General features: G+C 43.0%; 2 protein-coding genes across 2 annotated transcripts; one reads left to right on the forward strand and one right to left on the reverse strand.

Annotated features, from left to right (window-relative positions):
• Positions 1-76,506: 76,506 nt before the first annotated feature.
• On the reverse strand, positions 76,507-243,458 carry LOC124617135 (muscle-specific protein 20-like). The gene is made up of 4 exons (XM_047145241.1): positions 243,318-243,458; positions 124,316-124,527; positions 80,494-80,614; positions 76,507-77,174 (listed from the first exon to the last, which is right to left on the reverse strand). Exons 1-4 carry the CDS (start codon positions 243,339-243,341, stop codon positions 76,983-76,985), a joined length of 549 nt encoding a protein of 182 aa, XP_047001197.1. The 5' UTR covers positions 243,342-243,458; the 3' UTR covers positions 76,507-76,982.
• LOC124617151 (muscle-specific protein 20) lies at positions 152,205-187,273 on the forward strand. Its single transcript, XM_047145242.1, has 4 exons — positions 152,205-152,355; positions 173,943-174,142; positions 178,016-178,136; positions 186,109-187,273. The coding sequence occupies exons 1-4, from the start codon at positions 152,350-152,352 to the stop codon at positions 186,289-186,291; spliced, it is 510 nt and encodes a 169-aa protein (XP_047001198.1). The 5' UTR covers positions 152,205-152,349; the 3' UTR covers positions 186,292-187,273.
• Positions 243,459-243,793: the final 335 nt, after the last annotated feature.

Consider the following 243,793-nt stretch of genomic DNA (forward strand, 5'->3'; position numbering starts at 1 on the left):
AGAGTACCTCAACACCACGCACACAGTTCATACAGACACGTGTCATGTGAGGTCGCGCGTTGTCCTGCTGACAAATGGGACCACGATAATGCCCCATTAGAGGTAACAAATGAGGACGCAGGCTGTCCGTAAATACCTTTATGCCGTCACAAGTCCCTTAATCACCACCAGCCGTGACCTGCAGCTTACCAGATGGCTCCCCACACCTTGACGCAATGAGTAACACCGCCGCACCTCCCCAAAACATTGGAGGAATGTGATCTCTGACCATGCCCCTACCACGTTCCCTGATGACGGCCACCTGCCGCAGTGCAGAACATTGAATCATTTCTGAACACAATGCAACGCCATTCATTAGCAGCCCATGCTTTCCGCTAACAGCACCACCACAAACGCAGCTGTTTTTGTCGTGGTGTTAACGTCAGCCTACGCAGTGGTCAGTAATTCCCTAGTCCGGCTGGTGCTAATGTCGTACCTATAGTGTGGGATGACGTAGAATGCTGCAGGGGGTTCAGTACCTGTTCTCGGATGGCAGCCGTAGATGTGAAAGGGTTACAATGTGTTTGGAAAACAATAAGGGGATCCTGCCTTGTTGTGGTGATACGTGGTGGACGGAAACCTTGACGACGGGTATGCCTGCTATCATGTTAGCCGGCAATCTGACATCTGGTCACTGTCGCATCCCAATGCCTCACAAATCTGCATATTACACAAGTCTGCTAGCAGTCCAAGTGGAGACCGACAATGAGATCCTTCGAAACTCTTGTCAGCTGCTGATAACTTCATCTCACAATTGTATGTGGTAGTATGTGGCATGTTCGTATCCTTGACGTCTGACATGTTGGTCAGAGGCAGTCCGAAAAGCTTCTAAGACTGGTGCAGGGTAGGTCCTCCTGAGAAATAACTGTCAAACAAAACTCGATACGTTGCGCTGTTTCCAAATTAATTAGCATTGATGTTAGCCAGTTATCATCACCTGCGACCAGCTTTGCGAAAGAATCGGCGACATGATTTTTCACGACAATGCGCGGGCACATACAGCGCAAGCTGTAGCTGCTCTGTTCGGTCGGTGGGACTGGGAAGTACTATACCATTCATCATACTCCCCAGACTTAAGTCCTTGTGACTTCGATTTGATTCCAAAGATGAAGGAACCACTTCGTGGCACTCGCTTCAGAACTGTTCCAGAGATTCGACAGGCAGTAGACAGCTCCATTCACAACATAAGCAGAACAGGCTTTGTGAATAGTATATTACGCCTTTCACATCACTGGCAACGGGTTCTACACAACGCTGGCGACTACTTTGAAGGAGAGTACCAGGGGCAAAGATGTAACTCTTTCGTATCAGTTGTGAACAAATAGCTGCCACTATTTAAGTTCCAGCCCTCGTATATGTGAACAGTTCTCAAAGTGCAGACAAAGTACAATTTCTGAAATACAAAGTACTACAACTGTGTAATAACGTAGACATGTGTCAGTGATGTAGTAAAAATGTTCATTTCTCTGTGTTAAACGACCAGATAGCTGTGGAATTCTGTGTTAGAGAAATATGGTACTGATGTGTAAACCTGTATAAGCAAATACCATATTTGCTAGGGCTCCCTGCGCTTGCCACACGCTTGGTACACAAAGTAGGCATACCCCCTAGAGGGATAATGTAATTATATCTCAGATTTTACAGATTAAAACTGCGGAATGAAATGTGTCACCAAAAACCTTCTCTGTATCATTGTAGTTCAAAAATATTTCTGGTAATGTTTCAGTTAGAAAAAGTAATCACTCAAATGCGTGTCATGTAGCGCTAAATTGTACTTCTTCTGTAAGAAAATTTCTGTCATCGCTTAACCGTAAAACTGTGCCAAGTTTCGTTAAACAAAGTTCTCCAGAAATCAATGTACTTTCCTTGTCATACACAAAAGTAAACTGTTATGAGTATAAATGTAGTTATTACGTTCATTGCTGTCACCTTGAAAGTATTGTACTGTATTGCTGTGTTACGGAAATAACTGTTTCGTTGCAGCCATGCTACAAAAGTCATTACCAAAACGTGTTTACTTTCCAGAAGAACGTAGAGAAACTGTGCAGACATAAAACAGATAACAGCATAAAAGCAATAATGAAAATTGTGTCACTCATAAGTAGTGTCGTAATATAATCATGTAGCTGTCAAACAAACCAAATGCTGTGTCATCTGCGATCTCTCAGAAAGTACTTTAATTAAAAATTGTTACATAATATTGTTACATTCCATCTTGGGTTTTCCATTTTTAAATCAAAAATGCCTTTTCAAGTAAACCAAAATCTTGCAGTAAAACCTCATTAGTAGTATATGTTCCAAGAATCTGAGCATTATAGTCGTGACGTAATCGTGCAACTGACAAGCGAAAATGTACTCACAACAAGACTGTCTCGTCTGTTCCCTATAAAAGTGTACTCGTAAAATTACTGTCTTCATCTGTTCTATAGGTTCTTGTCTGGATAGTTAACTTCAAAACATGAGAAATTTGGTGTAATCTTTTACTTTTCATAGTGCGCAGAATTTCAACTTCAGCTCAATTATCATGCAGCATACGTCGGATCCTGTAAGGTCCATTGTAAATCGGACAGAATTTGTGACTCAAATGTTTCTTCTTATGTGACAATGAACGGGCTTTAACGATAACTTTTTGACCAATGTGCAGTTTCTTTGAATTGTCTTATCGTGTAGTTTTCTCCTTTTGTCTGCAGCAGAATTTATATTTTTAATAGTCAAATTAATTGTATCTTTATGTCGAAGTTTACGTGAACTCGGAAGAGGTACCTCTGATTCTCTTCGGTTGTTCGTCATTCTTCAGTACAAGAATAGGTGGTAAAGCAGTGGAGTCATGAGGCATTTCATTCAGTATATTTTGAAATAAGTGTAAGTATCTGTCCCAATACTGGTGCATCCTGTGACAAGAAAGTCTGCAAAGTTTATTAATTTCTTTCATAATGCATTCAGACGGGTTGCAATATGGAGAGTATAGTGAAATAAAAACAGGTGTGATTTTACAATTCCGAAGCATGCTTGACCAAATAGCAGATCTGAATTGTGGTCCATTATCTAAAATAACATTGTCAACGTGTCCAACTTCACGTAAGAAATTTTTAACAAAGAAGTTGGATATGGAACGTCCAGTGGCTTTACGTAATGGTGTGAAGGAAACAAATTATGAAGTAAGTTCAACATCGACTAAAACGTACGAAAATCCATTCAATGGAATAACAAGGGGTTCTAGAAGATCAACTGCAGCTAATTCTTTTAATATAGAAGAAATAATAGGAAAGAATGGAGCACGATGTGAGACGGTAGACGATTTAGCTTTTTTGACAAAGTTTACAAGTAGACAGAACTCTCCCAATTCTCTTTTCCACGCAGTTAAAATAACAAGTCGTCCGAAGTATATGATAACACTTTGGTGGACCAAACTGTGCGTAGCTGAAATGAATGTACCAGATGAGCTTATTAACGAAACAGTCAGGACCAGTTCAGCATTTGAAGAGTATGTTATTTCTAACCAGATAATAATGACGAATCTACGTGTGTCTTTTCATGCCATTTACTTCTAATATCTTTCCAAAACGGATCCTTGTCCTGCTCATGAGCAATGCCCTTTAAAGATGCATTGACGAAGTTTTCAAAAGCTACTTTTTGAATGTAAAGAATACTGAAATTTTTCTCAAGGTTAGCTTCTGTGTTGCTTTCCTCAAGGCCGGCTGGTGCACGTGAAAGTGCGTCCGCGACCATATTTCCCGTGCCAGGAATGTAGACCATTGTGAAGCGCAATTCTTGCAGAAATAATGCCTAACGTTTCACCCTGTCATGATTTAATTTTGACGGCATGATAAATTACAATGCTCGATGATCACTATGAACTTTTGCATGCTTGCCAGAAGGAAACAAAATTTGTCAAATGCCCAAACGATAGCTAAAGATTCCAATTCGGTGACGGAATAATTCCTCTCAGATTTTGTTAGCATGCGGTCAGCAAAAGCGATGGTTTTCTGAACAGTAATGTCATTTTCTATAACTTCTTGGAATAAATGGGCACCAAGACCAACTTTAGAAAAGCCTGCGCCGAGACAGAAATCCTACGACAGCTCTGGGTGAGCTAAATTTGGCACGTTAAGTAGCGCTTCTTTCAAAGAATCAAATACCAACTGTGCCTGTTCGTCCTAGTTCAAAATAGTGTTTTTGCCTGTGAGTGAACAAATTTTTGGAGTTACTAGAAGTTGCATATTCAGAAAACGACGATAGAAATTCATGAGACCCAGAAAACTGCGAACTTGTCTATTTGTGGATGGAACAGGAATAGATCCGATTGCTTCCAACTTTCCAGGATCTGACAGAGTGCCCTCAGAAGAAATAATGTGACTCAAAAACTTTACCTTTGTCCTACCGAATTCAGATTTTTCCAAGTTAACTGCAATTCCAGAGACATCAAAAATACGTAACAAACTGTTGAGGATACGATTATGTTGTTCCCAAGAGTCTTCTACTATTAGAATATCGTCCACGTATGAGGTGATGTGACGTTTTGAAAACTCATGTAATATGGAATTTTAGCCAACGAATGAATTCTGCCGAAAAAATGTTCAAACTAAAAGGTAGTTTTCAAAATTGTTAACAAACGCCGAAACAAAGAAAAGCCGAATATTTTCTCCATTCTGAATGATGTTCACTTCGCCAAAAGCTGCATCTGAGATCAATAGAAGACAACGCTTTGACGCCATTGAAATTTTGAAGAAGTTCTTCCTGTTTCGGGAATAATTATGCTGTTTATTGGTCTGGAATTTAAGACAAGCCTGATCAATCCCTTTTTCTTCTCAACAACATATAATGGATTATTTAAAAATATGGCATTTCAGTCTTTGATCGGTATTTTTTTATTTTCAATGACCGGTTTCGGGCTAGCTGCCCATCTACAGATCTGTTAGACAAAGTTAAAAAAAAAAAATTAACAAGAGAGATACAGTTAGTGATAGAAATATCTAAGTTTACAAAAAAAAATTTTGGAACGTATTAAATGCCAACATACCATATATTGCAGTTACAGAGTCACCTGTCAGTACAGAACAATCGGTTCGCTGTCATAACTAAAGTAAATTTTAATCTGTTAAAACCTTATATCGCAGTTTTCGAGAAACCTGATTGGTAACAGTAATAAGTACCCTCTACCTATAAGAATTGAGTATATGTTATTTCACCGAACATATCAATTGCGAATATACTTTTTAATATAACAATTTTAAAGTAATAACATATGAATAATCTTCTTTGAGTGGAACATGAACTGAAATAATTTACACTAATTTAAACGTTCTTTATAAAGAAACATAAAATATAATTAAAATGTAGATATTCTTTCGAAAATGTGCGTTTCCTCTTCTTTGTTTTGATTGGTGGTGGAGAGGATTTCCCTACGTCAGAACGTATACAACGCCACGCCAAGTCGTCTTCCGCCGCGCCCAATTCACCTCGCCGCCAGTACGCTGAGGGCCGTTCCCCTGTAGCTGGTTCTTACTGGAAGAGTAAGCCTAAAACAGGTCTTTAAAATCTCATAATAACTCCTGTGCATAAAATCACTTTGCTCATTAAGTAGTAGGCCTGGGGTTTTTCTTTGATGAGCGTATATTTCAATCTCTTCGAGCACGTTGACATATGGAGACTTTTTGGAGCTTTATGTAGCACCTCCATTTCTTCATTTATATTACTCACTTCAGGTTTACTATATTTTACATGTGCTCCAAATGCTCTCCGATTTCTATGACTGCAATGTTCCCTGTACCGAATTTCAAAATTCCGCCCTGTCCTATATAATAACTGTCACATTCAGCGCATTTGATCTTATATAGTCCGGAATTGTATTTCATTTGTTTTGTCGTTGCTGGTTTGTGTCTTAGTCTATGTGCCATTTGACCTTCATTCTGGTATGCCACATCGATGTTTTTTGGAAAGCATTTGGCAATTCTTTCCGACAAACGCCCTTTGTATGCCAGGGTGACAAACTTCTTCTTCACTTTAATTTTCCTAGACTCGTTACTGATCCCCGCGTATTTGTGTTTGATCTTGTTAAACGTACGTGTAACATCTTGTGTCCTGTATCCATTAGCTGCTGCTACTTGCTTAATAATACCTAGTTCTTTCTGCAACTCATCTTCCTTTAGTGGCAATCTCAGGGCTCTGTTGCACATTGCATGAAAGTACGCTCTTTTATGCTGTACCGGGTGGTGCGACTCGCTTCTATGATGTTGTCGGAGCAAGTGTCTATTCTATAGACGCCGAAAACGTGCCTACCTACCTCCTTTCTGACGGTCAAATCTAAATAGTTAATCGCCCCATTGTTCTCCATTTCTAGTGTGAATTGAATTTTTGGATGCTGCTCGTTTAAAACTTTAGTCATTTCAACTACTATTTCTTTCTTTTTCCTTTGAATAATAAAATAGTGTCGTCAACATACCACCTGTAATAAATTAACTACTCCTTAATTTCTGGAAAAGAGCCGAAAACTTTGTTCTCAAAGTCATTCATAAAAATTTCAGCTAAAATGCCTGATAGACTGTTTCTCACAGCTAAACCTTCATCTTGAAAAAAACTTTATCGTTAAAGATGAAAGTATTAAAACTCAATGTGAACTCTAGCATACGCACGAGTTCGACGATTTCACCCATGCTCATTGACCTATTTTTTTATCAGGTTTTTTCCTTTTAATTTGCAAAGTTTATGCTATTGGTATGTTGGTGTAGAGGTTCACGACGTCTAATGAGGCTAGGACGGCGTCCTCTGAAATTGCAATGTCCTTCACTTCGTTCGCGAAACACACACTATATTTTACATTGTAAACTTACTGGTATTTATACGCAGATTTTAACTTACGGTACAAAGCCTTATTCAAGAGCTCATTAAGCTTCCTTTCCATTACAAATTACACGCATTGGTTTCTTCCCCTTGTGCAACTTTATTTGTGTTCTTGCTTCTGGTGTTCTAACAAAGAAGTTTCAGACAGATTTAAAGGCAAGGGTAGAAGCAATACAATTTTTATTCACTCCAAATGAAAAAGACAGATTAGTAAAGTTGAACCCAAGAACACCAGAAGCAAGAGCACAAATAACACGCACAAGGAGAACAAATCAATGCGTGTTATTTGTAATGGGAAGGAAGCCGTTAATGAGCTCTTGAATAAGGCATTGTACCGCAAGTTAAAAACTGCGTATAAATACCAGCAAGTTTACAGCGTAAAAAATAGTGTGTGTTTCGCGAACGAAGTGAAGGACATTGCAATTCCAGAGGATGCAGTCCTAGCCTCATTGGATGTCGTGAACCTCTACACCAACATACCAATAGCATAAACTTTGCAAATTAAAAGGAAAAACCTGATAAAAAATAGGTCAATGAGCATGGGTGAAATCGTCGAACTCGTGCATATGCTAGAGTTCACATTGAGTTTTAATACTTTCATCTTTAACGATAAAGTTTTTTTCAAGATGAAGGTTTAGCTATGAGAAACAGTCTATCAGGCATTTTAGCTGAAATTTTTATGAATGACTTTGAGAACAAAGTTTTCGGCTCTTTTCCAGAAGTTAAGGAGTAGTTAATTTATTACAGGTGGTAAGTGTCTATAGAACAGACACTTGCTCCGACAACATCATAGACGCGACGTCGCACCACCCGGCACAGCATAAAAGATCGTACTTTCATGCAATGTGCAACAGAGCCCTGAGATTGCCACTAAAGGAAGATGAGTTGCAGAAAGAACTAGGTATTATTAAGCAAGTAGCAGCAGCTAATGAATACAGGACACAAGATGTTACACGTATGTTTAACAAGATCAAACACAAATACGCGGGGATCAGTAACGAGTCTAGGAAAATTAAAGTGAAGAAGAAGTTTGTCACCCTGACATACAAAGGGCGTGTGTCGGAAAGAATTGCCAAATGCTTTCCAAAAAACATCGATGTGGCATACCAGAATGAAGGTCAAATGGCAAATAGACTAAGACACAAACCAGCAACGACAAAACAAATGAAATACAATTCCGGACTATATAAGATCAAATGCGCTGAATGTGACAGTTATTATATAGGACAGGGCGGAATTTTGAAATTCGATACAGGGAACATTGCAGTCATAGAAATCAGAGAGCATTTGGAGCACATGTAAAATATAGTAAACATGAAGTGAGTAATATAAATGAACAAATGGAGGTGCTACATAAAGCTCCAAAAAGTCTCCATATGTCAACGTGCTCGAAGGGATTGAAATATACGCTCATCAAAGAAAAACCCCAGGCCTACTACTTAATGAACAAAGTGATTTTATGCACAGGAGTTACTATGAGATTTTAAAGACCTGTTTTAGGCTTACTCTTCCAGTAAGAACCAGCTACAGGGGAACGGCCCTCAGCGTACTGGCGGCGAGGTGAATTGGGCGCGGCGGAAGAGGACTTGGCGTGGCGTTGTATACGTTCTGACGTAGGGAAATCCTCTCCACCACCAATCAAAACAAAGAAGAGGAAACGCACATTTTCGAAAGAATATCTACATTTTAATTATATTTTATGTTTCTTTATAAAGAAATTTTAAATTAGTGTAAATTATTTCAGCTCATGGTCCACTCAAAGAAGATTATTCATGTGTTATTACTTTAAAAATTGTTATATTAAAAAGTATATTCGCCATTAATATGTTCGGTGAAATAACATATACTCAATTCTTATAGGTAGAGGGTACTTATTACTGTTACCAATCAGGCTTCTCGAAAACTGCGATATAAGGTTTTAACAGATTAAAATTTACTTTAGTTATGACAGCGAACCGATTGTTCTGTACTGACAGATGACTCTGTAACTGCAGTATATGGTATGTTAGCATTTAATACGTTCCAAAATTTCTTTTTGTAAACTAAGATATTTCTATCACTAACTATATCTCTCTTGTTAATTTTTTTTTTAACTTTGTCTAACAGATCTGTAGATGGGCAGCTAGCCCGAAGCGGTCATTGAAAATAAAAAATACCGATCAAAGACTGAAATGCCATATTATTATTTAATGAACGATCGCGGAAATCCCATTAAGACAATCATGTCTAGTTTTGATAATGGATTATTGTATGAGCTTATCGCTGGTTCGATAATGCCCTCTTCAAGCATGGATTGTATTTCTGTTCTTACACGGTCCCTGTAATGTGCCGGAATTATGTATAGTCTGACACAAAATTTTGTATGCTCGCGAACACGAAATCTGTACTGAAATCCTTTAATTGTTCCTGTTTTGTGAGTAAAAACTGTGGAATGTGATTGATTGTCAGATGTCATAAAGGTCCTGCCTATCAGTGTCATTACAGTTCTCAATTGTTTAAATTTTTCCTGAATGAAACGTTAGTATCTAATACGTCGTCAGTATCATACCTGTCAGTCCTTAGAAAGTGATCAAATTCCATCGAACGTTCCAAACTGTAATTTGCCAAAAGGTAAAGCCGATTGATTTCCTCGTCATGGTTTGAAAGCCAATCTTCAAATTTCAAACCTATTGACTTACCTTTTTTCGCTAAACTTATTTCAGCATCGTGAAAGTTTAAAATTGCTTTATACTCACTCAAAAAATCTACACCTAATATAATATCCATTCACAATAATGTAACAATAAGAAGAATCACACTAAATCTGTGGCATTGACAAAGGAATTCTAAGTTAGCATATTGGCACACATCTACACTTCTTGCAAAAATTGCACTTTGTGATTTAATTTTACGTAAAGGAAGTGTTGGGGAAACGTTAGATTTGTTGCATTTACTGAAAGCTGTGTCACTAATTACTGAACAGGTCCGCTGGAGTCAAGTACTACAGTAAATTTTATGTCATATTGTTGTGATGAGAATTACAGGATATGCGGTATTGTTCTGTTTCATGTCATGTTCCTGGTGTGTCCCTAATGTCTTCCATTTTCACATAATTGATAGTCATGGCAGCTAAGTCGTCAGCCTCGTAAGTACGTTTTGCAGCTGCCTGCGGTGCGAGTCATTGTCTATTAGCTCTTAGTTGTCGCGCGTCGTTACTGGGATTTGGAGGTCTAATTTCTACAATTTCTACTTATCGAGAACGCCCTGCCGTATTTGAATCACACTAGTTCTGACTAAATTCAGCTCTGTTGTCATGACTATAGCGCCTGTCGTCTCGCTGGTAATTTCTGTAGTTTCTTTCTTGGCGATTAGGTGATGGAGAATGTCTCCCAGAATCGTAGTTATGGGATGGACTGTTGCGTCTGAAGTCATTTTGTTTCCCTTGATAATAATTATTCTGGTTCTCACATTGTCTATTTCTATGGTTCTCTCTGTCATGGTCATTACCACGGAAATGTGATCTGTCTCTGTAATCATTGTTATTCTGCCAATGGCTGGCTGGCTCAAATGGCTCTGAGCACTATGAAACTTAACATCTGAGGTCATCAGTCCTCTAGAACTTAGAACTACTTAAACCTAACCAACCTAAGGACATCACACACATCCGTGCTTATTCTGCCAATGGTTTTCATACAGGTGGCCTCTGTTTTGGTAAAAAAAAAAATGGTTCAAATGGCTCTGAGCACTATGGGACTGCCGGACGCGGTGGTCTAGCGGCTCTAGGCGCGCAGTCCGGAACCGCGAGACTGCTACGGTCGCAGGTTCGAATCCTGCCTCGGGCATGGATGTGTGTGATGTCCTTAGGTTAGTTAGGTTTAAGTAGGTCTAAGTTCTAGGGGACTGATGACCACAGATGTTAAGTCCCATAGTGCTCAGAGCAATTTGAACCATTTTTGAACTATGGGACTTAACTGCTGTGGTCACCAATCCCCTAGAACTTAGAACTACTTGAAACTAACTTACCTAAGGACATTACACACATTCATGCCCGAGGCAGGATTCGAACCTGCGACCGTAGCGGTCACGCGGTTCCAGACTGTAGCGCCTAGGACCGAACGGCCACTCCGGCCGGCTGTTTTGGTCAGAATTTGCGTTATAATGGTAGACTTGTCGTGTACAGTTATTGTTTCTGTCGTCACGAAATTGAGATGGATGTGGCCTGCAATTGCTGTTTTCGTGTTTTCCCATCATGCGATTGTCCGTGTCGATTTCCAGTTCTTGCAAACGTCCCTGAAAAGCTTTGATATCATCTTTACAACATCCTGCCAAAATAATATGTCTTAAGTGTTCAGGCAATTTAATTAATGAAGCGAATGCGATTAAGTTCTGAGGGGCTGTACTGGTTTGCAAATACTGATTCTTGTGCAACATATATTCAAAATATTTTACAGGATTGGAAAATTCAGACTGTCCGAAATGCTTCATCATTATAATACTGCGTTTTACTCGGTCTTGTGTAACATCAGGCCAATATACAGAAAGGAAGGCATGATAAAAATCTCTTTCACTGTGACAGTCGCCGCGCGGTCTAAGGCCTCTTGTCACGGTCCGCGCGGCTTCCCCCGCGGAGGTTCGAGTCCTCCTTCGAACATGGGTGTGTGTGTGTGTCGTCCTTAGCATAAGTTAGTTTACGTTAGATTAAGTAGTGTGCAAGCTTAAGGACCGAGGACCTCAGTAGTTTGGCTCCATAACACCTTACGACAAATTTTCAGTTTGTGACAGTCGCGAATAACCGATCGCATTCTTACATCAGGTTCATTTTCTAAATAGCCACACACAAATTCTAATCTATGCTCTAACGACCAATTAGGAGGAAAACAATGAGAAAATTGATGAAGCCAAGCTTGCGTAGGTTTGTCTTTACTAGAATTCTTGAATGTTTTAAATTTACGCGTTGCGATGAGGAGCTTATAGTCAATGTCATCGTGTCGACGAGCCGCAAATCGGTCATTGTTACGTCGTGTCGGCGGTTCCATTTCAAGGCTCGGTGCACCCTACCGACTCATTTCAAAATCTCTGAAATACCATTACCGCGTGACTTTTCCGTACTTCTGAATCCCTCTTCCAGTGTCGGAGCGCGTGTATCCTCTGAAATATGTAATTCTTGTATCATCTGTGACAACTGATCTTATACTTCCCGTATTTCTCTTTTGTGTTGCGTATTGCGTTTGCATTCTAGTGTTACGCTTTTCACGTGCCATGATTATCACACTATTTTACACAATAACACACACAAAGCAATTTGAAAAGCAAAAATTAGAAGACAAAATAGCACCGAAAATAATAAATATCTAATTAGTTGCACAAGCGACTGAGAGATACTTAGTGCAAACCCACATGCGTGCCACAACTACTTGTCTCATGGCAATACAGTACAAAAATAAGAAACTACAACTATGATTACACGCTAGCAGTAAACAATAACTAATTTCTAATCATGCACTAATTATTCAAACTACAAGGAAATCAGAAGATGACAGTGAAGTATCCTTGGTTAAGGGTCGTCAGGTGAAACTATCTCTTTGATTATGTTTCATTAAACACTGAATTACAGAATTTTCCCTGAGAAAGGCAACTAAGACTTACCCTATTCATTTATTACCCATGATATACAAGCCCAACGCAATCTGACTGCTGTACACTGACAACAAGACTTCCAATATTTAAAACAAAAGAATGGCCCTGAATTGCAAGAAATCCTAACAATAATACAAATCCAAAAAATATGAAATTAAAGAAATATGAAACTGCCTCCAACACTTGTTAACTTCCTAAACTCTTTTCAGTCACGAATCCCAACAGTGCAAACCCCACTCTTTTTCATAAGCCATTTACCTCACAGAAAATCTTCCTAACACGAACTATAGCAAGTAGCAACTACAGCCAGCTAAATAAAAAGTTTCTAACTACTATAGACTCTAACTACGAGAAAGCATACGGTTAGTGAAAGAAAGATTTTGTTGGAGAGCAAACAATGTATTTAGAAAATTGTACACTATTCATGTGACATCCAGTTGCAAAAATTATGTAGTTGTTAATAAGTCCACCGCCCAAACATTGTCAACCAAACATCCATCATCATACATTTCCTTGCGTATTTTCGTATAAACACATCATTTCACGTCACTTTATAATGCGTGTCCTACTAACACAGAGTTTTCAATAAGAATATCATGTCCACACACTTCCCCATCCACTCGCTAACTACTAGTCCGTCCAACCACAGAACCCCTTGCGGAAGGCGCATAGAGCTTTCAGTGATGTTAACAGTCTATAGCGCTGCCAACATACAAACAGGCTATTTACAGCTCGTGACCAAAAATGTTTCAAATTTTCTTTTAGTAATGCTGTGTCCAAGAAGAAACATAATTTCTTTGTTAGTACAGTTTATGAAATTACATCTCTGGCTTGATTGCCCGCCCCGGTGATGTTTACCACCTACGGCGAAACTTTTTATAGCTGCCTTAACGTCCGTAAATCGAGTACCATGGTTGTAGGTGCGGGGCTTCCTACGGACAGAGCTGCTCCGCTGCGTGTAGCTGGTTACAATACGGTGCTTAGGACTCGATTTCGCAAGTGATCTGAGTCGCACGATTGCCCGCAACTGCCGGCGCCTATTGTTCTTACTACATACGAGCTGGACTCCATCACCGTTTACGAGCACTCGATCTTCTGGACGGACACAATATGTAAATATATACATGGCGTCACGTATCCCTCATGTGGCACAGACGCTTCCTATTCCGCCGTCCACGGCTCGCCGCATGCTATATTTAGTGGCATTGAGTCAGGGGCGGATCCAAGGGGGGGGGGGGGGCAATGGGGGCAATTTCCCCCCCCCCCCACCCTGGTGAGTGACCGATCTTTTTTTTCCCGACTGCTTTAGGGGCTGATTACGTCGGCCTATCTAGTATGTTTTACTTGAAGCCGAAGATGTAAACAATGGCACGCAGTTTGATGTAACAATTCAAAAAGAGACCTTGAAACCTCTTCCATTTAGCGAATAAACTACAGAAGAAACAACTATACTTACGAATAAAATGATAATATTCGCTAAGGCATGAGCGATCTGTGTCCCTTTTTTTTAGCACTTTCCCCGCAGTGCGTATGTAAGATTTTGTTTCTAGTGGCAATTTGCAAAGAGATGGTGTTGATAATTAAGCGATGAACACCGATGGAATACTTGAAAATATTCTCATTAGTTGCAAATAGTGAGAACCTTACGACAGTCCCTTTTATTCTGCAATTGCACGTTTTCGATTTGGATGAACGCTTCTCCCCCATTTTGGCTTTCTTCTCACTTTTGATGCGGAATGTGAACAAACAATAATTAGCCAAATGTAATAACGTACACGAAAATGTCTGTGGATTCATTCACAATCCATTCTCTAATACGGTAAGAATATAAATGTTACAGTCAGCAGATTCAAACAGATACTGAAATCTAGAAAACTCAGATTAATTTCTCTTTCTCCAAAGTGCAGAGGGCAACTCTGCCAAAGACAGGAAGATGCGTTTTCCTCATCAATATAATTTATTCTGAGGTACTAAGCGTATGCTTCTATCGCAATCTGAAAAAAGCATGAATTTCATAACTGTGTTAGAACTTAGAGTTGTGGCTTTGCACTAAACTGTTTGCTTATTTCGGAAGTCAAATCTTGAAGAAACTAACTGGTGTTTGCAAATAGCCAAGGAAACTGCCGGAGCAGAAGGAAGAATCTGCTTATTTAAGAACATCGATGAATGAAAACTGCCTCCTTGGTCTTGCACTTATGCATATTCATTACCAGATTCCTGTAGACGTAGAAAAAGTAATTACAAGATTTTCAAAAAGTGGGCGTTAAAGGAGATTAGAATTTAATATTTAAGAGCAGTATTGTGAATATACATATTTAATATTAAATTTCATTTTATTTATACTTTTGCATTTTTATTTTATTTCTTATGTTTTTTACACGAAGAAAGAAAGAAATTTCTTATTGCTAGTATTTACATTCATGAGAAAAAACAGCTTATTATGAGCATAAAATGACGTAATTAACAATATAAGATGATTTCCTGAACACAGTCAAATACCCTATTATAACTTTTCGCAGTCGTATCGTCATTGCTGCGAATAAACACATGCGCGAATTCGATGGCAACATTCGGTCAAATGAAAGCAATTGGTGAACTAATTTCGAAGATTTAAGAATGGAAACAAATGAACATTAGCATTTTTATGGATTATTTTACATTAGCAGACAAACACAGAGTTTTTCGAGTGCACGTGTCGTCTTTGAAGAATATGTTTTAGGTAATGCAGTAATTTATTTCATTATACACACTTAACACATACCGATACACAATTAAACTAAAAACAGAATATATATATATATATATATATATATATATATATATATATATATATATATATATTTATTTATTTATTTATTTATTGTGTGTGTGCGTATAGAGTATTAATGATTTTATTTGGAATTAATTTTTTGGAAGGCAGGTACCAAAAAATTTGCCCCCCCCCCCCCCCCCCGACCGAGATCCTGGATCCGCCCCTGCATTGAGTACATATGTTTTCCACGGCTTGCTGTTCAAGATAAGGTACGAGACTCACCCCCCCCCCCCCCCCCCCTCCACGGTACAGGGCAGGTTTAGGTCTCTGTCATGTTCCAGATAGGGCGATAGCCCTTTTCGTCAGCCCTCAAACGATGCTGTGGCGCCATTGTCCTGCGTGCCTTTCCAGCCTGTTGCTGGAGGCCGTTGCACCACGCTCTCTCTCAGCCGCTGTACAGCTTTCGGACATCCCACAGCCCTTCGTTTGCTTCCGCCATTTTTTCCTCGAACTGAGGTACATCCGTACTGCGATACTGCCAACACGCTTGGCATCTACGAAGGCGATCTATGGCTTTCTCCAGGAGCACAGGTCAACGAATGTGGTTGAGGGGAAGCATACCCACGTCGACTGGCGTGCCGTCTGGCGATCGCTGTGTGCTCCGTATCTTGCCACTGACGTCCATTCTGCATGGTACCTTACGGTCAATGGGAAGCAAGCATGTCGGTCACACTTTCATGGGATTCACCTTGCAGACACCCCGTTGTGTGCCGCCTGTGATGTTCTGGACACGGACGAACATCGCCTGGTGTGCGGATCTGCGATAGGTGTGTGGTTCTTGGTAGGGCAGATGCTGGTCCTAACTACCTGTACGACACCTCTTCAGATACCTTCTCCCTGTTTGTCTTCCCGGACTCGGGACACTTTCCACAAACGAAGACAAACTCTGTGAAGTGGATTTGTGGACACGCAGTTCACTACTTGTTTTCTTACAGTGAGAAAAATGTCCTTGATTTTTGGCACTTCCTTAATGAAAGCCATTGTGCAGTTGTCCGCAATCGCAAATAAGGCCAATTTTTCTCCAGTTTCCTTAGTAGTGTCTTCCTTATCCATCCCAGAGCTGGGGTGTTCTTGCCATGAGGAGCTGATCCCCGCTTCTTCCATTCATAGAACCGGTATATTCTGTGGTCATCGGAATGTTCTTCTCCTAAAAACTATGCGTCGATATTTACAGAGTCTGGTGGTGTCCTGCCGCGCCCACCTCCTCTTGATGTCGTTTTCCTGCTATTCTCGGCGGTATTAATGATGCTTAAAAAAACTAACAAAAATTAAGAAAAGGAAAATAAATCATTGATGTTCACTGTACCTCTAGTCCAAGTTCCCTACACTTTCCTTGGTTCTTGGGGTTGGGAACGGGACACGGTGGCTAGGCTTCGGGTTGCGACCCGTGCCCACTTTGCCTCCGCCCCTCCCTTTTGGCAACAGGAAAGTTCCTTTGAGAAAAAGAAAGGAAAAGATTACTGTGCGTGTTTAAGAGCCGCTTCAGGGACAGGGAGGTGCACCAGCTCCATATGGAATCCGGCAGGCACGCAATGGACCAATTCGCTTCAAAACTGGACATAATAGAAAAATGGATATAAAATCCTTCAAAACTATGTTATTTTTAGATACTTTGTGCCGCTGATTAGGAATCCGATGTCAGAATTACAAAATTCTAAACGGCAGACCCAGTACGGCGAATTAAAAACTATACATTTAGTATATTCGAGTAAAACGTCGCGTCTGAAGTATTGTGAGGTGGCTAATAACGAATTATAATTGGAAATTGCCGTATGAAACGTTTTGAAACGTCCCCTTTTGAAAAATTATACACGACTCTGCTTAAACTGTCACACAATATTTTTAGCGCAACGCAATCTGACTTTCAATAATCCCTACAAAAGAATGGCCCTGACTAACATTAACCTATACCTTTCACAAATCACTTACCTCACAAAAATCTTCGTTACTCGAACTACTGCAATATAGCGAGCGCCACTACTGCCAGCTAAATAAAAGATTCTAACTACTGAAGGCACTAACTACTGATAGGCATAGTTAGCAAATGAAAGATTTTGATAGAGAACAAATGATGTATTTACCTTAATAGTCATAATATATATAGCAGTTCATGACATCCAGTCACAAATTTCAAAACTCCGCCATCTCTCTCCCCACATCCACCACTGCTGGCGGCTCACCTCCAACTGCCCAGCGCTACGCGCTGTTAACATCCAACTGCCCAACACTACAACGGCAGACAACAATGCAAACCAGCCACAGACTGCACACAGCACAGCCAGCGATTTTCATACAGAGCGCTACGTAACGTTGCCAATAAGAAAACATAAACAGCCTACTTACAGTTTTGTTCCATATTTTGCATTTTTCAGTCGAAGTCTTGGTCGCATTCGTCGTTTGTGTCATTATTGACTTCAGGAGGGTCTCTATCAGGACCATCTAGATGGTTCGAAAAGCACGTCTTTTATCTCAGGTGGCTAATGTTTATCTTCTTCAGTAGTCATTTTCTGGTCTCTCGAGATGGACGGATCCGAAGATGCCAGAAGCCGATGGAATACGACATGCATCGTTATCTCAAGGGAATATTTGCGTGTAAAATCTTTCGATGACGCCAGGTATGCTTATTCTGAGCTGCCTGTGCATTTTCAGGATGCCGACCAATCGGCAACAGAGCAGCTACTATTATGGAATATTCGTACATCAAAACGGTATGGACTGTATGGATCGAGCGTTATTGTGAGTCCGATGAAACTGGCGCCCAACGCTTGAGAACTAAACATTTTTTCAGAGTTTTTGATAGTTATGTTTCTGGTCTAGAGTTCTGCAGCATTTCGCGAAAAAAAACAATACTGCTTGGGGAAATTTTAATCTTTCAAAAGAAATATTTGTCAATTTTCGAAAAAAATAATGATCACAGATCCGAATAGTTCTCCACGAATTCTATAGAAAACGCTAATCACTTTTTTTGCAGATAATGGTTTACGAGATAACTGCAAAAATGAGAGACCCATTTTTACCGTATGGCGCCGGTGCACGGTGGAAAAGTGCCTGGTTCAAATGGGTCTGATCACTACGGGACTCAACTGCTGAGGTCATTAGTCCCCTAGAACTTAGAACTAGTTAAACCTAACTAACCTAAGGACATCACAAACATCCATGCCCGAGGCAGGATTCGAACCTGCGACCGTAGCGGTCTTGCGGTTCCAGACTGCAGCGCCTTTAACCGCACGGCCACTTCGGCCAAAAGTGCCTGTCCACTAAAAGCGTGCAAATATGTGCACCAAATACACTTGAACTCATTAACTATGATACTAAGGTAGTAGAAACGCTATTTACAAAAGTGAGGCCACGCAGAGGAAATTTTGTAGCTAAAGATTTCGGTTAATATCGGTATTAGTTTAGTTTTAAGTCGGTTTACGTAATTATACCGATTAAAACTATCATAAACATACCTTTTGGAGTGCTACCCATCTTATTTTAACCCGACATTTACACAGGACAGCTGTCACATATTAAACAGGCCACACAAACAGTATCTGAAAAACGTGCCGTTGTCCGATTCACTGCTTACCGCCAACTGTCACAGCATGTATCATATCGACTTGGGACTGGAATGATACCGCAGCATTGGGAAAGTACGTATCAGTCAAATGTACGCAAGATTTCGTAGGAATAAAGTCGGAACGCGCACTTTTTTTCTGTTCCGTCCAGGTTTTGAAGCGAGTTTGCCCTCTCTGCGGTGAATTAACGAGGGGTGTCAGTACGCCGCTCTGCGTGGATGTGGTTTGTAGGCGGTTTACCACATCCCACTAGCTGAGGACTGGGATGAGGCAGGACGCCTCAGTTACACTATTCACAAAAATTTAGAAAACGTTTACACGCTCTCACATGGCATCTGCCCACTCCTTAAATTAACCACAACAAATCCAATAGTAACAATGCCGACCGCACACCGATGTGGGACAAAAGAACAAGAAACCGATGATGATATCTCTAGCTTTTATTCTTTTCATAAATAGAAGAGTTTTATACAACATGTCTTTGAACTCAAGAACCTTCTTTTCTGCATGTGCACCTCCAATTTACGTTACATTTTGTCGTCCGCAGCTCGTGGTCGTGTGGTAGCGTTCTCGCTTCCCGCGCCCGGGCTCCTGGCTTCGAATCCCGGCGGGGTCAGGGATTTTCTCTGCCTCGTGATGACTGGGTGTTGTGTGATGTCCTTAGTTTAAGTAGTTCTAAGTTCTAGGGGACTGATGACCATAGATGTTAAGTCCCATAGTGCTCAGTGCCATTTGAACCATTTTTTTACTTTTTGACGAATAGTGTATTCTGCGAAGACTTTAGACTTACAAGCATAGTATCTTTTACATACTCGTACTTCTGTGATCTCCTGTCATACGTATACACTATGTTAAGATCGTTCGACCTGCCATATTGTGCCACTCATTCATGAGGATGCCCGAAACATCTGAGACCAACATATGTCAAGTATGTCTGTATAGTAGAAAAGTTCACCATTTTATCTGTGAAATGTTTTGGGAACATCAAGGCTCCAAGTGTTTTTTTTTCTGTCTTTTATATGCACAACTGCATCAAACTACACCACGTAAGTGCTCCTAAAACATTTCTTTTTGCAAGCAGTTTTTTTTCCTTAAAATTCATCAAGATTAGTATACAGGGCCCACTCCGTATTTTCAAGACCATCACACGAACACGCACAGACTTGCGTAAAAAACGCATATTAGGTGGCTTGTTACGCACAGTAAATGAACAACAATAAACCAAACCCACTGGCATTAAAATACGTACAAAGTTTATACCAGTTACAAGAGTTTCCCTTATAAAAAAACTAATTTTTGTACCAGTTAAAACATCTGTAAAACAAATTATTTCTCTATTTTATTCTGCTCCTATCAAATAACGATACTGCGACTTCATTCCAGAAATCTATCATTACTAATTAAATCCTACATCATATGTGACACCCGTACGTAATCCTGAACCCAAACTACTGCAGCTTCCTGCTGGTCTCACAACATTTCCGAACAAGAAATCGAACCCGATCTACATTGAAACTGCAACATATATGGAGCGGTTCTAAGCGCTTCAGTCTGGAACCGCGCGACCGCTACGGTCGCAGGTTCGAATCCTGCCTCGTGCATGGATGTGTGTCATGTCCTTAGGTTAGTTAGGTTTAAGTAGTTTTAAGTTCTAGGGGACTGATGACCTCCGATGTTGAGTCCCATAGCGCTCAGAGCCATTTTGCAACATATATGCCCCCGAAGTCTGCTCCTGTTCTATACTTCTTGTCTCATCTTTACAGAGGTAATTAATAGCAGGACCCTCGCTTTAGTTGTGAACAAAGAATCTTCTGAAAATGAAACTTTCGCTGATAATTAGTTAAGCCGTCCTTTCCACAATGTAGCGCCCATTCGCCACTCTTTCTGTAAAATCATTTAATTTTAATCATGTCAGTCGATCATCCTATTTTTCCAAGTTACTTAGTACCCCATATACCACCAAAGCCAACTAAATACATATGCTACATCACGGCTACAGGCAGTTTTTTTTTTTTTTTTACCGGTATGATTCAGTATGCAGTGACGGAAAAAGATCGCACCACAAGAAGGAGCTGTGCGACATAAATGAAAGTTGGTAGGCCTGTTTTTGTATCTGAAATATCGTATCTATTCCAATTTAGTGCCAGTCGCATGAGAGTGGCGGTAGCAACGCCACTACGAAGATGCAAATCAGGTTTGCTTTAAATATGCGCTGTAGCGATCATGATCGTTAGTTACCTTTGATATCGGATGTGGTGAGTTGATGTTAGTCAAGAATGCCTCGAAGGCGACAAAGACGGCATCGTCAACACCATGTTGACTTTAACAAGGTCGTGTAATACGACTACGAGCAGCTGGACGTTACTTTGCGATATTGCGGGAAGACTTGGCACCCACTGTACACGGTTGGCGGCAGCAGTGGTCACGAGAATATACAGTCCCACGAAGACCGGGGTACAACCATGTGGCACTACCAGAAAGGAAGACCATCGTGTTCGGAGTATAGCTCTGGTGCATAGTTCTGCATCTGCAGCAGCAATCTGAGCAGCAGTTGGGACCATAGTTTCACAAATCGATTGCTTCAAGGACAACATCGAGCCAGACGCCCTGTGGCGTGTATTCACTTACCTAAAACCATCGTCATTTGCGACTTATTTTGTGTCAAGAGAACGCTCATTCGAGGGCGGGATGGAGGTCTTTCGTGTTTCCGGATTAAAGGTGGTTCTGTCTCGGTGCCAGTGATGGCCGTGTGTTGGTTAGAGGAGGCCAGTTGGAGGCCTGCAACCAATCTGTCTGCTTGCTGGAGCACTCCTGCGGCTACCCCGCTCACTCTGACTACAAATTCGTACGTAGTCTGGTGATTCAACCTGTTGTGACGCCATTCATGAACAGCATTGCAGTGGGCGTTTTCCAACAGGATAACGCTTGCCCACATGCCGCTGTTGTAACCCAACATGCTCTTCAGAGTGTCGATATATTGCCTTGACCTGGTTGATCATCAGATCTGTCTGCAATGGAACACATATCGGACGACAACTCCTGCGTCATCCACAATCAGCATTAGCCGTCCCTGTACTGACAGACCAATTTCAACAGTCATGGAACTTCATTCCACAAACTCAGAATACTTGCATCCAACATTCTATATCAACATCCATACCTCGCAAGCCACCTGACGGTGTGTGGCGGAGGGTACTTTGAGTACCTTTATCGGCTCTCCCTTCTATTCCAGTCTCGTATTGTTCGTGGAAAGAACGAATGTCGGTATGCCTGTGTGTGGGCTCTAATCTCTCTGATTTCATCCTCATGGTCTCTTCGCGAGATATACGTAGGAGGAAGCAATATACTGCTTGACTCCTCGGTGAAGGTATGTTCTCGATACCTCAACAAAAGCCCGTACCGAGCTACTGAGCGTATCTCTTGCAGAGTCTTCCACTGGAGTTTATCTATCATCTCCGTAACGCTTTCGCGATTACTAAATGATCCAGTAACGAAGCGCGCTGCTCTCCTTTGTATCTCCTCTATCTCTTCTATCAGCCCTATCTGGTAAGAATCCCACACTGGTGAGCAATATTCAAGCAGTGGGCGAACAAGTGTACTGTAACGTACTTCCTTTATTTTCGGACTGCATTTCCTTAGGATTCTTCCAATGAATCTCAGTCTGGCATATGCTTTACCGACGATTAATTTTATATGGTCATTCCATTTTAAATCACTCCTAACGCCTACCCCCAGATAATTTATGGAACTAACTGCTTCCAGTTGCTGACCTGCTATATTGTAGCTAAATGATAAAGGATCTTTCTTTCTATGTATTCGCAGCACATTACACTTGTCTACATTGAGATTCAATTGCCATTCCCTACACCTTGCGTCAATTCGTTGCAGATCCTCTTGCATTTCAGTACAATTTTCCATTGTTACAACCTCTCGATATACTGGCGGTTACACCGTTTATTAATGTACCAGCTTTTCACATTTCAATGGCTTATCTCGCACTTATACTAACCCGAGATCTTGTAATGTTAATCATTAAACATATTACCTAGACAAATGTATTCCAGATATTTCATTTTACTCTACATTAATTATTTTTTGGTGTTGTGATTTTCTCCCCCTCAGTGTACCTCAGCTGATTTCCTCCATTTCGAAACTGCATTCCGTTCCTTCTCAGTCCTCTTTGTACGCTATGAATTTGCTTTCAAAATAATCCATTTATATAAAATCCATACAGTTCCATTCGTGTTTCCAAATTCTATTTTAATCTTATTGTGCCTTAGCGTCAGATACTATTCTGGTTTCCTGACCTTGGAATAAGTGCGAAGTCCTATTACCCACATAATTCACAATAATTCATTCTCTACATTACAGCCGAAGAAACATCTGGCTCTATTATCTTCAGACGAGGCACAGTCGCAGAAAATCGTTTGTTAAATATTTGCGGTATTCAGATGACTCATGTTCCTGTTGCTGCATCCACATAGACTGCCCACAAATAACTGTTTAGGAAGAAAGATTAGAATATATCTTCCCATCGACTGCATGGCTTTTACGACGGTTCACTTGCTCGATTGAGCACGAATAAGTTCCATATACGCCTTAATCGATTTAGGTAAACTATGATAAACCTAAACCTGGACAGCTGGGCTAGGATTTGTATCCCACTCATACAGAATACGATTCTATAGTCTTAGCCAGTACACATCCTGAATTGGTGCTACTATTGAGTGAATGTCACTCATACAGTCATTACTTGCTTGGTATTGCGCACCCTTCTTGAATTTAAAGGGAAAATTATGGTCTTTTTTCCACTGTACGGATCGAAATCCTTTCGTTGGGGTCCTGATGATGAACAGGCCATACAGTTTTCTTACGGCCAAAATACCGTATCCTCAGCTAACCCGCTAATGTTCCACATCATTCCTTTAAATACTCCCAAGAACTTACGTGGTCATCTCCGCAATTTTTCATAGGGAGTGAAGCGGGCTATTTAAACTCTAGCAACACACCTGGGAAACCCTTCGATTTATTCCTGCAACCACACGTGGTGAGGATCCTACACTCTGCAACAGTAGTGAAGAACGAGACGTCGTTGGCAGCAGCAGAATCACTGTACGTGACGTGTTTGTTAAATTTAGGACACTGAAGCTAAATGGACATCGCTGTGATAGCGTCACGTCTTTGTAATGAATTCTGTCGTCATACACTAAATGATTTTCCATCATTCCATCCGTGTTTTATGTGTGTTATGTGTCTCGTACAATTAGTGTCTGCCGGCCGATGTGGCCGAGCGGTTCTAGGCGCTTCAGTCCGGAACCGCGCTGCTGCTACGGTCGCAGTTTCGAATTCAGCCTCGGGCATTGATGTGTGTGATGTCATTAGGTTAGTTAGGTTTAAGTAGTTCTAAGTTCTAGGGGACTGATGGCCTCAGATGTTAAGTCCCATAGTGCTCAGAGCCATTTGAACCATTTAAACAATTAGTGCCTAAGTCATTCTACAATTCCCTATAACTATCGCATGAAACCTTGCATGCACTCCAATGAGAAACGTTTGTCGGAAATTTGCAGCTGTTTCTTACGGCCCTTGTTGCGAGGTTGTAAATAGTCAAAATAATTGTCAAAGAATCTGTAGATTTTGTAGGAACGCATTACGTTTTTCGGTGAGTCCGTTTTATCATAGTCTAACATATGCAGTCGCGACACTCACTACTGTAAAAATTGTTACTATTTGACAGTCTGTGCGACAGTAGCACCCCAAGCAGCGAGAAATCAGCTGCAAAGTTAAAGTTTGTTTTTAATTATTTTGCTAGTTAATTCGCGAGATAGTCATTACATTTTCGCGCTCCAAGCATTAGTAAACTATCAAGAGACATGAATTATTATGAAATACATGTAAAAACAGCCGAATATCTCTGATTCATTGACATAAGCTACAACTTATGACGAAGAAATGCTTTCGAATATATGTATAATTGCAGCTTACTCCTCTGAAAACCAGGGAATATAAACACATATTTCTTGTTGAGAGGAATACACAGGGTGATCTTGTCCACTGTGTACAAACTCTAGGGAGTAATCGATCAGGGGATACGGAGCAAAAAAGGCCTAATGAACTTATGTCTCGAAATGCATGGTTTCCAAGCAAGAGACCGTTTATTCCATCATACATTGTTATAGAGACTGCGGTCTAAAACGCGCTGTACCATGTACCCACAATTGCAGTATGTACTGAAAGTGGTTCCCAAGTCCCTCAACGCATGCGTGTACGCGCCGTAGCATGTTCTGTCTCACACGTTCACATCGGCCAGGTTGTATCCGAATAGCGTCAAAGGCAACATGAATTCGCTGCTCCAGTATCTCCACGTATGGAACGACCTCTGAGCCGCGTTGGGTGGCCGCGTGGTCTGGTGCGCCTTGCCACGGTTCGGGCGGCTGCGTCCCCCCCCCCCCCCTCCCCGACTCCTCCATCGGGCATGAGTGTGTTTGTTATCCTTAGCGTGATTTAGTTTAAGTTACATTAAGTAGTGTGTAAGCCTAGGGACCGATGACCCCAGCAGTTTGGTCCCATGGGAACTTACCAAAAATTTCCAACATGACTCTGCACACACTATAATTTTGAGATGGCCCCATAACCAGAAATCGCTCGGGTTGAGATGCAACTAGACCCCCCTCGTCCGATCCATCGAGCAGGGAAGACACGACTGAGATGCGTCCGGACGTTGACGGCGATGTGGGCTGGAGCACCATCATGTAGCAGCTACATAACGCTTCGAATCATCATTGGCACTTCTTCCAGCAGGGGAGGCAAGGCCACCCGCAAGAAACGCCGATAGTTCCGACCTGTTACGCGACACGTGAAGAAGACGTCCCAAAATACGTTCGTCACTTATCCCGGTCCACACATTCCGGCTGTACCGATGCTGATAATTCGCTGTCACCATACCATGGGTGTTCTGCATAATATCCCAAAGATGACTGTTAGGAAAGCTGAAGATACCACTCCACGGAAAGATGGCCTAACCTCGTGCTTACCTGCAGCAACAGTTGTGGAATTCGGTGTTCTTCTATGTTGGCAAACAGTTTTGTTTTTATTATCACGTTTGTGTGGCTTTTGTTCAACTACAGTTATAGTAGCTCATCTGCTACGTTAGATAATGTAATTATTGCAATCCATACACATCCCTACGTTCCACATTCAGTGATTTGACTGTAAGTGTAGCGAGGAAACATCACGTTTTTGCGTAGATATACGACGCCCTTCTGCAAAAGATCGTGTCTTCTGCTATTTACTAGCAATTGTTTTGTACTTAATGAACACGATATTCTCCAGTACATATTGTAGGTTACAAGAAAATCGGAAATCAGTTTATTGCGCTACAAATGCTCCCGTTTGTAAAAACCATTCTACAGACCATTATAATCAATTATGATTCTCTTTTGCTTTCACAAGATCTCGCCGAACTCAACAGTATAACTTCCTGGCCACTTTTGCGCGCTGACGTCGCAGTGGGTAACAAAAAAAGAGATGGAGTGGCGCGACTATTATGTTAGACTGTGGTTATATTCTAACAACCCATGCAGTTTCTTTCCCAGAGATCGAAAGTATTTCTTTGTGATCTCTGACTTCGATATCCAAGCGGAAATAAAAATTTCTTTGACTGACAAAACAAAACAACGAGTGCTACTCTTCATGGCGTTGACTGCTGCACTCTGAAACTTACATCGTTCACAAATAATACAAAGAAATATATGTTTACGTTCACTTTTTTTAAATTTTTGAGAGTGGAGGTTCCTGATATTTAGTCAGGTATGTAATAAGGGCTCGTAACTTGAAAATTTTCTGTTAAACAGTAATATTAATGAATTATAAGCAGTATGTAAATGGTAGTCTACATTAACCGTTCCAGATAGAGTTACCAGCACATCTTCGTTAGTGCATAATCTTCTGAACCATGTTTTCGTAAAAGTATAACCTCCTAGTGCGTATTTTCATGCAGCGATTAAGAGCAGTCAGTCGTTACTAAAACTTGCGCACTTCATTTCTGCTACAATTAAACTTAGAATCGTATGACCGAACTAGGTGTAAACTGCGTTGGCGGCTCTTGATTGTAAATGGATATTACCGACTGCGTTCGAGTTGTTTACCTCTTCAGTTGAGTCACATGTCTTACAAATTGAAAAACTTCAGCAGATACACTAGATGAGAACTTTAGAACTGCCTCGTTGCGAATATAGATCTTCCAGCTGGCTCCAGCCCTATCGTAAATACATTTCAACGGTCGTTCATGAGTGTTGCTTGTATTTCATTGCTTTTCGGACCTTTTCGTCGTCTTGCCTTCGTTTCAAGACCTTCGTTAGCGATAAATTTATTCCCCTTTCCTTGATTTTAGACTGTAATACTCGTAGCAAAATATTACAATAGTCGGTGTTTCTGCGCGTACTGTTTCATGTGCGGTACTTCGGTAATTAGATAAATATCCAATTTCACATACTTCAGTAAGGGGCCAACATGCTATCAGCGTTAAATGTGGAACGTAATATATCACTATCCTCAAGACAATACACTCTCTTGTGGTCGTCGATATTCAAGAAAATATTTCCTTGGTTCCAAAACAATTTTATAAGTTATCATAAGAGATACACATCGTGTTACGTGTCATTCCATTAGACCTACAGCTCTATGTTATCAGTTAGCACTTTTATTGAGATGTAAATGTATAAAATACAACATATCTTTCTATAAAACGACTAGCAGACAACAAGATATCACTTCCCGAAAGGAAAATTAATCCTGCTGCAGGAACATACTGACACAGAGAAGTTTCTCACGATTTGCAATGATTTTGACAGTTTATCTTCTGCAAAGAATTTTATTTGTCCATTATTACCTACTGATCTGTCTACATGCCAAATTGTTGTTTATTTGAAATACAATTACACTTTTACTGAAGGGTGGTATTGTGCCGCAAGAAATAACTGACCAGGTTTTATAATTTATGAAAAAACTGTCTAGATACCTTTTAAACGTTTTGTTCACACTTTACATCTTCCATCCCAGTATGTTTCTTACTCCATTTGTAATTTTTCTGTCTGTTCTAGTAATTCCCAGGATGCATATTTCCATTGCCCCCTGAGTAACCATAACATTTTGATTGGTTTTCGCACTGAAGTCGAGCTGATAACACACACTGACTGTAGAGCCTACTCGTAAATTTTCCTTTTCAGACGCACCAAAAACTCGGTTTTGAAAAAGTTATTTAGTTTACCAGAAGCACTACAGGCCATGTTTTCTCATCTGGTTATTTTTCTTGTTTCCTTGATTTAAAGCGCCCTGAATACAAATAAGCTGATCAATTGTCTCTGTGACTACATTGTTAATCGGTTCTGTTTTTCTTTCCTTCAGTGTGGTGATTATGCATTATTTTTGTGCTTTTGGTATTGATTTTCATGCATACTTTCAAACTCGCTTTTCAAGTTCCTCTAGCTGGCCAAAAATAATATTAATCGTGTAATACCCTTGCCTGAAGGAATCGCCTTACCTGACTCCTTTTTCAGTTTCCACTTTCCTGATGAAGGACTGTTATCGAAGGTGAACAGACTATTAAAAAATCTGTGAATCTCAGGTAAAGTAGCATTTCCTACTCTTACTATTATTTCTTGATGATCTGTTCCACTGTAGCTTCTTCTTAAACCTGCTAGATTTACAGCCAAAGTTTTTATTGCATGCAGGTATAACAGTTTCAGCGAAAACTATAAAGATCATGGAGAGCAGACTGATGGCTTTGTATTTGTTATATCCTGTCTCTCTCTTTCCTTGTAAAGTAGAACAATTACGTCATTGTTACAAGTTTGAAAAATTACTCTTTTTTGCAATCATTGTGTATAACTTGGGAAGTTCCTTTAGTGTTAAAGTTATTTGAAATACAGTCATTTTCAGGCACCTTCCCTTCGCTCATGCATCTGTCATTAATTTCGGAATGTCACTACTTATCTGTGCTTCTAATTAATCTCTAAGTTTATCTTACCACACGAATATATTACAATACTAGAAGAAGACGTGACCTTGAGGGCTGTTCATTGAAAGTGACTACTTAATAATGAGTGGATAATGCCGAGCAAATGACTGACAGACTGCAAAGCTAAATCTGAAAGTAAGCTGAGAAAATTCCTTCTGGAAACTCTTTTTATTCCATAGAAGGATTTATAGTTAAAAAGTTGTAGCTTATTTACTTCAGATGTATTAGATACGGTGATTACTTGTCCTACTTGTTTCCTGTTAAGTGATCACATGTCATTTAAGTTAATAATCCGTATACTGACTCGTTCCACATCATTGCAATACATTGAGAAAGTGATCTACGGTACATGTAAATAACAAGCTAACCGTATTTTCATTGCTGTTTCCCACACTGCCGAATTCCTGTTTTATTCAGCACATTCTCTCATGTTACTATTATTTTTTACTTGATATTCTTGCCTTCCATTTAACAGTTGTCTTGTTCAATTCGAGATAGTATTTTATTTTCCTTTCGTCATATCTGAAACATCACTATCCCCATATCATCTACATTAATTAATATTATTAACTCTTTTCTTAATCTAGAATCCTTCATGTACTCAAATACTCATTCTCTGCGTTAGTAACAGTAGTGAAGTTGGGTACAAGCAGCCACACAGGTGGCACAAGGATAGACAACCGACACTATGTGATTTATGACTGTTGTGTTAACAAAATGGGTGTATATTCGCTTACCTGGTATATGCTTAGTGGCTATAATTTATGACATTTACGTGAACAAACTGGCCATGAATGGTCTTAACCAACATTTATTTAGGACTTAATCCCTATAATTAATGATTCACTATCATAACGCAGCTGCCTCTATATTTATGCTATCGTATCGTAATTACTACTAGTTATGACTCAAAATGGCCACCAAATATTTATCTGAGCTATCCCAGTCGCTTTTACTATCATTTATGAGCCAGTGTCATAACATTCTGTGTATTCAGCCTTATCTTTATTAGATAATTTATAACACAGAAATGATTTCATAGTCAGAACATAGCTGCCTCTAAGTTTATGTCATCCTTATCTTAATTAGTATAATTTATTATCCAAAACTGGCCTACAAATCCCAAACAGACGGCCTTAAAGGGCTCTGACACCGTGATATTACTCTAATACCACGGGAGAAATCTTAAAAAATCCAAGTGGGAACATTTCTACAAACATGCATGTACAGTCGTGGACAAAACGAGCGAGACCCCTCGCCTTTTCGTTATGCTGATCCGCACAGCTTTAAAGTCTGCTATACACCGTAACAGGCAAGGCGACGAAGTGCTACCAACATACTATGCACAGGCGTGAAATTGAAAAACCTTCCGAACTTTGTTAGACTGTTTTCAGTCATGTCTAATACTATATCAATGCTGATTAGTGTGTTAAACACAACACGTAAATATAAGATATAAATGAAAGAAGAAACGCTAATTAGTATGAACTGTACTAATAAAAATGAATTTCAGCTTATCGAGATAACATAACTGTTTTAGTAAGACAACGTACCCCAGATCGATACGAATTAGCAAAATATTAGGCACATTCGGCCGCGAAACGGTGACATACATAAGTCTATTCTGAAGACCCCTTTTAAGTTAGGACCTCCAGTATGCAGCTAAGGTCTGATTAAACCATCATGCGGTATTCATAACAGTTTTCCTCCATTCTATGCTCCATAAAGCGTTTCCCAGTCTATGCTATTGTCTATACCGAAAATCAGATGCACAACACCTGCATACCACTTTATTACGTGCGGTGTAATCTCTTGTTGTGGTCACTTTGCGAGATGTATGTGGGGGAAAGAATTATACTTCCTCAGATTTCTTCAACAGTAAACGTCACTGTGAATTGCATTATCTCCCTTGCAGTGACTGCTCCGACCCTGTGTTTCATAAGCCACTTCTTCTTTCATTGATGACTTACAATTCAGTAAGATTTCCCTCGGCCAGGCACCTGCTTTTGTTTTCTGTAGTCATTCAACCTTAGATCGTTATTCATGGTTATTCCTATGTATGACATTACTGTCACTTTTTCCAACAATAGTGTTATCGTCCAGTACTGGATTTCTTCGCCTATTTATGTGCAATAGCTAAATCGCATTCAGGCAGGTCCAACGCTCAATCCCTGCACCATTCTTCCACCCTCTGCGGGTCTTCATGCACAGTATTATCGTTTTTTCTCTATTTCATGCGTGCATTGAAACAGTGAAAAGGTGATTGTTTACAGGGTTTCATTTATCTTGTACACCTAAAATAACGTTTTTCCAATGCGTTAAATGAAAACTTGTTTCAACCAATGGTTTTTAGAGTCATTGGGTAGTTCTTGCTGAAGGTATATACACTCCTGGAAATGGAAAGAAGAACACATTGACACCGGTGTGTCAGACCCACCATACTTGCTCCGGACACTGCGAGAGGGCTGTACAAGCAATGATCACACGCACGGCACAGCGGACACACCAGGAACCGCGGTGTTGGCCGTCGAATGGCGCTAGCTGCGCAGCATTTGTGCACCGCCGCCGTCAGTGTCAGCCAGTTTGCCGTGGCATACGGAGCTCCATCGCAGTCTTTAACACTGGTAGCATGCCGCGACAGCGTGGACGTGAACCGTATGTGCAGTTGACGGACTTTGAGCGAGGGCGTATAGTGGGCATGCGGGAGGCCGGGTGGACGTACCGCCGAATTGCTCAACACGTGGGTCGTGAGGTCTCCACAGTACATCGATGTTGTCGCCAGTGGTCGGCGGAAGGTGCACGTGCCCGTCGATCTGGGACCGGACCGCAGCGACGCACGGATGCACGCCAAGACCGTAGGATCCTACGCATTGCCGTAGGGGACCGCACCGCCACTTCCCAGCAAATTAGGGACACTGTTGCTCCTGGGGTATCGGCGAGGACCATTCGCAACCGTCCCCATGAAGCTGGGCTATGGTCCCGCACACCGTTAGGCCGTCTTCCGCTCACGCCCCAACATCGTGCAGCCCGCCTCCAGTGGTGTCGCGACAGGCGTGAATGGAGGGACGAATGGAGACGTGTCGTCTTCAGCGATGAGAGTCGCTTCTGCCTTGGTGCCAATGATGGTCGTATGCGTGTTTGGCGCCGTGCAGGTGAGCGCCACAATCAGGACTGCATACGACCGAGGCACACAGGGCCAACACCCGTTATCATGGTGTGGGGGGCGATCTCCTACACTGGCCGTACACCACTGGTGATCGTCGAGGGGACACTGAATAGTGCACGGTACATCCAAACCGTCATCGAACCCATCGTTTTACCATTCCTAGACCGGCAAGGGAACGTGCTGTTCCAACAGGACAATGCACGTCCGCATGTATCCCATGCCACCCAACGTGCTCTAGAAGGTGTAAGTCAACTACCCTGGCCAGCAAGATCTCCGGATCTGTCCCCCATTGAGCATGTTTGGGACTGGATGAAGCGTCGTCTCACGCGATCTGCACGTCCAGCACGAACGCTGGTCCAACTGAGGCGCCAGGTGGAAATGGCATGGCAAGCCGTTCAACAGGATTACATCCAGCATCTCTACGATCGTCTCCATGGGAGAATAGCAGCCTGCATTGCTGCGAAAGGTGGATATACACTGTACTAGTGCCGACATTGCGCATGCTCTGTTGCCTGTGTCTATGTGCCTGTGGGTCTGTCAGTGTGATCGTGTGATGTATCTGACCCCAGGAATGTGTCAATAAAGTTTCCCCTTCCTGGGACAATGAATTCATGGTGTTCTTATTTCAATTTCCAGGAGTGTATTTTATGTATCCCCACAGATGTAGGAGATGTGGGGAAGAGTTTAAAATTTTTAGAGGGAACAATGTACATTTTATTCAAGAATACACTTAGCCTCTCCAAGAGCTATTAAACCTGTATCACATTATACCATTTTAGTCAGTAAAACTTACATGTGCAAATGATGAAGGGTACACGTGTTATGAAAAAACCGATCTGTTTACTGACTTTTAGTGCTGCAGGAGGGATTTTTTTTAATACTTACCTAATCATGTAAACGGGGACCCAGATAAACTGAAAGAACCAGGGGTTGTACAGAGTTTCAGGGAGAGCATAAGGGAACAATTGACAGGAATGGGGGAAAGAAACACAGTAGAAGAAGAATGAGTAGCTTTGAGGGATGAAATAGTGCAGGCAGCAGAGGATCAAATAGGTAAGAAGACGAGGGCTAGTAGAAACCCTTGGGTAACAGAAGAAATATTGAATTTAATTGATGAAAGGAGAAAATATAAAAATGCAGTGAATGAAGCAGGCAAAAAAGGAATACAAACGCCTCAAAAATGAGATCGACAGGAAGTGCAAAATGGCTAAGCAGGGATGGCTATAGGACAAATGTAAGGATGTAGAGGCTTATCTCACTAGGGGTAAGATAGATACTGCCTACAGGAAAATTGAAGAAACCTTTGGAGAAAGGAGAACCACTTGCATGAATATCAAGAGCTTTGATGGTAACCAGGTTCTAAGCAAGGAAGGGAAAGCAGAAAGGTGGAAGGAGTATATAGAGGGTCTATACAAGGGCGATGTACTTGAGGACAATATTATGGAAATGGAAGAGGATGTAGATGAAGATGAAATGGGAGATATGATACTGCGTGAAGAATTTGGCAGAGCACTGAAAGACCTGAGTCGAAACAAGGCCCCGGGAGTAGACAACATTCCATTAGAACTACTGATGGCCTTGGGAGAGCCAGTCATGACAAAACTCTACCATCTGGTGAGCAAAATGTATGAGACAGGCGAAATACCCACAGACTTCAAGAAGAATATAATAATTCCAATCCCAAAGAAAGCAGGTGTTGACAGATGCGAAAATTACCGAAATATCACTTTAATAAGTCACAGCTGCAAAACACTAATGTGAATTCTTTACAGACGAACGGAAAAACTGATAGAAGCCGACCTCGGGGAAGATCAGTTTGGATTCCGTAGAAATGTTGGAACACGTGAGGCAATATTGTCCCTAAGACTTATCTTAGAAGAAAGTTTAAGGAAAGGCAAACCTACATTTCTAGCATTTTTAGACTTACAGAAAGCTTTTGACAATGTTGATTGGAATACTCTCTTTGAAATTCTGAAGGTGGCAGGGGTAAAATACGGGGAGCGAAAGGCTATTTATAATTTGTACTGAAAGCAAATGGCAGTTATAAGAGTCGAGGGGTATGAAAGGGAAGCAGTGGTTGGGAAGGGAGTGAGACAGGGTTGTAGCCTATCCCCGATGCTATTCAATCTGTATATTGAGCAAGCAATAAAGGAAACAAAAGAAAAGCTCGGAGTTGGTATTAAAATCCAAGGAGAAGAAATAAAAACTTTGAGGTTCGCCGATGACATTGTAATTCTGTCAGAGACAGCAAAGGACTTGGAAGAGCAGTTGAACGGAATGGACAGTGTCCTGAAAGGAGGGTATAAGATGAACATCAACAAAAGCAAAACGAGGATAATGGAATGTAGTCGAATTAAGTCGGTTGATGCTGAGGGAATTAGATTAGGAAATGAGACACTTAAAGTAGTAAAGGAGTTTTGCTGTTTGGGGAGCAAAATAACTGATGATGGTCGAAGTAGAGAGGATATAAAATGTAGACTGGCAATGGAAAGAAAAGCGTTACTGAAGAAGAAAAATTTGTTGACATCGAGTATAGATTTAAATGTCGGGAAGTTGTTTCTGAAAGTATTTGTATGGAGTATAGCCATGTATGGAAGTGTACGTGGACGATAAATAGTTTAGACAAGAAGAGAATGTGGTTCTACAGAAGAATGCTGAAGACTAGATGGGTAGATCACATAACTAATGAGTTGGTATTGAATAAAATTGAGGAGAAGAGGAGCATGTGGTACAACTTGACTAGAAGAAGGGATCGGTTGGTAGGACATGTTCTGAGACATCGAGTGATCACCAATTTAGTATTGGAGGGCAGCGTGGAGGGTAAAAATTGTAGAGGGAGACCAAGAGTTGAATACACTAAGCATATTCAGAAGGATGTAGGCTGCAGTAAGTACTGGGAGATGAAGAAGCTTGTACAGAATAGAGTAGCATGGAGAGCTACATCAAACCAGTCTCAGGACTGAAGACCACAACAACAACAACAACTTGTAAACACAGGTACACCCCCTCCCCCCTCGCATCTCATACCTCATTTGTTTTCGCTTTAGCGTACAGCAGGGGTTCCCAACAAAATTTTCTCGATGACTCCCTCATAGAACATGATATGTACCTTGCCATATCACAGTGTCAAGTACCTAAAAATAAGAAAAAACATTGATATATTCATTAGTGAAAAGTATTGAGCTAAAAACTTTCAATTTAGCTGTCATTGTTATTGTTAAATTTTTGATTATTGTTCAAAAACTTTGTCTTCACAGCTGGGTGTTTAGTATAATAAACTCCTTAAAAAATTTAGTATGAACTGAAAATGACACGAAACAGTTGAAACTGAGTGTATTGGTCTTTCAGTTGTACTACACTTGAGATCGCATTGAGTAGACATGTGTTAAAAATACGAAAACACTAATTTCATACAAGGTATTATTTATCTGAAAAATACAGTTACAACAGAGTACTCCATCAGTATACAGTTAGTTTTAATTTTCAGTTCTTAATGAGATGAGTTCAATCTGACCTTTGAGTCCATTATTTCTGAAAAAAATCTGTTATCATACAAAACATATTTATTATATTTTTTATTCTAATTGCATCTTGCGGACCCCTCTGGCATAGCTCGCGGACCCCTGAAGGTCCGCGTATCACCTATTTGGGATCCACTGGCGTACAGTACATGGCATACCCGTGTGGTGGTGCATCGGAGTAACTAAGTAACTGCATGGCAGTGGCACATACTGTGAATACAGTCTTTGTTGTTTATAGGTGTATGATGTACATGCATGACGATAAGATAGAAATGCTGCTGATTTACGGAGAAAGTAGGTTAACAGGAAATAGTTTAGTAACTTGCATTATTATACTGAGAACAGTTAGAGAACATTATTATTATTATGTTATTATATCTATCTTGTACTCTACTGTACATACCTCTAATTTGCTGTAGGCGGGCACAATTCTGTTCAGGCACAATTACTGTAGAGCAGATGATTCCCCGACAAGCCATCGCTTTTTCGCTGGATGTTTGGTCATCTTATTTCTTGCCTATGTGAAATGGGAAGTTTAAATGCAACACCTCTAAATCGTCGTAAAACACGATCAGACTAAGCTGCTGAGGTCGCTGTGCTCGGTGCCGTAGCCCTGGTTAAGCCAACACACTACGAACTGGACATGAAGTTGGTGTCTCGAAACCACATCGCATTCTGCAACGTCGTAAATTCCATCCTTACCACGTTCATTTACCCCAAGAATTTCACGAAAATGCCTTCAATCGTCTTTTACCGACGAGGCATCATTATCCGAAAAAGGAATTGTCAATATGAGAAATATGAATTAGTGGTCCATCAACAATCCACGATGGCTCCGACAGATAGAGTATCAACGTCCATGGAACGTTAATGTTTGGTGCGGAATTATTGGAGATACCATTATCGGACCTTTCTTTGTAAATGGCAAACAATATCCCGATTTTGAAGACACACTCTTCCTGTTGTCTTGGACTCCGCACCTCTGAATCAAAGGATGGTCACGTGGTATCAGCATGATGGATGTCTTCCACATAACGCCTTACGAGAACGACGAATTCTGGACCGTTAATTCCCTGGTAGCTGGATTGGACATGGTGGGCCAGTTAGTTGACCTGCCCGATCTCCGAACGTTACACCGCTGTTTTTTTTTCTGTGGGGAACAATCGAGGATGTTGTCTACCAAAATGTTTCAACAACACCACAGACATGCAGTGACGCATTATTGACACTTGTATAGCCAGGTAGTAGCACGATGTAGAGCGTTCCTCATCCACAGAGTGATGCCAATGGTCACCATTTTGAGCATGTGATGTAAACGTTCTGTTTTTCATGTAGTGGTAGTACGACAATGAAAGTTATTACAAAGGGCCATGTTACTACCGCGTTATCGTAAGTACTGTAATCAGCACTGTACAATAACAAGATCCAATTGCTGTACAGTGCAGTACTGTTGCAGTCAACGTTTATTGATGATTTGTAACACGTTAAAAAGCGCATTGGAAAGGTTAAATGACTCAGTTAATTAAATGCACTGAAGTGATATTTAAATTAGTGAAGTTACATATTATTTGTAATTTCCATAGCTACTAGTTTCGTGGGTAAAATGGTACAGTGTGATATATTTTTAATAGCTCTTGGAGAGAGTGAGTGTATTCTTGAGTAAAATGTATGAGGTCCCATTTAAAAAATTTATCCTCTACCCCGTATCTCATACATCTGTGGGGATACATAGAAGTATACCCTCAGCAAGAACTACTCAATTATGTTAAAAATACATTGGTTGAAACAATTTTTCATGTAACGCTTCAGAAGATAGTTATTTTGGGTGAGCAAGATAAATGGGACACCCTGTATATGCCCCTGTAGCATAATCTATTTATCTTAGCCTTATGATCGCTACATCAGATACATTATGTTAGTGGTATAATATTGGCACAGTCTCCGCTGTACTTAACCTAATCTCTTGTCTTAGTCTTTTGATCGCTACATCGGATACATGAAGATAGTGGTAAAACAGTACCACAGTCTTCGCTGAATGCAGTTTCTTTAACTTGCTCCAGTGGCATTTTGGAAGAAAGGCGTCGTCTCGCTTTAAATTTATCCCCATAGCTTTTGTGCTTCACGTTTCCAATGGCGTGTAACAAACAGACACAATCCTAGCAGGCCTCATGGGGCTCCCGACAATATTGTCTGCGTCATTTACACTGATCTGGCTGCTCTGTAGATCTGTCAAAACCAACCGAAACATGAGTTTTTCAGTAGTGATGTTTTAAAAGCCATTTTTATGGATGAATTACATTTCCATATGTAGTAAATCTACTTTAGGTCGGTATCGACGTTTCCCCTAGGCATTATATGGTTGTTACTGTTTCATTAACATCATTAACATCAATAGCATATCGAGCAGTAATGGACCTATTCAAAATATCCACGGGTGTACTGCCGGTCTACAGTGTCCAACGGGCACAATATTTCGGCGATCATACATGTCGCCATCATCAGGTGAACTGACGGACTGAGCTCCTGTGAACGGGCCGGCACGGAGATCCGTACGCTATGGCTGGTCAGAGGGAACTGGGTTCGGTCGCGGCGGCGGCCGATTTAAATACCCTCCGCCCGCCGCCGCGACCGAACCGTACTTAATTCATTAGATAAAAATTAGAGGCTACTGGCATTTTCTGTGAACCATCAAAAGCCTTTGTGTGAGCCACATCATTCTCTTAAGTAAATTACAATATTGTGGTGTAACTGGCAATGCTGCAAAATGGTTTGAGTCTTATCTGACAGGAAACAAAAGGTATCATTGCAATATGCCTGTGGAGTAAGCTGTCAGTCTTCATTTGATCGGGAATTAATTACATGTGATGTTACTCAAGATTCCATCTTGAGTCCATTGCTTTTTCTTATGTACATTTATGACTTCTCGTCTGTTATATTGCCAGACGCTAAGTTTGTTTTGTTTGCAGATGATACAAACATTGCAATAAGTAGCAAGTCAAGTACAGATTTAGAAATAACTGCTAATCAAATTGTCACTGACATTGATAAATGGTTTAAAGCTAATTCATTGTCATTAAACTTTGAAAAGATCCACTACATGCAATTCAGAACCTGTAATAGATTTCGTTCCAGCCTGCGTGTAACATATGAAGACATGCAGGTCGAAGAGGTTGACAGTGTTAAACTTCTCAGATTACAACCTGATAGTAAATTCAGTTGGGAAGGGCATACCACAGAATTGCTTAAGCAACTAAACCAGTCTGCATTTGCAGTGAAAATGATATCCGATGTAATAGATATAAATATAAAAAAACTTGCATACTTTACTTACTTTCATTCTATTATGTAGTACCAGATCACATTTTGGGGTAACTCATCAAACTGAGAAAAAGTCTTTAGGGTACAAAAGCTTGTGATAAGAATCGTATGTGACGTAAATTCAAGAACATAATGTAGAAAACTGTTCAAGGAACTTTGTATTCTGACCACTGCTTCTCAATATACTTATTCCTTAATGAAATTTGTTGCAAGTAATATATCTCTATTTCCAGTCAATAGCTCAATACATAGCATCAATACTAGGAATAAGAACAACCTACATAAAGACATAAAATCACTTACCTTGGCCCAAAAAGGGGTCCAGTATTCAGGAACACACATTTTCAATAAATTGCCAGCAACCATGAAAAACTTGGTTTCAGATAAAGCACGGTTTAAACAGAGTTTGAAAGACTTTTCGATAGGCAACTCCTTCTACTCTATAGATGAATATCTTAACAGAGACTGTTAAGCCAGATTAAGTAAAAATGTTTGTCAGATTTCAGTTTTGACAGCACTTGGTCACAACAGTCAAGATTTTTTTTTGTGTATGATAAATTTACTAATAGTGCATAACAATGTTTCATTCTGACAGAGTGTTAATTCCGTAAATATTAGTTGTTCCAGTTTACTGCATTGTATTCAACCATTTCAGCAATCAAATATTTTATGTTTTTACGTTATACTTTCTGACATGTTCCACACCCATAATAATCATCTCATTTTTGGGCCAATGGAACGAAAACTGTATCTAATCTAATCTAATAGGCAGACACCACATGGTTTATAATCTTCTGTCGTTCCTGACCGTCTGGAAGGTTTACATGCACATCAGTCAACATCCATGTGTTCTTAATGCTCCAGTAGACAAATTACAGCGGTTTTGTAAACTATCAAATAATTTACACCACATGGCAGTTATCATTGCAGAATGTAGGAGAGGACATTTAAAAGCAGTCTGTTTGTTAGCATGTAATACTTTTTAACAGTCCTACACAAGTTCTAGTATGTCATAGTGTTAAGGTGCTATTTATATCTCTGAGGTGGTGCTACGTATTTTTCATACTACCAAGCAACATTTGTAATACGTCCCATGCTAGATGCTTCTATTGTGTTGTACACGCAAACAGCCATTTGTGCTTCTTTAAGGAAATGAAACTACTAGAGCCGTCCTTATGATCTTATTTATTGTAACTGGTAGCTACACTTTAAATAAGATCATAAGGACAGCTGTAGGCGTGTCATTTTCTTACAATGGTAAATGGCTGTAGTCCCCAAGACCTCCAGTCAAAAGGATGGACACACAAAAAAATTATACTTCTGTTGTTGTGTAAACTGGCAAACAGCCATTCGTTTGTTAAAGTGGTAGACATCCCAGTTCTATACAAAAATAAAGGGAAAAGGGTTGCTAAGATGCACCCAAGAAGATGTGTGCTCTGTTGGTCCACAGTTTTAATTATTTAACATGAAAAAATCGATTACACAAATCCGAACACTATTTACAATTTGGTAGCTGACTTATCAATGTTATAAAGTGCCCTGAATAAAGAACATTGTTTACCGTAGGTTAGTACCAGTGTGCAAGCAAGGCTTTCAAATAATTTAAAATACAGTGTATCGAAAAAATATGGATACGAATGAGGAATAAAAGACACCAGCATTTACTGCAAACAGCAATTGAAAGTTGTGATACGTTATTGTACCTCTAGAAAATAAGGCATTCGAAGGCGTTTACTATATTAAAGAATGAAAAAAATCTGTTTATAAACCTCTACTCACATTTGGATCTGCATAAAAAGGGTGGTTAATTTGTATCTAAATACAGAGGACTGGATGTTATGCATAAACACCAACACTATTTAAAAATCGGTAGGCAACTCATCGATGTCATAAAGTGCTCTGATATGCGTCTTATTGACCACAGAACGCGTTACTAAGGTGTTGTTTAAAATTCTGTACATTTTTATGTTACAACTAAAACTGTTGTAACAAACCATACTGCTGGCAGCAAAATCTTGGTTGGAACACCTTGGGGTAAAATACTTCATTCACTGAAAATAAATTATTTCACTGAATGCTATGCACAAACTACATAGCAAGATTTAAGACGAAATAATTCTCCATCAACCTCTTTCTTTGCAGAGGAATCAGTGGAAAAGCTCTGTAAATAATAATGAATAATAACGTAGGATGCTTTACTTCTATTCCTGTAACTACGTTTTAAATGTGTTAGACAGTACAAAATATGAATGTGTGAGCTGGAACTCCACACAGCACGTGCACTATAGTGTAGGTACTGTCTGTGGGCACTTTTCCAGTAAGTTAATTATTCCTGTATAGGATTACGACCGTCAGAATCTTGCAAATAGATTGGAGCTTTGTAGTGTGTATCACTTCACTGCCAAAGATGTTATACACTTGTCAAACTACGCACAAGTGCCATTTTAATACATATACAACGGTAAATTTATTTCCTCGGTAGTTGTTTTTGGGTGAAGAGTAACGGCAAATGTACAAAGTATATATATGTTTCGCACAATAATAAACAAGTATGATTATAGCTACCTATTCATAGAACGTGGTTGATATGATCGTGGCTGACCTGTGAAGATCCACGAGACTGGTTATAGATGATTTGGTTATCTATAGGATGACAGCAACGTCATAAGGCTGTAACAAACTGCAGAAGATGCACGACTTGTACAGAGACCTGGGCACAGGAGAATGAAAGTATTGCACATAAATAGGCGAAAAGGTCCATTACTGTTAGTTTACGCTATTGGTGTTGATCCACTGAAAACAGTAATAACCATATTATACTTAGGAGTAATCGTCCATACCGACCTAAAATGGAATGACTACATATGGAAATGTAATTCATCCATGAAAGACCAGTTCTTACCAACTGAAATCGGGACTCATCTGACCAGGCGACGGTTTTCCAGTCGTCCAGAGTCAAACAGATATGGTCACAAGCCCAGGAAAGGCACTGCAGACGATGACACGCAGTTAACAAAGGCACTCGTGTCAGTTGTCTGCTGCCGTAGTCCATTAAAGCCAAATTTCGCAACGCTGTTCTAATGGAAACGTTCGTTGTACGTCCCACATTGATTTCTGCGGTTATTCCGCGCAGTGTTGGTTGTCTGTTAGCACTGACTACTTTACGCAAACGGTGCTGCTCTCGGTCGTTAAGTGATGGTCGTCGACCACTGCGTTGTCTGTGGTGAGGGGTAATGCCTCAAAACTAGTATTCTCGGCACACTATGGACTTTGGAAAATCGGATCTCCTAACGATTTCCGAAATGGAATGTCCCATGCATCTAATTTCAACTACCATTCCACATACAAAGACCGTTAACCCCCATCGTGCAGCGGTAATGCCGGCCGGAGTGGCCGTGCGGTTCTAGGCACTACAGTCTGGAACCGAGCGACCGCTACGGTCGCAGGATCGAATCCTGCCTCGGGCATGGATGTGTGTGATGTCCTTAGGTTAGTTAGGTTTAATTAGTTCTAAGTTCTAGGCAACTGATGACCTCAGAAGTTAGGTCGCATAGTGTTCAGAGCCATTTGAACCACTTTGCAGCGGTAATCACATCGGAAACTTTTTAACATGAATCACCGAAGCACAAATGACAGCTCCACCCATGAATACACTCCCATTTTATATCTTGTGTACATGAAACTACACCAATCTGCATATGTGCGTATCGCTGCCCCATGACTTTTGTCACTTCGGTGTTTATCCTTTGGCCATTTTGAGTCATGAATTATATTAATCAAGAGAAGGTAGCATTAATAGAGAGACAGCTTGTGATACCTAAATTATACACAGTAGGTCATAAATAAGTACTGGATAAGAGCATACGTGTCACGTTTGTATACGTAACGGTCATAAATCATGTAGTGCAGGTTACCTATCCTCTTGCCACCTGTGCCAACTTGTACCCAGCCCTAACACTTGTAAATTGCTTCCTGATGACTTCGTTTCTTTTTAGCTTTGGATCAGTTTTCATTCTGCATCTTACAAAGCTATGGTCACTTGAATTTCTGAAGCACTTTAGGACTGTAACATTCCGTTCCGTTTGTTTAATGTCTGGTAAAGCGTAGTCAAATTCATTTTTAGTTATACAAGGTGTTACAAAAAGGTACGGCCAAACTTTCAGGAAACATTCCTCACACTCAAATAAAGAAAAGATGTTATGTGGACATGTGTCCGGAGACACTTACTTTCCATGTTAGAGCTCATTTTAGTTTCGTCAGTATGTACTCTACTTCCTCGATTCAAATTGCAAAACCAAGCGAGGTGGCGCAGTGGTTAGCACACTGGACTCGCATTCGGGAGGACGACGGTTCAATCCCGTCTCCAGCCATCCTGATTTAGGTTTTCCGTGATTTCCCTAAATCGTTTCAGGCAAATGCCGAGATGGTTCCTTTGAAAGGGCACGGCCGATTTCCTTCCACATCCTTGCGCTCCGTCTCTAATGACCTCGTTGTCGACGGGACGTTAAACACTAATCACCACCACCACCACCACCACCATCAAATTGCAAATTTTCACAATCAACATGTGTGGGCTGACGAGAATCCGCACGCAATTGTGCAATCACGTCATCAACATAGATTTTCTGTGAACGTTTGGGCAGGCATTGTTGGTGATGTCTTGATTGGGCCCCATGTTCTTCCACCTACGCTCAATGGAGCACGTTATCATGATTTCATACGGGATACTCTACCTGTGCTGCTAGAACATGTGCCTTTACAAGTACGACACAACATGTGGTTCATGCACGATGGAGCTCCTGCACATTTCAGTCAAAGTGTTCGTACGCTTCTCAACAACAGATTCGGTGACCGATGGATTGGTAGAGGCGGACCAATTCCATGGCCTCCACGCACTCCTGACCTCAACCCTCTTGACTTTCATTTATGGGGGCATTTGAAAGCTCTTGTCTACGCAACCCCGGTACCAAATGTAGAGACTCTTCGTGCTCGTATTGTGGACGGCTGTGATACAATACGCCATTCTCCAGGGTTGCATCAGCGCATGAGGGATTCCATGCGACGGAGGGTGGATGCATGTATCCTCGCTAACGGAGGACATTTTGAACATTTCCTGTAACAAAGTGTTTGAAGTCACGCTGGTAAGTTCTGTTGCTGCGTGTTTCCATTCCATGATTAATGTCATTTGAAGAGAAGTAATAAAATGAGCTCTAACATGGAAAGTAAGCGTTTCCGGACACGTGTCCACATAACATATTTTCTTTCTTTGTGTGTGAGGAATGTTTCCTGAAAATGTGGCCGTACCTTTTTGTAACACCCTGTATAATACATTGGAATATCACGAGTAGTAAAATTGTGCACGCTTTGCTTTAATTTACAGTGTTTACACTGACTATTTTGTGCGAAAATCGTATCCAGTAGTGATCTTCTTCTGTAGCGAGCCCCTATGCAATTTGTTCTATTACATGAAATTTCTTTTTCCGTGAATTGGTCGCTTTGTTGGTATCTGTTCTTCCGTTGACCGAGCTAGCTGCGCTGCGATTTGAAGACACTCGACTCGCATTCGGTTGGACTACGACTCAAATATTCTTCCCGCCACTCAGATTTAGGCCTTCCCTGATTTTGTCAAATCGCTTAAGGCATACGCTGGGATGTTTCCTTTGAAGAAAACACCCTGATTTCTTTTCCTATCCTTGTCCAGTCCGAGTTTGTGCACCGTCTCCAACGACGAGTTGTTGATGGAATGTTAAGCTCCATTTTTTTCTTGTTTCGTTTCTATTGAACACATCGGTGCCTGTTACCTCAGATCGGTAATTACTAGGGGAGCGACGAGTTAGCTGTTTTGCTGAAGAGTGTACGTTGTACTATCTGCTGTGAACCGCTTCATATTGCGTTGAAAGTGTTCAGAAGAGTAGATCAAATCACGGTCGTTGATCTCAGAATACGGCCCTATTCCTCTCAAAGTTGTGCAGTGCTTATTAATGTCATTTGAAGAGAAGTAATAAAATGAGCTCTAACATGGAAAGTAAGCGTTTCCGGACACGTGTCCACATAACATATTTTCTTTCTTTGTGTGTGAGGAATGTTTCCTGAAAGTTTGGCCGTACCTTTGTGTAACACCCTGTATATGATGCTTGCCAAATCCATGTACTGCTTAATTTCTTCTGCAAAAAATGTACTAAAGGCAAACATGTAGTTCTTAACTGTAAATTCTATTAACACGTGAACTCTTTTATTTCTTGTATCGTATCTAAAGTTTCTCGCTGGTGAATCTTTAATTATTGTTGCGCTTTTGTGTTAAAGCGTTTCCCTACATTCTTGTAATGGGATCTGTGGTCAATTATTAAATTCGGTAATTCTAATAAAATGCCTTTCAGCTCCTCATCATAAAGGGAGCGCTTCTATCCACATAGGAGATAGAGAAGATCCAAAGAAGAGCGGCGCGTTTCGTCACAGGGTTATTTGGTAACCGTGATAGCGTTACGGAGATGTTTAACAAACTCAAGTGGCAGACTCTGCAAGAGAGGCGCTCTGCATCGCGGTGTAGCTTGCTCGCCAGGTTTCGAGAGGGTGCGTTTCTGGATGAGGTATCGAATATATTGCTTCCCCCTACTTATACCTCCCGAGGAGATCACGAATGTAAAATTAGAGAGATTAGAGCGCGCACGGAGGCTTTCAGACAGTCGTTCTTCCCGCGAACCATACGCGACTGGAACAGGAAAGGGAGGTAATGACAGTGTCACGTAAAGTGCCCTCCGCCACACACCGTTGGGTGGCTTGCGGAGTATAAATGTAGATGTAGATGTAGAGTGTGTCTCACAAAGGGGTTTACACTGTCTGAACTGAAATATCTCTGACAAAATTAACAAATACTACGAATTTTTAAGTGACTTACATGGGCACGATATTAATGGTGATGTTTTATTGTTGAAGATGTTCATAATGTTATCGGTCGGCAGTTGCATAGCTTCTGCAACGCTGCTGAACAGATCGACACACGTGTTATGGTTGCTACTGGAATCGATTCACGGGCAGTCACAATTGACTATCTCATGTCGTGTCCGCCCCTAGTAGCTGACTGGTCAACGCGATGGAATGTCATACCTAACGGCCCGAGTTCGATTCTCGGATGGGTCGGAGATTTTCTCCCCTCAGGGCCTGGGTGTTATGTTGTTCTTATCATCATCATTACATCCCCAACGACACGCAAGTCGCCGAAGTGGCGTCAATTCGAAAGACTTGTACGAGGCGAACGGTCTACCCGACTGGAGGCCCTCGCCACACGGCACCTCATGTCATCAAGGGAACGCGATTCGTGGCACAGATTGTCTCCTACACAGCTCCCCACAGGAGGGAGTCTAATGGCGTTAGACTGGGCGATCTTGGAGGAAACTGTTACTTTCTCGTCGACGTATGCACCGCTTAACAAATGTTTCATCCAGGAATTGTCAGCATGTTAATGTAGCGATGCACCGTCTGTTGAAATAAACAATCTTCATCTTGGTGCAGTTAGTGAACAGCTGGTACAACTCGTTCCTGAATCATGGTGAGGAACTTTAAACCGTCACTGTTTCTTCAAAAAAGAATGATCCTACGTGTGCTGTGACAGACATACCACACCACACTGATAACCCAGGAAGATAAACAGCTCGTTCTTTCCTAACGTGTGGATTGTCTCTTGCACAGTACACACAGCAATGCTGATTGATGGTTCAATTCAGTTTAAACGTTATCTTCCCAGACAAACAAACACCAGTCAAGTGTTCATTATCGAAAATCGATTCACAAAATTGAAGGCGTCTGTCCGCCCGTCCTCATTTGTCGCGTGAAGCAACTTGGTAATGTAGGGTGTCCATTTCGCTTGTTTTAAAATGCGGAGAACATTTGATTTTATTACACCTGATTCATATGCAGCTTGCCGAACAGACTTCTTTCGGAATCTTCTTAAAGCTTATACCACTCCGTCCACCCCTCTTTCGTCCGCTGCTGATTTCTTCCCGCTACACCCTCTCTTCTTCAGATACGTTGATCAGGACGAAGGATAACGGTACGCTCGTAGATGCCGTTCTTAGAAAACCAATTCACACTGATTTGTATCTTCAAGCTGAGTGTTACTACGAGCCACACCAGCGCGAAGGCATGCTTCGTACCTTGGTTCATGGGGCCCGTGTCATTTCAAACCTTGAAAGTTGGTCAGCAGAGTTAGCCGACCTTGAGGCCGCCTTTCTTTTAAACCAAGATGTTGGTGTCGAAGTCTGCAGTCCGAAGCCTGATTTGATGCAGCTCTCCACGCTAGCCTATCCTGTGTAAACGTTTTCAGCTTTGCCTAACTATTGCAATCTGCATCCATGTGAAACTGGTTACTGCAGTCAAGTCTTGGTTTACCTCTACATTTTTTACGCCGGTAACTCCCCTACATTACCAAGCTGACAGTTTGTTGATGCTTCGGGATGTGTCCTATCAGCTGATCTCTTCTTGAAGTCAGGTTGTGCGATAAATTTATTTTCTCCCCATTTCGATTCAGTACATCTTCATTAGTATCCGATCTGCAGCATCTCCTGCAACTTTATACTTCAAAAGATTTTGTTCTCTTCTTCTGTTCAAATGTGTGTGAAGTCCGAAAGGACCAAAATGCTTGGGTCATCGGTCCCTAGATTTACATACTACTTAAACTAACTTATGCTAAGAACAACACACACACCCTCTCTTCTTCTCTGAACTGTTTATCCTTCACGTTTCACAGTCGTACAAGGTTCCACTCCAAATAAGTACCTCCAAAAAACAATCCTCAACATTTACGAAGGGCGTTCAATAAATAATGCAACACATTTTGTTTCTGAAAGCAGGTTGGTTTTATTCAGGATGCAGTACACCACATTATTCTCCACTCTTTTGGCTACAAAACTCTGTTTTTCAACATAACGTCCTTACGCCACCTTACTGGGAGGGCGTGTGTGCCCGCATCATAGCACTCTACTGGTGTAGTCCGCAGCTCGTGCTCTAGAGCTTAGTATTGCTGCCTCTTCACTGCGGCGTCCCGAATTCGATTCCCGGCCAGGTCGAGGATTTTCTCCGCCTGGGGACTGGGTGTTCGTGTCTTCCTCATCATTTCACCATCATTCTGGAAAAGGGCGAGAGTGGACAGAGTTAAGATTGGGAATTTGTACTGGGACTGATAACCGCGTCGTTCAGTGCCCCACAAAGCAAATATCATCATCATATACCGGTGTACGTCATATCCAACGTCTTGCTGCATCAGTAACCTCCCCATTCTTGTTGTTGTTGCTGTGATCTTCAGTCCTGAGACTGGTTAGACGCAGCTCTCCATGCTACTCTATCCTGTGCAAGCTGCTTCATCTCCCAGTACGTACTGCAGCCTACATCCTTCTGAATCTGCTTAGTGTATTCATCTCTAGATCTCCCTCTACGATTTTTACCCTCCACGCTGCCCTCCAATACTAAATTCGTGATCCCTTGATGCCTCAGAACATGTCCTACCAACCGATCCCTTCTTCTAGTCAAGTTGTGCCACAAACTCCTCTTCTCCCCAATTCTATTCAATACTTCCTCATTAGTTATGTGATCTACCCATATTTCTAAAGCTTCTATTCTCTTCTTGTCCAAACTATTTACCGTCCATGTTTCACTTCCATACATGGCTACACTCCATACAAATACTGTCAAAAACGACTTCCTGACACATTAATCTATACTCGATGTCAACAAATTTCTCTTCTTCAGAAACGCTTTCCTTGCCATTGCCAGTCCACACGTTATATCCTCTCTACTTCGACCATCATCAGTTATTTTGCTCCCCAAATAGCAAAACTCCTTTACTACTTTAAGTGTCTCATTTCCTAATCTAATTCCCGCAGCATCGCCCGATTTAATTCGACTACATTCCATTATCCTCGTTTTGCTTTTGTTGATGTTCATCTTATACCCTCCTTTCAAGACACTGTCCATTCCGTTCAGCTGCTCTTCCAAGTCCTTTGCTGTCGCTGACAGAATTAAAATGTCATCGGCGAACCTCAAAGTTTTTATTTCTTATCCACGGATTTTAATACCTACTCCGAATTATTTTTTTGTTTCCTTTACTGCTTCCTCAATATACAGATTGAATAACATTGGGGAGAGACTACAACCCTGTCTCACTCCCTTCCCAATCACTGCTTCCCTTTCGTGCCCCTCGACTCTTATAACTGCCATCTGGTTTCTGTACAAATTGTAAATAGCCTTTCGCTCCCCGTATTTTACCCCTGCCACCTTCAGAATTAGAAAGAGAGTATTCCAGTCAACATTGTCAAAAGCTTTCTCTAAGTCAACAAATGCTATAAACGTAAGTTCGCCTTTTCTTAATCAAGCTTCTAAGATAAGCCGTAGGGACAATATTGCCTCATGTGTTCCAATATTTCTACGGAATCCAAACTGATCTTCCCCGAGGTCTGCTTCTACCAGTTTTTCCATTCGTCTGTAAAGAATTCGTGTTAGTATTTTGCAGCTGTAACTTATTAAACTGATAGTTCGGTAATTTTCAGATCTGTCAACACCTGCTTTCTTTGGGATTGGAATTATTATATTCTTCTTGAAGTGCGAAGGTATTTCGCCTGTCTCATACATTTTGCTCACCAGATGGTAGAGTTTTGTCAGGACTGGCTCTCCCAAGGCCGTCAGTAGTTCTAATGGAATGTTGTCTACTCCCGGGGCCTTGTTTTGACTTAGGTCTTTCAGTGCTCTGTCGAACTCTTCACGCAGTATCATATCTCCTATTTCATCTTCATCTACTCCTCTTCCATTTCCATAATATTGCCCTGAAGTACATCGCCCTTCCACCTTTCTGCTTTCCCTTCTTTGCTTAGATCTAGGTTTCCATCAAAGCTCTAGATATTCATACAAGTGGTTCTCTTCTCTCCAAAGGTCTCTTTAATTTTCCTGTAGGCAGTATCTATCTTACCCCTAGTGAGATAAGCCTCTACGTCCTTACATTTGTCCTCTAGCCATACCTGCTTAGCCATTTTGCACTTCCTGTCGATCTCATTTTTGAGACTTTTATATTCATTTTTGCCTGCTTCATTTACTACATTTTTATACACTCCTGGAAATTGAAATAAGAACACCGTGAATTCATTGTCCCAGGAAGGGGAAACTTTATTGACACATTCCTGGGGTCAGATACATCACATGATCACACTGACAGAACCACAGGCACATAGACACAGGCAACAGAGCATGCACAATGTCGGCACTAGTACAGTGTATATCCACCTTTCGCACCAATGCAGGCTGCTATTCTCCCATGGAGACGATCGTAGAGATGCTGGATGTAGTCCTGTGGAACGGCTTGCCATGCCATTTCCACCTGGCGCCTCAGTTGGACCAGTGTTCGTGCTGGACGTGCAGACCGTGTGAGACGACGCTTCATCCAGTCCCAAACATGCTCGATGGGGACAGATCCGGAGATCTTGCTGGCCAAGGTACTTGACTTACACCTTCTAGAGCACGTTAGGTGGCACGGGATACATGCGGACGTGCATTGTCCTGTTGGAACAGCAAGTTCCCTTGCCGGTCTAGGAATGGTAGAACGATGGGTTCGATGACGGTTTGGTTGTACCGTGCACTATTCAGTGTCCCCTCGACGATCACCTGTGGTGTACGGCCAGTGTAGGAGATCGCTCCCCACACCATGATGCCGGGTGTTGGCCCTGTGTGCCTCGGTCGTATGCAGTCCTGATTGTGGCGCTCACCTGCACGGCGCCAAACACGCATACGACCATCATTGGCACCAAGGCAGAAGCGACTCTCATCGCTGAAGACGACACGTCTCCATTCATCCCTCCATTCACGCCTGTCGCGGCACCACTGGAGGCGGGCTCCACGATGTTGGGGCGTGAGCGGAAGACGGCCTAACGGTGTGCGGGACCGTAGCCCAGCTTCATGGAGACGGTTGCGAATGGTCCTCGCCGATACTCCAGGAGCAACAGTGTCCCTAATTTGCTGGGAAGTGGCGGTGCGGTCTCCTACGTCACTGCGTAGGATCCTACAGTCTTGGCGTGCATCCGTGCGTCGCTGCAGTCCGGTCCCAGGTCGACGGGCACGTGCACCTTCCGCCGACCACTGGCGACAACATCGATGTACTGTGGAGACCTCACGCCCCACGTGTTGAGCAATTCGGCGGTACGTCCACCCGGCCTCCCGCATGCCCACTATACGCCCTCGCTCAAAGTCCGTCAACTGCACATACGGTTCACGTCCACGCTGTCGCGGCATGCTACCAGTGTTAAAGACTGCGATGGAGCTCCGTATGCCACGGCAAACTGGCTGACACTGACGGCGGCGGTGCACAAATGCTGCGCAGCTAGCGCCATTCGACGGCCAACACCGCGGTTCCTGGTGTGTCCGCTGTGCCGTGCGTGTGATCATTGCTTGTACAGCCCTCTCGCAGTGTCCGGAGCAAGTATGGTGGGTCTGACACACCGGTGTCAATGTGTTCTTTTTTCCATTTTCAGGAGTGTATTTTCTTATTTCATCAATTAAATTCAATATTTCTTCTGTCACCCAAGGATTTCTACTAGCCCTCGTCTTTTTACCTACTTGATCCTCTGCTGCCTTCACTACTTCATCCCTCAAAGCTACTCATTCTTCTTCTACTGTATTTCTTTCCCTCATAAACCATGTATAACTTCCAGCGGAGTCCAGCCTTCTTCATTGGACCAAACAGATGTACTTCGTTGCTCTTAATGATAAGCGACGAAGAACCCAGCGGGTACACACCTTTGAGTACACCAACTGATGAACGGTTGTGTCAGCACTACCGACAGAAACGTTCAATTGTGCAGCGAGGTGTTTGATTGTGATCCATCGATCACCTCGAGTAAGAGTGTGCACACGTTCCAACATTGCAGAAGCCACAGTTGTGCGCCGCCGACCAGCACGCGAGGTATCGAATATGTTTGCGCGACCTTGTTACGGTGATGAGAGAGCCTCGCCCAATGCCTCACAGTGCTCTCGCTCACTGTCAGGCCTCCGTAAACATTTCACAAGCGCCAATGAATATTGCGGTGCTCTGGTTTTCCGCTAAAAGAAACTCAATGACAGCTCTCTGCTTGGAATGTGTGTAATATGCTGGAAGTCTTTACTGAAATATTAGCTGTGATATGTTGTATTTTATTTTCTGCACAATTAACATCTCTCTGTGGATGCGGATGCAAAGTTTTTAAAGTAAAGCTCAAGTTGTCAGATTGATATACATTGTATATTCGTCGGATAACAGAAGAAACAATAATGGTTTCAGTAAAGATGTTTACTATAAAGAGAAAAAAATTCATACCTGGGAGGGTGGTGATGTGAAATTGAGAAGGAAACCAGAAAATATTATGATAATCGAACTAAGTTAATACTGGATAAGGAGGGTGGACTGCTTGAGAAGGGAAGTTGTGACTGTGAATGTTGGTGTAGAAGGGGCTTCTCATCATTCTTATTCAGTTTATTTTGTGTCCAACTTTCCTAATTACATTTTAAATTACCATACCTTCCAATTTTGATGATAACTGCGAACTGCTCCTCTAGAAATGAGTCATAGTACAGTTGGTCTCTATAATTTAACTTTGTTGCTGCCCTCACCCAGTGAGAAATATCATTTTTGATGAGCAGATGCCAGACTGAGATTCATTGAAAGAATCCTAAGGAAATGCAATCCGAAAACAAAGGAAGTAGGTTACAGTACACTTGTTCGCCCACTGCTTGCATATTGCTCAGCAGTGTGGGATCCGTACCAGATAGGGTTGATAGAAGAGATAAAGTAGATCCATTGGAGAGCAGCGCGCTTCGTTACAGGATCATTTAGTAATCGTCAAAGCGTTACGGAGATAAACTCCAAGAGAGACGCTCAGTAGCTCGGTACGGGCTTTTGTTGAAGTTTCGAGAACATACCTTCACCGAGGAGTCAAGCAGTATATTGCTCCCTCCTACGTATATCTCGCGAAAAGGCCATGAGGATAAAATCAGAGAGATTAGAGCCCACACAGAGGCATACCGACAATCTTTCTTTCCACGAACGATACGAGACTGGAATAGAAGGGAGAACCGATAGAGGTACTCAAAGTACCCTCCGCCACACACCGTCATGTGGCTTGCGGAGTATGGATGTAGATGTAGATGTAGGAGTGCACTTCCGTCACACAAGCATTCTGAAAGGAACGTATAGCACCGCCACCTATCGGAACTTCATAAAACTATAGGGGCTGAAGCGGAAATATTCCACGGTGGTCCACAACAAATTCTGCATTTTTCCAACTGAAACTGGGCGAGAAGAAAATTTCTTACATTACTTATTGAACGACCCCCGTACATTTATATTCGATGTTAACAAACTTCGGAAACGCTTTTCTATCTGTTCTACACCTGCATGGCTACTCTGCAAACTGCACTTAAATGCCTGGCAGAGGGTTCATCAGACCACGTTCACAATAATTCTCTGTTACTCCGCTATCGAACAGCGCGGTCGAAAGCGAATGTTTATACACACATCAAAAAAAAAAAAAATTCGCACCACCTCGGTTCCGAGAATTCCGGAACCTGTACAGATACCTGAAAAAATGGTTCAAATAGCTCTGAGCACTATGGGACTTAACTTCTGAGGTCATCAGTCCCCTAGAACTTAGAACTACTTAAACCTAACTAACATAAGGACATCACACACATCCACGCCCGAGGCAGGATTCGAACCTGCGACCGTAGCGATTGCGCGGCTCCAGACTGTAGCGCCTAGAACTGCTCGGCCACTCCGGCCGGCTACAGATACCTGAAATAGAGATCAACATAAACATCATTTCCGCCCTTTTTATTGCTCAAGAAAATCACACATTGCACGTTGTACCACCATACAGCGAGACCTCCAGAGGTGGTGGTCCCGATTGCTGTACACGCAGTAGCACGTCCTCTTGCACTGATGCGTTACTGTATTCGTCGCGGCATACTATCCACAAGTTCATCAAGGCATTGTTGGTCCATATGGTCCCACTCCTCAACGGCGATTCGGCGTAGGTCCCTCAGCATGGTTGGTGGGTCACGTCGTCCATAAACAGCCCCTTTCATTCTATGCCAGGCATGTTCAATAGGGTTCATGTCTGCAGAACATGCTGGCCACTCCAGTCGAGCGATGTGGTTATCCTGAAGGAAGTCATTCACAAGATGTGCACGATGGGGGCGCGAATTGTCCTCCATGAAGACGAATGCCTAGCCAATATGCAACCGATATGGTTGCACTATCGGTCGATGGATGACATTCACGTATCGTACAGCCGTTACGGCGCCTTCCATGACCACCAGCGGCGTACGTCCGACCCACATTAATGCCATCTCCACCTTGCTGCACTAGCTGGACAGTATGTCTAAGGCGTTCAGCCTGACTGGATTTCCTCCAAACACGTCTCCGACGATTGTCTGGTTGAAGGCATATGCGACACTCATCGGTAAAGAGAACGTGATGCCAATCCTGAGCGGCCCATTTGGTGTGTTGTTGGGCCCGTCTGTACTGCATTGCATGGTGTCGTGGTTGCAAAGATTGACCGACCATGGACGTCGGGAGTGAATTGACGCATCATGCAGCGTATTGGGCACGGTTTGATTTGTAACGACGTCCTGTGGCTGCACGAAAAGCATTATTCAACATGGTGGCGTTGCTGTCAGGGTTCCTCCGAGCCATAATCCGTAGGTAGCGGTCATCCACTGCAGTAGTAGCCCTTGGGCGGTCTGAGCGAGGCATGTCATCGACAGTTCCTGTCTCTCCGTATCTCACCCACGTCCGAACAACATCGCTTTGGTTCACTCCGAAACGCCTGGACTTTTCCCTTGCTGAGAGCCCTTCCTGACACAAAGTAGCATTGCGGACGCGATCGAACCGCGGTATTGACAGTCTAGGCATGGGTGAACTACGGACAACACGAGCCGCGTGCCTCCTTCCTGGTGGAATGACTGGAACTGGTCGGCTGTCGGACCCCCTCCGTGTAATAGACGATGCTCATGCATGGTTGTTTACATCTTTGGGCGGGTTTAGTGACATCTCTGAACAGTCAAAGGGACTGTGTCTGTGACACAAATCAACAGTCAACGTCTATCTTCAGGAATTCTGGGAACCAGGGTGATGCAAAACTTTTTTTGATGTGTGTATGTTTCCGTACGATCTCTGATTTTCCTTCTGCTATTGTGATAAATGTTTCTGTCTATGTACGTAGCCGTCAAAAAAATATTTTCACATTCGGAGGAGGGAACTGGTGATTTAAATTTCGTGAGAAGATTCCGCCGCAACGAAAAACACCTTTGTTTTAATTATTACCACCCCAAATCCTATATCATGTCCGTTACCCTCTCTCCCTATTTCTCGATAATACAAAACGCGCTGCCCTTCTTTGAAATTTCTCGATAGAGTCCGTTAACCCTATCTGGTAAGGATCCCTCCTCGCACCAGTACTCCAATGGAGGACAGACAGACATAGTGTAGGCAGTCTCTTTAGTGGATTTGTTGCATCTTCTAAGTGTTTTGTCAACAAATCGCAGTGTTTGTTTCGCGTTCCCCACAACATTCTCTGCGTGTTCTTTCCAATTTAACTTGTTCCTAGATATTGTCAGTCTGCATTTTATATGCTCCATGTTTCGGTCATCGTCAGTTCTTTTGTTGGCCAAACAGCAACTCGACTGCTTTCCATTACCCTTGTTTTCAAAAATGGTTCAAATGGCTCTGAGCACTATGGGACTTAACAGCTGTCATCAGTCCCCTAGAACTTAGAACTAATTAAACCTAGCTAACGTAAGGACACCACCCACATTCATGCCCGAGGCAGGATTCGAACCTGCGACCGTAGCGGTCACGCGGTTTTGGACTGTAGCGCCTACAAGTTCGCGACCACACCGGCCGGCACCCTTGTTTTACTTTGGTTGATGTGAAACGTCCCCTTAGAAAAATTTATGAATTACTGTGCTGATAAACCTCTTACATTTTTTGATTTTCAAACACCTGAGCAGAACTGAACGTACTCAGACATTCCGCTCTTTACTTATTCTGATCATCACTAAACTGACACACAACATTTTTAGCGCAACCCAATCTGACTTTCAATAATCTCTACGAGAGAATGGCCCTGACTAACAGTAACCTATACCTTTCATGAATCACTTACCTCACAAAAATCTTCGTTACTCGAACTACTGCAATACAGCGAGCGCCAGTACTGCCAGCTAAATAAAAGATTCTAACTACTGAAGGTACTAACTACTGATAGGCATAGTTAGCAAATGAAGATTTTGATAGAGAACAAACTATGTATTTACCTTAATGATGTTCAAAAGTCATCATATATATATATATATATATATATATATATATATATATATATATATATATATATATACTCATTCTGATGTACACACGTCCAGATCATCCGCTCTCAAAATTCTGCCATCTCTCTCCCCACATCCACCACTGCTGGAGGCTCACCTCCAACTGCACAACGCTACGCGCTGTTCACATCTGTCAACACTACAGTAGCGAATATTCCAACAATGCCAACCAGCCACAGACTGCACACAGCACAGCCAGTGGTTTTCATACAGTGCGCCACGTGGCGTTACCAACATAAAAACCTAAACAGCCTACTTACAGATGTTCATCTACTCATTGCATTAATGCAGTTTTTGCAAATTCACAAACTGTGATTAAAGAGACGTTAGATGGTGTAAAAAATCACTTCCGTAAGAAGTGGTCCTACAATTAATGTAAAGCTCTCGTTTTTGCAGGATGCGGGCTCCAGAGCTTACCGCGTCAGTTTTAGAAGCTGATATTTTCCATGTTTAACATGAACAAGATGACAGATTAACGAAACAGCGTAACACAATGGAAGAGGAAGCTGAGGCGCAAGAGGCGGAACAACCTCCAGTCACGGAGGAGAATGAGACCGCACAGGGCTCCCCGGAGGAAGAGGAAGAGATAGAGGTGATAGGATCTATTATCTTAGAGGAAGATGGACCGACAACCAGGAAAATACAGACAGAATTCACGCTTCCGTGTAAAGGACCTACGACGGCGGCGGCGGCTGCGGCGAAAGGGGGCGTACTGGCGCCTCCTGCTGGTCCCGTTTACCAGCCGTGTGGGGATATGCCGCTGCCACCGGGGGCCGACCCCGGGCAGTGGGGGTTCCCCGAGTTCTGCCCGAGGAAGATGTTGCGCTACGCCGAGACGGCGGCAGCGGTGGCTGCAGCTGCCGCAGCTGCCGAAGCGGCCGATACCGACACTGCGCTGCCGGGGGACGCTGTAGACACGCTCATCGAAGAAGCAAGAGAGGAGACCACGGGCGAAGAGGAACCTTTCGCCGAAGAGCTGGCAGACGATACGCAGGCTATACTGTCCGTACTCTCCGAAGACGCGGCGATCGTCGCGTTAGGTGAAGAAGTCGTAGAGCTGGAAAAGTCCTCGTCTGACGTCTTTATGGACGCGATAGGTATGGAGGAGCACGAGGAGTGGTGGTCCGACGAAGATATCATCGGTTCGTCCGACGCGTTGGGCGGTGTTAAGGTAGATATCGAGGTCGAGGTGCCGTCTGCAGCGTTCGCTGACGCGGGTTCTGTTGGATTTCAGGCACCAGCTGCTGCGGAGGAAGGCGGGCGTCCCCAAGAGGAAGCGGCCAGTGAGCAGCAGCCGGCGGAGGAAGCTGTCAGCGCCGCCCGACAGCCGGAGTACCCGCAACAAATGGACGCGACAGAAGCGATGGCGCCAGACTTGTGGAAGATCGAGCAGGAAATAGCCGTGGTCAGGTCGAAGCTGAGCGAGATGCAGCAGAAGATCACAGCGCTGGACATTGCGGATCTCTCTGGCGGCGGCAGGCCTCGCAAGAAGTGCGTCTGCGACCCCCTGAAGAAAGCTGCAGACAGAGGCCTTTCTGCTCCACCAGTCCCCGCTACCAGCGCGCCACCTCCCGCCGCAACGGAAACTGGCGAGAAGTACGTCTTTCACAGCGCACCTTGCCTCCAGCAGTACAACCAACGACGCTCGTTCACCAATGTAACGCACGAATTCAGACCGTTCCCACAACAATTCCCGCAGACAGGCGGCGGCGTGGATATATATATAGCTTCTCGGAGCGGGAACACGAGTGCAGTGACGAGTATCAACCCAGCGAATTTCCAGCAGTACGCGGAGAAACCCGTGCTGAAAGCCTTCGGAAGTCCCGATGTCGACGTTTACGTAGTCACCGACAAGATTCCCGCACCAGGATATTCAGGGCAGAGCTGAATTAGATCAGAGAGGACATTTCACTCTCAGCATTCTTCTTAAAACAGTACCAAATGTGTAAATTTAATAATTATACTGAAATTATCTAGAGAAGAGTAAAATTATTACTTTAAAAATCCTGGGTCTTTTGTTATCACTCGCATCTGTAAGGACTGAATGGCTCTGAGCACTATGGGACTTAACTTCTGAGGTCAGAACTTAGAACTACTTACACCTAACTAACCTAAGGACATCATACACGTCCATGCCCGAGACAGGATTCGAAACTGCGACCGTAGCGGTCGCGCGATTCCAGACTGTAGCGCCTAGAACCGCTCGGCCATCCCGGCCGGCAAGGACTGAATGCTACAAAATGAATATACGAGGGTCTTTCAATAACTAATGACACACTTTTTTTTCTCAGAACATATTTACTGTTAAGAGTCAGAATTTGGTGAAAATACACATCATTATATCTTGTCCACTTCCTATTTTTCTACGTAGTCTCCATCACGTTGTATGGCCGTACGCCAACGTTGTGGAGGAGCATGTATTCCCTGCTGGTAAAAGCTATTGTCCTGTAGGCGTAGCCATGTTTTCACTGTATGACTGACACTCTCGTCATCTTCGAAATGTGTTCGCCATAGAGAATCATTAAGTGGCCCAAATAGATGGAAGTCCGAGGGTGCCAGGTTTGGACTGTAGGGTGAATGAGGCAATGATATCCAATCCAATTTGGCGACGTGTTCCTGGGTTCTCAGACTTGTGTATGGGCGTGTATTATCGTGTTGGAACAAGATTTCTACTTGATTCTTGTCCAATCGAACCCGTCGGAAACGGTTCTTGAATTTGTTCAGAGTCTACACATATGCCTCTCAATTGATGATTGTCCCTCTTGGCATCTCATCCAAGAGAATGGCGCTATGACTGAGACCATGACTTTTCGGCAGAGGGGGTTGTCTTGAATTTCTTCTTTTATGGTGAATGAGGATCAAGCCACTCAATGGACTGACGGAAAGGCCTCTCCGTCGGTCTCAAAACACTCAAACAATTCAGATGAAACGGCTTTTCTTTGACTCTTGTAGTCCGCTGCGAGCATTTGTGGAACCCATCGTGAGTGCCTCTATGAATATCTGAGAATCTCGATCATTGCAGACGCGCTTCCAATGCTGACCGACAACTGTAGAGCCAACTGTCGAGTGGCGATGCGCCGGTCGGCACGAATAATGGCATCCGCACGATTCGGCATGTCTGGAGCAGTGGCTGTAACAGGACGTCCCGAGCGTGTCTCATCATGGAGCTCTTTTGCTGCATTTCCTGAGAGTGTAACTTTCATTACCCATCGCCCAACTGTACTTTCATCAACTGCAGCAGCGCCATACGCTGCAGACAAACGTTTATGGATGTTCACCACGGTTTCTTTTTCTGCAATCAAGAATTCAATAACAGCACGCAGTTGTAACGTGAGCCGTATGCAGACGCCATTTTGACGCTGTACTACGGCTCTGCCATCTGCCAGAGCGGTACGAAACTTCACCGACTCACAGAACAAACATCAAATGTGAAGCACCAACAAGGACGTTTGTCTATGTATATTAACGGCTTTTTTTTTTAATGTGTAGCATTGCTTATTGAACGACCCTCGTATATTACTTGTTTACATGAAACTTTTATTCACAGAAACCTCACCAGAACTAACCTTTAGATACAGTGTCCCAGGAGGAATGCTCAGTATTCAGGGATACGACAGGAATGATCATTCGAAGCAAAAAAGTTAGTAAACATGGGCTCTAAAACGCGTACCTTAAGAGCTACGAGTACTTGTTCAGTAGAGGAGATGTTTCACAATAGCGAAGATGAACAGGTGCTCATAATTCTGACGGTACGCGATTTGGAGCCCATGCTTACTGGACATTTTTTTAAAAAATTCTGTTTCATACTACCACCTCTCAAAATATGGAAAGTAAGAGCTTGTAGTCGAAGAAATTCGAGTCACAGCACCGAAGATGAAGTGCTCATAGCTCTTGTGGAATGCGTTTTAGAGCCCATGTTTAATAGACTTATTTCTTCGAATGATCGTTCCCGTCGTATCCCTGAATGTTAACCATTCCTCCTGAGGCACCCTCTATAGCGTGTGTAACAAAACGCTACGATCAAATTTTCACGTCACATTCCTCACTTGCAGCAGCTTTCCGTTGATTAATGTACTGTGAATAGTTGTAAGGAATACAGATACACAGCGTTTCCGGATCTACACTGTCTCATAAAAAAGGATCCGATCACCCCTATGAAATGCAGCGTAGCGTTCCAAAAGATTGGAAAAGGGCACAGGTCATCCCCGTTTTCAAGAAGAGACTTCGAACAGATGTGCAGAGCTATAGACCTATATCTCTCACGTCGATCAGTTGTAGAATTTTGGAACACGTTTTATGTTCGAGTATAATGACTTTTCTAGAGACAAGAAATCTACTCTGTAGGAATCAGCATGGGTTTCGAAAAAGACGGTCGTGTGAAACCCAGCTCGCACTATTCGTCCACGAGACTCAAAGGGCCATGGACACGGGTTCCCAGGTAGATGCCGTGTTTCTTGACTTCCGCAAGGCGTTTGATACAGTTCCCCACAGTCGTTTAATGAACAAAGTAAGAGCATATGGACTATCAGACCAATTGTGTGATTGGATTGAAGAGTTCCTAGATAACAGAACCAGCATGTCATTCTCAATGGAGAGAAGTCTTCCGAAGTAAGAGTGAGTTCAGGTTGGCGGCAAGGGAGTGTCGTAGGACCGTTGCTATTCGCAATATACCGGGTGATCAAAAAGTCAGTATAAATTTGAAAACTTAATAAACCACGGAATAATGTAGATAGAGAGGTAAAAATTGACACACATGCTTGGCATGACATGGGGTTTTATTAGTACAAAAAAAAAACAAAGTTCACAAAATGTCCGACGGATGGTGCTGGACAGCAAAACTGCTTCCGTGACGGGTGAGAGGTACGCCGATATGTTACAGAATGGCATCATCCCCAGCCTGGTTGATAAACACCTGCTGGAACGTACGATGTTTATGCAGGATGGCGCTCCACCCCATATTGCTAGAAGCGTGAAAGATCTCTTGCGCGCGTCGTTTGGTGATGATCGTGTGCTCAGCCTCCACTTTCGTCATGCTTGGCCTCCCATGTCCCCAGACCTCAGTCCGTGCGATTATTGGCTGTGGGGTTACCTGAAGTCGCAAATGTATCGTCATCGACCGACATCTCTTGGGACGCTGAAAGACCACACCCGACGCCAATGCCTCGCCATAACTCCGGACATGCTTTACAGTTCTGTTCACAACATTATTCCTCGACTACGGATATTGTTGAGGAATGGTGGCGGACATATTGAGCATTTCCTGTAAAGAACATCATCTTTGCTTTGTCTTACTTTGTTATGCTAACTATTGCTATTCTGATCAGATGAAGCGCCATCTGTCGGACATTTTTTGAACGTTTGTATTTTTTTGGTTCTAATAAAACCACATGTCATTCCAAGCATGTGTGTCAATTTGTACCTCTACATTATTCCGTGATTTATTCAGTTTTCAAATTTATACTGACTTTTTGATCACCCGGTATATAAATGACCTTGTGGATAACACGGAAGTACACTGTGGCTTTTTGCGGATGATGATGTAATCTATCGAGAGGTCGTAACAATGGAAAATTGTACTGAAATGCAGGAGGATCTGCGACGTATTGACGCATGGTGCAGCTAGTGGCAATTGAATCTCAATGTAGGCAAGTGTAATGTGCTGCGAATACATAGAAAGAAAGATCCTTTATCATATAGCTACAATATAGCAGGTCAGCAACTAAATGCGGGAGGATCTGCAACGAATTGACGCATGCTGCAACGAGTGGCAATTGAATCTCAATGTAGGCAAGTGTAATGTGCTGCGAATACATAGAAAGAAAGATCCTTTATCATTTTGCTACAATATAGCAGGTCAGCAACTGGAAGCAGTTAATTCCATAAATTATCTGGGAGTAGGCATTAGGAGTGATTTAAAATGGAATGACCATATAAAATTAATCGTCGATAAAGCAGATGCCAGACTGAGGTACATTGGAAGAATCCTAAGGAAATGCAATCCGAAAACAAAGGAAGTAGCTTACAGTACACTTGTTCGCCCACTGCTTGAATACTGCTCACCGGTGGGGATCCGTGCCGGATATGGTTGATGAAGGAGATAGAGAAGATCCAACGGAGAGCAGCGCGCTTCGTTACAGGATCATTTAGTAATCGCGAAAGCGTTACGGAGATGACAGATAAACTCCAGTGGAAGACTCTGCAAGAGATACGCTCAGTAGCTCGGTACGGGCTTTTGTTGAAGTTTCGAGAACATACCTTCACCGAGGAGTCAAGCAGTATATTTCTTCCTCCTACGTATATCTCGCGAAGAGACCGTGAGGATAAAATCAGAGATATTAGAGCCCACACAGAGGCATATCGACAATCTTTCTTTCCACGAACAATAAGAGACTGGAATAGAAGGGAGAACCGATAGAGGTACTCAAAGTACCCTCCCCCGCAAACCGTCAGGTGGCTTGCGGAGTATGGATGTAGATGTAGAATTGATCATTAGATGTCACGAGAGGCTGGCCTGCCAGTACAAAATGAAGTAGGGAGGATTATGTTGTAAGTAGAGCAGCAGTAACAACGGAATGGGCCGGCCAGGAAAGCTCAGTGATATCGAATGTGCACTAGTCATCGGATGCCTCCGGAGTAACACATCCATCGGGGCATTTTAACCCTTCTAAAGCTGCTAAAGTCGACACTTAGTGACGTGATTGAGAAGTGGAAGCGCGAAGCAACAAGCAAAGATATACTAAGACCCCGCAGACCTTACGCATTGATGGACAGAGACCGTCGAATATTGTGGAAAGTGGTTGTAAAAAATCGCATGAAATCAGCAGATGGAATCACTCGTGAGGTCCAAAGTACTTCCAGCAATCCAGCTACTACAATGACTGTGCGTACAGTCCAAAAGGAATGGTACAAAATGAGATTTTCACCCCGAGCGGAGTGTGCGCTGAAATGAAACTTCCTGGCAGATTAAAATTGTGTGCCGGACCGAGACTCGAATTCGGGACCCTTACCTATCGCGGGCAAGTGCTCTACCAGTTGAGCTACCCAAGCACGAATCACGAGCCGTCCTCACAGCTTTGCTTCTGCCAGTACCTCGTCTCCTACCTTCCAAACTTTACAGAAGCTCTCCTGAGAACCTCGCAGCACTAGCACTCCTGAAAGAAAGGATATTGCGGAGACATGGCTTAGCCACAGCCTGGGGGATGTTTCCAGAATGAGATTTTCACTCTGCAGCGAAGTGTGCGCTTATATGAAACTTCCTGGCAGATTAAAACTGTGTGCCGGACCGAGAATCGAACTCGGGACCTTTGCTTTTAGCGGGCAAGCGCTCTACAAACTGAGTTACCCAAGCATGACTCACGCCACATCCTCACAGCTTTACTTCTGCCAGTACCTCGTCTCCTATCTTCCAAACTGTCAGGACGGGGAGTGAGTCGTGCTTGGGTAGCTCAGTTGGGAGAGCACTTGCCAGCGAAAGGCAAAGATCCCGAAATCGACTCTCGGTCCGGCACACAGTTTTAATCTGCCAGAAAGTTTCATGGTTCACAACGTTCGAGCAGCTGCTCATAAATCCCACATTTATAAAGTCAGTGGTAAGCGACGCTTGAGGTAGTGTAAACAGCGACGCCACCTGACTGGGGATGACAGGAAACGAGAGATTTGGAGTGATGAATACACTGTGGCAATCGGTGAGAAGGGTTAGGGTTTAGCAAATTCCTGGAGAACGTCACCTAACATGTATAACGCCAACAGCGAAGCACGGAGGATGTGGTGTGTGGGGGTGTTTTTCTGGTTGGGGTGTAGCCCCCTTGTTGCGCTTGAACACATTTTACGGCATTGTACACTGCATCCTGTAGGTATCATCGTGATAATGCACTGTGCCATAAAGCTGGATATTTGAGTCATTGGTTTGGGAACAATAACATTCCTGAAACGGACTGGCCTGCGCCGAGTCCCGACCTGAAACCAAGAGAACACCTTTGGAATGAGTTAGAACGTCAATGACGCTCCAGATCCCACCGTCCAGCATCACTATGTTTTACAGTTTCTGCTCTTGAGGAAGAGCTAGCTGTCATTCCTTGACAGACATTGTCATCTCACTGAAGGTGTCTCCGACAGAGTTCAAGACATCATACAGGCAAGGGGCGGCCACAGACCATTGTTGTTGTTGTTGTGGTCTTCAGTCCTGAGACTGGTTTGATGCAGCTCTCCATGCTACTCTATTCTGTGCAAGCTTCTTCATCTCCCAGTATCTACTACAACCTACATCCTTCTGAATCTGCTTAGTGTATTCATCTCTTGGTCTTTTACCCTCCACGCTGCCCTCCAGTACTAAATTGGCGATCCCTTGATGCCTCAGAACATATCCTACCAACCGACCCCTTCTTCTAGTCAGGTTGTGCCACAAATTTCTCATCTCCCCAATTCTATTCAGTAGCTCTTCATTAGTTATGTGGTCTACCCATCTAATCTTCAGCAACTGGTCTTTCAAGTGTCCCCACAGAAAGAAGTCGCAGGGGTTCATGTCTGGCGAATAGGGAGGCCAATCCACGCCGCCTCCTGTATGTTTCGGATAGCCCAAAGCAATCACACAATCATCGAAATATTCATTCAGGAAATTAAAGACGTCGGCCGTGCGATGTGGCCGGGCACCATCTTGCATAAACCACGAGGTGTTCGCAGTGTCGTCTAAGGTAGTTTGTACCGCCACAAATTCACGAAGAATGTCCAGATAGCGTGATGCAGTAATCGTTTCGGATCTGAAAAATGGGCCAATGATTCCTTTGGAAGAAATGGCGGCCCAGACCAGTACTTTTTGAGGATGCAGGGACGATGGGACTGCAACATGGGGCTTTTCGGTTCCCCATATGCGCCAGTTCTGTTTATTGACGAAGCCGTCCAGGTAAAAATAAGCTTCGTCAGTAAACCAAATGCTGCCCACATGCATATCGCCGTCATCGATCCTGTGCACTATATCGTTAGCGAATGTCTCTCGTGCAGCAATGGTAGCGGCGCTGAGGGGTTGCCGCGTTTGAATTTTGTATGGATAGAGGTGTAAACTCTGGCGCATGAGACGATATGTGGACGTTGGAGTCATTTGGACCGCAGCTCCAACACGGCGAACGGAAACCCGAGGCCGCTGTTGGATCACCTGCTGCACTAGTTGCGCGTTGCCCTCTGTGGTTGCCGTACGCGGTCGCCCTACCTTTCCAGCACGTTCATCCGTCACGTTCCCAGTCCGTTGAAATTTTTTAAACAGATCCTTTATTGTATCGCTTTTCGGTCCTTTGGTTACATTAAACCTCCGTTGAAAACTTCGTCTTGTTGCAACAACACTGTGTTCTAGGCGGTGGAATTCCAACACCAGAAAAATCCTCTGTTCTAAGGAATAAACCATGTTGTCTACAGCACACTTGCACGTTGTGAACAGCACACGCTTACAGCAGAAAGACGACGTACAGAATGGCGCACCCACAGACTGCGTTGTCTTCTATATCTTTCACATCACTTGCAGCGCCATCTGTTGTTGAAAATTGTAACTACTGTAATTTCGAAAATTTGTCCGCCTGAAAATGTACTGTTGTCCCAAGCATATTGCAACAAACGGTGTCTTTCTATCGCTGCTCGTTTAGTTTTTATTGCCGTTTCAAGTATACCCGTCATATTTGAAACACCCTGTATAAACCGTACTTCCTTTAAAATTTAAGTTGATACAAGAGTCAACAGGGCTACACACAAAACATAATTACGTGTCCCTCTGCATACTATCATTTGCTGAAAACCAGGTTTGAAATTTCACAAAATTAAAAGGTGTTACGTTTTAATTAACTCACCTGGTATACGATTGCAAAGGTGATTCTGTTGCGATCAGCAAGGACGGTCCTTACATGATGATTGAGAGAACCGACCCGGGTAGATCTCAGTGTGCAGTCGAGGCGATCATGCCGTCTGTTAGTACCCAGCAGGGGATCATCTAGATCAGTCGCTTTCTGGGTAAGAAATACGGATATGCTGCTAACCAGTCCGCATTAGAGGCAGCGTGGAAGTGAATATTTGGAACTGACCAGACGTAAATGCCTTATCAGTCACACAAAGACTGATTGATCGCTGACTGGCAGTAATGACTTGAGATCAAAAAAATGGTTCCAATGGCTCTGAGCACTATGGGACTTAACATCTGAGGTCATCTGTCCCCTAGAACTTAGAACTACTTAAACCTAACTAACCTAAGGACATCACACACATCCATGCCCGAGGCAGGATTCGAACCTGCGACCGTAGCGGTCGCGCGGTTCCAGACTGAAGCGCTTAGAACCGCTCTGCCACAGCGGCCGGCTGACTTGAGAACCATGCTGGCACGAGGTCACTTTACGAAAGAGACGAGCTGATCCCAAATTCTCAGATTTAGATGTACACAGGTTAGGGCTAAGATTCCTGCTGAGGTTTAGCGTACCTCGCAAATGCTTCTATTTATGGCAGAGTGGGAAGCCATGGGTGGTATTTCGGGTGCGTCACTGCTACGTGCAAGCTTCTGGGGCGGACATTTTTCAGCTCGGACGAAATAATATTAGGAGTTGTGGGCCGACAGGTCTCAGGCAATGCAGCTGCAACTTCAAAGACGAAGTCAGCCCAAATGGATAATAACATGCACTTAGAAATATAATGGCTTCTAGCACCGTATTTTGTTGTTATGATATCGAGTTCCAAGAAAGGTTTGATGCAGCTCTCCACGCAAATCTGCATTTGGGAAGAAGCCCTTTCACCTTTACGTAACTGTTGCAACCTACGTCCATTTGAATGTAGTTACTGAAGACAAGGCCCCTATAACTTTTACCACTACACACTTCTTTACATTACCAAAGTTTCGGTTTATTGATACCTCAGGATTTGTCCTGTCCGCCGATCCCTTCGTCTAGTCAAGATGCGCCATAAATTTATTTTCTACTTAGTTATATTCAGCACGTTTTCATTATTTATCCGATCTAACCATCTGTTCTTCTGCAGCACAACATTTCAAAAGCTTCTATTATTTTCTCATCTAAACTATTTATAGTCAGTATTTCACTTCTGTACAAGGTCTTATCAGAGACTGTACTGTTACGTCTGGATCCCACACTGATCTTCCCCGAGGTTGGTTTCTATCAGTTTTTCCAATACTATGTAAATAATTCTTGTCAGTATTTTGCAACCATTACTTGGTAAAGTGTTGGTTCTGTAATGTTCACATGCCTCTTTGCAACTGATATTATTACGCTATTCTTTAACTATGAGGTTATGTCATATGTCTCATGTATCTTGCTCGCCAGATTCAAGTTTTTTTATGTTATTTTCTCCAAAAATCTTAAATCTGAGGTTATTTCACTTAATATATATGTCTTGTTTCGACATAGGTCTTTCAGTGCTCCGTCAAATTCTTCTTCAGAATCGCAGTATCGTATCTCCCATCTCCTCTTCCTCTTTTGCCTCCTTCCTCATTGTTCCTCAACTGCCTCCGCTGTACCATGTCCGAGTGCTACCCATTTGTCTTCTGTTGATTCCTTTCTCATATTTTAGTCAATCGTTGTCTAATGCTCTCTTTGAAAACCCAGCCTCTTTTCCTTTAAATTTACCAAGATCCCATCCCCTTTATTTCCTACCTTTCTTCAACTTCTTCAGTCTTAATCTGCAGTCCAAAACATATCAATTATGTTCTGAGACCACATTTGCCCCTGGAAACGTTCTGCAGTTTAAAAACTTGTTCAAACCACTGTCATACTGTTGTATGATCTATCTGAAATCTTCTGTTGTCTGCAGATCTCTTCAACGTATACAACCTTCTTTCATAATTATTAACCCAATTTTACTAAGGATTAAATTGTGCTCTTCACAATATTCACCCTTCCCTCCAGTCCATGTTCTCTTACCTTTTTTCCTTCCCACCCTAGTCGTAATATCGGATCTCAGTCCTTCAATCCATCCTGGTATCCTATATCCAGGCAATGCTAAGTCAGAACTGGTATGGCACTTCTCGAGATACGCGGAGAGCCGACAATATCTGCACAAAGGATGTTTTAAAGTCATTCTAGAGGCATCATTTCGCGTCATGAGAAACAACTTGCGTTAGAGACAAAATATTTGCTCACATGTCTCAGATAATCTAGGCATCCTTTAGTATTCGCTGGCATTAGGATGACAAGTTATCAAATTAACAAAGTCTACTAAGCAGATGTGCAGCATGGATCCTACCGCAGCAAACTACTAGAATGGTTTTCAACAAGAAACCATAAGACTGAGTGTCTCAAAGTGAAAAAAGATATTTTAAAAGCGAATCAAGAACTTCAATTTTGCGCAGCGAGTGGATGACAGGCAACATGTATTGCATGTACGCCTGTCTTATGGGCATAAAAAGTCTTAAACGACGACCTGGCACCGCCAAGAAGTGTCAGTAAACATTTTGTCTCTGACAAAAATTATTCCTCATGACGTGAGTTATAACTACGGGACGTTTATCACGAAGACTCTGAAACCCCCTGCACAGACTATTACACTACTGGCCATTAAAATTGCTACACCAAGAAGAAATGCAGATGATAAACAGGTATTCGTTGGACAGATATATTATACTAGAACTGACATGTGATTACATTTTCACGCAATTTGGGTGCATAGATCCTGAGAAATCAGTACCCAGAACAACCACCTCGGGCCGTAATAACGGCCTTGATACGCCTGGGCATTGAGTCAAACAGAGCTTGGATGGCGTGTACAGGTACAGCTGCCCATGCAGCTTCAACATGATACCACAGTTCGTAAAGAGTAGTGACTGGCGTATTGTGACGAGCCAGTTGCTCGCCCACCATTGACCAGACGTTTTCAATTGGTGAGAGATCTGGAGAATGTGCTGACCAGGGGAGCAGTCGAACATTTTCTGCATCCAGAAAGGCCCGTACAGGACCTGAAACATAAGGTCGTGCATTATCCTGTTGAAATGTAGGGTTTCGCAGGGATCGAATGAAGGGTAGAGCCCCTTGTCGTAACACATTTAAATGTAACGTCCACTGTTCAAAGTGCCGTCAACGCGAACAACAGGTGACCGAGACGTGTAATCAATAGCACACAATACCATCACGCCGGGTGATACGCCAGTACGGTGATGACGAATACACGCTTCCAATGTGCTTTAACCGAGATGTCGCCAAATACGGATGCGACCTTCATGATGCTGTAAACAGACCCTGGATTCATCCGAAAAAATGACGTTTTGCCATTCGTGCACCTAGGTTCGTCGTTGAGTACACCATCGCAGGCGTTCCTGTCTGTGATGCAGCGTCAAGGGTAACCGCAGCCATGGTCTCCGAGCTGATAGTACATGCTGCTGCAAACGTCGTCGAACTGTTCATGCAGATGGTTGTTGTCCCCATCTGTTGACTCAGGGACCGAGACGTGGCTGCACAATCCGTTACAGCCATGCGGATAAGATGCCTGTCATCTCGACTGCTAGTGATACAAGGCCGTTGGGATTCAGCACGGCGTTCCGTATTACCCTCCTGCACCCACCGAATCCATATTCTGTTAAAAGTCATTGGATCTCTACCAACGCGAGCAGCAATATCGCGATACGACAAACAGCAATCGCGATAGGCTACAGTCCGACCTTTATCAAAGTCGGAAACCTGATGGTACGCATTTTTCATGCTTGCGCGAGGCATCAGAACAACGTTTCACCAGGCAACGCCGGTCAACTGCTGTTTGTGTATGAGAAATCGGTTGGAAACTTTCCTCATGTCAGCACGTTATAGGTGTAGCCACCGGCGCGTGTGAATGCTCTGAAAAGCTAATCATTTGCATATCACAGCATCTTCTTCCTGTCGGTTAAATTTCGCATCTGTAGCACGTCATCTTCGTGGTGTAGCAATTTTAATGGCCAGTAGTGTATAATTACGATTGCGTCGCACCCCCAAAGGCTCCAGTTTTCCATTAAAATGATCTTTCCGTCACTTTTATCGACCTGAAGACGTTCTATTATCTAAACATATGTTCTCTCAATCTCTTCATCATCTCAATAACTACAGCCATAAGCATATAAACTTGTACAGTGATGGGTGTTAACTTTGAGTCTATCTTTGCTGCTATGTTGCAATCATTATGATGTCATTTATCTCACCCCTGTTCTTATTTTCTTGTCCATTACCTCTGCGTCACCCCTATTTGATTATGTATTGATAAACCAGTCCCGTTCTTTCTGCCGCCGTGCCTCACTAATTATCGATGTATCTAACTTCAACTTGTCCTATTATCTTTTTAAATTTTCTACTCTATCTACCCGATTTAGAGAATTAACATTCCACGCTGTGGGGGACTATTTTATTACTGGAATATTTTACTTAAGAGTAAGCTATCGTCATTAAACCATGCAGTAGAGATTAATATCCTCGGAAAATATGACGGGTGTAGATTCCCCTTCCTTTCACTTTTTCGCAGTCAAATTAGCAAGGTTCTGTTCGCTAATGTTACAAGGACATATTAGTCACCTGGACTATTGCCCCTGCAAGCACTGAAATGGCTGCTGTTCCTCATCAATAATCACTTGTTAGACCAGCATCTCCACAAATATCCCTCCGTTGTGGTTGCATCTGCAGTGCAACTATCTGTATAGACGAGGTATATTAATCACACGACCTTGGCAAGGTCCACGGTACGGGGGCAGCAGTAAAATCGATCTGCAGCCAACTTCAAAGGCCGGTTCTCTAAATCTTCATGGCGTTATTTCTTATGCTGTACAGCATTGCATAGGGAGCTTGGGGTCAGTTGTAACAAAACCAAGCTTTAACACTCCACTTATAGCATAAAAGTTATGTAACTTGTTCGCAGTTTTGAGTATCTATTTATTATTAATTCTTCTTTGATATTTTACATAGTATTAAAACTTATACTTAAAACTGGTGTTACATTTGTCCCTAGATGTGGACTGGCTGTAACACGCGCATGGGTCAATTGTATCATATTCATATGGTGAAGATAGAAGTTGTATTATGGTGATATCTTCTTCAAAATACATATGACATAGATCGTTCATATAATAACAGGACTACTTCGCAGGAATCGTCCTGAAATATTTTACGAGGGAACGGAGACATTGGAGGAACACAGTTTCCTGCAGCATTTACTGCTACGCAAACTGCCACAAGATCTCCATGTGCGGCGGTAGTAACTGCTACAGCTTACTTCTTTCCTTCCTCTGCTAATATTTTTGTTGGCGCCTGCGTTACATACGTTCTTGGGCTCAAAACTGTGGTCATCTAATACTTTTTGAAAGGTTCCTGAAGAAAGATGCCATGTTTCCTTTACTTGAATTCGTTGCTCGGGCGAGACTATTTGCTTCTGGATGGTGGGCTGACAATGAACAATTCCATTTCAAATAGATTCTTGCCATTTCCTTTTCACAATATGTCTCGCGGAACGTAGACCCATAGTGTGCAGCATACTGACAGGCTACCATCCCTTGTGGACAACCCATATCACATATCGGCACAATATTTGATGCAAGTTTCAAGTTAGTTAAACGGTTAGGCGGGTTGTTACCCACTTCCGGAATCTCGTTCTTCCTCATTTTCTGGCAAAACCTATTCAGTGACACGTGACGTTAGCTAGAGTCTTTCGCTAAGCTTCTTACTGATTTTGTAAAGTTTAAGACTTCGACAGCAACAGCTTGCTTCCTGTGACACCTGAATTCCCCCCCCCCCCCCACCCTCCTCCCTCCCCAATCTCACCTCTCTGTCGTACTATTACGATTCCTCGGCCTACTATAAAACAATCTCAATGAATATATCTTCTAGCTACTATTCAAACAGCCTAAACTGTGGAGAAATAGACGCAAAAACGATTCGTTTTCACTGGGGTCCGTTATACGACAGCCTACAAGTGTCCCCACGGATACTGTTACAACTCACCCCATCATTCCATGTTAAGACTGAAGCTGAATAGCTGTGGCTATATGAAAAAACAAGGTTCAGTCCCACTTGAAATGAAACCAAAAGTAACAAATATTTTCATATATTAGTTAAAATAAATTCTCTTGTCTGGAAATATTTCAGAACACTTGCTTTTACTTGAACACAATAAAAACAAGTTTCACTCTCACACGCAACCAACTCACAAGCGATAGTTTCCCTGCTTTGTTCCCTTCCTTATGGAAGACAACTGAAAGCTATTTTCGCCTCCGCGAAATATGTACAAACAACATATGGTGGTAATTTTGAGCTTTTACTATTTACCTCCATTACTTTTGGACCCAAGCACCGCTACACTGTCTTGAATTCCACATGCATAAAAAATATTTTTGAGAACCTTTTGGATTGTGAAAGAGACATGACCATTTTTCTAACCCGAAAAACTATTAAGCGAAGATGCTTCATGTTAAGTAGAAACTCAGTCAAGTATGTATATAAAAAAATAAATAAAAAAAACACTCTTTGAGACTCTTTTAACGATTTCTCAAAACTTGTCACTCCTTCCTGGATGCCATTTGTACCATTGGTATGTGCATTACTTTCGCTAATATTATGAAAACTGATTATTTGTGATTTCATTAATTCCACAAATTTATGCTTCTCTAAACGAATTTCATGATTCACATCATGACAAAAAGCACCAACTGCTGATGTTTGATGAATTCTCATTTTTTCTGTCCTGGTTCTGGCTGGAGATATATTTCCAGGAGTTGATTTACGCTGATTCCGTCCTTCCACATAATATTTCGATGACTGTGCTTGTCATGTCTGTCGCATGATGCTAGCGATGACTAAAGACATGCAGACGGTCTGGAATGTAACAGATTGACGCTTATGATTGACCTTGTATGAGAGAAATTTTTGTAGAAAACGAAGTACACATATTTAGTGATCAAAAGGAATCGAAGGTTGGACGCTTGCTTCAAGTTGTAATCAATAAAATGCGCGCTTAAATCATTCAGGTTTTGAAAGCCAGGTATTTTCATGTATGATGTACGAATTTTTCTTGGTTTTATTTTCTTTAAAATGCAGTGTAAATAACATCATACTTTATGGGAGAATGTCCTATCTACAGACAGATGTATTTTTTGGTTGGTACTTCAGTCGAGTGACCGGTTTTAGAACCCAGTGAAGAATTGCGGGCTACAGGCCGTAAAACGAAGTTTCTGCCGTTTCCTGCAGTTTTTGTTGTTACTAGACAAGAGGCTGTTTTTTGTGAAACATTTGTAAATGTTTAGATTTCTACGTATGTAAGTGCTGTATAATGTATTAAACTTATTTGGAACATATTTTTATTTCTTTAGTTACAGAATTATATGGCAAGTAAAATTCAACATGTTTTTGAAAGTAGTTATATATAAATTGTAGACGGTAAAGTCATGTTTTTCGGTAGTGCTCCATCTTGTACCTGGAATCAGATGATCTTTTACCGTGGAAAATGCGATATTTGCAAATTGAGTTTCGTTACTGTCTTAACAATTTCACCTGTCTCGCAAATGGAAATTTAAGTTAGTTTCCAGTAGCTGCAGGCTCAAAATGTATTTACCTTGTAACTGGTTTTTGATAACACTTCTGTTTAATTTGCTTTCACTTATTGATTATTGGTGTGTGGTAGAATAATAATGCAAGACACGACTAAAAACATATTGACAAGATTTTCTCAATTGCAACGTTTTAAATTTCAGTAGCATATTTGTTCCTTGGTACATGACTGTGCCGTACCTCCGAACATGTTTTTACATTCGGAAAAATTTTAAATTTCCAGAGTAATGTTTGTAATTTCAGAAAGAGTCTGCAGCCTATAAAAATTTAATGCCATCATTTAGAAAAGAAATTAGGAAATATGTTAAAACTTCTATTACAGAGCTGGCAACAGGCGTATGTGTAAAAGTGTCTGATGTTGCAACATTCTCCGCTAACAGACGAGGGCTGTTCAGAAAGTACGGTACGAATATGGGCGAAATGGAAACCACAGTGCCCTCCCGACGGAGGTTCGAGTTCTCTCTCGGTCATGGGTGTGCGTGTTGTTCTTACCGTAAGTTAGTTTAAGTAGTGTGTAAGTCTAGGGACCGATGACCTAAGCAGTTTGGGTCCTTAGCAATTCACACACATTTGAACATTTGAAAACCACAGTGAAAATCCGATGAATCTTGGACAGTGCATCTATTATGTTCGTCGACCGCGTCACGTCGCTCTTTTCAGTTCTGAACATACAGTGAACACATAAAGATGCCTAGAAAATAGTGTCTCCCGCCAAGTATGAGGTCCTGGCGAGTGATTTCGCCTGATGTCGTGCAGCCCACATAACATACCTATCTTGCGTTTCGTTCTTCATTCATGACAATTCTCGACAACGCAGTGCAGGAGCAATGAAGATGCTCCTGCAGCGTGTTCGATCGTCCACAGAATACAGTCCGTAATTGGTTCCCCCTGTGTCATGCATTTCCTTCTGCATGACAGTTCTCGGTCACACACTGTAGGGGCAATGACGACGCCCCTGAAGCGTTTTCAGTGGGAAGTGTTTGATCGCCCATCATACAGCCCAGACTTCACTCCTTCAAATGTTCATCTGTGCTCACATGAACCACTGGCTATGAAGACAACATTGTAGCACAGACAACGAGCTGCAAACCAGCGGAGAGAATTAGCGGAAAGCACAGGTCGCTGCCTTCCATGATGAGAGTACTGGAAAGTTGGTACAACACTACAACAATGTCGAAGTATGAGCGGCAATTATGTAGAGAAGCAGATGGAAGGTGTAGCAAACTACTGCAAATAAAACATTTTTTATTTTGACAGTGGTTTTCGTTTCGAGACCAATCGGACATTACTTTCCAAAAAATCTTCGTAGAAACAATTTCTCCTCTACATCAACTAGTAATGTCTCGTGTTACGTACACAAAGAAATTGTGAAATTGCCGTTGAGTTTGTTTTCCCAGTTCATTTCAGTGTTTTACATCAAGCTTCAGATTCCAACACAAGAAAATACAGGGTGAGTCAGAAGTCCTTGGACACCTTCATAAGTTGAAAGATTAAAGGGAAAATTGAAATGTGATGATGGGAACATAGGTTTGATGTAGGGCCACAACCTCTGGAGTGAATGCCATTCATGGCCGCCATCTTGAAATCCACCATTTTGGATTTAAGTCATTTTTTTTTTTTAATACGAAGGGGGGTGTATGACACATCAAATAACACTCGCTAGAAACTCTGGAATTGAGTGGTGTAGTTTGATTTCGTCTATCTTGTACAGTTTAGAGGTTATTAATGTTCAAAGTTGGGAAATTACCTTCATACCGACTGCTACAAAAGATGTTCTACGTGTTGTCCATCCTGAGACATGGGTCGGTATCAAGGTAACTTTGAACATTAATAACATCTAAACTGTACAAGATAGACAAAAACAAATTACACCACTCAATTCCAGAGCTCAAACGAGTGTTATTTGATGTGTCATACACCCCCCATCCCATTTTTAAAAAAATGACTTGAATCCAAAATGGCGGATTTCAAGATGGCGACCAAAAGCTGCGGCCCCACATCAAACCTATGTTCCCATCATGACATTTCAATTTTCTCTTTAATCTTCCAACTTATGAAGGTGTCCAAGGACTTTTGACTCGCCCTGTATATTAGAGGGCAACGGCTGGCTCAAATGGCTCTGAGCACTATAGGACTCAACTGCTGAGGTCATTAGTCCCCTAGAACTTAGAACTAGATAAACCTAACTAACCTAAGGACATCACAAACATCCATGCCCGAGGCAGGATTCGAACCTGCGACCGTAGCGGTCTTGCGGTTCCAGACTGCAGCGCCTTTAACCGCACGGCCACTTCGGCCAGCAGAGGGCAACGGCCTTGCCTCAGTGGATACACCGGTTCCCGTGAGATTTTTCGGGGTTCACTCAGCCTCGTGATGCCAATTGAGGAGCTACTCGACCGAATAGTAGCGGCTTCGGTCAAGAATACCATCATAACGGCCGGGAGAGCGATGTGCAAACCCCACGCCCCTCCTATCCACAACCTCCACTCGTGGCCTGAAGACGGAGTGGTGTGTGTGTGTGTGTGTGTGTGTGTATTAGAAATTAATATGTAGATGTAGCCTATTTAATGTAACATCTTACTATATTCCAGTGTTTGTCCAATATTCTCAAGAAATTATATATTACAAATTCTGAAAAATTAAGGAAGAATAGGGTGAAACCAGAAACAAAAACAATACAGAAGGAAAAAAATGCTATTCCACTTGATTAACTCATTTTATTTCTGCTAACTGTTGCACAAAGTACTTTACATATTCGTTTACATGTATACATGTCAAAAATATTATTAATTGTTCGTAAATTTTCGAAAGTTTTTTAAAGCGGGAAAGCAGGCGCGTTTGGTGTATCACAGGATGGTCGCACAATTGTTGACAATAAGGATTGAGCGAGAGTTGTAAATTAGAAAGATAGACCCCATTACCGATAAGTGCTGAGCACAAAAATATGGAAGTGGCCGTGGGAGTTGTAGCAGGTTTCAGACAGCGTGCGGGAGGACTGAGAAAAGGAAACTGGAAAATGGTTGCTTACGTAAATTTTACACGAGTGGCGAGAGTAGAGAAGAGGGGGGGGGGGAGGGGAGGGGTGAAGATTAGCAGGGAGGAAAGTTGCAAGTGGAAGGGGTGCGAGTTGCGGGCGCGATTGGAGTAAAGTGGCGGGGCAGGGAGTGGCGGGCCTACTTGCCCAGTAGGATCTTGCGGGAGGCGCCGAAGTTCTGTCCCGCCTGAGTGGCGCCGCGGTTGGAGCCGGCCTGCAGGCCGATCACCGACTCGCCGGCGCGCAGCTGCTCCTCCGTCCACTCGCGGCGGTTCTCCTCCGCGGGGCGTGGTCCCAGCCAGGGGCCCGGCCACTCGGGGTGCTTGTAAGCCTGCACAGCAAACCACACACCCCGTTTAAAGAAGCGCCAGGGACAGGTTCTCACCACAAGTGTAACGAATTTTTAAGCTATAAGCACAGCGAACTGAACAGCTTTGATTTACAAGGATCGTTCAATAAGTAATGTCCCACTTTTTTTTTCTCAGAACATACACTACTGGCCATTAAAATTGCTGCACCAAGAAGAAATGCAGATGATAAACGGGTATTCATACTACAACTGACATGTGATTACATTTTCACGCAATTTGGGTGCATAGATCCTGAGAAATCAGTACCCTGAACAACCCCTCTGGCCGTAATAACATTAAGTCAAATAGAGCTTCGATGGCGTGTACACGTACAGCTGCCCATGCAGCTTCAACACGATACTACTCATCAAGAGTAGTGACTCGCGTATTGACCAGACGTTTTCAACTGGTGAGAGATCTGGAGAATGTGCTGGCCAGGGCAGCAGTCGAACATTTTCTGTATCCAGAAAGGCCCATACAGACATTATCCTGCTGAAACGTCGGGTTTCGCAGGGATCGAATGAAGGGTAGAGCCACGGGCCGTAATATATCTGAAATGTAACGTCCACTGTTCAAAGTGCCGTCAACGCGAACAACAGGTGACCGAGACGTGTAACCAATGGCACCCCATTCCATCACGCCGGGTGATACGCCAGAATGGCGATGACGAATACACGCTTCCAATGTGCGTTCACCGCGATGTCCCCAAACACGGATGCGACCATAATGATGCTGTAAAGAGAACCTGGATTCATCCGCAAAAAAGACGTTTTGCCATTCGTGCACCTAGGTTCGTCGTTGAGTACACCATCGCAGGCGCTCCTGTCTGTGATGCAGCGTCAAGGGTAACCGCAGCCATGGTCTCAGAGCTGATAGTACATGCTGCTGCAAACGTCGTCGAACTGTTCGTGCAGATGGTTGTCGTCTTGCAAACGTCCCCATTTGTTGGCTCAGGGATCGAGACGTGGCTGCACGATCCGTTACAGCCATGCGGATAAGATGCCTGTCATCTCGATTGCTAGTGATACGAGGCCGTTGGGATCCAGCACGGCGTTCCGTATTACCCTCCTGAACCCACCGATTCCATATTCTGCTAACAGTCAATGGATCTCGACCAATGTCGCAATACGATAAACCGCAATCGCGATAGGCTACAATCCGACCTTTATCAAAGTCGGAAACGTGATGGTACGCATTTTTCATGCTTACACGAGGCATCACAACAACGTTTCACCAGGCAACGCCGGTCAACTGCTGTTTGTGATATGAGAAATCGGTTGGAAACTTTCCTCATGTCAGCACGTTGTAGGTGTCGCTACCGGCGCCAACCTTGTGTGAATGCTCTGAAAAGCTAATCATTTGCATATCACAGCATCTTCTTCCTGTCGGTTAAATGTCGCGTCTGTAGCATGTCATCTTCGTGGTGTAGCAATTTTAATGGCCGGTAGTGTATTTATTGTTAACAGTAAGAATTTGGTGACAATATACATCAAGATGTCTTGTCCATGCGCTATTTTTCTACTAGTATCCATCACGTTCTATGGCCGTGCGCCAACGTTGTGGAAGAGCATGTATTCCTCTGCTGGTAAAAGCTCTTGTCCTGTACGCATAGCCATGTTTTCACTGCGTGACTGAATCTCTTGTCATCTTCAAAGTCTCTTCCCCGTAGAGAATCGTTCGGCACGTATAATGGCATCCGCACGATTCAGCACGTCTGGAACAGTGGCTGTAACAGGACGTCCCGAGTGTGTCTCATCATGGAGCTCCATTCCTGCATTTCCTGAGGCTATAACTTTCTTTACCCATCGCCCAACTGTGCTCCTATCAACTGCAGCATGCCATACACTACACACGAACGTTTGTGGATGTTCACTACGGTTTCTTTTTCTGCACACAAGAATTTAATAACAGCACGCTGCTTGTAACGTAAGTCGTATGTAGACGCCATTGTGAGGCTGTACTACGGCTCTGATATGTGCCAGAGCGGTTCGATACTTCACCGGCACACAGAACAAGCATCAGATGTGAAGCACACACAAGGACGTTTGTCTATGTATATTAATGGCATTTTAAAAAATGTGGGGCATTACTCATTGAACGACCCTCATACATTGATAGGTAACACAAGGAGTATCAAAAAGAATCATCAGATTTAAGAAAAATTATAACTGCTATGTTATTTGAGATATGTGCGTGAATAACGTACTGTTGGAAAGAGAAAACTCTCGAGTTTTACATGGTTCCGGCTAGATAGCAACAGTGTGCGCCCACTTCAGTTCTTGTAAAGATGGTGTCGGGACAACAGAAAGCGTTTCGCGTTCTACGTTTTGTGCAGTGCGGATCAGTTCAGCGTGATCTTTCGTACGAGGTATGGTGCGGATCCTCCGCAACAATTTCGAGAAAGAGGTTATTTGTGTAAAGGCAAATCGCTGGGCCCTTCCGAGTGTCTGACACAGACGTCGAACGCACTCCATAGTTTCACAAGGAGTCCGCAGAAATCCGACAGCTTTCTGTAGAACGTTCGTCTCTGAAATGTTTGTCATTCTTCGAAAATTTTGTGTGGAAAATGGTATACTAAAAACACACTAAGATGGATCCTAAACTAAATTTTCCAGACCGTCTCTTCTACTCTTCTACGCTCCGTTACTGGCGTCTGGGATTACAGCGTTTATTTGAAAGCTACTGACACTGTCGAGAGACGATGCATCTACGTAAAGTGTTTGTGCGCTATACTTACTGATAATATTGTTTCCGGCTGTAATTGCTGAAAGCTAACACCTGAAAATTATTTAATTATTTCCTTACGCACTATCATGTACCATGGCCTTTATTTTACCAATAACGCCACTTGCTTCACTCTGGTCACGGTGTTGTCCCTCTATGGTATTGTAGCTCTTTGTTTCCAAGAGATAAAGAGAAGCTATTTTATTAGTTAAATGCTATAAATTGGACAAAAGCTGCTCCGAGTTTGCAGCAATGAGAAATCAGTCGAGTTTATGAACTGGTGTTTAACATCATGTGTATGGTACCTATGATGGATATTTCTATATGTTCGTCCCATGGACAATTGTTAGGCAAGTCGTGTCCCTATACAAGGATATGTGAAAAAATTATGTACGACATGGAATTATCGTACATGTAATACAGTCAGGTGAAATCCTTTTCGACATCTTATGTATCAATTGTTAGAAAATTACAACTTTTTTAGCAACCATTGTGATGTTCATTTATATACGTGGCGGACACTCGTATAATTGAAGAATGCAAGTATTTCGCAACATGGCCTGAGAAGAGACTCACCGTTCTGCCAATGGCGAAAATAGTCGTGGTGACAGCCACGATGTTCTTCTTATCCCACAGGTCGACCGTCTGGAAGAGATCCACGTCTGGTACGCCGTACTTCACGCACGCCTTGTGGAATCTGGAGCAAAAAGAGACACTTTCTTAGACATCAGTATGTATATGTAACACCTGAACGTAATTGTGTAGAAAACATCGCAGCAATGCAGAGAACTTGAAAAAGCAAAATAGCTGATCTCTAACCCAAACAGTAAAATCTACTGTAGGTTGCTGTTATATGAACTCTTGCAACCAAGTAAAGTACAAACCATCTGGGTAAAACCTAACAGTTTAGAAATTACACTGGCTCACAAAAAGGTGGAGTCCCTAGAAGGGAAAGAGGCAGCAAAAAAACTTCACAGGCTGAGAGTGTTTGTGATGATATCTCAGTGGTTACAAAATCGAGATAAATTTTCGAGGAATTTGACAGTATGAGTCCACTTATGAGTACGGCTTTACACTCCGTCCGGCCTCGACGCTTGCACTAATTCGGCTGGCAAGCATGTCATAAGGTAGCTTTATTCTCCCCTGAGCCAAGCTGGCCCACAACTGTTGTTAAGTGGTCGTAAATATCCTTGATGCTGGGCCCTGGGACAGAGTTCACGTGCTAGAAGGTCCCACACATGTTCCATCGGCGATAAATCTAGGAATCTTGTTGGCCACTAGAGTACCTCAACATCACACAGACAGTTCATAGACACACGTGCTATTTGTGGACGAGCATTCTCCTGTTGAAGAATGGCAACACGGTACTGTCGCATGAGAGATGCGCGATGTCCGTGATGTATCGTTGTAGCGTCACGCATGGGTCGGTAATTTCCTAGTCCGTCTGCTGCTAGTCTCCGACCAACAGTGTGGAATGATACAGAATGTTGCAGGAAGTCAATCACTTTTTGGATGGCACGCGCAACTGTAAAATGGTTACGCTGTACGAGGTCTCTTCAAAAAATTCGAACTTTGGCCACAAAATTTTTCTACGCTTACCTTTTACTTATTGTGCATGGTCTCCGTCGAAATGTCCGCCCCGATAGCTGAGTGGTGTCGGCACGGTAGCTCAGCGTGTTCGGTCAGAGGGTTTAGCTACCCTCTGTAATAAAGAAAACTGAGTGAACGGATCAACGAACAACCCGAAATGGTGTCATCGGACGTCCGCCACGAACAAATTCAACGAACAATGTAGAACAAAACGATATTTTTTTAAAAAAAAAAAAAGTGGTCAGCGCGATGGATTGCCGTCCTACGGGACCGGGTTCGATTCCCGGCTGAGTCGGAGATTTTGCGTTGTGTTGTCTTCATCGTCATTTCATCCCCATCCACCGCTCAGGTCGCCCAATGTGCAGTGGAATGTAATAAGACCTGCACCAAGGCGGCCGGACCTGCCCCGCAAGGGGCCTCCCGGCCATTGACGCCAAACGCTCATTTCCATTTTTCTTTGAAATACTCTCCGCCACAACTGATTCACTGCTCCCAGCGCCGTTTCCACTTCCGCAAGCAATCTCAGTACGCCTCTTGCTGGATCATGCGAAGTGCCTGTGAATTTCCTTTCATTTCGTTCAAATGGCTCTAAGCACTATGGGACTTAACATCTGAGGTCATCAGTCCACTAGACTTAAAACTACGTAAACCTAACTAACCTAAGGACGTCACACACATCCATGCCCGAGACACAATTCGAACCTGCGACCACAGCAGCCACGTGGTTCCGGACTAAAGCGCGTAGAACCGCTCGTCCAGCGCGGCCGGCTTTTATCTCGTCTATCGGTCCAAATCTTAGTCCTTTCAACGGGGTTTTCAACTGTTGAAATACAGATAAGTCCGGAGGGGCCAGGTCTGGAGAGTACGGAAGATAAGGCAACACAATGATTTCGTTTTTTGTGCAATAGTCACGCACCAACTGCGATGATGTGCGGGTACATTATAGTGATGCAAGAGCCGTGAATTATCTCGCCACACTTCAGGCCGTTACACATTTTGTCTCAGGCGTCGCAACACGTCCCGATAGTGCCATCGATTAACAGTTTGTCCCTGTGGCACAAATTCATGACGAACTAATCCTTCAAAGTCAAAGAAAACCATCAGCATGGCTTTGACATTTGGCTTGACCTGACAAGCTTTTTTTGGTCTTGGAGAACTTTTCCAGACACTGCGATTCATTGGCAGAACACTTAGAAGGTGCAACAGGTCTACCAAAGAGACTGCTTACACTACGCTTGTCCGCCCTATTCTGGAGTGCTGGTGTGCGGTGTAGGATCCGCATCAGGTGGGACTGGCGGATGACATCGAAAAAGTACAAAGAAGGGCAGCTCGTTTTGTATTATCGCGAAATATGGGAGATAGTGTCACAGACATGATACGTGAATTGGAGTGGCAATCATTAAAACAGAGGCGTTTTTCTTTGCGACAGGATCGTCTCATGAAATTTCAATCACGAGTTTTCTCCTCCGATTGCGAAAACATTCTGTTGGCACCCACCTACATAGGGAGAAATGATCATCACGATAAAATAAGAGAAATCAGGGCTCATACGGAAAAATTTAAGTGCTCGTTTTTCCCGCGTGGCGTTCGAGAGTGAAACGGTACAGAGACAGCATGAAGGTTGTTCATTGAACACTCAGCCAGGCACTTTATTGTGAATAGCAGAGCAATCACGTAGATGTAGATGTAGATTGTGAAGACTGAACCTTGGTCTCGACATCATAACCATATAGCTACGTCCTCATCACCAGTTATGATTCTCTTAACGAACATCTCGTTCTCATTTGCGCGATCCAAAAGCTCTTCACAAACTGCGAGGCGAAGGTCTTTCTAGTCTTGAGCCGTGGGACGAACTCGGCGGCAACAACACATTCAAAGATGCTGTGTCAGGACTTCATGACACGATTCAACTGAAATATTACATTCTTCTGCAATCTCTCGGACAGCAGTCTCCGACTGGCATGCACAATTTCGTTGACGTTCTTGACACGGACGTCGTCGGTAGACGTCGAATGCCATCCTGAAAGAGGGTCGTTTTCAACTTCCGTCTGACCTTTTTTTTAACCGTGTAAACCATTCGCAACACCGAGCACAGCTTAAGCGCTCATCATTGTAGGCTTCCTTTGTCATTTTGTATGTCTCTGTTACGGTTTTCCTGAGTTTCACGCAAAATTTAATGCAGACGCATTGCTCCTCTACTTCTGCTATCCCGAAATTCGCAAACTGTGCGACACAACGTTCTACTCGATACAGCACTGAACAATAACTAACAGACATATAACAATGAAACTTCCGGCAGTTACACATTAAACACATTAAACACAGGCGTGTGCAGGAATGCCAGTCGCATTTCGCTCCAACACAATATTGGTGCGAAATTACTAATGTTCCGGAATTTTTTGAACAGACCTCGTACTTGGTGCACATTACGGCGATCCTCTCTTGGTTGCCCGGAACCTTGACGACAAGTACGCCTGCCCACACCTTCCCATGGAGTGCAACACATTGTCACATCCGAATGCCCCACAAGTATGGATACTGCAGGATTTGACGAGCCGGCGAATCGGAGACCCACAAAGAGGCTCCCTTCAAACTCGAATCAGGTGGTGACAACGTTGCCTTCCACAAGTACACGACGTCTTCATGTCCTTCACAGTTATCACTCAATATCTGAAACTGTTCACGCCCCTTATTTACCATACCAGGCCTGGTAAGAGCTCTGAATATGAACAACACTAATGCACGTTGGAAATCTTCATGAAATAACACACCAATCAGCCAAAATACATCATCGCGAACCCAGTAGCGCGTTGGTCTACATTCTGGATGCATTACAATTGCAATTCGTCGTGAAGTCCTCGGTACATACCGGGAGACAAATATCTCGAACGCCCCCGAACAGTTCATACCGCTTCTTCTAGCTTACTAAGAAGGTGTCACTCTTGTTAACAAAAGGGGTAAAATAGTACTTGAATTCAATTACAGAGCAATATCGACAAAACCCCGTATATTGCGGGATCCTAGAGCGTAATATAAGCTCAAAAGTTATGATGTTATGAAAAGAAGTTTCTCTAAAAAAAAAAAAAAAAAAAAAAAAAAAACACATATTCACGAAGGACATTCGCGTGGAACACGGCTTGCGTTATTCATATACGGCGCATGCAACCGGTAGATGAAGGTGAACAGGCGGATGTCATCTTCCTTCATTTCCTAAACACGTTCGCATCGTCGTCAACTACACAAGGTATGATTTTACGCAGTATCTTCCTGTGCAGCTCAGACGATAACAGCATTGCCAGCAAAAGGCAAGGTTCTTGTCCGAGCTTTGTCCAACAAACAGTTTCAATCTGCCAGGAAGTTTCAGGTAGTAAAGGTCGCTGCAAGAAGACAAAGGGGCACTTTAATACAAAAGTAGAGTAAAGGATCTTCAGTGGTAAAGTCTGAGTATATGACCCCAGAGACGACATGACACATACCTTAGCAGAATTTGCCTACATAAAGAACAAAATGCTCGTCTGTAACACGTTTTTCCAGAAGAAAGCTGGAAAATGATACCTTAAGGAAGTTATAGAATGCTCTATTTGCAAATCGCAACTGAATTGATCGGACATGACAACGAATATGTGTTCACATTTTATGTCTGATTTGTGATAATGCTAAATGTTTTGACGGATACAGAATGTTTATCTCGTACAGCCAACTGCGGTTTGTTTTTGATTCGCGGGAAGGTAAAATCACCGTTACCAGTCTCGAATGTACACGGTCATCGTCAGACGGCTTGCTACTTTTATCAGAAGACTCGCTACGTTAGTTTACATTTGAGTTACCGTGAAATGATCTCCTAGAAGATTTGTTTTATCTGTCTTCTTCCAACAAATAACATCTAGAAGAAGGCGGTGAAAACAACTGTTCCAGGCAGTCAGTCGTTTCATGGCAGACCACGTGTGAAACAATGCAGTATGTGCACATGCAAGCCGCCTCACGAAGAACGTATGAAACCTTTGTTTTTTTTTTTTTTTTTTTTTTTTTTTTTTTTTTTTTTTTTTTTTTTTTAGTAAAGTAAATCAAAACTAAATTAAATTGTCGCTAGTTGCTTTTTTAAGGGGTTGCTACAAATATTCTGTATCACATAAAAGCTAATGTTGTTCAATAGCGTCATTTGGTGGCAAAACAGCATAGTTTTTGACTGAGTTTCAACAAAATCAATACTAATAGTGCATGAGAAAGCAATGATTACACCTACGACAGACTGCCAAAGACATGGGTGTTAAGTATCAATTACAGCTTGTCAGGGGAGTGAGATAATCATAATTACAAGAGCAGTCAGACAAAGAGATTCCATATCAGCAAAAGCAAAAATGTCCGAACGTCTTCGTTTTGCTGAAGACATTCTATTGGTTGCCTCTAGTGGAGGTTGTTGTTGTTGTTGTGGTCTTCAGTCCCGAGACTGGTTAGATGCAGCTCTCGATGCTACTCTATCCTGTGCAAGCCTCTTCTAGTGGAGGTATACTTCAGCAACTAATGGAAACTACGTTTCATTCGCAAGTTTGTAATCAGTCCTGAAACAATTGGAAAAATAAACACTACAAATTTTGAATGACGTTACAGAACGTAGTAAGAGTACTCTTCAAAAACAAAGGTCATCTGGAAATGATGTCAGTCTTTAGTATTACAGCTATTGACAGTTTTGTGTGGTTAGGGTAGCTGAAGACAACGACTGAGAGGACAGTAAAAATAATAAACAAGAGAGCAGAAATGGCCTGTAGTGCTTTTAGCTTTCAAATTAGTTTCCAACCAGTAAACCACCGATTCTGTAAAGCAGCGAACTCCCACGTATAATACAGCTGCAAACTTCTCATTGTGTTACAAATCAGTTAATGTGTTAAATCTTTGACCTTAAGCTGGATAGCAGGAATAAGTTTAAAAAGGTTTGAAATTATGAGTATATTGTGGGTAATTTGCTCACCGTTTTAAACAAAAGCTAGTCTTTTACGTATCTCAGCCCTTATGACGTCAACTACGTTTCGTATAATGATATAATCTTGCAGTGTTATATCTGGATACTGTCTGCAAAACGTGTTGTGGATACAATTAGTAGTAAAGAATTCCTTAATTAAATCATGCCTGATGCGGTAGTTTTATTGCATGAACAGAGAAAATGTAGTGAGCGACGAACGTTTTTCCTTTTGCCATTTTGTGACGGTGTGGTTTCATAAAGGTTTGTTGGAAGTCGGTAAGTGCTCTCATTATCAAATGCTGGATGAATATAGTCAGGATAATTTGTGCTCAGTGAGCTACGCTGCCTGAAAAGCTTGTGAGGGTGTTGGAGGGTAGGGTCAGCTGAGGAGTAATTGTTAAGAAAAAAATCGATACGTTGCGCCGTTTCCGAGTTATTTAGCATCGAAGTTAACCAATGAGGTTCGTTGCGTGCGCAAATTCAAGCGGCCTAACAGACAGCGTCGCCAGACTTGTACTACGTTTCTTTTCTTCAAATCGAACAAACGTACCGTTTGCTCACTTCCGAAAAAGGCACATTTTAACCGGTTCAAAAAATGGTTCAAATGGCTCTGAGCACTATGCGACTTAACTTCAGAGGTCATCAGTCGCCTAGAACTTAGAACTAATTAAACCTAACTAACCTAAGGACATCACACACATCCATGCCCGAGGCAGGATTCGAACCTGCGACCGTAGCGGTCACGCGGTTCCAGACTGAAGCGCCTTTAACCGCACGGCCACACCGGCCGGCTTTTAACCGGTAATGAGCATTTTAACAAGTGGTAATTAACGGACTCACATAAAGTCAGTCCCACAAGAAAGTGTACGCCATAATTTTAAATGTAACGGCCGCAGCGACATCTCTGGTAGTGGTCTCGAATCTGTAATCAATGCGCTTTTGCACCGTATATAGGTAAACAGTGTGAGAGTTGAATGTTTTGTTTTGGCAGTTGCAGTTTAAAATGAGTGCAAAATATCTGAATCGTCACTTATTTATATTTATATATTTATTAAAAATGCCTTCTGAGGTCTGTTAAGAAGGCTATTTGGTTCGAACTAGGCAAACTGGGTGCTTCAAGACAATTATCCGAAACATCGCTGCCGTCTCTGTACAGCGTGGAAGCAAGACAATGGGGTGTCTACGATGGATTGGCCTGCAATGTCTCCGGATGAAAATCCTATCGAAAATGTTTGGTCGTACATTAAGATGAAGCTTATTGGAAAGTCAATACATACTTTTAAGCAGCTGTCAAAGCAAATCAGGACGATATGGAGACCGTCACCGAGGGAATATGCAGAAAATCTCGTGAAAAGCATGCCAAAAAGGTGCCAAGCAACAATCGATAATGGTGGCGATTCAATTAACTATTCGGTAATTGTACAATTAGTAGTAGCACGTATTTTCATGTAAACATGTATTTATAATAGTGCCTTCTATTTCGTGCAGATAAGGGCGTAACTTTCTTGCGGAACTAACTGTATGTCTGTGCATTACCGCATGTTAGCGCGTGCAAGTGTCTGAATTTTCGCGCGCAGCGACCTGTTTGGTTAACGTCAATGATAATTAAACCGGAAACGGCGCAACATATCACTTTTTTTCACGATTATTTCTCAGCCGAACCTACATGTTTTTCAGACTTTTCTGACCAACCTGTATACACAGCTTCTAACAGTAATACTTGTATTTCTGTGTTAAACCCTTTAACTCAGTATTATACCTCTTAAAGAACAGATTATGACAGCATTTTAAATTTTTAAAGTCGATCTGTAATTATATGAAATACTGAAAACCAAACAGTTGTTGCTCCTGCAAACTGTTAGAAATTTAACTTGCGAATGGGACTGTGCACCATGAACCATGCACCGGGTTAGTCGTTTAATAATATAGATGCGTTTAAAATCGAAAATTTAGATTTAATAGTTTTGATTTATAGTAAAAACCGTTTGAAATCTCATGGCTGCTGAGCGAGTTGTAGAAAGGTATACGTTGGGGATTACTTTGATTATCATTATTACTAGGCGAAGTAACAAATTGATCAGTGAACAGATCAAAGTGGAAGACGTGCTTATGAGTGTAATGAAAATGAAATGGAGTTGGGTGGGGACATGTAGTCAGGCGAATGGATAGAGATGTACAAAGGAAGTTATGTTCTGTGTTAAAAGAGAGAAAACGGAGACGATGATCTGATGCGATGGATAGTGGGTAAATGACATTAGGTACCACGCAGGAGCAAGATGGACGCATTTAGTTTGAAGGACGTGATGCATGCACGCATGGACTCGCTCCTCTGCCGAGGAGTTGGTTGACTGTCATGCGGCAAATCAAAACAGGGAATATTCTGTTTAACATGCTGCAATAAAATAGAATTGGAAGAGAAACAAAACTAAATAATTTTTGACGTCCAGTTAAAAGGGAAGAGGTAACGAAACTGAATAGGTTTTTGACGTCCAGTGACTTCCCCAGCTGATTAAACAAAACAACGGAGGAAGAAAGAAGGAAGGAACTAAAATGACGGACCGCTTGCGCTTGCGCACGTGCTGCTCGCGAAAGCTTCGCTACCAGGGAACCAGCCGTCCGGAGGAGGTATCGCAGGCTCTGCCGCAGTCACTCAGCCACTCCACCTCCTCTACACGGCTGTCTTCCTAGTAGCCTGCGATGCGGCATGCGCTCTCTGCGGTCTATTTGGTGACTGACTGACTACGCGCAAGCTCTCTGGGCCGGCTGTTTTTTTTTTCTTCGTGCCAATTCGCCTGTGCGCCAGTAGCGTATGTTTCTTGGTACCTGCCGCTAATCAGTTTCTTTCGATCCACGTCTTGAAACGTGGGCGAGCTGCTTTCAGTGTTAACGTATTCTTGCTCTGTATGGATTGCACGATAGTAGTTATTTTTATCTGCTGAGATACGAGGCGTGTTTTTTAAGTAAGTACCATTTTGAAATTAAAAAAAAGACGTGCTAAGATATCTCAATAATTTTATTTTTACATGAAAGCCTGTACCTTAATCTAATCACTGACGCCATTACAGTCTGATTCTTCCTTGTTTACGTTGTGCACTGAGTGTTTAAGTGGCCCCCACAATTGTGAGTTCCGCCGACTGTGAAGTACGGGCTGTTATAAGATTCCTTAGTGCTAAAGGCCTGAAAGCGATCGATATTCATCGCGAGATCTGTGCAGTTTACGGAGAAAACATTATGAGTGAGGGAATGGTAAGAAAGTGGGTGACAGCATTTAAAGACGGCCGCGCAAATGTGCATGATAAACAACAGAGTGGGCGTCCTTCGGTCGTTAATGAAAGTTTGGTGCAGGAAGTGGACAATAAGGTGAGAGAAAACAGACGCTTTACGATTTCCTCCTTGCGGGATGACTTTCCTAATGTTTCTTGTAGTGTTTTGTATGGCATTGTGACCGAGCACTTGAATTACCGAAAATTGTGCGCACGTTGGGTACCGAAAATGTGGACGGATGTGCACAAAACCAAACGTTTAGACAGTTCATTGACTTCCCTTGAGCGGTACCACAACGACGGTGATGATTTATTAAGTCAAACTGTTACGGGCGATGAAACATGGGTGGCCTACGTCACACCAGAATCAAAGCAACAACAGTCCATGGAAATTGAGCAAGGGTATCGTTTTGCTGCAAGACAATGCCCGTCCGCATGTGGCGAATCAGACCAAAGGTCTCATCACATCTTTTCGATGGGAAACTCTAGATCATCCTCCGTACAGCGCCGGTTCCTGCACTTGAAGAAACACCTGGGCGGTCAGCGTCTTCAAGACGATGACGAAGTCAAAACAGTGATGATGCAGTGGTTAACAAGTCAGGCGGCAGACTTCAATGAGGAGGGTATTAAAAAACTAGTACAAAGTTATGACAAGTGCCTCAGTATTGACGGAAATTATGTAGAAAAGTAGATTAAGGTACAGGCATTCATGTAAAAATAAAAATTATTGAGATATCTTAGCACGTCTTTTCTTAATTTCAAAACGGTACTTACTTAAAAAACACGCCTCGTACTAAAAAGCAAATGTAGTGTGATGTTACTGGAACATATAATTTTTTTAACTGCATTCGTATACTACGCAGAAGGGAAGTATACAAAATTTAGGAACATCATTTTTGATGACTAAAATGTCGACACTGGCTGAATTTAATCTGTTTTATTTTTGTTATGTCGGACGGGTATGGGGACCACATACCCATCTTCCGTGGCACATTGTAAGTAGTTACGTCACATGAACAGCCTTCAAGACATGTGTCCCGTTGCATGTTTCATCTTATTAAAAACAAACTGTAGACAACTACACGAACGTCCACAGAATAACCTAGGTTATACAGATGTTTTGTACAATAAAAGACGGTTTTTATTTATTTATTTATTGGCCGGCCAGAGTGGCCGAGCAGTTCTAGGCGCTTCAGTCTGGAACCGCGCGACCGCTACGGTCGCAGGTTCAAATCCTGCCTCGGGCATGGATGTGTGTGATGTCCTTAAGTTAGTTAGGTTTAAATAGTTCTAAGTTCTAGGGGAGTGATGACCTCAGATGTCAAGTCCCATAATGCTCAGAGCCATTTGAACCATTTTATTTATTTATTTTGACTGAAGACCATACAGCCAAACGAAAGACTTAGTCATGAAATTCGTGATTTTGTGCGACATATAGGGCACAGAGTTTGTAGGACGAGTACACACAAACACAGACAGAATTTTTTAAACTATTTTCTACGGTAATGGCAACATTGTACCAGAAACAAATTTAAGATACTATATTACAGAATTACAGGTTATGTCCGTCTATACACTGGCAGCTGAGGTATACAGACCAAATGCATTTAAATTTTAAAATTGTTTCAGTCTCCTGGCTCCGACTTGGCCTTTCGAGAGATATCGCTTAGTTATCAAGCAAATGCCAGAATTGAAAATTCCCTTCCAAACAATCCCAGTAGGGAACCTCAGTGACCCACTCTCAATTTGACTTGGCTGAGAAGAATCGACAACTCTAAACATGGCGTTCCATTGGAAAACAATACGTAATCGATTCATTATAACAGTATTAAGTTTAAAGTATGATATTCGCTCTTTTACATATTGGCACTTTTTAAAACTTTATTCTGATATTTTCTTTCGGAAAACCAGGTTATGTATGTTTTCCTGTATACTCAATAGTTCAGTAACTAGATAAAGAGACAAAGAAATACTTTTTTACTCAGAGTGTCTAAGGCTCCGAAAAAAAAGGACCGTGACATCGAACTGACATTCATACTTCACATGTTAAGTAGCAGGACATGAAACCTACCTTCATTCTGAAATCTTTTAACTGATGACACGTAAATCATACGAATTTCTGTTATGAAGTCATGTCGGTAATCTAGTTGCTGTCTCGATTGTCGTTTATTCTTTGTTTCTGCTCCTATGCAATTACTGTCTTTTACCATGTGCACTTTTGCTTTGCGAAAATAACTTACTCCTTTTTACTAACTTTTTCTCTAGACTGATTGTCTTTCTGTACCCCTACTCTATGGATGGCCGTCGACTGAATTCTGTTTCCCTCTAACTTTTCTCGTATACAGCTAATGTTAAGATCCCATCTAATATGATATCCCTGAACTTTTTATATAATACAGCAGATACTATAAATATCATCTTTGAACTGTAAATGTATTCTCCTTGTTTTTTTTAAATTTCAAATGCATAACACAAATCCATACAACGTAATTGGGAGCGCAAGTCATTGATATTCTTTCATTCAAGTTTATTCTATTGCTTTTTTTAAGGTCTTTCTCGTTGTTTCGAAAAATGGTTCAAATGGCTCTGAGCACTACGGGTCTTAACATATGAGGTCATCAGTCCCCTAGAATTTAGAACTAATTAAACCTATCTAACCTAAGGACATCGCACACATCCATGCCCGAGGCAGGATTCGTACCTGCGACCGTAGTGGTCGCGCGGTTCCAGACTGAAGCGCCTAGAACCGCTCGGCCACACCGGCCAGCAGTTGTTTCGAATATAAAACTGAACCTGTTTGCATTTTTTGTCCACATTTCACGATCTTTCGGATTCGACTATGTCTGCGTGAGGGTCTTTACTGTGTGTCTGTGTGAGGGTCTTTACTGTGCCAAACGTGAAGATTTTGCGTGTGTTGCTGTATTATGCTAAGCTGGAGTGGTGACACCTGGATCCGTCCGGCAAGTTTCCTGTCTGCATGTGAGGCGCCTTACAGCGTGTTGCTTCGCTCCTGACGATCTCAAGGTTACTTACTTCTCTGAAAGCCAGGGCTGTCCGTCGACTAAGGGCAGATAGAATGTTCCCAAAAATTATTTAGCATTTATAATCAACAATTGAACCACAAAATTCATTGATCATCAGGGATTAGGCTAATTCCCTACTCAGTCTTCAAAGGCTATTGTTAGCCATTTCATTTTGGGGCTAACAGTGTTTCTTCTTCCTCTAGGAATGTATCTTCACAACTGTTTCGTCAGTTTTTCTTCTGGCATTCTCCTTACATGCACATTCCACAAGTATCTGTATTTGTATCAAATTCTTATCTAATTCGTTCATCTTTAATCCGGACTTGGTTTGTTGAACCTTTTACTCTAGTTAAAAATCTCATTTGAGCTGCCTGTATTTTGCTTTTATCCGTCTTTGTGACCGAGCGAGGTGGCGCAGTGGTTAGACACTGGACTTGCATTCGGGAGGACGACGGTTCAATCCCGCGTCCGGCCATCCTGATTTAGGTTTTCCGTGATTTCCCTAAATCACTCCAGGCAAATGCCGGGATGGTTCCTCTGAAAGGGCATGGCTGACTTCCTTCCCCATCCTTCACTAATCCGAAGAGACTGATGACCTCGCTGTCTGGTCTCCTTCCCCAAACAGCCCAACCCAACCCTCTCTTTGAGAGCCGGCTGTGGTGGCCGAGCGGTTCTAGGCGCTACAGTGAGGAACCGCGCGACCAATACGGTCGCAGGTTCGAATCCTACCTCGGGCATGGATGTGTGTGATGTCCTTAGTTTAGTTGGGTTTAAGAAGTTCTAAGTTCTAGGGGACTCAGAAGTTAAGTCCATAGGGCTCAGAGCCATTTGAACCTCTCTTTGAGAGAACCCAAGTGTCACTCCCGTACAGCACAGGCGTGATAGCCATAGTTTTGTAAAAGTTTGCTTTTGCTTTCTTTCTGGCTCCGTCCTTTAATTTTCTGTTATTGATAGCAATTTTTGATCTGATTGGCTCAACGCCCTTAAATGTCAATATCTTCGTTTTATTAAACGATATTGCCGTTTTCTATTCCTTACACACGAGATGTAACTTCACGGTCCGCCCCTGGTAGCTGAGTGGTCAGCGCGGCGGAATGTCTTACCTAAGAGCCCGGGTTCGATTCCCGGCTGGGTCGGAGATTTTCTCCGCTCGTGGACTGGGTGTTGTGTTGTCCCTACCATCATCATTTCACTCCCATCGACACGCAAGTCGCCGAAGTGGCGTCAACTCGAAAGAATTGCACCACGCGGCATTTCCATTTACCGTCAATACAAGAAACTGATCGCCTGGAAAAAGGCATGTGTTATGGTTCCATATTGTGACATAAATAACCCAGCATTGTTTCCATCTTCTTAGAATGTCGTCAGTGTATATATTGCCTGACGACCTGATTCACAGGTATCACATCTGAAATTTTTGCAGCTGTTGTAATCACTATTTTAGTGTGTGTGTGTGTGTGTGCGTGCGTGTACTTTCCAGAACCTTTATGTTGTGTTACTCTAGTATGGTGCATAGTATTTGCCTATTCACACGAGTGAAGGCTTTTACGTGATCTAACCGCCTTATCGTAGCACTGTCCGTGCTGCGGGCGAGTCCGAGTGCTCTGATGAAGCTGAGAGCTATACCGTCGGTAGCGCAGCTACCGGTAGGTCTAACCTAGCCAGATAGGTCTCTGCAGAGGAGCCAGGCAATGTGTGCCTCTCAAAGACCCATCTTCGGCATCTCTGATCCCTATCTACTCCTTATTTTCCTCCCTTCCCGTTTTGGGGAGACTTCGGCAGCAGTGGCAGGGATGCGGACTGTCGGTATGGCGGTGTCGGCTTGGACGCAGGCTACCCTTGAAGGACTGAGGAAGTAATCCCTTAAACCAGGGTTTGGCAGGCTCTGTAGGCATAGAGAAGTCAACCGCCCTAGGGGATAAATCCTAGAAGACAAATGAAGCAGTGAAGTGGCAACTCCACGACTGTGCTAACCCTGCGCAGCGCTTGTAACGCGGCCTGGGGGCAATGAATCGCTGGCAGTCTTCAAAGAAAAATAAATCCGGCCGAAAATCGTTCATCGCTCACATAACTGCTATCGTAGCTAAGCCATGTCTCCGCAATATCCTTTCCTTCAAAAGTGCTGGTCCCGTAAGTTTCGCTGGAGAAATTCTGTGGAGTTTGGAATGTAGGATATGAGGTACTGCCGGAAATAAAGCTGCGAGGGCGGGCCGTGAGTCGTGTTTGGGTAGCTGCTTACCAGCGAAAGGCAAAGGTCCCAGGTTCGAGTCTCGATCCGGTACAGTTTCAACTGCTATCGTAGTTGACGATTTTAACTTATTTATATCAAAGTACCTTGCAGCATTTACACTTCGTAATTCTCACTGCTGGAAAATACATATTGTTGCGGATTGGCAAGAGAGCCAACCCACTATGAGAGAAAGCCGAAAGGCACGCGTTTTAGCTCACGCAGGCTGGCGTGAGGTCTGGAACAGGACAAGGAAGTTAGACTTTAGCAAAAAAGGACGTAGCTGTTGGAATACTTAACTTTAATCCGTAAATGGTGAACATCGCTCTTGACGGTACATATTTTACAGCATCAATAGTAACTGGTAATGGCGCTTTGCTAGGTCGTAGCAAATGACGTAGCTGAAGGCTAACCTAACTATCGTCTCGGCAAATGAGAGCGTAATTTGTCAGTGAACCATCGCTAGCAAAGTCGGCTGTACAACTGGGGCGAGTGCTGGGAAGTCTCTCTAGACCTGCCGTGTGGCGGCGCTCGGTCTGCAACCACTGAGTGGCGACACGCGGGTCCGACGTATACTAACGGTCCGCGGCCGATTTAAAGGCTACCACCTAGCAAGTGTGGAGTCTGGCGGTGACACCACACATATGATTAAGAATTATCACAGCACGATAAAATATTAAGCAAGTCTCGTTTAGGTGAATTATTTTCACAAAACTGGCGACATCAACAGCACAGTTGTATATAGATCACGTTTTCCATGAGGAGAGTAGTGAATTAATAAATTGTATTGTGAACCTAATTCTAGTTATGAGATCTCAATGTACACTCAGGTTCAGAAAAAAAAACACCTTGAACGACTATACATAGAACGTTCATATTCCCAGGACATGTACATTAGTATGTTCTGCAGAAATGATCAGCATTTGAGTCACCTCGGTTCAGCACGTGTCCCGTTGTCTAGTAGGCACTGGGTCCGCCAAGGGCCCTGATAACTTGCTCCATACGTGATGGCATCGACGCGTATAAGGCACGTATGGTGTTCTGTGGTATATCCATCCATACTGCATTCCAACGTTTATTCGTGGTGTGTGGCACTGGGTCACAGCGCTGCACCCGTCGTTTTCACCATATCCCACACATTTCCGAATAGCGACAGGTCTGGTGATCTGACGGGCCTGAGCAAAAGGCTGACATTCTGAGACACTAAGAAGGCACGTGTTCGTACAGCAACATGTGGTCGTGCGTTGTTATGCTGAAAAATGGCGTCTGCAGTATAGCAGAGAAAGGCTATGGCTACAGGTCGCAGGATGTCATTTACGTATGTCAAACTGGTGCCCTAGACACGCACCAACTACGATCTGTTGTTGTACCCAATAGCACCCCACACCACAAGGCCTTGAGTTGGCACTGTATGTCCTGTGCGAATGCACTCACTGTGATACCGGGACAGAACTTGAGTCGTCCGAAAACAATATCTGATGCCATTCCTGTCCCCAGTGACGTCGTTCCATACATTATTTTCGTCTAGCATGTTTGTGCACATTCGTAACAGGTAGGCGGAGATGTCGACGACGCGCACGTAATCAGTGCCGTAATAAACGGCGATGGATTGTCACCCCTAATAGTGTACGATGTGTTGCACTGTTCCACTGTTGCGCCAGAGCCGAGGAGGACGCAGATCTGTTTAGCAGTGCCATTCGGATGACGTTTCGATCTTCGCGGAAGGGGGTGGGGGGGGGGGAGGGGTGGTCCGGGTGGAGTGACCTGATCCATCTTGTTGTGTTCTACGGCCTTCCGTGAACCATTCTGCATACCCTCGTTGCATTGCCTAAATACTTCGTCCCACACGAGCAACAATTTCATTGATGGATAAATCATATTCTCTCATGCCAATAATGTGCCCTCTTTAAAACTCGCTGATTTGACGGTACGGTTCGCGCATACGTCTGCGAGGCATCCTGCACAGTTGCTCAAGTCACACTGATCCACTACCTTTGGTTTACAGCGACAACGAAAAGCGCACGCACGTTTTGCCGGTACGTGGTGTTGGGCCGCGATATCGATGTTGACCTTGAACCCGCGGGCCGATATGGTTCAAATGCTAATCATTTCTGCAGAACATACTAATGTACATGTCCTGGGAATATGAACGTATTATCTCTAGTCGTTCAAGGTTTTCTCTTTTTCCTGAACATAAGTGTATAATATCCCCAAAATATTTGCTTATGCTGCTAATTGAATACGGGCGACAATAAAAGCAAAGGTAGGAAGTATAAGTAGGAAGAATGCATCATTAAATTTGTAGGTAAAGTAAAGCCATATGACATGATTGGTGGGAGAATTCGAAGGACATGTTCAGCCGCTTGAACTGGAATACTATCTTCTGACCTTTGCACTCGTAGACACGTTTCCTTGGCGAAGGTTCAGTGTTGTGTGTTGTCTAAGTGTTACTGTTAAGGAAAGGCGACCGCAAGGGATGTGTGTCTGGTGTGGTCTCATGTGCCTGCTGGATGATGTCGACAAAAGGAGAGAGTGAATCCCATTACCATACATAGCCTATTCCTCTCGAACAGCACCACGGTGACCGTCGAGCTTAACGGCCCCTTCCGACGGACGCATCACCACCAACAGTGTCTCATGCCGTCATTTCACGAGACACTGCGGAGAGGTTTGTAGTTTAATACGGGATATTGAACCAAAGAATGGTGATCAGGAACTTTACGCCATCACCCCTGCTGTGTTCTCTGCCATGAAGGCCAAGGGGAGATGGTCAAACCCGTCCGGCGTACCCATCCAAATACTGACAGCGGCCGACGGTGCTGAATTACGGTAATCTGACGGGGAACGGTGTACCCACCACGACAGGGCCGATGGCAATTCGTATGTAATTTGGGGTATACAGCGTGTGAAATCTAGTACACAGAGTTGCCATATCTGGTAGCAACAGCGGCTCTCATTCAGCTCTGCATCGAGTTGACCTTAGCGTGGATGACCGTTACGGACGGCTACTTCATTCCACGCTGACACAGCTCTATGCCACAGTTCGTCAATCGTCGTAACTGGCGAGTGGTGGAGAGCCAGTCTCTCGGCAACACGTGGCCAGATGTTTTCAGTAGGTGAGAAAACAGGGAAACGTTCTGCCCCGAACAACAGTCGGCCACTCTGTGTATCGAAGTTTGGCAGGAAAAGCATGAACAGCATGCGGTCTTGCGTTATCTTGCTGAAAGATAACATCAAAGCTATTGCATTGGTGCATAACTTCGTAAAGTTTTTTTTTGTATGTTGGTACTCCGGTTGTTATTGTATTATTTGTCGACTGCCATTTTTATTTGTAGTTCACTGTCACTATTTGAATTTACATATTGTCCTTCTGAGACAGTGAGTGGATCTGTGGGCGCTAGAAAATGGAGTCCCAAGTGAAGGAATAGGAATATTTCCGGTATATTCTTCAGTTTGAATTTAATAGATGGGTGACAGCTGTGGAGGCAGCCAGAAGCATTTGCGCCGTGTGTGGGGTTAATGTCACTGGACAGGACACGACAAGCAAATGGTTTTCTTGTTTTAAGGAGGATCGTTTTGGCATGGCTCTCCACGTTTCGGCATGGCTCTCCACGTTCAGGAAGACCTTCGGAATTTGATGCAGATCGTTTAAACGTATTTATCCACAATGATCCACGTCAGGGTACTAGAGACTGGAAAATGTCATGAACTGTGAGCATTCCGCCATTGCGCGACATTTTCATGCAATGGGCAAGGTCCAAAAATCGGGCATATGGGTACCACATGTCCTACGCCAAAATCACAAAAATCAACGTGTGGGCATATGTGCATCTCTGCTTGTGACGATACCGACCATTCCCATTCCGCATCGTTACTGGTGACGAGAAATTGTGGCTTTGTGCTAACGTAAGGTAAAGGAAGGAATGGTTGAGCCCAAACAAAGCAGCAACTCCCCGTACGAAGTCCTGCGCGGATTCACAAAAGATAATGCTACGCATCTGGTGGAGCAGCAACGGTGCGGTGTAGTGCGAATTGCTTCCCCGAGGTGACATTTATTGTTAACGACTTAGACACATGTTGCGGGCGCAGTCCAAGAACAACGACCAGGAAGCCTGCGTGAAGTGATGCTAACCTACGATAACGCCCGACTGCGTTCTGCTTGACTGACAAAAAACTCATTTCACACCCACCTTATTCACCTGATTTTGCGCCCTCAGATTTTCACATTTCCCACGCTCTATCGAACAATCTTCAAGGAATTTCCCTTCCGGATGAAAATGCGTTCCGAACATGACTCGACGAGTTGTTCGCTTCAAAACCATGTAATTCCTATTGTCGCGGAATCGAATAGTTACCCAGCGTTGGCAGACTGTTGTAGATACTCGAAGTGAATATATTATTGCTGTCTAATTATATGTATGGAAAAACATTACGAATTTATACACCGACCCAATACTTCAAAGATAGGACAGTATTACTGTAAGCATCAATTACAACAACAAATCTAATACAAATTTAAACTGAAAAATAGACATGTGCAACTTTGTACACTGTATAAACATTAAACGGCCCAGACTACACACGAATCACGGTAGGCTCAATCCAGTCAAGCGCTTCGTCGGATGTTTCAAGTAGATTCCTGATGCCAACAGGGAGACGTATGTTAGGACACTCGTTTATAATGTCGCTCCTTGTATGAATCTCATCAAAACCACACGTTCTAAAAGTGCAAAAGCCCCACTTGTGGATTTTGTACTTGCACGTATCTTTTTCAATATGGTACCTGTTAAACTGTACCCAGACTACCCTCGGATGATGAAAGGCTGGAACTTTAACAGTTGGATTGTCAATTAGTTCGTGGTTCCAGGTTTCCGTGGCCTGCCACTAACGTTTCCACTCGGCGTCCTGGCTGAATCCAGTGGAGATCATTTGGACTCCAACTTCATATGCTGGTCTTCTGGATTTGAAGGGTCTCCTAAGCAGCGATAGTAAGTCTTTAAGAAGAGGGATTGACTCATGTTTAGAAATTTTCTGACAGAGGTTGTAAGGGTGCGCCCTTCGACGAAGGTGAGCTGGACAGATGTTCGATAGTATTGGCAGCCAGCAGTTATGTATTGATCAGACTGTGCCACTAATAGTTATAACTGCGTTGCAATGAATGTCAACTTTCTTCGCAAGAGCGCCCCGGAGTCAAACTGGTGCGTAATATTCTGCTGCTGAATGTACCAACGCAAGGGATGCTCCACGAAGAACTGATGTATTTGCTCCCAAGTTTCTACCTACCAGGTTTCTCACCAGGTTCACTCTCATTTGTACCTTCTCAGCTGTGTTACAAAGGTGATTATGACATTTCAACGTTCTGTTCGATGTGACACCCAGGTATTTTGGCTTACAACATGACAGTTGCTGGTCCGGTATGACGATGACGAATGCAGTCTGAAAAAATGCGTTCTCCTGAGAGCCTCGATACATGCTGTCGAGATGGCGTACACAGAAACGGGACTCGTTTGAAACTAAGACTTGCTGCCACTTCCGTGTCAGATTGTTGCTACATGCACCACTGTCGGGTCATTCTCTCTGCAGCTGCTTCAAGAGCAGCCGCAACAACAGTTGCCATGGTGACAGACCGCGCTGCTCAAGACGCCGTCGCACTGGTGGTATGGGTACAAGGGCCGTACAATAAGTATTGCAACACCATTTTTTTCTCGTCCAATTTCGGTTGGACGCGTAATTTGTTGTGGGACATCACAGAATATTACCGCTTCAGCCCCTATAGTTTCACGAAATTCCGAGAACAGTCATTGAGTTTCTTTTGGTGGAAAACCAGAGCGTCGCAGATATTCATAAGCGCTTGCAGAATGTCCACAGAGACCTGGCAGTGAACAAAAGCACGGTGAATCGTTGGGCGAGGCGTCTATTATCCTCGCAGCAATGTCGTGCAAACCTGATCGATCTCCCGTATACCGACAACCCGCACACAGCTGTGACTCTTGCAGTGTTCAAACATGCGGACACTTTCGTTCGAGCTGATCGACGGATCACTACTGCACAACTGGGCGTCTCTGTTGGTAGTGCTGAAACGCTGGTCCACCAGTTGGGGTACTCAAAGGGTGTGTCCGCTGGATTCTTCGCCTCCTAACAGAAGACCCTAAAGATCAACGAAGGACCATCTGGGCGGAATTGCTTGCGTATTGAGAGACTGATCGTGACAATTTTTTGTCGAACATCGTCACGGGCGATGAATCATGGGTTCATCACTTCGAACCGAACACAAAACGGTAGTCCATGGAGAGGCGTCACACCATCTCTCCTCCGAAGGCGCATCATTAGCCGGGAAAGTCATGGTGACGGTCTTCTGGGGCTCTGAAAATATAATTCTGTTCGATGTCCTCTCTCATGGTGCAATAATCAACCTGAAATGTGTTGTGCTGCTCTTACGTTATTGGAGCGCCTTCAGTGAATCCGTGACAACTAAAGGCCTCACACACGTCTGCGCACCCGAGAGGACCGGACCTCACAAAACTTCATTGGACTGTTCTTCCTCATCCTCCCTATAGCTCTTGTCTCGTACCGTCCGATTCCATCTGTTTGGCCGAATGTAGGATGCACTCCGTGGGAAGAAGTATGTGGATTATGAGGAGGTAATTGATGCAGCAAGAATTCGGCTCCGTATGAACAAAGATCACAAGCAAAACAGCAGGAACAAACCTTTTTGAGCGGATACGCTAGTACGCTACAACGACCACAAGGACAACAACAGTTATAAACCTCTCTGGGCAAATCACAAACACAGCTGAATGGCGTTTGAACACACCAGTAGTGATCGGTGCATGAAATACTTAATACTCTGGTCAGCGGCGCGGAAAATGTGGGAGATTTGAATGCATGTTGTGGTATTTTGCGTGTAGCGGGAAAACGGTACGTACAAGTCCTCAACATCTATAATGGGAATTTAGTTACACCCCGTACACGAAATGTATATGTCGTCAGTCTTACTGACTTGATTCTATTGCGCTGATATCCTCATCATTTTCATATCAAAGAACGTAACATACTCCATGCTAGTCTGAAGTTTGTTGCATAGCGTTTCATGATGATGTAATTTTAATGGCCAGCTTTAAATTTGACATGATTTGGAAATGACCGTATGTGAAGCCCAGACCGCTTGGGCTTTTACATAAGAGACTCATAACTGGGGCTATTGCTCACACCCATATCCATTTGGCAGCAGAAATAAATGTTATACATCAGGATGTCTTTACGAGAGGGAAACGAACTCATTACAGCATAAGCAGTCATTTAAACCTTGGGTTCATCTGTCACTCGAGGTAATGACATTGTTCAACGTTTTACATCCACACAGTCACTTCCAAATGTAGCTGAATGCCTTTTCATTAATTTATCACTTACATCGCATTTTTCTCAAACTGTACGCGTAATATTCTTTCAGCTACAGGATTGTCATTTTTAAATTGGTAGATTAAGTGCCCTTATTTGTCACCGCACAACTAAAAAATGCTTATCATATTACCACCGATCACAAATTCTACTTGACAAATAAATCGATCTGTGTCCTTCCTCTCATCCCAAGTGCCTATTCAGAAAAAGGTAGATGTATTTGTTCGGCTTGCGTAGAACTAATGCAGTATTTTAGCAGCGTTAATTCGAAGTTGTCGGCTGGCATCCTTCCACTATTGTTCAACCCTAACATATTAACTAGCGCAAAGAACTCGTTTGGCTTGCATCGTTGAACGCAATTACTAAATTATACGCTAGAGAAGAGCTAGTTGTTCAAAATGGTTCAAATGGCTCTGAGCACTATGGGACTCAACTGCTGATGTCATTAGTCCCCTAGAACTTAGAACTAGTTAAACCTAACTAACCTAAGGACATCACAAACATCCATGCCCGAGGCAGGATTCGAACCTGCGACCGTAGCGGTCTTGCGGTTCCAGACTGCAGCGCCTTTAACCGCACGGCCACTTCGGCCGGCGAGCTAGTTGTAAGTCATTAACTGCACAGAGATGACTGATAAGCGACTGTGTAAGAGACAGTTTTGTTGTAACATTTCGAAGCTATAGTTACACAAGCAAATACAATTATACATTTCGCCAAGCAGCTGTCATAATGTCTGTGGCGATACGCTGTTACGGTAACAAGAAACTTATCTTCCTCCTTTGATGGGGACGGCGTGGCGACAAAAGTTAAGCTTTTGTAACAACCACGGATAACCTCCAAGGCTGTCTCTCGCATTAGCATACGAAACGTTGCAGGGAAACATGCCTTAGGCCACGGTCTAATGCCAAAATAAACCAACATGATCATTTAAGATTCTAAAAATGAATGTTTTCTGTGTGTGGAGCGTTTTGGTAGATGTGGGACGTACGTTAGGATTTAATGCCGTAAAACGCTATTTTCGATTTACAAATGAGGGGTAAAAGAAAAGAAGAAAAAACAATGTTTCCGGCTCGTGTTAAGTTAGAAAACCGTGGCGAGATATGTTTGACAATAGTCTGACGCCTGCAGTGTGCACTATTTTCACAGCTTCCGACGGCCGTACAGCGACCCTTATCGGGAGAACAAAAGAACTTGATTTTAACTACGCCGTCAAAAAGCTACAGCCCTCTGGTCCATTTATAAAGGCTTGTGTCTTGTTATTTCAAAACAGACTTTATAGAGCGTTATTCTGCTTTGTTCGTTATTCTGCTTTGTTCGTTATTTGTATTTCAAGTTTTATTATTTTTGTATTTTGAAATTCGCTCGTTGTGCCCAAGTTTTAGAACTTCTTGTTGTTTTAGTTTTAACCACAATCATCTCTGTTTTCTGTAACGGCGTTCGTGACACATCGTCTTAGCGCCCTAAAACCGTAATCATTTTATCGTCATTGTCAGTCACTAATCGTAAATCAGTAAATCCCCACTCCAGACTCTTTAAAGAATCGTTCTACCATGTACAAACAGCTTCAATCGTCCGATTACTTTACAAAGGAATTACTGTCTTTTGGGGAACAAACGCACAAAATATGAACACAATTTTCAAACTCCACAAAAGAGCCACAAGAATAGTAACCAAAAATACTAGTCGAACTCATTGTAAAGATCTGTTCAAAACACTGGGGATTTTAACTGCTCCATGTGAATACGTTTACCAGTCACTTGTACATATCAAAATAACATCGGTAATTACTGCACAAACAGCTCTGTGCATGACCACTCAATAAGAGATAGACTAAGCTTACATTTACCAAGAAAAAATAAACATAAAATTCAAAACAGCACTTTCTACCAAGGAGTAAAACTGTACAATAAATTACCAAAAGAGATTAAAGAAATTGCAAAAATATACTTATTTAAAAAGGCAGTTAAAAAGTACCTGTTATGCAATACATCTTATACACTGAAGAATTACTTAGATCAAACAGAGTAGCGGTTTGATAAAAATGTTATACAACTAATTAATAATAGTAATGATTATAAAACATCCAACATTCCACATAACACCCTCACTTTATGTTTTTTTTCTTCTTTTTTCCTTTCTAGAAATATTTACCCCCAAGTTATGCATAGCACAATACTAACACCTCTTCCACTTTCTGAGCTCAACATCTCACTCATTATGGAGGGATTTTGACTCAGTTTTTCAGGATAGCAAATGGGAAGTTGCAGCACAGAAAATGGCCCAGAGATCACCAGTGTGTGTGTGTGTGTGTGTGTGTGTGTGTATGTGTGTGTGTGTGTGTGTGTGTGTGTGCGTGTAGTGACTGAAGTGTTATGAAACAATGTGCATATAGTGTGTGCAGTGACTGATAGTGAGATTTGAGTGAACAGTGTGGCATTACATTATTTAATAAGTAATCAGTAAAAAAAGTATTGTATACCAGGAGTAAATCTAATGATTGTCTCTAACTAGAAGTCTGTAAATACATGTGAATATGAATTAGCTTATTTTAAATTGGTCTAAACTTGTACATACTTTGACATGTCCTATATCGTTGCAGAAAGAGATCTATGGATGAATAAAGCTACTACAACTAATATGTGACGCTAAGCATGTAAGTGAGAAAAGATTAGAAAATTATGTCTGTCATCTGGTGGAAGGTACTAAGTGCTCTCATTCTCAAATACTGGATGAATATACGGTGAACATTAATAAAACCGACAAACTGCAGGGACGAATTCCTGACTGAAAATGGAGGGAACAAGGGTCTATGAAGATGTGTCCATAAATGCATCGTTGCCACAGTAGACGTTGCTGATGAATGAAAGTTCCTCTGACCATGTGCCTTGTGTTCGTTGTGGGTTGCAGGCTGTGTGGTTGACAAGGCGTACTAAGGGGGCATAACCGTGAAAATGACCAAAAATTTGAAAAAAAATTTCTTGTTCTATAGATAAAAGCATTTCATGCTGATTTTAGAAACGTATAGTTTATGGGCATTATTTTCCGTTCGTTCTAAAATTGAGGTTGACTGTACAGTTGCAAAGGGCCCACGCCCATCGGTCAGTTTGCAGTTCGTCAGAATACATGATGCATTGTTCTTCCGCTTTTTCCGTCGTTAGTTACTGATCGTTAAACACAGGTGTATTCTAGAAGGCACTGACTCCCGGAACCAAAGTACAGAGATGTCTAGAAGGCTATGGTTCGAATGTAAACAAAGATCTGAGAAAATATCACTTCGGAATTTCATACACGTGTGGTTTTGTAGTTAATGTGTGTTGTTTTGTTTCTGTGCGTGTGTTTCCTGTGCTACAAGTGCCGAGAGTAAAGAAATTTAGCCCCAAACGAAAGTTTCGCGGCCAACACTTCCAAAGACTACCGAGTAATAGACATCAGTTGCTTCAAAAGTCGCCCACGGAAACTGTGTCTACAGGCAGCACTTCTAGACGTAAACTGTCGCTTTCTGAGTGTAACAATAACAAGCCTACAAGTAATGTGAGCAGCAATAACGACGGAAATGTTATTGTGAACCTAAATATGCTGTCAAGACTTCTGAAGAGTGCTGTGAAATGTAAGTACTGCAATTGTGAAGATAGGACATTTCAGCAAGGAAGGGTCTTTCAAGTCGGTTAGTGATTGTCTGCAACTCGTATAAGATGCACAATGATACTATGACATCTCCAGTAACTGATAGTCGTCATTACAGTGTAAATATTCAGTTTGTTTATGCAATGCGACGTATTGGAAGGGGAAGGAGAGCTGCCCAGACTTTTTGTACAGTGATGGATTTGCCTCCACCTCCACTGAGGTTTGGCAGATACAATAAATTAATACATAATACTTTATGTGGTGCAGGTGAACATTCAGTGAAAAGAGCAGCAAAAGAAGCAATAGACTTGTCTGAGAATACAGATATTGTAGCAGCATTTGATGGATCTTGGCAGAAGGGAGGTCACACTTCTCTGAATGGGGTTGTAACTGCCACATTTATTGAAACTGGCAAGATACTAGATTATGAATGTCTGCCAGGGTTGTTCAAGTAAATTTATTGGCACTCCTGTTTACTTACGTAAAGAACTGTGATGGCCCAAGTGGAAACATGGAAACGAAGGAAGTTCTAAACATTTTTACAATATCAGAGGTCAGTCGTGGTGTGAGGTACTTAGGCTACCTTGGGGATGGAGACTGTAAAGGACACACTACTGTTGTTAATGACAGACCATATGCGGACACTCTGATAGGAATGCTTGAATGTGTTGGGCACGTACAAAAATTCAGTGGAAAAAAACTGTGAGATGGAAAACATTTAGGTGGTCCAGGTGAAATTGATTCTTCGACTCAATATTTTGGACTAGCAATAAGGAGAAATGTAGGAGATCTGGAGAACATGAGACGAGCTGTTTGGGGAACATGGTTTCACAGAGTGTCAACAGATGAAACCCCATAGCACGGTTTGTGTCCAAAACGGGAAGATGCGTGGTGCAAGTACTGGTTGAGCAATGCTACAAGCATACAATATACCCACAAGCATTCCTTGTCACTTGCTATAATGGAGGCAATTAGGTCTATGCAGGGTGAGGCAGCTAAGTCATAACACCCCTTGTATCTCCCTAAACGTTTATACCCGACAATAGTAATACATACTGCGATATTTTGCGCAAAAATTAACTGATGATGTCGTGCAAATATTATTCAGTTATTTGACAACTGTGATACCAAAATAGTAGACAACATACAGTATTAAAATACTACAAGATGTTAATATATTTTAAGTAACAGAAATACAAATGTAAATGAGGAGGCCCTTATTGGTTACAATTTTTTCGTAAGTATTTGTTTTTTATTTGAAAATATTTACTATTGATCACAATACGAAGCAAATACACACAAAGATGAGGTGGGGGACAGCAAGGGGGGGGGGGGGGAATTCTACACCGAAAGTAAGGGGTGAATACAGTAAGTAGGTTCAACTGGATTTATGTTATACCAGTTATGCACAGATGAATAGGCTTGTGCAGGATACACTAGCATGGAGAGATGCCTTGTGCGGCTGGTCCCGGCGGAGGTTCGAGTCCTCCCTCGGGCATGGCTGTGTGTGCGTTTGTCCTTAGGATAATTTAGGTTAAGTAGTGTGTAAGTAGTGTGTAAGCTTAGCAGTTAAGTCCCATAAGATTTCACACACATTTGAATACTTTTTTTGAACCAGTCTTATGACAGAAAAGCGCAACAACAACTATATCGCTTAGGCTGCAGCTGTAAAATTGATGTCAATCAGTTTTGTTTTCGTGACATTCGTCACTTAAAATCGACACAAGTTACGGCGTTCAGTTTGTCACTCCATAGTTTTTAAGGAAATCAGCCCTGAATTTTACCATGCTAATGACAGTGTACGCGATACTGCCGCCATCGTTTATGTGCATATCGCTATCCCATGACCAGTGTAGTTTAGAACTGTGCGACATCTCTTGCGTAGAATGGGATTTGATTGGATGTTATTTCATACATAAAACAATAAACCTGATTCACAGAGACATTGTCATGTAGATTTATGGCGTACAATTTTGTACTCAGTATACAAAGCTTACCAAGTCGGTGATTTATTTGGGACCAAATAGCATCGCGTAACTTGTTGCTTTATTCTTCAGATTTTAAACACTGGATAAATACAATATGTACAAATACCATATGCCGTCTGTATGCTTTTTTTTTTAATGTGTGTTCAAATGTCTCAACCTATACGTCGAGTTGCTACACTATTTCGGGTAAAAGAAGGTCCGACTCGATATTAGGAAGTATGCGATGACGTTTGTCAGTTCAGTGTTGTTCGTGCATTGTCCTCGCCATGTACCCTCCCATTCGAACTATTTCTAAAGTTGAGTTGTTACGCAATATTATTCCTTTGTTACATTTCAGAAAGCCTTTTATTTTCGGAGCTCACGTACAATAATGAAGGAAAATCAACTATGAACTAAAGTAACTTAGTTACGAAGTTCTGTGTTTCGCAGGCATTCAGCTGGAACTCCTTACAACTCAACACATAATTTATGCATCTGTTTCAGACGGGAGTTCTCAGAAATTGTTATCCGATACGGTTTTTGACAGGGGCAGCGATTTTGTGTTGTTTTTTAGTCTGGTCCGATAAATGGCCACACGTTTGGGAAGAGGAGACACAAGAGCTCTGATGCCAGCGGCTAATTTTCCTCTCATTGGGTCATACATTATAAGTGCAACCTCACTGTCACTCATAAAACATCTAGGGCTGGCTTGATGCCCAGCGACGCAAGCCGCCACCTGGGGTGCCAACCTGAAAGGGGCGCCCCAGTGCAAGATTTGTATACAGTGCATGCCACAATTATAGCAGCGAGAATAGACACCGGTGAAAGTGTAAGAGGGTAAAAGAGGGGGAGCGGGGCGCCAAATGATTAGTCGTTTGTCTGCAAAAATTTTAACGAATCGGCACTGGACACTTCTCCATGTAACTGTCTCTTCATTTAATAGTTTTCACATTTTGTATACTAACGGCTATGGAAAATCGCTACTAATCTGATACTAACTGCTGATTTCCGGACGAGAACTGCGATTTCTGTGGTAGCTGTACGTTCACTTGACGTCTCTTTCCTTATTCGTTTACGACATTGTTACCAACCTAAATAGGTACATGATGCAAACTTAATAACTGTTCATTTCTGTTGTTATTATTATCTTAACATTATGTTAAGATATTTGGGAGGGCGGTATTGTGGTTAGTCAGGGAGGGATTTGTAGACTGTTGACTGTGGATTTAACAACTGTTAGAGGGTGGATAAGAAGTTTTAGAGTCGCTGATACGTTGAGGTCTTCGGATGATAGGATATTTGGTTTAGAGGTTATCTGGAGCGGGTCATGAAAGAGCGAGGAAAACGGAGTTTGTGTGGCAGTCTTCTGATGCTCTTCCGCTGGAGTGTTATTCTACTATGTCATTTTATCAATGAGAGCGGTGAGTTGTCTGTCAAGTACACTTGGTCATGCTTTTTGCTTTGGTGTTTTGTATATGATAATTTTCTCGCACCGTCAAAAGCTGTCTTTTATTGCTTCTTCTGATCATTTTCATGTCTCCTTCTCTAGAGGTTAGCTTATAGTTCTGAGATGCTCTGCAAATATGGAGTGGTTCGTGCTACACTACCAAGCCCTCGAGTTCTCTGTATCTGGTATCCCACGTATCCGTCATTGTAACTGCTACATACCGGTACATGCCTTGTGGTGCATGCCTATGTCTCTTGTCAGTTTTGTAGCGTATTTTTGGAAAGAACTGTCTGTTGTGTATGCTGCTATGTTTATGTCTTGTCTTTCAGAGAAAGAGAGCAGAAATGAACAGTCTTAGAGTCTGTATAATGTACTCAGGTTGGAAACACTTAGGAAAGAAAACAAACATCAAGAGAATACAAAATTACGACATAAATCATGGCTATTGTACGAATATCTGCAGTTAATTCCAGAGTGATAGTGCTGTTCCACAGCGATTAGATTACACATATAAAAATACGGAACAAAAATATCATAACATGAAAATGTGACGATGTTTCATTAATGAATTGGCAGTGCGACCTCTAACCTACGATCAGATGAGAGAAAACGCAAATTTCCGTCAGAATAACGAATAACTGTATATAGTAATTTATCTACTTAAAAATTAGGACATGAGCTGCTTTTTAATCTACAAATATAGCATTAAAAACAAACCTGTATTATTGTACACTAGCCTAGCGCCCGCTGCTTCGCTCGCGTAGAATGTATGGACTGCAGAGACTTTTTACTTACTCGAATTTCTTTGTCGTTCTCAAATTGCAACACCTTCTAAGCTTTTCACACTAATTAAGACCATATAATCATGATCTTTTCTGAATATACTTCTGAGCAAAATGCGATTCTGGTAGCTGGAGTCCAAAGTTTTTGTTAAAAATGGTTTTTGCTTTCTTTTGGAGATACTTCCACAGCAACTTTCATCCTCTAACAAATATTTCCTTACGTCTAACCAAGAAGTGAAATACCAGTTATAAGTTTTTCAATGAAAAAAATATTTTCTTACAAATTTTCATCCCCTCTTGTGCTCCCTTACGCCTAACCAAGAAGTGAAATACCAGTTATAAGTTTTTCAATGAAAAAAATATTTTCTTACAAATTTTCATCCCCTCTTGTGCTCCCTTACGGACTGAATTTCCAGAAACAGTAAAACACGTATTTTTTTTTATTTTCAACCGGTGAGTCAAATACCAGCTGTAATAAATGTAGCCTTAAAAATCCTTTAATAGTTCTTTAGTAATTATTTATTTTCAAAAACCTTTCGCCACTATTTTACCCCCTTAGTGGTTGAATTTCCAAAACTGGTGAAACACGTATTTTTTTTTTATTTTCTGACTGAGAAACCAAATACCAGTTTTCGTAGTTCTAGCTTTAAAATTCCCTTAATAGAGACATACTTCCAAAAAGCCTTTCATCTCCTACTTCACCACCTTAGGAGTGGAATTTCGGACAATCCCTTCTTAAACGATGTCTACAGTGTAAGATCCACACCCTCTCCAAACTTAAAGTTTCAATTCTTAGCCGTTTGCACTAGGCAATGATGAGTCAGTGAATCACTCTGACCTTATTTCACAACCCCTTAGGGGTTGAATAAAAAAAAAGTGGAACACGTATTTTTTTATTTCTAACTGAGAAACAAAATTTAAATTTTCATAAATTGCCACAAACTGACAACCGGTAGCTGTACAACACAATGCATGCACATTTTGCGTGCTTGCATTCAACATTCTGGCGTTTACACCGGTTATTAATGTATCAGCATTTCACATTTGCAATGGCTTCTCTCACACGTACATTAACCTGCAATACTGCAGTGTTATTCACTTAAATATGATAGCTAGACAAATGTATTCACGAAATTTCACTACTCTACATTAATTATTTTTTTGGTGTAGCGTTTTTTTTCTGTCAGTGCAGAACAACAACTAGTGAGGCGCTGTTGGTGACACTACGCTTGTTACCTCTGGACCTAGCCGTAAAAAAGAGAGCTGCAAAGACCCTCATCGAATAAAGAAATAAAGACATGCATTGATAGAGAATGGCAAAAAATCTGGGACAGGGCAGAAACGAGCCCCTTCCTAACATATAAGAAATATCCAGAATGTCATACTTCCTTCCGACAAAGGGAGCTATACACGACCTGTCGGGACATGGTCCATATCCCATCTTCTTATTGAAAATAAGACAACGCGCCACAGACTCTTGTGAAGGAACGTCTATGGCAATTCAACGGCCTGTAACATTCGAGGGCTATGCGGAAAGTAGGGACCGATAGGTTGCGAAGTGTAAACGACAATAAAAATCCGATGAAGCTTTGAACAGATGCGCTATATTCACGCCAGTTCGTATGCAACATTTGGACTGTTCTTGTATTTAGATAACAGACGCCATAGGTCGCTCTATGATACAGACGAAGCTTGGCAGGATGAAAGATATGTGAAAATAGAGGGATTCCCAACTCGGCGTAGATGTCAATAGTCAAAAGCGTTCAAGAAAATGACGAACAAACTTTCGACGTGACTTCATTAGTCCAATCGCGCACCGTAAAAGCAAGTGAGATGATACTGCAGTAGCTAAGAGCACGGTTTCGAAATTTTGCGTCTCGTGTTTTGTTTCTTTCGCCGTGGTTGAGGAAGTATTTCACACAATTTTTTTTTGTGACATCTTAAAATACAATGGGATTATTGACAAAAGAAATAAGTATTTAAAATCCTTTTAATATAGATTCTATTTCACAAATCGCGTATAATCTTACATAATTAACAGTAAAGGAAAATTTGAAACGTAGAAAATCTAGTGTTTCAATTTTTTCTTTGTATTTTACTTTTATGCTTCCAGAGAATCAGTGCATTCATTAAAAGACTGAAAGCATAATAATTCGGAGCACCAGAGCAATGTGCGAAGACAAATATACCACAGTCTTAATTTTTTTTAATATCATTAGAGAAACAATCTCGCCATCTGGCCACAATTGCACGATAAATCACGCATATCGAAGCATTTTATCGAAAGCTGGAACCTACAATCTATTATGGATTAAGGTGCGTATTTTAATTGCTTCGCTTCTACTTGTAATTTCTCTTTGTTTTACTATGACAGCAGGGCTGTTTTGTAATCGGCGAACAAACGCCTGTCAGTAAAACCGTACGTCGCAGGGTTTACATAACGGCGTATACTTTGGCAGATTTACTTTTAATGAACATTTTGGAATTCCGATTACATCGACAAACATCCCACCGGATAAGGAGTGATCGTTCCGCCCACTCCAATAGTCAATAATGTATTAAATGTTTCCAAAAACTGTCGCAAAATTTCGTTCAAAAACTGATGATAGGTTTCTTTTGCGAACTTCCCAGATTTTGTTGCTGTCGTGTGCACTTTCTGACGTTGTTCCATTAGTTGGTTTACGTCTTGATGGACTCGAGAAATAAATTTGTCACTAACAACCTAAAACTGTTGGTTGCAGTTTTCTGTAAGGTGTTAATCCGTCTCAATTGTGATGGTAAAACCTATATTTCATAAGTCTTGAAATTTTTATTTCTCTTGCCTGTAATTCCATTGTGTTTCACGATGTCATAAAAATATAGGTGTCACGTATTTCTGCGACCAATAAAAGAAAAATAAACAACATAAAATTAGATCTGAAGACGGGGAGCAAAATTTCGAAACTGTTCCTTTGGCCGGAGCGCTGCCAACGCAATAGGTATTGCATGGTGCGAGTAGTCTGATGAAGTCGCGCCGCAACTATGGTCGTCATTTTCTCGGAAACTATTGCGTGTTTTGCCACGTAAGCCAAAACAGGGGTCGTTTATTTTCATCCGTTTGCCACCCTGCCAAGTTTCAACTGTGTCAGAGGCGACGTATGGCGGGTTCCCCTTGCTACACTCATTGTGCCGGGATATGACGAAACGAGTGATTCGCTAATGATGGAAGGGAGCTGGTAAGCGCTATTGTCATTGTACTAGATGGCAGGATAATGCAAGAGCCTACACCGTAGTTCACACCACAAACGCTTTAAGGAAAGTACGGATCACCGACTAGTTGCCAAGTAAGCAGTCGTCTCTCACCTGCAGACTGACTGGGATGCTATAGGAAGACGTACACTTTCATACGAGACTCCAGCCAGCAGCCTTAGTAAATGGACACAGCATAAAGTTCCGCTACGAAAAAACTCTTCAAGATTACATTTGGAGGCTATTTGCTTCCATGCCAATTTCAACGAATACAAAACTGTATCCGTAATTCTGGGGGTCACATTTCATATTAATGTTGATTGTGGACATCAGTTCCGAATGGAATGAAAATTTTATTATTGAATAATCGTTACGTCATGAACTTAGACACGATATCTGTAGCCTGCGGAAAGTGGCAATTGACTTTAAATAAGGAAACGTTAAGGTTATCCACATGAGGCCATCCACATGAGCCTTACGTCATGTAGATGATATTACCCTCTCTGGATCTGTAAGTTAGGTCTTAGCATTATACTGTATTTTACGTGCGTTCATAAACACACTTACGAAAGATATGTATGTGCCACGTATGTTATGTAATCGTTTTGCACACAACTTGTTTTTAAGATTGTGAATTGCTATGGAAACAACCTTCTCCGAAGTAACAGAATCATGGCCCGAATAGAGCGGCACTTCTCCGAAGTTTCCTAGTAACCTTCAACATGACCACTGCCATTCGCTAACGAACATTTGTTAGCACCATACGCAAATGTACCCACTTTATTTACTGCTATTTTGGACGCACTTTTTACTTAGCAAACTTTGATGTGTACTGGTTGCGATATGCTATCCATTTATGCTTTGCACTCTAATTTAACTTGTCTTTGGATAAATTGGAATTTTGAGAACGGGCATAGCCCGAAACCGGCTAAATAAAGATCCATTGTAGTTGCAACTCTGGCTGTCTCTTTTCGCAACACACAAAAGAAATCCGTTAAATTTCAGTTGTACTATAAATATCACAAATTAAAAGACAGCCAATTCAATTAAAAACCTAGGAATTACATTTACGAACACCGTTAATTGTAACGACCACATAGGCAATTTTGTGGGGAAGTGGAGTGAAAGACTGTGCTTTATTGCCAGAACACTTAGAAGATGCAACAGGTCTAATAATGAAACCGCCCCCACTACGCTCGCTGTCCTCTGCTAGAGTACTGCTTTGCGATGTGGGATCCTCATCAGATAGAACTAACGGAAGAGATCAGAAAAGTCCAAAGAAGGTTCAAATGGCCCTAAGCACTATGGGACTTAACATCGGAGGTCATCAGTCCCCTAGGCTTAGAACTACTTAAACCTAACTAACCTAAGGACATTACACAAATCCATGCCCGAGGCAGGATTCGAACCTGCGACCGTAGCAGCAGCACGGTTCCAGACTGAAGGACCTAGAATCGCTCGGCCACAGCGGCCGCCTCCAAAGAAGGGTAGTTCGTATTGTATTACCGCGAAATAGGGGAGGTAGTGTCTTGGCTATGGTAAACGACTTGTGGTGGCACTCATTAAAAGAACGGCTTTTTTCATTGCTGAGAGATACGTTCGCGATATTTGAGTCACCACCTTTCTCCTCTGAATATGAAAATATTTATTGATGGCAGCCTACACAGACAGTTTGATCATCATAATAAAGTAATAGAAATCAGAGCTCGTGCGGAAAGATTTGTGTGTTGTTAGAGTGTGGCACGATAGAGAAATACTCTGAAGGTGGTTCGATGAATCCTCTGCCAGGCAGCTAAGCCTGAATTGCAGAGAAGCTGTATAGGTGCAGATGAATATTTCCTAAAGATATGATTGATATTTGACTGATGCTTCACGGAGTAACACTTCGCATTTTCGTCAGTGTATTTTTGAGGTGGATCGTTAGCAACACACAATGGTCGATAAGATTATTCTTACAGCGGGGAAATCTTAAAAAAATTCTGAAGTATATTCCCGTGTACAGGGATGGTAACGTACGAATATATTAAGGGAGCAAAGTTCCCTGGAAAGCAGGTGACGCAGCTTCCTGTGTGCAGTAAACTATACTCGCTAGGTCACTTTCTGGCTATTTGGCCTCCATGTTTGGTATTCTCGGACTGGAAACAGACATGTCCGAAAGAATAGACATCACACATTCATATAACTGATTCGTGTATCTACATCTACAACTACATCCATACTCCGCAAACCACCTGACGGTGTGTGGCGGAGAGTACTTTGAGTACCTCTATCGGTCTTCTCTTCTATTCCAGTCTCGTATTGTTCGTGGAAAGAAAGACTGTCGGTATGCCTCTGTGTGGGCTCTAATCTCTCTGATTTTATCCTCATAGTATCTTCGCGAAACATACGTACGAGGGACTCCTCGGTGAAGTTATGTTCCCGAAACTTCAACAAAAGCCCGTTCCGAGCCACTGAGCGTCTCTCTTGCAGAGCCTTCCACTGGAGTTTATCTATCATCTCCGTAACGCTTTTGCGATTACTAAATGATCCTGTAACGAAGCGCGTTGCTCTTCGTTGGATCTTCTCTATCTCTTCTATCAATCCTATCTGGTACGGATCCCACATCGGTGAGCAGTATTCAAGCAGTGGGCGAACAAGTGTACTGTAACCTAATTCCTTTGTTTTCTGATTGCATTTCCTTAGGATTCTTCCAATGAATCTCAGTCTGGCATCTGTTTTACCGACGATTAATTTATATGGTCATTCCATTTTAAATCACTCCTAATGCCTACTCCCGGGTAATTTATGGAATTAACTGCTTCCAGTTGCTGACCTGCTATATTGTAGCTAAATGATAAAGGATCTTTCTTTCTATGTATTCGCAGCACATTACACTCGTCTACATTGAGGTTCAATTGCCATTCCCTGAACCATGTGTCAATTCGTTGCAGATCCTCCTGCATTTCAGTACAATTTTCCGTTGTTACAACCTCTCGATATGCTACAGCATCCGCGAAAAGCCTCAGTGAACTTCCGATGTTATCCACAAGGTCATTTATATACATTGGGAATAGCAACGGTCCTACGACACTCCCCTGCGGCACACCTGAAATCACTCTTACTTCGAAAGACTTCTCTCCATTGAGAATGACATGCTGCGTTCTGTTATCTAGGAACTCTTCAATCCAATCACACAATTGGTCTGATAGTCCATATGCTCTTACTTTGTTCATTAAACGACTGTGGGAAACTGCATCAAACGCCTTGCGGAAGTCAAGAAACACGGCATCTACCTGGGAACCCGTGTCTATGGCCCTCTGAATCTCATGGACAAATAGCGCGAGCTGGGTTTCACACGACCGTATTTTTCAAAACACATGGTGATTCCTACAGAGTAAATTTCTAGTCTCCAGAAAAGTCATTATACTCGAACATAATACGTGTTCCAAAATTCTACAACTGATCGATGTTAGAGATATAGGTCTATAGTTCTGCACATCTGTCCGACGTCCCTTCTTGAAAACGGGGATGACCTTTGCCCTTTTCCAATCTTTTAGAACGCTACGCTCTTCTAGAGACCTACGGTACACCGCTGCAAGAAGGAGGGCAAGTTCCTTCGCGTACTCTGTGTAAAATCGGACTGATATCCCGTCAGGTTCAGCGGCGTTTCCTCTTTTGAGCGATTTTAATTGTTTTTCTATCGGTCTGTCATCTATTTCGATATCTATCATTTTGTCATCCGTGCGACACTCTAGAGGAGGAACTACAGTGCTATCTTCCTCAGTGAAACAGCTTTGAAAAAAGACATTCAGTATTTCGGCGTTTAGTCTGTCATCCTCTGTTTCAGTACCATTTTGGTCACAGAGTGTCTGGACATTTTCTTTTGATCCACCTACCACTTTGACATAACACCAAAATTTCTTAGGATTTTCTACCAAGTCAGTACACAGAACTTTACTTTCGAATTCATTGAACGTCTCTCGCGTAGCCCTCTTCACACTACATTTCGCTTCGTGTAATTTTTGTTTGTCTGCAAGGCTTTGGCTATGTTTATGTTTGCTGTGAAGCTCCCTTTGCTTCCGTGGCAGTTTTCTAACTCGGTTGTCATACCACGGTGGCTCTTTTCCATCTCTTGCGATCTTGCTTGGCACATACTAGTCTAATGAATATTGTACGATGGTTTTGAACTTTGTTCACTGATCCTCAACACTATCTGTACTTGAGACATAAATTTTGTGCTGATCCGTCAAGTACTCAGAAATCTGCTTTTTGTCACTTTTGCTAAACAGAAAAATCTTCCTAGGTTGTTTAATATTTCTATTTACGGCTGAAATCATCGATGCTGTAACCTCTTTATGATCTCTGATTCGCTGTTCGGCGTTAACTGTTTCAAATAGTTCTGGTCTGTTTGTCACCAGTAGGTCTAATATGTTATCGCCACAAGTCGGTTCTCTGTTTAACTGCTCAAGATAGTTTTCAGATAATGCACTTAAAAAAATTTCACTGGATTCTTTGTCCCTGCCACCCGTTATAAACCTTTGAGTCTCCCAGTCTATATCTGGTAATTTAAAATCTCCACTCAGAACTATAACATAGTCGGGAAATCTTCACGAAATATTTTCCAAATTTTCCTTCAGGTGTTCTGCCATAACAGCTGCTGAGCCAGGGGGCCTACAGAGACACCCAACTACCATGTTTGATCCTGCTTTAACCGTGACCTTCACCCAAATTGTTTCACACTTCGGATCTCCGTCAATTTCCTTCGATACTATTGCACTTTTTATCGCTATAAACACGCCTCCCCCTTCACTGTCCAGCCTGTGTCTGCGGTATACATTCCAATCACACAATTGGTCTGATAGTCCATATGCTCTTACTTTGTTCATTAAACGACTGTGGGGAACTGTATCAAACGCATTGATCAAGATGCACGGCATCTACCTGGGAACCCGTGTCTTGGCAATGGATCGACCTTCTTCAATGCGGATGCACAAGTACGTCCGACCACCTGAGGGAATCTCAGAGTAGCGAGCATGGAGGAAATGGACAGGGACTACGGACAGGTGGCACTCCGGTGGGAGTGTGCGTCGGCGGTGAGGCATGCCGAGATAGGACAGTTGCAGTAACACAATGTCCCACATGGCGCAGTGATTAACTCACCTGCCTAGTAGGCATTAGATCCTGGATTCGAATCACGGTCCAGTACACATTTTCTCTCGTCACCGCTGATTCTGCGTAATGTCCGGATGCACCTTACATCACTAATCCCTTTCCTTTCCTCCCCCCTCCACCTTCGCTTTACATTACTGGCCATTAAAATTGCTACACCACGAAGATGACGTGCTACAGACGCGAAATTTAACCGACAGGAAGAAGATGCTGTGATATGCAAATGATTAGTTTTTCAGAGCATTCACACAAGGTTGGCGCCGGTGGCGACACCTACAACATGCTGACATGAGAAAAGTTTCCAACCGATTTCTCATACACAAACAGCAGTTGATCGGTGATATGTTGTTGTGATGCCTCGTGTAAGGAGGAGGAATGCGTACCATCACTTTTCCGACTTTGATAAAGGTCGGATTGTAGCCTATCGCGATTGCGGTTTATCGTATCGCGACATTGCTGCTCGCGTTGGTCGAAATCCAATGACTGTTAGCAGAATTTGGAATCGGTGGGTTGAGGAGGGTAATACGGAACGCCGTGCTGGATCCCAACTGCCTCGTATCACTAGCAGTCGAGATGACAGTCATCTTATCCGCATGGCTGTAACGGATCGTGCCCTGAGTCAACAGATGGGGACGTTTGCAAGATGACAACCGTCTGCACGAACAGCTCGACGACGTTTGCAGCAGCATGGACTATCAGCTCGGAGAGCATGGCTGCGGTTACCCTTGACGCTGCCTCACAGACAGGAGCGCCTGCGATGATGTTCTCAACGAAGAACCTGTGTGCGCGAACGGCAAAACGTCATTTTTTCGGATGTATCCAGGTTGTGTTTACAGCATCATGATGGTCGCATCCGTGTTTGGCGACATCGCGGTGAATGCACATTGGAAGTGCGTATTAGTCATCGCCATATTGGCGTATCACCCGGCGTGATGGTATGGGGTGCCATTGGTTACACGTCTCGGTCACCTCTTGTTCGCATTGACGGCACTTTGAACGCTGGATGTTACATTTCAGATGTGTTTTACGACCCGTGGCTCTCCCCTTCATTCGATCCCTGCAAGACCCTACATTTCAGCAGGATAATACACGACCGCATGTTGCAGGTCCTGTACGGGTCTTTCTGGATACAGAAAATGTTCGACTGCTGCCCTGGGCAGCACGTTCTCCAGATCTCTCACCAACTGAAAACGTCTGGTCAATGGTGGCTGAGCAACTGGCTCGTCACAATACGCCAGTCAGTACTCTTGATGAACTATGGTATCGTGTTGAAGCTGCATGGGCAGCTGTACCTGTACACGCCATCCAAGCTCTGTTTGACTCGATGCCCAGGCGTATCAAGGCCATTATTACGGCCAGAGGTGGTCGTTCTGGGTACTGATTTCTCAGGATCTATGCACCCAAATCATATATCAGTTCTGGTATAATATATTTGTCCAGTGAATAGCCGTTTATCATCTGCATTTCTTCTTGGTGTAGCAATTTTAATGTCCAGTAGTGTATAAGGCACTGCTTGTCCACGATAAGTTGACGATTCGCGCGGTGGCTATCGGGAAGGGCAGGTGGCGTGCCTTGCACTCTCCTTAAGACTGCTGAGGGGAGAGGAGCGGCAAGAGGACGACAGTGTTGGCTGCTTGCCGATCTACTGGCACCTTACTCTTAACCAGGTGTACGGTAATACTTTGCGCCTAGTGGCAGCTTAACGTTGGCAGCGCTCTGAGATAAATGAATATCTTTCAGCTATACTATGTTCATTCTAAGAATAAACCTGATGTAAACAAACACAAAAGCGTTGATTGGCCAGCACCGTAACACACGTACACTGGTGTTGTTAGGCTCTTGCAAGGAGATCCTAATTATGTATTAGATATCTTGTTACTATATTGCGGTAAATGAAATTTTAAGATATTCTAGTGTATTAACAGCCATCAACGTTTTTTTTCTCATAATCTAGCTACGTAGTATTTGTTTAAGAAATCGTGTACAGTCCCAGTCACTGTACTGCTGTGCTCGTACTGTCGCGATGGAAAATAGCTGAAGCTGTTTCCTGCTCGGTAGTGAAATACGATCGTGAAACACCGTTAAAACGTGGTTTGAAATATTGTTTTCAAAGTTTTTCACAAGTTTACAAACAAAAATCTGCTTCGAAGCTTTCCGGGGACATTATTTACTAAATTTAAGGGGGCTTGTGAAAGTTATGTATGGCTGAATCGGTAGCGTCGCAAATTCGTAAGCAACTCTCACTTTAGTCTCCTTTTTTCGTTCAATTTTGAATATGTGAATCTTTTAAATATAAAATTCACCATATATATGTTAAATAAAAAAATAACTAATAATTATTTTTTGAAATGCGCGTATTCTTGTTTCTACTTACATATTGCACGCAAAACTCAAGATTTCTTTGCAAATATGCATTCATGATTATCGAAGATTGTTTAAATTAAGAACATATAACAAATTAAATTTTTTAGGACAAAAGTGAAAAATCAAATAATTTTTATTTGGATCATATCCATTATTTTATATCAAAAATGGTTCAAATGGCTCTGAGCACTATGGGACTTAACAGCTGTGGTTATCAGTCCCCTAGAATTTAGAACTACTTAAACCTAACTAACCTAAGGACATCACATACATCCATGCCCAAGGCAGGATTCGAACCTGCGACCGTAGCAGTTGTGCGGTTCCGGGCTGGGCGCCTAGAACCGCTCGGGCACCGCGGCCGGCCTTTTATATCACATATGTGATCTCACACGAGCTATAGTGATAAGCGTCGTACAAACATGGAAAACAATAATTTTCACGGCATCGAGAACACTACAGAAATGCTGTTCTTTACCGTTACCACCATACCTACAGAACTGATCTGGAGCCAAGTTACGGTACTTGTCGCGAGAGGCATTTAAGCTGCCAGACGCACTGGAACTAATGCACGAAGTTTTGTCACGCCTCACTACCGAAAGCTGGCGGGATACAGAACCGCACGTCATAAGAGAAGATAAAGCGGCGCTTGGATTGTTTCGTGGAATCTGTTGTCGATCAGCTCGTCATGAACGTGGTAGATCTCAATTCTAGTACGGAAGTCTATTGCTCGTATTCCGGTTTGGAAGGAGTTCACAATGCCTTCAATGGTGCATGAATTTCACTGCAGTGGACAACATATAGTGGTCAATTTTTTGGCGTTTTCAATCAGTCATGAGGCTGCATATGCATGTATGACATAACAGGTGTAGAGAGTGCCGATTGCAGTGAACGGTGTGCATTTGTAGCCTCAGGACTGATTGAAAATGCCAAAGAAGCGACTATTAAAAGCTGTCCACTGTAGCGGACGCTATGCGCCACAAGGTTAAGTATACGACGAAATCCCCGCAATACACTTTTGAGTCACACATAGCTCGCTCATAAAAATTACCTTGTGTTTAAGTTAGGAATTTTCTGTACTCTTGTTTTTAATTACAATACTATGTTGACTAAGAACGAGAGCATGTTATTCTTCTGTCTACTCCCCAAACAAGTGTGCGATATTGCTGGAATTCTGTTTAAAAATTAAATGACATTCGAAGCTACGTTGTTTCTCTGTTCGCCAATTTACCTCTTAACTGCAACTATTCGTACCATTGCAGGTTAGTTGGACCAGTTAGCTTCCCTGTGCTGTCCAAGTTACGTGCACCGGTAAAGCTGTTGTCCCGTATTACCGTTCAGTCGGTGCGCACATAACGCACAGCATAAAACGTGTCCTTATTACCGTACTTGACTGTACTCGAGACAGCTTGGCTTCTGCTCCACGTCCAATGAAATCCAGTGGGATTCCAGCAAACGTGGAAGAACGTATATTGCAATGTTTAAATCAGGTTTATTCTTGCGACTAACACACTATGGTACCGATTTTCTCCGCTCGTGGCAGCACCAGTGCAATCGCCAAGTTATCGTGCACGAGCGGTAGCTGTAGTGGCGTGCGTGTGAGTGCTAGGTAGAGATGGGTAGTCCGCGAACGAACGGGTGCAAAGGAACGGTTCACCAAGATGAACGAAAGGACCGAGAACGAATTCCAACGAACGATCGGTTCATAGTTCACTTGGGTCGTGGCGGTCTACTTATAGTTCCCGGGAACGAGGAACGATCGGTTCATAGTTCACTACTTCACTTCGGTCGCGGCGGTCACTACGGCAGTTCTCGTTCCAGCCTCGGTCGCGTGCTCGCCTCAGTCTCCTTCGGCCGCACTCGTCGTTCTTCGCATGACCACCTGTCTCAGTTCCACTGCCGATTGCTCCTAGCTGTTCATTATCCAGTATGTTCGTTTCGTTCACTGCGGTCGCCCATTTCACATGTGTTCCAAACTGTTCTTGCAGTTGGTTCTGGCTATTCAGCGTCCACGACCGGCAATCAAAAAGTATTTTATTGTTACGTAAAATACATAAAAATTACGTTGTATCTAATAGGTACGTCTTTTCAGGTAACAAAAGGGCATATCAGCTCACTTCATTATATCGATGAACAGCAGAAGACATACTTATAACAAGGCAAGTTTTTTTTTGTTATTCATATATTTTTTGGTTTCATCGACTTGATTTAGCAACTAACTTTCAATAATTTGCTTAATTTTTAGTGTAAGAAAATTCATATAAATCGATTTTCGTGTATCTTTCATATAAAAACATAACATTCAGGAAGGCTCTAATTATTTTTAGTTTAGTTGTTTCCAATTTGCATTACCTGCTAGTTAAGTTTCTTTGAAAAAAAAAGTGGACTGTGAGTCATTTTGGCTCAGTAGGAAATGTGGTGTCTCCATTTGAAGAGACATAGATTGCCATAAAATCGTATTTACTTATTTATCTCAAAAACATTTGTTCAGAAGGACCTTCCAAACCAAAAATTTTATTGCTGCGAACTTAATTATTATTATTATTATTATTATTGCATTAACTTTAATAATGCAACATAAAAGTCTAATTTTTACTAGGCTTGTGAGCAAGTATGATGAGAAAACCACATTTTATTTTATGCTTCCATAAAGCCCCTACTTCGCCTACGAACTCAGGGACAACGTGAAGTATATACAGGGTGTAAACGATTATTGTTTACAACGTAGCATAACTATGTAGTGGAAGTCGAAACGAAGAATTTTATACAAGACACTTGTGGTCTATTAAGATGGGAAACAGCCACCAACAGGTTTACAAGACTACATGAACTATAGCCCATGCGCGTCGCGTGAGATTTTCATGTTCTCTTCTCCAGCTCTCTACACATCGTCATCGATTGTTTCGCAATTGTTGCCTGCATTAGCTTGTTATTTCTTCACTGCCTAATTATTACATGTTTGTCTGTTTGTTGTATCTGCTGGTAACGGGCAACACATCGTCCGTAATTGGCGAGCAGTCTGTACTCGGGGCCGGTTTTCCTTGCGCCACCCTATATTATTTCCCTACGATCAGCGACACAACGCTACAGTTGGCTAAACGAGAGGTTCTGCAGAGTCACAGAAATTACTTCTAAAAGTGTGTAAGAATTCTGTAATGAATAAAAACTCTATACTCCAGGGGGGAGGCAAGTGCCCCCTCTTGGTGCCCTCCATTATTCAGTCACCTACACTACTAGTTTTCAGTTTTTTCATAAGAACCATATACCAAGCACAAATGAACGGTGAACAAGTGAAAATGAACGGTTCCCAAAAAAGAACGGTCAGCAGTGAACTAGTTCCCAAGGATGAACGAGTTTGCCCGTCTCTAGAGCTAGGTACTGACTGGCTGAGGTTGTCCATCATCTTGTAGTCGCCGCCGGAGACGTTGACCTTCTGGATGATGCCCGGCTGCAGGCGGTTCATCAGCTTGCACAGCAGGATGCCGTCGCGCAGCGCGTCCTCGTAGGGCACGCCCGGCGGGAAGCGCTCCCCCGTCACCGCCTCGATCCACTGCTGCGCCTCGCGCTCCTGCTCGGGGTCTCGCCGACCCGCCACCTGCAGCAGCAAAAGGAAAGCACCCGCGTCAGACACAGCTTGTTACACCAACACCGACTCAAAGGAAGGCCTCGGCGCTTGTTCGTGACATCACGTCAGCTAGGCACGGCCAACGCCACGCCTGTTGCAGGCATACTCATAATGGTGGTGTCTCCCTCTCTGACACAGGAAAATGTGAAACTATTGCCGGTAGTTGACCAACACACATTGTTCTGAGAGATTTCTGCAATCAATTAATTGTGCAATTCATTACACTTCTTAACAAATAGCGTACTCCTGAACTTAAATGTCCACCTGTTTTAAGGATTGATATACAAAAACAACTTCATGGTCCATCAGCAACAGAATTCGTACTTCTTTACCTTATTTGTAAATCTGAGGAAGTTACGTTTGTACTGGATTGCTTTTACAAGAAACTGTGAACGTATTGGTGCTCTTCTTTAGGTATCTTGGTGGACTATGGGGTGAGGAGCACTGAATGTTAATGAAATATCTTGCGATTGTACACGTTGGGGGAGGGGGTGGGGGACAGAAGAAGAGGCAAAAGAGAGATACTTGTTTTATCAAATAAATTTTTTTTATCTTATAAAGCTTCTCCTTTCAGTTGCAAGAGGGGAATATTTATCTTTTCTAATGTGCATGTTTAAAAAAGTTTCTCAACAGGATTTTCGATGTATGAAGCTATTTTGTTTCCTGTTTGGAGTTCCTTTCGTCGAAAACGACTGTAATCTAATGATTGGCAACAGTTGGACATTTACATATGTAAATTAGTTCACATTTCCAGTGACGATGTCAAACGAAAATAAATAAATAAATAAATAAAAGCAACGAGTTCATTGTAAGGGGGTTGGGGTAAGTTTCGGTAACAAAATGGATCAAGTAAATATAGTTACTTGAATGTAAAATTTCCGAAGCTTGCAATGGGTCAAAGCATCTTCTCATATTGATCTACGCTTGTTTCGACAGGGTTCAGTAATACAGAACTATGATCTTCATTTGTAGCTTTACGATTGTAAGAAAAACTTTCATCTAAATAAAACTGCAGAATCCAAAACAATACCAAGAATTTTGTCCAAAAATAAGAGATTTATATTCATAAGCACGCCCAGGCGTTTCTGCCTGCAACAGACCTGGCGTTCGCCGTGCCTAGCTGACATGACGTCACCAACAAGCGCCGAGGCCTTTCTTTGAGTCGGTGTTGGTTACACGATATCCTGCCAACAGCACGTACAGCGGAACTAGTAGAGTCCGTCCTCCTACATTACCGAAAGGTATTCGGCCCTGTACAACATCGTCAATCGACTTACGCGATCTCCATTATTTTTCTACATCTACATGCATACTGTGCAAATCACATTTAAGTGCCTGGCACAGGGTTCATCGAAACGCATTCACAATAATTCTCTATTATTCCACACACTAACAAACTAAACTAGGTCATGAAGGGCCAACGGTACTGACCCGCCGCAGTGTCATCCTCAGCTCATAGGCGTCACTGGATGCGGATATGGAGGGGAATGTAGTCAGAACACCGCTCTCCCGGTCGTATGTCAGTTTCTGAGACTGGAGCTGCTACTTCTCAATCAAGTAGCTCCTCGTTTGCCTCACAAGGGCTGAGTGCACGGTCACCCATCCAAGTTCAAACGGCTCTGAGCACTATGGGACTTAACGTCTTGAGGTCATCGGTCTCCTAGAACTTAGAATTACTTAAACCTAACTAACCTAAGGACATCACACACATCCATGCCCGAGGCAGGATTCGAACCTGCGACCGTAGCGGTCGTGCGGTTCCAGACTGAAGCGCCTAGAACCGCTCGGCCACACCGGCCGGCTACCCATCCAAGTGTTAGCCAAGCCCGACAGCGCTTAACTTCGAAGATCTGAGGGATCCGGTGTTACTCTACTGCGGCAAGGCCGTTGGCACAGGGCTGGCCGTAGTGGCCGTGCGGTTCTAGGCGCTACAGTCTGGAGCCGAGCGACCGCTACGGTCGCAGGTTCGAATCCTGCTTCGGGCATGGATGTGTATGATGTCCTTAGGTTAGTTAGGTTTAATTAGTTCTAAGTTCTAAGCGACTGATGACCTCAGAAGTTAAGTCCCATAGTGCTCACAACCATTTGAACCATCATCGTTGGCACAGGCTGCGATGTTCAACATTAATTATTGCTGTAGTGCATGAGGTGTTACTTAAGAATTAGAAAGGGCACTAGATCAGTGGCCAGATTCAGTCAGGCATTGCTATGTTTGTCATTCCGCTGCATTGTTGTGTCTATACGTCATTTTAATTACATTAATTGAAGCTGCAGTCATTTTGTCTGTGTCTTTCATACACAATATGTCTGCGCCTTTCACAGACATTTGTCCGAGTTTCCGTTACCACGTATTTTAAAGCATTTTTTTATAGTCTGGAATGGATGTATCGTCCATCGCAATTTGCAGCCGTTGTCTAAATACACTCCTGGAAATGGAAAAAAGAACACATTGACACCGGTGTGTCAGACCCACCATACTTGCTCCGGACACTGCGAGAGGGCTGTACAAGCAATGATCACACGCACGGCACAGCGGACACACCAGGAACCGCGGTGTTGGCCGTCGAATGGCGCTAGCTCCGCAGCATTTGTGCACCGCCGCCGTCAGTGTCAGCCAGTTTGCCGTGGCATACGGAGCTCCATCGCAGTCTTTAACACTGGTAGCATGCCGCGACAGCGTGGACGTGAACCGTATGTGCAGCTGACGGACTTTGAGCGAGGGCGTATAGTGGGCATGCGGGAGGCCGGGTGGACGTACCGCCGAATTGCTCAAGACGAGGGGCGTGAGGTCTCCACAGTACATCGATGTTGTCGCCAGTGGTCGGCGGAAGGTGCACGTGCCCGTCGACCTGGGACCGGACCGCAGCGACGCACGGATGCACGCCAAGACCGTAGGATCCTACGCAGTGCCGTAGGGGACCGCACCGCCACTTCCCAGCAAATTAGGGACACTGTTGCTCCTGGGGTATCGGCGAGGACCATTCGCAACCGTCTCCATGAAGCTGGGCTACGGTCCCGCACACCGTTAGGCCGTCTTCCGCTCACGCCCCAACATCGTGCAGCCCGCCTCCAGTGGTGTCGCGACAGGCGTGAATGGAGGGACGAATGGAGACGTGTCGTCTTCAGCGATGAGAGTTGCTTCTGCCTTGGTGCCAATGATGGTCGTATGCGTGTTTGGCGCCGTGCAGGTGAGCGCCACAATCAGGACTGCATACGACCGAGGCACACAGGGCCAACACCCGGCATCATGGTGTGGGGAGCGATCTCCTACACTGGCCGTACACCACTGGTGATCGTCGAGGGGACACTGAATAGTGCACGGTACATCCAAACCGTCATCGAACCCATCGTTCTACCATTCCTAGACCGGCAAGGGAACTTGCTGTTCCAACAGGACAACGCACGTCCGCATGTACCCCGTCCCACCCAATGTGCTCTAGAAGGTGTAAGTCAACTACCCTGGCCAGCAAGATCTCCGGATCTGTCCCCCATTGAGCATGTTTGGGACTGGATGAAGCGTCGTCTCACGCGGTCTGCACGTCCAGCACGAACGCTGGTCCAACTGAGGCGCCAGGTGGAAATGGCATGGCAAGCCGTTCCACAGGACTACATCCAGCATCTCTACGATCGTCTCCATGGGAGAATAGCAGCCTGCATTGCTGCGAAAGGTCGATATATACTGTACTAGTGCCGACATTGTGCATGCTCTGTTGCCTGTGTCTATGTGCCTGTGGTTCTGTCAGTGTGATCATGTGATGTATCTGACCCCAGGAATGTGTCAATAAAGTTTCCCCTTCCTGGGACAATGAATTCACGGTGTTCTTATTTCAATTTCCAGGAGTGTAGTAGCTTTGTGTTGTCACTCTGTTACAATTCCTACATTAACTAATTAGATTGGATGCGCAAGGCATTATGAACTTTTCTTTTGGAAAGTTCTAGAATCTTCCCTCGATATATATTTAATGTATTGTATTTTTAAGTTGTCTTGTCGATTTTTTACGATCGATTAGTGTGAAGCTGCACACCCATTTCGAGCGCTTTTCTTTCTTTCTTTCGCTTACGCCATAGTCCCGCAGCGATCGCAGGGTCGGCGTGGTTACAACGGATTTGGCAGTGTTAGTTTGAGGGACGGCCGGATGCCCTTCCTGCCGCCACCCCGTACCCACCAGGACGGAATCAGTGTACCCCAACTGTCGGCGTCTAGTGTAAATCGTGAAAGAGTGCGGACGTGTTTCAAATGTCTGCGACGCGTGTAACTGAGGCGGAACGTGGGGACCAGCCCGGTATTCACCTAGCGGGATATGGAAAACCGCGTAAAAACCACATCCTGGCTGGCACGCTCACCGGCCTTCGTCGTTAATCCGCCGGGCGGGTTCGATCCGGGGCCGGCGCGCCTACCCGTGTCCGGGAAGCAGCGAGTTAGCGCACTCGGCTACCCTGGCGGGTGCACACCCATATCGAGCGCTGGTAACCACAAATTCAGAGATTCCAATTGCCAACACATCCCATGGTCCATTAATAACCTCATTCGAGCTGTTGTGTTGCACATTATGCAAAACACGTTGTAAAAAACGTTTTCCGGTACTGCTGCCTTAGTTATGAACTGTTCAGGTATAAAACCACACGTTAACGTTAAAATAAATAGTAATGACTGGTTCCTGTCTTAATTTCAGTAAGAAATTACTTGTATGAAAATGATACGCCAAGAAGGGAACGAAACAACTATTGCCATTATCATTAATTCACTACAGCAATGTCTCCTGAAACTTACTACTTCCTTAATAATTTTCACTGTCGTCTACATCCTGTGTGATGTTCGATAAAGCTACAGACCAGTGTTACAACGGCTATGAAATAACGCCTGTTATACGTGAGACGCACAGACCGCTGGTCTCCGAGGAACATGGGCGTGAATGGGCTGACCGAGGCTGTGGCCAAGGAAAACAAACGCGCCGCCCGCCAACCCGCCGCATACATTTGTCTCGCCCCACGCGCTTCCAGACCGCCGTCTGTTTGTTTCCACGCACATCAGTTTTGCGTAATTGTGTAAAAGACTACACCGACCAAGAGACCTGGTAGTCCTAGCAGACGTGCAACATGTCCACGGAAGCTCAGAGAAATTATTGACAGCACAAATATCACGTTCAAAAATTAAAACTATATTTCGAACTCTGAAGCGAGGGCAACCGTACTCTTACACTAGGAATTCTCTGTCAACTGATCGTTACGTTCGTCTGGAAAGGAGCAAGCAGAAGGTCGTCCAGTGTCAACGAACAGCGGAGACATTTGACCTTAACTGGAACCATGCAGAGTGTTCGAGGGTGAGGGGGTCGTGCCACGGGGTTCCGTTCTGTATCTATAGTTTTTCTTTATATATGTCAATACTCTCCCACTAAACATATTAATTGGTTCAAAAATTTTAATTATTATTGGCAGAGACGTGAAATGATGTAGCTAATAGGGTAATCGGTAATATTACATCTACATGTATACTCTGCACGTGACCTCACACTGTGAAGCGGAGGGTGCCGGCCGGTGTGGCCAAGCGGTTCTAGGCGCTTCAGTCTGGAACCGCGCGACCGCTACAGTCGCAGGTTCGAATGCTGCCTCGGGCATGGATGTGTGTGCTGTCCTTAGGTTAGTTAGGTTTAAGTAGTTCTAAGTTCTAGGGGACTGATGACCTCAGATGTTAAGTCCCATAGTGCTCAGAGCCACTTGAACCATTTGAAACGGAGGGTGCTTTGTGTATCACAGTCCCCCCCCCCCCCCTTTTCCTGTTCCAGTGGCAAATAGTTCGCGAGAAGAACGATTACTGGTAAGCCTCCATGTGGGCTAGAATCTCTCTGATTTCAACTTCATGGTCTTTTCATGGGATATAAGTGGGAATAAGTAATAAAGGGTGAGCCAAAAAGGACTTTTCAGCTTTGGAATGGTATAGAAATTTATTGAGATATTTTACAGAATCGGTAGATGTGTTATTTTATAGCCGGCCGTTGTGGCCGATGGGTTCTAGGCGCTTGAGTCCGGAACCGCGCTGCTGCTACGGTCGCAGGTTCGAATTCTGCCTCGGGCATGGATGTGTGAGATGTCCTTAGGTTAGTTAGGTTTAAGTAGTTCTAAGTCTCGGGGACTGGTGACCTCAGATGTTAATGCCCTTAGTGCCTAGAGCCATTTGACCCTTTTTTTGTCATTTTATAGCAAACAAACTTAAGTTTCACGTAAAAGTGTCAGGTGTCAGTTTGGTTCGATATGATTACCATCTGTGATGCGGCAAACATCCCACCGGTAATCAATACCTGCTCATTCTTGTTGCAGCAAATTGGGCGTAACGTGTCCAACGGCAGCGTAGATTCGATTTTTCAGGTGGCTAAACTGTTTAGTGGGGAGGAAAACACGCACAGTCTTTAATAAAACCGCAGAGAAATCCACTGATGTCAAGTGTGGAGAGCGAGGTGACCATGCGATTGGCCCTTCACGGCCAATCCACCGACCTGGGAAGCGATTATCGAGGAAACCTCGAACTCCCGTGAGGAAATGAGGTGGTGCACCACTTTGCTGTTAGTAAACCATCCCACCTCGGTCATCTTCATCGATCTGTGGAATTAAACAGTTTTCAACCGTATCCAGACATACAATACAAGTGAAAAGTATCCATTTTAACTGTGCACTACGCTAGCGCTCCTGGTGGCGGAATGCGGTACTGATGCAATACACGATTCAAACGTTATCTGCTGCAAAATGACACATCTAGCGATTCTGTAAGTTATGTCAGTAAATTTCTACATCATTTTAAAGTTGTAAAGTCCTTTTTTGACTCGCCATATATATTGACTGACTCACCGAGGAACGTTCGCTCTCAGAATTTTACCAGTACGCCATAGAGTGACGCAGAACGCCTCTGTTGCAGCGTCTGCCATTAGAGTTGGCGGAGCTTCTCTGTGACGCTTTCGTGCTTACTAAATGAATCTGTAACGAAACGTGCTTTCTTGTTTAGACCTTCTCTATTTCCTCTATGAACCCTGACTGATACGGATCTCAGAACGACGAGCAATATTCAGGTACCAACCGAACGACTAAGCTACCTCCTGCGTACATGGACTACACTTCCTGAATATTTTTCCAAAGTATGTCATTCCGGTATTTGCCTTACCGGTAATGAGTTTTATGTTGTCTTTCCACATCATATCGCTCCATACGCCTACTCCCAGACATTCAATGGAAGGAAGGGATTCCAGCGATTGTTCTGTAATTGTGTAATCGTACAATAACGGGTCTTTCTGCCTATGCACTCGCAGCATATTACATTTGTTTATATTGAGGGTTAATGGCCACTCCTTACCCTAAACGTCGATCTTCTCCAGATGTTCCTGCCTTTCGCTACAATTTTCTAGCGTCGCGATTTTTCTATATACAACAGCATTATCCGCGTAAAGCCTCATACAACTTCCGTTGTTATCTACTAGGTCATTTATACACGTTGTGAAAACTAATGGTTCTATAATACTTTTGGGGCACGCAGTTTCACGTCTTAAGACGTCTCTCCTTTCAGAATGACATGTTGTGTTCTGTTTGCTAGAAACCCTTTAGCATCAGCATGTGGCTTTCAGAGAAGAGATTAACGAATAACTTTAAGTTAATTACAATGCATGACACTACACTCTTGTAAAAGCAAAATTTGATTGTCCAAGGTTGTCAACGGTAAATGAAGTCGACCATTTTAAATTCTTAGGACAGTGTAGACGAAAACCTTTCTGGTTTGTGAGGCAGAACTGCACTGTCAGTTTGCGAACCTGTTTTAGATGTTACGGAACTATTATTCATTCATACATACCTACATTAATCCTTGTTCCATAGATCATGAATACGTCATTTCGTAATGATGTGGAACGTGTCACTTTAACTTAAGTGTTCTTTACAAAAATAATTAATTATTTAATTAATTTTTTTACAGTTACTACTTCATATCTAAGAATTCATCTATTGAGTAGAAGGAGTTGCCATTCACAAATTCTTTAATTTACTTTTAAATGTTGGTTGGCTATCTGCCAGGACTTCTAATATGATTTGGCAAATGACCAAAGATTTTTGTGGCAGCATATTTCACCCCTTTCTGTGCCAAAGTGACATTTCATCCAGAATAGTGAATATCATCCTTTCTTCTAGTGTTGTAGCCATGCACTTCGCCGTTATTTTTGAATTGGGATGGGTTATTAATGACAAATTTCATAAGTGAATGTATGTATTGCGAAGGTACTGTGAATATCCCGAGTTCCCTAAATCAATATATGCAAGGTGGTCTTGGGGTGGGTCCAGCTATTATTCTGATTACACGCTTTTGTGCAATGAATACTTTCTCTCTTAATGACGAATTGCTCCAAAATATGATGCCATATGAAATCAGTGAATGAAAATAGGCATAGTAGGATAATTTACCAAAATTTGCAATAGCCCTAATAGCATAAGTAGCTGAACCTAATCGTTTCAGCAGATCATCGATGTGTTTCTTCCAATGCAGTTTCTCACCAATGCACACACCCAGAAACTTTGAGTATTCTACCTTAGCAACAGACTATATTTATCAATGCTGTTATGCCATTTACTGTACAGAATTGAATAAACTGAGTTTTCTCAAAATTAAGTGAGAGTCCATTTGCAGAGAATCACTTAATAATTTTCTGAAAGACATTATTTGCAATTTTCGCAGCTGATTCTTGCTTTTTGGGTGTGATTACTATACTTGTAACATCAGCAAAAAGAACTGACTTTGCATTTTCATGAATACAGAGTCTCTGATGTCTACGTACATATAAGGGGCAGCCACATGAAAAAGAGACAGATGGAAAAAAGCAAGCTAAGTGTTCATTATTTAAAAAGTAATAGCCATGTCTGTTAATGCATTTATGACACTGTGAGACAAGACCGTCAATGCCGTCATAGAAACATACCTGCGGTTGAATACGGAACCATGGTTATAACCAGACGTGCCCCTCTTCGTCCGAAGCAAATCGACGGCAATGAATGTCTTTCTTCAGGGCTACAAAGACATGGAGATCGCATAGAGAGAGATCGGCACTTAATGGAGTAAGGGCTTCCCAGCGAAACTTCTGCAGCATAGTCGAAATAACGTTGGCAACATATGGGCGGGATTACATTATAGCGGTTAATACTGTAATTCATTCAAGCCATTTATAATGTATCTCTCTTAAGAATCGCGTTTTCTCCGGTGTTTCGGCAGATATTTCAATTTCGCTTTTGCAACGTGTAGCTGGCGTCAGCCCGTACAAATTCTGCTCACCACTCTTTCATGCCAGCGTCGAAGAAATGCGTCTGTCTGTTTCCTGTTTCAAACAAAATTATTTTTAAATGTGAATTTCACGTGTCCATTCCATAGAGCGCTGCCAGATTACTGTAGTACCATATTTGTTTTACCGTGTCCATTCGATAGAATGCTACCAGATACTGTAGTACGATATTCGTTTTACCGATCTGTACCTGCAGGGAAAGAAAACCACGATGAATAATCAGTACTACAGCAGGGACTTGTAGAGAAGCAGCCTACTCACGCTGTAGTAAATTCACATCAGTTTCCATTGTGTGCCAGCCAGTCTGCTGTAACTAGCTCTGACGTCATAAATGTTGCGCAATACCTTAAAAATCAAGCAAGTGACCTAAAAATTTTCTAGCAGGTCAGGAATAATACTAAATTAATGTGTGTTAAATATCAGTTCGATAATTTCAGCCATTTTCGAAATTTGGACGTTTTTCTGAAAAAATCATTGGCGCAACAGAAAAGAGCTAGAGACTTCAAAATTTATATTTAGATTCATCTTTCATAATGATTTAATAAAAACAGTATTTGGATTTCACAAATTAAGATTTTAGTGGAAATTCATGATTTTCTGGTTTTCATCTCAAAACTGAAGGAAGCAAGATAGATTAAGTAGGCTAATAAATAAGGCTAGGATGTTTAGATTTAAATAGGTTGGAGGTCCGCTATGACTATGAAGATGTGAAAAGTTTCTTTTGAATACCTATAAAATTATAGCGATAGCGGATCTCAAAAGGGCCAGTTCAGAGCTCATCTACTGCGTGCAGTGTAATTTAATTAATTCTCTCGCCCAAAATATTTAACTTAGCCACGTCAAAATTTTATTATCAATACTTACCTGCGTGCTGAATGCACGTTTAAATTAAGAGCATCATCGGCCATCAGCAAAAGAAGCTATAATTTATTATGTAACTTGAAGTGGTGCGTTACTAGCCCAGCGGTTAGTCGGGAGAGCCGATTTGATCAGGCGTTCCCTTAGCCGTCCGCACCGCGGCTTTATATAAAGAACGCTGCGCGAGGAAGCAAGGGCCCAGTTCTCTCCAGACGCGGAATGACACGCCATCTGTGTCGGGAGTCGCGTCGCATCGGTATCACTGCTACAAACAGCCTCGGGTGCCGTATTAAGTTACTAGAGATACGCGGAACCATGAAATCATTTCAAGTGAAGTGTTAATTCTGGGATGATTTTCATTAACTAGCTTCAGTTTGCGTATTGTCGTATTTTCACGTGCCGTCGCGGGACAGACATTCTACCAGATATTTAGCGTGGCGTTTGATGAAATAATCTCATCAAATTATGGCGAGCATTCTTTTTAACATTTAATTCGGACATTTATAGTTGCATCAGCGCATTAGACTCTGAACTGCTCTGTTAGTTAGGTTGTAGGGATACTTGTGTTTTTTATCAGTGAATTTCAGAATATACTCAACTATTTTGGAAAACCGTTTTTGATTAGAAATCCCGGACAATCTCCTAATTCCTCAGAGCTATAAGCTGCAGCTATAATGGTATTCTCAGCTGAAGTGGGCACTAGGATCTCTAATTACTGGCTCCACGTTTTGTTGAATCACTTTCTGGGTGCTAAAAAGTAAATAGAGAGCCAGTGTTGAGAACGGCGAAAGACAGCATTAACAACATTCTAAAAGCCAGAAACTGATTCAACATGCAAGCATTTATACAGCAATTAGATTTTTTACAACTTATTCGCCGCCCCACGGACTGAATAGCGCACTTCTGCAAAAAATGGCTCTAATCACTATGGGACTGAACATCTGAGGTCATCAGTCCCCTAGAACTTAGAACTACTTAAACCTGACGAACCTAAGGACATCACACACATTCATGCCCGAGGTAGGATTCGAACATGCAACCGTAGCAGCGGCGCGGTTCCGGACTGAAGCGCCTAGAACTCATCGCAAGCCAGTGCGGTGATGTCGCTGCTCAGTAATGGTTATTCCTTGTGCTTTACTGTCCTCTTAGTACATGTTGGTAAAACGAATATCACACTAGACAAATTGGGACCGCTCTGTCGCATGGTCATGTAAAATCCCACTTTGAAAATCATTTTGTTTATAAAGGGAAATAAAACGATTATTTCCAACGACGCTGGGCGTCGTATGAAAGACGTGCTGAGCAATCATTTTTTGACTGACTCCAGCTACACGTTAAAGAACAAAATTGCAAATATCTGCCGAAACACCAGATAAAATGCACCTGACGAGTCTGATGGGAGTCGTCGCGTATATGGCTTGAATGACTAGTGTCATGGGCAAACCTTAAAGTATTTATTTTTTCTCGTTAGACTTTATTTCCTTCTTTTCATTTCTCACTTGGTTTCCTTTTCTGTTTGTTCAATGTACAGATTTAATAATATCAGAGATAGGCTAAAATTCTGCCTCACTCCCTTCTCAATTATTGACTCTCTTCCACGACCTCCGACTCCTAGAACTCTAGTCTGGTTTCGGTACACGTTCGCTTCCTGCGTTTTATCTCTAAGTACTTCAAAATTTCAAACAGTCGATTTCAGTGAACATTTCCATATTTCCAAATGCTATAAATGTGGATTTGCTTCTTCTCAACTATCTAAGATAAATTGTAGGGTCATTGTTTCTTCGAATCCTCCCACATTTCTCCGGATTTAAAAATGATACATCTCCCGGTCAGCTATTAAGTCAAGATATAAACAGAAAGCAAGGAAGCATCTTCCGAAACAGGTAAAGGGTGAAACTTCGTGTATGTCACATACCACAAAAACTTATCACTGGAAAATAGGAGTTTTGAAACCGCGATGAGATTCCAAATTTCCAACCAGCCATCAGTGTCTGCAACGACAAAAACTACATGCATCACTTCCTTATACAGATTTGCTCGCCCTGTTAGCCGAGCTGTCTAAAGCACGGCTTTCCGGACTGGGAAGGACCGCCTGATCCCCGGCACGGCGGACGTGCGTCGAGGTCTGGTGAGCAGGCCAGCCTGTGGATGGTTTTTAGGCGGTTTTCCATCTGCCTCGGCGAATGTGGGCTTGTTCCCCTTATTCCGCCTCAGCTACACTACGTCGGCGACTGCTGAGCAAACAAGTTCTCCACGTACGAGTACTCCACGATTACTCTACCACGCAAATGTAGGGGTTACACTCGTCTGGTGTGAGACGTTCCCTGGGGTGGGAAGGGTGAAGTGGACTGCGGTAGTCGTCGTGGGGTTGTGGACCATTGCAGCTGCGGCGGGGTCGGGGTCTCTCCGCCGTTTCTAGACCCCCGGTTAACATACAATACAATACAATACAATATACAGATTTATATGACTACTCTCCAGTGCACTCTTACGTGCCAGGCAAGGGGTATATCGAACCACCTTCAGACTGTTTCTCTACCGTTCCACTCCAAAACAGCGCGGAGGAAAAACGAACACTTAAATATTTCCGCGCGAGCTCTGCTATCTCTTATTTTATTACGAAGATATTTCTCTCTACGTAGCTGGATGTCAACAAAATATTTTCGCATTCGGAGGAGAAATTTGGAGACTGAAATTTCGTGACAAGATTGCGCCACAACGAAAAACGCCTTTGATTTAATAATGTCCAACCCAAATCCTGTATCACGTCAGTGACACTCTCTCTCCTATTTCGTGATAATACAAAACGTGTTGGTCTTCTTTGAACTTTGTTGATGTACTCCGTAACCCTATCTGGTAAGGATCCCATTCTGTGCAGCAATACAGACAAGAGTAGTGTAGGTAATCTCTTTGGTAGATCTTCTAAGTGTTCTGTCAATAAAACGCAGTCTTTGGTTCGCCTTTCCCGAAACATTATCCCTATAATCGTTCCAAGTTAAGTTGTTCATAACTGTTATCCCCAGGTATTTAGTTGAATTAACAGCCTTTAGATTTATGTCATTTGTCGCGTAACCTAAATTTAACACGTTCATTTTAGTACGCACGTAGAAGATTTCACACTTTTCCATATTCTGAGACAAATGCCCCTTTCCTCACCATACAGATATCTTTTATAAATCATTTGGCAATTGCTTCTGATTTTCTGATTATTTTACGGTACACGACAGCATCATCTGCGAAGGATCTAAGAAGTCTACTCAGATTGTCTCCTAAACCTAAGAACAGCAGAGGGCCTGTAACACTTCTTCGGGGACGCCAGATATCACTTCTGTTTTACTCGATGACTTCCCGTCTATTACTACGAACTGTGACCTTTCTGTTGAGAAATCACGTAACCAATATCTGAGACGCTACTCCTTAGTTAGTTAGTTACATGTTCCATAGATTATTTGAACGATTCTCTAATCTAAATAATGTAGAACGAATAAGTTTACAGGATATGTATACATGATTACTGTTAACATTAATGAATGAACATATTTTTTTAGTCCTACTCTACAACTACACTTGAAAGCAAAGTTTTTTCCAAGCTACCAGTTTGTAAATAGAAAATCGTCCACGGAATAGAAGAAACAGTCCATGATAAAGTATTCTAGGTTAGATATACAGTTACTTTTGCTACCAGTCAGATATTTTATTATTGGGCAAATGATAAAAGATTTTTATTGGTGCATATTGAACTCCTTTCTGGGATGAAATGATGATTAAATCGACACACTAGCTGCAAGCAGGCGTTGATATGCATCATTGGGGACATGTTGAAAATGTGTGTCCCGACCGGGACTAGAACACGGTATCTCCTTCTTAGATGGCAGACGCTCTATCCACTTTTTGTTTTTTTTTTGTTTTTTTTTTTTATCTCATTTTGTTCTATATTGTTCGTTCAATTCGTTCAGGGCGGATGTCCGGTGACACCCGTTCATGTTCTTCCTTGATCCGCTCACTCAGTTTTTTTATTACAGAGGTTAGCTAACCCACTGACTACGCACACGCTGAGCTACCGTGCCGGCGAAATGATGATAGAGGACACACAACACACAGTCCCCTGCCGGGAATCGAACAAAACTCTATCCACTGCACCAACTGCAGAGCAGCCATCTGAGGCACCGAAGGCACAGAGGATAGTGCGCCTGTAGGGACTTATCCATTGCACGCTCCCCGTGAGACCCAAGTTCCCAACATGTCCACACCACTACAATCGTAGTGTGCCTAATAGATTCCATCCGAAATCCTGGCAGCTGTAATAATGAGTAATAAAGGTCATTTATCCTCTTCTGTTGTAGGTGTGGACCTCACTGTTCTTTTTAAATTGTCATGGATTATTTATGACGAATTTCACTAACGAATATATATATATATATATTGTGACGGCGCAGTTAAAATGTCCAACTCCTTGAAGACGTCCGTAGGTGAACACCACATATTATTCTTACTGCTTGCTTTTGTACAATCAATATTTTATTTCTATTTTCCATAAGATATTATTAAGTGGTAATATGCAAAATATGTCATGAGGTTAATTCGTTTGTTTAAAATTATACGAAGAGCAAAAGTAGCTGCACTTAATTGTTTGAGACTCTCAGGCAAACATTTTTATCACAAGCCGCTTGTGAGGAACAGTGTCAAAAGCCCTCTAGAAATCTAGTTTTATGGAATCACCTCGGAAAAGAGATAAATTAATACAGTTACAACTGAAGTACCACAACGTGCAATACATCATTTTCTGCGTTAACTCAACGCTTAGAAAGAAAATATTGATTCCACAAAAGCGAGCAGTAAGAATGGTTGAAATGGCTCTGAGCACTATGGGACTTAACTTCCGAGGTCATCAGTCCCCTAGAACTTAGAACTACTTAAACCTAACTAACCTAAGGACATCACACACATCCATGCCCGAGGCAGGATTCGAACCTGCGACCGTAGCGGTCACCCGGTTCCAGACGGTAGCGCCTAGAACCGCTCGGCCACCCTGGCCGGCAGCAGTAAGAATAATATGTCTTCAAGGAATTGGGCATTTTAACTGCGCCATACCACAGAATACTTTAAGAAAATAAAAAAAAATCTTTAATTTCAATGATAATCCGATTCCAGTTACTCTTACAAAGTCCGAGAGAATGTTGTAAGTCTCATTACCGTAGTGATTATCATTTGGAGTTTTTCGGTAGGTAATGCGGTCTATGTACTAGATCAGTCCGAAGCGTGACCTCTGCACAACCTTGTTCGGGTACAAACTGACACAGTACCGGAAGAGGGACTGACTTTGGTCCAGTAAGCCAAACAAAGTGTAGAGAAGCAAATAAACGGGAGTCCTCTGGTCGACCTCCGGGTAGTCCGGACAGAAAGGAGCAACATAAAGCCTGCCGACACTCGCCGGCGCTGGCAGCTTGATAAACGCGCGGCAGCGTGCACCGCGGCCGCCAGCGGGGTCTGGCGGGATGCCCGCGCCTCTGACGTAACGCCCGCCTGTGACGCGACGCCCCCAGCGCGAAAGCCGGGCGCTGGCTGCGAGGTGGCTCCAGACGAGGTGTTGCGACACCACCAGCACCTGTGCTGCCATCTTCTGCAGCAGCACACCTTGTCGCCCACACATGTAGGCGTTATTCGTCATTACTTTTTTCATTCACGTTTCTCTTGCTGTCGAAAGGGCCCTCGCATGAGCAAAAATACAGGGTGTTTAAAAAAAAGTGTCACATACTCCTACACGAGGTAGTATGAGTCAAATCTAGAAGAAATGTCCCTATAATTACACTATTGGCCATTAAAATTGCTACACCACGAAGATGACGTGCTACAGTCTCGAAATTTAACCGAGACGAAGAAGATGCTGTGGTATGCAAACGATTAGCTTTTCAGAGCATTCACACAAGGCTGGCGCCGGTGGCGACACCTACAACGTGCTGATATGAGGAAAGTTTCCAACCAATTTCTCATACACAAACAGCAGTTGACCGGCGTTGCCTGGTGAAACGTTGTTGTGATGCCTCGTGTAAGGAGGAGAAATGCGTACCATCACGTTTCCAACTTTCATAAAGGTCGGATTATAGCCTATCGCGATTGCGGTTTATCGTATCGCGACATTGCTGCTCGCGTTGGTGGGACTGATGACCATAGCTGTTAAGTCCCATAGTGCTCAGAGCCATTTGAACCAATTTGACTGATAGGAACAGCTCTAATATACAGTACACAATACTCCGGACCATGCGTAAAACAGACGAAAGGAAGCTCCAGATTGCAGAGACAAGGATGCTATGCTGATCTTACTCTGCCTACCAGGCAGAGTAAGAAACGACCACAACCCAGGTTCGTTTAAGGTGCAAACATAGCGAAAAAGCTTCAAAAAAATCGCCTACGCTGGTACAGGCATGTCACGAACCGTGAACCAAACCACATGACAAAAATTGTAGTTGACAAAAGAACCGAAAAGAGGCACCGGACGTCCATTGAATACATGGATTAGAACCATAAAGAACGACCTGAAAACGATGGGAGATCATCCTGAAACAACACAAAGACATTCAGAATACCGTAAGAAGAATAGGAGATCCGACGCAAAGAGTCGTAAAGCACGAAAGGAAGAAGCCCGCTATTGGAACGAGCTACCCCCGTATCGACGGCGTGCACTAGCGACGTCGCCAATTACTCCACAGATCAAGCGCATAAGCCAGGGTGGCTAGCTTCCTATGGACCGAAATATAGTGCTCAGGTTCTTCCTGCTCACCAAAGAATATAACTTCGCAGTAGTTGATTCTACGTAACACGCTGAAATTGAGTTGGATCAGGATTCGAGTCGCCACTAATTAACCACGAGTGTGACTCTGAGGTAAAATGAGTGCTTCACACTGTCATGGTCTTCAACGGTGCCGCGAAGCTTTTCGCAAGTACAGCAGGCGTGCTCGGATGGGGTAATTTTAGGGCACAGGCCGTTATAGGCAGGGAACCAGGATCCATTCTCGGTGCGGAACACGTCTTGTCGACGACAGTATGAAACATAAACTAGGATTGTACAAAGATCGAGAAGGAAATTCATCATATCCTTTTCAATTGGAAATGCGAGGCCAATGTGCTGAATTACACTATCTGATCAAAGGTATCCGAACACCGTTAGATGTCGCGAGAGACGGACCCGCCAGTATAAAAGGGGGCGTGGACTATTGTGTTGTCATTAGAGAAACGGTAACAACAGAATGGTCTCTTTGAATGTCGACTATTTATTGGATGTCGCCCGTGTAACATATGAATCAGGAATATTTCAACTCTTTTAAAGCTCCTCAAGTCGACTGTTGGTGATGTGAGTGTGAAGTGGAGCGGCTAAAGCACGAGCAGACAGGCCTCACTTGCTGACGGGCAGAGAATGTCGAGCATTGCAGAGGGTGGTTGTAAAACATCGCATCAAATCAGCGGAAGGAATCACTCGTGAGCAGCAAATTGTTACCAGCAGTCCAGCTAGCACTACGACTGTGCGTGCGGAATTAATAAGAAAGGAGACTAATGGTTGATCAACTACTCATAAGTCATAGATTTCTGTAGGCAACGCTAAGCGACCCTTCAATTGGTACAAGGAGGTACGCCACTGGACAGTGGATGACTGGAAAAGAGAGATTTGGTGTGATGAATCACGCTGTAACATGTGGCAATCCGTCAGCAGTGTTTGGGTTTGGCGAATACCAGGAGAAAGTTACCTGCCGTCATGTGTAATGACAACTGTGAAGTACGAAGGAGATGATGTTATGGTGTAGGGGTGTTTTTCATAGTTGTGGTGTGGTCTCCTTATTGCGCTTAAGAAAACCTAAGTGTTGAAGGATATGAATACATTTTACAGCATCCTGTGCTGCATAGAGAAGAGGAGCAGTTGAGGAGACGAAGACTGTTTGTATCAGCATGACTATCCACTTTGTCATAAAGAAGAATCTGCGAGGCAAAGGTTTGTGAACAATAACATTCCTGAAATTTACTAGCTCAGAGTTCAGACCTGAACTCACTGAAAAAACCTGAGGGATGAATGAGCACGTCGACTGCACTCCAGACCCCAGCATCCAACATCACTACTTTCTCTGGTTTCGGCTCTTGAGGAAGAACGGGTTGCCATTCCTCCACAGATATTCAGACGCCTCACTGAAAATGTCCCCATCAGAGGTGAAGCCATTATAAATGCGAAGAACACCGAGCGAGGTGGCGCAGTCGTTAGCACACTGGACTCGCATTCGGGAGGACGACAATTCAAACCCGCGTCCGGCCATCCAGGTTTAGGTTTCCCCTGATTTCCCTAAATCGCTTCGGGAAAATGATAGGATGATTCCTCTGACAGGGCACGGCCGACTTCCTTCCCCATCTTTCCCCAATCCGATGAGACCGATGACCCGCTGTTTGGTCCCCTACCCCAAATCAACCAACGAATTAAAAAGGTGAAGGGTGGGCACATTTCATATTAATGTTCACTTATTTATTTATTTATTTAGCGTATGCCTACACACTAAAAATCACTATTTACAACTATCTCAAATTACAAACTAATATCAAGGCGACGAATGTAGTCTACTGATCCTTCCGCCGTCACCAGGACCTCTGCTGGATCGCCAGGGTGAGCGCTCAGAGGAAATTCTTAAACTACACGGTGAACAGTCAGTCTGCTTTTCAATGGGCCACAGTCACAACTTGGAGAGGTTGTTTTCTCATATTTGCGCAGCGAATCGGTTCATCTGCCATTGTTTGTTATTACTCGATCAAAAACCGACCAGATATCGCATGGCAACTGAAAACCTGACGATTTGGTCGATATGCACGGTATTGTAAGTTGTTGCGTCGTACCATTAATCTGCCTTGTATCAGTCCAGCAGTCATTAGTATTAAAGCCATTGTCAACTAGCATCACTGCACTTTCTATGACTGCGTGACGGTCAGATACTGTTGGCCCCACCATGCTTGGCGAACCAAACGCTAGCCAGGCGGGGATGCGGAAATAGTGCGCCGGGCAGTGTTCAAACTGTCTTCTCTCCTATTCGATTAGTCCAGCAGCGTGTGTAGCACAGTCTTCCAGCCGCTAATTCCCATACATCTTTCGAATTACCTAGCTTATTTCTGTAACATTCCAGAAGCTTCCTGCCTCCTACCTAACACTCATTATTATTATTATTATTATTATTATTTTGTTACTCTGGTGATGATGACTGTAGAAACCATGGAAGCTCGTGATTAACGCCGGAATGGACGCAGATTACCAACAGAAAGTTTTCCATTTCCACAGAATGCTGTGAACTCGACACACTGAGTCTGCTACCACTAAGACGGTGTCCGTTCCAGTGCGTACGCACCATCTCACGTCTCGAACAAATAGACGCCTGACATTCAGGTTGGACTCCATTTGGAATCGTTGTGCTCAGCGACTGTGAAATGGTAATAATCGCGGGTGAACACAGGATTTCACTGCTTCAGCAGTGGCGAATCAAATGCAGAACTACGCCTGATTTATTAGAGGGTTTGTTTATGAAACTCTCCCGTCGTCTGCTTACACAACTTGGAAACGTGGAAATTGCCTACTGTTTGAAAATGCCCGTATTCTGTCAAATTACCACCTTGGTATTCTCTCCAGTTCACACCAACTCACATTGTTACACAGAACAAAGTTCCTGCAACTACACTCTTCCACCACATCTCCATCACGGAACTTGTAACCACGTATCTTTTATCCAGAACTTCCACTGAAACCTCCGCAAATTTCGCACACTGCGGAGAACATCGAGCGACTGAATTTCGGTAATTATTCTCAACTCTAGCCCGAGAATACCCCATTTCCCAATATCCTCATCTTCTCTTAAGAAGACAGCAGCAAGATGCCTCCTTCCCTTCGACACTTACTATTACTCTGTGCCGAAAATAATGCCCCTGGGGACAAAAAACGAAAAACATGACACTGACAAATCTCGAGTAATCTCGTGGAGGATTTACTGAGATTCTGTTCGTCGTCAGAACCAAAAGGAAAGACTATGAAAGGAAAGACTGTGCGATCACATGGGGCCGATTGTGCAGGTGCCTCAACTTTTACTCACACCTTTGTTGTCTAGTTTTGGCAAGCAATATAAAGGACCCCACGAAAGCACTTTCACAACAAAAAAGGAACCGATTACACTCACTAATACCCCTCGAGAACTCTGAAGTGGAAAATCGTCGGATATTCTCCGTTGAAGTGTTACCGATCTGATGCAAATGTGCTTGAGAGGGTGGACATTGGACCTACGCCATACTAGACGCTATTACTTGTGTTAGACCCTTCACTATATCTGGACTGCAGTTTCAGATGAATATCCAGGACAGTAAAAGCACACAGGGTAGTTGTCAGAACACTATTCTGCCTAATTTCTGCTGTCATTCTGGCACCATGTCCTGTTGGACAACAATCTTCACAACAGGTGGCGTAAGCAGCACCAAGACTTTCCTACAGTTACTCTCTCTCGAAATACGTCGTGCCGTATTATCTCGTTGCCAAGACGAGACAACTCACAACCTAAACAAATAGTTACTTGGCCAAAAGTTCTGACAGAAACTGGGCAATAAAGTTCGTTACTATCCCTCAAGAGATTGCTCTATGAGAGAATCTGCTGGCTTCCTCCGACGACCGGGAGTTACAGCAACAACATATGCTCACCACCAGTCATGCTGAAGCATAACGCCGAGAAGAACATATATACTTCTGCCGTCGCACAGACATGAGAAAAGAGAATGCGCCTGGAAATACATCAAACGGTGTCGTCAGCAATTTATTTAGACAACGCTGGAGCAAAACAGTCTGAGGAAACTTTGGCAGCCGCGAAACAGTTGTCAAACAGTTGCAGAGCTATTTTGGCTGGGCGAGAAAGATTGCCCTGGCGCCTGCCCCGGCTGTTACGCTACGGAAAGAGGTCATTGAGATCTCCCTGTCTGCACCGTGGAAGAAACAATCCGTCAGCGGCTTGTATAAAGGAGGCCTATTGACGCAAGGTCCAACTATAAAATGCGAACTGTATTAATGCCATTTCGTGCTTTCAGTAGGAAAGGAAGCTATCGACTCCCCAAAAAGAAGTAACTAGAATAATTGGTTTAAAAAAGAATGAAACAGCACTAAGTAGTATATAAAAACACTAAAAGATAAAGACATAGCTGCTGAATTTAGTGCGGAAACGGGGAGGGTAATCTAGTACAGAGTAAAATAAAATGTTACTGGAACACCAGGAAAGATACCGGAAAAAATTAAACTGATGCTAAGGTAACCGAGGAGACTAATTAAATACCAGACATAAGACAGGAAGGATGTACGTTTAGAAAATGGATTTTGGCTGATACAGCGGAAACAATTCCAAATAAAGAAAGGTAGCATTGTTTTTGCATTTGAAAAAGTGACGATTCGTTGAGAAGAATGTAATGAAGAAATATGTGATGGACATTATATTAGAGATATTCAGATCACATCAGCAGAGTAGACAAAGTAAAGAATGAGAAAAAATTCTGGTGTTTTCCGGTGTCGTAAATCTGTCACAAACGGTAAACGACTTGAAAGATCAGTTGATCGGAATGGAAAGTTTATTCAAAAGAGGTTATAAGATGGACATCAACAAAAGTAAAACCAAGGTATGGAATGTAGGCGCATTAAGCGAGACGAAGCTGCGGTAATTAAATTAGGAAACGAGACATTAAAAGTAGTATATGAGCTCTTGTACTCGGGCAGTAAAAAAGCTGAAGATGGCCGAAGTGGAAAGGACATAAAATATAGACTGGCGATAGCCAGAAAACCATTTCCGAAAAAATATGTTTAAATGTTACGAAGTCTTTCCTGAAAGTATTTCTCTGGAGCGTAGTTTTGTACGGAATTGAAACATGGGCGATAAACGGTTTAGAAAATAAAGGAATTGACGCTTCGGGAGAATGCTGAAGATTAGACGGGTGGATGAGTATTGGATCGAAATGGACAGAAAAGAAATTTATCCCACATTTGACTGAATAAAGGGATCGGTTGATAAGGCACATGTTAGGGCATCAAGGAATAGTCAGTTTGTAAATGGGAGAAGTTTGGGGAGGGGGGGTAGAGAGTACAGAGAGAGACCAGAGCTTGGCTACAGTACGCAGGTTCACATGCATGTGGTTTGCTGTAATTACGCAGAAATGAATATGCTTGCACAGGATAGAGTGGCGTGAGCAGGTGCATCAAACAGCTCTTTGGAATAAGAACAACTACAACGACGACGACAGGAGATGAAATACAGCGGAATGCACACTTCAGTTTTAACTATGCTATAGGGTCCCAATACGTCAATCGGACTACACAGGACGTTGAGTATAAAAGGTATGCAGGGTTAAAAAGATTAGCAGAAGATACGAAGAGCTGAAAGACGATATCAGATCAATGGAAAGACTGGTAACTGAAATATAAACCTTAAGGAAAATTAAAATATTCATTGGGCTGCGACACGATCCCTGCTTACCATCGGAAGCTGTGAGGGTGAGTGGTTTCCCAGATGTTCCAAAGTTTTTGGAAATAAATCATTTCGTTGATTAAGTGTGGAATCTCGAATATAAATGAACAAACTTTATTAGTAGATCTGTTCCTTTGTTTATCTGAAAAACAGTCCAGAAGTTAAAGGTTAATTATTACGTAAGAGGATTTATCAAGGAGCAAGTCTTGTTTCGTTTTTTTTATTATTTTTGTCTGAGGTATTCCGCATGAGCTCCGTTCCATCCCAAGAACGTTAAAGCAGTACTTGGCATCACGACATGCAAAGAACCTCCCTCACGCACTATGTAGTCAAGGAATACCAACGACCAGAAGATTATTATAATAACGTAAATACTGAGGTGATTCTCTTATGTTTTTCTTCGGAAATTTGTAGTTTGTTAAAAACGAGATGTTTCTAGCAGATTAACCTCAGATAACGTTTTGTAATTAAATGCATAATAAAAGCCTTACTACAAGTCAGACATGGTGAGTCGTGGTTCCGGTTGAAGTTGAATTCTTCTACAGACATAAGAAAAATTATTAATGAGTCTGTGGTTCACAGACTTCTCGGAGCTGAAGACCAGCGTCGAGGAAATTTATAAATTAACTCAATCCTCGCAAAGCGATGATTCCGTTTCCAGATCCAATCCTACAGACGGTTTCAGTATGTCAGAGGGGTCTCGTCCTTGTCACTGGAATTTATCATCTTGCTCCTCAAGCCACTGTTGTCAGATTATGACTATGCACTTTGACTGAAATGGGGCCTACTTCATATGATGGCTAATAATCATTTTACACGGTTCTTGGACAAAAATCTCAGGCGTGTTAAAGTTAGTATCACCTGAAGATGGGGGCTATTAAATTACGAACACAGTAAAAAAAAAAAAAAGTAAATGTCATGTGACTAGAGCCTCCCGTCGGGTAGACCGTTCGCCTGGTGCAAGTCTTTCGATTTGACGTCACTTCGGCGATTTGCGCGTCGATGGGGATGAAATGATGATGATTAGGACAACACAACACCCAGCCCCTGAGCGGAGAAAATCTCCGACTCAGCCGGGAATCGAACCCAGGCCCTTAGGATTGACATTCTGTCGCGCTGACCCCTTTTTTTTCTTAATCTAATTTTGTTCGCTTCATCTGCTCGGGGCGGACGTCGTAAGACATCCGTTTAAGTTCGTTGTTGATCGATTAACTCAGTTTATTTTATTCCAGAGGGCAGATAACCCTCTGACCGAACACGCTGAGCTACCGTGCGGGCTATACCACTCAGCTACCGGGGGTGGACATAAAATCAGTCATGTACCCAAAATACAGAAATATGTACTGTCTGATCAAAAACATGCGGATACCTCTTTGTAATGGGGAACTGACCGCTAGATGCACGAGAGGTGGGCCCGGCAGAATAAAAGGAGACGGAGAAGAGCATTGATGTCAGAAAAAGCATAATGGGACGGTCAGGTGACTTCCGCGATTTAGAACGTGGACTTGTCCTTAGATGTCACCTAATCCATCAGGGACTCTTCAGCCCTTCTAAACCCCCCCGACTGATGGTGATGTGAATGTGAAGTGGCGCGCGGCGTGGCCGCGCGGTTTGAGGCGCCATGTCACGGACTGCAGGGCCTCTCCCGCCGGAGGTTCGAGTCCTCCCTCGGGCATGGGTGTATGTGTTGTTCTTACCATAAGTAGTGTGTAAGTCTAGGGACCGATGACCACAGCAGTTTGGTCCCTTAGGAATTCACACACATTTGAACATTTTTTTGATTGTGAAGTGGATACGCGAAGGAGCAAAGCAAGCAAAAGCGAGACAGAGGCAGATCCCACGTACTGACGGACAGGGACCGTCGAGCACTGTGGAGAATGATGGAATAAAATCGCTTGAAATCAGCAGAAAGAATCACTCGTCAACTACAAACTGCTACGAGCTGTCCAGCTAGCACAACGACTGTGCGTAAGGAGTAGGACTGTCGGTATTTTTAAACATATCAGTATTGCGATATATCGATATTTAGAAATATATTATCGGCTGTCTATATATCGAAAAACGTATCGTTTTATCAAAGTACTGACCTATAAAAATATCGGCTGCATATTATAAATATACTGCCAGTTTTAGAACTGTTTATTCAACTATTGGATATTCTGTACATCAACAAGCTAGCTGCCTACTTATCCTCCTTTTAGCAAGGAATGAAAGGAAAACGATGAACGTTCACTTTACTAGCAATGGTAACTGCACAAGAAGAGGTGTCCGATGGGTCCATCGTTCGGCTTCGTCACATATCGGATTTGTCCGCCACACTTCATGGCGACTTCCCCGTCTTTTCATTTCTGCAAACGGCAGCGACCTAGCAGTGGTAGTGACAAAATTGCGAGATGAAATTAAATGTTGCAATTTCTGTTGGTACCGCCGAGCGCCGATTATGTCAGCAATTCCCCTCGCACGTCTTCCATCTTGTCATCCACACCACCGCAGATCATCTTTGAAGGTAGTGTCTTCTAGTGTTTGGTACGTAGATGATGTCAGACACTTCGCGTTATTGATATTTGACCGCGCAGTCATAATAAGGGGCAGAGTTGGGCAATTTTACTTAGGAAATGTAAACTTTGTAATATAAAGTTGTTTTTTTTTAAATCTAGAATAAATATATAAGCAGGAACAGCGTTTATAATTTAGTAGGATTAGTTGCCTTCATCATACATTTATGTTTAGATTGTAATTTATAGAATTAAGAGATCCTAAGGTTGTTCGCAGATGATTCTGTAATTTACCGTCTAGTAAGGTCATCCGAAGACCAATATCAGTTGCAAAGCGATTTAGAAAAGATTGCTGTATGGTGTGGCAGGTGGCAGTTGACGCTAAATAACGAAACGTGTGAGGTGATCCACATGAGTTCCAAAAGAAATCCGTTGGAATTCGATTACTCGATAAATAGTACAATTCTCAAGGCTGTCAAGTACCTGGGTGTAAGAATTACGAACAACTTTAGTTGGAAAGACCACATAGATAATATTGTGGGGAAGGCGAGCCAAAGGTTGCGTTTCATTGGCAGCACACTTAGAAGATGCAACAAGTCCACTAAAGAGACAGCTTACACTACACTCGTTCGTCCTCTGTTAGAATATTGCTGTGCGGTGTGGGATCCTTACCAGGTGGTATTGACGGAGGACATCGAAAGGGTGCAAAAAAGGGCAGCTCATTTTGTATTATCACGTAATAGGGGAGAGAGTGTGGCAGATATGATACGCGAGTTGGGATGGAAGTCATTAAAGCAAAGACGTTTTTCGTCGCGCCGAGATCTATTTACGAAATTTCAGTCACCAACTTTCTCTTCCGAATGCGAAAAAATTTTGTTGAGCCCAACCTACATAGGTAGGAATGATCATCAAAATAAAATAGGACAAATCAGAGCTCGAACAGAAAGGTTTAGGTGTTCATATTTCCCGCGCGCTGTTCGGGAGTGGAATGGTAGGGAGATAGTATGATTGTGGTTCGATGAACCCTCTGCCAAGCACTTAAATGTGAATTGCAGAGTAATGATGTAGATGTAGATATGCTTCAGGGGTAGTCAAACAGGGCCAAATCTTCAGTTAAGCGTTAATTATTTTCCGTTGCGCAGATTCATTTTACAGCCGCCTGTAGTAGCATCTTCGATCACATTTCAATAGAATATCAGTTAACCTTAAAAACCTTAACTGTATTGTTTCCAGTGATAAGCCCGTAAAAATAAATGTTGTTGTAGTTGTGGTCTTCAGTCCTGAGACTGGTTTGATGCAGCTCTCCATGCTACTCTATCCTGTGCAAGCTTCTTCAATTCCCAGTACCTACTGCAACCTACATCCTTCTGAATCTGCTTAGTGTATTCATCTCTTGGTCTCCCTCTACGATTTTTACCCTCCACGCTGCACTCCAATACTAAATTGGTGATCCCTTGATGCCTCAGAACATGTCCTACCAACCGATCCCTTCTTCTGGTCAAGTTGTGCCACAAACTTAACCCTGTAGTCACCTTATCAGAAGTCTTGTTCCTCCTGCCACCGAACTTCACTAATTCCCACTATATCTAACTTTAACCTATCCATTTCCCTTTTTAAATTTTCTAACCTACCTGCCCGATTAAGGGATCTGACATTCCACGCTTCGATGCGTAGAACACCAATTTTCTTTCTCCTGATAACGACATCCTCTTGAGTAGTTCCCGCCCGGAGATCCGTATGGGGGACTATTTTACCTCCGGAATATTTTATCCAAGAGGACGCCATCATCATTTAATCATACAGTAAAGTTGCATGCCCTCAGGAAAAATTACGGCCGTAGTTTCCCCTTGCTTTCAGCCGTTCGCAGTACCAGCACAGCCAGGCCGTTTTGGTTATTGTTACAAGGCCAGATCAGTCAATCATCCAGACTGTTGCCCTTGCAACTACTGAAAAGTCTGCTGCCCCTCTTCAGGAACCACACGTTTGTCTAGCCTCTCAACAGATACCCCTCCGTTGTGGTTGCACCTACGGTACGGCCATCTGTATCGCTGAGGCAAGCAAGCCTCCCCACCAACGGCAAGGTCCATGGTTCATGGGGGGTACAAATAAATAAAACTTAGAATTGTTGTCAGTTTTCGCCACCCGAATGGGTTTGGTTTTAACAACAGGACTGCTGCGGAACAGCATCTGACCATTGACAAAGCTGTTTAACTGTATTCGCTGACTCCGAGTTGCAACTCTGCCAAAGCGATTCAGGATTCACAACAAAGGGAAGAGAAATATGAAAGCTGGGAGAATATAGTGTAAGTATAAAGAGGCGGGAATCAAAAGGCAGGTGACGCAAATGGGGTGAGGCGGGCGCCCCCCGCGACGCCTTCCGGCTGGCGAAGCTTCCAGCGGCGGAGTGGGCGCCGGGGCTAAGTTTAGCCGGGGGACTGCACCCCGCGGGTTTTCCCGCCGGAGTCCTCCCCGCGGCGACGCCGAGCCGCCTCCCGCCGCCCCGCCGCCGCCCCCGCGCCGCCGCCGGCCATGAAAAGCGCGCGCCAGACGGCGCCGGCAACAGTCGCCGCCTGACCCCCCGAGAGCACTCCGCGCGAGGCCAGCATCGCAACCGTCGCCTAGCAACCAGCAGTCAACATGCCGGTAAGGCGCGGGGGTTCCCCTGTCCAACCTCGCTCCGGCAACAGGCCGTGCGGTCAGCTCATTCACACACTAGCTGTCCCTTTTTTCAGTCCTATTGTAGTTCAGATAATCTTCGTCATAGTGGAAACCACTAAGTGAAGGCAGCATTTTCTACAATTTAGCTGCATTTTTGTAGACCGCTTTTTCATCTACATCTACATCTACATGGATACTCTGCAAATCACATTTAAGTGCCTGGCGGAGGGTTTATCGAACGACCTTCACATTTATCTGTTATTCCAATCTCGTATAGCGCGCGGAAAGAACGAACACCTGTATCTTTCCGTACGAGCTCTCATTTCACTTATTTTATCGTGGTGATCGTTCCTCCCTATGTAGGTCGGTCTCAACAAAATATTTTCGCATTCGGAGGAGAAAGTTGGTGATTGGAATTTCATCGAAAGATTCCGTCGCAACTTTCCAGCCCAAGTCCTGTATCATTTCTGTGACACGTTCTCCCATATTTCGCGATAATACAAAACTTGCTGCCTTTCTTTGAACTCTTTCGATGTACTCCACAGCCCTACCTGGTAAGGATCCCACACTGCGCAGCAGTATTTTAAAAGAGGACGGACAAGCGTAGTGTAGGCAGTCTCCTTAGTAGGTCTGTTACATTTTCTAAGTGTCCTGCCAATAAAACGCAGCCTTTGGTTAGCCTTCCCCACAACATTTTCTATGTGTTCTTTCCAAGTTAAGTTGTTCGTAACTGTAATACCCAGGTATTTAGTTGAATTTACGGCTTTTAGATTAGACTGATTTGTCGTGTAACCAAAGTTTAACGAGTTCCTTTTCGCATCCATGTGGATAACATCACACTTTTCTTTATTTATGCTCAAATGCCACTTTTCGCACCATTCAGATATTTTTTCTAAATCGTTTTGCAGTTCGTTTTGATCTTCTGATGACTTTATTACTCGATAAACGACAGCGTCATCTGCAAACAACCGAAGACGGCTGCTCAGATTGTCTCCCAAATCGTTTATACAGATAAGGAACAGCAAAGTGCCTATAAAACTACCTTGGGGAACGCCTGAAATCACTTCTGTTTTACTCGATGACTTTCCATCAATTACTATGAACTGTGACCTCTCTGACAGGAAATCGCAAATCCAGTCACATAACTGAGACCATATTCCATAAGCACGCAATTTTACTACGAGCCGCCGGCCGAAGTGGCCGTGCGGTTAAAGGCGCTGCAGTCTGGAACCGCAAGATCGCTACGGTCGCAGGTTCGAATCCTGCCTCGGGCATGGATGTTTGTGATGTCCTTAGGTTAGTTAGGTTTAACTAGTTCTAAGTTCTAGGGGACTGATGACCACAGCAGTTAAGTCCCATAGTGCTCAGAGCCATTTGAACCATTTTACTACGAGCCGCTTGTGTGGTACAGTGTCAAAAGCCTGTCATCCCGCTGTAGAGTCAAAATGACGTGCAGTTGTGAGAGGAGTGGCAACGCATGAGGGACAATACGCAGTGGTGTGTGAAGTGAACTGTCCGGCCGTGACGTATCTCATACCGGTCTTTCCGAGTCATATGAAATGAAGTTACCCTGACCTCTCTCCAAATAGGATACTGTCCATTAACGAATTGCTTCCTACTTGCGAGGGAAGATGCCTCAGTCCGTGATGCTGTGACGTATGACTGATCACTCGCTACATTTTAATAAAGTACATTTTCTATTCGGACCAGAGGGTAGCCGTTATTGTGTGTGGTGAAACGCCTTCTGTTCTAGCTGAAGATGAGACGAGTGTTATACAGCTTTCTAAATTTTGTGCGTTGCCCGAACTCGAACCTAAGTCTTAGGTTGGAGATTTCAGTGTGCCACTTCTGTCTATTTTTAACTAAATTTTCAACAACTAGTATTGCAAAAAATTGTACTTCGTGCGTATGTGTGTGTGTGCGCGCGCTTGTGTGTGTGGGTGTAAATATGAGCAAAACAACTTTAAAGAAACTATCTTTCAATAATTTCAGTATATTTATTTCTAACTTCAGGCGCTAAACAATACTGCCCAAACAATGCCGTCATTATCATTCGTCACACAATTACTTCCGGCTTTTTAATTCATTAAAAAGTGTTTAGCTGTATAAAAAGCTAACTCCGTAATTGTTAATCTATCCTCAGTTTCATTCTTCGGTCAGCATTAAAATTTTCTACATTCCTTCCACCTTAAATGCACCGACTACCTGTCAAACCATCAAGAACAGTACAATTGCTACCAACAGGAACCGTAGTCGTTCATGTGAATAAGCTGACACTTTCGTGCCACCCTCTTCGATTTCTTACGTTCGCAGTACTGTGTTCCAGCTTGGCTTTGGAAACGCAGTGCGTTTTTTACACAGCTAAGCATTCGATAATAGCTTTAAAAAGCCGAAACTAGTTCTGTATCGAAGCAGAAGGCTAAATGAACACAGCCTAATAGAAAAAAATCCGCTCTCATTCAGGTACTTCGTTGCGCGTCGCCAATCCCTTTCGTCTTCCCCCATTCATTTAGTAATATAAAAGTACAAGCATAACCGATGGGCAGAGCTGTATTATGAATGCCACAGTATTAAGTCTATAACACTGTCTTGTGACGTATTGCACATGAAGGTGATTGTATAGCTCTTACATTGGTTGGCAAAATTTGACTTCTAGCAGAACACTGCCTACAGAGAGATTTCTTTATTCACTACTGCTGTAAGCACTAGCAAAGGGCTCACGTAAATGCCAAATTGGTTCAAATGGCTCTGAGCACTATGGGACTTAACATCTGAGCTCATCAGTCCCCTAGAACTTAGAACTACTTAAACCTAACCTAAGGACATCAGACACATCCAAGCCCGAGGCAGGATTCGAACCTGCGACCGTAGCGGTCGTTCGGTTCCAGACTGAAGCGCCTAGAACCGCTCGGCCACAACACGTAAATGCCAACGACCTTCACTAATTGGAGAAACAACTTATTATTGTGAAGAACATACTGTATTCAGCGCCATTAATTTACGGAAAACAATTTAATTATCCGGCACAATCACATCTATTTCTAATGAAATGAGCCGTTTCGCCTGGCGTCGGCCATCTTCTGATCATACAATACAGGCCGTGGTTTCTGCAGTGGTGGGACTGAACCACGCACAATCACTCTGCTCTCCAACTCGACACAAATGTATTCTTCCCATTACTTTTTATTAGCTGTCGTTATTAGAACAATTTTAATGAATAACAATGAGGTTTTTCCGATGACCGTGTCAACTGATGTCAAAATGGCTCTAAGCACTATGGGACTTAACATCTGAGGTCGTCAGTCCCCTAGAACTTAGAACTACTTAAACCTAACTAACCTAAGGACATCACATACATCCATGCCCGAGGCAAGATTCGAACCTCCGACCGTAGCGGTCGCTCGGTTCCGGACTGAAGCGCCTAGAACCACTCGGCCACACCGGCCGGTCAACTGATGACAGTAGATTGTGAGTTAGAAAGGAAGTGCCCTTCTATGACCTACAAAACATTTAGGAAGGAGGTTGCTTCTGTGACAGTTCAACGCTAGCACAGTTAAGAGCATAAATAGGTTCCTCTGGAAAAGAGTTATCGCCCCATGGTAGCGCACGAGATGACCGTATTTATATTTCAGTAACCATCTCGAGAGCAGCATGCCTGCGAAAGACTATCACATGAAGTTCCAGAGACGTTCTGAAAGAAGTCGAGAGCCACAGCAAGCAGTTCCGGACACAGAACAAGTGCACTGGGCTTCAGAGCCAAGAGTTATTCTAGAATCGGCGTTGCACGCAGTGCGAGTCTTGGCGCAACCCTGGCCACGGCTGATATACTGCCTCTCCCAGCTACAGCTGTCGGGCAGACGCCGTGCTTCTGGCGCCAGATTGGTGTCCCATAGCGGCTCATTAATTACACCAGTGTGAGCCAAGCAGTTGTGCAATATCGAGGATTATGTTTCGCACTAACTTCACTCATGACTGCAACAACTGGGTATTCAGCCCCCTCTAGCGCTGCAATTGGTACAGTCTTCTAGCACAAGAGTTACGGGCATCAGGAATCGAGCGTATCAGATACTGGCACAATGTGATGGATGTCGAAAGAGGGAAACCTGTTCTGGTCTAAAACACCGTCCGCTGTCCTATAAATAATGGTCTCTCAACACAAAACAACTAGAGCCACACACAACGCCGTGAATTCCGCTAAAAGCTAGTTGTTTTTCCAGCCTGCTTTATACGGAACAGGTCCGTCACTTGGGTGCCGGACAGTTCGTGTTTCCAAGAAGGCATGGCAACTTCTACAACCGTTTTGTTGACAAAGCCGGAAGTCAGTGAAGCTACTTCTGGGCTAAGTTTAGCAACACTATTCTCGTCGGAACCGTCTCTCAGATAACGCAACCGGAAACTCTCTGTGGCGACTGCAAATTGATGCTATTCGAGAGCTGAAACTACCTTTCTGTAACGCTCTATTCTCCAGACTTTTCACCGACCTGCAGCTGAAGGAATAAAAAAAACGTAAAAAGAATAACGTCTTTGTGACTCGTTAAGGACAAATCAGTATGAGCGCAAATTGTTTACAGATAGGCCTGAGAAAGATGCGGGGAATACTATCTCGAACAGCAGAATCCTGGACAATCACTGTCTCGTACTACGTGCATCAGCTGCACTGTCAGTGCACGTGAGTATCAAATAATCTGTCGGGTGTTCCGAACGAGACTTTTCCTGAAAATATATTAGCTATTTCCCATTTCTGTTTCCTCAGTGTAACCACCGGTTGCATGAAAGACGACAGCAACATTGTCTAGGTGACAATGATGAAAGTATAGAGAATTTTGGTGCCTTGTTTGTGTTGTTGCCAACGATGAGATGGAAAAGGGAGAGGGTAAAACCAGATGCCAGTACTAAAAGGACCGCTGAACTTGACATCCCAGTTCGACGGACAAATCACCATCATCATTATATGCGCCCACTCCATGAACCACTTTGGAGAGGTTTGGAACTTAAAACACGACACTGATGCACAGTCTAGTGGTCAGGGGCTGTATGCCATCTCCTGTCCTTCCCTTAGTTGCCAAATATTGGCGATGAAAATTTCTTTCATCGCAGTGAATCGAACCGGTTACTATCGAGTTAGATGCCATAGCATAGGCATGCGTTGGTGATCTCAGCTGTGTTATGGTAGGAGAAGAGAAAGACAGCCTCAAACAGTCGAATGAATCAAGTGTTTTTCAAAAGAAAAGACTGGTATCTTAACTTTGCGCAGAAACGACTGATCAGAGCATATTGATCTAGCCCGGAAACGACTGAAACTAATTTGGATATGAGTAGTTCACTTTTCCTTCTGTAATAGCGAACTAAAATCCTACGAACAGAAGCACCTCAGAACATTGTCATTTACAAATAAGTTCCAATACATTTTCCTTTCATTTGATGGACAGTATTAGGCCCCAGATATGTTACGTGACAAGGCTGAACCTTCTTAGTTTCATTCAGCTGAGCATGGTTCGGACCCTAAAAACGTATGGAATCTGCATCTACGTACATACTCCGCAAGCCACCGTATGGTGCATGGAGGAGGGTACCATGTACGACTAAAAGTCATTTCCTTTCCTGTTCCATTCGCAAACAGAACGAGGGAAAAACGACTGTCTATGTGCCTCCATACAAGCCCTATATCTATTATCTTGTGCTAGCGGTCTTTACACAAAATTTGCGCTGTCGGCAGTAAAATCGTTCTCTAAACTTTCTCAATAGTGTTCCGCGAAAAGAGCGTAGTCTTCCATTAAGGGATTCCCACTTGAATTCAAGAAGCATCTCCGTTTAGACCAAAACTATCAGTAATAAATCTAGCAGCCCGCCTCTGAATGGTTCGATGTCTTCCTTTAATCCGATCTGGTGGAGATCCCAAATACTTGGGCAGACTCAATAAGGGGGCTGAGACAAATATTCATATTACCGACATCCAATGGGACAATAATAGCGAACTTGCGCGATATTCCTCATCGTCCTTTCCAGCATAAGTAAATAAATCCGGTTTTCGATAAGGACTATCAGAATGCAGCAAGAGAAAAGAAAAGCATTGAGTCAAATTCCAGAGGGCTATAGGGAGAGTGCACGAATGTGCTCCCTCTTCTTTTTTAACGACGGAAACAAACATGTTAAACATGCAGTATCTTGAAAATCCTCAAATCACACTCTGAAAAAATGAGATTTGGTAGATCACTGTATTTATTAATGCAAGTAACATTATCCGAAACAGTACATATTAATAATGAATGGAGGTGAGAATTAAGATTAATGGTGATGACTGTGGCCCAAATTCCCTCTGAACGTAGCCGAAAACCCTAGCGCTTGCAACAAAATGTATGGTACAGTGCTAATTTCGATGACCAAAGCAATGGTACTGCCCTAAACGTCAGCTGGGAAATGTGGCACACACGACGAAGAGTCGTCCGCTGTCGATGACCGGCGGCACTCGGCTCCCAGATGTGCAGCAGGTGTTTGGCTGGTTGGCTAGCCGCCAGGCGCGTGCGCCTCGCGTTGACCCCGCCCTCACGGTCTACAGAACACCTCAATGGGGCCGAGCGGCCGCTGATCGCTGCCAAAGCCTTTGTCTGCCGACCGCGGAAATCAATTAACTCCTCTCACTGCACCAGAACGGCTTCTGGATCACGTTCTCTTGGTGTTACGTTAACTTACAACTATTAAAGAGCCTTCTGACGTCGCAGGCCTGGCTACAAGGAAGATTTCGACATCGGATTAGCAGAAAGTATCACTCGCCGATAAACGATTCGAGCTGGTAGATACAAGTCTTTACACAAAAGGAAGATGAAAGAAGATTTCGTAGCCTACCATATAGATCTAGATTTTCTTTCTAGTCAACGTTTTCGAGTGATATTCAAGAGTCTTTTCTCGTACCTAACAAGGTTTTATTCCGCTGCCTCAAATGTTATTCATACTAAAAGAGTGCCTAATCCTACGTGCGAAATGAAATGTCCACACAGTAACTGAAGCCAAAAGGAGATCCATTTACAAATTTCTAAAACAATAACAGAGAAGAAGCAACTACAATCACAAGATCAAATGTTGTGTCTCCGTCGGTGTATATCGCTTTAAGGGCAATTCATGCATATGCTTCGTAGCTCTTCTCAAAATGGACCATCGTGTTATTTCTTCTGACTTACAGATTTGTGTTGGCTATACCAGTACTTTCCGCTGGCACTGGAACCGTATTCGATGGGTTCAAGTTTGGTAACAATCAGTACGGACGTCAATGGAGAATTGCAGACTTTTTCGAACCAGGGAGTCGGCTGACTATCGTGCTTGTCCAGTATTTCAGCGGGATTAGCGGTGTAGTGATCCAGACAGCAGAAACTAACCGTGCTTGTGCGTAGCGAAAGTCCCGCTGGCTACCTTGTCTTGTGTTTACTCATTATCTTCCAAAGAAAGTCGACATCGCTCTGTGGATAAGTCTACGACTGATTCCTATCTACTTATTTCTTCACTCTCCAATTGCTGCAGTGTTGACGGGGAAGACTCGTATTCAGCAAATACACGTTTCAAGTCCTCGTCCAGTCATATGCCTTTATGTTTTCAAAGGTTTTGCTAAATCACCTGAGAAAAATTTGTGTGTTTATGTTAGCAAGGTCACTGTCGATATTTCTGGTCATCCTTGACATCGACTTGACGTTAAACCTTATGCTTCCTTCCCGAATTCGGCGAGACGATACTTAACTCTCCTGCTGTCCTACATCTACAAGGCACAATACCTCCTTCTGGTTCCTTATTCAAAAGGATGGAAAGAAAACAACTATTTAAAGCTCTCTCAGGACATGAGACACTCTATATTTGATAAGGACGATCCAGACAACTGACCGTTGTCGACTTCACTTGAAGTGCACTAGAGAAATAAAATTAAAAAAAAAAAAAAAGAACCTGTCCCTGGATGGCTCTAGGTGGGTTTGAACCCCGTTCCTCTCGAATGCGAGCCTTGCGTGCTAATTAATCAATGCACCACGTTGTTTGTTCTCTCAATCAGAATCTGTCAACTTATCACAAATTTATACACACATCAATAAACGGAGGTTCAGAATTCTGAGCGACACAAGGCGTATGGAGCCAGACTGGGTAAGCATGCTATAATCCAGCACCTGTTGTACACAGACAGAATGTAATTTATATAATCTAATATATAATCATGTGGGAAAGTTATTCCCTGTAAATATTTTAACAGTTCAGATAGTAAAACTAAGAATATTATTAAAATGAAGGAGATAGTGAAATATGAAACCGATCGAGCGACTCTAAACTGATGGTGAGTTGCAATAAACTTCGATGGATACATGAAAATGTTTGTTACATTAACTTGGTAGTTCTATAGTTAATTTGGAGTCATGTTTTCTAACGCAAGAATTCACCCTTCGAGGGGCAGAGGAGGACAGCAGCTAGACTCTCACCACTCCTTACAAAGAAAAATATCTTCGCCAACCAAATCCTGTCACACTAGTTACACAGACATACCGATTCAGTATCACTTTGAAGACAGCCAGAACAGTAGTGGATACTGACTAGTACTTAGTAAGTATACCTTGAACCATCTGTCGTGATATCTCAAAACTATTTCGTCATTTACCGCGAGACTAACGAGTGTTGTCTCTCTCCTCTAACTCAGATCCTGGGTACGCTCTTGTTTCCCTCAGATGAACACAATCTGATCAAAAGTATGTGGAGAACTGCTAGTCAACATTAATATGAGGTGTGTCCACCCTTCTCCTTCATGTCGGCTTGAACTGTGCTTGGGGCACTTTCAATAGCGCGTCTGAATTTCTGTGGAGGAATGGCAGCTCATTCTACCCCAAGAGTCCAAACCAGAGAATGTAATGACTTTGGACGCCCGGGTCTGGACCGAAGTTGACGTTCTAACTCATCCCAAACGTGTTGGGTTCATGTCGGGGCTCTAGGGAGGCCAGTCCATTTCAGGAATGTTAGTGTCCACAGACCGTTGTTTCAGAGATGATGCTTTATGTCATGCTGATATAAGCAAGCCGGCCGGAGTGCCCGAGCGGTTCTAGGCGCTTCAGTCTGGAACCGCGCGACCGCTACGGTCGCAGGTTCGAATCCTGCCTCGGGCATGGATGTGTGCGATGTCCGTAGGTTAATTAGGGTTGAGTAGTTCTAAGTTCTAGGCGACTGATGACCTCAGAGGTGAAGTCCCATAGTGCTCAGAGCCATTTGAACCATTTTTTTTATATATAAGCAACCATCGTCTCCGAACAGTTCCTCTACTGAAAGCAGTATTAATGCCTTGAAATCAGTTCATATTCTTCCGCATTTAGCGTAAGGGCGATAAGGTGACCACACCTTAACTCCGAAAAACACCCCCCATACCGTAAAACCACCTCCTTTGCACTTCACTGCTGCCGCAACTCAACAGTACACATCTAACTGCCACACGGAATAGTGGCTGCACTCTTCACGTCACCTCAAACATCACTTAGCATTGACTACAGATATGTGTAGATTATCAGAAGCTGCTCGACCACTGTACCTCATTATTTTTAACTCCTCACGCACAATTATTGTGCTGGCTGTGCTGCTGACAGCACTTTGCTATGCTCGACGTTCCGTCAGTACATGAGATCTGCCTGGTCATACATTCGCTCTGGTTGTTCCTTCTCTTTTCCAGTTCACAATCTCATCACCAACAGTCGACGTGGGCAGCTTACGCAGGGTTGAAATGTTCCTAATGGATATGTTACTCAGGTGACGTACTATGACTAGCCCACTTTCGAAATTGTTGAGCTCTCCCGACGGATCAACTCTGATGTCACTGCTTCTCTGCTGACAACACTACCCTCCCCCCCCCCCCTCCTTAAAAAACTAAACTCCTCCAGAACAGACCATGAAGGTCCAAAGGTACCGACCGGCCGCCGCGTCATCCTCAGACCACAACCGTCACTGGTTGCGGATACGGAGGGGCATGTGGTCAGCACACCGCTCTCCCGGCCTTATGTCAGTTTCCGAGACCGGCGCCGCTACTTCTCAAACAAGTAGCTCCTCAGTTTGCCTCACAATGGCTGAGTGCACCCCGCTTGCCAACACACTCGGCGGACCGGATGGTCACCCATCCTGCTAGCCCAGCCCGACAGCGCTTAACTTCGGTGATCTGACGGGAACCGATGTTATCACTGTGGCAAGGGCGTTGCCCCCCCCCTCCCCCCCCCCCTCGCCGCCTCCTTTTATAATGGTTTGTCTGCGTTTCGTGACATCTAGCAGTCAATTACGTATTACACATGTATGTCCGTATACTTTTGATCAGATAGTGCAGTTCGCAGGAATTGCCACGACTGACACCGGACAAGATGGTATATTTTTAGGACACTAGATGGGCATTCCGTGACGTGACGATTCCAATCCCTGTCTGGCCATCCAGATACAGGTCTTCCTCGATTTCCCTAAGTAGATCAAAAGCAAACGATGGGATAGTTCCTTTGAAAAGGCCACAGCCGAGTTGGCTTCCCCTACCGAGGTTCGCTCCGACTGTAATGACCTCGTTGTCGACGGGTCGTGAAACCTTAGCCTTGCTTCCTGTGTTCCACGACTGACGACGCCGGAAGTGTGCGGACAGGAGACGGGTGACGTCGTAAAGGGCTGCAGTGATTTAGTGTCATGGGGCGCGCGCGCTCTCCGGCTCCGTATTTAGCCCGCGCCGGAGGGTCTGGTATCCCGCAACCCGACACTTCTACACAGTAAAACGGCGCCCGCTGCCAGCGGATTAAATATTTGTCGGATCTCTCTGCAGGGCGCGGCACGCTACTTCTGGACGCCGCCAAACGGCGCCGTGGGTTTCGCAAATAAGCAGACTGCGGAAATGGGCAAATCGTGAGATAAAATAAATCACCCGTTGTGCAATGTGAAGTAAAAGTCTGATCCCTCCCGCCACCCTACAAAAATGGTGCAAATATATACGGGATGCAGCTTTTATGTCTCCCCGAGAGCGAGGTTAAAATTCTAGACCGACCACCACCAGCTTGGTTTCAGTGATCGCTTCTACATCTACATGTATACTCTGCAAATCACATTTAAATGCCTGGCAGAGGGTTCATCGAACCATCTTCACAATTCTCTATTATTCCAATCTCGTATAGCGCGCGGAAAGAACGAACACCTGAATCTTTCCGTACGAGCTCTGATTCCCCTTATTTTATCTTGGTGATCGTTCCTCCCTATGTAAGTCGGTGTCAACAAAATATTTTCGCATTCGGAGGAAAGAGTTGGTGATTGGAAGTTAGTGAGAAGATTCCGTCCCAACGAAAAACGGCTTTCTTTTAATGATGTCCATCCCAAATCCTGCATCATTTCTAGTGACACTCTCTCCCATATTTCGCGATAATACAAATCTTGCTGCCTTTCTTTGAACTTTTTCGATGTACTTCGTCAGTCCTATCTGGTAAGGATCCCACACCGCGCAGCAGTATTCTAAAAGAGGACGGACAAGCGTAGTATAGGCAGTCTCCTTAGTAGGTCTGTTACATTTTCTAAGTGTCCTGCCAATAAAACGCAGTCTTTGGTTAGCCTTCCCCACAACATTTTCTATGTGTTCTTCCCAAATTAAGTCGTTCGTAATTGTAATACCTAAGTATTTAGTTGAAATTACGGCTTTTAGATTAGACAGATTTATCGTGTAACCGAAGTTAAACGAGTTCCTTTTAGCACTCATGTGGATTACCTCACACTTTTCATTATTTAAGGTCAACTGCCACTTTTCGCACCATTCCGATATTTCTCCTAAACCGTTTTGCAGTTTGTTTTGATCTTCTGATGACTTTATTAGTCGATAAACGACAGCGTCATTTGCAAACGACCGAAGACGGCTGCTCAGATTGTCTCCCAAATCGTTTATATACATAAGGAACAGCAAAGGGCCTATAACACTAACGTGGAGAACGCCAGAAATCACTTTTGTTTTACTCGATGACTTTCCGTTACTACGAACTGTGACGTCTCTGACAGGAAATCACAATTCCAGTCGCATAACTGAGACGATATTCCATAAGCACGCAATTTCACTACGAGCAGCTTGTGTGGTACAGTGTCAAAAGCCTTCCGGAAATCCAGAAATACGGAATCGATCTGAAATCCCTTGTCAATAGCATTCAGCATTTCATCTGAATAAAGAGCTAGTTGTGTTCCACAAGAACGATGTTTTCTAAACCCACGTTGACTGTGTGTCAATAGACCGTTTTCTTCGAGGTAATTCATAATGTTGGAACACAATATATTTTCTAAAATCCTGCTGCATATCAACGTTAACGATATGGGCCTGTAATTTAGTGGATTACTCCTACTACCTTTCTTGAATATTGGTGTGACCTGTGCAACTTTCCAGTTTTTGGGTACGGATCTTTCGTCGAGCGAACGGTTGTATATGATTGTTAAGTACGGAGCTAATGCATCAGCATACTCCGAAAGGAACCTAATTGGTATACAGTCTGGGGCATAAGACTTACTTTTATTAAGTGATTTAAGTTGCTTCAAGTGAATCCTGCAGGGCGATTAATTTCTTTCCCTTCCCAAGTACAGCAGAGTTTTCTTCCTTATGTACTGAACGTCTGTGAATCGTGCAACGGTAAAAATTTTAAAACTATGTCAATTTTTATATACATTTGCTTAGATATTCTTCGAGGCTTCCCAGATCTTATCATTCATTTCTTGCTCATGTTCCTCCTTCCTTCTGAGAAGTGCCTGATATCTAATGCTTACGTCTTAAGGTAGCGTTGGAAATAAAGAATGATCCTTGCTTGTGGTTTAGTTGTACGTGAGAACCGCTTAACGAAGGTGGTCAGCTGGGATTAGAGATTAAGCGTGTATCCGTCCCATGAAGTGACTTACACATATGCTGTCTGATCAAAAGCGTCCGCACACGTATAATGGAGATTAATATGGGTTGTATCCACCCTTCGCCACCTTTATGGTGCCTGGAACACTACTGGGGACGCTTTCAATGATTTGTCTGAATGTCTTTGGAGAAATGGGAGCCCTTTCTTCCTCAAGAGCCGAAACCATGAAGGCGGTTCAGGCGCTGGGGTCTGGAGCGAGGATTGTGGGCAGGCCATTCCTTTTCTGGAAAGATACTGTCCACAAACCATTGTTTCACAGATGGTGATAGGGTATGGTCATGCTGTTACAAATCATCATCGTTTCCGAACTGTTCCTCTACCATTCGCGGTACACAGTTTTGAAAGTATTCATATCCTTCCGTATGTAGGGTACTCTTAAGCGCAATAAGGGGATCACAGCTTAACCACGAAAAACTCCTCCATACCGTAACACCACATCGTCCCTTGTCACTATAACACCGCCTCCTCTATTGGCATTCCATATGGTGACAGGTGACGTTCTCCAGGCACTCGAATCCCGCCTCGGGCAAGGATGTGTGTGATGTCCTTAGGTTAGTTAGGTTTAAGTAGTTCTAAATTCTAGGGGACTGATGACCTCAGATGTTAAGTCCCATAGTGCTCAGAGCCATTTGAACCATTTCCAGACATTCGCCAAACCGAAACCCATTCCTCGGATTGACACAGAGTGTAGCGTGGTTCATCACTCCAACTTAGTCGCTTCCAGTCCTCCACTGTTTAAACCACCTCAGGCATCGCCTAACACTGAGTACAGAAATGAGTGACTTTCGAGGAGCTGGTCGACTATTGGACTCCATTTTTCTTACTCCTACGCACACCATTGAACTAGCTGGACCACTGGGTTGCACTTTGGAACTCGCAAGCGATTCCTTCCGCTGATTTAATGCGGTTTTTTACAATCACCCTCCGAAATGCTTGACGTTCACTGCCCGTCAGTGCATTACTTATGTCTGGCCTTGGACTCGCTAGGGTTGTTCGTTCGCGTCGCCACATCACAGTGACATCACCAACAGTCGAACTGAGTAGCTTTAGAAGGGTGTAATGTCCCTGATGAATTTGTTACTCGAGCGACACCCAATGACTAGTACACGTTCGTAGTTACTGCGTTCTCCAGATCTTCTCTTACTGCTTCTCTACTGACAACACGATATTGCTCATCTTCTTTTAAGCTGTAGGGTCCGCCTCTCATGATATCTACTGGTCAATTCCACATTGGTCATGTAGTGTACCCAAATCATTGCTACACTTGAAAAGCACTAAAAATTCTTTACTGAGGGTGTCGAGCGAGCTATGCTTCGTTCTCCTTGCTGCCAAGAAGTTCCCAGGTAGAGGATCAACCATCCCGATTTTATGATTTTTTTCAAACCGCTCCCTCGCTGTTAACCAAACGTAGCGAGGATTTCGCTGGCAGGGGTAACTAAACATTCAACACTGGAGCCGGATCGAAACTTCATCGGCCCAAAATAGGATAACGGCAAGTCGCGTTACTTATGCAACGATAGTGACTTGCTCTCAAACCTTTTTACAGAACTCCTATCGTTGATTATATGAACTCAGATGTTAAACTCTGCATTTCGCCCGAACTGCTGATATTTGTGTCCTTCAAGACAAGACAAACGGACTTCATTCAACAAATTAATCAAATAAGAATTTGAAAAATATCGGATAAAATTTTGTGACTTTTGGGAGAAACTGTTGAATCTCCGCTATGTTATATCCTGATTCTCGGATAAATGGAAAATATAAACTCCAAGAGGGAATTAGATTAGGAAATGAGACACTTAAAGTAGTAGATGAGTTTTGGTATCTGTGAAGCAAAACAATTGATGACCGTAGAAGTAGAGAGGATATAAAATGTAGACTGGCAATGGCAAGGAAAGCGTATCGGAAGAAGAGAAATTTGTTAACATAGAGTATATATTTACGTTTCAGGAAGCTCTCTCTGAAATTATTTGTATGGAATGTAGCCATGTATGGAATTGAAATATGGGCGATGAATAGTTTAGGCTAGAAGAGAACAGAAGCTTTCGAAATGTGGTGCTACAGAAGAATGCTGAAGATTAGATGGGTAGATCACGTAACTAATGAGGAGGCACTGGGGAGAAGAGGAGTTTGTGGCACAACTTGACTAGAAGAAGGCTTCTGTTGGTATAACACCTTCTGAGGCATCAAGGGGCCACCAATATGGTATTGGAAGGAAGCGTGGAGGGTAAAAATCGTAGAGGGAGACCAAGAGATGAGTACACTAAGCAGATTCAGTAGGATGTAGGTTGCAGTACGTATTGGGAGATGAAGAAGCTTGCACAGAATAGAGTAGCATGGAGAGCTGCATCAAACCAGTCTCAGGACTGAAGACCTCAACGACAACAACAACAACAACAACAGAGGGTGGTCCATTGATCGTGACCGGGCCAAATATCTCACTAAATAAGCGTCAAACGAAGAAACTACGAAGAATGAAACTCGTCTGGACTAAAGACTACAACAACAACATCAACAACAACAACATAAACTGCAACCGACGGTGGTGCTGCTGTATAAAAAGATGGAATAACTATAGCTTCTATCGACCGCTTCTAGTCTCTCAATATAAATAGCGAATCCAGCGAGGAAACTCGGACAAGATTACGTCAAGAAAAGATTTTAGGTTTCTGTTCTCACCGCCATAGACCTTATTCTCTGTGTTAATAGAACCTATCTATCTTTTCTTGACAAATCATGGTTTCATACAACTGCACTACTCAGTCTTCATTACAATCATTAACAGACCATCTTCAGGTGTCTTGTAAAAACTTAATCAGATGTATGACAAGTCATAACCACTAACAACCATCATGCACGAACCAACATTTCTATTCAGGAGGAAAAATAGGGTCTATTAATTCTGCGGCCAAGCATTAGATGATTGTTAGTGGTTATGAGTTTTCACACATCTCATTAGGATTTCACAAGACAACTGAAGACGGCCTCTTAAAGACTTAAACTGATTGCGTAGTAAAATTTGAGTACTACAGCTGTGTGCATCCAAGATTTTTTCAACCCTTTTTACAAGCTGTAAATCATCGCCTCCTCAAAATAATATTATCACCCTTTATCTTCAAGATAATGTTATCAGGATATGTAATGTTACATTATCTCGACTAATAGTGGATAATCGCACATATACCTCCGGCCAGAGGAAATCGAGAGTCGGTGAGATTTTTTCTGCCGCGACAGACAAGCATGCATCGGTTTTGGAGGAGGCGTGAACCGAAGCGATGCCAGCCATCTGCCACGCCCACGCGGCGTCTATTCTGGTGAGAGCAGATGGGCGGACGCTGCGCTCCTCCCCCCCTCCCCCTGATATATTTCGGGTGGTGAGACCGGCGTCTCTGACGCAAGACGCCCCGACACAGCTGGGCGCCTCCAACTCCAACCGGGGCAGGATGCGGCTGTCGCCCGTCTCTCTGAAAGGCACACACACACACACACACACACACACAGATTCCTTTGCTGCTAGGTGACCCGCAATTAGCTACACCTCGAGAAATTTCTGTCCCCCAACGACGCATATCTTTGTGTTGGCAGAGGCCGCCAGCTGGGACTTCATTAAGAGCGCTCGTTCGCCACCACTGCCATGACCCACTACCTGAGCTGTGACACATGGTCACGCACCTGCTGCCGCATTCTTATGGCCAACGAATAGCCGAAGCGCCGAGATTTCTTCTAGACACAGAGCCCAGTCAATGGTTCTGACACCCTTATACCAGCTCCGTAACACCGTATCAAGCGAAAGTTGGACTTACTCTACATCACACTCCGCAACCCACCTAACGATGGTCTAGGGTAGTTCCAGCACGAATAACTGATCCCCGCCTACCCTGTTCCATTCGCGAAGGTCGCATGGGAAGAATGATTACCGGTACGCCTCTGTATTGGCTCTATATTCTCGAATTTTCTCGTTCTGGTCATTACGCGAGATTTATGAGGGAGGAAATAATATGTTGCCCCATTCTTCCGGCGGCCAGGATGGCCGAGCGGTTCTAGGCGCTACAGTCTGGAACCGCGCGACCGCTAAGGTCGCAGGTTCGAATCCTGCCTCAGGTACGGCTGTGTGTGATGTCCCTAGGTAAGTTAGGTTTAAGTAATTCTAAGTTCTAGGGGACTGATGACCTCAGAAGTTAAGTCCCATAGTGCTCAGAGCCATTTGAACCCATTCTTCCCTAAAAGTTCTCTCTCGAAATGTTAACGGTGAATCTCTCCTTGATGCACAACGCCACTCTTGTAACGTCTGCCAATGGTGTGTCTTGAGCATCTCGATTAACAGTAATGTTCCTATCACACTCCCTTGGGCTATTCCGGAAATTACCTTTACATCTATCTATTTTCTTCCGTTACTCAGGCAGTACATTCGCACTCAAAGAATCACAAACACTTGTTGCATAATCTTGCTTTAAAAGATTTACTTTTCACATTCCCGTCACAGGTTTTGCGACTTCGGGTTCGATCCCCAGTGCCTAGCGCTTTTTCTCTGATAATGATTCGTTTTACATGACAAATGGAAACATGCATCGTGATTTAGGTGCCACGGTAAACTTTGGGGGTGGGGAGAGGGGGAAGGATGCGTAGTTCAGTTGGCTATCAGATCAAAATGGTGTAGTGACGTACTGTGACGCTCAGATCGATTTTCAACAACCGAATTTACATACAAACTCTCCAAACCACTTGACGTGAATGCCAGAAACTATTTAGCACTGTATTGCACTTTAGTCAGTTTTATAGCTCCTTTATTTATACACACCACTGTTAAGATAAAAGCTATTCAGCACGTTACTACTTGTGCTGAAGGATACCTGAAAGAATACTCGCTAGTATCCAGCTAAGCATCTTCTTACAACAGTATTATATGACCTAATACCTTCTGCTCTGTAGATACAGTGAGGATGTAGTACCACCATTATTCAGCTCTAGCTACACTAAAATATATGTTACAGGGAAGGAAAAACTTCGCCTCTATCTCTAATACTCAGATAAAATTTATGGAATAATCCGCACACATATTAAAAACCGAAATACACAGTACCGGTTCCTTATGAACGGGCTCTCGGCTTTTTGGGCCACCCTCAGAGAACATAACGCGAAACAGACAGTCCACACAACATTAATACAAAGATTGAATTTCCACACGCATGTGACCTTTTACGGCTATATATCTGCACGAAAACCACAAGCACCACAAGCATGAAGTATTAAAAAATAAACCTTATACTGCATTGCACTCATACATTAAAGTATAAGAATATACTGGCCATAACAGTACAGAAGTGAGCACTGGCACAAACTACTATGCTATACTGGCAAAATAACAAAAATGGTTCAAATGGCTCTGAGCACTATGGACTTAACATCTGAGGTCATCAGTCCTCTAGAACTTAGAAATCTTAAACCTAACTAACCCAAGGACATCACATACATCCATGCGCGAGGCAGGATTCGAAACCGCGACTGTAGCGGTCACGTGGTTCCAGACTGAAGCGCCTAGAACCGCTCGACCACAGCGGCCGGCGGTAAAATAACAGTTGAATGTAATGAACATGGAAAAAGAATAGGGGGCAGAGGGGACGAAGGAGTGAATGGAATATGGGTGACGAACAGTTACACTGTTTACAACAATTATATTATCCTGAGAGCTACTTTAGCAAGGGAGAATAATAAAATTGTGTTTGATCATTAAAGATTGCCAGGACTCTGTGATCGGAGTTTACTGATAGCCATTATTTCAAGTAATGCCAGTCTCCTGCCTTTATTTGCTCTACGAAGAACCTACATTCATTCACAGCATGTTCAGCAAAGGTGGAATCAGTATTTTTCTGTCGCCAACTCATTTAATTTTCAGCCAGTCTAATAGTTATAATCCTACATGATGGACTCATATAGAATTTGTCACGTACATTGCACAAAATCCTGCAAATTCCGCTCTCTTCTAAAGGTCTAATTTTGTCTTTGCTGTTTGAGCAGAATTTGGATAACAGCATTCTTAGCAGAGAAAGCATATAGAATGTGATCCATTTGTTGTCAGTGTGATTTAGTGTCTTCTGAGGAGGATACAGGACTGCTGTTATCCTCTGTCTCTTCTTTCTACTGCGTTATCAATGAGAGGCGCACTATATAACCACTCCGGTAAGCAACTTCTTTATTGGTTTTAATTCATTACCAAATTCAGCTTTGGTTTGTAGTATATATTGCGCGGGGTGCGCTATGGAGTGCAAGGCTACCTACTCGTGTGTTGCAGGATGCTGGGCATTGTCTGTAGAAGTTAATGTGTATTAAAGCAAATGAAAATGGGCCCCTCATCACTGGAGAGGAAGATGCCTAGCCGTACATAGCAAAGGTGAACCGGATGGTATGCGGGGTGTCAGACTGTACGAGACCTGTGAAGAGCTTGTGTACAGGTGCCAGCAACGGCCCTGGATAGCGCACAAGTCTCCAGTTGCGCCACGACTGGCCGCAGGAGGCGTGTGTGGGGGCGGTGGAGGTGGAGGCGGGGGATGCGACGCCTCGTTTACGTCGCGAACGAGCTGCTCCGCTGCGCTCAGCACCTAAATTGCGGCGAAATTACAACCGTTGATTCAGCGCGGGATTATGACATCTGGGTATCGCCGCCTACATTTAGAATCCAGGTTCGAGTGCCAACAGTCTGTAACTTCCCACTCTGCGAGCCGGCGCTGACTTTATAAATGCACCAGTTGCAGCATTTCTGCGCTACCTCTGCGGCAGTTCATACGTTCCCCCTGATAAGCTGAAAGCGAGAACATCACAACAGAGGCAGTATTTTGCTCGTACAGAGAGTAACGGGAAGCACGGCTGCTTCCGAAGCAAATCTATCCACCAAATGAATGTCTGGAAGTTAGGAACATGGGACAATTCGAGATTTCCAGACAGTTTGTCAAACAAAAATGTAGAGCTGGTTCGTCTTTTCCGGCACAGATATCCAGCACCAATGCAATTTCAGTACAAGGAGATTTCACGAAATTCGAAGTAGTTTGTGAATGCACGCTACGGGTCCACTCTATTCTTCAGCAACCCCCAAAGTCCAACAGAACACGGTTATGCTCCTATTTTACGGAAAGTCAAACACGGACAGAAAAAAATGGCCATTGTAACAAACAAAGAAACTTTTTCTACTATAGTTGCACATTTACACAAACAAATTTTTTCTGACATGCCTGAGGGCATACTATACAAACTGAGTATTGAAACCAGTTAAAACATCATAATATTTCTATTCTGACGCTTAACACATATTTTGCTTTCGGCTGCACCAAGCGCTTATCTTAACATGACTGAATATTTGGAAGAAATAATGAAGTTTGACTTACAGTAAAAGATTATCATGTTATTTATATCTTGAGATTGAAGCTCTCTCTTGTGCCCGTGTTTGCTTACAAATAAATTTGTTTTTGGACAAATTTCGCCTTGAGCAAGCACAATTTTTACTTCTTTTTCGTACATACATGTTTCCCTGAAGTTACACCATCATCGGTGAATTTTTTTAACTTTCATTCTATTAAACAGCAGTAAAATTTTTGTTCACTTTTTATACATACAGAAATTTCAATTTTTAAAAAGTATTCACAGATCTGAAAACAGAGAGATTTTTTTATATACCTTGCTACCACTTGCTGCGGTTTCCTGTAATTTGCCTGAATAGCGGTTTTTCTTTCACAGTTTTTCATTTTCGGTATAAAAAGCTTTCTACATTGAGCTATCTACGGTTGCGAATAACAAACCATGAAAGAAAAACAGCTATAACGCAAAACATAGAAAACCACAAAGCCACAGCATATGGTACTAACGTATATATAATAAAATGTGGCTGTTTTCAAATTTGTGAATGCTTTCTTAAAAAGTGAAATTTCTACATGTGTAGATAATAAAGAGCAATTTTCCTGTTATTTAATAGCAAGAAAATAAAAAAAACCGACTGATGATACTGTTGCTTCAACGAAACATATCTGGCTAATAAGAAGTAAAAATTGTGTTTGCTCAAGACCGAACCTATACAAAAACAAATTTTTGTGTTACGATCTCCTGCATTCTTCTTCAGTACCGATAACGGTTTTAGTAAAATTTCATAGATTCAGTATTGTTTGCTTAAATTTTTTAAAGAAAAAAATAAGGGTTGATCTTATCTACAGGGCAATAAAGGGCAAGGCACTACTACCAAAATCCCATCACTGATTCTCCCTGGCGATATTATGTGTAAATGTTTGGCGAACAGTGATGGGAGTGCTGTGTCACTGTCGGAAAAGCTCAACAGGATAACAAGAAACACTGAAAAAACCACCAGAGAAATTGCAAGTAAAATCTTCTAGGATATTAGACCGCTCACGCTTAACTTCTTCCAGACTATCGACGTTTCGAGTCCTCTGCTGGGGGTCTTCTTCAGCATCTTCTGCCGTTCATGGTTAACGTCTCGAAGAAATACCAGCAGACGGCTCGAAATTCGATCGTAGACGATTTCACCTTTAATGATAGCGGTCATGAAAGTCTGCCGACTGACAGCGGACAAAAAGTTTGTAATAACTTCGAGGGAAATAGCACTCTGTCCTGCAAATTAGGACTAACAGTTTGCTTCGTAACGCTGAACGTGTTTCTCATACAGTTTAATTCGTTTCCTTGCAGGCACGAAACAAGGAACAGGAAGCAGAGGTCCTGCAGTGGATAGAAGACGTCCTGGGCGAGAAGCTGCCCTCGCAGCCCTACGAGGACGTGCTGCGAGACGGAGTCGTCCTCTGCAAGCTCATCAACAAGATCGCGCCCAACTCCGTCAAGAAAATACAGCCTAAGGGGACCAACTTCCAGCTCATGGAGAATGTTCAGAGGTGACGGACCATTTCGTAATCAAAAATGAAATATCGTAGTCTCCGAGCACCCACTGATTCAGACCATTACGAAATATACAGCAAACGTATTCGCAGTTGCAGTTGAACCACCTTCTGCTGTAGATTAGAATGACGATAGTGAAAATTTGTCCCGGACCAGGACTCGAACCCGGATTTCCCGCTTTACCTTAACCGCATCGGCCATCCGTGCACGAATCACGACCAGACCCAAACTTCCATATTCCCTCGACCTTGAGTCACAAACTGCACCCGTATATTACGTATATTCCCGTCCAGGAAGGACATATTTATTGAGAGTCGAGGAAGTGGTATTGGTGAATAAATACGAAATAGCAGAGTCTGTATTATTAAGAAGTAAGATGCAGTGTTCCTTCGTACGTGTAGGCATTACAAAGTAGACAAAAACCACGTTTCTCTAATATCGTACGGTTGAATCATTAATGGAAATCGCACAGACGTCATAAAATTTAAGCCGATGAAGAATCAGAGGAAGTAATATTTCATGACCGGTAACCGGTTAAACACGATTGGATACTTTTGTGGATGTAATGAGATCTGCTACGTATAGGAAAACATTGTACTGCACAAAGTTAAAAAAAATTAAAGGTGGGTAGCTGGCTGGAATACGAGATTTATCGAAGTCTGGATATATGGGAACACTATTTTTTAAACAGCAACATTTACTGTCTCATCTACTACGTCCTAACCGGTTTATATGTTTGCACACCACACTCACACACAGCCGCGCGGTATTAGCCGAGCGGTCTAAGGCGCTGCAGTCATGCACTGTGGGGCTGGTCCCGGCGAAGGTTAGAGTCCTCCCTCGGGCATGGGAGTGTGTGTTTGTCCTTAGGATAATTTAGGATAAGTAGTGAGTAAGCTTAAGGACTGATGATCTTAGCAGTTAAGTCCCATAAGATTTCACACACATTTGAACATTTCAACACACACACACACACACACACACACACGCACACTCGCACACGTCGCTACTTTGTTATGATGAAGGAACTAAAATATTTATCGGAGCCGTCGGAGTTGGAGGTGTGCGTTCAACGCAAAACAAAGACAGAAGTCAGTGGTGCCTGAAGGTAGGAAAACCGGTAAAAACAGCTTAATGTCAGTTTCCGTTATGTTGAAATGTTAGTTAAGATCGTAAAGCAAATAAAACGACCTTTCACCCTCAATACAAACATGTGTTTCAACAATTAAAGAATAATTAATTTAGAGAGATCCGCTTCAGTTGCGCTAATTATTTATTCAAATCACGACCGGTTTCGGGATGTTAAAAACCCATCTTCAGGTGTGTGAAATTATTCAGTTTGGTAGCATATAATATGCGGTCGGGCCAGTCAATGAAAGCGCTGCAGTAACTGCATGTTGGTGGACAGAACGTGGTTGACGTTCCTATCTTGTGGCTGCCCGGTGGCGGACAATTTCCGCCAATATGCAGTGATAGGAGCTTTTGTACTGACGGGCCCGATCGCATTTTATGTCACCAAATACAATAATTTTACACATCTGAAGATGGAATTTTAAAATCCCGAAAGCGGTCGCACTTTAAATAAATAATTAGTACAACCGAAGAGGATCTCTCTAAATTAACTCTCATCCCTTTCAGTTGCGGATGTCCTAGTTACCAAAACTTGTACAATCAAAGAAACATTTATTGCACAACTGTTAGTGTCTCCATGTTTAGAGAGAGCCACTGGTCTGCAACTGTTTACTGAATCAATGAATAGCTGCTCTAGTTGCTAATGTGTTCTCACTTTGGCCCACGACCGATTTCGGCTTTTATATTTTAGCCATTATCGAATGGACCTGAAAATTATGCTGCGGTGATGCCACTGGTCTGCAACTGTTTACTGAATCAATGAATAGCTGCTCTAGTTGCTAATGTGTTCTCACTTTGGCCCACGACCGATTCCGGCTTTTATATTTTAGCCATTATCGAATGGATCTGAAAATTATGCTGCGGTGATGCTTTTGACGTCGCTTTATCACAGCTTTAGTTTTCAGATCCACTTGAAAATGGCTTAAATATAAAAGCTGAAACAGGACGTGGACCAAAATAAAGAAAAGAATAGTAACTGGTGCTGATATTTATTTATATTACGCAACTATTCAAAATGTACTAATAAAAGATGGCATGTTACGGCTAAAGTGTGTTCATGTGGCCTGTTTCTGAAGCTAAACAGCGTATGCGCAGGACATCTCTATTCTAAAACCAGTGCGCCATAAGTTTCTAATTTGTTAGACAAGCAGAACACAGGAGCCGTTCTACATGTTCACCGAGCGAGGTGCCGCAGTCTCTAGCACACTGGACTCGCATTCGGGAGGACGACGGTTCAATCCCGCGTCTGGCCATCCTGATTTAGGTTTTCCGTGATTTCCCTAAATCGCTCCAGGCAAATGCCGGGATGGTCCCTTTGAAAGCGCACGGCCGACTGCCTTCCCCGTCCTTCCCTAATCCGATGAGACCGATGACCTCGCTGTCTGAGTCTCCTCCACCAAACAAAGGCGCTGTGCATAAACTAGGCTTAACACTTGTCATTAATAGTTTAAATCAGCTCTTACCAGTATAATATTTAGGAGTCATCCTTTCTTCAGAAATTGACTGCCACCCCTTCTGTCACGTTTAAACGAAGCTTTTTAACTGATTTTTCTGTAGAATGAGGAGAATTTCTTTGTTTGTACTGCATTTGAAAGTTCATAAAAAGTACTGACTGCCTTTTTTCTGGAAAACTGGTGTGCATATTGTAGGGAGCTCATGTTTGTCCATTACTTTGAAAATTTAGAATTATGCTCATTCCTCGTTCCTTCGTCGCTATGAGTTTTAAAATTACAAGAAAAATCTGAGATATTGCTCGCCGGCCGGAGTGGCGGCGCGGTTCTAGGCGCTACAGTCTGGAGCCGAGCCACCACTACGGTCGCAGGTTCGAATGCTGCCTCCGGCATGGATGTGTGTGATGTCCTTAGGTTAGTTAGGTTTAAGTAGTTCTAAGTTCTAGGCGACTGATGACCTCAGAAGTTAAGTCGCATAGTGCTCAGAGCCATTTTTGAGATATTGCTCCTGAGTCTACGCTGATGCTTCAGAGAGGGATGGATACGAAGAAAGATGTATAATAAAAACGAATAGTATATCTTGTCCGTAAGCTTAAAATTACGGGGGTGTCGGAATAGACCTTCATCACTGTCTCAAATATTTTCGCCTTCATTCTACGATAACGCAGGTTAAAATAAATTGCTTTGCTTTCTCTTAAAGTAATCGTCTGCCAAAAATACTGCATTTAAAATTTAAAGGGGAGTAAATAATCTGCAGAAAGTAAGATACTAGTACGATATTACGTACGTTAGTGAACACTGAACTGAGACTTGCTTACTATGAACAATTCTTTCCCCTGCCAGGGGCATTGCTCTCAGATTGAATTATTATTTCTACGAGGTTAAAGGATGAGAAAGTGTAGTCTTTGCAGTACACCAATCTTCTAACCTGTGTCATCATTTTCAGATGGACTCCCATTAGGTATAAGGAAGCCGGATAGTTAAATATCACTCACTTTAATATCATAATCTTTGTCACCTTTTGGTAGGTTATACGTCAGATTTGACAGCATGTCTGTACTGGTGAAATATTTGATCAGAGACCTACAGCGATGTTTGCTAGAGACACAGGAAGTATCTTACTGTCGATGTTCCCTCCTCTTGAGCTATTCGCTACTGAGAATAAACATATTGATAATGGACATTTACGCTGAAAACATTGTAGCTAGTTTTTACAAGAGCAGTGTCACCCACTCCAATTTCATGCTCCTAATATTCAATTGAAGTCATATGTGCTCTGTGTTCCAGGTTCCAAGACGCTATCCGCAAGTATGGTGTGCCCGATGAGGAGATCTTCCAGACAGCTGATCTGTTTGAGAGGCGCAACATTCCTCAGGTGACGCTGTGTCTGTACGCCCTTGGCAGAATTGTGAGTACTGCGTTTCTCCTACATAACTTTCCCTATGTCGGTTGTTTGCAACATAAATGAATGTATTTACGTCAAGCTGTAAGCTAATTCTTTCGTTCACTACACCGTACACGCCTTTCAATATGTCGTCATTTGAAAAGCAAAATGTGATACTGATTGCCATCTGAAAGGGCGCTTATTTCAGACAGGCACTACTTCCATTTTTGTTATTCTTTTTAATAATCCTGTAGTTTCTCTTATACTCATTTCACTCTTCTTCGTTTTCTTAGTAATTACCATTTTTGATTTCGTATGTGTTACTGCTCTCCTTTCTTTTTTTTCTTAATAGCCAGGCAGAATTGTCGTCAATGACTTCAAACCTGTCAATTTATTATTATTTGCTGTTGTAGTTGTGTATCCGAAGACTGTTTTGATGCTGCTCTTCACGCTAGTCTGTTCTGTGGACCTCTCTTCATGTCTGCATCACTATTCCAACGATTTGGACCTACTTACTATCTTAAAGTCTTACTCTCCACGTACTTTTGATTACTTATACTCATAGAAAACTGGCTGTTGACGCCTGTATTTCTATTTTATTATCTAACTCTTTTACTCCACGAAATATATATTTGCAATACCTACTCCCTCACTACATTTTTCGCTTCTTCAGCATCTCTTACAAATCCTTCACTGACTTTTACTTTTTGAATTTCTCAAACGGGGGTCCTTCTGCTGGGTTATCCTTGTTTCAATAGCCTACAGATATTTCTGTCTTTTCGTATATCAATACATTGTATTTCGAGCCCCTCCTGCCGACAGCAACAAATCATATACAGGGTGTTTCAGAATGAAGTTTTAAGAATTTGGTGACAGGTTTCTTACTCCAAAACTAGAAACATATATCCGATAAACATTAGTTCTAAAATGCATACCTTAAGAGCTATGAGCACTCGTTCATTCTCGATACGTGAATTACGTATCTTCTACAGCAAGTTCTTTGCTTTCCGTGTTTTGGATGGAGATAGTATGGACCAAAAAATGAAAAAAAGTCTACCAAACATGGGCTGCAAAGCGCATACCATAAGAGCTATGAGCACCTGTCCAGCGGAAGAAATGTATTTCACAGTAGCGACGCAATACTGACCCTACGACTTATCTTAGAAGCTAGATTAAGGAAAGGCAAACCTACGTTTCTAGCATTTGTAGACTTAGAGAAAGCTTTTGACAATGTTGACTGGAATATTCTCTTTCAAATTCTGAAGGTGGCAGGGGTAAAATACAGGGAGCGAAAGGCTATTTACAATTTGTACAGAAACCAGATGGCAGTTATAAGAGTCGAGGGACATGAAAGGGAAGCAGTGGTTGGGAAGGGAGTAAGACAGGGTTGTAGCCTATCCCCGATGTTGTTCAATCTGTATATTGAGCAAGCAGTGAACTAAACAAAAGAAAAATTCGGAGTAGGTATTAAAATCCATGGAGAAGAAATAAAAACTTTGAGCTTCGCCAATGACATTGTAATTCTGTCAGAGACAGCAAAGGACTTGGAAGAGCAGTTGAACGGAATGGATAGTGTCTTGAAAGGAGGATATAAGATGAACATCAACAAAAGCAAAACGAGGATAATGGAATGTAGTCGATTTAAGTCGGGTGATGCTGAGGGAATTAGATAGGAAATGAGACACTTAAAGTAGTAAAGGACTTTTGCTATTTGGGGAGCAAAATAACTGATGATGGTCGAAGTAGAGAGGATATAAAATGTAGACTGGCAATGGCAAGGAAAGCGTTTCTGAAGAAGAGAAATTTGTTAACATCGAGTATAGATTTAAGTGTCAGGATGTCGTTTCTGAAAGTATTTGTACGGAGTGTTGCCATGTATGGAAGTGAAACGTGGACGATAAATAGTTTGGACAAGAAGAGAATAGAAGCTTTTGAAATGTGGTGCTGCAGAAGAATGCTGAAGATTAGATGGGTAGAGATCACATAACTAATGAGGAAGTATTGAATAGGATTGGGGAGAAGAGAAGTCTGTGGCACAACTTGACTAGAAGAAGGGATCGGTTGGTAGGACATGTTCTGAGGCATGAAGGGATCACCTATTTAGTAATGGAGGGCAGCGTGGAGGGTAAAAATCGTAGAGGGAGACCAAGAGATGAATACACTAAGCAGATTCAGAAGGATGTAGGTTGCGTTAGGTATTGGGAGATGAAGAAGCTTGCACAGGATAGAGTAGAATGGAGAGCTGCATCAAACCAGTCTCAGGATTGAAGACCAAACAACAACAAGTAGCGAAGATGAATGAGTGCTCATAGCTCTTAAGGTATGCGTTTTAGAGACCATGTTTACTGACATTTTTGTGTTTTGGTGTAAGGAACCTGTCCCCAATTTTTAGAACGTCGTTCTGAAACACCCTGTAGACTTAGAGTGGTGCGATTGTGTTATCTGGTCTCTCGCTAGAAGAAAAGTTTTGTAGGGATTCAAAGAAGATTTTGGCACTTTTTGGCACTGTTAGAATGCAAGACGTGGTCCTACTACTGGGAACTGAGTGCAGCTTTCTTACTCATGTCTGACATTTTATTTTTATTTATTTATTCGTTCAATCATTCATCTCGGGAACATCGTACCATTTACGATCAAATTTGCATTTACGTAGTTCATTTATGTCTATCACTTAAGTATGCTTCTTTTTCTACACTGAATCTTATTCTAAGTTCACAACGTTACCATACTACTTTTTCTTTATTTCTGTTTATTCCTACTTGTACCATTCAAATATTTCACTGGCTACCTCCTGTACGACAGTGAAAAGCGCGCTGTTGATACCGAATTCGATGGCTAGATTTTTCGGTCAAAGACGATAGTGAAATGTTACGTCGTCGCCCACTCTAATCTATCCTGCGAAACTACGTACAATGGGAGGTACCAATCTCAAATGAGATGATCACATGGGACAGTTCTTAAATAACCTAGAGAGTCAGTCATTGCCTTTGAACATTTGCGCGAGAAAATGCTTCGGATAAGCGACTAAAAACAGCATTTTTTTTTTAATACACGATTCTAGAGAACGCCCAGAGGGTTCTCCTGTAAGACTCAGTAGTTATCCACAACAGCCAGTATGAAAAATATTTAGAAGTGACTTCGACAAATAAAACTATGGTTTTGTATGAACTTCCTAAAACACACTTGGTTACGCGTAAAGTTCTATGAAGGCTACGGTGGAGATACGCACGTAAATCGATGATTGACGGAGTCGATGAAAGTATCTGCATAGACTAAGGAGAAATAGCAAATCTACAGTCTTTAAGTTAGATTCGTGATAGAGTGTCTTGTAGCACCGCTGCTTTTCTTCTTCTTCTTCTTCTTCTCCATCTCTTCAAAGACTAGGCTGGGACAAACGGTGGTTTGGAGTATAGTTCGCGGCTGACCTGTATTCGATCATTCTTCGAAAATGCTCATCAAGAGTCTGTTGCATGTTTTATATTACCCAGAAGCAGTTTTTTTTTTGCAAATGTTGATAAAACTGTAAATCCTAGCTTTTTCTACCTTTCAATAATGGTTAATAAGTGATGTGGCAATACAAAAAGTTTCATTTGCATTAATTTCTTCACGTGTGGACCCACAGCCTCTACGTAATGTATGAGTGCTAAAACCATTTTATACGTTAGTTTCATGATCCATGGATCATTTGTACAATTAATGATGTGGAAGGAGTGATTTTACTTTCACATTAAATGACCGTATGTAAATACTGGGCCGGCCGCGGTGGTCTAACGGTTCTAGGCGCGCAGTCCGGAACCGCGCGACTGCTTCGGTCGCAGGTTCGAATCCTGCCTCGGGCATGGATGTGTGTGATGTCCTTAGGTTAGTTAGGTTTAAGTAGTTCTCAGTTCTAGGGGACTGATGACCAGAGATGTTAAGTCCCATAGTGCTCAGAGCCATTTTTGTAAATACTGGTACATGCTGACCATTTACAAGTGTCTTTTTTTAAATGTAGATGTGAGTTAGTAGTTCCTACCAACCATTTTTACACACAGCGAAATTAGAAATACTTTTGAAGTGAAGGATTTGTAAAGGAGGAAATTTTTAATTTATTTTCAAATTTAACTTCGCTGACTCTCAGATATTTTATCACTGGGAAAGTGATCAAACATTTTTGTGGCAGTATTGTGCACCTCATTTTGCACTAAAGACAATCTCACGGTGGAATACTATTAAATACTATTTTTTCTTCTGTAATTGACATTGTTTATATTGTTTTCCTTTCGAAATGCAGTGGATTATTTACAACAAACTTCATGAAGGAATAAACATGCTCCTTAAACAGATGCCTACAGTATAAACAGGTGCCTATAATATGGTCGTGAGTGGGCACACATTATTCTTACAGTACGTTTCTGAGCAAGGTTCATAGAGATGAGTTACTCCATACGACATTATTGAATGAAAATGAGCGGATTACGTCAACTTACTTTTTTGTATCTCCCAAAGATTTTCAGTTATTCGAAGTGCAAATGTGGCTGAACTAATTTGTTTTAGAAGTTCCAAAACATATTTTTTCAGTTTAAATTATCATCAAAATAGAGACATAACAATTTGTTAATTTCCACCATGGTTATTATTATTTAGTCACAATGTGTTACGCTTTTCAGTGGTGTAGAACCGAATATGCAGAACCAAACTGTGTCTTTTTTAACTGAGAGTGAGGTCATTCGCAGAAAATCACTTTAAGAACATTATTTATAATTTGTTCTGTTGCTACACGTACTTTTCTATTATTACAGTACTTGTGACATCCGAAAAATGAATTACATATTTGAGTCACAATAGTGGACCAAAGTTTGAGCCCGTTAGAATCCCTCACGTGATTTCTCTTCAGTCAGAAGAATTTCCCCTGCTTTCATTGGTTGAATTATTAAGTACAATGTTGTGCTTTTATTTTGGTTAGTTATGACATTATCCAATGGTTGTCTGTACTATCAAATCCATAAAACGTCAGTTTATCTAGGAAAATATTATGATTCATACAGTGTCTTGAATAGGTCACTGTAGGCTGCCAGAAACATTTTATACAAACAAACTTTGCATTAGTGGCCAGTTTCGGCCTGTGCCCATTTAAAATGCAGTTGTATCGCTGAAACCAGTATCGTATTCGTAAATACGACATACATTCCAGCGTTGCAGCTGCAATTGAAAATGGCCACAAGCTGAAACTGCTCGATGTAATACGTGATGCATCCATACAAAAAAAAATTCTTAGAGGCTATGGCGAGTCCATTAAATGATTTTAATAAACTTTGTCATCATTATAGAACATAATGATCATATTTAATATTTTAACAAAAAGCATCCGGCCGGAGTGGCCGAGCGGTTCTAGGCGCTACAGTCTGGAACCGCGCGACCGCTACGGTGGCAGGTTCGAATCCTGCCTCGGGCATGGATGTGTGTGATGTCCTTAGGTTAGTTAGGTTTAAGTAGTTCTGAGTTCTAGGGGACTTATGACCTCAGAAGTTAAGTCCCATAGTGCTCAGAGCCATTTGAACCAATAAAAAGCAGTCCAGACTGCAATAAAATTTCATTTTTAATGGTGATTGCTGGTTTCGGCCTACAAGGCCACCCAAGATTCTGAAATACATAACGTTTATAGTAGCTCAGGTATGACACACTTATCCACCTCAAAAGCTACCATTAAAGCAACATAACGTGTTACTCAGGTGACGTGACGAGTCTGTGCACGGAGCCGCTGTCACTAACTGCTGACTAGCTTAGCAACGATAAGGCGTTATAAACGGGACGTTTCACCCACTGTTCATCAAGTGATCCATAATAAAAACTAAAAACAAAACTCGTAATGTACATGAATACATAATATAATATTGTTTACATTCTATATTGTGCCATGTTTTCATGCGCAATATGAGGATTTTCTGTTTATACACACGCAATTTGTGGATTTTAATAGTTTTTATTAGGGGCTACATGAGGAACAGAGAGTGGAGCTTCCCTTTTATAGTGCCTAAACTTTGCTAACTAGTCAGCAATTCTATGTAGGTACTAATCGGTACAACTCAGCGGATCCATCCACAACTGCTCATGCCATCCTCGTGATACATCATCCTATATTGAAATTGGTGCTGGGAGATGAAGAAGCTTGCACAGGATAGAGTAGCATGGACAGCTGCATCAAACCAGTCTCAGGACTGAAGACCACAACAACAACAACAATATTGAAATTATATCGATTTTATGTTAGTTTTTAAGGTGGATAAATATTTTTCATACATGACCCATTGTAAATGTTATACACTTTAAGACCAAAAAACGACGCACCAGGAAGGAATTATCCGAATGGGAGGCAAGTCAGTAGCTGTGATGTTCATGTACAGACAGATAAATGGAACTATTTCAGAAAAATTGTGTGATTTATTCAAGAGAAAGAGGTTCACAATTTGAGCAAGTCAATAACGTGTTGGTCACCCTCCGGCCATTATGTAAGAAGTTCTTTGGCTTGGCACTGATTTGAAATCTTGTTAGATGTCCTCCCGTTTTTAGAAGTCCTCCTGAGGCATTTTACACCAAATTATGTCCAACCGGCGCGTTAGGTCGTCACAATCCCGAGCTGGTTGAAGGGCGCTGCCTGTAAGGCTCCAAACATTCTCAGTTAGGGAGAGATCCGACTACCTTGCTGGTCAACGGTCAACGCAGGTTCGAGCAAGCACGAAGACAAGCAGTATAACAGTATAACATCTCGCCGTGTGTGGGCGGTCATTATCTTGCTGAAATATAATGTAAAACCGGCTGGAGTGGCCGAGCGGCTCTAGGAGCTTCAGTGTGGATCCGCGTGACCGCTACGGTCGCAGGTTCGAATCCTGCCTCGGGCATGGATGTGTGTGATGTCCTTAGGTTAGTAAGGTTTAAGTAGTTCTAAGTTCTAGGGGACTGATGACCTCAGAAGTTAAGTCCCATAGTGCTCAGAACCATATGTATAACGTAAAACTGTGCTGTAAGAGCGTCGCAGATGACAACAAAAGGGATTCTGCGATGATAAGAAGTGACATCCCAGACCATCACTCCTGGCTGTCGGGTCGCATTTCGGGCGAGAGTCAGGCTGGTATCACACTGCTGTCTGGGGTGTCTCCAAACAGCTTTCCGATGGTCATCGGGGATCACTTCGCAGTGAGATCCACCACCACTGAGGACAATTCTACTCCAGTCAGTGAGATTCCAGGCGGAACATCGATGTCATGCCGAATAACTGTTTGTATAAGGGCCAGAAGTGGACCAGTGCGTTATTGACTTGCTTAATTTTTTAAGCTCTTTTTCTAGAATAACTCATCCAATTTTTCTGAAACTGTAATCACTTGTTCGTCTGTACACGTACATCACATCTACCGATTTCTGTCCCATTCAGATAACTTCTTCGTTGGTGTGTGTGTTTTTCTTTCTTAGACTGTATAATTCAGTGCCTTGGTCTGAGGATGGTCTTATAGAGCGAAACTGGTAACCAGAATTAAAAAATGGAAATTTGTTACACTCTGGACTCCTTTTTATTTGAATATTAAAAAAAAATATTCTAGCGTTCAGTAACATTTGTTTTCGGCCATAAAAACCAGCAACGTAAAACTTTCTCTCGCATAGAACAACAATTTGTTCAGTCAAAATTGGGAATTTCAACCTGGAAATTAGGGGCAATCTTTTGACTACACAAACCTGCCACCCAGCATAGTTCAAATGGTTCAAATGGCTCTGAGCACTATGTGACTAAACTTCTGAGGTCATCAGTCGCCTAGAACTTAGAACTAATTAAACCTAACTGACCTAAGGACATCACACACATCCATGCCCGAGGCAGGATTCGAACCTGCGACCGTAGCGGTCGCTCGTTTCCAGACTGTAGCGCCTAGAACCGCACGGCCACCTAGCATAGTCTCAGGAGTATAGTAAATGTGCTCGAGCAACATTAATTTCCGTGTATCTGACGCGCCCGTTCGCTTTGCAGACGCAGAAGCACCCCGAGTACACGGGCCCGAGGTTGGGGCCCAAGATGGCGGAGGAGCACAAGCGCGAGTTCACCGAAGAGCAGCTGCGCGCGCACGAGGCGCACCTCAACCTGCAGATGGGCTACAACAAGGGCGCCTCCCAGGCGGGGCTCGGCTCCTTCGGCAACACGAGGCACATGTAGGCACTGCCCTGCGCCCTCTGCGTGCGCCGGCTGCACCGCAAGACACCTGCTGCAAGCCCGCTCTAGTCGCCCCACAGACAGCGGCTGGGAGCAAACTGGCGTGCTAGAGCCGACACTACCGCCAACACGCACACACACACTCACACTTTTAACTCAACAACAATTAAGTTACACGTCAGTCTATTCTTAAAACAACTTTGCATTCTTTGTTAAATCAAGCAGAAAACACGTAAATATCTATAAAAGTTGTGCAGTATCGGTGTGAGCTACGCGAGACAACTAATGTATGTGCCAGGTGATGGTTACTGTACCTTAGATGCATTCATCACACCAACGTGCGATATTCACACATACGTCTCGAATTCTTTTCCTAAACCCCGGGAAAAAGACGGGGATGCATTTGTATAACGCCTAAAATACAGTAACCGCCACCGTGCAGGACTGAAACTTCTTTACTCTTCACAGAATTTCATATCAAAATAACTTTAATTCTTAGAAACGGTAGTTTAAGTAATTTTTGCGTATTTGTGTGTACTTAACACATGTACACTACGTTTTGTATTTTAACTTAGGACTTAAATGTACTTACAATGTAAAACGTAACAACAGGAAAGAAATTTCTGCAACACTATATTTTGTGCTCTAATGACTGTCTTGTACTACAATTAGGTCATTCACTTTCTATTTACAGTACGTTAAGAATATTAAATATTTAGATGAGTCACCATATCCCTTTTTAGATGTGTTGTGTTTATTAATAATATAACAAGCAATATGCAACGCAGTTAACAGGCAGTACCGTCATCTGTTAGCAGTCACCATATCTATGTGTAGAGAGTTACCAGAAAGTAGTATATTTGTTGAATAAATACTTAACACGTACTATGTTTTGCACAAATTGTGCTGGAAACAAGAGAAACATACATGAATTGCAGTAAGAGACTCCCAGATTTGGTTAAACATTAAAGTCCTTTTATATAAATTGGTAGTTTTATTTCAGTACAAACATCACTCCCTATCCTAGCTCACCAAAGCCTACATGAACTGAAAACACGATCAAAAAAAGTACGACAGAAATTGCTGAACTTCAGCGCAAGATTCTATACCACAGGTATACTCTGTGACTAATAAAACGACTGAATATTTTATGTCGCAAGGGGCTTGACATGGTAGTTAACATTTCTAAGAATACAAAAGTCATTCCACTCTATTCTCAAACTCTGTACCACTGGTGCAGCAACTGTGGTAATGTTATAGACAGAATTCATAGGTCAGAATATTCATAGATAACATAGAATATGAAGAACTTATAAATCCATCTTTATTGCAGCCACGACTGAATTCTCTCTATTTGAAGGAATACGATAGTTGGTTGAATTCTATAATTTGAGTATTGACATTCTGTAGACTCAGATAGTATACTTCATGTTGCTCTACAATATCTTCAAAGGTACGCGTAAACTCGAGATGTGAAATGGTCTGTATGTTTATGTTTACAATAGTTGTGAGATGACTTAATGTTCACACTACTTCTGGCACAGCTGAAACCCACATTTCGCCTGGACGCCATATATACGTTAGGTGGAACTGAGTCGAATATTCTCATCTGTTCTTCAAAAGAAAAATAATTCTTAAGATACTCCTTTAAAGTTTACTGTCATAATAATTACACATGATCTATGAAAATATTTTTATATTTTAATTCTTTCCAACACGACCGTGTTTACATTACATTTTCATGTGTGTTCAATCATGTATTTATACACTCTTTTCTTACGTACTGCACATCACATGCAAATGAATACCTTATATACGATATGTTTTTTATTTCTGTTGTCAGTAATTTCAGGTTTTATGCGGTCATTATTGCGCCTCACATTTTTCAGCCTTGGGGTAATCTCATTTCACAGTGCGCTGTGGAAACTGTTTTTACAAAAATGGTAAATAACGTAATGGTTTATTTCCTCCAGTGCTTTATCACAAAAAATGTCATACAAGAAAATCTTTCAAGCTACATTCTAATTTACAAGGTCTAATATAAATATAGGAATGTGTTACTGTTATGAAGAACAAAATGCTGTGGCTGTGAGGTGATTCTCAGAAAGGAAGACACAAAGCCGAGTCTATGTGACACTGTGTTCAATCGTCGTTTTGCTTTTAATTTTCTACTAACCTTTTCCTTTGTATTATACTTGTGCTATCATTTAACACAGTGAGTATTGCAGTTCCGCGAAACGTACCGTGTAATGTTTTCATTATTTCTCAGAAACAAGTAGTCTTCCGCGAATCTTACTGTCAGTCTCTCTGCTGGCCTCTGAGACCGACGTCACTAAGTGGTATGGTGGCTCTCTACCTGAAAACAATTTTTCGAATCCCGATGGTAGAGGGAGTTACTATCAACAGAACGGCTATAGGACACAAAACATTAGAATGTAGACAGTATTTGCTCGCTGGATAAAGTGACAGTACCCTTATTTTTTTACTTTTTCATTTTCTTCTCCAAGGGGTGTAACGGGCTGTTGGAGATGTAGCTCACTATACAGGGTATGCCAGGAATGTTGAGACAAACTTCGATGAGTTGAAGAGGGTGTGTTGTTTAGTGATCACGACTGATAGCCACGATCGCCAGTGGAGGAAATGGAGCTAGCTCCTGTGTAGAACGTTCTTGTCCTCTGTTGCCTGGATAGCAGCTCTATCAGACATTGGTTTCCATCTGCAGTTTATTTTTCTCCTGTATACCGAAAAACACTGGAGATCTTAGAGCGCTCCAGGAGAAAAATAAACTGCGCATGGAAACCCGTGTCCGAAACAGTCATACACCGAGGAAACAGAACACCGCATTCATAGCAGACAAGGTCTTTCTATACAGCCGTTAGCTCCACCTCTACACTGGCGATTGTCGCAATCAGTCTCGATCACTGAATAACGAACAACTTTGCGAGACGTTCCGCCTACGATCCGTCAGCATACAAAGTCACATCTCCACCGTAGGGGTGTCCTGGTGGCAGTCACCATCGCCTGTAACTCTGACGCTCTGTGGCGTAGTTGGATGATGTTTCCGGACAGGGATTCCTATCCTCGATTTGTTCCTAAGGACAGCCTCTACACCCGTCGAATTATGTCGCTACATTTCTGGGACACCCTTCAGACGTCCGCTGTCTCATGTGTATGTGTGTGTGTGTGGGGGGGGGGGGGGGGGGAGAGAGAGAGAGAGAGAGAGAGAGAGAGAGAGAGAGAGAGAGAGAGTGTCGCGCGCGTCTGTACAGCTAATCCCAAACTGAGGACATGCAAGGTGTGCTATGAATTAGTTATTCTTTAATGCTCTGTCGACTAGGAGGTCATTAGCGACGGAGGACAGGTCCGGGCAGGATAGTCGTGGATAGGAAATAGGGCGTGCACTTTTCGCAGGAACCATTCCGACAAATTTACCTTAATCTACACTATTGGCCATTAAAATTGCTACACCAAGAAGAAATGCATATGATAAACGGGTATTCATTGGACAAATACATTATACTAGAACTGACATGTGATTACGTTTTCACGCAATTTGGGTGCATAGATCCTGAGAAATCAGTACCCAGAACAACCACCTCTGGCCGTAATAACGGCCTTGATACGACTGGGCATTGAGTCAAACATAGCTTGGATGGCGTGTACAGGTACAGCTGCCCATGCAGCTTCAACACGATACCACAGTTCTTCACGAGTAGTGTCTGGCGTATTGTGACGAGCCAGTTGCTCGGCCACCATTGACCAGACGTTTACAATTGGTGAGAGATCTGGAGAATGTGCTCGCCAGGGCAGCAGTCGAACTTTTCTGTATGCAGAAAGGCCCGTACAGGGATCGAATGAAGGGTAGAGCCACGGGTCGTTACACATCTGAAATGCAACGTCCACTGTTCACGTGCCGTCAATGCGAACAAGAGGTGACCAAGACGTGTAACCAATGGCACTCCATACCATCACGCCGGATGATACGCCAGTATGGCGATGACGAATACACGCTTCCAACGAGAGTTCACCGCGATGTCGCCGAACACGGATGCGACCATCATGATGCTGTAAACTAACCTGGATTCATCCGCAAAAATGACGTTTTGCCATCCGTGCACCCAGGTTCGTCGTTGAGTACACCATTGCAGGCGCTCCTGTCTGTGATGCAGCGTCAAGGGTAACCGCAGCCATGGTCTCCGAGCTGATAGCCCATGCTGCTGCAAACGTCGTCGAACTGTTCGTGCAGATGGTTGTTGTCTTTCAAACGTCCCCATCTGTTGACTCAGGGATTTAGACATGGCTGCACGATCCGTTACAGCCATGCGGGTAAGATGCTTGTCATCTCGACTGCTAGTGATACGAGGCCGTTGGGATCCAGCACGGCGTTCCGGATTATCTTCCTGAACCCACCGATTTCATATTCTGCTAACAGTCATTGGATCTCGACCAACGCGAGCAGCAATGACGCGATACGATAAACCACAATCGCGATAGGCTATAATCCAACCTTTATCAAAGTCTGAAACGTGATGGTACGAATTTCTCCTCCTCACACGAGGCATCACAACAACGTTCAACCAGGCAACGCCGGTCAACTGCTGTTTGTGTATGAGAAACCGGTCGTGTCAGCACGTTGTAGGTGTCGCCACCGGCGCCAACCTTGTGTGAATGCTCCGAAAAGCTAATCATTTGCATACCACAGCATCTTCTTCCTGTCGGTTAAATTTCGCGTCTGTAGCACGTCATTTTCGTGGTGTAGCAATTTTAATGGCCAGTAAACCACGGGGAACCTACACGTCATTGGCTGGTCAGAGATTTGAATCGTGTTCCTCTCGAATGCAAGTTCAATGCCTCAGCCAGTGCGGAAACTCGCTGGGCGAGTATGAAGGTCGTACTCTGTCCCGAACGCACCCTGACTGTTGCAAGTTTCCTTTTAACGATTAACTCCTTCTCCAACATTGAGGGATTTTAATTGGCATACTGGGTAAATGTTTTAACGATGTCTTCTGATTCATTGTCGGGACACTATTAAGTTGCTCAGTTTTCGTTTACAGCGTAAATCTTCTGTCTGAATGTCTTGGCGTTACTATGGGCACATTATGGTTTTCTCTGGGCTAGAAACACAAACAGACATAACCTTACGATCACGTTCGTGTCACATAGGAACGGGTACACATTTCAAACGTACTTTGAACTCAATAAGAACGAAGTATTTCTACGATTTTGGTACAAAAAATACGAGTGCTTACAAAGAACCTCATATTCGCTTGTAACAGGTACGGGCAGTTGACATATTGTGGAAGGATCTGGAGTTTATTCGTGTTTCGCGCGCCACCTGTTACGGACGGCTCTCAAGATAACTCGTGAAAATTCAATAAGCTGTGGGTTCTTGGTGAAAAATTGTAAATTAACTAAACGAACACTATTTTGCCTTGTTTCACAAATTTTAATATGGTTACTGCACAGCCTAGGTTTCGAATTTGAAGCCCTTGGACTTATAACCAGAAACATAGGTTGTGCAGCAACCATAATGAAATTTGTGGAAGCCCACGGGCTTATAACCCGTAACCCAGGTTGCGCAGCAACCATAATAAAATTTGTGAAACAAGGCAAAAAACAGTGTTCGTTTAGTTAGCTCGTTTTTTCTATACGCGTCTGTAGATGCCATCTGCTGCGACATATTTTAAATACTTCATCTATTTACGTGTTTACATCAGTGGTCTATGTATCAAATTCGACTGGCTTCGTGTACTTTTTGCTTATTTAGCATTTTGCTTGTATTTTGATATTTTAGATAGTTCTTGTTTCTCCTGTTTTCATACTGAAGTTCCTCCTGCTTTTAAAGATGCCTCTATTCAGAAAACGGAAATAGGTGAACGAATCTGAAATACTTTAAGAGGTTTTTGAAGTTGATTAGTCAGACGTTCCTCGTGAGAATGAAGATCCGGATGACTGCGTGAATCAATGTTTTTATGCTTCTGTGGACGATCATCATTAGACCTCTAAAGAATCGTAAGGTGAAGTGTTTTCAAGTGAATCCGACAATCACGACGAGGGTGCTTCTGTTCTCGTGAATGATTCGTTTTGACATAATGTTAATGGGAACTGCAATAGAAGTAAGATCGTAATTTGTTATCAGCTCAAAAAATTATTTTATAGTAACAACTAAGACCCTTTCGGCCGTGTAATACGATAAGTCTCCAGTAGAAAACGTCGAATAACTAAATAACAATTGATATCTATGGGGATACCATATTCAGAAAAAAATCATGTTTTCAACGCATTTGGAAACGTCTGGACGAAGTTCATGACTATATAGATGCTTAAAATATCTTTTCGTTATGATGGAATGCTAATTTTTAATACGAACTTGATAAAGAGGACTCTGACGTCGGCATCACTGTTCTTCAAGAATAATCCTTACATTGTTCAAGACGACAAATCGAGCCTTCGCGCTATGAACGATCACCCCTTTCTCCAAGGTTTCATACATGTTTCACAGTTGACCAGCGCTGAAGACCCTGTTGACATGACGTGCTGTCTTCCTTTCGTATACAAATCAGAACCGCTAGTACTCGTTAGGAACTCAAATGTAGAACTCGTGTTAGATCCTAGGAACATCGTGCACTCTGCGCCAAGTTCTGACATTAACGTAACTGCTTTGCGCTCTCTCTTCTGATGCTGGGTCTACAGTGATGCAATGCTGTTATACATTACCGAGCTCCATGTTCTTTTCGTCTCTGAAGATTGAGATACTTATGTTGCTCTCTCCTGGATACGTTTCTGTTCAAAAATGCACATGCTTCTTGGTCGCGCCAAATATTACACAAACTAAGAGCTCTTAAACTTTGTCTCTGTATCAAATGTGAGTCTAACACTATACGTTCAGGCGTTCCGCAACATTGTTCATCAGCTACCGTGCGCCCAACAATACAATTTGTCGAGACGCCAAGCGCTGCTGAACAAGAAAAGCAAGAAAATAAGAAAGCGAAATACGTCCTAGTTGCAGGCTCAGACGTGCTGTTCGAAGAAACAGAAAGAGTGTTGTGATCGTCTCTGGGCTCCCATTCAAGCTTCTAAATTTCCAGATGGTCGGAGCAGGCAACACGCAAGGCTGAGGTGTCGAGCTGGCAGCGGCTAGCCGTTATTAGGGGCGTGTCATGAAGATGAACACCATCTCACTGTCCGAAACATCTGCTACAGCTCTCTGGCCTTTACACCTCCGTGCACTGTTCCGTGTTAAAGGATTCACGTAGCACTCTTTGTGAAACGTCTGAGATACTTTGCCAGTGCCCGGTTGATGGTGGGTGACAAAAACGAGAGAGATGTTGCAGTGGTAACGCTCTGGATTCGTATTTGGAAGGACAGCGGTTCAAACCACCGAGCGACTACCAAGATTTTCGTGCTTTCCTTAAAAGTCCAAGCGAATGCTGGAAAGGTTTCTTTGAAAGGACACGGTCAGTTTCCTTCTATATTTTCGCCAACTTGAACTTTTGCTCCGTCTCTAATGACATCAGCACCTACAGAATATTAAACCGGAATTTTCCTTCCTTCCTTCACTGGGAGGCAACTTACAGTCATAACATGGTGAAAATGGACTTGTTTCTATGATGGCGCTTAACAGCGCTGTTGTTTTCTTCACTGCCCTGTTCATCAACTACGTAAATATTTTTTCCGCACCGTATGATCATGCAAGTTCTGCTAACCACAAGTGCTCGATCCAACAAAAAATTTATGCTGCAACATTTCCCTTCGTTAGTTCTCGGTTATGTAAGGTCGCATAGGTTGAGTGTTTCCTCGTACCAGGACTAAATTCCGAACCGTTACTTTCTGTGAGGTCATGTCGTTCCTGCCGTACCCACACTACCCTTGTGTAAAATGGGGAGGTAAGTCGGGTTACTGGCAGTATGGATGGATTATGGTGGGGGTGTTAGAGAAGTGGTGGGGGAATGTTTGTGTGTCTGGGTGTGGTTGTGTGTGTGTGTGTGTGCGTTGTGCTTTGTGTGTGTGTGATAGAGATTTATATTCGCCATCTTTCCCTAGAACACACAATATCTGTTCTCTTTCCTTAACGATTCAAATAGTAGCGCTTTAGGTACACCTCGTCTGCATCTAAATGTACATGAGTACTCTTTACTTCACACTTAAGTGTTTGGCAGAGGGTGCATAGAACCACTTTCGGCCTATTTCTCGAGCGTTCTACTCTTGAATAGCACGTGGGAAAATAGAACACCTAAATCTTTCCGTGCAGTCTCTTGCATATCTTGCGCCATTGCTTTTTGTAGGTCGACAAATCTTATGAAGGTATCTTGACTTATCTAACGTTTTGCTTAAGCGCAATGTCAAAATCGCCTCTCTGCTGCCTTTACTTTTCCTAAAGCCACGGTGACCGTCGTCTAACAGATTCTAGGTGTAATACAAATGGTGAAATATCGTGACTGTCTCAGACTCGGCAGAAAGTCGCCATACATTCCACGAAAATCTGCTCAGGAAACTACAAGAACCTTCCTTCAGAGCACAAACACGGATATTCTTTTCGTCCCTACATATTGATAACATATAAATAGCACAGATGAGGCGAATAGCAGGCGTTTATTCTTCTCACGCTCCGTATGTGAATGGAAGGGGAATTAGCCTTGTAATATGACACAATGCAAAGTACCCTGTACCAGACACTTCATAGAATTCGCAGGCTACAGATTTAGATGTAGGGTTAATATTCAGGTGGCTAAATAGATTTATGAGAGACATCAGTGATCACTTGTAATATGTGTTTTAGTGGGGTCCCGCAGCAGAAAAAAATCTGAAATGATTTGAAGAATATCCGCTACAGTTGCTAAAACGTTCTTTGTTTTAGTCGACGACCGGGTTGGGATTTTATAGTGAAGCCATTTTTTAGATGATCTGAAACCGACGTTATAAATACATGATATAATGGCTATTTAAATACTTCACATGACAAGAAAAAGCTAAATTTACACAAGTCCAGTATTAGTACAGAAAAAGAAGAATATAGCTTAACGCTTTTCGTGTATCGAAATGTGCAGTTTTTATCGTTTTGTCACGCTCATTTTTCCTGCGATAGTATTGGACGCATCAGTTTTAAATCTACCCGACTTTTCATTTCATAATCATCTGGCGTTGTTTCACCTCAGCACAACGTAAGCTATATATTTCCTGTCCTACAATATGAAGTATTCACATTCCATTATATCATGCTTGTATAATGTCAGTTTCAGATAAACTAGAAAATGGCTTCGATATAAGAGGTCAAACCAGTCGTCGATCAAAATAAAAAACTTTTTAGGTACTGGCGCGGTTACTCTTCAATTCAGTACCCATTTGCGGAGCAGCAGTGTCCTCCGGACACGGATAAATTAATCATTTTAAATGAGAAAAATTAGAAAAAAATGTTACTCATTGATGTTCTGAAGGTGAATATGGCAGAATAAAATATATGACTGACATTCTTGCACTGGGCTCGTCGGTTTCTATTCCGACAATATAGGTACTCTTGCTGCGGCATAGCATTTGTGTTACCCATGCATTTACTCCGTTGTATCTACGTTGCGACTAGCATTTATATGTAATGTAGCCATTTACAGACTGTCTGAGTTCTAAGCTGCTAACAGAAAAAAAAATTTAAAATTATTTGCATACTTCATCAAATTAGTGATTGCTAGTTGCTTATAAAAACAGCACCGTTTACTCTCAACGTTTTACCTACTGACAAAATAGCGCCAGTCCGTCTCAAAAACTTGTAGTAGTGGAGAGTCAAATTCTCACTGGCTTTCTTCTCGAGAAAAGTGCGACAGTCTCAGTTTTAAAGAAGAGCAGCTCGTTTGTACGGGGCATGTTTTTTAAGTGAGTACCGTTTTGAAATTTAAAAAAGACGTGCTAAGATATCTCAATAATTTTATTTTTACATGAAAGCCTGTATCTTAATCTACTTTTCTACATAATTTCCGTCAAAATTGAGGCACTTGTCATAACGTTGTACCAGTTTTTGAATACCCTCCTCATACAAGTCTGCCACCTGACGTGTTAACCACTGCATCACCACTGTTTTGACTTCATCGTCTTGAAGACGCTGACCGCGCAGGTGTTTCTTCAAGTGCAGGAACAGATGGTAGTCACTTGGCGCAAGATCGGGGCTGTACGGAGAATGATCTAGAGTTTCCCATCGAAAAGATGTGATGAGATCTTTGGTCTGATTCGCCACATGCGGACGGGCATTGTCTTGCAGCAAAACGATGCCCTTGCCCAACTTCCATGGACTGTTGCTTTGATTCTGGTGTGACGTAGGCCACCCATGTTTCATCGCCCGTAACAATTTGGGTTAAGAAATCATCACCGTCGTTGTGGTACGGCTCAGGGAAAGTCAATGCACTGTCTAAACGTTTGGTTTTGTGCACATCCGTCAACATTTTTGGTACCCAACGTGCGCACAATTTTCGGTAATTCAAGTGCTCGGTCACAATGCCATACAAAACACTACGAGAAACATTAGAAAAGTCATCCCGCAAGGAGGAAATCGTAAAGCGTCTGTTTTCTCTCACCTTATTGTCCACTTCCTGCACCAAACTTTCATTAACGACCGAAGGACGCCCACTCCGTTGTTCGTCATGCACATTTGTGCGGCCACCTTTAAATGCTCTCACCCGCTTTCTTAGCATTCCACCACTCATAATGTTTTCTCCGTAAACTGCACAAATCTCACGATCAATATCGATCGCTTTTAGGCCTTTAGCGCTAAGAGATCTTATAACAGCCCGTACTTCAGAGTCGGCGGGACTCACGATTAGCGGAGGCATCTTAAAACACTCAGTACACAACGCAAATAAGGAAGAATCAGACTGTAATGGCGTCAGTGCGTAGATTAAGGTACAGGCTTTCATGTAAAAATAAAATTATTGAGATATCTTAGCACGTCTTTTTTTAATTTCAAAACGGTACTTACTTAAAGAATACGCCTCGTATTATCGCGAAATAGGGGTGAGTCTGACATGGACACGATACGCGAGTTAGTATGACAATCATTAACACAAAAGCATTTTCGTTGCGGCTAGATCTTTTCACGATATTTCAGACACCAACTTTCTCCTCCGAATGCCAATATATTTTGTTGACTCCCATATACTCCAGCAGAAATAACCATCGTAATAAAATAAGAGAAATCATATTGTGTAGGGGAAGATTTAGGTGTTCATTTTTCCCACATGCTATTCGAGAATGGAACAATCGAGAAATAGTCTTAAAGTCGTTCTGTGAACACCCTGCACCACACACTTAATTGTGAATTGCAGAATAGTCAGGTATACGTAGAAGTGGGTTCATCTCTTATACCTAAGCAAACTAATTCCTGCAGAGGCAGGAATGGCTGAAGCTGTTTTCTCTAATACGGAGTCTGAATGATTTACGCTACTTCCTTCGACTTCAGAGAACAGAGTAGTTAGGAAGAAGAGACGTGGCGTATCACCGGCACACACACACACACACACACACACACACACACACACACACACACACACTTACAATGTTGTTGTTGTGGTCTTCAGTCCTGAGACTGGTTTGATGCAGCTCTCCATGCTACTCTATCCTGTGCAAGCTTTTTCATCTCCCAGTACCTACTGCAACCTACATCCTTCTGAATCTGCTTAGTGTATTCATCTCTTGGTCTCCCTCTACGATTTTTACCCTCCACGCTGCCCTCCAATACTAAATTGGTGATCCCTTGATGCCTCAGGACATGTCCTACCAACCGATCCCTTCTTCTGGTCAAGTTGTGCCACAAACTTCTCCTCTCCCCAATCCTATTCAATACTTCCTCATTAGTTATGTGATCTACCCATCTAATCTTCAGCATTCTTCTGTAGCACCACATTTCGAAAGCTTCTATTCTCTTCTTGTCCAAACTATTTATCGTCCATGTTTCACTTCCATACATGGCTACACTCCATACGAATACTTTCAGAAATGACTTCCTGACACTTAAATCAATACAGGATGTTAACAAATTTCTCTTCTTCAGAAACGCTTTCCTTGCCATTGCCAGCCTACATTTTATATCCTCTCTACTTCGACCATCATCAGTTATTTTGCTCCCCAAATAGCAAAACTCCTTTACTACTTTAAGTGCCTCATTTCCTAATCTAATTCCCTCAGCATCACCCGACTTAATTAGACTACATTCCATTATCCTTGTTTTGCTTTTGTTGATGTTCATCTTATATCCTCCTTTCAAGACACTGTCCATTCCATTCAACTGCTCTTCCAAGTCCTTTGCTGTCTCTGACAGAATTACAATGTCATCAGCGAACCTCAAAGTTTTCATTTCTTCTCCATGGATTTTAATACCTACTCCGAATTTTTCTTTTGTTTCCTTTACTGCTTGCTCAATATACAGATTGAACAACATCGGGGAGAGGCTACAACCCTGTCTTACTCCCTTCCCAACCACTGCTTCCCTTTCATGTCCCTCGACTCTTATAACTGCCATCTGGTTTCTGTACAAATTGTAAATAGCCTTTCGCTCCCTGTATTTTACCCCTGCCACCTTTAGAATTTGAAAGAGAGTATTCCAGTCAACATTGTCAAAAGCTTTCTCTAAGTCTACAAATGCTAGAAACGTAGGTTTGCCTTTCCTTAATCTTTCTTCTAAGATAAGTCGTAAGGTCAGTATTGCCTCACGTGTTCCAGTGTTTCTACGGAATCCAAACTGATCTTCCCCGAGGTTGGCTTCTACTAGTTTTTCCATTCGTCTGTAAAGAATTCGTGTTAGTATTTTGCAGCTGTGACTTATTAAACTGATAGTTCGGTAATTTTCACATCTGTCAACACCTGCTTTCTTTGGGATTGGAATTATTATATTCTTCTTGAAGTCTGAGGGTATTTCGCCTGTTTCATACATCTTGCTCACCAGATGGTAGAGTTTTGTCAGAACTGGCTCTCCCACGACCGTCAGTAGTTCCAATGGAATATTGTCTACTCCGGGGGCCTTGTTTCGACTCAGGTCTTTCAGTGCTCTGTCAAACTCTTCACGCAGTATCATATCTCCCATTTCATCTTCATCTACATCCTCTTCCATTTCCATAATATTGTCCTCAAGTACATCGCCCTTGTATAGACCCTCTATATACTCCTTCCACCTTTCTGCTTTCCCTTCTTTGCTTAGAACTGGGTTTCCATCTGAGCTCTTGATATTCATACAAGTCGTTCTCTTATCTCCAAAGGTCTCTTTAATTTTCCTGTAGGCGGTATCTATCTTACCCCTAGTGAGATAGGCCTCTACATCCTTACATTTGTCCTCTAGCCATCCCTGCTTAGCCATTTTGCACTTCCTGTCGATCTCATTTTTGAGACGTTTCTATTCCTTTTTGCCTGTTTCACTTACTGCATTTTTATATTTTCTCCTTTCATCAATTAAATTCAATATTTCTTCTGTTACCCAAGGATTTCTACTAGCCCTCGTCTTTTTACCTACTTGATCCTCTGCTGCCTTCACTACTTCATCCCTCAAAGCTACCCATTCTTCTTCTACTGTATTTATTTCCCCCATTCCTGTCAATTGCTCCCTTATGCTCTCCCTGAATCTCTTTACAACCTCTGGTTCTTTTAGTTTATCCAGGTCCCATCTCCTTAAATTCCCACCTTTTTGCAGTTTCTTCAGTTTTAATCTACAGGTCATAACCAATAGATTGTGGTCAGAGTCCACATCTGCCCCTGGAAATGTCTTACAATTTAAAACCTGGTTCCTAAATCTCTGTCTTACCATTATATAATCTATCTGATACCTTTTGGTATCTCCAGGGTTCTTCCATGTATACAACCTTCTTTCATGATTCTTAAACCAAGTGTTAGTTATGATTATGTTGTGCTCTGTGCAAAATTCTACCAGGCGGCTTCCTCTTTCATTTCTGTCCCCCAATCCATATTCACCTACTATGTTTCCTTCTCTCCCTTTTCCTACACTCGAATTCCAGTCACCCATGACTATTAAATTTTCGTCTCCCTTCACAATCTGAATAATTTCTTTTATTTCATCATACATTTCTTCAATTTCTTCGTCACCTGCAGAGCTAGTTGGCATATAAACTTGTACTACTGTAGTAGGTGTGGGCTTCGTATCTATCTTGGCCACAATAATGCGTTCACTATGCTGTTTGTAGTAGCTTACCCGCATTCCTATTTTCCTATTCATTATTAAACCTACTCCTGCATTACCCCTATTTGATTTTGTGTTTATAACCCTGTAGTCACCTGACCAGAAGTCTTGTTCCTCCTGCCACCGAACTTCACTAATTCCCACTATATCTAACTTCAACCTATCCATTTCCCTTTTTAAATTTTCTAACCTACCTGTCCGATTAAGGGATCTGACATTCCACGCTCCGATCCGTAGAACGCCAGTTTTCTTTCTCCTGATAACGACATCCTCTTGAGTAGTCCCCGCCCGGAGATCCGAATGGGGGACTATTTTACCTCCGGAATATTTTACCCAAGAGGACGCCATCATCATGTAATCATACAGTAAAGCTGCATGCCCTCGGGAAAAATTACGGCTGTAGTTTCCCCTTGCTTTCAGCCGTTCGCAGTGCCAGCACAGCAAGGCCGTTCTGGTTATTGTTACAAGGCCAGATCAGTCAATCATCCAGACTGTTGCCCCTGCAACTACTGAAAAGGCTGCTGCCCCTCTTCAGGAACCACACGTTTGTCTTTCCTCTCAACAGATACCCCTCCGTTGTGGTTGCACCTACGGTACGGCTATCTGTATCGCTGAGGCACGCAAGCCTCCCCACCAACGGCAAGGTCCATGGTTCATGGGGGGGGGGGGGGGGGGGGGGGGCACTTACAATAGAAAGGGTAAAACAACTTATAGTCCGTTGCGCACAAATGTTGTTCGATTTGAAGCACTTTGGAAGTTGTGCTTTGCTGATGTATACAACGCTTACTTGCTTCTTGGAGCGACTGTTATTCTAGTTTGTAATAAGACCCATTGGTAAATCTCACTTCAGTGCGTTCGTGCACAGTGCCTCTTTGACGAAGGCATACTGCCGCGTTCTGATTTCGGAGGTTTAAAAATAACTTGTGGCTCTTGTATCCGAAGAGTCTAACGTGACGTCAGTAGCGAGGTCATTAGGAACTATGCTTGGAGAAGAGCGCGACTATTATCATTGTAGTTCAAAGCATCAGTGCTGGCTGCGGCCATCTGGTCAGGCCCGTGTGAGCTTTATCTGCCGAGAATAGATCCCGGATGTTCTGGTCAGGAGAAATACCCACAAGAAGCCGCTCACATCCGCCAGCCTGTGGCGCCTGGACTAGATGTGACGAAACGTACCTCAGTACCGCAGCTAAGAATTAGATACACAGCAATTTTTGTGTTCCCACACACATCGAGGCGCAGTCACGGAGTACAAATAACGTCGTATATACACTCTCCCAGCCCCTGAGTACGTATGTGTAGAATGAAAATCATGTACCCTACAGTTCAAGTCACAAACGATGGCGGTCGAGTTTAGGCTTGTTCTGCGCACGTACGGCACGCATTCTCCGACAGCCAATGAGCGTTCTGAGTGCTCTGCTCTGCTTCTGAGTATTAAACGTGACCATAGCGAGTTGTTCGTGAATTTGTATTTCATTTGTGCGATTTGTCGTCACTGATGTGATGGTAAGTGATAAATTATGCAACCAAGAGACATAATTTTCGGGATATACGCTTCCTTCAAGAGGAAAAGAGGAACGCAAGCGCATGCGCGTACCACAACTGTCGCTTGAAATCGTCAACAAGGCAATTCCCGTCCGTGCCTCGACCTGAGCGAAACGCCATCGTTGGTGGATCGGACTACAGCTCGAGATCTGTATGTTTGAAATTTAACAAGATATACGAAAATAAATTCCTTGTCAGTCCGCTCCCTTTCAGGACCAGTGCGCAGTTAGCACAGTAGACGTCAAGAATTGAGAGGGAAGCATTCGTGGCATACCGCCGAACGCTAAGGTTTCCGTGCCGAAACCCCTTTGACATCACTTTCCTTTATCCTACCTCTTTTTATTTTAGGGACGATACGAAACTGCAGTGCGTTTGTTATTAAGAAGTATGGTGCAATGATCCTTCGGACATGTATGAATGTCCGAAGGAACAGGCACTGCAGCGACAAAAGTCGTCAAGAAATAGATGACAGGTATTCGCAGTTGCAAATATGAACGGCCATCGACTGTAGATTGGCTTGACAACAGAGCAAATTTGTGCCGGAACAGTGCTTTAAGCGAGCGGTGGCGTTAGCCGCTTCGGCTATCCGTGCACGAATCACGATCAGACCCAAACCTCCATACGTCGTCGCCCCTGTGTCACAAAATGCTCTCGTACGTTACGTATATTACCGTCCAGAAATGACATATTTATTGGGAGTCGAGGTCCTGGTATTGGCGAATAAATACGAAATAGCAGAGCCTGTGTTATTAAGAAGTATGATGCATTGTTCCTTCGGTCTGCTATTTCGTAGTTATTCGCCAATACCAGCCCTCCGACTCTCAATAAATATGTCCTTCTTAAACGGGAATATACGTAACATACGGAGGTTTTGGTCTTACCGTGCACGGGTAGCCGAAGCGGTTAAGGTGACCACTCGCGTAAAGCGGGAAATCAGTATTCTAATACCAGTCCGGCACAAATTCTCGCTGTCGTCATTCCAATATACCGTCGATGACCGTTCATATTCGCAATTTGAATAAAAAATTTTTATTATTTGAGGGAATTAATAAGATGAGGCTGCTTAATCTAATCTAAACTAGCGAAATAGTGAACTAGGAAAAATAAGATATATGGTGTTCTGTGGAAGATCACATTTACTGATGAGGCAGAACATTATGGCCACATGTGTTTTCGTCCGCCTTTTTAACGAAGTGCAGTAGCGATTATACGTGGCATGGGGTCGAGAAGTCCTTGGCAGGTTTCGCGAGTTATGTGACATCGCGTGTCTACGCAAACGTCACGTGATTCCCGTAAATTCCGAGCTGACGGTCTGTGGGCGCGGAGCTGGCGCCCTTCACCGATTCAGATGTGGTTCAACAGGTTCAGACCGGGCGAATTTGGTGGCAAAGTCATCAACGTGAGTTCACTATAATGGTCCTAAAACCGCGGTAGCACGATTTTGACCTTGTGACACGGACAGCTATCCTACTGGAAGGTGGTCATCGGGGAAGATCAGACATTAAGGGATTCAAATGATCCGCGCTAATTTTCACGTAGTTCGCCACTGTCATGGAGCCTTCGATTAGTGCCACAAGTTGTCTGCTGCGGCGCCGTACGTTCGACAATGTATGCTGAATGGTGCTCCCCACAGCACTTGTACCTACACCAGCATTGCACTCCGTCTCCAGTTCTGTCACAGATGGTCGCTTATTCTGTTTTGCAGAGCGAGCTTTTCTCCAACCTCTACCTCCTGTGGTGAGGCGTGGACGTCCAACACATTGTTGCCTACTCGTGGTTCCACCGTCCTTCAACCAGTTTTCACGACAGTAGCAAATGTACACCTCTTCAACTTCGCCGTTTCCGATATGCTCGTTTCGAGACGACCAGCCACAGAAGTCTGTCAAAGTCGCTTCTGTCAGTGGATTTCCCCATAAGCTGTTCGTATCGTCGCTAGAATGATTTCACTTTGGCTTTGGAGAACTAAATGAGAACAGCAGGGAGTAACTGCGGGAAAGTGAGCCTTGTATCTGTCTACCCTCCTTAGAGTAGTCTAATCTACAGCTAGATGATTACCCTGCCTGGCACAGACTTCATCGAACCAGCTTCAAGCTATTTCTCTAACGTTCCACTCTCGACTGGGAAAAACGAGCACTTAAATCTTTTTATGTGAGTTCTGATTTCTCTTATTTCATTTTGATGGTCATTTCTTCCTACGTAGGTGGGCGCAAACAAAATATTCTCGCAATCGGGGGAAAAAATTGGTAATTGAAATTTCACGAGAGGGTACTGCTACAATGACAAACGCCTTTGTTTCAATGATTGCCACCCCAATGCACGTATCGTGTCCGTGGCACTCTTTCCCTGTTTCGTGATAACACAAAACGAGCTGCCCTTCTCTGAATTTTTCTGATATCCTCTGCCAGTCCCATCTCATGTGGATCCCATACCACACAACAATACTCCATAAGAGGGCGGCCAAGTGTGATGTAAGTAGACTCTTTATTAGATCTGCCGTACTTTCTAAGTGTTCTGCCAATAACTCGCAGCTTTGGTTTGCTTTCCTCTCAGCAGTTTCTATGCGATCGATTGAGTTTACGTTATTCGTAGTTGTAGTCCCTAAGTATTCAGCTGAATTTACAGCCTTTAGATTTGTGTTATTTATCGTGTAACCGACATTTAGAGCATTTCTTTTAGTACTCATGTGGATGACTTCAAACTTTTCATTATTTAGAGTCAATTGCCACTTATTGCACCAAACAGATACCTTGTCTAAATCGTTTTGCAGTTTGTTTTGATCATCTGATGGCTTTACAAGACGCTACATGACAGCATCTGCAAACAATGTAACAGGGCTGCTCAGATTGTCTCCGACGTCGTTTACGTAGATCAGGAACAGCAGAAGGCCTATATCACTTCCTTGGGCAACACCAGATATTACTTCTATTTATAATTTTTCCATCCGCTGTGTAAAGAAATCTGCTGGAAGATGAAAGCTAAGATGAGAGGCGTTAATGGAAACGGTGAGAACGGACACATGATTCCATAATCTGTTCTGAATCCAAAAGATAACCAAGTCTTCTGCTGATCTCGAGGAAAGGGAGCAGTAAACAAAGCCCAAGTTGGCTGTGCATATGCAGTCTCAAATGGTAAGAATGAATGAAAGTCAGACATAGTATTAGGTGACATGATAGTGGAGAAAGAAAAATGAATTATTACAAAGATAAAGACACACACACAGTAGATAAAAAACTGCACTTCCAAAGAAAACTTACGAAAGAAGAAATATTTATTTACAAACAGTTACATGAACACACAAAACAAAAAGGCCATTTGCTAAATACTGGACAAAAGGAAAGTCGAAAAAATAGCTGACAGACGCAGTTGGAAGTTGATTTGAAGAAAACTTGACAGAATATCGTAAACAGAAAACGATAGAATGGTAGTGTTGGGGAACAATTTACTACATGAGAAGTTAGAAAATTAAATTCTGGGGCTACATCCTGAGGCAGAAAAATTTCTTACAAAACACAGCAGAATGGAAGATTTCAGGCGCAGCACAAGAGGTTATCCAGAAAAAAAACAGGCTAGATGGACCGAATCGTGAGGTTTCCGTCATCCGTTGATCTTAATAAATTTATCAAGAAGATACTGTTATGGATGTGTGCAAAGATATTCTCTAGAAGATAAAATCGCCTCCAAGAAACTATCGATCTATTTGTGTGGAATGCAAAAACCCATCAACACGAAGTCAGTATACATGCATCAGCTTAGCCTGGTTTCTGAGAATGAGATCGGTACAGTCAACGCATATAATTATCCTTTCTCGTGTGGCAGAAAAGTGGTTGCGACACTGTGAAACATGCAGTAAGAATTTAAATGTAAATGTTTTTCAGTTGTCTGGAAGGCTAGCAGACACCTGAACAGAAACCTCACTACCGCACTCTCACTGTTCGGAACTTGGTAGGTTTGCAAAAGACCACACAGTCCGTCTGTGGGACTCAACCTCAACGCTCTCCCAAGTTACTTAACAAACAATTCGTGTAAGCAGGAACTCTCCAACACGACTGAAAGCTATATGCATTTGTTTTTAGCAAGCCATTAAAGGTGTAACACGGAGTCTGCATTTACGTACCTGTCCTCCCAACCTTGGTGCTAACAACCTGTATTTAGCGTCTAGCACGTAAGCTGAATGAGCACTCTGACTTACTGATTCACGTCTTCTTACACTCTACAGCAGTGATTCCTAAAGCTTACCTTTGGCGGAACAGTTTGAGAATACTACTTCTTTGATGGAACACGTTTTCCTATATTTCGAAGGTTAATAAAAACAATAAAATTTGAAAAATGAGAAGAACCTGTTTTATTCAGTGATCGCTTCAATTTTAAGTTATAAATAATAAAAAAGAAATCATAATTAATTTTTTAAATAAAAAATGTCGAAGAAACGCCCGGTTATTAATAATTTATCGCAAAGCACTTACTCACTTCCCGCGCAACACCAATGTTCCGCGGAACACAGTTTGGGAAACACTGCTGTACAGAAAGAGTTCCCAAGCAAATTATCCTTACTAAACGATTTCAAGCGAACTAATTGTAAGACAAACTTCTTCGAAAAAAAGAAGCCCATTACATTATACTGCTCAAGATCCCGCGTACACTATTGTTTTCTGATGAAATGTCTTATGTACCCTGAGGTGACAAAGTCACCGGTTAGCGATATACATATATATACCGCTGGCCATTAAAATTTCTACACCAAGAAGAAATGCAGACGATATACGGGTATTCATTGGACAAATTACAAAATTTACATTTTCACGCAGTTTGGATGCGTATATTCTGAGAAATCAGTACCCACCAGTAACCACCTCTGGCCGTGATAACGGCCTTGATACGCCTGGGCTAGGATGGCGTGTACAGGTACAGCTGCCCATGCAGCTTCAACACGATACCACAGTTCATTAAGAGTACAGGACCTGCAACATGCGGTTGTGCACTATCCTGCGGAAATGTAGGGTTTCGCAGGGATCGAATGAAGGGTAGAGCCACGGGTCATAACACATCTGAAATGTAACGTCCACTGTTCAAAGTACCGTCAATGCGAACAAGAGGCGACCGAGACGTGTAACCAATGCCACTCCATACCATCACGCCAGGTGATACGCCAGTATGGCGATGACGAATACACGCTTCCAATGTGCGTTCACCGCGATGTCGCCAAACACGGATGCGACCATCATGATGCTGTAAGCAGAACCTGGATTCATCCGAAAAAAATGACGTTTTGTCGTTCGTGCACCCAGGTTCGTCGTTGAGTACACCATCGCAGGCGCTCCTGTCTGTGATGCAGCGTCAAGGGTAACCGCAGCCATGGTCTCCGAGCTGATAGTCCATGCTGCTGCAAACGTCGTCGAACTGTTCGTGCAGATGGTTGTTGTCTTGCAAACGTCCCCATCTGTTGACTCAGGGATCGAGACGTGGCTGCACGATGCGTTACAGCCATGCGGATAAGATGCCTGTCATCTCGACTGCTAGTGATACGAGGCTATTGGGATCCAGCACGGCGTTCCGTATTACCCTAATGAACCGAGAGATTCCAGATTCTGCTAACAGTCATTGGATCTCGACCAACGCGAGCAGCTGTGTCCCGATACGATAAACCGCACTCGCGATAGGCTACAATACGACGATTATCAAAGTCGGAAGCGTGGTGCTACGCATTTCTCCTCCTTACACGAGGCATCACAACAACCAGGCAACGCCGGTCAACTGCTGTTTGTGTATGAGAAATCGGTTGGAAACTTTCCTCATTGTCAGCACGTTGTAGGTGTCGCCACCGGCGCCAACCTTGTGTGAATGCTCTGAAAAGCTAATCATTTGCATATCACAGCATCTTCTTCCTGTCGGTTAAATTTCGCGTCTGTAGCAGGTCATCTTCGTGGTGTAGCAATTTTAATGGCCAGTAGTGTACGAATGGCGGTAGTATCGCGTGCACGAAGTATAACAGGACAGTGCATTGGCGGAGCTGTCATTTGAACGCAGGTGATTCATGTGAAAATGTAAGACTTGATTGTGACCCACGACGTAAATTAACAGATTCTGGACGCGGAATGGATAGACGCATGAGACATTCATGGAATTCAATATTCAGAGATCCACAGGGTCAAGACTGTGGCGACATTTCAGGCATTATCTCTCACTACAGACAACGCAGTGGCCGACGGCCTTCACTTAATGACCCAGAGCAGCGGCGATTTCGTAGGGTTGTCAGTGCTAACAGAGAACCAGCACTGCATGAAACACTCGCAGAAATCAATGTGGGACATATGAAGAAGGTATCCATTAGGACAGTGTGGCGAAATTTGGCGTTAATGGGCTGTGACAGCAGACGACCAACGCGAGTGCCTTTGCTAACAGCACGGCATCGTATGCAGCGCCTCCCCTGGGCTCGTGACCTTGTCGGTTGGACCCTAGAAGATGACCTGGTCAGATGAGTCCTGATTTCAGTTGGTAAGAGCTGATGGTAGGGTTCGAGTGTGGTGCAGACTCCACGAAGCCATGGACCCAAGTTGTCAACAACGCACTGTGCAAGCTGGTGGCGGCTCCAAAATGGTTCGGGCTGTGTTTATCTGGAACTGACTGTGTCCTCTGGATGTTCGGCTGCTTCGAGACCATTGGCAGCTATTCATGTTCTTAAACAACGATTGAATTTTTATGACTGACTATGCGCCATGTCACCGGTCCATAATTGTTCGCGATTGGGGGTAGCCGTGCGGTCTAGGCGCCTTGTCACGGTTCGCGCGATTCCCCCCGTCGGAGGTACGAGTTCTCCCTCGGACGTGGGTGTGTGTGTTGTCCTTAGCGTAATTTAGTTTAAGTTGGATTAAGTAGTGTGTAAGCTTCGGGACCGATGACCTCAGCAGTTTGGTCCCATAGCACGTACCACAAATTTCCAATACCGCGATTGGTTTGAAGAGCACTATGGACAATTCGAGCGAATAATTGAGCCACCCGGATCGCCCGACATGGAATATAATCGAGAGGTCAGTTCGTGCACAACATTCTGCACCGGCAACACTTTCGCAGTTATTGACGGCTTTGGAGGCAGCATTGCTCAGTATTACTGCAGTGGACTTCCATCAACTTGTGGGGTCCATGCCACGTCGAGTTGCTGTACTAAGGAGGGTAAAAGGGCGTCCGACACGATATTAGGAGGTATCCCACGACTTCTGTCACCTCAGTGTGCGCTTGAGAGGGAAAGGAGGGGTGAGATACGCTCTCCAGTTGACCAACGAGATTCTTACGTTATTCCTTATGTAGCACTCAGAGGTTTCACACTTGTCTTCAAACTTTTCCAAAAATATTGCGGTGTATGATTTACCAGTTTGTCTGTGGTACTGGGATTTGTTAACAAATACCTTTCCAACGTATGCAATAATTTTTACTGTCTCAGTCTAGATATAGTGCGGGTCACTGAAGCGAAATGGAAACAAGATACGGATTTCTGATAAAACAAATACACGGTAGTGTCAACAGCAACCGAAAATGATGCAACTGGAATAGGATTCGTCATGGATAGTGAAGTGAGGCAGAGAATAAGCTAGTGTGTGCAGTCTAGTGACAGGATTGTTCTCATCAGAGTCGACTGCAAACCAGAGTCAACAACAACAGATCACGTAAACAGTGCATACCAGGAGGAATTATCAGTATTCAGGGATATGACAGAGACGATTATTAGAAGTAAAATGGGCTCTAAAATTCATACTTTGAGAGCTACGAGCACTTCATCATTTTCTGCTACAAACTCTTTGCTTTAATGTTTTGGGAGGAGGTAATATGGAACAAAATTAGTAAAATGCGTCCAATAAACATGGACTCTAAAGTGCACACCTTAAGTGATATGAGCACTCGTTCAGTAGAAGAGACAGCATCGAAGATCAAGAAAAGCCCATAGCTCTTAAGGCATGCATTTTAGAGACCATGTCTGTGTATTTACAATCGTACAGAAGAATCAGTGTGGAAGGAAGTGGAATACTGAAGAACTGAAGATAGATGAGGTCCGGGAAGGAAGAGGAATATTCAAGTACTGAGGATTGATGAGGTGCATTTGATGTACTCTAGGGCTCTAGATGCAACAGTGAATGCCAGAGTAGGCAGTTCATTTGAGAGAAATGGAGATCTCTAAACAGAACAACCACAGAAGTTGGACAGGGAAACATAGGTACAAGGAAGATAACTCCGAAGAATCCTTGTGTAATAGGAAAAAAAAGAACTTTAATTCATTGACGAAAGAAAGACGTACAAAAATGTCAGAAAAATAAAAAGAGCTTTCGATGAAATTAAGAGCAACGGCGTCAACATTGTGAGTACAAGAGAAATTCCACTGTTAAACGCAAAAGAGAGAGCGGATGGATGAAAGAATACACTGAAGGCAATAACGAGAGGGAGCAACTGTCTGACGACGTGACAGAAGAAACTGGGTCGATAGGGGTGGCGAAAGATTCGGGACTAGTCCCACAGTCGGATCTCCGGGAGGGGACTGCCAAGGGGGAGGTGACCATGAGAAAAAGACTGAATAACCAACGAAAGGATAACGCTCTACGAGTTGGAGTGCGGATGTCAGAAGTTTGAACGTTATAGGAAAGCTAGAAAATCCGAAAAGGAAAATGCTAAGACTCAGTCTATACATAATTGGGGTCAGTAAAGTGAAATGGCGTCGAAACTGGTAGATGTTTCAAATAAACGACGTTGGATTACAAAACAGCTGTTGGTTTCAGATATCATTATTCAAGATCTTTATGTGCTGCTGCTGTCCCACTGTCTTCGAGGTATTTCCAGAGACTCCTTTGTAGTGGTCAGACGTGGTCGACCACATTCTTGACAACGAGAATGCCTGCCATCTCGTTCACATGCAGTCCATCATTGGGTCACTGCTATTTACATCCGAATGCTCCACAAATCTGAATATCTCACGATTGCACCAGCTGGCCAAATGGGGACCTTCTATGAGGCCCCTTTCAAAAATGTGTCACATGCTAATAACGCTATCTCATACGAATACGCTACAGGTCGTTATCCTTCATAGCAATCACTCAACATGTGGACGATGTTCACGCCCCTTTTATACCCTGCCGGATCTGGTAATAACGCGAAACAAAATCGGTGTCCGATCATCAGGTTTTAGGTTTTCCGTGATTTCACTAAATCGACCCAGAAAAAAGCCAAGTTCCTTTCACAGAGCACGGCCGCTTTCCTTCCGCGTCCATAAAAATACAATCCTAGCGTGTGTTCCTCTCTAATGGACCCGTTCTTGACGGGAAATAAAACCCTAGTCTTTTTTTTAACAACACTAATGCACTACGCCACGCTAAGAATATGATGTTGATCATTTTTCCCTCTGGTATTATCCTTATATTAGTCACCGCTGATTTTGATCTGTAACTGATTGTAGACTATGAACTTCAGAGGGGATTGAATTTACTTAATAGTGTTGTCGTAATTTCAGTTATCATCAGAGATCTGCATCAGAGGAAGTGTAAAACCAAGATATTGTTCATTCATTTGTGAAATTTGGTGAACGTTCTGTGATGGTTTGGGCTTCGTATCGTAATATGCAGTTGGACCCGTAGAAAAGTGACCATTATCACTGAGCAGTGTTGACATTATTCCTAGCAGCGGACTGCGTCTTACAAGATAATAATAGCTATAAATGTTGAGTATTCGTATGATGAACATCGTTCATCAAGATTAGCGATAAGTTACTGGAATCACTCATTTCCACAAAATTTCAGTAGTGTGCTTCCAAAGCGACGTAAGACTAATTACAGGGAAGGCAGATGTCAGACACTGTAACTGACTCACAAAACAGGTAACATACAACTCTCATGTCAGTCATGAATTATGATTAATAGAAAGACATCCGCTTCAGCGGATTCTATTGATAATGTTTGTCGGTTGCGGATGTACTACAACTCATATTTGCAATTCGTGAGTATTGTCGTCAATCTGGTGTCTTACCAAATAGGATAAATACAAAAGATCCGTTGAAGACCAGCATTTTTGGTCGCCGATCCGTTTAGCGAACACAAGAGCGTTGTGGAGATGCTTATTAGGCTCCAGTGGTAGACGCTACAAGAGAGGCACCGTGTGCCACACCGAGTTATGCTGAAATTACGGGAACTTGTAACGTAGCAAGTTATTACCAGGTAACATTCAGCACAGTATAACAAGCAGACGCGTATCACGGAGGTTGCAAGAAGAAGCCTCAGCTATGAATCAAGTGCAGCTGGCGCTTGCGTCCGTGGCAACTATCACAAGCAACGCCTAGTAAAAACGCAAATTCATGCCCCCTACGAATCTAAATAAACTATAGTAATTATTAACCGATTTTGTTCAAACTTGGTACACCATCTTTTGTTATTCGGATAAGGATCTTGCGAAAATTTCAAAATTGTATCTATTATAGTTCGGAGAGAGAAAATTCCTTAAAAGTCACAAAAGCGGCACTTAGGTCTAAAAACACAGTTAGGAACAATAACAGTTTGTCTTTTTCTATCATTTAAAGTCATCCAGAGTTCTCAATGCATAAAAATAATTTAATTGGAATTTTTCTACAAAACTTTAATTACTCTGCTTTTCGTAGTGTAAAAACCATTCAAAATTATTATTCGTTTATTATTTTGTTGTGTGTATAAATGGGAATGATTGAGAGAGTGTATGTGAGACATACGTAAAATTTAATATTATTTTCTGCAAAACATTAACAGAATTGGACTATGGGAAAGCTGTATGGTAACCACGATATTGATGACGTATGTCGAAGTGTGCATGCTTTTATAAGAGAGCAGCCAGAATAACAGTCTAAAGTGTAATAAGTTTCTAAATTAATTTCAAAATTATTTTTCATTTACGTCATTTTTATTAAACAATATATTAGTATTTGCATTTGGAATGACGTCAATGACTTTCTGTTTAGTGACTGGCCGCGAGAATGATCTAGAAGTTTGTCAGTCAAACTTATCAGCCAATCAGGATTAAGATGTTCCCGCGCACCGAAGTTAGATACGCAGAGTGTGAAGTAGCATCGTGATAGTCGCTCCATAACTATCGGACGTATAAGGTCATGTTAGCTGTCACAGTGCGCATTAAGTGGAAAATGAAAGAATATTGAGTTCTCGCGTTTAATTGTGACTAAAGCTGTTGCAGTTATGCACATTTTGATGAAAACGGGACACTTCTCGATTAATTTGTTGGAAAGTTACGAGCGTGTGAGATTTCGGCCTTTAGTGAAAAATCCGCGTGGCATATTCTGTGTTCATTATGGAATACTTGGCGAGCACTTCTGTTATAGAAGACCACCGATAAGACCGAATGTGAAACTCACTTAGAGTAGTGGATCAGTGACTGCTAATTTGTGTATTCCATCGGGTCAGATTGAAAATCGATTTCTGGCTGCTTTTGCGTGTGAAATTTGTTGTTTAGACTGTGAGTTGAGAATGATAGAACATTCTCTCACTAAATGTGGACTTTATAGCCATTTCCAGTTGTTGCCTAAGCAATAAAAAGCTTTGTCTTGGAATTTTCGGACACTTATTACAGTCAAAAATGCACCGTATTACCGCCCGAAATCTTGATAAATATGGACTTGCAAGAACTGTTTCTTCGCTATTAGAATTACGCGGCCTCAGCAGGGTAGATATTAGGTGGCATTTTTCTTCAACGCAGCCTTTTCGCTACCTAGTACCTGCGATTGCAGAGTGAAGGGACGGCGAACGGAAGCCGTAGTGAGGTAGCTGGACATTTAATAAGAGCAGTACGAGGTACGAACCGACCCCTCCCCGCCGCAAACTTACGTTCCAGGTAACGCAAGGGAACTTTTTACTTCCTCCTGTCTGCTTCTCCCGAAACGACTTTGACAGTAAATTAGAGAAATTTGATCTCATACGGTAGCTTACCGGTACCCGTTCTTCCCCTGCAGCATTTGCGAATATAAAAGGGAAAGGGAGGAAATGGTAGCGGCGCCCTAAGTAACACCAACAGTGAAGTGGATTGCATAGATATAGATTGTAGTTTTAAACCAGTGCAGTACAGTAATTACTTCTTGATTTTACTGACCCGGGCTAACAAAATTAAGATTCTTTCATTGCTTGTTACGTGGAACGGACTAGTCTTAGTCCAATGGAATTATCTCAACAATATCGGGGAACTGCTTTTTTTGCTTGACACTGGAAAACTGTTACTTCTTTTCTACTGTGCTGCTTCGTTGCGGCAACTAAACTATAGGTGTCAAAAACATGGCGCAGCGCTCTGGTGTGGTGTGTTTAGTTCTCATTAGGATCACTTCCTAGCACTGACCCGTCCAGTAAGCCAAGGAAACGCTCGGCCATTAGTCACCGCGGCGGGAGAAGTCAAGTGCTGCCAAACAAAACATATTTGGCGGCGTGTAGGCTTGACTCATCGTTGCGGTACGGAGAGTACACTTGGACGACACGGACATGGCAGAACTTGGAAGTGGTAATAAGTGAAGGAATTCTGATGAACATTACATTCGAAGGAAGTAAATTTAGGTTCAAAAAATGGTGCAAATGGCTCTGAGCACTATGGAACTTAACATCTGAGGTCATCAGCCCCTAGCGGTCGCGCGGTTCCAGACTGTAGCGCCTAGAACCGCTCGGCCACCCCAGCCGGCTATGATGTCTGTTATGTAGTCGTTTTAAACAGCAATTTGTTTGATTATGTTTAGTTCCTGTGTGTAGTTTTCTTGTTTAAGAGGTGTTCTGTTTATCCTGTGGAGCTTGTGCGTGAAACTGGCATATTTATGCACTGTCGGGTGGTTGGATGAGCTGTGGATGCGTCCTCATTTGTTACCTTTCATACAACAGTGTCGTAGTGTCATTTTTTAACAAGATAATTCTCGCCCATACGTGTTGCGTGTCGCTATGAACTATATACGATATGCTGAGGTACTCCCTGGCTAACAAAATCTCCTGATCTGTTACCAGTAGAACAGTGTGGAACCAGTTCGTAGTTCAATTTCGTCCCAGTGCCAGTATCCACGATATCAGAGACCAGTTATAACAGTTGTGGTCCAGATTGCCTCAGGACAGGATTCAATAGTTTTTTGACACCCTTCCCAACCGAAATAGTGCGTGCATTTATGACAGAGGCGATGCAACCTTATACTGCCAAGATCTTCATAAATTTGACTTGATTTTGTGAGCAGTGAATTAACATCACATATCCTCTCAACCTGAGAAGATACCTTTCGTTTTCTCTTCTTCTTCCGGCTGTTTCGGCATTTTTGTCAGGAAACGTATCATTATGAATAAATTTTATTATTTTCACATATCATAATTACACATGTAAGTAGAGTCAGCAAGTGGTCACTAAGGTACTCTCTACACATGGTCGAACTACTGTAATCACGGTTGATACTATCCAACAAAAAGTATTAGGTATTTTTATCAGGAAATGTATAATTGTGATAAGTTTTCTTATTTTCACATATCACAATCTAAAAACCATAATGGGAACAGTAAGCAGGTGGTCACAGAAGGTACTCTCTACACATGGTCATATTACTGCACTCTCGGTTGATACTATCCAAGAAAAGGAGAGCCTGCTTCCAAAAATGGGAACAGCTTGGACAGAGAGTCTCACCCCCTCGCCCCCACAGGCAGAGGGGAAATAGGCTCACCAGAAACTCTCAGTCATTATTTAACCCTTTCGGACTCTCTGATTACAATTGTGTATATTAAATTTTCCTGTGTCTTAGTTGCAACAGAAGTTATTTTTCCCAATGGAAATCTGAAGTACACATCTGTGAATGTTCAACCTTTTCATCATGCCTGAGTTGTATCGACTGTTGGGCAACGCTGTGAAAATATCAGCAAGTCAGCGTGCCAATGTGCAGCAGCTCGCGACGACCAGAATACACGTATGTGGTTGGTTCGCTATATTCCACTGTATAATTGAATACTTTTATTATTGTTTTGCATGGAAATTATTGAGTGATCATTTTGCTATTTACTACAACAGAGAAAATTTCGTAATTAGTTATTATAGTACATAAAATGAAGACAAGTGTACAAAGTATGATTTGATAATGAGTACATATTTTTGTTCAAATCTAGCATCTAAAATCATTTAAAAAATCACCTAAGAGCATTGCCACATAAAGAAAAATTTTTCTCTTCCAGAAAAAATTCAGGTCTGAAAGGGTCATGACACGTAGACATCCTGTTTACGCCACGAAAGCTGCCTATTTTTCACGTTTTGTGTTGCTCTCGCCTAAAATGAATTCCAGCATTATACGCTGGATAATACGTAAATGTCCTTTATTCCTTGAACAAAATAAGCACTGCACGACTTTGAGAGAAATCTGAACGTATTCGCAGATCAATGCCCGGGATTTGATTTACTCCTCTGAACACCTTCAGCGCAATATAAAGCAATATCACAGCAGACAGAACCACGTACATTCTTGAATAAAATAGCTAACTCGGCCCTCTCCTTGTAATTACCGTATCCGAGGCAACAGGCACCGATGTGTTCCGTGGAAACGAAAGAAGAAAGAAATGTAGCTTACATTACGACAACGACTTGTCGTTGGAGAGGGTGTACAAACTCGGACTGGACAAGGATGTGACAAGAAATCGGTGTGTTTTCTTCAAAGGAAATATCTCAGGGCATCCCTTAAGAGATTTGAGAAAACCAGGAGATGCATAAATATGAGTGGCGGGAAGAATATTTGAGCCCTAGTCCAACAGAATGCAAGTGTCTTCAATCATAGCGCCAATAGCTCTGTCAACGGAAGAACAGACACCAACAAGGCGACCAGTTCCCGGGAAAAGAAATTTCGTGTAACAGAACAAATTGAATAGAGGCTCGCTACAGATTAAGATCACAACTGGATACGATTTTCGCCCAAAAAGTCAGTGTAAATACTGTAATTTAAATGTATGAAGATAGTAACTGTTCCGAAAGAACAGATACCAATGATGACCATGCAGCTTCTCTAGAAAAAAATGATAATTAATCGAAACCCTCAGCTGCCAACAGGTGTTGTTGATATACCTCAATGTTACAGCTGTCCCCATTGAGGTATATCAACAACACCTGTTGGCAGCTGAGGCTTTCGATTAATTATCGTTACTGTAAATTAAGGCAAGGCGTGCATAATTTTACTACTCATGATATTCCAATGTATTACCGGTATATACTCAACGTTAGTAATTTACCACACTAAGCCTACTGCGCAGTTCGAAGCGGTCGCGCATTGCCACCCATAAAAATGAAGTCAGGGCAGAAGCCGCCCCTGAGGAGATGTTGATGACGAAGGAATACAGGGTCACAATAACGTTGACAGGTCAGCGTTCCGTGTTCAAAGATTTGGAGATCAGTTTGCCCATTTAACACTATACCTCCCAACACCGTAACGCCTGGACAACAAAAACGATCATGTTCGAAAATTCTGGACGTACCGTCATATGGCTATTCACTCACGAACAATGATCGTTTTGGTGTTCGAGGTGTTATGATACAGGGATGCATAATGTTGCATAGCCGAACTGACCTCTATATCTTTGAAAATGGTATACTCGCCGATCAACGTTACTGTGGCGGATGTGGCGGTAGAGTACAGTGCTGGTGCAGGTAGAAGTGATTTGGAGCAAATCGCTCAGTGCACATAGTCGAACATGGGGTTCTGCCACAGACGAACTCCTACGTGTTGACCCGACGACATTTTAAATTACGACTGCAGTGGGCTCGGGACCACCGAGATTGATCGGACGAATCACGTTTCTTTTTACACCAGAGTCGATGGCCGAGTCCGGACACGCCGTCACACAGGTGAACGTTTGCACCACTCGACAGGCGCTGGCCTATGGGGAGGCAGTCTCACGCTAGGGGTGGCATTCACCTGCACTTTCATGGGACCTTTGGTGGTGGTAAGTTCCTATGCGACCAAACTGCTGGGACCTTTGGCAGTAATCGAATGCACTATGACAGCTGTGGACTATTGCGGAACATATGCAACTCGTTATACCTACTGGCTTCACCTATAGCTATACTATTTTACGGCAGGATAACTGCCATTACCATAATGGTGCCACAGTGGTTTGAGGACCACGATACTGAACTCACATTGATGACTTGGAAAACGAATTTGGCTGATCTGAATCCAATGAAACACATATGTAACGCTATCAGGCAGCATTTCGGCGCCCACAAACCAACGACCCGTGATCCAAGGGAATTGCACATGTCCTGTGTCACATATCTCCGGAAACCTGCCAAGGGCCTGTCGAATCCATGCCACGCACAATCGCTGCTGTAGAACAACATAGCGTTGGTCCTAATGTTTTGGCTTATCAAGTTCCGTATGTAGGTGACACAAAGCCTGTTGGGCAGTACTATACTACTATTTGCTACATCTGAGGTTTTTACTTGCACTAGATAAGTTACCTCCCCTCAGTAATGAAGAGACTGAAGCTGACACTTTCTAACAGACAAACCGCCAGACAATTCCTTCTGTAGAGAAGCTGTGCTTGGGTAGCTCAGATGGTAGAGCACTTGCCCGCGAAAGGCAAAGGTCCCGAATTCGAGTCTCGGTCCGGCACACAGTTTTAATCTGCCAGGAAGTTTCATATGAGCGCACACTCCGCTGCAGAGTGAAAATCTCATTCTGGAAACATCCCCCAGGCTGTGGCTAAGCCATGTCTCCGCAATATCCCTTCTTTCAGGAGTGCTAGTTCTGCAAGGTTCGCAGGAGAGCTTCTGTAAAGTTTGGAAGGTAGGAGACGAGGTACTGGCAGAAGTAAAGCTGCTTGGGTAGCTCAGATGGTAGAGCACTTGCCCGAGAAAGGCAAAGGTCCCGAGTTCGAGTCTCGGTCCGGTACACAGTTTTAATCTGCCAGGAAGTTTCAATTCATTCTGTCATGAATCTGCCTCTCCACTACAGGTCCTCTCTTACGTGTGATGGATATGTTCCTCGAGTCCTGGTTCAGTTACTCCAGTCGAAGTATTCCTCGTCTCCGTTGAGCCAACAGATGATCGAAAATACAGACTGAGAAAATACGGCAGTAAAAGATGCTTTTATTATCCGAGATGCAAAACAGACCCCACGAGCGCCGCTGGAGACCAACACGTCGACGTGCCGCAAAGCGCAGCTGTAGCCTCCTACGCGGCGTCTATTGATAGCTGCCAGTTTGGCTGAGTGGTGAGGGTGACTCGCCAGTGTCGAGAAAAGACTGATGTTTGAAATAGCAGTCATTAGCCACAAGGACGCTCGCCCGCCGCCGACGCCTGCCGCCAACCCAGCGTTCGCGTGAGATTCCGACTGTCGCAGCCGCCGCTGGCTGACGGCGGTGCGGCGCATATTCCTAGCAGCTCTGACAACGGCCGACTGGTGCAACAGCTCGGTATGCAATACGCTCAAGTCAACACCCGTGAACTGCAGTCGCGGCGAAAGAATTCCACAAGTCAGTAACGCTGCTTCACAAAACAGAACAAAAAATGTGACGCCATGACGATATTTTCACCTAAGAACGATTTGACAGAAACAGTCAATACCAGTGAAAAAAGCAAACAATTGGCTCAACTGGTTCAAATGGCTCTGAGCACCATGGGACTTAACAAATGGTTCAAAGGGCTCTGAGCACTATGAGACTTAACTTCTGAGGTCATCAGACCCCTAGAACTTAGAACTACTTAAACGTAACTAACCTAAGGACATCACACACATCCATGCCCCAGGCAGATTCGAACCCGCGACCGTAGCAGTCGCGCGGTTCCAGACTGAAGCGCCTAGAACCGCATGGCCACCGCGGCCGCCAAACAATTAAAAACTCTGGCAACAGCCATCTAATCACCGTCGCTATACCAGTATCTCTAAAATAAAATCTGCTGTTCCCCTATTTCTATGACAGACTTATGTGGGATAACAAACAACAAATTAGCGGTTGCGGTGAGAGAAAGCACAACAGGAACAAAACCAAAAGCGAAATACCAGGGAGGGACATCAGTACAGGCGGTGGGGTAACATATCTACAGATTTACCCCCAAATCAATGGTACTGAACCAACAATTATCTTCCATGAGGCTTTAAGCAAATGATGCTGTTGTATACAGAAAAAGCGCAACGCTAAAAAATTGTAGCGAAATGCAGGTAGACTTGCAGAGGACCAACGCTTAGAGCAGTGAGTGGTAACTGACCCCCAATAGCCGGCCGGAGTGACCGAGCGGTCCTAGGCGCTACAGTCTGGAACCGCGCTACCGCTACGAACGCAGATTCGAATCCTTCCTCGGGCATGGATGTGTATGATGTCCGTAGGTTAGTTAGGTTTAAGTAGTTCTAAGTTGTAGGAGACTGATGACCTCAGAAGTTAAGTCCCATAGCGCTCAGAGCCATTCTTTGACCCCCAATATAAACAAATTAACGTATTGTGTATACATAGACGGAAAGACTCACTATTCTACGATTACATCAATGTAGAACAATCGATGGCTGATGATGTTTGGTTTTGTGGGGCCGCTCAACCGCGCGGTCATCAGCGCCCGTACAAATTCCCAATCTGTACACAGTACAATCCAGCCACTTTCACCAATGATGATGGAATGATGAGGACAACACAAACACCCAGTCCCCGAGCAGAGAAAATCTCCAACCCGGCCGGGAATCGAACCCGGGACCCCGTGATCCAGAGGTACCAATGCTAGCCACTAGACCACGATCTGCGGACACAATCGATGGAAGCAGTTATCTCCATATGGAACAACAACAACAAACTAATCACAGGAAAGGCACACGCCAGACTGAGAGTCACTGGAAATATCTTCAGGAAATATGATCCGTCAACAAAGGAAGTGCATAACTCTCGTTCGATCAGTATTTGAATACAGCTCGTCAGTAAGGGATCCGTACCAGACAGGATTGATAAAGGAAACAGAAAAGTTCCAAAGAAGAGCAGCACATTTCTTACAGGTCCATTTATTACGCACTAAAGTATCACGGAGATCGTCAACAAACTCCCGTGGCAAATGCTGCAAGACAGGGTTTTGCATCGCGGTGTGGCTTACTGTTAAAGTTTCGAGAGTGTACCTTCCTAAAAGAGTCAACAAATATATTGCTTCCTCCTACGCGTATTCCACCAAAGGACCGTGAAGATAAAATTAGATTCGAGGCCACACGGTGGCTTACCCGCAATAGTTATTCCCGCGAACCATTGGAACAGGAAAAGGGGGAAGCGACAGAGGTGCATAAGAGTACCCTCCGCCACACACCGCAAGGCGGCCGGCGAAGTACAGATGTAGACGTAGATAAAATGTCGTGCGACTAGGGCCTCCCGTTGGGCAGACCGTTCGCCGGGTGCAAGTCTTTCGATTTGACGCCACTTCGGCGACTTGCGCGTCGATGGGGATGAAATGAAGATGATTAGGACAACAAAACACCCAGTCCCTGAGCGGAGAAAAATCTCCGACCCAGTCGGGAATCGAACCCGGATCCTTAGGATTGACATTCCGTCGCGCTGACCACCCTTTTTTTTTTTTTTTTTTTTGCGGACGTCACAAGACATCCATTCAAGTTGATCGTTGATTCCTTGACTCAGTTTTTTTTTATTACAGAGGACAATCGGCCCTCTGACCGAACACGCTGAGCTACCGTGCCGGCGGCCACTCAGCTACCGGGGGCGGACCAGATGTAAACCTATAATAGACCACGTGTGTTTAATATCTGGGGTACCTTGTCGCCGCCTGCGATACGTGGGTGAAGGAAAACTTAGTTTGGCTCGAGTGGAAGCAGGTCACCAGGGTCCTCTGCGATATAAAGATGCCGCAAGATCTAAAGGCGAAAAGATCATGATACGCCCAGTAACCGTGTAGGGTGTAGAATGACTCTCACTGAAGCCGTGAGCAGACTCCTCATGCAATTACAGTGAAGACTCTCGGATGGTTAATCGAACTGAGTTGATATGACAACGTAAGAAATGAAGATATTCCAGATGATTTGGCGTCGCTCCAGTTGAGTATGAAGCGAGGAAAGACCGTCTTCGCTGGTACGGACACGTAATGAGCAGGACAAATAGCTCTTCAGTTTGACTGAGGTGGCATACGAACACGGGGAAGACCAACAAAGCGGTAGCTTGACATCAGGTCCGAGACGAGCGACGTTGACTTTAACCAAAAAGACAACCACAGAGAAAAATGAAGAAGATGTAGTGAAACAGAGGACCTAGTACGTGCAGCACAAACGTTACGAAAGGAGTTAACAGATTTGCTACTGAGCGAGGTGGCGCAGTGGTTAGCACACTGGACTCGCATTCGGGAGGACAACGGTTCAAACCCGTCTCTGGCCATCCTGATTTAGGTTTTCCGTCATTTCCCTAAATAGTTTTACGCAAATGCAGGTATGGTTGCTTTGAAAGGACACGGCCGATTTCCTTCCCAATTCTTCCCTAATCCGAGCTTGTGCTCCGTCTCTAATGACCTCGTTGTCGACGGGACGTTAAACACTAACCTCCTCCTCCTCCTTACAGATTTGCGACAAAGTTATGCTTCCTCAACACGTCGTTCAGAAAGAGTCGATATCGTCATATGTAAGAGTAGCTTCCGGAGTATCTTAACGGTGTGTTACAGGACCGTTAGTGTTCAGGATATACAAAGAGCGTTCAAAAACTTTTGCACAGTCGTCTCTATTTTTTTATTTTTTGTAGGGGGAGAATTAAATTTTTTTTTGTACATAATTGGAACATTTAGCTATAAGTTGGTATATAAAAGTATTTTCTTTTATTTACAAGTAAGCCTTAATGGACCGTGAAGTAGATGTCCGGTTGCGACAACAGTCGATGATGGAGTTCCCCTTCAAGACCGGCGATGACTCTGCCACATCGATTCACAGGAAGTTGCTCCCTGTTTATGGGGAGGACACAGTGGATCGCAGCAGTATCCAGCGGTGGTTGCAGAAGTTTAAAGAAGGTGATTTCTCTCTACTGGACAATCCACGATACGGTAGACCATCGGCGGCAGTGAATGACGTGAATAAGGAGACCATTGATCAAATCATCCAAACTGACAGATGTGTGACGACACGACGGCTTGCTGAAATGACTCGTTTGTCATAGGGTAGTGTGGTATCACTGGTACAGTCACTTGAGTACAGAAAAATCTGTGCACGTTCGGTGCCTAGATTACTGACAAGAGAAATGAAAACGACGAGGAAGAATGTGTGCGAGGGACTCATGAAGACCTTTACTGAAAAGCGGAAACATTGTTTTGACGACGTCATTACCCAGGATGAAACATGGTTGTTTTTGTCCGAACCTGAGAGCATAACCCAATCCATGGAGTGGCGTCATATGGGTTCCCCTCGGAAGAAGAAATCAAGACTTTCACGAACGACAGGCCGAAAAATGATGGCCTTCTTCTTCTGGGATCAGTGTGGTGTCATTTCCATGGACTTTTTGGAACCTGGCTCCACAATTAACCGGGACCGTTACTGTTTGTCATTGAACAAGCTGCGACGTGCCATCAAGACCCACAGACCACAACTTCAGGGTCAGCTCATCAGACTACGCCATGACAATGCCAAACCCCTTACAGCCCTTATGAGGCAGGAATTTTATAGTGAGAAAGACTTTATTTCCTGTGTCAAGCGATGGTGTAAAAGTCAATCCCCAGAATTTTACCAAAGTGCATTTACATCATGGAAAGAGCGTTGGACAAGATGCGTCACAGCTGATGGAGGATACATTGAGTAGGCTCAATGTATAGCTAAATGTTCCAAGTATGTTCACAAAAAATTTCATTCTCCAACTGCAAAAAATAAAAAAATTAGTGACGACTGTGCAAAACTTTTTGAATGCCCTTTGTACATAATACTGGATAACATCAGAAGCTACTACGGCCGTTCGCGGATGATACTGTTGCGTATAGCAAAGTAAGGTTACAACGCCAGAGAAATGTAGCGAAATACAGGAAGGCCTGTAGATGATCGACACTAAATTCAACGTGCTACGCATAAATAAGTGGAAAGTTCCATTAATGTTCCATTATGCTATTGGAGCAAATCACTTGAAACAGGGATAGCCGTAAAATATCAAAGGGCATCCGCCCGGAACGATCTAAAGTGGAACAATCAAAGAGTACCAGTTACGGGAAAAGAAGATCTCAGACTGAGATTCATTCCAAGGATCCTCAGGGAATGTATTTCATCCACGGAAAACGCGGTTTACGAAACATTCTTTCGACCGATCGTGAGTTTGCTCGTCACTCTGGGGCCTGTAACAAGCAACGTTTTATTACTGAATGTTTAGTAAACACGAAAGTGTCACAGATATGCTCAACACAACTTCTCTGTCAAGTGCTAAAAGAGACGCGTTGAGTCTCGTTCTGATTGAGAAACGGCTTTCAGCCCATCTTCCCATTTCTCAGTCATCGGTCACAACTTTCACAAACGACTCACAGCTGTGGTAGACCATTTCAGTCATATCCTTTCTCTCAAGCAAAATGTGCAGACAAGAAACTAAGAGAGAGGTACTCGTAGACTTGAAATTTGAGACGGATCTCTCATTCGAGGAAGACGGCCGTAATTCCTAACGTCCTATAGATCTTAAACGTTACTACGTCTTTAAATTCACTCCAACCTAATTACTAGGAAGGACTGCCTGGGGCGCATCGGCATTACCTCTCACATGACCTACATCAAACTCCTGTGTCAGGTGCTGAAAGAGAGTGGTTGAGTCTCGTTCTGCTTGGGATGCGAATTTCACCCCATCTTTCCTTTTCTCAGTCATCGGTCACAGCTTTCACAAACAGTCCACAGCTGTGGGTAAACCAATCTCAGTCATATCCTTTCTCCCAAGCAAAATGTGGAGACTAGAAACTAAAAGAGAAAGCGGAATGTGGTGCTGTGTTTTGTACCGACATGAACTCCCTTTGCAGAAAGTGCAGAATGGAAGATAAACAACACTTGGCACTGTGAGTTCTCCAAATGCGCATCAGAGCTCTTGCTATCGCTATGTTTCAGGATAGAACTATTTTGTAGCCGGCCGTTGTTGCCTAGCGGTTCTAGGCGCTTTAGTCTGGAATCGCGCGACCGCTACGGTCGCAGATTCGAATCCTGCCTCGGGCATGGATATGTGTGATGTTCCTAAGTTAGTAAGCTTTAAGTAGTTCTAAGTTCTAGGGGTTTGGGTTGTTTTGGAGGAGGAGACCAGACAGCGAGGTCATCGGTCTCATCGGATTAGGAAAGGAAGTCGGCCGTGCCCTTTCGAAGGAACCATCCCGGCATTTGCCTGGGGCGATTTAGGGAAATCACGGAAAACCTAAATCAGGATGGCCGGACACGGGATTAAGTTCTAGGGGGCTGATGACCTACGATGTAAAGTCCCATAGTGCTCAGAGCCATTTAAACCATTTGAACTATTTTATACAGATGTAAACATTTCATTAGTGGAGCATTAGTCAGATACAACCTACAAGGATTTTCATTGAAATATTTCTGGACATATTACAGCGTCATATTGTAGAATATTGAAAACGCTAAATTAACCAATGTTTCAGCTGTGTTGGAAGTGCCTTCCTCAGCACACAAATTGTTTCAGCTGTTGGTCGTCACTTCCACACTACCTGATCAAAGCATCTGGACACCCCAATGTCATGCAGAACTGTCCACTAGATGTCACGAAAGGCGAAGCAGTAACAGCAGAATGAGTTGGTCAGTGACTTCGAATGTGGACTAGTCTTGGGTGTCAATTGAGTAACAAATCGACGAGGGACGTTGGACATTTCAACGCTTCTAAAACTGCCTCAGTCTCTCGTAGTTTCCAAATTCTGCTACCACTACGGCTAGCACAGTGGCTATTCGTAGAGAGTTAAAAAGAACAGAGTCCAGTTGTCCAGCAGCTCCTAATAAGCTACGCATTTCCGCTGTCAGTGTTAAGCGGAGCCTGAGGTGGCGTACAGAGCGACGCCACAGGACAGTGTTGAGTGATTTGGAGTGATGAATCACACCATATCCTGTGGCAACCTGATGTAAGCGTTTGGGTTTGGTGAATGCCTGGCGAACGTTGCCCGCCATCATGTGTATGTGTGACGTTGCGGAATGGAGGTGTTTTTCATGGTTAGGATGTGCAACAGTTCGGAGACGTTGATTGTATGTGCTTGGCAATCCACACTGCCGTAAGGCAGCGTCTTTGAGGCAATTCCTCAAATGGACTGCCCCATCCAGAGTCCAGACCTGAACCCAGTGGAACACCTCTTGGATGGGTTAGAACGTCAACTTCGCTCCAGATGCCGTCGTTCAACATGCTTCTCTGGTTTCGGTTCCTGAGGAAAGATGGGCTACCGTTCCTCCACATACATTCAGACGCCTCATTGAAAGTGTCCCCAGCAGAGTTGAGGGCGTCACAAAGGCGTAGACTGAACACACGACACATTGATGTCCACTAATGGGTGTCCAGATACTTTTGATCAGACAGTAGTTTATGCATTCCGGTTTTCCTCGTTGTGGTGCATGAGGTTTATGTCTATTTCGTACGCGTAACAGTGGTTACTTGCGAAGCGTGCAGAGTTACACCAATTACTACGGAACTGAAACAAACGGAAAGTGTGAAAGCCGTTGCCAGTGTAAGGCTTACTCCTTCTGAAAGAAATGAGTTATATTAGGTTTTAAAGTCCTTTGCCTGAGGTCTCGAGTTGGAGTCTCGGTCCGGCACACAGTTTTAATCTGCCAGGAAGCTTCACACTAGGTGTTCAAAAAGTCTCTCCGCAGTGCCGTATGATTGTTAGCCGCGCGTGCCGTGTGATTGTTCGCGTGCCTGGGTTTCTTCCCTTCCAGTGGACTCTCCCAACATTCCACTGTTTGGTTTATCTCAGCCAACGTCGCTAGTATCGGTGGTGTGTGTGTGTCGTTACGTGTTGACGTGAACTTTTCAGTTTAGTTCCCTTGTTCGTTTGTTTCGTTTTTTGTCATTGTTAAAACGCTAACGTGTGTTTTTAGTCGAACAAGTGTTCAAAGCTGGCCGTAATTACACAGTTTCAGTTCGTCAAACATTTAATTCAGTTTTCCCGGAGACAACAGTCCCACAACGCGATACTGTGCGAGATTTGATTAACAAATTTCGAAGTATGATTTCAGTGACAGATGCACCGAGAAGTGGTCGTCCTAGCGTTTTGTCCGAGGATAAACTACTCGATATTTCCGATAAAATGTCCATGAGTCCAAATAAGTCAGTAAGAAAACTCGCCCAGGAAATTGATGTTAGTGTCGGAACAGCCCACACAGCAGTAAGGAAAAAATTAGAACTTTTCCCATACAAAGTGACAGGCGTCAAGAACTGAAAAATACTGATCATGGCAAGATCTCAATGGTTCAAAAATTTCGTTTCAAACAAAATGAAAGGAATATTCTTAATGAAACATTTTTCACTGATGAGGCGTGGTTTCATTTACCCGGGTACATGAACTTGCAAAATTCTCGTACGTGGAGTACTGCAGATCCACTGTGTATTCATGAGGAACCAATTCAATCTATGAAAATAGGAATTCGGATTGCAATTTCTAGACGTCAGATTGTGGGTTCCACATTTTTCAACGAAACAATAAACGCACAACGATACCGCAGTGATATTCTGTACCCATTCATAGGAGACCTTGTGTTAAGTGAAATACTGAACGGTTATTTTCAAGAAGATGGTGCAACCGCGCATACAGCTCGCGTTTCAATGTCACTGCTTGCTGATGTTTTTGGTGATCGGATAATTTCACAGGGACTTTGGCCTCCACGATCGCCTGACCTCACACCACCTGACTTTTTCTTCTGGGGTGCATCGAAAGCAACTGTCTATAAAAACCGTTCAAAATCCATCGATGAATTGAAAACTGCAATATCCACTTTTATTGCTTCTGTTACAGAAGAAGTGTTACAGCTTGTGTTTGGAAACAAGATTAGACGAATTGAATTGTGTATTCAACAACAGGGGGAACACTTTCAACATTTAATGTGAAAATTAGTAAGTGAAAATGATTATTCAATAAATTAATAATTTGTATTTTACTGAGTTTCACTTCGGTATATTCACTGCGGCATACGGCACGCGCGGCTAACAATTAATCATACGGCACTTCGGAGAGACTTTTTGAACACCCCGTACCAGCGCACACTCCGCTGCAAAGTGACAATCTCATTCTGGGAACTCGGACGAGTCCTTCCCAGGCAAACTACTCTGTTATTCACCTTAAGATTTAATGAGACCACGGAAAACCAAAATGTGGTTGGTTGGACGATGATCAGAGCCCCTCTCTATTCGCAATGCGAGTCCAGTCCGTTAAATACTCCTCCCAAAGAGCACCGAAGAAACTGTCGACTATATTGTGCCCATCCGACGGACGATTCACGAAGAACCGTGTCAAGTGCCCTCACTTCACGAGAGACGGCGGGCGGATTTGGAATCACACCAATAACTTCAGTTTAGTCTGATGATCAGAATCTATATTACATCGCCACGCCTTGACTTACCACCAAAATGGGGAATATTTCTTCCGCTACCAAAATTCGAAATTGGCAGCTTTCAAGTCGGAATTCGAATTAGGATGCGCTTTACATTAAGGGCAACGATTACCTATGAGCTGCCGAAAATATGTTTATGTATCTGCTACCCCGAAACTGTTACTTCTAAGTTCTGAAACAACAGCGAAGGCGTAAAACCAGTTGTCTCGGAGACAACAAATGCGACATCGCGATTTACGAATAATTTCAAGTTCTATAAAAGACGAATGACTCACGAGGAAAAATTTTGAACTAGTAAACCAAGGGTTAGCAGACTTGTTTCATTGTCCTCCAACTTCACTTCCGTTTGGACTCTCAGCAGAAGACGTGTCTCTGTACATATTTTCGGCAAAATATACTCCTGGGACGATGACGGCGTGCCAACTTTCCAGAAGTGCGATAACCTCTTTACTAGCCTGGCAGAGTCTCAAGAGATCTAACTTTCATTTATAAAAATAACTGTGTTGAAATGCAACCAGTTATACGAGACAGGCGGCGTAACATACGACAGAGGACGCAATATATCGATACTGAAAATGTTTCAGGCAACACGGAATAAAACTCTGCCAGTTCCTTTTGTTAGCGAATCTCCGTGATATTAAAACTAATTCAGTGTCACAGAAAATCTCGTATGCACATACTGCTGACGCCTGTTGCTATGGCGTACTGTTTACTTTCCAGTAATGGTATTTGGGACGCTAATCATCTCTTTCTCTGTCCCTCAATCTTTCCCCTCTCCCACCCCTCCCCAACCCCACCCTCACCTCAGACCCGCCACCAGAATCCATCCGGCCTCTCTCTCTCTCTCTCTCTCTGTCTCTCTCTCTCTCTCTCTCTCACGCACGCGCACGCGCGCGCACACACACACACACACACACACACACACACACACACACACACACACACACTTGGATTTGTTGTTGCTACATAGACTCTAACCCACTTATAGAACATGCTCTGTACTTTCTTTGTGCTGCACATACAACACCTTGTCGTATTTAGCGTCGTGTACAACGAAAGGCATGTTTCGTTTCATAATTCAAAACAGATATCTGGTGCTAACACGAGGGTCACAGATGCGAAGGAAATTGCTACGTATGAGACTTATTTCACATGAAGACGTCTTTTATTACACAGTGTGAGCGGTACTGACTCCTAAATAATAAACACAATACTCACGGTAGCCCTAATATGATGTCCAATTTCGAATATGCTGAACTGCTTAGAATCGTAAAAAAAATCATATGAATGTGTTAATGGTACAGCCGCAACTTTGAATAGATTTCCTGTATTTCTTGACGGCTGTAGTCGCTGCAGCGCCTGTTCCTTCAAACATGCATGCACGACCGAAATTCTTAATAACACAGGCACCGCTATACCACATTTATTCGCCAAGATCAGGCTCTCGTCTCTCAATAAATATGTCCTTCCTGGACGGGAATATACGTAACGTACGAGAGCAGGTTGTGACACATGGACGCCAGCATATGGAAGTTTGAGGCTGGCTGTGGTTCGTGCTCGGATGGCCGAAGCGGTTAAGGTGAACGCTCGCGTTACGTGGGAAATCCGGGTTCAAGTCCCAGTCCGGTAAAAATGTTCACTGTCGTCATTCCAATATGCAGCCGAAGGTAGTTTATATTCGCAACTGCGAAAACATTTCCTGTATTTCTTAATGACTGTAGTCCCTGCAGTGCCTGTTCTTCAGACAAACATGCATTCATGTCCAAAAGACCACTGCATCATACTTCTTAATACCACAGACACTGCTATTCCGTATAGACTACAAATGCCATACTTCACTCTTATACACTGATGAAAATGATTGGTTAGAATTATATATTAATACCTTCAGCTGCTGACGGGCGTTGATGTATATCAACGGGGACAGGTGAAACTGTGTGCCCCGACCGGGACTCGAACCTAGGATCTCCTGCTTACATGGCAGACGCTCTATCCATTTTTTAACCCCGTTTTGTTTGCTCTTGTTCGTTGCATCTGCTCGGGACGGACGTCGTAAGACATCCGTTTAGATCGTTGTTGATCTATTAACTCAGTTTTTTTATTACAGAGGGCAGCTAACCCTCTGACCGAACACGCTGAGCTACCGTGCCGGCTGTCCATCTGAGCCACCGAGGGCACAGAGGGTAGTGCGACTGCAGGGACTATCTCGCACACGCCTCCTGCGAGACCCACATTCTCACCTTATATGTCCACACACTACATTCGTAGTGTCCCTACCCAACACACTCATTACTCGTGGACATATAAGGTGAGACTGTGGGTCTCGCGGGAGGCGTCCGCGTGGTAGTTCCTGCAGTCGCGCTCTCCTCTGTGTCCTCGGTGGCTCAGATGGATAGAGCGTCTGCCATGTAAACAGGAGATCCCGGGTTCGAGTCCCGATCGGTGCACACATTTTCACCTGTACCCGTTGATATATATCAACGCCTGTTAGCAGCTGAAGGTATTAATATCTAATTCTAATTTCGTTCTAGACGGCTGCAGGTCGTGAATGGTGTTTGTTCTGTCGGATATCTTCGAAAGAACAGACACCATATCCATATAAGTATAAAATCAATGGTGCTGAGGCTGGAACTTACTATCTGATGTAGCGTCCTTCACTTCTTCTCTTGTAGAACGTGCTGAAAGAACTCTGAGCAGCTCATATTATAATTTGTTTTAACTAGAAGTTCACTTTCCACAGATCCCACCTTAAGCTTGTTTCACTTTGAAAATACGAAACGTGTCAATACTCCTTTACTCCGTCACCCCATAAATACAACTGCCTCTTCAACATTAACCATTTCGAAAACGTGGTGACGAAACAGCTGACTTTTAAAACCACTGCTTTTTTTTTTACTTCTCGTGTGTTTTACACATAATGGCTAACAAGAACAAAAAGTTAATGAATATGAAATTAACAATTTTACAATATGATATAAAAAAGTAAAACTGCAAAAGTAAACCGTAAAAGGAGGAACTTGAGGGTGTCCCATAACACACATGTAAGGACACGGGACAGTCTTAGAAAAGTGGGGACGATCGAGGAGGGTGGCAATCAACACTTGTTACTAGAAATTGTTATGGCATGTATCCACCCTTCGCCATTATAAACAGCTCCAAATCTGCTGGTGACGTGTCTGAACGTCTGTGGAGATCTGGCAGCCTATTCTTCCTCAAGAACAGAAACCAAGAAGTTAGTAGTATTGGACACTGCGGTCTCGAATGAAGTTCACCTTCTAACTCATCAATTGGTTTCAGGTCGCGACTCTGCGCAAGCCACTCCATTTCTAAACGTTACTGTCCACACACCATTACCTCACAGGTGCCTCGTTATGACAGGGAGTACTGTCAAGCTGATACCAACAATCATTGTCTCCAAGCTGTTCCTGTACTGTACGCAGCACACAATGCTGTAAAATGTTTTCATATTTTTCCGCATTTAGCATTTTCTGAAGCGTAATAAGAGGACCAGATACTAAACACGAAAACAGCCCTATACTGGCGCTACAGACAGGTAACATTCTCCAGGCATTCGTCAAACCTAAAACCTTCCGTCGGATTGCGACAGGATACAGCGCGATTCATCACTCCAAATCACTCGTTTCCAATTATCCTCTGTACAGTGGTGTCGCTCTTCACAACACCTCAAGTCTCTCTTAGCACTGACTACAAAAACGTGTGGCTTACAGGGAGCTGCTCGACCTTTGTCCAGGTTCTTTTTGACACCTTAATCACAGTCATTGTGCTAGCTGGACTGGTGTAGCACTTCGAAACTCACGTCTGATTCCTTCCCCGGATTTCACGCGATTTTTTTACAACCGGCCTCGACAGTGCTCGACAGTCCCTGTCCGTCAGTAGATCAGATCTGCAGCATGGTCTTTGTTTAGCTGTGGTTGTTTCTTCGCGTTTCCATTTCGCACTCACATGGCCAACTGCCGACCTGGACAGCTTTAGATGCGCTGATACATCCGTGATGGGTGTTTCAATGACTAGCCCACGCTGAAAGTCACTGAGCTCTCTTGACCAACCCATTCTGGTGTTAATGCTTCTCTACTGACAACACGATACTGTCCCACTCATGTTACACCACTCGTTTCGTCTGTCGTGCCGTTTATTATCCAATTCCGCGTTACACAGGGGTGCCCGGACACTTTTAATCAGATAGTGTAACTCTATGTTGAAGTCCCGAGCTATTATCCACGTACAGCTTCGTTACTGGTTAACGTCGAAATAAGTTCTCTACTTTCATCACATTTAGCCCTTTAAAAGGTGACGCAGGAGGTTCATGCGTGACGAACACTATACACAACTATCAAGGAATGTTTCAAATTTTTCTGCATCGCATGTATATATCGTAGAAGATGAATTGGCTGGGACAGTCAAGTTCACAGGTCTTCCCGATTCCCAATTTGAATATATTGGGTTGTTGCTATTGGAAGACTGATGAAAACCCATTTTTGTTGCTTTTGCTTGTTTCTCCAGACGCACAGGATGAGGCGTTGCATATATTAAGCAACGAATCTCCAGCAGCTGGATCATCCAAACAATGGTCGAGAAGCCAAGGGCTTGCAAAACTATCGCGTGCACTATTATGGTCGTGACACATGAACTAAAATGAATACATGTTTTTCGTGAAAGAAAATGCATTAAAAAATCCCCCCTCCCCCGCCCACACACACACAGCGCAAGAGCACTTTGCCTGAGCTAATCCCCGGATTGCCGCTGTTCACATAGTTTCACCGTTCTTTGACCACCATCTTTTTCATGTTTCATTGTCATACTTAACCAAATCGAGCCGCCCACCATGAGCAATTCCAAGCACTGTAAAAATCAGTTCTGCTTCATTTAGCTTTCGCGAATGAAAGTGTGACCGATCGTCAGAAAATGAGGAGTGGTTTACAACTGTTTCGTGATTCATCTTTAGTTCCTTACAGTTATCATGACTGCAAAGGCGCCAGTGCTGCAAAACTCTTCACATGATTACATCGACTTTTCCAGTGCTTTCTTGAGAACGGTGAGACGCATATGTGACATCAATATTTCAAGAGATAAAACGCTTTAATCATCCTTCTATCTGATGTACTGATGCCGCAACATGTTCAAAAACATTACAAATCGTTTTAGGCAACTGCATGCAGCCTTTTTGTACACATATTTCAGCATGTATTGGTTTTCTTCTGTCTTTTTACACGGATTCAAGAAACAAAACCTTTTCTTGGCTGCACTATGTTCAGTCAATGTCAGATCGGAAAAAAGTTCCAGAAGTAAGCGATCGAAATCCATCAACACTAGTATATGAACAAACGTTTTCTCCAAACCTTTTTTCTCAGTTTGTAATAATAATGTCTTAAATATGTAATTTACCTCTTTTTATACCTAAACCTACACGTAATGTGCTTAATTTTTCTTGCTAATTAAAATTTCGATTTGAAACATTCAGTACGTTTCTTTGACTAAATTATTTTAACTTTTCATTTTGAACTAATTTCGAAAAGCGATATTAAGGAAACGAAAGTCGTTATTGAAGCTTTCTTCTTTATTCAACACTTAAAATATCAAGCTAGAAACAAGGTGATCAGATTTGACCAATGCGACCACTGATCTAGAGCAATGTCTACTACTCTTTTACACAGTGATGAGCTGTTTCTGGTGTTACGAAGCTGCTTTGTTTTTTAGCCTCTTTTTATAGCTACGTGCTTTCGTAAACTGTCTCGCATTACAAAATTATCTCGTCATTGACTGTGACTCATACACTACATAGGAAGAGACTGCCGCTCTGCGGCTACGACTGTGTAGCAATGCACATTCTGATGGATTACAAATTTTGCGAGGCCAAAACTACTAACGGAGATTCCAGAATGAGATTTTCACTCTGCAGCGGAGTGTATGCTGATATGAAACTTCCTGGCAGGTTAAAACTGTGCGCCGGACCGAGACTCGAACTCGGGACCTTTGCATTTCGCGGGCAAGTGCTCTACCAATTGAGCTATCCAAGCACGAATCACGTCCCGTCCTCACAGCTTTACTTCTGCCAGTACCTCGTCCCCTACCTTCCAAACTTTACAGAAGCTCTCCTGCGAACTTCTGTAAAGTTTGGAAGGTAGGAGACGAGGTACTGGCAGAAGTGAAGCTGTGAGGACGGGCCGTGAGTCGTGCTTGGGTAGCTCAATTGGTAGAGCACTTGCCCGTGAAAGGCGAAGCTCCCGAGTTCGAGTATCGGTCCGGCACACAGTTTTAATCTGCCAGAAAGTTTCTTATTAACGGAGATGTTTTCGAACTCAAGGCGACGTTGTTTTCGAGGAACGCTGTTGAGCAAATTTAGAGTCGCGGCATTTTAAGCTGACTGTAGAACGATCCTACTGCCGCCAGCTGACATTTCACGCAATGACCATGAAGATAAGATACGAGACATTGAGGCTCTTACGGAGACATATAAACAGTCGTTTTGCCCTCGCTCTTCTTGCGAGTGGAACAGGAAAGGAAATGACAAGTAGTGGTATGGGGTACGCTGCGCCACGCACTGTACACTGGCCTGTGGATAATGTATGTAGATGTAGATGAATACATCAACATCTACATACATTGTGGGCTTATTTGGTGGAGGAGGGTAGGGGGGTGGAGTTCTTCCCTCGCTCCATTTGCGAGTGGAACAGGAAAGGAATGACTAATTGTGGCAGAAGATACCCTCCGCCATGCACCGTACGGTGGCCTGCAAATTACGTATGTAGATGTAACTGTTCTAGCGAAAGCAAGTCTAGGGCGCGTGCAGAGGCGTGAAGACATTGTTTTTTCCCTCGTCCAATACGAGAACTGATTAGGACGTAAAATGGCTACTGTTGGTGCGAAGTACCCTTCGCCTCTCACCGCGCAGTGACTTGACGAGCATACACAGGAATGCAGCAGCAGGACCACGCACTGTGCCTGGCTGTGCCGGCCTGCTGAACACCATCCGTGTTGCGCAGGCAGCGGAGCCTGTATTTCGCAGGCGCAGCTCCTCCCCCGCCGTTACGAGCCCGTCACGTGACGCGAAGCGCTATTTTGCCCCCGATTGCCTATTTTTATCCAGTCCGCTGGTGAGCCGGCCAGCGCGGCGCATATTTGGAGTTGGCTGGCTTCTCCAGCGCCGCTCTCGTAACCATCCAGCCAACGTCACCTTACATCCACACGCCCTCCAAATGTGGTCCCTTTGCTGGTCGCTATTTGCATTCCGTACTCGTCTCAAAGAAATACGAGAAGAACCCTGCGTTACAAATACACTCTCTGACTGTCCAAAAGTCTAATTGCAGCATTTATAATAAATGATCTAACGATAACTCCTGCATCTGCATTTCAAGAGAGGTGAATGATAGGCATATACAGGGCGAGTCAAGAGGAAAGGTACATACTGTGAGGGATGAGTCATTCTGAACAAAAAACTACAAATGAACATATGGTCTTTTCTTAACCGTATCCGACATACAGCTGTTAGAAAATCACGGGCGTCAGTCACGTGTCCTTCTTCACAGCACTCACATGCGAATACAATAAAAGCTATATTAGGCTAGGTAGTGTTGTCTTTAGGTGGCCATTTCAATGCACGTGGCGCGGTATTATTGATGATCAACTCATAGGCCTAGTTGTTTTAGATAAGCGTCTTAATGGAGACTGGTACCTCGATTTCCTCCAAAATGTATTACCAGAACAGTGGGAGGATATTCCTTTGGAATACGAAGTCGTATGCACTTTCAGCACGACGGCCAGTGACACGGAACCTCGATGAAACGTATTGGATCGGTCGCCGTGAAGTCACCTGATCTTACTGCAACAGATTACTGTTCGTGGGGTTGGCTTTAGAGCGAAGTCTACAAGTGCAGTGTGGACTCCTCACTCGTACTTTACAATAAAAGGCGTACGAATGAGCTCAGTGCAGCAACACAACAGCCGTATACAAGAGCTGCAAATTGCATTGCAGTTGACGGTGGACTTTTCGAATATCTTTTTGTGAGGAAGTGTACACAATCAAACAAAAGCATTAGATCACAGTGTTTCATTTTACTCTCACCTGTATTTCCCCGTTGTTGTATTAGTTTCCTCGAAAATGTGTCACACGTTCATGTGAAGTTTTTTTGTTCAGCACCACTAACACTATCACTCCTCAAAGCATGTACCTTTCCTCCTGACTCACCCTGTCTGTCCTGCATAACTAGCAGCCTGTGACTTCCAAGCTCAGCTAGCTAATGCTGAGACTGCCAACAATCCACACGTCTTATTCCAACTACTTCATACTGGAGTTTCTCTTTAATTGTGTCCTTGATACGGTGATCAACGAATGGCGACGAAGAATGAAAGGAGTTGTTGGAATACAAATACGGCACAAAAAAAGCGTACATTGCCTGGCATTTGCTGATAATATTGTGATATTATTCATTAGAAGAGGCTATTAATTACATCAAGCAACTACAGAGAGAAGCGACTGTAGCGGACCTACATATCTCTGTCGAAAAGAGACAGTATATGATAAACATAAAGACATCTCATGGAAGACAAGAGAAGGTACCAAAGTTCAATAGGTACAGATATTTAAATACCTAAGGGAATGGGTAAAAACTGACCAGACAGAAGAAGAAACAATGGGAGCACAAATAAACATCAGTTTAGCGTACAAACTATGAACATCTACAATAAGAAGAATCTTTCGATCAATGCAGAACTGAGATATTACCAAACAGTGATTCGCCATGAAGCCTCGTACGCAGCAGAAAGTCCACACCTCGTAAGAACAGGACTACTTAAGAGGCCAGAATTTTTGTAACGACTGTTTCTCAGGATGATATTGAGACCAAGAAGAACAGAAGCACCCAGAACTGTATACCAAGACAGAGAATCTCAGGCACCATCAGTAAAGAAAGGTTCATGTTCTTTCGACACATCCATAGGATGGACCAGGGGAAGTTTACATACCAGATAATACAACTTCTTCTGAACAAGAGAATTAAAGTAGATGGATTCAAGAGACACGAAAGAATCTGGGAGAAACTGAAACACAGGAAACAGATATTTACTACAGGATGTGTTTCAAGTAAAAAATTCAGGCTGTTATAGGTTCCCGGGACACTCAGGGTAAAACCATGGTGGATAGAAGAGTAACGAAGGTTGCAAAGTATGAGAATGAAAGAATAATGGGGAAAGATAAAAACTAGAAGAAACGAAGCTGACCCGAATTAACGTAGTCCTCAGATATCCAAATGAAAAGGAGAAGGAAGAAGAACAAGAAGAAGAAAGCCTTGCTTACTAGGCATTAATTTGTGGTGCTTTGCCTTTCTTCTTTCCAGTGACGTAATAAGAGTTTAAAACGCCGAGGATAATCTTCGCTATCCTCCAACATTTCCTAATTTTGTGTTTAATAAACTATTCTATTTGCACTATACAGTTTAAAATACGGAACAACACGCAGTCTAAAGTTGCAGTGATTGCAAAGATAACGCAATTCCTTTCTTAGTGTTTCATTGTCGATCAATGCAAAGCCGCAAGGAACAAAAGCAATAAACATAGAATGCCATTCGATATACACTCCCGTTATGATGGCTCACTTGGCAACTACGGTGGCTCCATCAAGCAACTGAAAACAAGAAAGAAGCAACTCCGTACGAGGAATGGGCAAGTCTTATTGAACCGTTGCTCAATAGAAACCAGTTTCCATCCCCTCATTATATCCTGTCACATGTCTCCATCTCCTCCCTAATTAATGCCCTTCAGTCTTTTCCCTTCTTCGTTTCCCCTTCGTAATTCGCCCTCCCTCTTCCCTTCCCTAATTAATTCGCCTGTCACATAAATGCGCCCCATACGAACGGTGGCCATGGTGCGCCCCCCACCCCACAGCTACCATAACTTAGTTAAGCCTCTTCCCTTACCCTAATTTATTTCGCCTGTCACAAAAATGCGTCCCACAGGAACGGTGGCCATGGTACGCCCGCTACCCCACAGCTACCACAACTTAGTTAAGCCACTGCTTCGACCAGAACGCCATCTCCATTATCCTGATATGAACGAACTAACCACTTTCAATCTGAATCACGCCGCAAAGTGATATTTTTCGCGAACACAAGACAGAAACTCGAATACATTAATGCAAACGACGACTGCGTGAATCAATACGTGTTCAGCACCGAGCTATGGGAATATTTTAATATGAAAAGGCATTGTTGTTCGGACTCTACATTCACACCCATATCTTGTTGCACAAAATGTAACTCTGAATCTACTTCTATAACCTGCAGGCCACCTGACTGTGAGTGATGGAGGGTACTTTGTGTACCGCTGTCGGTTCCCTCCTTGCCCGTTCCATTTCCGTGATAGGTTCGCGGGAAGAGCGATTGCCGGTAAGCCTCCGTGTGGGGTCCAATCTCTTTAATTTTATCCTGACAGTCCTTTCGCGAGATATACGGTGGAGGAAGCAATGTATTTGTCGATTCCTCTATGAACGTACGCTCTCGCAACTTAAACAGTAAAGCACTTAATGACGCGGAACGCCTCTTTTGCAGCGTTTTGCCACTGGAATTGGTTGATGATCTTCGCGATGCTTTCGTGCTTGCTAAATGAGCCTGTAACGAAACGCGCTGATCCTCATTTGATCTACCCTACTTCCTTTATCAGTCTTATCTTGTACGGACCTCCCCATATTGACGAGCAGTATTCAAGCATTGGCTGAACGAGTGTTTTGCAAGATACCTCTTTCGCGAGTGTACTACATTTCCTAAGGATACTTCCAATGAATCTGTCTGGCATCTGCCTTACCTGCGATTAGGGCGATGTTATTGTTACACTTTAAATAGCGCCGTAGTAGCCTAGATATTTTACGGGTGTAACTGGTTCCATTGTTTGTTCTGCAACCGTGCAATAGTATAATTTCTGTCTCTGTATATGCAATACGTTACATTTGTTTACGTACCGAGTCGATCGCACTCCCTGCACAAGCATCGATCCTGTCAGCTCTTCGTGCATATCATTAGAATTTTCTAGAATCGCGACTTCTCTGTACACACAGCATTATCCGCGAAAAGCCTTATGGAACTTATGACGTGTAATCAGCGACCATCAGCCATTAGCGCAACGTAAACAGAGTACTGCAGCGTCGAGACGAGACCGTCTAAAGTGTTCAAATGGTTCAAATGGCTCTGAGCACTATGGGACCTAACTTCTGAGGTCATCAGTCCCCTAGAACTTAGAACTACTTAAACCTAACTAACCTAAGGACATCACACACATCCATGCCCGAGGCAGGATTCGAACCTGCGACCGTAGCGGTCGCGCGGGGCCAGATTGTAGTGACTAGAACCGCTCGGCCACTTCGGCCGGCCGTCTGAAGTGTAGTCTGTGAGTGGCTCTCTAGCGCGCACTTAATGGAAACTGTATCATCTTAAGTAAGACTAAGTGAACATCACATGTGATTCACTGAAATTTCGATGTTGATCGAGATCGAAAGAGCAGATAGGCGCCATAATGTTTCGTATCTTTCATTGGCTAGACCAAGAGAGTATCGAGCAATACTTCTCCTCTCCAACTTTTTGAAGAATGTTGAAACTCATGGACTAAAATACCTTAATTGTCGCTGTAACTCCACGGTTTTCGGTAGAAGTTCCTAGGCCTAGTGAGCATAGGCCTAAAGAAGACAGTCTATAGATACAGGGGATTGGACAGCTGTGGGGGGCACCTGACAGTTCTCGCCTTAGTTGAATTAGGAGGGCGCCTTTTCTTCGATTTCATCTTCTTCTTCTCCTCACACGAGAAGAGTTTTTTAATTATTGATTTTATATTTTCAATCACATTTCGTTTTGGTAGCTTCTTAATATCGATAATTTTAATTTTGAAATAAGTTTTTCCTTTCACTTTACCTTCCTGTCGTCTTCAGTTTCTTCACGATTCTGATGTGAAGATCCTTGTACCACGAAAGCATGCAGATTGGGATGCAGATTTCTTTGGACAAACTTTGTGAGAGGAATTTCTTTCAAAACAAGAGCTAGTGCCAATAGAGGCGAATAATGGAGTGTGTGTGTGGGGGCGGGGGGGGGGGGGGGAGGAAATAGAGTCTTGTCTGAACTAACTCACTTCACAATTAAGAAAGCCCTCTCTCTTTATCAATGCCAGAAAGCGTATAAAAGAACTGTCTTCACACACTTTTCCCGCCACTAACAGGAACTGGATTGAAGCACCATTGTAGAAGTGTACTTCAGACAGAAGGATATGGCTAAAGTTTAAGCAGCTTATCTCTGTAGGAATGCCGGGTGAATAGACACGCGAAGTAACACTCTGTCGTGGTTGTGGAGTGAAACTGCACTATTTTATTAATTTAGTCATCGTACACTTCTACAGAGGCGTTCTCATAAGAAGGGTACAAAGAACCGACTAACTGCCTGCTATATCACAAAGATAAAACACACTCAAAAGAACTAGTCACTCAGATAATTTCGCGCTGCAGTCAATAATGTTACGCCGTAAATCCAAACATAAAAACAAGAATTAAATTTTAAAAAAATCATGTACGCGATTACAAAATCATTTTTTTAAACTAAATGATTTATATGTTGCATCCCAAAAGAGAAGGAACCGTTGGCGTGACTCGAACCTGGAACCTTTGCCTTTCTCGTCAAGTGCTCTACGAACTGAGGCTATCAAAGGCGTGACTCACGATCCGCTCTCATAGATTTACTTCTGCCAGTATCTCTCTCCTACCTGCCTTAGTCTGCCAGACATTTTCAATTCAGCTATAGAGTAAGTATTCGTTCTGGACCCAGGGAGTTGATCGAAACCATCATCCAATCGTAGCTGCATTATTAAAGCAGAACTTCCGAGTGCAGCAGCATATTCGTAAAGGCAAACATTTCGAACTTTGCACCAAAAAGCACTTATTAGTAACTCAATTAAGAAACAGCTGTGTTAGTTGAACATTCGTGACAGGATATCGAAATCCGGTGTCTACCTTTTTCTGTTAGTTTACTTCCGACTCAAATTTCAGTCAACCGGTGATGACATATGGAGGAATCAAATAGAAAACAGTACTTGCGTCGATAACAGATCAGGGTTCGAATCTCGTGTTCAGCAAATTTTATTAATCATGACTGTATCACTGAGCCTTTTTACCTATCTCTATCTAGGGAATACCGGTACATAATCTCTACATTCAGTCCTACTCAAATGATGGTTACAAAATTGTGAAGCTTTCTTCTACAGCTGTGTTGATGCAATGATTAAACAAGAAAGTGAACAACACTGATAGAGATCCGACGCCTTTCATGATTCACAATTTGCATAAGACAATATCTACGTGCGAATCTCGTAAGCACCACAGTTTCAAAAATGTTCCCCAAAATACGTTATTTCTGTCGTGTCATCTACATCCATCGTCAATCCCTCTCCACAGGCTCTTATTTCAGTCTGCTTTGTACGACATGATGTAACACACATACGCTACAGAACTGTAGACATGATAAACGTAAATATACCGTAAAGTTCGGAATGCAAGCAATCACTACATATTACTATACGAATTTGTTTCCCATAACACCCCACGATCCACAGCTGTAACACAGAATTGTTATTTCAAAATTCGGCGACTGTCAATCAATTCGCATTTCAGTGACGAATTACGATTATGGACTTTAAAAAACAACAGAATTTGTCGTGGGTCGTGGCAAAGATGGCCGATGATGACACCCTGTGTAAATAAAAGTCGAAACATATATACGTGCAACGTTTGTGAAATATTCTGACGTTGACGATTTTCTCTGGCAGTTTGGCCGCCTTCCATCCCATACGATACGACTGAGACGGCTAACAGCTGTTTTCTAAGTCGTTTCCAGAACTTTGTTTATGTCCCTTGCGCCAGAAAGCTATTTCTGCGAATGCAAATTTCAGACTGTTGCGACATCTTGACCGACATTCGGTGTTTATCTGCCGCCATTACGGCTGCTGCAGCCGTCAGACGTGCTTCGATCTTCGAGTGAGCGCTGAAATAGTGTACAAATGGAGATATTTCGTACAACTGCGATACGAAATCTGTAGATTACTGACGTAGACTGTTAGCTCAGTTACACAATAATGCATTTTATTCACGGCAAAGAAGGTGAAGACATTGAAATGCGGGAGTACTAAGCCCACTTCGTGCATTATCTATTTGTACTTATGCAAGACAAACTGTATTCGCAATGCACAGCATCGAGAAAACGATCATTGTCTTTCGTTCTTAATTCGATTTTTTCCCCAGGAATCTTAAAGCTTTAATAATTTTTAAGATAACATGCGTGTTAGCAAAATTTTCAATCATTGCGCAACCACCTTCTTAACCGTAAGTTAGTTGAATCCTAATAACAAATGTATTATCATTTCTTACGCAATAGTAATAACTACAGTGATTAAATGATACCACAGAGTTCGTTTTATATTTCCACCGTAATTTTTACAGTTGATTTGTCACTTTACTTAAATATTCTTGTGTAACGGTACAGCACGTCATCCGAGATGCATCTTGCAGTACATTGAAACGAACACACCACTTTAGCACATACAAAATCTTTCAAGGGAGGGAATGAAATGAAAGGCCTTCTCTGAAAATACGCGAACCTGTTATCTGGGCCAATCAGATGTGAACGACGCAGGGTAAATTATGCAGGAAGCTATCTTGGATTATTGCTTTCAAGACTTCATATCAAGAACTGTACACAACAGCTTGTAGTTCGCACTTTACCACAAAAGTTATTTCGGAGAGGAAAAAGTTAATGAGAGCCGCCACGCAACAAACGTCAAAGACAGGAAACCCACCTGCCATGCTGGTCTGCCCGGCATGCTGTCTTGTATTCTCAGTGCTCTTAAGGGTTGAAGAGAGTCCTGTCGCCCAACGCGCGCGCTCTTGCTCTGGTACTGGAATAGCTGCGGTCGGCTTTATGCTAGCCCTGTTGAGTCAGGCGCAGGGGGTGGCGGAGTGGGGGTAGCGGCGGGGATACCTGTTTTAGTAGGGCTAGTCTCGATTTCCCAAGTGTGGATCGCACGTCCTTGTGCGTCACGCTTGCGAGAAGCTGTGAACTGCTGAAAGGCGTACCGCCCCTAACAGACCGCATACGCGAGTCGCCGCTCTCGTTTCATGGGGTTGCAAACAGTCTAAAAACCCACTCGAGTGCATTTGCAGGGGCGCCAACATTCGTGACAGCTGTGCGCGATGTAGCCCAAAAGAACTTCATGATAGGTTTACGAGCTTAGTAGCAGGAGGCTGCGAAGATATGTTTTCCAACAGAGCCGAA

This window comes from Schistocerca americana, chromosome 1 (assembly GCF_021461395.2).
Source record: "Schistocerca americana isolate TAMUIC-IGC-003095 chromosome 1, iqSchAmer2.1, whole genome shotgun sequence".
In the NCBI taxonomy this organism is placed as follows: domain Eukaryota; kingdom Metazoa; phylum Arthropoda; class Insecta; order Orthoptera; family Acrididae; genus Schistocerca; species Schistocerca americana.

Coding starts and splice junctions, on each gene's coding strand:
- LOC124617151 (XM_047145242.1), top strand. Junction 174,143..178,015: donor CTCATGGAGAATGTTCAGAG/GTGACGGACCAT, acceptor TCTGTGTTCCAG/GTTCCAAGACGCTATCCGCA. Junction 178,137..186,108: donor TGTACGCCCTTGGCAGAATT/GTGAGTACTGCG, acceptor TTCGCTTTGCAG/ACGCAGAAGCACCCCGAGTA.
- LOC124617135 (XM_047145241.1), bottom strand. CDS start 243,341: ATGCCGGGCAGACCAGCATGGCAG. Junction 124,528..243,317: donor CGGGCAGACCAGCATGGCAG/GTGGGTTTCCTG, acceptor TTGCTGCTGCAG/GTGGCGGGTCGGCGAGACCC. Junction 77,175..80,493: donor TTTTCGCCATTGGCAGAACG/GTGAGTCTCTTC, acceptor TTTGCTGTGCAG/GCTTACAAGCACCCCGAGTG.